This window comes from Hippoglossus stenolepis, chromosome 15, assembly GCF_022539355.2.
Source record: "Hippoglossus stenolepis isolate QCI-W04-F060 chromosome 15, HSTE1.2, whole genome shotgun sequence".
NCBI classification, from domain to species: Eukaryota; Metazoa; Chordata; class Actinopteri; order Pleuronectiformes; family Pleuronectidae; genus Hippoglossus; species Hippoglossus stenolepis.
Genome location: NC_061497.1, coordinates 10411891 through 10622348, shown reverse-complemented (window position 1 = coordinate 10622348; position 210458 = coordinate 10411891). Strand labels below are relative to the sequence as shown.

Here is a 210458-nt window from a genome sequence, read left to right as displayed (position 1 = left end):
CACCAGGAACAAGCGAATCCATCACACTCAGAATACACGATTAGAAGTGTTAACTAACATATGTCTTCTTAGTATGTTCTGTACGACTCAGGCGTCATCTGATGGCGATGAATCAGTGTCTCAGTGTCCAAATAATAAAGGCACATGTTTGGTTTTCTTTCTTTATAACATATATATATATAATGACAAGGATAATTATGAATAATACAATTAATAATGTTAATAATAATAATATTAATAATAGCAATTGATTTAATGTGAGAAATGTGCAATAACACGGCCTACGTATACTTACAGAAGATACACTTGCAGTAACACCATTGCTGAGCTGACATGTCCCTCTTGTCCAACACTTAAATGTACCACTGACCCTCTGTGAACTTACTTAAACTTGAAATTGTACTTAACTTGAAACTTGACTTGGTAATTAACTAAAATTAGTCCAGAAGAGAGACAGAATAAAAGAGAAGGATAAAAAAGAATAAGATTGAATGTGCAAATGTGTCGCATTCAGGGACACATGGAGTGGTGCTGCTTTAATCTGTTATTCTTCTGCAAAGGCCAAATCCCGATTGCATGATATAAAATGAGCTTTGACGAAAGAGGGATGACCTTTCATCCATCGTCTGTAGAATAATTTCCCATTTGACACAAACTGTAAATCATCTAAAAGCAGCCAACAATTCTCATTCGTGCCCGAATGTTTGAGAAACCAACCGGGAGGCAGATCGTTCAATCGTACAAATGATCATTAATCCATGTCAGAGATAACAGTGTTTCTCTATTCATGAACTGCACATTAACCGGGCCCGCACCTGTCGCACCTTTTGAGATAAGTGCAAACACTCGTGGGAGTTTTACTTTCGGTCTGCGTCTGCTGAACATTGACAAGGTGACAGCATCAATGGAGGTATTCTGAGAAGCGGAGTGTGCTCCTAGAAGAGGGGTTAGGCGTCCTATAAGTACAGAGCTGCTGTGTCGTTCCAGACACACATCAGAGGGGAAAAGATCACTCAGGATGGAACTCAGCTCAACGGCTCTCTTCTCCGTGGGCTTTCTTCTGCTGCTCCCACAAGCAACTCTCATGAGCAATGGTGAATTTAGAGCAGAATCCAGGAATAGAACATTGAAAGATTCACTATTGTGTGTGTGTGTGTGTGTGTGTGCGCGCATCATGAAAACTATTGCTATAACAATGTGATATTACAGGTCCAGAGTCTCTTCCAATTATTCTGACTGTGGAGAATGACCTGTCTAACATGACCCCTGAGACCTACTCCAGCTCTGTGGTGGAGGGAGGAGTGCTGCTGGGCGCTCTGAGGAGAGTTCAGGACACACAGCAGGATTTCAAGTAAGACCCCCCCCCGTGACATCCCCGGCTCGGCTGGTTCTCCTGCATATTTAAGATCACTTCTGCTCTCAAAGAAACTCCACATGTCCACACGACTCTCCGTTTGTGTCTCTCAGGTTCACAGTGAAGGAGGACCCAGACTTTGGACTGATGCTGGAGAGCGTGAACGGAGTGGCTGGCAGCGAGCGCGAGCAGACGTACTGGGAGATCCTGTCAGGGAGCTCAGGAGAGTACAGCAGACTGGATGTGGGTGAGTACATCCTCCCCAGAGTCTCAGCACAACGTATCTGTGGAGGACTTAATGAGCTGTAATGAAGCAGGAGAATTGGTTGTCCTTTCACTTACTGCCTCAGGATGTTCTTCAGTGCGACTATTCAAAAAACTGCATTGATGTGACAATGAATGTTTTCTATTTCTGCCCGTCCATAATTACAGTCTGTTGTTTTGTAATATAATGAGCGCCTCTTTGATTATTTCTGAGAAAATTGCTGGATGAATAGTCCCTCATTATCTTGTTTTTACTCCAAGAGCGCTGCAGCGACTGAGCAGCACTAAATCTTAAATCATAAATATACCTGATCCACACTTTTGTCTTTTTATTAATCGCAGGAATTGGCTGCTACAAACCCAAAGCCAATGAACACATCATCCTCAGGTTCGGCGTGTGGCCTCAACACGTTTAGCAGAAGGGCTGTGGAGTCAGACGTCGATGATCAAGATTTGTTTTATTTTAAATTTTTGCATATATGACCGTCTCTGCATCGTGTGTTATTGTTGATGCTGATGACTGCTGTTTGTGAGAATAAACAAAATAGCAACATCTGCTGGCTTTCAGGAGTAATGTCATCTATCAAACCGGTTTGCAAAGAATCAAACATCTTAACAAATAATCAAAGAGTGACAGAGGCTTATTTAAGATATTTTATAATTATACTACAAATATATAATAATCCATTCATCCATTATCTCTCCCGTTTATCGAGGAGTCAATCCCAGCTGACATTAGGTAAGAGGCGGGGTACACCCTGGACAGGTTGCCAGAGCAACAGAGACAAACAACCATTCACACATATGGATCATTTAGAGTCTCCATTGTCTCTGCATGTCTTTGGACTGTGGAAGGAAGCCAGAGTAGCCACAGAAAACCACATATAAAACTGTACTATAATCATATATTAGGATAGAAATATTAAGAAAGGCAACAGGCCAGAAATGGCACATTCCACCATAATTACTTCAGAAAAAAAGGCATAAATAACACTGGGAGGTGAGAGGTATTATGTGATTGTTATACTAACAGTTATAAGTAGCAGAATGTTTTATCGTCTGTTAACTGTCTGTTTGGGGACGAAACTGGTATCAGCAATGTAAGCACAAGTCTATGGAAAAGCCGGATGCAAAAATAAATAAGAACTAACAAAAGTTTCTGAGCATGAAAATAAAATAAAATGAACTGGTTGTGAAGTGTGTGGACGCTTCATATCTTCATATAAAATATGTCATTGTGGGTTGAGTTCAAATAGTCATGCGTTAGTTTTTGTTCATTTTATTCCTTTAAAATTCTCCAGACATCATTTCACATTTACACCATCAATCTATATAAAAATAACAATTTGACTTTACAACAAAGTTTTTATGTGCCATTTTTCCACTTATAAATAATTTGAATATCAAAACATATAGCATTCTTCCTGTCAGTAGAAATAGTTAGCACGTAGCTTATAAGTTCTACAGCACTTGTGTTATCTCTGACCACAGCTCCTCCCTTTGTAACAAGATTAAGGTTTCAGCTCCGTCCAGGACAGATGGACTGAGAGGAGGTAAATGATGCAGAGACACTAATCTCTGTGATTTCACTCCCCTCTCTCCTTTAGTTCTACCTTCCAAGCATGTTTTTACAGACACACGTTAAATAAAGTATATTCAATACACCCGAGAGGTTAAATTTGTGACATAAAAGATGAATATAAAATGATAATTCTGTCTGAGTGCTGTCTAAACCCCCAAAGCCTGATAATTTGCCCAAAATGACCTTAAAATAATAACAGACCTCACAACCTGGCACTTAAGGTACTTATAAAAAAATGATTTTAAGAATATCAAACAATTGTTTGACCCAAGTCTGACAGGACTGTTCAATGTTTGAACATTAATTCCCCTCACTTTTCTTTTCTCGCCACCCTACATCACACAGATAAGATCAGCAGCTCTGAGTTGCTCATAATTCACCACTTACTGACTGACTGCCATCTTCTTGTCATATTGTAAACTCTCAAGGAGAAATTGGGTGTGCCAGAGAGATTAAAGATGGAGAATCATAGTGTGTGTGTGTGCATTTCTTCTTCATCTGATGTCTCACCGTACAGTCAACTCTGGGCTTTCTCCATGCTCTAGCCTGCAGATGCTGAAACGAAGAGACACAGGCATGAAATTCCTCAATGACAGACAGCAAATTAATGTTTGCAGTTCAATAATTAACCACATTCAAGTGTTTTTGCACCGAGATAACATTGCAACATGTTCACATAACTTTAGTTCAACGAGTCCGTTCCTTTTTTTGGGTATAGTGAGGAAACTACTCACCACATGATAAAGCGCAGTCACAAATGCAAGGGACACACTGTGCAAAGAAGCGCTTCCAGCCGCTCTCCTTCTTCTTGCAGTTGTCCATGCGGCTGCAGCCTTGCTTGGGGGGGCCGAAGTAGCTCTTGTAGGCGCAGGTGGAGTTGCAGGTCGCGTTCAGTTCCCTCTCACTTACTTCAACGCTGCCTCGCTGACACATTCCTACAAGACAGTCAGAGTGAATCACATGCTGAGCTGAAAGGGGGTCACACAACCTTCCTGTCAGTGTTTACTCACGGAGGCATGCCGGTTTCGGCGTCCACAGGCCATTAGGCTGGCAAATTCTGGTAGGGTTTCCCACCAGCATGAAGCCAGGGCGACAGGTGTACCTCACTGCAGAGCCCACCCACCAGTCGTTACCGTACACTACACCATTATAATCCACGGCTGGCTTCCCACAGTTCACTGGCGCACACAGGAAAGATGAGCAAGTAAGCAAAACAAGGTTGACAGACCAGACAGTGACATTTCAAACAGTGTGGTAGTCCAAGTTTTTACCTTTGCACAGGGACTTGTAGCCGAGCCAGCAGCAGCTCGAGTCCCCACAGCGATCTCTCCTCAGCTCCTGGTGCAGCGCCTTACAGCCTCCTAGACAAAGGGGTGCTGACCCTGACCAGTATATGTCATCTATGTAGTCAGGTTGGGGATTCCATTCTGTCTCTCCTACAGTAAAAAAACCAAATGTTTAATCAACTTCTTCATACATTAGAATGGGACAAACATTGACATAATACAAGTTTTGGTTCCTGAGGTTTTTCTTTTGTTATTAATGTGATTGTTGTTATATAGGGATCCATAAAAGCTGTACGGTGAACATTATACTACCATTACAGGTCTTACCACTACCTTCCACCTCTTCCGTCCATTCAGGCAGCTGAGAAATTCCTCCCTGGAAGAATCCAAACAGGGAAAACAGCAGCAGAGGGTGAAACCTCATGGTGCCCATGTCTGATGGAATCAATTCCTGTGATAAATCTGCAGAGGGATCTGAGACCTGTCATGAAACTTAGCACTGTACATCATCAGCTTTGCGAAGTCCACAGACTTGAAGTTAGTGGAAGTGAGTATCCAAGCTGCAGAATGAGGAAGCAGAGAGCAGTAACTAACACTTGAACTAAGCTGTATGTGCTGCCTAATCTTCTCCACTACACTAATCTGCCACCATGTCCTGTAAATCATGCTGTGACTGGACACACACGGCTTTGGCAAAGATTTGTTATGATTCAAATCACCTAATCAGCAGAGCCTTGATAGATAAAGCAAACAAAGCCCATGAGATGACTGTGTGGTGTGAAACATTAATTTCATAGTTTAAATATTTGCCAATAAATCCAAGCAATTATAACATGACCTTGGTGGAAAGAATAAAAATACAAAAATATATATATATATAATACAAAAAAACTCATTCAGTAGATTAGTTTGAACACAAAGTGATCCTTGTCACTGTCTATCCAGATTTACTTAGCTTTTTCGGCAAAAACATTTCAAATCACATGCATGAAAACTAAATCTATAAAAATTTGACAATACTAGAAAGTCAACACTTTGCCTTTGACTCAACTAATATCAGTTTACATACTGTGAGCGCAGTCTGTAGATCATTGACTGATAACATGTCCATTCTAGAACAGTTAATTTATGCAATAAAATAGAGCTGAAGTTGAGCAATTGTATCAGCAGAGGGCACCGTAATGCAACTACAGCAGTGGCACTGCATATTCCTCGAGATGACTTGATAGATGTCAGAGAAATATTGTGTAACATATTAAAAACACTTTAATGCTAATACAAAAAAGTATTTGCTAAGTTCAAACCCTTTGTGAAACAAGTTTATTTAAGTTATAAAGCAATTTTCAAAAAAATACACTTTCCAAACACATGAGGTTGGTCTTCTTTGCTGGATTCCACACATTATGGTGAATATTAATGTGTGGTGGATGCATTTCAGAATTTTGGACAGCGTTCCCATCTACAGGAGACTGACCATCCACTAGACCTTGTAGCATTAGTATTCAACTATCTGATCATGCTGCAGGACAATGAATGAATTTGAAATACAAAAAGAACCAGGTTCAATATTATCAAACAAAAAACATAAAAAGGCTTATTACCTAATATAGGCTTATGGTCAGGACCCTGGAGTATGTTTCCCTTCATTAAGACATGTTAATTGATCATAGCTACATCTCTGCACCAGCCCTCGTTAAAGGGTCAGAGAGTCCACAAGATGTTTCATACATTCACCATCCATGAAACAGCAGAGCTGGTGACAGAATGTCCTTCCATGTAAAGGACGTGCATTCAGGACTGTGGTGGTCAAAACATCTGCATTCTTTGCTACTGAGCAGTATCCTAGAGAGTCAGCATGGCAGAGTCTTCCTCTTCTTGTGACAAAGCTCCAGTGAGAACGTACAACACGCCCTCTTCCTGACTGCTCTCCTCAGCGCCATCGGTCGGCTCAGTCCTCTGCTCCTCCAGCAGCACCCCCCTCAGTTCCACCTGCAACTCTGCAGGAGCTGCACCCGCAGATTCTTCCTCCAGCCCCTGGCCTTCACTGTGTCCACCATCCTCATCCTCCTCCCCTTGCCTGGTTTGCCTTTCCCTCATTAACTGCTCTGTGAGTTCGACGCTCTCGTAGCGAATCAACTGCAGCCGCATGAAGCCGTCTTCGTGCTCCTTGTACCTGACAGAAAAACAGGTCTTCAGTGCTTCAATACTCCACACGTCTCAAAGTCAGTGCTACTAAACGGATCATTGCAAGACATACCTGAACCTGGGGTGTCCAGAGGGCCATTTGAATTGGTGCTTTTTGTGCAGATGGACTGTGAGGTTGTTGCCCCTGGTGAAGCACTGACCACACACATGGCACTTGTAGCGAGGTATAAAATTCCCCTGATTATGGAGGAGAAACATCACAGAAAAATTAATTATATAAAACTTCCTTGAACGAAAGAGTGCAATTAAAAAATGTAAGGATTCCCCCTTTTACCTCGTGCTCTTTTTTGTGATGAATCTTCATGGTGGTGGAGGTACGACAAGTGAAACCACAGGCGGGAACATCGCAGCGAAAGGCCGGCTCGCTGCTGTGGCTATCCAGGTGTTTACGCAAATCGATCAGATTCTTACAGCTAAAAATCAAAAAAGAAGAAAACTTCAATGCAAGTCTGTGTCCACAATCTAACATCAATTCAAACTGCTGCTGTTTCAGTGGATGTGAAACCTGTATTCGCAGTATTCACAGCTGTATGGCTTCTCGTTACTGTGGCGGAACTTGATATGGCTGCGTAGTGAGGAGGGTGATGGACAAGTCATGTCACAGAGCGGGCATTTGTAGTGGCTCACTGTACAAACAATGAAAAAGACAAATGCGATTTGTTGTATCATCAGTGGGGGGGTTGTGAATCTCAGGGTTTACTGTTTCAAGGTTTTACGTGAAGGGTGGAGATCAATATACAAATGTAAGACACGGTTCTGAAGATGATTAATAGAATAAACTGAGCACGCTTTTGAATTATTTGGCTAAAGCTTGTAAAAAGTGCAGTCTGGTGTTTAAGGGTGTGACAAATTCAGTGGGGTCAGTGGGAATCATGTCCTTAGTCCACCTCCATACTGATATAGAGCTGCTCATCTCAGGCTTTGAATCAAGTGAACTACTACTTTAAACTAAAAGATTATTTGTCAATACTATTTGAGAACATCCTCCATGACATTTTGGGAAATTCTTTTTCATTCCTTGAGTGAGATGAGAAAATTGGTTGTGACAATGACTAACCGTGGGTCCTCATGTGGTCTCTCAGCAGCCTTTCTGTTGCAAAACGTTTGGAACAGTGAGAACACTGGAACCTCTGACCTACAGCCCAAACAAGCCCAAAAAGCAAGTATGTTAAATTACAAAACTTATTAAGTTGCAAAATATTGTTATTAGTCATCCGGTCATGATTCTGACAGTTTCTTTTTACCTTCCATGGCGCTCTGTCGTATGATGTGGTCAAACAACTTGGTGTTGTTGGCGTACATCCCCCCACAGCCTGGACATGCCACTACCTTCTCCTGGGTGTGGCTGCGCAGATGCTCCCTCATCTTAGGACGACCCTTCGCAGTGGCTTCGCAATCTGAGGAGAGACAAGTGCAGAACTTGTACTCAACAATCTCATATGCTTAGTATTAGATAGAATAGTTACTCATCCCTTTAAAGCTCTTTCACCATAAATTTACAATATAGTATTTACAGATACATCAACATATCTTAAATAAAATCTTAAGATGAACCATGTACCTTTCCATCCACATCGTATTAGGAATTCACAGTCTCCTGTTGGTATATCTATGCACAGGCTATGCATCTCCACATGGCGGTAGAACCACTCAGGGTTTTCATATGGTGGTTGCTTGGATAGATATGGGAAAAAAACAATCCATCAATGCATAGGCAGAGAGACATTTAAGTTTAAAGTCTATTTCACAGCTATTGAAACGGAAGAAATCCTTCGATTTATCTTATGTCACTGGATCATAATTACATCACATTTAAAATAAGTTTCCACCAAATCTCTTAACTGATGTAAAAAATGGATATATTAATTTAACTGGGGCTATGAGGAACAACTGCCGAGATGTTGTCATTTATGCTGGTGTGGCATGTTTCACACGTGTAGACTGTGGTCAACTGTACCTCGCACTCCTCCCAGAGACAGACGAAATTGTCTGGGATTTCAGGGATGATGTTGCGGTTGTGGAAGCCGATGGAGCAGCTGCCGAGTTCTGGCTGAGCATTGAGTACCTGCTGACCCAACTGCTTCAGCTTGGTGTGGTAACAGTGAAAGAAAAGATGCCGCCGCAACTCCTCAGGACCCTCCAGTGAACAGAAACCACAGTCTCTCCAGAGACAGTTTCTTTCCCCTTGGCACAAAAAGCAGAGACCATGCATAAGGAATAGTAATCACCTTTTCTGGGGCATCATTTAACAGCACAGAGAGTGCACTGGATGGACATTACGTTTCATTTTTATAGCCCCAAATTGTACAACATACAAGGCACTTAGTCGGGTCGAGAGCTCACAATATTATTGAGAAACACAACAGTTACCACAATGAGCAAAAATTTGGCAACTGTGGGGAAAAAATCCCTTTTAACAGTGAGAAACCTCTGACAGCACCAGACCTGGGACAGTTTGGGAGGTCATCTGCCTGGACCAGATGGGGTGAGAGGAGCAAACACGTCAAATAAAGACTGTAGGAATTGTAGTCCTCTTTATACTGATTCAACCACTTTTAGGGGACAAAACTAAATGGATGTATAACTTAGTAATCATATTTAATAGACACCAGCAAAGACTTGTTTTGTTGGTCTTTCTGCTTCCAGTGAGGTCTTCAGCTATTCAATAAGATACTTGACACAATAACACTTTTCAACTTCAGTCATTTCAATCTGTTGCAGAGCCATGTCAGTGCCCCACTACCTCCAGACTACCCTCCTCAATTACGTTTACCTCTTACATTTAAATGGCAACACTCGTCTCCTCACCTTCTGCTTCTTCCTCGTCCTCCTCCGCCATGTTCCCAGCACTAAGGTGACCCTCCGCATGTTTGCAGAAGTTTTCCATCCGACTGAAGGACTCCTGACACGGGCCCCACTCGCACTCGAATTTCAGGGCTTTCTTCTGGATCCGCGTGTTGGGAGGCATCTCTCCGTTGAGTCAGGCCGAAGCTACAGACGTTGTTTCCCGAGGTGTGAGCATCACCTGCGGAGCCCTGGCTGTGTTTAGCTAACAGCAGGTTTAAAAACACCGAGCAGCTGTAACACGAGCTAACACAAGCTAACAGGCTCTATCCTGGAGCTCTGCGACAAACGGAAACACACAGGAAGTCAAATTCTACCTTGGATATCAGCCTCAACACAATAACCTGCTAAAGGCACTGACATCATGTAAACAGCAGTTTGTTTTCACTACGCGGGCTGTGTGCAGTGCAGATACAAGTCCCCCCTGAAACAACGCTCAAGTGCTTAATAGTTCCCGGTGCGTTTATGTTTCTTTCTATGGTTCTGCCTCAAAATCCCCTTTAGATTTTTCCATAATCATTTCAAACAATTTGCACAGAATATTACTTTAATTTGATCTGTTGTAATTCACTTATGTACTTTTTAGTTTAAGCCACTGTTTACTTTGACTCAACTACACAACTTTACTCCTCATTTATTTTTCTACTTACAGATTAGTATGTATGGAAGCCCATTCCTGCCAGTGAAAGAAAGACGATGAAGTCTAAATCAAAATTCAAAATCATTATTACGAAATTATGATAAATGAAAGGTTCAGTGTGTGGAATTTAGTGGCATCTAGTGGTGAAGTTGCATGTTGCAGCTGAATACCCCTCACCTCACTCTCCCCTTCCAAACATGTAAGAGAACCAGTGGTAGCCTTCCGTTGTCATAAAAACTCAAAAGGTTGGTCTGTATCTAAAAGTTTGTCCAGTCTGGAATACTTAAAAAAAACATGGCGGCTTCAGTAAAGAGGACCTGCTCCTGATGAAAGAATTAAGTATTTAAATATAAAAGATGAAACACACTAGTGAAAACATCACTAAGATTATTTTATATTCAATTCCAATAGATCCCTTTCACCTAAATCTTACACGTGGAACCTTTAAGAGATCGTGAGTCAAAATTATGAGATTTAAAAGTCAAAATTATGAGATAGTAAGTTATTATTTTGAGATACTAAGTCTTTATTTTATATTTACTGAGTCATTATGTTGAGAAATTTTCTCACATAATATTCTTTTAACAAAGTAATGGAAATGGGTTTCCATAAATGTGGTACGTTGTACTCCCACTACACATTTATTTTTCTACTTTGGCTTTAACTCACAAAATATGATCATTTATTGCAGTATTAGAAAACACCTAACTGATTGACTGATATCAATTATTTTTTATCAATTTAAACATTTAGTTAATGTCATGTTACATGTCAGAATACTGTGTGTATCTTAAACATATCTTTGGCATGTCTGCACTGCAATTCTTGTTACTTATTTGGTTGCTATATTCACATATATATACACACAAATGTATAGGATATTTCAAATGATCAATTTTATCCATTTATTCAGCTATATTTTAAACTATAAGTCCATATAAATATAAAAATAAAATATACGTTGTATAGTATTTTTGTAATGCAGTATTACAAGTTACATGAACACTAAATCCAATAATGATGTCAGATTACTTTTTTCAGTTTTTATTTCTGAAGTTGAGCCTTCGATCTCGACAGTAAACAGATTCTCACAGGTAGTTACATTCCTAAACAAAACAGTCCAGTGCTAGTTGACTTCACATTGGTGTTTGCTGAACCTTTTTTTGTGTGGGGAGGTAAATGCATATCAGTCATAAAAAAATACAGTTATGTACCAAATAAAACAAAAACAGGTAGAAATCAATCAATTCTAATTATTGTAGTAAGGACATCCTTCACCTTCCATATTTTTAGTAATTTACAACAACCCAGCGATAATAATCTCATTTATCTTCTCTATTGTTCCATTTTGTTTACCTGCCTCCACCTAATTCCCTGCAACAGTCATCAGACTTCTAGTCTTATCTTTTCTTCACAATCACCATTCTGTGTGCGTTTGTTCGGAGGTAAAAACCAAACATTCAAAATGATGTCCAACTTTCCCACTACACTAACTTTGCTGCATGGATTGATAGTCAAGCAAAACGAAGCGCGAATGGGTACATTTTCCCGAAGCCATTTTTCTTCAACAGCACATTCAAGCAATGGACCACTATGTTTAATTTATATTTAAATCTTCATAGAGCAATTATAGCTCCATAAACGTCTCGGAGTCTGTCCTGAAGATCAAAACTCTTCCTCACGGACTGTTCTGTCCTCTAAAAAACCCAGTACACAAAATGTACTTTCAGGGAGGACATTACAGACAATTCCAGACACATGTTCATGCTTGTAATCAGTGAAATTCAAAGGAGGATGACAAACAGTAGAGCTGTTGGTTGATGCCGTTTATGCTTTTATGTGAAAATGTTCTGGCAAAGTGAAACACAGCTCTGAACCTTGCACCTTGAGTCCCTCCTGCAGGTCGAGTCTGAGGCATGGAACCTATTAAAAAGGCAGATGCCTGTTAAATAGTTCCAAAACAATTTTCTCAGACAGAACTCGCTCGTGTTTCCAGCAGAGCCGTCTAGACATCATAGAAGAGACGCACCAGATGATAACGGATCCCAAAAGCCGCTACGCTGCCTATCACCTGAAGGAGAAATGAGATAGAGATGAGCACCAAGGGAAGCATTCATATACTTCCAGTGTATTTGGACACAGCAGCTCTGGTATACCTGGATCGTGAGCATGATGACTGTGAGAGTTCTCTCATGGATGGGGCCGAGCAATTTCAGAACCAGATTTATTAAAGTCATGTTGTTGCACTCAATAAAGTCATCATCTCCCTCCTCAGCTCTTTGCACCTCGAGCAGCTTCAATAACTCTGCCACCTGTTGAGGATCAAACGTGTTACTGTTATTACCCAATAAACCCAGTTGGAAGCCTGCCACTGATCTGCATCACGCCCATGTTTACCCACCTACACCACTCCTTACCACATGCACTTTATTAATAGTTAACCTGGTGTCAGAGCTCTCATTGGCTTTCCACATCTCCATTTTTAGTTAATCAATTGTAAAAATTATGAAGTGAAACGAAATGGATTTTCTGTCTAACTATCAGTTTAATTAATAAGGGAATTCACATTTAATCAGAGACTGGTCTGTGAGACTAATTAGTCAACCAGCAATATTGTTTTGGGTTTTACTGCATTTTATTTTCAGGTATTGAAGGTATCGTCACCCTCTTGCAATATTCACAAGTCTTTACTGAAAAAAAAAAGGATCAGCAACAATTTTGACAATTGAAGGATCATTTATGTAAATTATTAGAAAAAATTTCAAACATCTGATGGTACCAACTCCTCCACAATGAGGATTTTCCACTTTTACAGACTTATAAGAATGTCTTGGGGTTTGGGACGATCAGCTTTGGCTTAGGGAAGTTATTACATCATTATTACTTATTAAATTATCTTTGACTATCTTTGTCTTTCACTTGTGTCTTTTTACATTTTTTAGATCAAGCAACTAACAAAATAATCAAAATCAACAATAAAATCTGGGTGCAGCCAAATATAATTTTAAATTACATAGCTTTGGATTTGACTGTTGATGAGACATAATGAGTCATTTGAAAACTCTAGGAAAATCGGATTAAACAAATTAATACGTTTTTAAAAATATCAATAGAATAATACATAATCAAAACAAAAGTCCTCTGGAGCCCTGCAGGGAAATGTTTCAGCTCAGTAAAACAGTTTTTACCTTTGATCAGATCAAACAATAAACATATATAAACATAACAAAAGTATATAAGATAACACAAAAATGAGAGCTTTACCTTTAATATGAGGTGACCTAAACTAGAAAGATCCTTTCTTTTGAATTTAGAGTAACTCATCCCCAGCTTGCCTGTGTCTCGATTCAGTCTATTATTTGCAGGAACATTGGGAAAAAGACAAAAAGGGTAAAAATGAAAACAATTGGAGAATATAATCAGCATAAATGAAAGAGAAAAACACCTCAGGCAGTGTGTTACCTGGGGAGCCGGTGTCTGGGACAGGGGATGATGTGGAAAAGCTGAGGCAAGGAGTAGACAAAGTTTACCACTTGAGGAATGAAGAACAGCAGCATTGTTTTGCTGAAGTGTCCCAATATGCCAACTACAGCAAAAGTCATTCCGGCAAAGTAGCAGAAAGTGTCTCCCACAAAGACAGATGAGGGGTACCTGTGGCAAAATAGGTTGCAAGTTAGAAAATGTTTACATTAAAAGGACACCAATGTATCCCACTGCACTTTCAAATATAGAGCAGATACCTACAGTACGAGGTGAAGCCGGGGGGGGGGGTTAACTTACCAGTTGTGGTAAAAAAGTGCTAGTGTGGTGAAGAAGAATGGTATCATGAAGTAGAGGGAGAAAACGTGGTCATCGCGGTAATCTCCTGATTAATGACAAAACCAGAACACAAACCAAATGTTAGAAACTTAGTATGTTACAATGAATATCTGTGCATCAGGTGAGCTACACAGCAAAAAACATCCACATTTTTAAAACATAAAGTATCATATTCATTCCTAAAAAGGTGATAAACTCTGTATCCGACGTGATACGATAACTCCCCACTTTTGCATTTTCGCTTGTTTTAGGGATTTTCAAGGAAAACGAACGTATCCATAACACATGATTTGCAGCGTATAGAGTGAGATCTGTGATGATGATGAGGAGGGACTAAGCACCCACACACACCATTGAGCTCCAGCAGGTTGAAAACGATGATGGAGCCGGAGATGAACAGGGCTTGACCTGACTCGATGCCGTTGATGCCGGCCAGGATGTTGATGGCATTTGTGCAGAATACTGCGAGCATCCCCATGTAGACGTAGTAGAGAATACCTGCAGGGATCAGAATTTACATTGTTTGTTTAGATAACAGGTATAATGCGTTTCCTCAAAATGTGTGTGTTAATCAGCATAATGGACAGTCAAGCTGATGTTTTTATGTTTCTATGTACAAAAGAAAAGCAGGTTTCTTTTCTTTCAAGATTCATATTTCAAAAGAGATGCCAGACAGAGAACATCATCATATAATCCGATCTGGCCTGGGAACTAAAGCCAGACGATGAAGATATTTGAGGGCTGAATGGACAAGGTAAACATGTTTATGCATTATGGAAACATCGGTGGATAAATGCTGATACTGGTATGGCTGTGAAAGGCTCATATAATATCAGCCAACTGATAAATCTGTCAGAATCAACTGGGAGCATCTTCAGATCCTCCAGGAGGAGTTGGACAAGTTGATCATGGGGAAAACGGACATGTGGTTACCTTGGTTACAAGAACAGTTCTGCCGCACAACTCACCCAGATCCAAGTTCAGGCCGAGCAGGGCTCTGAAGGGCTTGGGCACCACGATGACCGTGTTGCCAAAGTTGGTGAAATAGACCATGAGCAGCGGCAGCGAGGCAATGGTGGGGAGCAGGAGCTTGTGTCTCCAGCGCAGGTTCAGCACGTCGTCGGCGAAGCCCAGGAAGATCATGCAGCAGATGGCCAGCAGGGCACCAATCAGCTGCACAAACTGACCAGCACACAACACAGGTCAGAGCTGCAGGGGCCACTACAGTCAACATGTGAGAAAAACACGACATCGGCAGACCCACCTCATCGTGAGGGAAGCCCATGCACTGATCTCCCACAAAGCAGCTGAGGAAAGGCACTGGGATGAAGCAGAAGAGGATGATGAGGAAGACTGTCCCACTGATGACTCCTTGAGACTCGGGGCTGCAAACACACGTGACCAGGAAGAGAAACAAAAGCGAGAATTATTGCCGGAAAAGAGCACAATGACTACAAAAAGGACAAAGTGAAAGAAAAACCCATCAGAGGACCGAGGGTAAAATGACTCACACTTCCTTTTTGGATGTTTTGTTCAGGTCTATTCCGAACAACCTGGCTTTGATGAAGTGGTCTTTGAAAGCAGGGATGAGTTTCAATGTGGCCAAACAGCCGAGGAAGGACATGAAGCAGTTGATGACCAGCGGCTGGACCGGGACCGGTGCCGTGTTTCCCGGCATATTGGCGAGTCAGGGTCCGACAGATCAAGGTTAGGTTTCCAGCTAAATCTGACGTTTCCCCCCCTTTCAGACGATCGATGCACGAGCTTCGGCTGGAGTCTTCACGGAGCTACAACATGTCACACCGCCATGTTCAGAGCAGAACACACCTCTGTCAGGGGAAGAAGAGTCCACAGGTCCCAGTAGAGATCCATAGCAAGTTTCATTACAGGCTGTTCATGGTGGTTTGTGTCCACACGCCTCCAACTGTCTGAACTCCACGTCTCTGTTAAGACCTCCTGTGTGACGAGCCTGACACTTCCTGTTCAGCTCTTCAAAACAAAACTTCGGCAGAGCTTCATGGTTCTGGTTGGATGGGTAGTGTTGTGTTTAGGATAACGCTTTGATGGTGGTAAATTAATGCAGTTGTGTTGTTTTTTAGACAATAAGAATTACTTTTTTTAGATTTGAAGGGAATTGCTCCTGTACACAAACTTTTGCCCTCGTTCAACTCACCCGTAAACGATCATTTGCTTTTTTACTTCCGGTCAGTGTCAAAACTGTGTTGACACGGAAGTGAACTGTCAGGACATTTAAAAAAAAAAAAAGATAAATCAAAAGACTCTTTCTTTTTCTTTTTTTTTCTCTCTGATATCATAAAGACGATGGTGGGCACATTACAAATATAAAAATTAGAACGAAACAAGTTGATGATGTTATTGAACAAAACTAATAAAAAACTAATATACCAATATTAGATTCGTGTGTCAACATTTGATCAACATAAATTGACTTAATATTACATCAACATCAGTAAAACATCAACAAACGAACCAGGGTTTTTGGAACTGGGTTAAATGGATCCAGTTGATTTTGTACTTGAGCAAAAATTCTGAAAAAAATTGACAAGAATAAAGAAATATATGAAATAAAAAATGAATGAAAAAACATGTAGATAAATTTAAGATAATTTTAAATATTCACAACACACATTTAGTAAATTTATAAGACATACAGTTTACCGGTTTCAAATATATTTACTATTTTTCTGGTGTTGTTGTTCTTAAATTATTTGGTCCTTTTCTCTCTAATTTCTATATGGAAAACTGAATTTATGTATATGATGTTATGTGACATAATTTGGCAGGGATTATCCCAAAAATGTATGATATTTCATCAATATTATATCATAGTTACCACAAAAGACGGGGTTTCAGATTGAGCTCTGCAAAAAGTACAAATCACACTTAAATCTAAAACTTATGAGTGACTTTTTTATTGATTGTTTAGATGTTTTTAGACGTCTTGGGTGGTGTGCTTTTAGTTTGAAGGCGGAGTTTTTAACTTCCTTGTTGCTGTAGCGCTTTGTCCGCTGCAGCGCCCCCTGCAGGCCGCGGCTGTTAGCTGTCAGATGGTCGCTGTGCATACGGAACAGCGGGCAGGCGGGTTCGAACAGCGGACGTAGTGGAGCCTCTGCAGCCTCAGAGAGCAGAGGGGTCGTTTCAATATCGAAAGGTGACATTGGAGTAACATCAGTACAAACAGCGCTGAGAACACTGACGATGGGACGAGTGTGTTTGTTCTTGACACCGTTGCACATCGCAAAGAATCCAGCTTCACGTTGACGATGCCGTGCGTTCGATCCCCAGCAGCCCGCAGCCCGGAGCGTGTGAGTGACACGGTAGGTTTCCTGCTTCATCATCTGAGTTCCATCCATTAACCGGCTGCGCATCGTCCTCTCTACTAACGCATGGTCCAAAATATCCGAGATGTGTGGGTAACGTTTACGCATCTTTCAGTGCGTGGGCTTCTGCTTCACACGCGCATTATCCGTGTTTAACGTGACCCATAACAAACAAATGAAAGACAAGCAGCTGACATGCATCATACATGTGCATTCAGTGTTATTCCTCAGTTATAACATGTCTATACCGTTTGGATAAGGAGGGCTGAGTGTGTGTTTACTGCCATCTCACAGGCTGAAGGGAGCTGAGCTGCTCTGACTGACACCTCCTGATATTTCCACCCGGACCTGCTGACATGAGAGGGAGGCAGTGATGGAGCTGCAGGAGTTCGCCTGGCTGTGTCTGGTGGCTCTCTTTCTGGCCTCCTTGCTCATCGTGCTGACATGGCTGCTCCAGTACTTGCAGAGCGCACTGCGGCTCTGGAGAGCGAGGAAGACCGCTGGGTCGGACAGGGGAGCACCGGCCCGGCAGCCGCTCTGCTTCACGCTGCCCCACCATAGCCCGGGCGCGGGTGTGTGGGGCTTCCTAAGGAAGCTCCGCCCGGGCCGGGATGGAGGAGCCGCAGCTGAGGCCGGGGTCAAAGGCTTGTTTACCTCCCTGTTCTCCTTCAAGTCCTTCAGGGAGCACTGGCAGAGGACCTGGGTCAAAGCTCTGAATGAGCAGGCCTGCAGGCATGGGGTGAGTTGGACCAGTTAAGATCTTTTAGTGGTGAACAGGAGGAATGGGGAGCTGCTGGTGGCAGTGTGTGGAAGAGCATGCCTTGGGTTACTACCACTAAGCAGGAGCATAAATAGTTAAAGCAAAGGCAGTTGGTGAGCCCATGTGTGGACGTGTGTAGGCAGGGAGGTGGAGGTGTGGGAGCTTGAGTGTCTCTAATCGGTAAGAGGATGGGGGGCAGAGACTTGCGTAACAGCTCTGAATCAATGCAGATAAGAGCGGAGAGGCAGGACCAGTGAGCGTAGCTACAGTATGAACACCCACACCTCCTAAAAATAGTCTGATACCCAGGCCTGTGGGGGAAATGGCTGCGTTTGATCACAGTGGGAAGAGGCGACAAAAGAATAGTTGACTCACCTTTGTTACTGCTCATAACCTTCACCCACAGTATTAAAGCAAAGGTACAACACCGATTCAGTGTGGTCAGTGTCAGACACGTCTTAAAGGCTTAGCGTACATTTTAAAGGTCTTTCGCCTTTAAAATTGTCACTTTGATGTGTTTGAATCATTGTCTGCCACCCAGCCAGAGGTTTAAATGAGCACTGCAAGAGGAGATGGATCCTCTGCCCCCACATGAAAACTGTATGTGTGTGTGTGGGCTGAGTTAGACTTGAGTTGGCCGGGAGTTTAAAGGCATCAATCCACATCAATCGTTTCGGATTTCTAGGGGTCAGCTCACCTTGGCAGATTGAAATCGTCCCCTCAGATGTTCAAGTTAACACTTTGGCCCCATGATGTTAGGGACATACACTTCGGCCTGCCCTGGCAGAGGGTGTCTTGTAATAAAAAGATTGTAAAACCTGTTGATGCCAAGGTACACAACTGAAGATATGCTAGCATCTACTGATGGTTGCCAACTTAACTAGTGCAAAAGACCATCGAACGTACAAGGGATATTCAATGCAAACTATCAGTCAGTATTTTCATCAAGATCTCTTCACTATTTCTTGAGAATTTCACAATAAAACGTCTGATTTTGCAGTGTAAAAGAAAGTGAGAAAAAAAATCCTGGATCCACCCCTAAAGTTAATGAGTTCTTATTTGGCCAACACCCCACCCTCCCACCAAGTTTCAATAAAATCAGTTGAGTAGTTGCGTATCCTGCTAAAAGTCAGACAAATAACAATGAGTACCTAACCAGAGAAACACTGAAAGCCAACTTGGAATTAATGGCTCATTGTTTTAGCGCCCAAATTAGAAAGACCAGGGTAGTGCCTGTTCTAAACCTGCCTGTTTGTTTGGCCTGTGGTGATGCTGCTTGCAGTTCTTTTTCTTAAACTGTAAAAGTAACCTGCTTTCAAAGTTTGGTGAAGCTTGCAGAACCCTGAACTGGAGAATCCGTTGTAGTTGCCATTGTCGTAGACGCAGCCATTGTTGTGAACACGCTGTTGTTGTGATCAGCAACATCACTCATGTTGACGTTGAGTCCCAGCAGCGACTCGCAGAGTGCTGGGTTTGTTCAAAGTTTATTAATACTGAACGTATCACGTGCACCAAATCCCGCACTGCACTTCGTTGGGCACTTAACAATACACATGATATAAGAGATGTAAGAGGCACAGACAGACAGAGATTTCTGGAATTAGTTGATAGACGTGTAACTTGCTCACCAATTCATGATCTCAGTTCACCCAATCAATCTAAACGTTGTGTTGCTCTTCGGGGCTTAACTGAATATGAAGAGGACAGTAGTGTCTATGAGGACACCCAAAGGTCTGCTGTATATTCTCTAACATCATACAAGTACACAAAGAGCGCAGAGCTTTGAAGACTGCACTCGCTTCATGTTCATGTGATTCCTTCATGCTCTAAGGATCTGTTTGCATGTTCTCTGTGTACTCAGGTCTCAGTGGTTCTGTGGAACTGCCTCTCTTTATTACATGGAGGTAAATGGTGTGTGTGTCAGTTTGATTTTCCTACAGTGGCTTAATCATAGACTGTATATGCAGATGGATGACATGTCTGCTCCCCAAACGTGAAGCCAAAGTGACTCGATCGTCCCCCTGGTGGCTGGCTGCCGTATAGGTCATAAATCCCGCCTCCTCCATGTTAGAAGATAGGACAAGGACCAAATTAAAAAGTCAAAAAACACATCAAATACTTAAAGATGGTTTCTGTCATTTTAGGTAGTTCTTATCTCACAGATGTTTATTCAAGTGTGGTTGTTTTCCCATATGTTTTGTTTTAATTACTTTTTAAATTCTATAAAAATGGGCTGAAGCATCATAATTGACAGCAGCTTCCATGGCTCCATCCTTTAATTACTATTTCGCAGATTCTGGTTCCAAATCGGCACATGATGTAGCAATCTAACCCGGGATATTTTGGCTTCATTTCTGGATAGTGGGAGGAGGTGAAGACACGTCATCCATCTCTGTATACAGTCTAGGGGCCTAATTAGTTGATCCATTGGGACCATTGTGGTTCTCAGTTGTCTAAACAAAACCAGCACATCATTGGAGTTAACCTTCATCGAGAGAAGACAGGGTTGTGTGTTTTACAAACATCATTCTCTGAAAGTTTAGTCTCTGTGTTTTGTTTCATATATAATGACAGTTTGACCTTGTCTTGTGAAGTGCTTTAAAAAAGCCCAGGAGAATAACATAAAAGTAGTTGTAATGCTGAAAAAACTAAGTAGAAAACAGTCTTTTATAGCATAGCTGTCCATGTTGGTCTGTCCCTGTTTTTAGTTTGTGAATGTGAGCCAAAGCTTCCCGAGCTCACTCATCACAGTGAAATATCTGCTTGTCATTGTCTGTGTGCGCAGCAATCTGTTTTGCTAAATGTGTCTGGGGCGCATGCAAATCACTAATGGGTTTGTTAATGAAACTTTTCACGTTACACTCTTGTCTTGCATGTCTTGTTGAATAGATATACCTGTGGAGGACTTAATCTAGGCACTGGCAAGGCCTGGTGATTGATGACATTGCCCTTCAAGGTCACATGCTTGGTCCTTTCAACATCGCATGCACTAAATGTGAAAGTAATTGGTGGCCCAGTAAGTTGTTGTTCCCTTTATATTCTGGTTTTTCACTTCCTCCCTCCAAACATGACTGGAAATACCTGCTGCTTTGTCAAAATATGGCAAGAAAACAAATGCCCGCAAGCGAGTCACTTTGCATTCTTTGCTGCTTACGAAGCACCTGCCACCTGCCAGGCATGTTGCTGTGGCCACTTGGAAAACAGACACGACTAGAGCGACTGCCCAGACTATGCTCACACTCGCCTCTAAGTTGCATTTCATGATTATGTTTCTGCATCGGACAAAACATGAGCTTCCCTGGAGGAGCGCGGCGCGATGAAGATACGGCTTCGGTGTCATCATGTGGGGATTAGCACGCAAATCCTTTATAGCATTAACCTAAGTACTTTTCCGGCATTTAAGAGAGATGCTGACAGAGGTCTTTAAATAATTATGATGAAATTTATCCAAAGAAAAGGCAAGTTGAATGAGCCTGCAATGCTCATCAAACGGGGTTCAGCAAACCCTTTGCCCTGCAGGCTCCACTGTATTTGCCCAGGCAACAGAGAAACACTATGAAACCCATCATGATAAAGACAACTATTAAACCTTGCAGTGTAACAGGAAATCAGATTCCAAAATCTGTGCAAAAACTTTGATTGGTCAGTCGAAAGAAAGTTATTTGGAAACTATTTATCTTATCAGTTGGTATTTAGAATGATTTCCTAGCAAAAATGGCTAAATCTGCTTCATTCCAACTTCTCAAATCTTTATGCTGTTTTTCTTTATTTTGAATAATCGTGACAAACTAAATATCTTATCAGGTTGTGAACTGTACAAGTTATTTCAAATATGATCCACCTACCTCTTTAGAAATGATGGTGGGCTTTTCCAGCTGTTTTATTTTCACACATTTTATTGACAAAACAACAGATGACAAGGAGGTTTTGTTTTCATCCCTGTCTAGTTGTTGGTTGGTTGGCATGTTTGTTTTTTAAGCACGATTACACAAAAACAGCTGAACGGATTACCGTGAATTTCTCGGGAAGGATGTGGTATGGGTCAGGAAAGAACCCATTCAATTTTGGTGCGGATTAGAGGACGGATGCAGGATTGTTTTTTTCACTTTTTCATCTTAACATCGTGCGAAAATTGCATTTTCCAACATTTTCACTGTTTTCTCAGAGAATACTCATGGATTGTAATGACAACAAATTTGACACATTTAGGAAACTGATATCTATGATATCTGGTGCAGCTTGACTCAAATTCCTAGTTTAATAAGGAAAGATTGATTATTGGTGAACATAGGAAAATATTTGTTGAAGGCCTGATTGTATACCTAATAATAATAATGATAATAATGAGCTTTATTTGTGCAGCACCTTAATAATAATGTTGCAAAATGCTTCACAAAAGGATACAACTAATAAACAGTATTACGTAGTAAATAAAAAACGAAATAAAATTATATTACAAATTAAATCCAGTATATATAAATACGGGCAAAAGTCTTCTAAGCTAAGGAGTTTGCTGTGACATATTACATGGATTATTTTCTCTTATATCACATATGCTGTTTGAAAGGAGCTAAGGTGTAACCTGGTAGTCTGCCTTATCACATGATTGTCTTCAGTACTTTGTTGCTCATAAGATCATTGTGAGACGTGATATCCCTTTCATGACCTGGATTTTCCTCGTGAACAACAAATTGTCATTGTGTCTCAGTCACCAGCGCATTTTACTATTTTAACAATCTGCCCTTAAAATAACAGTGAAATACTCCAGAGCAGGTTTTTCTTGGTCAATATTGCATTTGCTCTCCGCTGCCTCAAGACAGTAATGTACCAACAATCTGACGACACCTCATTTTAAGACCAACACTCCCACAGGCGCCCAGATGGGTTCAAGTGCCTTTTATAGCCTACTCATGATGCATAAACACACATGCTCATGTCTGACAACTGGCATGCTAGATTAAACGTTGATTTCCTTGGAGATACCATTCTCACTACATTTACAAGTATGCCCTCAAACACTTAAATTAACATTACAACTGTGAGTGTGCATGTGTGATAAGAATTTAGCTGTATGAATATGAATAGATGTACGGAGTTAATCTGTGCAGCAGCACAACAGCACATCTGATTTCGTGGACTCCCTGCTGCACCTTTGGACAGTATCCCATGATGCAGCTTGTTCCATGACTCAGTTGTTTATGTCGAGAAAATGTCTGTCTGCTAAAGTATCACTGCAGGAGCCTCTCACAATAATGGCAGAGTGAACTTGATATGGAGCTATTTGGATGCCTCTGGCTGGATGAGTTCAAGTGAAGGCTTGAAGGCCCCGGACTTGTTGACCTTGCTCATACCTTCGGATCATGACAGCATCATCAGACTGTGTGTGCATCTGCAGCTGACACATGATGTCGAGCCACCGTCACTGGGCTCAGTGAGTGAAGGAGGCGTAATAGAGAAAATGAGAGGGCCTGCAGGGAAGGAAGTTCCCTGTCCATTCAAGATCTGCATTTATAAAGAACCTGGTGATTAGCATGAGGCCACAGCTCATGTCTTCCCTCTCTGACTGACTGCGAGCTGCTGCTGGTAGATGATTAATGCTCCGTCATTATGCTCAAGTAGATTCCCTCCGAAAGACCGGGGATTTTCAGCACCCAGCACTCATTTGCTATGATAGCACAGGAAACTCGTATTTTTATCCCCCAGTCGCTGCTTTCAAATTGCCACGCTTTTAAACGGCAGCAGAAAAAATTAACTCCATTATTAAATCTTCAAGGCTGCTCCTTTTACTCAGCACTTATGATTTACACATACATAATGCAGTGCGTTGATACACACTACCTTAGAATACAGTGTGAAGTAAAGGTAGATGATAAAAGCTTACAATGGGAGACTCTACTGACATTCACATGGCCTCCAAAGTCTGTGTGCACGGGTTTATCGATTTCAAATTATGCTAGCTAGTGTGAGGCTAATTCTACCAACAGCAGCATGCTAACATGTTCAAAATGGCACCGCTAATATTCTGATGTATAGCATGTAATAATAACTATATTTATGTCAGCAAGTATGGCGTTAATGCTGACAGCATACTAACATTGTCACAATGGCACTGCTAATATTTTGACAACAAGTAATAATAACCATGTTTATTCTTATTATTAATTCTTTTCCACCACAATATTTAAACACTGCCGTCATCTGAACCTCAGATACACACAGGAGGGGAGGCTGAGGGTCAACTACAGCCACAGGGGGTGGGAGTGTATTTCTGGTTGACCCACATGCTTTCAGAGGCGATCAGCCAGTCAGACCCAAAGGCGGCGACGCTGACAAACCTGAAGTGACACCATGAATGTCCTCAGGAACGGTCTCTTTCCACAAATACCCTGCACATACACACTCAGTTAAGCAGTGATTGTTCACAAGGACAAATCTGTGGTTATGCTGCAAGCATTTGCCTCTCCATGACAAAACGAGCTTGGAGCCATTACCAGTAGGATAAACAGCACCACAGTGCACCAGATGGCTACCTGTGAAGCCAATGATGTAAAACTCCCTTTGCACAAATAGAAAACAATACAATTAAGACTTTTTGGATATTGCTTTACCCAAAATATTCTTGGAAATTTTTACTTCAGTGGATTCTTTGCAGGCCACACTTCACCTAAATACTGGATGAAGGCCATTATAGCCAAAGTTCCAAGCATACAGGCTTCAAAATGTTAAATGAGCATTTTGGTAAACTCAAAAAATATCAGCACCCCATGGCAGAAACAACAACATACTGAGAATATGACAACCCTCTCAGGAATGCAAGACTTTGACCGACATATCTTGGCAAGTATGTGCTGCTGCATATCCCTAAATTGTCAGTTTGATTAGCTTTTTTGATATAAAAACACAAATCTATAACTTGTTTTTAAATCGAGGAATTTTTACTAGGAGGCATCTGATGGTCTAGAAGTTAAGACTTACCATACTAGAATGGTACTTAGTGTAGTGCATTGCCAAGCAAGGCCCAAAGTGAAAAAAAATAATTCCTGGATCCGCCCATTTGCCCAGATCCATGCCAAAATCTAATGGGTGCTCTCTTGTCCCATCCTTCTACCAAATTTCATGGAAATTTGTGCTGTAGTTGTTGTGTAATCCTGCTAACAAAAAACACACAACCAAAACAACCAAAACAAATAAACCAACATACAGGGTTGAATACATAATCTCCTTGGGTTGGAGGTCATAATCTAACACTCTATAATCTAAGTCCTCAATTTGATTCTGGGACCAGGGCCCATAAATGCATGCACAGCCCCACTCTCTCTGCTCATATTTTCATATATCTAAACTCCAACCTGTTGCATGAGGGTAAAACACCAAAAAGAATCATCTAGAAAAATACAAAACAATTTTCTTCTCATCACACAAATTTGTTGTTGGATGAATGGACCTAAAAACAAATCAACTTGGGTAAAATGTTTTTTTCACTCTATTAATGCCTATTTACAAATGTGGCAGTTGTGTTTAACTGCAGGTGATGACAACCCTGTGGTTAATGTGTTATTCTAAAGCCTCACAATATGAAATACATCACAGCATATTTGTTTTGCACTACGGTGGGTGTAATGAACGGTTGGGTGACTGAGTAGGTTTAGAGACTCCAGCCAACAAGAGCGAAAACACAGCCGGTTGTATGGTGAAGTCATGTGACTGCAGTGTTGGTCCAGGGAGTCTACGCAAGCTTGCGGCATCGCAGTTGGCTCAGCTTCCTGCCCTTTTGGCCGGAACACTGACACACACACACACACAAACATGGACACACACCATAAACTTTGTTACATCATCCTCTCACCTCTGCCCTGCCTTCTCTGTTGTGTTTGATAGAGCTTGGACTTGGACATAGAGGAACATATGTCCTGACAATAGGGGATTTGTTTTCTCTCACTTGTAGCTCCTGAGCCAGTGAAAGCCATCCAGTGTAACAGATCCTCTGGCACTCTGGCACACGCACACACACGTTTGTACAGCTGTCTTAGTGAGGACACTCATTGGCATTATGCATTCCGTGGACCCTTACCCTAACCATCCAAACTAAATGCCTAACCCTAAACCTAACCTAAACCTGATTCTAAAAATATCCCTAAAACAAAGTCTTAACCCCCAAACAGTCCACTAAAGCGTGGTCACAAAGTGAGGACCGGCCAAAAGGTCCTCACTTTCCCAAAATGCCCACTCCGTAGGTTGCGGCACACACACACACACACACACACACACACACACACACACACACGCACACACACACACACGCACACACGCACACACGCACACACGCACACACACACACACACACACACACACACAGACACACACAGTCTTGTTAGGGGTGCTGTAATGTGACTTAAGCATTGACTGATGCAGGTCAGAGCAGGCTGCAGTTTGATGAAAGGTGAATTACAATTTCTGGATTATCACAAAAACTCAGATTAACTTGAATGTTACAACCCTTGGGCAAAACATATGTTGTAATTTTATTGCCAGCATCTTCAGGCACTTTTCATCTGAGCGCACAAATCCACAGAGCTGCGTTGGCTTAAAATCACATTTGTACTTTGCTATGCATTGTAAACACAATAATTATTATGGCACCCAAAAAGGAGTCTTTAAGGATTCATGGTATGCGATTGTGAATATACCATAAGTATTTTATGCAAGTGATTACCAATTACTTGTTTTTTGACGGTTGATGCCAAACAAGATTAAAATTCATGAAATCCTCAGTTAATTTGCATTTGAATATACATTTTACAGCATCCCCAAGTTCCTCTGCTCCATCCATTATGTAATATTCAGGACATTTGTTCTCTTCCTCTGTTTCTCCCAGAGTTCCATCCAGATCACTTTTGACAGCACACCACAGCTAACGGCTGCCTCTGCAATAGATAGTGTGACCTGCACAGACCAGTCTACATACAGAATGGTGAGTTCATGCCATGGTCCATGTTCAATAAACACAGGGATTAACATCTTTAGTCAGTGACCCAGTGAATTTTAATTGGAACAATGGATGACAAAAAAAAAATCCGGGGACAAAATTGTGTGAGATTAAGATGAACACGGGTGAATTTTAATCTTAGAGACGTTATGATGCAGCACTGTTAATAACAACCTTGAATAATTCCCCCCGTTTCAGTAGCATGCTTTGTTTCACAGGTTTTACACTGTAACTGTTGGGTGGACACTGTGACATTTCCCGTGACGGTCACCCAGCAGTCACCTGCTGCCGTTTCCATGGACACGTATCAGATCACCATCGCACCTATGATGACAAAGGTACAAAAACACACCCACTGGAGTTTTTCTTGAACTTTGCACATTTGAGGGCAGGCCTCTGACACCAATAAAAAAGTCAGAGCAACATTTGCATTGTTATTCAAATGTGTAAATTTACACAAAAACAAAATCACATTAAATCCTTTCCTGCCATCACAGTCACTGTTGTTAAACGAGTGAACTTGAATAAGCTTAGTGTTATTCTAGTTATTGTGTGGCTGCAACAGTATTCAACAGAGCTAAGAACTTGTTTCCCATAAATCAGGTCGCTTCCTGTCTTGGTGAGGTTTGTTTTTCTCACTTATGTCACTGAAGAAGTGATTCATGTTAGAAATGATTTTCCATGTGCATTTCACTCCCTTTAGCATACAGCACTGTCAGAAAATAAACCAATTTACCCAATATCGCTCCAGGGATCAATAAAGTATTTCTGATTCTGATAAAGTATCCACTAAATGTTATGTATCATCTACTGCTTTTCTGCTTAATGTGACGAAAGTGAAATATTGTAGTTATTGTAGAGTTTAATGTGTTTTCCAACCTCGCTCCCCCGTCTGTCTCCATCAGGTGGTGGTGTGTCTGGAGGAGGTGGAGGACGAGGGTCTGCTGATATCCTGGACTCTCACCAAGCAGCCGTCATTTTCTCTGAGCGTGTCTCCGCGCAAGCTGCAGAGACAAGTGAGAACATGTGCTATTAGAACCACTACCCTCTTTACATATTGGAAGGTTTCATATGTCCAAAAATAAGGAAATACACATTATGCAAAGCTTTCTGAGGCTGCGCTCACGCTTTCAGTCAAAGTCTCTTCATAAATCTCAGTCACCATGTAATGTTTTGCATATGAGTCACTTTCTCCCGTTAAACTCATCATGAGTCATGAAGGAAATGCCGTTCCTTAATGGTGTTACATAAATGTTCATGCCATTGTCTTTTTGCTTGAGATGGCAACAAAGTAAATAAAGAAAATACTGCATTTGGTTTCATTACTGAAGACAGATCTCCTGGATACTATTAGATCTGAAATGTAAATTTTTCTCATTTTTTGTCTAATCATGCCAAGTGCAGTTATTGGGAAATGTTGTGACTGGCCCAAGGGCGCAAGGCTTTTTGAAAAACTAACTTTTTAGATTAAAGCAACAGCAAATAATGTTGATCATTGGATTTGTTCCTCTTGGATATTATTACAAGTTAAAGTGACATCAAACATAAAAAATGCATTCAAAGCCTCAGCTTGTTTCAGTTGAATGGTTTACACACACTGGTTAATTATCGGAGAGTGATCAGTAACTACTTTTTTCTTCTCAGGGGACAGAGGGTGAAGTGGACCTTAGCATGATTAAGGGACTGATAGAGGACACTCTGTTCAACACTCAGCCAGCCATGGTCCTCAACCTCAAGACCTGTGCTTCCAGTCCTTCGGTGAGAAAGACAAACTAATTGTTTTCTGACATAAATTTCTACAATTGGATGCTGTACCACAAATCCTATATTTTAACTTGTTTTGTTATTAAGATCTGCACCCATTTTCTGAACATCCCCAGGCCCCCATGGACCTCCTGTCAGTGGGATTGAACTCCCAGAGTGTCTTGGTGCGGCGACTGCAGCTCCGGCAGCTCCGAGCGACCTTAAGTAAAGGTCAGATATTTTCCATTGGCCTCAGATCATTTCCGTCCAGCGTCCCGCTGATTTTCAATGGCGACTCACTGTGTTGCTGTGTGTCTGCAGGTCAGTGGTCAACATCAGAGGAGCTATGCTGTGTCCTGAGTTTGGATCCACCCTCCACAGAGAGGGCGACCCGCTTCCTGCCTGTGCCCGGCAACCCCAACACGCCACTGGATTGGAGTGAAGAAATGACTCTGTACGAAGGCATCTGTGACGTCAAACTGCTGTTCATGTTTCATTGTGTACAGTCATGCCAAAATGAAGCAGTTATTTATTTTTGTGTTGTGGAGTTTTACTTTAAATCTCACACAGCTGCATTCTGTGTGTTAAAGGGAGCTGAGCCCAGACACCAAAGAGCTGAGAGTCAGACTTCTGGAGCGGAATGGCAAGAGGGAACGTAAGGCATTACTCAACATCAATTCACTATTGGCTGTTCAGAAACCTGATCAGCAGGAACGTTTAGATTGGCTAAGCAAAAATCACTATTCGCTTAAAATGCTCTGCTTGCAGGCTCATGGTAATGTTCTTTGTCAGCGTTTTAGGATGTATAAAATTTCAGGAGATTCTCCTGTGCCGACTCGAGAGCTCCAGTATATTTCAAAGGCTTTCATGCTGTTTCTACAAATATGTCTTTTTGTTGGGTAGAATTCCTGCCGGGTCACGCCTCCATCACCTTGGATCTCCGCTGCAAAGTTCTCAGTGGACAACACACGCTGTCAATAAGCCCCGGCCTCGGCTTGGCACCACACACTACTATCACCGCAGAAGTGAGTGGCAAGATATAAAAGATTTCTACAAAATGATAGAAAACCGCTGCAAAGACATTTACACTCCATTACATATCATTTAGCTGACGCTTTTATCCAAAGCGACTTACAATAAGTGCATTCCACCATGAGGGTACAAACCCAGAACAGCAAGAACCATATAATTAGCTTCAAAAAAGCCAAACTACAAGTGCAATATATAAGTGCAAGGATTTAAAGTGTACAGCTACATCTCAGTTTGTCATCGAACATCAACCAACCTTAAACGAGACAAAAGGAGAGGCAACGCTGAAACAGTCCATTGCCATGCTTGAAATAGTTGTCAAAGATCTCTTCTGGCCTTTTCACAGCCAGTTTGATGCCTTCTTTACGTCTTGCGGAGATCTGCTTTTGTTTCAATGACCGTAAAATACCTGTGGTTCTCTAACCAAAGAGGAAAAAATAACCTACAGGAGACAAGATAACATCTCCTCTAGCAACCTGTTGTACCCACTGATAGGTCATCCAATATTGTCCCTGCTGATCCAAATGTCAGTTTAAATAATGCACCTACCTCGTAAATACAGTGCCCTCTTGTTTGATGAATTGCCCATCCACTCTACACATTTTATTGGTGAAATGAAATATGTAAAAGCCCCATAAAATGTTGTAGAATCTAACTGTTTCTCAACTCCACCAGCTGCTGTATGTGGAAACAGAGGAACCGCGCAGCACCCACAATGCTTTGCCACTTCGTTCCTCGCTCACCCCGACCAAGAAAGTCGACGTGGACCGAACCATCATGCCAGATGGAACCATTATCACCACTGTCACGACCGTTCAGTCCCGACTAAAAGTGGAACGCAGTCCAGGTTGGTTTACTGAGAGAAGTAATACATTGCTTCAGGGTAGCTGCATAATAAGGGATCAAATATTGTGATCATATTAACAATGGCATGAAAAAATGTTGACGCCTTTCAGGTGATTCCCCTCTGCGATCCCCATCCAAAGTGGAGGTGACTGAGAAGAAACCCACCATCCTGTCTGATGGCAGCACCACCCCCAACCCGAGCAGTGAGTCGGACTGAAAGGCCAGACATGGTTTTACATGACAGATGCAAAGTTGGATAAGCAAGAAGCTGCAGTGTAACATGAGACGAGAGAATGGCACTTTACAGTATGCATCACAAAGTGTATGCAGGTTCTCCAGTTCAAAAACCTTCAACTTTAACAACAGGTTTACACAATGGAAAATATGCTTTTACATCGCAAAGCACAAAAAGTCTACACTAATTTAGTTATGTACATGACCTCTCTTAGACATTAAAATACTAATGTTTTAGTTTGATACAATTCTTTTTGTATGTATTTCTAATAAACCATACATTTTCAAATCACACTGCAAAAAAATGAATTAATCTTAAGGTACATTTTGAAAAACAGCAAATTCGCAGTTTTCTGGTATAGTGCTGATTTACATATTTTTCCGTTTTTGTTGCGTAGAGAGCAGCCGCCTCTCTAATGGCCTGGATCCTGTTGCAGATACGGCCATTCGCCAGCTGACGGAGTCGGCCTCCAAAGTAGCTAGGAAGACACCGACAAAAAGGAGCACGCTGATCATCTCGGGCGTGTCAAAGGTCAGAGAATGGAAACTGTGTCAAAGGCAGTGGCTTGTGGAATTTGTCTTGCCAGTGGTAAAACAAATGTGTGTTTAATTAAGTGCAATTATTTTGATGTGAAAATGTAATTTTCAGTATTTGTTCACTTATCAGTAGGATACAAGTTGCCTGCAAAGCTACATTTATTAATTAGAATAATATTTCAACTTGGTTTTGTTTTAACCAAACTTCACTTATAGTACAGGAATCATTCACCAACATAACATAATTAGAAGGATTCTAAAATACAGAGACATGGAACCAGGCAAATTGAGTTTGATCTAAATTTAGTCCACAGTCGCAGCCCCCTGTAGGACCACATTAGAGGAGCATCAGGCCTCTGACCTCATTTTTGCCTGAAATCCTGCAGTAATATATCAAGTGTAAGAGGCTAGACTTGAAACCTGACATTTGCAGGTGTCGTGATGTTCAAAATGTTGGTGATTAAGTGTGTATTTTAAAACTATGGTAAACAGAAGTGTTTTGAGCAGCATTTTTAGGTTAAGTGTCTAATAAGAATTTACAAACTTAACTTATTCCTCCTCTGTCCTGTCTAATCCCTTGATCAACTGAGATAAGATTTTTGAGAGGATGTAAATTGATTCAGTATCTAACACCCGTCAGGTTCCACTCTCAGAGGACGCCTGTGCATTATCAAGTGGCTACGCTGCAGCCATGGATGCAGCCATGCACGGCAACCACTTTGGGGTGGGGCAACACCAGGACCCAGATGAAACTACACCCTCCGATGTGTCGGAGCGTCCGTCTGTGGACGATGTGGAATCAGATACTGGTTCCGCTGGTGCCTTGGAAACCCGCAGCCTCAAAGACCACAAAGGTAAGACGTGCAGTTTGGTCTGTGGAATAAAATCATCTGAGGTGTTGATTTCATTTCTACTGAAGCTGTTCAACAATGTCTTACACTAATGGTAAACTTTAAGTTATATTTGCTGAGTTTTAGCATATTGCCCCTTCTCGTTATTGTAAAACATATTAAAGCTGTTATTTTATTAAAAAGGTCAAATGCATCAGATTTACATTCAGAACTTCAATTGAGCAATCACTAGCCACTTTTATACAGATCTCTTGCATTTAAGGAGACCCCCACATTTTGCCCCTTTTGCTTGTTTTTACTGAATCGAACTAAGTCTGCATCATGCTGCTCCAGGGTGGGACTTTAAACAGCATGTCTGCTTGGTGTCAGTGTATCGCCCTGTCCCATCATGCTGGCCCCTTCCTTTTTCACAAGCATAAATCTGGCTCTGTGAATTCCTCTGCTGCCCCATAAAGGCTGAAGAACGTTGCCCCCATTATGCAACATCCCCACTTTGAACAGGCTGTTTAAAAGGGGCTACTGGTAGAACTACTGACTCTAAAGTTACGCTGCCGCCCTCTAGAGGCCATGTTGATACATACTCCAACCAGACAAGAGTGGTGTTGAATGGATAAGTGATCAATTCAATTTTAAATCATTGGTTAATCATTGGTTGTTGCTGTTCATCAAGGTCACAATGTCCCTTCTGTCTGTCTGCTTCCTGCAGTGGGCTTTCTGCAGAGCGGGACAAAGATGTTGTTCCGCAGGAGACATAGAGAGAAGGAATCCTGCCTCAGCCAATCCCATGAAGACATCTCAAACATGGGCAATAACTTTGCTGCTGCCGCAACCATCTCCCGTAAAAAGTCCGGCAGCTTCTCTCGGCGTATCATCAAGCGCTTCTCTTTCCGCTCATCAGGCAAATCAAAAGGCAAAGGCTCTGCCACCAACGGAGGAGCGAGCGAGCTGGACAACTGATTATCAATGGCCTCATCCTAACTCAACAGGATTGTTTTAAAGCCTCTGTTGGTTCTGTCAGAACTAAACCTCGAGTCCAGACTATGTCAGGTTGAAAGCCCCCGGAGGGTTATCACCTGTACATGTTGAAAGGAGGATTCCTCTGGGAGGGCCTTCCTCTGTAGTCTAACTATCGCACCTTCAGAACAGAAGTCCTGTTTAATCACATCGCTGAGGTTTAAATGTGATTATCTATTTCTTTCAAGGAGAAATCCGCTGCTGAGTGAAGTGAAGGAAATAACTACAATGAAACGCTGTGTGCCCAGAGTGTTTGATTGTGACCAATGGTGGAAGCTCTTAAACTAAAAGGCCAGTATAACATTATTGGTTGCACTCCTTCCTGGGTTGTATAAAATGTCATTTATTTATTATGTGGTTCACATCAAACAAGTGCTATTCATTCCATTCTCCCAGAAAATGACTCGTCATATTTGCATTATCCTGTAAAATAGAGACGTTGCTGTGTTTTTCCATGCACATGTAATTTTATCACCTAGTTTTAAGTGAGTTAACAAGAATCTGTCTTAAATTAGCTGTAATGTCCATTCATGATTGTTTATAAATTGGTTTTAGGATGTGGTTAAATGTTGTATCTTACATAAGACGCAGAAAAGATCATATATTTATTGTGCTTTATATTTTATAAAAGGTACTTTCTGTGGGATTTCATTTGAAGTGAAGCTCATAAATGCATTTTAGTTTGCTTTGGAAACTTCTCTCCACTACTCTCTCCACAAGACGGTATTCTGTCAGGAAGAAAGACAGGATCAAGTCCTGCTCACTTTGTATCTAGTGTTGACTCTAATAAGTGAAATGTGCAGTTAAGCGCATTATAAACTTCATGCTCCATATTGACATTTTACTTCTGCAATAACTATCATTACAGTGGAACAAGTTTGCATACGGTATATTATGTGACATTTGCACATGTGATCGGCTCCTAATTATAATCTAAACCTTACAAAACTTATCCTGTCTGTAAGATTTAGGATTGTTATCATATTGTGTTTCTTTTTAAACAGACTTGAGTCTCACATGAGCGACTGCAGGGAAGTATTTTGAGACATTTTGCCAAGGCATCGCAAGCAACAAGATTGTCAGAGTTAATGACAAGGTAACGGGTATAGTGGACCCACTCAGGGCAAGAAAATAAATTGCTATAGCAACAAGAGATATAATGAAATATACTGCATCCTCATAAGCCCAAAAAAATTTGTGATTAGTCTGAGAAAAAGAGAAATACTTTAATCATCTGCATTAATTCAGAGATCAAATTAAATAATTGAATTGTCATGTTTATTTGTATCAATAAAAGAATACCTGCTAAAAAGGATCGAGAAAACGTGGAGCCAAACGCTGTCAAAGGGACTCTACTGATCATATACCATGTGCTTTACAAAAATAAAACCAATTCAAAATGCTGAATAAACGAACAAAGCCACTTCGTTGACTAAAGGCACACTACATGATATGTGGCTGGAATGTGAACAGGAGGTTGCTGGAAATTTTAAGATGTGTTTAATTTCTGTTGTAATATTTGAAATGTTTAATTTATTGCAAATAAATTATTTTTGAAGCTCAATTGATCTGTGAACCCCGCGTTGACTTGTGGCTCTTTTTTATTTTAGGCGTTATGGATTTTTCCAGCTTCTTTAAAATGTTAATTTACAACATCTGTTAATCTCATATATAGACACACTACTTTTAGATATTATTTTATACTTTCACTGCTCAAGTTAAACGCGCCTAAAACTTTGAAGCTGGAGGGAAGACGTTGGATTGGTCATCCGTCTCAGCCGCTGTTTCATGACCCTATCACAACACGCAGGAGGAACAGCGCCCGCCTTTCTTCTGTAAAACCCACCATGATTGGCTTAAAGTAAGAACAGTCGCGCCAATACTCGCCCACTTCCTGTTCCCTTTGACCTCTGACAGCCAATCACACACGGCTAATTTCATCCTCAGTACCAATCGCGTTGAAGGGCGGGACTAACAGAAGGGTTTATATCCTGGTTGACACTGGTGTGTTGCAGTATTTTTTACTGAGAGAAAAAGAAGCGAACTAACCAATATGTCTGGAAGAGGAAAAACCGGAGCCAAGGCCCGCGCTAAGGCCAAGACTCGCAGCTCCCGAGCCGGTCTGCAGTTCCCCGTCGGCCGCGTCCATCGTCTCCTCCGCAAGGGCAACTACGCCGAGAGAGTGGGCGCCGGGGCTCCCGTGTACCTGGCGGCCGTGCTGGAGTACCTCACCGCTGAGATCCTGGAGTTGGCTGGAAACGCCGCCAGAGACAACAAGAAGTCCCGCATCATCCCCCGTCACCTGCAGCTGGCGGTCCGCAACGACGAGGAGCTCAACAAGCTGCTCGGCGGCGTCACCATCGCCCAGGGCGGCGTCCTGCCCAACATCCAGGCCGTCCTGCTGCCCAAGAAGACCGGACAGTCCGCACCCAGCTCCGGCAAGGCGGGAAAGAAGGCCTCCTCTCAGTCCCAGGAGTATTAGCTCTCAGGCTAATAACTCTCAGCCCAAAGGCCCTTTTAAGGGCCACCCACTCCTCCGTTAAAGAGCAGTCTGTCCTTGTGTTCCTCTTTAGCATGACTTTTTAATTTAATAAACGCTTTTTATACAAGTTGCTTGTTACCCTCGTTGTGATGATAGACTTCTTGCTAGTAAAGGGGGAGGTGTGGTTACTGTCTGTAGCCGCTGGGTGTTTTGCTGATGTACATATAAACCACAACTTTATGATTTTTAAATATGTTAGGCTGTAGTAAAAGTAAGATCTGCTTACTGCCACATGCACCAATGCTTCTCAGCAGGCATCACGTGTCCAGTGAAAATTAACTTCCCAGCATGCATGGTGGTCCATGGGCCTGACTCTGCAACAGAGCCAGCTAACTGTCCTTCACGTGCTTCCTGCAAGACTGCATTTTGGTGGAAGTTGGGTATAAATCCCTCAAGTCTTATTTTATAAATGACAAGCAAATCCTACACTACATGACATTGCAAACTAACTAATGCATATTCTGCCCAGCTGATGGCACTAGCTTTGGGCTTCAATTTACTGCGTAGTCTATAATCTTTATTCAGACTCATTTCCTAGTTTATTAGATTAACCTGGTAAAGATGAATTAAATCTGAAGTGTAGTCATTTGGAGGCTGTGCTGTGTAAATACTTGCCTCACCCTTTTACATCAGTGAACAAAATAAAAGCACCACATCCTACATGCTTCAGAAATTACCAATATGATGAATTGAGGTCTCCCTAATTATGCTTCTACAAAGTCTGTAAAGTTTTAGTCACAGCAAGAGAGACACAGCATCTCAGGGGTTTTCTTTCTTGGCGTGTTTGTGCATCTCTGTGGTTAAAGTCTGTTTAACGGCTCTTTATGCTTGAGGCTCCAGGTGTTTCCTTGTTACACGTGAAGACAAACATTTGCAGCCTTCAACAGTTTTACAAATGCACATCTGTTCTCACTGACTAGTGGGAGGCTTCCGGTATCAAACTTCTGATGATTGCTACTCATGTTGAAGGTCGTTATGTTAAACATGAAGCTCGTTGAGGTTCCCTGAGTCAAAGGGTCTTCTCCTCAGTTAGACCTGAATACGGCTCTTGGATGAGATGTAAAACGTCTTCAAGGCCTCATTCATAACCTCTGCCCTGAGTGATCTGATCACCTTATTGGACAGCACTAAGTACAGGTCTGAACGTGTCCTGTTCGCATCTTGAGATCCGATCACTGAAATCCAAATTCAGAAGAACAAAACACAAGCAAGTCCAGTTTCCTCTGTGCACATGCAAATACCATGACGGAGATCCTTCGCAGATAAACGCCTGCAGCCAGTTTAGCAGAGCGAGCACAGTGATATGTGATCAAATACACAACTCAATAGTACAAAATCCATCACATTGTGAAGGAGCATAATTTAGCTGAGCCTCAATAATCTCTTTAAATCACAAATCCCATCATCCAAATGTGCCAGAAATTGAGCAGTCAATAAAAACAGTATATCAAGTCATTTCTGGTAGTGCAGTAAGATTACTGTACATTTTCTATCGTCTTCATACGACTATAACTTATATTTAGCCATCACAACAATATTAGTGTTGTATTTTATCCTGTCTGACAGGAGTGTGGTCTATTTAAACAAGGGTCAGGACAAACCACGAAACCTCCTCTGACCAAATAAAACCTCTGCTGAAGAAAACATCTGTCGGCCACACAAACCACATGTCAGCACTGCTCCCCAGGTTACCACACAACTCTGCAGTACTTTAATCAGACTACACACTGAGTTGCAGGGCAAATGATGCAATCATGATGTTGGAGGTGCACTTCATTGACTTTGCCACTAGGTGTCAGCTGTTTCATATCTGAAAATGCAGGATGTGTGTGATGAGTGTTCATGTGGTGTGTGTGTTTCCTTTAGTGTCATGACAAACAGTAAAACATCTTTTTTTTTTTAAAAAAGGAATCTCGAGCAGACACCACTCCTTCCAACAGTCCTACTTAACAACTCTTTGTGGGATTTATACAAGATGACATATTTTTTTAACTCAGCTGTGGTGCAGATCCCTTTTTTCCCTCATCACATCCCAGACATGTGCAGCTAAACTCGCCCATAACCTTTCCACAGGAGGAGAGCACGCAGATATTTCTGTCTGCTCTTCACTGTTTTATTAGTGGGAAAAGCAGCATGACGCACTGAGTCTGAACCGAACCCAGGACAGGCTGAACCAATTACTCGGGCCCTGACAACGTGTCCAACACCAACAGCCAGGCTAAAAACTCCAGCCTGAGAGGAAAAACCGGAGTGTCCACTGGCTGTGATCACTATAATTTCCTGACTGGCAGCCTGTCAAAGGCTCTAAATTTACCACTGTCGCTCTTCTCACTCTGTTAGTGGTAGAGTCAAGTAAAAGATGTGCAGTTTTTATCAGATTATGGACATTTTGTGTGTGTTTCTGCAATTCTGTGCAGGAAAAAGAGAGGTAGACTTGATGGCTTTTAAATGTCTCTCGTGCTTCCCTCAAAATGCAAACTCATGTTTGCACTTTGTCTAATCCTCAATGAGTTATGAAGTGATCTCATCCTGGTGACACTTTTTCTCCACGTTTTGTCTTTTCTCACAGAGCAATGCAGGGATACAGCGTGGGTAGATTCAAATGAAGGGGAAGAAAAAAGAAGGAATTATAAGTGGAGAGAGAGAGAGAGAGGGCCGGAAAGAGGGGTGGACCCGTTGGAAAGATGTGTGTGGATCCTCTGGATGGTTTGACTTTGAAAAAAACTCAAGAGATCAACGAGCAGTGAAGAAACTACAGTATATTTCCATCCTCAAGGAGAGGACTCGGCGACTTTTCCCATAATGACACCTCATCTCTGATGTGCCGAGCCAGCCTGGGTAATTAGAAACTAAAATATTTGCTTCGTGGTCTGAGAGTGCGTTGCAGGAAGAGAGAGAGAGAGAGAGCGAGGAGGAGATAATGGGGGTTATTGTGGCAGGTTACGATGGTGGTTGCAGCCCATTATGACCCAGTTACTTCTCCCTCACTATGGACCGTGTGTGAGAGAGTTTACATTCCTTTTTCGATTGTTTTTGTTCCTTTATCAACGTCTTCCAGTCATAACTTTATTACAACAGAGCAGTGGGAGCTGCAGGTGGACGTCATCTGGTTTCAGAGAGAGAGAGAGAGAGAGAGAGAGAGAGAGAGAGAGAGATTAAGGCTGTGTGAATGGACACTTTCATGTGTGTGTATGAGATCAGGCTGCCTCAGGGGCTCATGCGTCTAATAATGCACTTTGGTGGAATTACAGGTTGATGAAGTATTTCCCCTGACAGGGGTTTGAGGTGCACATGAGCCTGAGTGAGTATATTTTAACTAGAAAATAACAACCGTCCATTCATTTGATGTGTTTTTATTCTTCTAATGTGTTTTCTTGATCATATAAATTTATGAGAGACAAAGGGGACAGCTGTAAGAAATAAAGTGATAAATGTTTGGTGGGAGACTCAAAGAAAAGTGTTTTGGGAATATCTGCAGCTTCCTGTTGTTGGTTTTCATTATTTATGATTCATCTGAGGACCAGTCTTATTTTGATATTCTTGTTGTATTGTATTATAACTGTTGCCACATGTAAGGACGTGGGTGTTACATGAAGCAGAGAATATCAGATGATTGAAATGAGTATTTATGTGCACGAACGGTTCATTTATTGCTGTATTAAAACACTTTTCTGTTTTCAAGATTGAAAAACATATTATAGCCCAGTGCTCTGCAACCATCTGGTCTGTGCTGCACATGTTGTCAATGGAACACATCTGTGAATCTATCTCTTATCACTCCTCCTTCAGGATGAGGGTATGTCTTGTCCTGGGTTGAGTCTCCCATGCAGGACATACCTTCAGGATGAGGGTATGTCTTGTCCTGGGTTGAGTCTCCCATGCAGCATTCCTCCCAGCTTGTCAACAAGCTACACCAACAAGCGCCACCACCACTTGGATGGCTATGTTTGAGTTTAGGTCAAGTTCAGGGCAAAGGTGATATTTTGGTCTGTCAGTGTCAGCGGAAGAGGCAGGATTTGTGGCCGGCCTGAAAGGAAGTCCGGCTTGAGAGGATGCGATCAGGGTGAGAAAGTCCACGTGGATTCATAAGAGGAGAAAGGCAACTAAAAAGGCTCAGATGCAGCTTAATTTATCACTTCTATAATACACTTAACAGCACACAGGGGAGTGAAATGTGGTTCTCCACAGATATGGGTGCAGGTCACTCTTCAAAACAACAACAGACACAAACATGTAACATTAAAACTTAATAAAAAACGTAACAAGCAAGCAGCTTAAAGGGCTTTAATGCAAATTGTACATATCTGTCGGTTGACAGTTGTTTCCTCAGCACACATCATTCAGGTGTATGAATTAGGCATTTTTTCAAGTCTCCTAAGACTCTGAGTGAGACACCACTTGTTATTACTATCTTGCATTCTTTCAACTGCCTCTCTGTCATGTCATGTCCAGATGTGCTGCAGAAACTGCACACATCTGCTCCACAGTACAGTTTAGACAGTTCATATTAGAATGCAACTGCAGGGTATACACAAGCTGAAAACTCTCATCCTCTCACCAGACACATTTTTCAACACCTGTGAGAAATCCTCACACCGGTGGGATCAACAAATACAAACACTGACGCTGCAGCTGGCAAATCTTCCAACAGTGATGAACTTTTCTCATCATCCCACTGTGCAGGCAACACTTACAGCCAAGACCAGGTTACATAACGACATAATATTGAAGAGCAAGCGGCAGAAAGACATTTATGTTAAACAATATTCAGTTTACATACTTAAGATGTCAGTAAAATATTCTCAAGATATATGTTTTAACAGCAGAAAACCCAAAATAAGAACTTTCTTTTTATAGCCTGGATGATTTTTAGCTGATATTACATCACATCTTAATTGAAACTCTCATTGTGCTGAAGCATCTTTGTTTCTGTAACTTACAAGTTCTCATTGCTCATTCATTTATTTAATGATTTAAAAGTGACATGTTCCCATATGATGCATCATACCAGATTATATATTCAAGCTAATTTGCATCTGTAGTCCAAGAGCAAAGGACCAACAACAAATTATACAAGAAGAAACAAGACAATACAAGATAAGACAAAACAGCACATCACAGATGTCTGCTTCTCAAATAGAATATAAAGACATATGATTCCCAAGTCAGTGGATGCTGACATTTGCTATAATGACCAATCTATATTCAAAATCCCCATTTAAAGGACATTCAGCAGTTTTTCGTCCTCTCAGCTTTCACTAAGGCCGAATGACTCAGGAATTCAAACTTCGATACAGACTTTACTTAAAGCCCATCTGGTTACTTAGCTGCCTCTGTTTGTTTTTATTTTCCTCAGTGACTCATCATCTGCTTCATTTCCTCCATCGCTGCTCTCTGGCCCCCGACCATGGGAAAAGCCTCGAGAGATCAATAGTGGACTCTTGCTCCCACTCTCTCCCTCTCTCCGCTTGTCTTGAAGCCAAAGCGCTCCTATGGGAAGTCAGAAAAAGACAGTTCACGTGTTCACTCACTTCCTCTGGAACATTGTTATGTCTCTATCCCATCATCAGTGATGTATCAGTGGACATATCGTAAGTCGACGTGCTTCGTCACACTATCACAAATTGTAATTCAACAGTTTTCCACAGTGGAAATTCCCTCTTTCCAGATTTTGTTGCATAAGTGGGAGAAAGCTTGGAGCAGGAAGTCAGAAGACACAAGGTCTTTTCCATCTTCGACTCCTACACCATATGTTATTTCCTCTCTGGATCCGACTGTTAACACCTGCTTTACCAATAGCCAACACTGAGGAGAGTCACAGCAGCGCAGGGCTCAGCCTCCAGCCTCCTGTGATACTCTGGTGTGGTCCATCTGATCTTTCAATCAGTGGAAATCTTTGGGGAGTGATTTGAACTCTGACCCAACGTCTCTTTTAACGGTTTAAAGTTCAGTGTTAGAGTAAACAGATATACTTGTGGGTTTATTTGCCAAAATGAGAGAGGAAGTAAAAAAAAAAAAAGGAGTCAGAAGTAAGAACTCGTTCTGGAGGGCAGTGCCAATGCCGGGTTTTGTTGGGGATGTAACTTTGCACCGGGATGGGGAGGAGAAGGGGTTGGGAGGAGGGAAATAGCACAGGAACTCAGTGGGTGAATGAAAAAAGCTGGGAGCATGACATAAACAATAATGTGGACGCCGCTCAGTGGATGAATAATCGAATCAGATGAACTCATGGATCTATAGCTGCTGTCTGGATTCTGTAAGAGCAGAGAAATGGTAAGAGCTGCATGTCTGTCAGGGAAGTAGTGGAAGTGCTGGGTGTGTTTTGCAGCAGCTGGTGTGTTTTTCTCTCTACTGTTGTGTTGCCCGTGATCAAACAGCGCTCTCTTCTATTTCATTAATCATTTTAAATGTGAATTTTCTAGTGACTTCCTGTGATTTGTCTGCTTTCTCAGCAGAAGTTCTTTCTCTTTAAAAGTAGCAGCCCAGACTGTGTGGCTGGCGGTGTCTATTTTCAGAAGCTCATGGCAACTCTGAAGCGCATAACTGCCCCTGTAATGACAGGTTGCTGTGGAAAGGCCTGCGCTTGTGAGCATTAAAACTATTCTCCAGCCTGGGTGTGTACGTTCAATCACTGAGGCTTGTGGGAGCAGGAGCATGTGTGTGTGTTTGTGTGTGTGTGTGTGAGTCAGTCAGACAGAGGCACATTACCCTGCCCACTCTCCGGGCCTGTGTCTGAGTGCGTGGCTGAAAGAGGGCCAGTGTTGACAGCCAGTGGGCTGACAGCAGAGGCATGAGGGGTCCAGAGGCAGCGTTGAACAGAGGGATGGTCTGTTCTCCATGTCACTGGGTCCTCACACACACACACACACACACACACACACACACACACACACACACACACACACACACACACACACACACACACACACACACACACACACACACTGGACGTGATTGTCAGATGTATGTATAGTTTTCTTCCCGGCAGCCCTCTCTGGCGTGACATCAGACGCAGCTTGAACGCCCTGTTGTCTCAGAGAGACTGGGCTAAACTTGGAGCATGACGGCCAAGGTTGGTTTTTTGGGGGTTATCTTGTTTTCAAGAATCTTAGCTTATCAGAGATGATGTCAGGATAACTTGAACAGAATAAGCTCAAGTTGATGTGGTCATTTCGTAACAGACTGACTGGTGAAAAATCAAAGCCCGCTGTGATTTTGGATACCAGACAAAACATCAATACACCAAATAAGTGAAAAACTTAAAAAAAAAGAATCATGTTCATCCATTCAGTCGCATCTTAGAGGCTCTGTGCTAAAGCTAACCCGAACTCAACACCTTGCAGTGCCACTGTATTTAGGATATCTACCTACTAATTCCACAACATGGGTCAGAAGATTGGGTCGATTGCATAACAGACCTCTAAAATAACCAACATGCAATGTATGAAAAAATAATACCAGTTAAGTAAATCATTCAAACTTATATAGAAGCTACACAGGTAAACAGTAAGAAAGCAAATTCAGTTTCATTTTATGAAAAATGTTGACTATAACAATTAACTTGCAAATACACCAGGTAGGATGAACACAAAGTTTTCTAATTTCACTCTGCACCATCGACTGTTTATAAAAAGCTCTACCCACAACGTCCAGCACACAAAAGTGACAGAATATTGCAGAATTGTTTGAGGAGGACAAGGGACAAGAAATAATTCTGAAGTAGCTCAGGAACATTAACACAGGACAAGAGAACAGGCCATTCCAAACAGGCAGGTTTACAACTGCCACTGCACTAGTTTTCTTATATTGTCACATTAAAGTGAGGAAATCTGTGAAAATGACATGTCAGGACATGACACAATTCATTTTTTCCAATGGCTAAAAGTAGACAAAACAGTCACTGGATAGTAGGTGACTTCAGTTTTGCCTGGAATGCTCAGCTGCTCTGAGTTGATACCATCTTTTAGCAGGAAAATAAGGCCAGTCATCTGGACTGCTTATGTGTCTGTGATTGTTCCAGACACGTCTGGTTCCTTTGCTGATCTGTTGTTTCCCTTTTCGTTTGATGTGAGCGCAATGACCAGACAGCTGGATCCAATCGGTCTGTGCACTGTTTGTGTGTTTGTGTTTGTATAGACTATAAGATCTGCGAGTGAGTCACGGTGACTCATCAGGGTCAGAGGAAGTGGCGATCTAGCCCCTGGTGTGTCAGGCACCTGCAGAGCTCACTCACACCTTCTGCTGCTGTGAGGATACACACACAATATCTGGCTTTTTTGTCAAATACCTGCTTGTGTTCATTCTGTAACATATAAGACAGTAATCTCTTTTAGATTGAGGCATTAATCACTGCCAGCTTTCTTGACGGATCACTATGTTCGGCCTGTTCTGGAGAAACAATTACCCAGTATAATGGTTTGGTCACATGGGCTTATAACTGGGGCAGGAGGGTTTCTAAGGAAAGCACTGTTCCCATTGTAGTGCAACTGTAGTAGCAGTATTCCCAGAGCTCCCATTCATCCCGTGCTCCTCTCTCTATCCCATCTCTCATTCTGTGTGTGCTGCAGGATCTTCACGTGTCAGATAGTCCTGACAGTCCGGCGGACATGGAGCGCATGAGGAGGAATAAAGTGGAGCAGGGGCGACAGATGCACCAGGTCCTACAGGTGAGTCGGGTCAAATCCACTGCGACTGTTTCTATCGTACCATCTGTGGCGAAGCAGCTTGTTATTCAACAAAACTGAGAAATGAATGATTTCCTGAAGAATGTAGCCTAATATGTAAGCAGCTTCCAAAGAAATCAAATGAATGTGGTCAGTGCTGAAAAGAATGAAAGTCTTTTTTTTTTCCTGTATACTCTGGTATGAGTTATCTCTGCATCTTTTAAAGCTCACACATGTTGCATGACAATCTCCAGTTATTTCCATGCTCAGTTCCTTTGTACCAAGTTTTTCTGACTTAGCATGAAACAACTGTTCATTAAAACCATACCGTGTTTATTCCTCCAGCTCCAGCCATCTGGGCTGCTTGTTCATGAGGCTGTATTCTTAGGATCATTAAATGTAGCTGGTGGATATTAATGATCATGTGACAGCGACAGTATCAATGCAGGAACCTCATATAACCTCTGTGGTGAAATGTCCTGTCGATAGTTTCAAAACTAATGTCTCCTTCACAGTGTGACTTTTTAAATCAAGTACATACACTGGACAGCTTATTTGAACATATCAATATTTAGATCTTATTATATATGTCTAATTTTCATTGTAATGATTCTGTTCAAGACATAATCAGAATCTATATGTCCTCTTCCAGAGTGTTGAGACTCTCTTTGTTTTGACAGAGCACTCCTTTAGACCTGATCGAGACTGGCAAGTCCCTGAGAGTCCAGGCAGAACGCCCCCACCTGGTTAGTCTGGGAAGTGGACGCCTGAGCACGGCCATCACTTTGCTTCCGCTGCAGGAAGGTGAATGACTTCTAGCGTAGCGTCTATTGTGGGTTGGGAGGATAAGTGGGTACTTAACAGTGTTGGCTTTCGTCAAAATGGTAAAATACATTTTGCAATACTAATTGAAACTGATACTCACTCAAACATAATGTGCCACTTATTTCACAGTTGTCTTATTGTGTTTGTCTGAATCCTCACTATCAGCTTGTTAAATGTGCAACCCTGTCTTGTCATTGCTCTATAATTACTTTTTAAAGATAACTGTGAGAGGAGCTGCAAGATCAAAGTCTACATGGCTTCACTCTTGTTTGTCAGACACGTCTGTTCTGACTATGTAGGATCTGTAACTTTTGTTATTGTAAGTGACAAAGGAAGTGGGCCATAAGCACTATTTAAAACAAGTCAGTGGTTATTTAATATGTAAGCAGCACAACTTGTCGTGAGTGATGAATTGACAAAAAAGCGATGACACATTGCAGTGACTAACCCTCTTATTGTTGCTCATATTGTGCCACAGTATTTGATGTACCTTTTGTCTCACTGGTTTATGCACCACATAGGAAAAGAATGGAGAGGGTGTGACTGTAGCACCAAAGAAAAAAGCCCTCTAGTAGTTTTTTTGTTGTGCAGTATCATCTGTGCTAACAAATATATATAAATACTGTTTGTGTTGCATCACATCTCTTGTACTCAGACACTGTAGGATTAGAACTGATGAACAAATTACAACACATCAAAAAGCCAACACTTTAGTATTAATTCTCACCGACGAGATGCTAATCATCTGCCAGGTTAGAGGCGTCTCCCCTGCACCCGAGGCTGTGACCTCTGAGCACCCACCGTCTCTGGCTTCAACCTAAGAATACTTCACTGAACTATTTAACATGTTAATCTGGATGTCCGGTAACTGATACTGAGAAAATGTTTCTCTTGTTGCAGGAAGAACCACACTGGGCAGTGGGGACACAGATATCCCCCTGCAGGGCCATGGCATTGCAGAGCAGCACTGCTACATTGAAAATGAGGCGGGCGTCATCATTTTGTACCCGTGTGGGAACCAGTGCGCTGTGGATGGCCTCCCCATCACCAGACCTTATCGCCTGACACAAGGTATAGCACAATGACAGACTTAGAAATATGATTGTTACCGTTGCAGCTTATTACCTTCGCCAAGAACATTATGGTTCATCTGCATATTTCTGTTAGTTAACAGGACTATACAAAAAAACTACTGAACCGATTTCCATGAAATTTTATAAAGGGGTGGACTATGACCCAAGAAGGAATCCGTTAAATTTTGGAGCTGATCCGGATCAGAGAGCATACTCAGGATATTCCTTTCACTTTCTTTCACATTGTGAGCTCGGGCATTTTACAACATTTCCATTGATTTCTCAGAGAATAATTCATGGCTCAGGCACGTTTAGAGGAATGATATGTCGAGTGTTTGAAACTTGGTGCAGATCCAAACAAAAATCCAGATCTAGTGAATTTAAATGTGATTTCATAAGGGAACTGTTGGGCCTTGGTGGAGGCATGTGCTCTCCTGAGTGCCATTCTAGTTGATATTGAATCTTATATCAATAACATTATAATATTTTTGATAAAAACAAATAAAAGTCTAAAAAACTATACAAAAACTACACAACTTGGTTCTGCTGAGTGTCTAAATTGGAGGGGAAGTGAATAAAAATACTGTCCAGTTTCACAATAGCAAAACAGTGCCATGTCCTTCCAGTAATGTGCATACTTATACTGTTAAAAAAAAAAAGCACAACAGTCCCAACCCCCTCGGTCCCCTCTCCACGGGATCCGAGCCAGCAGCCACACCAGAATGTCATTTGAAGCCGGGGCGATCAGCCGGCGTGTGAGGAGGCAGCAGCTGCTCAACCAGAATACCTCAGGCTTTGCTCCATTCACAGGACAATCATGAAACCCTGAGCAAAACAAATCAGGAGCGGAGGAAACAGCTTCACGTATACCACAAGGAACAATGTTGACTTCACTTTGAGGGAAGGAGTTAACACTGGAGTCCCTGTGGAGGATCTATAACTGGGATTAAGAGACTGAAGCGTGAGAGTCTCAGGAAATATTTCAGGCATTCGTTAAAGCCACCGGAAATGCAAGAGAGAAGAAGGAGTTGATTTGACTCACTGGTTAAGCACACGTGAGTTAAACTGGTCAATACACTGCTGAGTGTTCAGGAGCCCGAATACATTAATCTCACAAATAACCAAACCACTTGTTGTAAATTGCAAGGTCTCCAGTTTACCACACGAACAATAACCACATGTCAGAGTTTGGAATCATGATACTAATGTTCACTCTTAAATCAAAGCAATTTTGCTTCATGTAAAGCTGAAATGTTAAATGTTAAGAAATGGTTGAATTAATTTCAGATCTTGACAACTCTATGTCCATCTATCAACCCATCTATGTGTTAATGATTTGTACAGTTATTTACTTTTATTGCTCTTCTCTTATTTGAACCTATAAGGTTTTTTATTATTTTGAGTGTTTTTATCATTGCGAGTGTTACTATTTTTATTATTATTATTACTGAGAACAGTGTACTGACTGTTAAATGCAGTAACTACTATGATATTGTTTGCATACACACAGCACTTAAAATAAAAACTGACTACAGTCATTATATGGTCAGATTAAATTCAGTGTAAGTGTGAACTTGTGTCAAATTGTAATTGGGTATAGTCTGAGTTAGAGCTTGTGTTTACACCTCACTGCATCAACAGGTTTTTTTAGCAGAATATTTATGGTGAAACTTTCCTCTCTGACACTAATAACCACCACTGACACCGTCCTATACAATCATTCATCTCTCCTGCCAGGGTGCATGCTGTGTTTCGGTCAGTCTGCCTTTTTCCGCTTCAACCATCCAGAAGAGGCCGTGAGGATGAAGAGCATGCTGCCCGGGGGAGGAGGAGGAGGAGGAGGCCAGGAACTCAGCACCACAAAAACTCTTCCTGCTGGTAAAGATATTTATAATGTACTTTTATCTTAACTCCAGACTGAACAGTTCCTGTGTTCCAGAAATAAGTTGCTCATGGACAACTGTGTGTATGAAGGTTGCACACTTTCCTCTTCAGCAGCTATTCTGGGCAGAGTGAATGCTTTAGGCTGTCACACGAACTGTTAGAAGCATTTTGTGTTCCTTTTACATTTCTGTCAAAACTAGTTGCATTAGCTCCCATTATTACCTCCAACAAGGATGTTATGTTTATACCCCTGTCTGTTGGATGGTAAGTTGACTTTAAGAAAGATTACAAAACAACCAGGGATCATCTATGTGTGTGAAATTTGGTGCAGCTTAATTGAATGGGACTGAGGTATGTGCTCTGCTGAGTGCCATTCTAGTTCTAATCAGGGATTGTTTCATGTAGTTCAGGTGCAGAGAATTGTGGGGCATTGTTCTCTGGGTAAGATGACGTTTTTTCCGACGTTTATCCGGTACAGTAACCATGCACCCTGATGAAAGATGACTAAACACTTGAATGGTGAGATAATCTGACGTCTCCAATCTGACTCAAACTTCTACCAGCTCTTGTTTCCCATATCTCAAGCCCAGTTGGTCGGGACATTTGTGATAGCGTATATTATTATCCTTGCTCTAAACTAATTATCTGTGGCCTACATTATTGTGATCTAGTTCATTTAAATCTGCAGTTTGGGCTCAGTGTGTGACCCTATTGTGACTGAGGAATGTTATAATCTTTGCCACCAGCTTTTGGATCATTTCTTTCTTTTCTACATGATGTTATATAATTGTGGCAACTGCTTCCTTGTGTTGTGGATGATATTTAGAAGCCATTCTCCCCTGACCTTACTGGTTTGGCTGTCAGAGCCGGAACAGTACAGCGGGAGCCACCACGCCCTGCCCAGTGTGCATGCATGGCCCACTCTTTCCTGACCAGGCCCTGATTTCATCTGCTCTGAATGAGCTACACGGCTGCAGCTTTTATATTTAGCAGCTCCAGATCCCTGTAGGATTACAACACAAGTGAGGAGCACATCATCCCGATCACTGGGTTTGGTTCATATACGGGGCGGCGTGGGCTCCAAGACATTTATCACTATTTAAAGTGGGCCATCGGGAAACTGTGTGAGTGTGCAACAACATATTCAGGCATGTGTGTTCTTCCTTTTATGAGCGACCCTCCTTCGTCCTGCACTACTGACCTGAGGTGTGGCGGATGTCAAATGTTTGTTTGTGTGTTTTTACAACTGTCTCGTTAACTGTGTGTGACCTCCTTATTTATTCAACAGGAATGCTCATGCACAAGTGTTTCTGTCTCCCTTCTGCAGACTCACACAGTGTGTTTAACGGCAGCCATCAGTCCTTTTCAAGCAACGGCAACTCTAAAATCAACAACATTGCAAAGACCCTCCAGGACTCTTTGATGGTCAACATATCATCATCAGGACCTGGGAAACAGCCACTTCCTCAGCCCTCTCCTCCAAACATGCTCAATGGAAGAAACAGCTCCTCAACACAGGACTGCATTTATGAAAACATCAGAACCTTGGGAAGCCAGAACCTTGGTGACAAAACCCCTCCGGTACCTGCCCGGTCCGCTCACACCAACCACACTCCTGTCCCCAATCCGCGGACCTCGCTGTCTGTCGCCTCGAGCAGTGCTGGCGGTGGTCACAGAGCCCAGGAGAGCCCAAAGCTTCTTAGGAATGTAAGATCCACCCCCACACCGCCAGGCTCAGGGTCAGGACAGGGCACAGAAAACTCTAGCCCAACTCCCAAATCATCGTCTGTTAAATTTTCCCCATTGGCTCCACCCAGCCCTCGAGTAAGAGGTTCTACTCTACAACACAGATCCCCCAGCCCCATGCGAGAGCAGGGTCAGTTTGTCACCAGTGTAGAAGTCCCTCAAAGGCTCAGGACTCCAGAGCTGCTTGTGCCCAGCGGCCTGAGAGAACTTCCTCCTGTCAGCCCTTACACGTCTGGCAAGGGGACTCCGGGATCGCAGGGCTCAGCTTCCCTCCTCGCCACACAAGGCCTCGCTGCTAAGCCTCACCCCGAGAGCTCCCAGGGCCCCAGCAAACTCACAACAAAAGCAGAGGCCATGAGAGCGCTGTACTCCCAGAGTCCATCACAACTCTCTGGGTTGGAGAAGGAGCCTGAAGGCAGGAGATTAAGACCTGGGCCAGGCGGTGCCATGGTAACAGGTCTGGGTACATCTCCTCTGACGAGCCCTCGTAGCCAAAGAAAAACCTCCTGCTCGACCGCGACGGGATCCTCAACCAAGGAACACAACCTAATGAAGCCATACGCACGGGAGCGCAAGAACAGCATCTCTGAGATCAGCGACAATGAGGACGAGTTGCTGGAATACCACCGCTGGCAGAGAGAGGAGAGGCTGCGTGAGCAGGAAATGGAGAAACTGGTGAGTGATTGGCCTTTCAAATATGACTTCAAAGTAGACTTGAGAATAACTCCATGATGTAGGTCCAGTCCACATCTGGATGCTGATGTGAATTTTGCTTCGGAAGTCGTAAAGAAAATATTTGCGGGTCTGGTATGCTCTCTATGACTTCATGTTTACTCTATATCCTGTGTATGGACACAATTTGTATACACAGAACTTTAAATACCCCCAAACATTACAACAAGGTTAAAGGTGCGGAGCCACAGCTGCATCCGAGCATATGAACAGTTCGCCAAAAACACGTTTTAAAACATTTTCTATCGAACATCAGAAAAGCTTTTAGCTTTGTGCACTTCTGAGAAAACAAATATCTATGACTTCATCCTGATATCTGCTGAAAATATGTTCATCAGCCACTCGGTGGAAAATAGGGAAAAGATTTGGAACTAAATCAGTCACCAGTTTAAGTTGGTTCGATGGTTCGGGGGGCCCACAGGTCCCTTTGTGTTTGGCCCCTGAAGTCCCTTAAAAAGCTCCTGGCTGTAGACTTCACTTTCTGTTTGTTAAAGCAAATAATAATATGATTAGATAATTATTTTTCACGTTTGTCAGGAACCTTATCGTCACAATTTGAACAAAACACAGCAGTAAAAACCCAGCAGGTAGATTGATGAAGACTGACAACCACATTGGTTTTAAAGGACATTTAAATAAAGATGAGTGGAAGAGGCGCTGAGACTGTTGGCATACACAGACATCATGTCGGCATTCAGATATCTTGTTCAAATCTCCTGGCACACGTCCACCGGCTCGTCTCCCCACAGCGTTACCGTCATCGTCAGCACATTTGGTCCAAGAGACGCGGGGTGAACATTCTCCCACCAGCCTTAAGGTCCAGAGCGGAGGGCGTGGCTGCTCATTGCTCAACACTATATTTACCAAAACGACGAATGGCATTTACTTTCAAAGTTTGCCACCGCCCGGCTGAAGGCTCTTTCATATTCCTACCCACACTGGATCATAGACTGCACACGTTATCCATCCTCAATCCACACCCAGCAGGCCACCCGCCATTCTCTGTACCCCCCCACCCCGGCCTGCTTCTATACTGACAGCTGAAGGGACAACAGAAGGGGGGGGGGTGTCATTCCCGGACATTCTCCGTGTCCACAGACTATTTCAGGAACCAAAGGGTTTCTGGTAAGAGAGTAACTGACAACGTGGTGCACTGTGCCTGCTGCGGATGTTTGTGTCACTAATCTGTCCTGCTGAGTCATCCATGTGCACACGATGTACAGTAAGACATCACTCCCCTGTTGATTTGTTGATTCGATTTTAGGTGTAATCTCACATATTCACTCTATTACATGATAATAATTTTGTAGCCATATTATGCTATGTTTATGTGCTGGTATAGAAAAGTATCCACACCTGACAAATGGACTAATAAATCAATGTATCAGAGGTTTCCAGGCTTTTCAGTGTTTGTTGTGCTACGTTGCTAGTATGTGGAATTATTATAAGGGTCATGTTTTCACCCCTGTTAGTTTGTTTGGGCTGATCCAGTATTTTTCTTTATGAGGCCCCTTAACATTGTCAGATTGGGTTTTGTTTTTCGGTGACATTTAAATTTGTCTTCCTATTTAGGGAACTGACATCTATGAGATATATTTGGGGCAGCTTGATTTAATTTAAAGGTCTGTTGGGCCTTGGCGGTTGCTTCTGCTCTTCCGAGGCTCATTTTTAGCAAGGCAGCTCTAGCTTTCCTGTTATTCCTGTCACATTTATATATAAATAGTGTATAACCACTCATACAATACATTAAATGACAAACCAGCTGGTGCACGAGGAACCATATTTGGGGTCTGGGATTAGGTTCTTGATTTGTTGGTTATAGCAGAAAAATGATAGATGATGAAGTGTAGACCTTTAGAGGAGAGGGACAAAGAAAGGATTTCCTCTCAGTGAAATCAGTGCTCTATATTTGGGACACTGCTCTCTTGGCACACGTGGCACAGATATGCAGGATTTTATTTTTATTCTCACTTTATTGAATCTAACCTACACACACTGGTATTGCTGGACTTTGAAAAATCTGGTCTGCACTTCACCTCTCAGTATAAGTAAAGGACATCATGGCTAAAGCAAAGGAGAGGTAATAGAAAAGTACATTTTAGCATCAGTTCCACCGAGAAGAGGCTAAAGAGGGTTAATCACTCTTACAGCATCACTATAACTTAAGATATAATAATATTTTTATCTTCATGTCAATGTTTTAATGAACCTGCATTTCAGATGAATATATAATACTGCTGCTTTTCATCAAGAAATGACTTGGACATTAACAAAAGCATAAACAACAGTCTAAGGTGTAAATCTTGCAGTTAAAGTAAATGACAGAGTAATTTAAATACCAGACAAACAGATGCTGGTGGTTATTGAAACAACATGAGGCCCCTCGTCGTGCCAGACTCCTAATTATTGTCAGACTTCAGCGAGCATCCCATTGTTTGGAGTGATGAGAGACGACAGGCTGGCACAGTGGAGACACAGAAAACAAGAGTGTATGAAACATTTAAAGTGTCTCTGATCAGAATAACAACTGGTGTACAGTGTAATCTGAGATCCTGTTATTCAGCAATGTCTCTCTCTGACAGTTATCACAGTCTGTCAGATTCTGTGTTCATAAACAACTCACGCTCTCGCAATTTTTACTATGAACCCCCTCCTGAGAGACAAACCTCGGCCCCCCTCCTACGGTCAGGTTACAGTGGTCCCGTGCCAGTGACGGAGGGACAGCTGCCGAAATGGGCCAAAGTCACACAAGGACATTCAAAGCTAATCTGCAACATGAGCTATGACGTAGGACGGCACGCTTACGTCTCACATGTCTTCCGCAGGAGCGACAGAGGCTGGAGACCATCCTCAATCTGTGTGCAGAGTATAATCAGGAGGGCAGTGCCGTGGAGTTGGCCGAGATGGTGAGGAGTGGGCTGCTGGGGGGCGCTGTAGGAGTCTGCCCAGGCACAGGAGACGCGATGTTCCTCCAGGGGGGAGACGGGCCTCAGAGGGCGAGGCAGAATGATGAGGACACCCAGAGAGAGGAGTCCAGCAGCACAGAGAGCACACACCAAGAGGTAAGAAACACTCATACACATGGAGGGAGAGAATATCATTGTTTGGGTTTGTCCTCTGACAAAAGCTTTTTTCATGAATCTGCTGTCAGTGTGATGAGATGATGGCTGGTCAGGAGCCCGTCTACGTGGAGGAGGAGAGGAGCAGGATCTTGTTCAGAGTTGATGACTTGAAGCACAGAGTCAGTGAACTGGAGCAGCAGCTACAAGAGACCAAACAGGAGGTCAGGACACACACACACACACACACACACACACACACACACACACACACACACACACACACACACACACACACACACACACACACACACACACACACACACACACACACACACACACACACACACACACACAATTATGTCTCAATGACTTCAGAGGACATCAGATTGATGAACTTAACTAACTAACGTCCCTAACTAAAGTTAATATTCACTTAACCCTAACACAAACCTAAAATTAAACTTTGCATTGACTTCCATTCATTGTGGACAACATAAACAAAACCTTATCCCTTATCTTAACCATGGCCAATTCGTGCCTAACCCTAACCTTAACCTAACCACAATTCACATTTAACCCCCTAACCTTAGCCATCAGAACTAAATACATAACCCCAACCCTAAACTAAACCTAGCGAGTCTTAACCCTCAAATAGCCCTTTCAAAAAGTGAGGACTGGCCAAAATGTCCACAACATAAAGTCTTTGCTCAAAATGATACTAAGATAGGTGCGCGCACACACAAACATACAATTTTTTATTTGCTTGGATCAACTGACCCTCCCAGTGAGAGGACAGGAAGATGTTTCACCTTCACCAAGCGTTTACTCAGCGTATTCGTCTGTAGGCGGAGATGGAGCAGGCTCTGCTGCAGGCCGAGAGGCGGGCAGAGCAGGAGCAGGTGGAGGCTGAGAGTGAAATCATCTCTCAGCTGCAGCTCAAACACAGCCAGCTGGACAAGGCCATCCAGAGAGAGAAGGACGAGGTAGGTGCCCCCAACACAGAGGAATGTGATACTGTAAACCACAGTGGGACCACTCACTGGTTCCTGCACGTGAATGTTGGACATGTCCTTCAGTCTCTGTGTGTGAATATAAAAACTCACCTCTTCACGAATGTGCAAACAGTCTCGATATTTCCATTGACTTGCACTGCTTAATCAGTACATGTCTGTCCTGAAACACAAAGCGCTGTCTTCTCTCTGCGGTGTGTCCGGCAGTTCCTGTGTTTGAAAAGACAAAAACAGTATAAATCTTTTTAGCTGGATGTGTGTCGTACTAAAATGTTGACTCAGACATATCTTTTTTTCCTCTTGTTTTGGTGTTATCCAATGTGTAAAGAAAACCTTAACACTCCTGCAAACCTAACCTCTGCTACAACTAATACTTTAACTGCCTTGGCTTGTTAGTGTTAAAGCTTGGCTGCATGGACTGAAGATGTCTGTGATTTTTGTTTTGTTTCTCCCTTGGGTGGTGTGTGTCTGGATGCGGACCCAATTTGTGTGTGTGTACATGTGTGTGTGTTTCCATGTGTTTTTAGGGCAGGGCTAATGTGTCGGCTCAGCGGAAGGCCCTGGAAAAGCAGAGGAATGAGTACAATGAGCTGAAGAGGCAGTTTGATAAGTGCCCCTTGTCTCTAAGGGAACAGTTACAGGAGCAGCTCAGCAGGGTCAGTGTTCTCACGCAGCCCACTGGCTGGCAACAGTGAGTTATAATGTACCAAATACCACAGTACTGTATGAACTGCACAGAAACAACCACAGACATAACACTGACTTGGTTGTGAAGCACTCAGAGCTACTCATAAACCTGCAGGCGGCATTTCCTCTTTTTCTGCTGTGGCCCTTGAACTTGTTTAGGTTCATTATGGCAGAGCCATTTATAAGCATGACGCTTTTGCATCTCCAGCAGCAGTTTGCTTTATTGCTGCTGTTCCCTCATTCTGGATGCTTGACTCTGCCAGTTGCAATAAGTATTAATTATCATAATTAATAATGTTAACAGCTTTGCTCTAAAGGTTTGCATGCCTCCTGCTTTTGAAAACTGATTATTATTCATGTCACCTGCAGCCACTTCTTGCTTTTAAGCAGAACATTTTCACAACTGATGGAATGAAATAGTTGCTATTCCCTTGTGAACTTTAAAGGAGACATATGAGGCGTTTTCAGTGTTTCTTTCCTCTAGTGTGTTGTAAAGGTGTTTGTGTTTGGAAAAGTTCTGCAAAGTTAAAAAGCCCAAAGTCTGCAGTAAAGGGAAATCCAATGACATGACAGCACAATGCCCGATTTTTGCATAATGCACGCCAAGCAGCTAGTCTGAGACACCCCCTAAAAATCAGTTTAAGCTTGCTGTGTCTGTCCTTGCGTGCAGCGAAACATCAGAAACAACTTCACTTCCACTGACGCACATCAACGTTTTGATTGGTAGCGCACCTCCTAACTTTTTTGATTTGGCGTGTGCGGCAAACACCAGTCTGTTTGGGTGTCCTCTTCTACTTCTTTGCATATTTCCAGGTGTCTGGTTGTATTTTTCTCAACTGTGACACCTATCGCTTAGGAGAACACGACACCAAGTCACAGCACCTCAAGCAAGAGAACAAAATGTTGTGTTGATGTCACAGTTGGCCTGAGCAATGACCAATCCGTCAACAAAACAAAGCCAGGTAAACCGAGAGCAAGGGCCGACATTTCCTACATTCACTTATGGCGGTTCACCAATCACAATAGAGTGAACCAGTTGACCAATAAGAGCAGACTGGGCTGTATTGGGAGGGGACTCTTAAAGAGACAGGAGCTAAAACCAAGCATTTCAGACAGAGGCTGAAGAGATGTGCTGGGCAGCATGAGGAAAGTGATGCCTTTTCTGAACATGAAAATCCTGAATATGAGCTTAATGTGTCTCCTTTAAAGGCTGAGGCTGTTGTTTCCTATGTATTTATTCGTGTGCATTAACACCAATTCGTGTTTGAGTCCTTCTCTCAATACTTTCTCTCCAGCATTTCAGTTGGGACCATCACTTGCAACACTTGGTGATATTGTTTTAATAGTTTACAGTTAATAGTGGATAACTGTAGTTTTTGCAAACACAGACAGCAGCAGTCAGCCAGTCATCAATCATCCTTCAATAACTCAGTGATGCCAGTGGTTTCATGCAGTGTGTGTGTATTTGTATGCGGACAGAAAGCTGAAGCTGTGGAGTGCGGGACCAAGCAGTTTGAGGAGCTGGAGTTCTGCCAGCTGGAGGAGGAGAGCAGTTTGGAGGAGAAGAAGGAGACGCAGAGCTCGCAGCTCCTCCAAGAGAGAGCCGAGTACCACTGCAGCGTGGCCCGGAGGAAGGTGGGAACACACACATACAGCATATCATCATTAAGTCGTATGTGAGTGTGACCTGACAGTTTGACATACGTGGATTCACAGGAGAAGATGGCCTCAATGGAGGCTCAGGGGAAGCAGCTGGGGCTACAGGCCGCGCAGGACTGTGAGAGGATGGTTAGAGACAGGGCGGTGGCTCTGCAGATGTTACACAAGGTTAACTGCTCATAATGAACCTCGTCACAACTGCATTGTATTTAACACATAACAGTGCTGCAAGGCATGCTGGTAGCTATAACAAAACGGTGAAAGCATCCATCTATTTATGTTCCTTCTGCCTCCCAGGAGCAAGACAGGTTGTGTGCTCTGGAGAAGAGGCACCACACGTTGACTGGAGAGAGAAGTTACCTGAAGCCCAGCAGCAACATGAAGGAGGTGGGTGCGAACACCTGTGATCTCTAAGCTGCAGAGTAATTACTGAAAAAGTGGATTAAGGAAGGAAAAAACAAACTTAGATGAACTCTCTAAACAGGAATTGCTTCACATCAGCGAACCTGACCTTGTTTATGTGGACGGTCCTCCTGATAGCCCCTGTCCCTCCTCTGCCTCCTTCTCCTCCTCCTCCTCTCACCTCCCCTCCCCTGAACTCTACCCTGTTAGACTACAAGAGGTAAATCCCACCAAAAACTAACAAACCCTAATCGTGCCTGTGCTGCTGCAATAAAAATAGGCATGATGGTGTCCAAGCAGATACTGACAAACATTAGCGAGCTTGCAGTGTGAATATTCTCTGTATATTGTTTAAACTTTAAAGGATTGTACATTCTTCAAAGTAGTGGTTATCCCATCTAAATTGAATGGAGATTAAAGAATTGTTTTCTTTGACATAAACTAACAGCATAGGGGTAGATGTAAAAAAGAAAGAAAAGAAAACTGCATACCTCCGCCAAGGCACAACTGTTGCAATGTGAAACCACATTTAAATTGACTACATCTGAATTTTTCTAATATGAATGAATGTGCACCAATTTATACACACTCATAAATATCAGTCCGTTAAAAAATGCCTGATTTTATTCATCAGAATCTATGAATTATTCTTTGAGAAATCCACGAAAATGTGGAAAATCGCCCAATGTTAAAGACGAAAAAAAAAAAAAAGAACCCTGGATCTGTCCCCCCAAAGTTTAATGGGTTCTTCCCTGACACAAACCACATCCTTCCAAGTTTCATGGTAATCCTTCTAGTTGTTTTTTGTGTGATCTTGCTCACAAACAAACAGAACAAAAGATGGGTGAAATACCCTCCTTGGCAGAGGTAATACCTTCTAAATGTAACTTTTTTCAAGGCTGAATAAGTTCCGATGTTTTCCTGTTTGCTTTGTGAGTCTTTGCATGACTTTTTCTAGGCGTTGACAGTTTGTTGTCTCCTGCCCTCTCATCCCATGTCTCTTTTGGCCGTTGATGCAGGAGTACCTCAGGCTGTCTGATGTCTATAAGATGTATGGGAATGCTTCTGTGCAGCCTCACTCTTCCTCCCCTGCTGCTCTCCACTGCCTCTCCCTCTCTGTATCTCCGGCTCTGCCATGCGAGGTAGACACTCTGCCTGCTTCCTGCCACACTGTCCATATCCTCCTGACTGATCTATGTGCTAAATACTGAAACCACTCAAGCAAATCAATACCATCGCAAAATTTGTCCCAACCTCTTAACTTTCTTTTCCACTTTCTTCTCCCTCATGTGTGTGTGTTGTCTGTGTGAAGGAGTACATCACAGTCAGTCAATTAAGTCAGATCTTTGGGATGCAGAGACTGAATCCCTCCTCCACTGCCTCTATTCCATCATTCCACATTGCCTCTTCTGAATCTGTCTTCTCGTGCCACTCAGCTGCCTGTGGTCCTTCCTCCTTTCTCTCTGCACAGGTTTGTTTTTCTCCCAGTTCATGATGAGTTTCTATATTTCTGATCTGAGAATGCCACCAGAACTGATCCACAATGATCTTTCCTCCCCGCCTGATGCTTCTCTTACTGATGCTCTTGCTTCACCGCTTCCTCTTTTTTTCTCTTTGGCTGGTTGCCTCTCATCACCTCAGAGTCAGCCTGAGCTGAGCAGGAATGCAATGCCTCCTATTAATCTCGAGCGCTGGTACCAGGACATCATGGCGGCTGGAGAGGCTCAGTCGTGTCCTCCACCGCTTCCTGCCAAGTCTTTTTCCGCACGCAGACACGGGCAGGTAAAATCTCCACTTTCACTCTCTTGCTCGCCTCTTTATGTCTGTCTCTGTCAATGAAACAAACTTTATTTGTGTAGCAACTTTCATACAGATTAGTACAGTTCAACTATTGACTGATGAGCCAAGAATAGACAAGACGAATAAAAATGCTCCCAAAGAAATTCCATACAATAGATTTTAAAAGCTGTAGAAATAATAAAAAGTACAATATTTAGAAGAAATAAATCTAAATAAATTCAGACAAAAAAATTAAAGCATAGAGGCAATCAAATAATATCAAACCATACTTAATCCAAAGCCAGGCTAAAACACGTCCATCTGCTCTCAGATCCTCTTCCAGCAGCTTGGAGTGTCAAAAAACTGCGACATGTATGTTTTAGTGTAGCATCTTTTCAGTCTGGTAATTCAGTGTCTTGCAAAATACTGCTAGTGAGAGGCCAGATGCATCCCTGGTCCTGTAACTAGGCGGCCCTCTAGTAGACAGTTCATGTATCTCCTGTCACAAAGTCTATCAGTGGTACCTTCCACTGAGACAAATATGGTTTAAAAAAGAAATGTCAAGGAGAGACATTGATATAAATTTAATGTTCAATCGATTGCGAAGCCACAAAGTGAAGCACATGAAAGGTCCTGTAAGAAATAATGTGAGCAGGATAAGGAAGTCTTTCAGCTCACATGACTGAGATCATGACAGTCAGTCAATGTTGCACCCGGCTGAAGAGGTGCAAGATGGAGGACAGACCCAAGTCACTAACTGATCAGCAGAGACCCGGAAAGAGTGAGGTCAAAGGTCAGATTGGTGCTGAACTCGACCATCACGACCACCCTGTTTATCTGCTTGTAGGATTTTCTACATTTCCTCAGTTCAGACATCCAGTCACGCTAAAATCAAATCTAAAATCCTTTGTCTTTTTTGTACAAAACCTCAATTAAAAAAACTGATGTGTCTTTGTCCCCTCAGCTGTTGAAGTCCAAATCAGATGGTGAGGTTGGACTGGCGGCGTCATGCGCTCATGCCAGCAGTGCCCCAGCCCTGCCACACTCCAGCGCTCATGAGAGAAACGCATCCACCAAGGTGAGTCCAGCTGGTACATACGCCTAAAATGTAATGAAATCTTGAAAGGTAGTTCACAGTGTGATGCCCTCCATGTGTTTCTCAGGGGTTACAGTTAGCTCTGGGAGAGATGTCAATGCCGTTAGACATGGAGTCCAGGAGGCAGATGGTTATTCAGAGCAAAGGTACTTGACTCCTTCAGTCTTCATCTGATTTATTTAGCACAGTGGAGACTTTCACTGGGTGTGGCCATGTGACTTTAACCAGAGGAAAGCTGTGGTAATTTTTTCAGGAACATGTATTAGTTCCACTTAGTTTGACATGATCTGTCTAATTATATGATTATAACCAACTGGTAGCAGTGACATGGCACCATCAGTAGAGGGCACTGCAAGTCTGTGACGGCTGTCTCTGCCTCTCTGCCTCTCTGCCTGCACAGACGTGTCTCCCACTGTCCATCACTCCATCCTGCATCATCAGTCGCCACCGAGCGGAAACCAGGCGTACGACACCCTGAGTCTGGAGAGCTCAGACAGCATGGAGACCAGCGTCTCCACCGGCAACTCCGCCTGCACCCCGGAAAGGTGAGAGACTGGAAAATCAGAGGCTGGCTCTGTTACCATGGGAACACTCAAGTCTGCCCTGTCTTCCAGGAGAAGGGTCACTGTGCTTTTTTTTTCCCAGTGACATCATGTTCCGTTACACGTCTGCTCCCATGACTACAAGTACACTGTCTGTTGCCATGCCAACCTCTTCAAGTTTTTTTGTGAAGTTCAAAGACTCAGTTTGTTCATAAAGAAAAACCTTTGTCTCCTTCCTGTGTTTGGTCTCCGGGCATGTCTGTGTACATTTTTCATCCAAGGCCTTGTGTCATATAGCTGTGTCATCAGAGGCCGCTTCCCTCTGTGTGTTGCAGTGCCTGCGGGTTAGAGGCCCAGAGGATAGAGGAGATGGAGAAGATGTTGAAGGAGGCGCAGCAGGAGAAAGCCAGACTCGTGGAGAACAGAGTGAGTGACCAGCTTTAGTGCTGCAGAGTTTAGACGTGAACACGACTGAGCATCAGTTATTATATACATGTCCAAAACATCATCTCCATGATCATTTAAATTAGTGGATTAATCAATAAATCGATGGACATAGAATTATTTGGCAACTGCTTTGATAATTGATAGTTTAAATCATTTCAAATTAAACATCAAAAAACTTACAAACTCTCTTAGCAAAGAATATGAAAAAAATCTCCTTCAAATTAGCGCAGGCATTTGTCAATATTTTCCAACCAACATTTTCAAACTAAATTATTAAATTGATTTTTGAAGATGGATTAATGAGATTGATCAATTTATTGATAGGGGAAATAATGTAATTAGTAATGTAACAAAAGCTGTGCTAGTGGAAAACATTTACATAGTTTTACATCACATGTGTGTATACACATATACAGTATTTTTTATGTATAGGATGACTTATCAACCTATACAGAGTATTTTTATGGTTAGGATGATATCCTGATATGGATTATCACAAGTCTATCAGAATATAATATTTGTAAGACATTAGTGTATACCAACATGATATATATTATTTATCCGTTTAAATTTTCCATTATTAGCTTGTAAATGCACCTTGTAACTGTGTCTTAAAATGTGCTATACAAAGTTTACTTTTATTACTATTATTAGACAAATATATGAAAAAAATATATATAACTCATCAAATTGATGTTCAATGTAAAACATACAATAATTTGCTCCACCGTTTTCATTACTCATTTCACTGGTTAAAAAAAATCTGTTTTTTTAGTTATAATTTGTATGAAATTATTTTTTTAAACAACAGATTTCTATAAAAGAATTATATTATATGATCATCCAATCACCAAACCTACCAGGTCTACGTAAGGTGGATTTTGGTAAAAGTTTTGTGTGTCTTAAAAACAGTATGATCAGTGATCATAAGGTGAAGTGAAGTTGTGAGCAGTGCTTTGAAAAATCTTGTTGAAAGTGTCTGAAAGCGGCAAAGGATCATTTTACATCAGCAAAGCTTCTATATACACAAACTCGAGGGATATATTTTACAAAACCCTGGATTGGGACTTGAATTCTCATGTTCCTCCTCTGACAGTCATCCACTTTGTATCGCAATATTTGCCTACCATTAACATATCCTTCCCTTCTCCCCCATCTGTTCCTCCCTCTCTCCTCTCCCAACGCTCCCAGGAGAGGGAGGTGCAGGCTCGGCGGCAGATGTTGGAGGAGGAGCGGAGGAGGCGAGAGGAGGCCGAGAGAAGGCTTCTGGACGAGACGGCCCACAGGCAGAGGCTGGTGGAGGAGGAGGTGAAGATGAGAGAGAAACACTTCTCCCAGGTCAGTGGAGCAGCGGGAGGAGACGGCGGACGGCGAGAAGTGGAGGGAGGGAGGGAGACTTGGGGGAGAGGATGAGAGGCGAGACACTAAAGAGAGGCTGGGTGGATGAGAAGATCAAAGACTGTCAGGGAAGGGAGACAAAGGGGGAGAGAATGGAGGGAAGGAAGGGAGGAGAGGGTGAGAGAAAGAGCAGAGAGAAATGGGTGGGGCTGAGAGGAATAAAAAATATATATGATATACATCACATTTTAATCTGACTGTGTTTAATTACCAGCTTCTCTCTTATGAGTACAAGTAAACAAATATGCTCAAATATCAACACACCTATAGCTCAACGTATTATTAGTTCTAGACCATCAATAACAGATCAAACTAGAACAGCACTCAGTCCCTTTATGAAACCACGTTTAAATTCACCAGGTCCAGATCCTTATTTTGATCTGCACTAAATTGCACACACTCATAAATGTCAGTCCCTTAAACGTGCCTAATTTGTTTTCATCCATTATTATTATTTTCTGAGAAATCAATGAAAATAATGAAAGATGCTCTCAAAGTTAAAGAAAGTGGAAAAAAAGAGGTGATGAACTTATCTAATGTGAAAGCTGTTGCTCAAACTGATGAACCCAGAAAGTCTCCCACAGCTTTTTAGTGTCTTTCAGCTCCTTGTTTTGGTTTCACTGCCCTCACTGTGTTTGTTCATTCTCACCACTTTCATCAGAGATATGTTCAGACGCCGCACATTTCCTTTTACTCTGATGAACCCCCTGTACAGCAGCACTTAACACTATACAGCAAAATCAGAGGCTATAGCGAATGAAGGTAACTCCCTTAGTAGTTGATGAACACAAAATAAAAATTGATTTACTATCCCTCAAATCCAAATGATTGCTGACAGTATATCAGTATTATACCAAGTGGCTAACGCAGGTTTAGGTCACAGAAATAGAAACATGACACCTTACTTGCTCTGAGATTTCTGGATCCCTACGGACTTGTTTTGACTTGAAACTTGAAAGCAGAGTTCTCAAATCTTGACTTGTGTTAATAACTCCAACTAGAATGTCAATCAGTAAGACCCAATAGTTCCCTTAATTTCAAATCTAGCTGCGCCAAATTTCACACACTCATAAATATCAATATCACATGTTTGATTTTTTCCAGGAAGATCAATGCATCCAAAATTTTAAGTGTTCTTCCCTGATCCATTTCAAACAGACCTAAACACCTTCTTTACTTGAAATTTGGCTGCAACATATTGGGCCCTGACTACTAATTTAGTAGCATTTACAGCACCAAGTCTATGAGTAACAACATGAAACATTTTCTTCACAGGCTCGTCCAATGACGCGCTACCTGCCCAACCGTAAGGAGGAGTTTGACTTGCGCGCCCACGTGGAGTCGTCCGGCCACAGCATCGACACCTGCCCCTTCGTCAACCTCACTGAGAAGATGTGTAAGGGCCACCTGGTGAAGATGGGCGGTAAAATCAAATCCTGGAAGAAACGCTGGTTCGTTTTTGACCGTCTCAAGAGGAACTTCTGTTATTACGCGGGTGAGGATACATTTTATTTCCGAAATGTGGATACATTTAAGCTTGAATATTATGGCTGAATTGTTAGTTGTGTTTGTTTACTCAGGGAGACTTACACGCATACCAAGAACTCTGTGAAGGGGCTGTATGTAGGTTTTAAAATGTGGTTTCTTGATGGGAGTGGGTGGTGGTGATGGTCACATGCTAACAAGCTTCATTCATCAAGAGGTTGGTTGTCCAGTAAAAGCTTCCCATACAGCCATTTAACTATATGAGAAGATTCTTAGTCATTAAGGAATGTTATCCAGTAACCGATATAAAAAAATATTAAGCAACTTAATCCGTTTTATCTATCGATCATTTGCTATTACTGAGAAACATGTATTTAGTCCAGGGAACCTTAGGGGGCTCCCGAAGATTAAAAAAAAAAGATCTGCCCCCTGATTCTGATCATCACCAACATTTTGGGTTCTTCTTCTCGGACACATACCACGTCAGTTCACTAAGTTTTGTGGAAATCAATCTGGTAAATTTGCATAATCTTGGCTACAAACTAACAAACCAACAAACAAATGGACAGGGGTGAAAACATAACCTCCTTACTGGAAAAAGTGACCATACAAATTATATCCCACAGCATGATGCAGTCCCATCAATAGGTACGATTCAGAAAGTTGTTTATTTCCTCCATCAAACCTGAATATAATAAAGGCATCAAGTTTTTGTCAAAATCTTTCTATATGAAGAAGTTTTTTCAGTCTAACCTTCCTCTGACACATTATTTCTTGTGCCCTTTAAACACTAAACACGCTTGATGTTCAGATAAGTGTCTTTCCATAGAATAAAGTGTATTTATTGTCCTGATGGCCTGATTGTGTGAACTCACACTTTCTGTCAGGAGTCTCCAGTGCTTTAGAAAAGTGGGTCAATTCACCTCATGCGATGTAAAAATGTCTTCCTGATAACTGGAACGACTCTAAAAGAAATTTTGTTTATAAATATATGTTGAGCTCTCTTTATGATGACGCAGCCCCACAAACTAGAGCTTGTACTTTTAAAATCAGTTCAGAAAAGTTGTATTATCAATATGTGACATGTGACATCAAAGTGCATTTCAAAATCTGCACGTTTGCAGAACAGCTTGAGTAAAAACATCCCTCCCTCCTTCCTCTGTCATGGCCCTGAGGCCTCAAAGTTACACCTCGTGCTAGAAACTTCTCTCTGCTCCACCAGGATGGAACAGGATGAAGGAGTGTTAGGATATCAATCAGGAGACAAACAAATGAGAATGAGTTAATCAGAATCAAATTAAATGTATTGAGAACAGCAGGAATAGACTATGGAGCATAGACCCCAGCAAGTAGACCACTATGGAACCAGTCCTATGAATTAGGTGCTTCAGATATGAAGGAGACTCCACACTGGTGGTGGTGATGAGGAAGGAACATGAAGTTAGGACGTCTCATGGAGGCTTCTGATTGGACGGTTATGGGTGAAGGTGGTACTTGGAATAATTGACAGCTGAATGACAGGAGGGAGAGAGAACATTTTAAAACTTTGACAGCTCACAGTTGATTGGCTCAAGGCGAGGGAGTCAGGTTGTGATTGGATGAAGAGAGAGAATGAGCTGATGGGAGCGTAGAGACAGTGAGCACTGTGCATGTGATTCAGGAGACAAGAAGACAGTGTTCCTGACGGAGCTTTCCCTAAACTTCATTACTGAAATGAACTCTTTAAACTCACCGTAAAGGAATGTTCAAGTTCTGCTTGGGCAGACTCTTCCAATTCGGGCTTCGTTTATAGAAATGGCTTCAGATGAATGTGATCAAACCCATTTTATTATCAAACAATCCACTGATAAGTAATATAATCTCAGGGCCGGATCCAGGGGAGGGGTCAGGTGGCACTGGCCCCATCTGAAATCTGACTGGCCCCTGAAGTGGGCTAGTTGTCACTTGTCAAAATTGTCACTTAATAACAATATTAACAAAAATGTATTTTCCCAGCATTTTTGAAGAACACATTGTGCCTGAACAAGAAACAATTTAAAAAATTTTTTTTAATGATGTGTGGTTTTGCTCAAAGTTATAGAGTTAACAGTAAACAAGAAATTAATTAAATGGGAACTTTACTGAATCAGGAATTGTTCATGGATGTGGGACATATATTCAGCCCCTCTGTGTAAATTGTGGCCCCTGACTTAGAAAAATCCTAGATCCGCCAATGCATAAACTTTTTGTTGAAAACTTTCCTGCTGTTCACCAGGCTGAGACCTGACTTCTTTGTTTTCACTGTCTAAGTTGTGGTTGTCCTCACTTCTCTTTATTCATCGGGAGCCAAACAGTGAATAATGCTGCACAAAGTAGAATTTTTTCTGCCCTCGCTGTTGCTGTTGTAAATTAGTTGGCAACTCACATCTAAACTGTCCCCGACGTTTGAAATGAGAACATTTAGTTTGAATAATTGACCGTCACATTTTGAGACACAAAGTTCGAAACACAATCCGAGTATGTTTTCATTACTGACGCCCCTCGTCTCTTCGCTCCCCTCTCTCTCTCCTCTCTTGCCTAGCCTTTTCACCCCCTCACTCCTGACGAAGATGATGGTGGTGATGATGGTGATGAAATAAGATGCAATACTTTCTCTGGATGTGTTTTTCTTGGGGAGGAGGCTAGCTCCTGGCTTGTTCGTGACTAATAAAACGAAACTCACATTTCAAAAACATTTATCTCATTACTAAGCAGATTTGACTTGTGGAAGAGGGAGAACGAGAGAAAGTGTTGAACGTATTTCAAAAGATTGCCTTTTAATTGTCGCTGGGTGTTTGTTTCTGAGCCGGGCACCGCAGCGTGCACTGGAGGAGACAGAAGGGAAAGGGCCACTGTTTGTTTGAATAAGACCGGAATCAGACAGAAACTCTTTAAACTGAGGTAATTTGAAGAAAATTGATCTGAGATGAGAAAAAAAAAGTCTCTTTCACACTCAAACGCCTTTAGTTTAGCCTCAAACTAGAAAAAAAACATCAATCCTGCAATTGCATCCGCTGAGATCCATCCAGCAAATTTACGGAAACATAAAACTCCTCAGTGTTGGAGTGACTTAAAACTGCTTGTAGGTACATGCTGGGAACAAAGAACCAACTACTGGACACGAGCTCTGACCTGCTTTAAGGGAAAATGTTGAAGATCAAATCCAAAAGAGGCTTTTCCTTTTAAGATTTACAAAAGATCTCAACCTCGCCAGCGGGGACAAAAAAAAAAAAAAAAGGGTACGACTGAAGAAAACAAGTCAAATTAATAGGATGGCAAAGACTTGAGGCATAGCTTGAAATAGACCTGCACTTTTAATTAACTTTTACTCTGATCTGCTGCTGCTCATACCTATTCATGTAATATGTGTGTTGCTGGGAAAAGTGGGGGTTAAACACCTTTCTTCTTTTTGTCCGTATCGGGTTTCTCCATCCACATTTCACTTATTCTTCTTCTGTTTTACTCAAACTGCCACCATTTTTCAAATATTATTAATTTTACATTTGGTAGAATAGACGGAGAGAAATAATAACTTAAAAAGACACAAAATTGCTCTGCAAAGTAAACCAATTAAGGCAGAAACAAACAATACTCATCCATTCAAGTAAATATGCTATTCACTGTTGAACTGCTCACCCCTGAGGGCAATATTCAGCTTATTGAAATGAAATCACTGTTAATGATTAAAAAAAAAGAAAAAGTTTAGCTTGATCATAAATGTTAAGAGTGATGGAGAATGACACATCTACAAGAAGATAAGATTCCTGGCTTTTACCTAGAATCCTTCTTAAAGTCACATTTTAGGTACAAAACAATCTTATCTTGAATAAATGACCAGATCATACAACTTTTATTTCTGCTGGAACTCGTTGTAAATTATTGGATACTGTGTGTGACATTACATAGCACTTTATCTATTAGGCCTTTTCTCACATGCAGTTTGACCTGAGCAGTAAGAAACTAAGTATGTTTTTACGTACTCAGTTTCTAATTTTCATTTATTTCCATCTAATTGTGTATGTTTTAAACTGTCCACCATTCGATCACAGTCAGCTGTTAAGAGTGTGAGATTATTCTACAGTTGCCTTTATTTCATTACAAAATGGCTACAATTAACTTAGACATTTTAAATACATTTTTGGGATCCATGGCCCTAATTATGAAATGATAAATATTTGCTTTAAAAGGAATTCAGGCTTTGACAATCTGTCCAAAAACAAACATGAGCTGTATTCCCACCGTTGCGGCTGGTTGTACTGTCTGGAGCTCAGACTGGCAGAGGTCTTGCATCAGTAAAAGACGTAATATAATGTTTCTTAATGTTTTTTTTTCCTTTTTCTCCTCTCAGACAAGCATGAAACCAAGCTGAAAGGACTCATTTACTTTCAGGCGATTGAAGAGGTTTATTATGATCACCTACGCAGTGCCACCAAGGTAAACACTCTCTATTCTATTTTATAATAGGCTTCTATTAGATCATAGATTTAATGGAATAAAATCTGAGGGCTTTTGACTCAAAATGTTATTTAATCAAATTAGGGGGAAAAATGTAGAGTAATTTTAAAATCACAGATGTTCTGTTTTAGAAACCATCATTTATAAATGAAGGTTTTGGACCAGCTCTTACTTTTTAAATTAAATTACTACTAATAAAGCTTATTTTAACAATATAATTTAGCTTATTTTTTCAAAATAGAAGATATGATAATTATAGAATAAAACTTTGAGCGTCTGTGGTACATACAAATGTACCAGGTTCTGGATTGATTTGGTTGGATTTGCAATTTTTAACCTCAATAAATTAATCTTATTATCTTATTTTACAAAAGTGTATAGACTATTTACAAAAAACATTTTTGAAACAGACAATTATGTGTCAGCTAATATTTTAATGTATTTTGTTCTGATAAACGTCTCGGAGGAAAAAGGTGCAACAGGTGCAGCTGCAGTCTCTGGTCTATAACGTCTCCCTCTCTGTCCCCCTGTGATCCTCCAGAGCCCCAATCCTTCTTTGACCTTCTGCGTGAAAACCCACGACCGGCTCTACTACATGGTGGCCCCGTCCCCGGAGGCCATGAGGATCTGGATGGATGTCATAGTAACGGGTGCCGAAGGCTACACGCAGTTCATGAGCTGAGGGACCATGTGTCGGGTGACAGGTTTGGAGGATGATGGGGACTGAGCGAGCACCGAGACACCTGCACGGCAACCTGAGCTGCTCCCCTGCTGGGGCCGGAGCTGAGGCTGAGGACACGCGGCTGATGTGTCACGGATGGACGTTTGAGGAGACACATGATCCGGTGCTCGTATAAAAGAAGCCTGATGCTTTGGTGCAAATGAAGGCTTAGTCTTGACAGAGGTGCTTTTTTTTGAACGAATTCACAAGTTGGAAAACAGACTGAGCAACCTGCCTTTGGATCTATGAAGAGAGCTTTCTAGAAACAAAGCCGTATTAAACACGTTCTATTACCAACATGTATTTTCAATACTTACAATATGATTTTGGAGGTTTCTGGAGGAACACTTGGAACATTTCTTACTTCACATAAGCTCAAACTCTTTACATCTCTGAAGCCGATCTGTGCATGTGCAGTGTTATCACTCTAACTTTTTTCTCTTTTTGATACATTTGTACTTTTCCCTGCAGTTTATTAACCTTCCGATTAAAAAATGTATCTTTTAATATGTCAAAAACACTAAAAGGAAAACAGAGTTTTTGTAGCAAGTATTCTAAAATATTTTTAAAGAGTCATATATTACGCAGCTTTGGTGCCAAATACTTTATGAAATGTTTTTATCTGATTTTTACAATACAAATTTTAATATCACTCAATATACAGTGCAATATTATAAGGGCTTTTCATTCAGATAAATAATAGCATTCATGTGTATTATAAAAAAACATATTCGCATTTTAACAGAAATCATAAATTATATAATAGTCCTGTAATGATATTGTAAAACTACCGTGTATATCTAATGAATAAAAGTATGTGATGCATCTGATGCTTTGTTTATCTGACAAACTAATTGGTTCCAGACAAATGGGCTAAACTGAACACGTTCACTTACAAACCAGCTCCTTCCTTAATTAGTGTTTCTCACAATCAAGTCATTAATTTTTTCCAGCTTTCTTTAAATAACCTCATAAGCCCTTAAACGCTCCACACGTTTCATGTTAAATGGAGAGCACACAAAAGGTGTTCGCTTCAAGACACTACAACTCCTCTATTTACACAACAAGAGTCAGGTGGTTGAATTAGTTAATGATCTCATTAATTCGTTAACTGTAGAAGTTGTTGTAAGAGAACTGAAGCCATGTGTTTCTGGCTCAGTGTAATTCATTTGATGTCTTGCCCTGAACTATAGTCTATTTAAAAAATGAGAAGAAAAAATAAACATGTATTGAAATTACATGCAACTTAACATGTATGATTCAACATCGAGAAATTTCACATGCGAGGGGGGGAAAAAAAACACGTCACGGAGAAGACGTCTCACACAAATTCTCCATAAACAAGTTTTTTAAATATTTATTCCTTGATAAAAATATATTCACGTGTTATTTATCTTCTCACGCCCTTGGTTTCAAAACTATGATAGAAATGTGCAGGTGCAGACAGATAATAATATGTGAGCGGGGGCCGTTAAATTAATTTATAGCGGGGATTGTTGAAATATTTAACAGATGTAATCACTGAAACACACCTTTGCTCCTGACAGGTACCGATTAGACTCAGCACTGGAAATATAAACTTTAAAAAATCCCTGGTTCTATAGTGTAACTGTTTAGTGATTCAAATGAGCATCCAATTCAGGTATTTAAAAAATCAGAAGTATCTGCAGCTTCATTGAACTCGCTCAAAACATCCGCGTCTCTCTGACCTTGGGAGAGACGTTCACACACGTTGCTATTATCAGTGTCTTTGAGTCGCCTGTGCGCCTGTCTGAATTATAAACAGATCAATGTGAGCTCATTACCGTGGTGATGAGCATGTGTGACACCCAGCCTTATTGTTGGTGAAATATTAATGAGCCAAGGATGATCACTGTTAAACATGCAGACCGGCCTTTCCCTTAGGCCTCTGGAGCATGAGCACGATGGTGCAGCCGCTGAATTAGTGAAGGTCTCTCATGGTTTTGTCAGTATTAATGGGGGGATATTAACCTCGTCTGAAGACAAGCTCAAGCGCTCTGATGAAATGGAGATGTCTCTCAGCTCGGAGGGCAAGTTCATAGTAAAAATCACCTGTCAAATCCTCCCGCTCCCTCACCCATCACAACATTTCACCACAGACGTTTGTAATTTATACGTTTTCATATCCACATGTGCGTTCAGAGTAATTTAGGAGATTAAAGAGAAAAAAATCTCCTGCCCAACCCCAAACATGTCCACATGCACACACGCACACACACATGCACGCACACGCGGCAGATGAAAGCCTCCAAATAAATGTAAATGCATCTGAAACAGCAGAGAAAGTTCCGCTCCTAATGTGCACCGCTTTGAACAAACCTTCTCCGCTCTCTTTGAAGGAGAATGTAAAATGACAGTCATTAATTCAGAATCGGGTACGTGGCATTCAGATCATTAAATTGTAATAGAAGAAACATGTTTTTTTGGGAGGGGAGAGTTTCGTGGCAAGAACAACAATGATATGTGAAAAATATCCGGAGGGGAGAAGCGCCAGCATTGACCTAATGAAGCCAACAAAAATACAAATTGTAAAACCACAGCTGCAGCCAACTACTTTTTATTTCATTGACTACCAGCAGTGAAAGTGAAGTGCTCACCAATTTCACTGCAGATAGAACATTGGTATTATCACACTGTGTGTATTCAGTCTTTATAACATCCAGTTTTTAGACAACAACATATTTTTCACACTGTAAATTTAAATGCCAATAAATCAGATAAAGATCAATTACATACCAGCTCGGTTTTTCAGAATTTCTTGTCTGCTACTCGGTCACTTTTAAGGGTTTGACCTTTGGCCTCAGACACGTTGTTTTCTTGTGAGTTAATTAAAGTAGAAATTTATTGAGAGCTGTATCAGTGTAAAGCCAGTCTGGACGTAATCGGCGTAATGTTACCTAAAGTACAGATGCATAAAGAATGGATGAAAGTAATAAAGTAAATGTACTTTGTAACATCCCACCCCTGTATAAACTGTGGAGGAGCGCTTGGCGTGAATGAAGATGTGTAAAAGCTGAAAGGTGACAGACGTCCAACCTCTGGGGTTTAAATGACTCTGCAGAGCAGCGGGACACAGCCTGAGTGCTGCGAATGACACAGAGGAACCATTTGGGACGTGTTCGCCATGTTGGGGACGTGTTTGCTAAAAAAAAACATGAGAGGCACAAGTGAGACACGATCAGTAAATGTACCTCAAACTCTGATTACTCTGTTTTTAACAATGATCTGTTTTTCTACGCTTCATATGTCATTTATGTAAATTCTATATTTTTTCCAACATACATTTTTGTATAACACTCAATTTTCTATCTACAGTGTCCATCAGTAAACTTTTACAGGAGGACTTTTAACTTTATCAAACCACTTAAGAATAAGCTATGATTCATGTGCCGTGAACACCTTCATGAAAATGCTTGCAGGAGTTAGAGCGCATTGGAGTGATGGTCTAAAAACTGTGACATCCCGAAACAAAGACACAACAGAGACGCTGTCGTCCTTCATATCACACACGTCTGCTTCACCATGAAGTCCTTGAGGAACGGTAAAATCAACATAACCATGTGACTGACTGATTCAGATCCGTCATGGCTTTGTGCAAATCACTTTAGCCTTGTATAAACATTCATGAATAAAAGACGTATCTCATGCTTGTCACTTTTTGGAGGCTTGATTATCACTTTTCGTGCCGGAAACAAATGAGAATGAGCTGTAGCCTGAACATGAAAACATCCACAGATGATCCCCTCCGAGCGGCTCCCATTCACAAGTTGGAAGTGAATTCCGTGTTTTCCTCATATGTTCAAAGAGGGGCAAAAGTTGAGGACAATAAATTCGGAGGGAGATGATGATGAAATGATGGTGTAACCCTCACTAACGCGCCATACGTGCGCTTGGCATGCAGCATTGACTTTCCTGACTTCTGGGCTCACACACAATATTCAGACAATAAATTTAGGTTTATAATTTTGATAGGCAGCCCTTGTGTTGCTGAAGAAACGTGATAACAAACACCTCAAATATAATTTGATGTTCGGTTTGATCCAAATTTGACATCCTTCATTTCGTTCAGCGGCAAACAAGTTTGGATGATTTGTTTGACGAGAATTAAAAGGGAGAAATAAAGGTATTTTGACTTATTTCACAACTTTTCCTGAATGATGAAAAGGAAATTGAAGCTGATGGTGGGTACAACAGGGAAACGCTGCAGCACTGTGGTGAGCAGCACCTTGGACTTATTCTTATGATGCACAAACAGGAAGCCCTCTGTGGACCAATTAACACAGGCAGAGAGAGCTGTCAGCGATTTCCTGGGAGACCCTTTGACTTCACCCGCTACTGCTGTTTCAATCTGGTCTCCGTTACGATCACATTTATCCAGATTGCATCAGGTTGCCTTTCTACAAATCGCTCAAAACTCAGCGATCGCACGGTGGGCGATTTGCTGAACAGCTCCCCTGTAACAGAGCTGTCCCTTTAAATGACTCAGATTAACACAAACAACAGAACATTTCACTAAAATTCAGTGTAATCTACAAATACTGAGGTTCTGTAGATTATTTAGTGGACGTGTTTCACTTGACTGGAAACAACTCCTCTGCAGTCATTCTGGATAATGTCTTTATGTGCAATCAATTCAAGTTAGAGGTTTCCCGACTTTCGCTTGATTCACAAACTCATCGCTCAGCGGACGAGTCCATTAGAGGCTAGTGTCCCATCAACATGCAAATTCAGCAGAACTGGAAATAAGACCATTAGTTTTGGCCAAATTATCATGTCACAGACGTGCAACTCAGCAAATGAGCCGGTGGAATGGTTGGACAGGGAGGGGTACGGAAAACAGGCGGAAGGGATAGAGAGAGGGGTTGAGAGAGAGAGAGAGAGAGAGAGAGAGAGAGAGAGAGAGAGAGAGAGAGAGATGCAAATCCCATGGCAACAGCTACCAGAAAACAAGTCTAAAATAGGGGGCAGTGTCCGCTATTACTATAGCAACAGGAGAGCAGCACATTCACTCAGCTGAAGGAGAAAAACAAAGCTTTATTCCTCACATAACTGTTATTGACAGTCTTTACCAATAAATGAATGTGTCTCACTAACTTAGCAATGGAAAAAAAAAAGAGTCGACAACATCGAGCGAATAATTTAACTTCAATTGTGCATAGACTCACTGTCATTTTATCAAACAAAGTCTCGGTGAAGTTACGAGCTGACAACTACCGAGTGAATATGGCAAAAAAAATTATTAAATACAATTTAGACATAATTATAGCCTCATAAAGTAATTGCCAGACTGGACTATATGTCTATGATGACAGCATATTTTCAATCAACACACAAATGCAAATCACAAGTGAGATCATAATTAATATCATTTACACCCATTTACCTGCTCTACTGTATAACCAGAGACTTTTATTTTAAAATACTTAATGGCCACAAAAGAAACAAGCTCTGTTATATTCTAAAGAACCGCAGCACTGAGCTCCACGCCCGGTTTGTTTACCTCAAACATGTGCACACTCTGCACTGCAGGAGAAAAAAAACACAGTGATGCTCTGCCTGCCTTCCCGAGCGTCCACCAATCACAATTCACATCTACCAGAATCCAACCAATGGCAGCAAGGAAGCCTCAGCACGCGCAGCCAATCGGCTCTGAGCGTGGACCACTGATGCAACGGAGATGCAACAGAGCTGAACAACAAAGTGCTGTGAATCAAATAGTCCCCTTCCAAAACAACACCATGCCTCCTTATTATAAAGAACGACATCTGAATTCTACTGGTTTGTGTTGGAGGGTCGTTTGCACGTAAATCCAAACTGTGTGTGCAGGTTGTGGACGTTAGTTTCAGGGTGTGAGTCTGCTCTGTAAGAAACGCATCTGCCCTCCATGCCGTCTCCCTTGGCAACAGGGGACCACAAGAGAAAACGATTACAAAGTGTAACGTTACAGTAATCTGATTACATTTCAGATTACCACGGATACACTTCTATTTGATAGACTCGCAACGTGTCTTGTTTACACTTTCCACTTTGAAATCGAACTGTTCAATTGATGAATTGATATCAGAAGATATCATTAAATCCATAATATTTCACCAAACTATAGTTCGAGACTCTGCGCAATAATCTACTTCCGCTATAGCATAATTTTGTAATTCATGTCACATTTGCTTAATTTCTATTGAATGCCTCTGATGTTTCCTTTTATCCAGCAGGAGCAGAGTGGACAGAAATCGCCGTGTTGTGTCAACATTTGAACGAATGATTGAATGAATGACCCCTCGCTTGTAAGACGGGTCATTAAAGTGACGGGTTTACTTTAGAAACTAACACGAGGAGGCAGCTCTCTAACTTTTGTGGCGGAGCAGCAGCGAGCGAGCGAGCAGGTGGTGGGACGTCCTTCAGCGGGGAGTGGGCGGAGGGATCTGGTGTTGTCCCCGTGACGCAGTCGGTTGCTAGGTGTGAGTGAAGTGATGCTTCCCCACTATGAAGCTGCTCCTCAGTTTACTGCTCGAACACAACAAAGCAACAACTCGCCGTTTCCCCGGATATTCTCCGAGCTGAGAAACAAAAAAACTACGGCAACAGCGACAGCAATGGCTTTTTGAATTCGTGAAGCTTTAGGACCCGAGAATAAACCGTGCTTTGCTTCAGCAACGCACCCCCAAGAGCTCTCCACGTTTCCCCGCAAGAATGGAGTAAGTCGTCGTTGTAGTTTGTTGTGTCTCTGTGTGTGTGTGTGTGTGGAGGAGTTTGTTATTTGGCTGGTTTCTCTACAGTTACCTCTGTTTCAAGTCATGGAATTCGTCTGAATAGTTTCTTGTTATTTGTTGTGGTTCCTTCCAGTGTTGTTTACTTTGTTAACAGTGTGTTTTAGGGTCAAAGTCTCTTCTAACGTCTTCTTGTAAGAGAGTTGTGTTAGAAGTGATGTTATGCTGGATGATGACGATGGCGTCACGTTTCTGTCACTTTCAGTTTTCTGTCCCCTCTCATAGAAATCGCTTTATTGACCTTTTTTTAAAGAGCTTAAGTGATCAAACCGGTGTAATTGATTAAAAAGGAACATGTAATTGGAAGCGGCGGATCTGCATTGATCCGATTTAAGGATCAGGGTGTGCCTCACTTAGAGGGATGTGCTGTATATCTGCTGAGAGTCTGGAGCCTCTCATCAACAGTTGGGCCCCTGACAGCGTCACCAGGTCCCACGTGCTTTGAGTGCATTTTCCTTTGGGGATGTTCAAAGTCCCAGAGGTCACAGCTCTCACATCTGGATCACTCACTGCTATTTCGGACTGTTTTTATTTTAATTCATTATTTCAATTTTATTTGAAATCATCGATTCCATCTATAAATGTGTATATTTAGGATTGCTCCAAAGACCATCATCCTACTACATGATGTCTTCATTTTTCATCACAACAGGCTGAATCATGTGGAGGAAGTCAGCGACACCGCCAGGAGTGATTTTCCTGATTCCATCAAGTCGACTGAACAAGTTGGATCTGTTCTTTGTCTCTGAACGCTGTCTCCGTTTGTCCTCTAGGTTTCATTATGCTCACCCAGCCCTGCTCTCTGTGGCCCATCTGTCAGACCCCGCTTGCTCTCAGCACATGCTCGGACTTGGACTTGGCCTGAATCGCGGCACCAGCAGACAGAATGATGGCAACATCAGCTCCTGTTTGGAAGGCTCTTCGTGTCTGCCCGGCAGACCCCCTCGCTCTCTCTCACCCACAGGCTAACCACAGCCAATCACAGGGGTGCAGGGGGGAGGTGTCAGAGGAGAGTCAGCACTTAATTGGTGAGTTGCAGTGAGTACGCTTTTTTATATTTTTCCCATTTCAGGTGGGCTCGGCACTGCAGCACATACGTCCTTCTCGAACAGTAGGTAAAAACTAGCTTTGTCTAATATACGCGACCGATAGTTTCTAACTTTATTCAGAAAGATCTTCTTTGCATGAACTATTAGTCGATTAGGGATTAGGAAACTGCGACGTGCGCTGTTGGATGACTGATATTTATTTTATATTTTTTACAAACACTTTTTTTGCCGTAACATTTTTCTCCACCCGACAGCTTTTAACGACTACAATTTTTTACCTTCCTCAATAGGTGATGGTCTCACTGACTGGATGACGGAAGAAGTGGATTTCTCCTCATACCTCCCAAACCCCCCTTCCCCTCCCTCCTCCACCAATGCCTCCCTTCCCCCCTCACCCCTTCAGAATGATATCCAGGTGCCCTCTGACTTGGAGGTCATGACCTCCCTGCTGCAGGAGGAACTCGCCCAGCTAGAGGACTACTTCCTGTCCGAGCCAGTGCCCGAAAAGGGGCCGAGGCTAGGGAAATGCGACAGGGTTCCTCTGCCGGCGGGTCCTCAGCCGTACAGTCAGCTGCCATACGCATCATACTCGGCATCCAACCAATCGGACACCAGCCCACTTCTTGTCACCCTGGCAACGGGAGAACTGGACCTTCTGAGTATCTGTGGCGGGCCCATTGGGCGATCCAAAATTCCAAGACACGCCCCGTACAGCTGCAGTCGCCCCAGTGGGTGTAGTAGGAAAAGAGTCCCTGATGGTGTGAGGTTCGGTGAAGGTTATGATAACAGTTTGTTGAGTTCCAAAGGAAGCAACTCAGGTAACTCAGCGGTGAACCTGTCAGGTAATTATTGCTGTGGAGAAGACGAGCAGCTATTAGGAAAGAACTATTGCCTGGGTAGTGCAGTTGAAGTCAGACGATGTGCTGCTCTAGCCAAAGAGGACAAAAACTGCTGTTTCAGTCAAGATGTTATCGGTGGTGGGAAAGTTGTTGGTGGAGGTTTTGGCTTCGGTGGATCCCTTGATGTCCCACACAAGAAAGAGGATTTGTTGATGTATAGCATGAGGGAGGTCAGTGGAGTGTCTGGTAGCCACGACGTGCTGAACAGTATCAAGAGCAGCGTAGAGGTGACAAAAGCTACTGGCTGTTGGAAAACTGAGAGCAACGAAGGCTGTTATCTTCCACCACCGCAGCCCGAGGCCTATCCTAGCTTCTTAGGCAGTGTCAACGAACAGCTCAAATCAGAGAGTCTGCAGTTAAGGCAACATGATCTACACTGTAATTTCCTTGAGGATCAGGCCCCAGAGTGTCTTTTAATGGCCAGGGAGAGTCTGGACTTGGAGTCGTCAGGGCACAGACAAGCATGTAGGCTAAAGGAAGACCACTGTGAAGAAGAATTCGACGAGGACCTCACCCCGGGTGAAGGCGGGGAACGCAAACAGAAGAAGAGAGATCAGAACAAAACTGCCGCTCACAGGTGAGTTATAGTTTCTATTTGAAATTCAAACATAAAAAATACATGAACATAAAAATCTCCATTTAATCTTTCTTCTCCTGAACGCAGGTATCGCCAGCGAAAGAGGGCGGAGCTCGATATTTTGGAGGAACAGCTGCACGGCCTCGAAGGGAGGAACCGGGAGCTCCGGGACAAGGCAGAGTCCGTAGAACGTGAAATCCAGTACGTTAAAGATCTGCTGATCGAAGTTTACAAAGCCCGTAGCCAAAGGCTGAAGCAGGACACGACAGCGTAACACCGAGCTCGAGCAAGTCCGTTTAAAGAGGGAGTAACAGGGAAAATGTGGAGCTTTTTTGAATGTTTCTAATGTTGTTTTTCCACGGTGAGAGGGGTAACTGCATGCTTCGCTAATGTGATCTTTATTTTTACATTTTAAATTAACACTGTCCAATGCTTCCACTGCTTTCGCACTCCAATCACTCAAGCCTGCACTGTGGCATTGCAATGCTTAAAAACGACAATCATTTTGAATAGGTCTCGCACTGAATGAATCTACAAATTATTTCTGAATAATTACTGTAATTTATTATGCAGGTTTAATATTTTTGATAGCCTTAAATTGGAATTGATGTCAGCGATAGAGCTTAATTTGTATTTTTTTTCCTACTTTAAACTTTGAATTGCAGTTACTGTGTCGCCCTTTTCAGTAGCAGAAGTAGTCGAATATGTTGCGTCAACTGCATCGTTTTATTTTGAAGACATCTTTCAGACAGAATATTTTTCTAGAATAATTTCAAATCCACCTTTGAACAGCGGACGACATTTCAAATGTGATCATTTAGAAATTATAAATGTATTGACTGAAGGATCCAGTGACATACTGATGAGGAAAATAACCTATTGTCAAAAATGTATTTTATTATTGTTACTTTTTTGTGCACAATTTTATTTACTTTAGATCCAATGCAGCCCTAAATATTATTTCCTTGATGGGATTTGTATGTTTTGAGCTTGTCATTCTTTATCGTTTTGTGGTAATTTGTGATATTTTTTCTCTGGCACATTGCAAATTGTACAATCTGTCTTGCAGCTCAGGATATGCAGCCTGTTATCCTACATCCTTAGAAATAGCAGTAGACATTTGGAGATTACAGACTTGTAAAATAGCTCCTCTGTTCTTCATTTTACATGGGAAAGATTTGACAGGTTTACAGGTTTTCCCAGTGGAAAGAAAGGGTTTTCCATATGTACAAATATTGTAAGTAGTGGTAGTAACTAACAATCTCATTCTGCATGTTTTTCGCTCTGGAATAGAAAATGTAGGGTTTCAGAAATGAGTTTCTCTAAACTGCTTGTTAAGGCAATAAGTTTTCTAGGCCTCTGGCTGATATGCACTAATTTGTAATGACTTTTGTATAATCAGGGAGTGTTTCAGCCTTTTCTTTGTAGAAACCGAAAGAAAATTAGACTGTTTGTCAAAGCTTTTGCAGTGTTGGCTTTGGTGTGAAAGGATTCTGTCTAAATTATTTTCCAGCTCTTTTCTCGCTTTATTCTAAAAAAAAAAAAAATCATTTTTATTTTTATTTATATTGTTTGTTTAGTTTTTGACAAAAACTGGTGTCACACTGTTGTTCCTCCTCCCCGCCCTGCGGTGTACTATCAACTGTGAATGTGAAAACCAAATACACGTGTAGCCTGATGACAGCAAATCTAAAAGCACATTATAGGGGTTTGTAATCTTATTTAATTTAATTATTTATCCATATTTACTTTGTGTGTCATCAACTTTTCTCCATTTCAAAATAAAATGTCAAACTCAGTCCGTTGTGTTTTATTCTGCCTTTTTTCCTCAGAGCAAAAAAAAAAAAGATTATTGCCCCCGATAACACTCAGTTCGAAAATAATGAGGTGCCACCACAATGAGAATTCAAAGTTTTATTTTTAAAGATTTTATAAATATTTTTTGGTTAAAGTTCAGACCTCTGGAGCCCGACGGACTCCCTCTCCTGTCTGACCCGAGCTCGCAGGCCTGGTCCCGGACAAATCCCACACACTCACCGAGAGGAGCCAACACATTTAATCCATCTTCACTAAAACAGATTTTTTTAGCCCATGCTGCAAAATGAGAACTTCAGATGGACTTCACTGATTCAACATCCGACCTCCTGAAAGATTAATAGTGGTGTTTTAAGCGCAGTTTCCCTGACAGTTAAAATCAAGTCATTTTTTAATCTTGAAACCTGTTTATTGCTAGGGGAAACAAATAAAGGACAGACCTTTAAATCTGTCAGTCAACATGGCACCTTGAATGTTTTATGTTCAAGTGAAATTCAGAAATATTCCTCTCTAATTAAACAGAAAATCTACCATCATTTCTGTGCAACACTTCCATTTATGGAATTGGACCCACTGTTGTCATGCAAATTAACTTCAGATTACAGTTAAACAAAGCACACAAGTTTAGTTTTTATTTGCATCATTTTAATTCAAAACTATATATATTTTTAAAATAAGATAAGACGCACTAAAGAAAAATGACAAAACATAAGAAATGATCATGTCATCCTCTTCCACATCATTCTGAGACGGGAGGAAGTCACAGGCTGCTGTAAAGTAAGAAGTGAGAGTGTTTTTTACCACCTGCCATCACTCATGAAGCGGACTCACTGTCCAATGAGCTGCTGATAGTTGTTTCTCACTGGCGTCGAGGGACAGCAGGACCTTCAAATAAACACGAGAGAAAAGTCACTTTTGGAATTTAAAGTGCTCACACACGTACACAGAAGTGTGAGAGATTGAAAAAAGATATTTCAATAACTCGAGGAAGAAGATGCAACGAAGTACGGACATTTTTCTAATACAGAAATATCTCAGTGTGAAATTTCGTACGTAAAAACTAAATATACTCTAAAAGCTCATGTGTCTTACTTTCTGTAATAAAACATATGACAATTACATAAAAAACTCCTTTCTAGCCAAATTTTCAAACCAGAAAGAGACTCAACGTTACTGTCTATACTCTGCTGTCACCCGTCCCTTTCATTACCTGACGGATTGCGTCCTGCTCGCTGTAAAGGCACAGGGTTGCTATGGCAGCTCGCCTCACTGCATTATGGGAATCCGTGCATGAAGCTCTCAGAAGTAAACTGGACACGTCTTTCTTTAACAACAAGGACACAGCGTTGTCAACATTTAGCAGGTTTCCCAGGGCCGCGCAACAGTGGAGTCGTGTGAGGGCGTCAGTGTCAGTGATGAGACACTGACGCCCAACCTCCCCCCTCATCATCGTCCGTTTCCAGATCTCCTGCCGGCTCACTGTCTGAATAGTTGTGTTTGTTTTGTTTCTTCTCGTTGCTCCACCTTGTTGTCCATGTCCATTTTAAACCCTGGCCTTGCTGCAATATATCCCAACCAGTTGCCCACAGTCCTGCAAGCCGTTCGCTGCACAGGCAAGCAGGAATCATCAAGACAGCCTATCAGGCTTTTGAAAATGTCAGGCGGCAGGGTATGAGGCCCGAACGGATCCAGATTGCCCAAAAGTATGCAGGTGGTGGCCCTGACGCCGTCATGAGGGTGAGCCAGCGCCTGGTGCAGCACCGAGGCGTCCAGGTGTAGCTGAAGGCTGGCAGGCCGAGCGGAACAACGGGCTACTTGAGACAACAGAGTTAAGAGCTCCACTGCAGAGTCCCACAGCTCATCCTGCTGCAACAAGTCAAAGAGCAGAGAGCTGGCAGTTCTGGTTAGCAGAGTCTGGTGTTTGGAGGCAGTGAGCTGTCGGCCCCTGGGTGGTGAGAACAGACCACAGGCGGCCTGTCTGAGGCGGGGGACGGAGCGCTCGGGGTCACACAGGAGCAAACGGCTCAGCAGGGAGAGAGGCAGCTCCAACAGCCGAGGAGGAAGAGTTTGAATAACCTGCCAAAGCATGAAAAAATAAATAAACATCCTGACAAGTTGTCACATCAAACAGCCGACAACAAACAAGACAATCCTCTCACAAAAGTACAGAGGCATTTAGATGTACAGTAGTGTGTGTCTGATGTGAGCAAGAGTTGTGCTGTGTTGCATCAGAGAATCAGTTTGTCAGCTAGGTCTTTATTAGAGGAATGGGAAGGCTCGAACCTGCGCGAGGCTTTCGACAATACCACAACTGTCATACAGCTGGAGTATGGTGGACGTAGTGTGCGAAGGCAGGTCCAGGGCAAATGGAAAACACAGCAAGTGGCAGCTCAACGTGGTCATGCTGTGGCGACTCAGATCCACTTCCAATCTCCTGGGACTGCAATCTTCAGCAAACAGATGAAGACTGTAGGGCATGAAAAGGGTTACTGTTAGCTCCGAGTGGAGAGGCTGTGCCGCTCGAACATTTACATGAAACAGTAGATTAACTAAGTTACCAGTCAGTGCCCAGCAGCCGACCAAGAGTGTATACGCATTTCGATCCACTCTCAGAAAACAGAGGGATGCACGAGTGTGGATCCTCGGTGAAGAGGAAGAAAGCAGTAGACAGAAAGGAAACCAGCCCTGAGGGAAAGAGAAAACAACAAAAATGCATTATGTATGTAACCATCTTAATGTACAGTCTGTGGTTCTAATAGGCTGGACCTCATATGAAGAATATATTTACCATTTGCCGAACAGAAGTCTGTGACTGCTGTTGTCTTTGCTAGTGAAGTTCCAATTTTTTTCCACAAATCCAGAAACACAACTGGATCTAAACTTGAAGATCCAGAGCCCTTTTCATGCTGTTAAAAAAAAAAAGAAACATCAAAAGGAAAACACAGGAAAATATTAAAGGTCTTCTTCTGGGATTCATCACGTACATTTTTTAAAATTACATTACAGGTATTGTCTGACCTCAGAGAGTGTGTGTAGGAGTAGAGACAGCAGACCATCACAAAGCCCCCAGCCGGAGGGAAGAGGAAGCAGCGGCTGACGAGACAAGAGGAGAGTGAAGCACTTCAAACAGAGGAGGATCACTTTAAACTTTACATCAAAAACTGATAAAAGTATACTGCAGAGTAAATTAATCATCACTGATTCAGTACCTCATACAGTGTTGGAGGAAGTAAAACATTTTACAAGTTAGACCAATATGGACTCAAGTAAAAGTAACACTACCACATTACTTTTTTACTTGAGTAAAAGTGCTTCTAGTGCTTCTTGCTTTTAAATATACTTCCCCAGTGTGGCCTATCCGCTAATTCTACTACATCATTAACTCTGTCTAGTGCATATTTTGTTTAATACAAGAATAATAGAGACTCTGACATATTAATACAAAATGTTGCTGCTGATACTGCTGAAAACACTCAAATTAATTAATGGTGAAATCTAAGCAGCCACTGGTCTCTTCTACATCCATTTCAGTTGTTTCTACTTCACCAGTGATGCTGCTGCTGGAGGCGGGGTCTAATTGTCTTCTTTGACTGGATCAGTGCAACAAATCCCCTCATGCTATTTATTACTCTTAAAAAGTATATAAAACAATATGAACATGTAACACATCATATTGTGAAAATGCAGTTGAGTACAGATGCCTGCTGATATATGTGGTGGATTAAAACAGTCCCTGAAATCAAATCTACCCAAGTACAGAAACATGAAAATGTACTGAATGTACTTTGCTACATCCCAACACTGACCTCACATGAGTCCGAAAGCAGGTTTTGCAGCAGGGAGGTTAGACTGTTCACATCAGCTTTGACATCGACGTTATGTTGTGTAAACAGACACAAAACAGACGCAGCCAAAGGCTAAAAAAGAGAAGCAGTTACAGTATATCAGACAACTGGCCAGAGTCATTGTAAATGATATGTGAACATGGTTGACAGCTCCTTTGGACTAACTTGAGTGGGTACTTACTGACAAAGGAAAGAAATCTGGTTGACTAAGAATTGCGAGAAAGGGCTTGGTGAACTCTTCCAGTCTAGAGTAAGAGAACAGTTGATGAGCTGCATTAGATGAAGGACTGTGATGTATGATACACACAGTATTCAACACATGAAAGGAATCAGCTTCAGTGAAGACCAAAACAAACCTGTGATCTTCTTCTATCGAGTCGGGATGTTTATCCCAGTAGATCATGACGACTGCGATAATTTCTCCAAGTGCTGACACACTCCACGGTCGCTGAGCAGGAAAGACACATACCAGAAAGGTCAGATCTATTGTTGACTGATGCCTGACAATGCATTAATGAGTAAGTGATATGTAACCAACCGGGACGTAGTCTGAGTTTTCTACAGTAACGTGGACAACGTCCAAGAGGACATGGGGTAGTCCCAGTTCCTGGCCAATGTAGTTGGACTTCTTAAGGTCAGGGGTCTGAAGCAGGTTGCGCAAGACCTTCAGCGGTTGGAGAATCTGCCATGCTTCTTCAACAGCGCCACCTGTTAACTAATCAAACAATAATAAAGAAGAGATTAAATTTAAAATCCTCGCTGAGGAAGTGTTGATTTATGCACAATTGAAAATTTTACCTAATTACCTGAATTTTAAAAAACAGAATCTTGGCTCTAAGTTGAGGTATAATGGTGTTGTAGTTAAACTGCTCTCCCTGCTGTTTGCTCTGATCTGATTCTTGGGCCAGTTTTTCCCAGTACTCCACACTGTCAACATTCTGAAAGGGCGAGACAAGACAGCAAACACTTTATTTATTACAAGGGCACATTTGCTAGTGCAAGAGAATGTATACATATATAATGGAACAAGACACTAAAAATGAAATGTCTTTATATCACCAAAAAAAATAAAATACCAGCACTGACCTGCTGGTTATGACTGGTCTGTTTGTTGTCATTGCGTCTACTCAGCAGTCGTGGGCCGACCTTCACAGACAGAAATTCCTTTTCGTAGTCTATGCTGATCTGACCCCTGCAGAGGTAATACCCATAGCGGTGAACACACACTTAAGCCTGCTCTGGTTATATATTGTATCTTTATTCCTAACTTCCATTAATACCTGGGTTTTGATCTCACGCAGGCTTGAGTCTTTGGGTTGAGGACTTGATTGGCAGCTTCGGATTTAGCTCTGACAGAATCACCTGGGGTTACAGAACCATCACTGGGGTGGGGCGTGGCTCTGCGGAGTTTTGTTGCTTTTGCGGAGTCGACCCTTTTATTTCCCAGTCCATGCTTTTTAACCTAGTAATGTACACAGAACAGTTTATAGCTCCTCCATGGATTTCAATGGGACTAATTCAATGAAGGAAAATGAACTGGCTTCTCACTTCAGCTTTAGCACAATCTACTGGTTTCTCTCGGCCACTGTTGTCCCTCTGCTCCAAGTCATTTCGCAGTAATCTATTACGTCCAGAAGTCGGTACAGTCTTCGCTGCCACTTGCTGAAGTTTAAGCGCCATCATGTCAGGGCTGGGTGAGATGGTCAGAGGGCTGAAAACATTTGTTTCTGCCAGCACTGTACCAACACATCAAAATGGGGATACAACAGACATCAGAATTAGCTGAAAACGGTAGATTAGAATGATGCATTCTTGGAAATTGTTTATTTCACAATCTCTTAAAATCTTAAAGCATCACCTAGAACACAGTCAGCGACAAAGGGATGGTGCAGGAGATCTGGCCATGTCAACCGCTTCTCAGGGTCTTTGGTCAACAAACCTTTCAGAAAACTCTGCAAGGAAAATATTAGATAAGTCAATTTATTCTGTCCCAACAAAAAAATAAAAAAATAAATGAAGTCCCCCTTTAGCAGGTCTATAACTGAAGATACTGGGGTCATGTTCTCAGTATAGTCGCTTTCAGACATGCTCTGAATTTCAAATAATCTCCTGACATTATCCGCAGGGGCTGTATGTGAGAAGACTAATGTCCCAGTCAAATGCTCCAGACCTTCTCCAGAGTTTCTCTGACCAGCCCTCTTGTAAAAACTCTGAATAATGTCTGAATTAACCCATGTTAGAATACAGCAGGACACAGCTGGAGGATTCACAGCAAGTAAGTGGACATGTCTAACACATGATGAATAACCGTAGAAGTCTCGACCCTGTTGTGCTGACGTTCTCCAGAGTTTATGTCTAAAAACAGCTTATATCTGACTACTATGGGGACATCCTGTCCTTGAGAACATGTCTGAGTCGCCTCGCTGTAAAGAGGACTGATAAGACTTTATGTTTACGTTGTTAAATCAGCTGGCCCTTTTGGAAATCACATACTCGTACAGTGAAGCTGTTGGATTGGATCCATACATGATACAACATTGTTAAAATGTAGCGTTACTCTACCGTGCAGGGCTCGCTCATCGTGTCTGGCCATTTTACTTGATCTCTCACGATAAGTTGCACCAGGTGGAAGAGGGAGTTGCTGTAGAACGGTGGTGTGCCTGTGTGGAGCTCGTAGAGGATGCAGCCTAAAGACCAGAGGTCAGACGTGTGGTCATATGGCTTCTCATCCACCAGCTCAGGAGACATGTACAGCGGCGTTCCCTTGATAGAAGTCAGCACCAAGGTGGAGGTGCTCATGAACCTGGCAAACCTACAGGAAGATTGCAACACATATTGTTATCCTGTGTGGAAAGAGTTAATACAGATACCTTTGCTTCAAAAATAATAAATGTACTGTACCTACCCAAAGTCACAGAGTTTCACCACCCCACCTTTCCCCAAGAGTATGTTTTGTGGTTTCATGTCACGATGAAGAATGCGATGGGAGTGTAAATAATACAGGGCTGAGACCAGCTGGCAGGCGATCTCACGCACCTGAGAAGGAAGGAAGGGGGAGCAAAAGGTTCATGTGAAAACTGTTAAGTCTAGTAATAATAATAATAACAAAAAATAATAATGCTAATACTAATTTTATATGTATAGCGCTTTTAACGATGCTCAGACACTTTACATAAGATTAAAAAAGAACAAGTTGAAGCTTCTTAACACTGGCTTCCATTACGTTTTAGAATTGATTTTAAGTTTCTTTTAATAACTTAAAGGGCACTTATTTGTCTGACTGCTCAATATATTGGGATCTTTCATCTTCATATAACCATATCAATTATTTTGGAGTCTAGCGGTTCAGTGACAGTGGCTACCTGGCTCTCCGGGAAGTTCCGTTCATCCTGAAGAATCTGGAACAACTGACGCTCTGCATACTCAGTCACAACCACAACCTGTTACAAAGGATTTCAGTCACCGGATTATGAAGACAGTGGGACAATAACAATCTGAGTGCGTTTTGCAACACGACAGTTCACACACGTGAGTTTCCGTGTCGAAGCTGTCATAGAGCTGGACGATGTGTGGATGCTGAAGATCGGTCATGATCTCGATCTCTCTCTTCAGGCTTCGCAGCTCCTTCTCGGATCGATCCACCTTCGGTATGAACTTCAGGGCCACCACCTGGAGGAAACACACGGTTCAAACCAAGTGGCGGACAGTCAAACAGCGGTCAAACTTGAATCCACACAGCTGCACTCACCTGACCCGTGCATCTATTCCTCCCTTTGTAAACTCGACCAAACGAGCCTTCACCCACCAGCTCCTGGACGCGGTACGAGTTCATGTCAACGAATTCTCAGTTAGGGCAAACTCAAATGGTGGCCACGGTAACCCGTAGAGACGCTTCCTGTGTCAACAGAAACTGCCACTGATATGTAAAGACGGCCGCATCTGATGGGTGCCACACTGTTTAACGGCAGCTGCCTTTGATGCCACACTGTTTGGCATCTGCCACTGTTGCCACACTGTTTGGAGGCAGCTGCCACAAGTGTTTGGGGACAGTTGTCACTGCCGCCCCACTGTCTCAGAGCAACTAAAGCTGTTTGTGATTTATTCAATGAGATATATACTGGTTCATGAAAGTTTATTAGAAAGTTTGTTGGCTCTCGGGGGGTTGGACTCAAAATGAATCAAGAAAAGCTCCAGATCTATCAGATTCATATGATATGATCTTGGTGTCCATGGATAGTTAAGAACCCAAAGACTATATTCCCAGTATCAGCTACTGTTGAAACATGAGCTACAGTGTGACTGATACTGTGCCTGAGTAAACTGATAAACCAAAGGGAAAATTTACATTTTCATCCTTGCCTTAAATTCTACATAAGACGGTGAATAGCCCCATGATGGCAATGATGCACGGAGATGCCACTGCTCATGTAGGAATTTATTGAATACAACTGTACCAAAGTAGATGGAAGTACTACAAAGGAACAAAGTTCGTAGTAACGTTAGGACCAGGCACACTCTCCATTTATATTTATTCTCTCTAGGCTGAATACATGTATTCAGTGTTTTTGTGTTACAAGACAGCAAAGAGAGACTCACAATTTGAGTTTACAATTGCATATAAACCATTTACAGTTTTATTTACTATCATAAGTTGACTTTGTCCCAAATGTTTCTCTTAGGACGGGATCTGCTGTGGCAACTGACAGCTGCCTCAAATCGCGGCAGCTGCCTTTACAAATCAGTGGCGGTGCCGTTGTGACCGGAAGTGCCTCTACGAGCTGCCGCTGCCACGATTTGAAAAAAAAAAACCACTCTTCAGAGTTTGACTAAACTTAGGTATATAGTCAAACTTTGTATGCGTAGAAGTTCAGTCGCTTTTTTGAAAATTTTTAAACATTTATTTACAACGAAAAAATAAATTCGGAGCTGGCTTTTCTGTGGACAGCCCAAAAGCAAGGGTCCCTAGCCCTAGCAACCGCTGCTGCTTCCCTGGCACCTGAAAACAAAGCATGCGGCTGATTTCGTTCAGTCAATAAAATACGCTTTCTTCAAAAAACCTGAAAACTAGATGAAACATTCATTAATATAATAATTAATATAATTGTCTAACTTGCTGCTGTCATCCTGTTTGAGTCTCCAGCTCCACTGCACTAACATCTACTCACAAAATAACCATTATACATCAATGTTGAGCAGACAATAAAACTATTGTTTTGAATCAGCATGCTATCATTTTCTTTTTCCATCCAAAAGGTTCATTTACACTTCTCCTAAGCTTGTAGGGACGGATGCAGGCTCAAACAATGTCTCTAAGTAGAGAAAATACCTCCCCAACAGGCCCCTGATGAAACCACATGTAAACTCAATAGTTGCACATTTTTATTGGGATCTGCACCCAATTTCACACACTCATAAACATCAGTCCACTTAAAACATGCCTGTTTTTTTTCCCATCAAGATCCATAAATTGTGCTTATAGAAATCGGTGCAAATGTTGAAAGACACCCTAAAACCCAACCCATTCTTCCTGAGCCCATGTCCCATCCTTTCACTAATTTGTGGACATCTGGCTTGGTTGGCGGTAGTAAAAAGTAATGAATGTGCATTCATTTATAATCACATCCATCAAAACTACACTGTAAATAATCACAATGTTCAAGAGGAGTAGTGAAAGGTTCGACCACAGTTGTCCAAGAATATTTATTGATTCTCTATTGATGGAAATAATGTGCAAATAGGATTGTTTTGACCATAATTTGATACAAACACCACCCCATATTAAAAAAGGTTTGACCACAGCCATGTGTGCACAGTATGCTCTTCAGCTGTTACTGGTATTGTTATACAATGTAACATGTTGTAGATGTCCTCTCTGATAGAATGACTCCTCTCGACCGTCATCTTCTTTCTCTTTGTGGTAGAAGGTGCTCTGCTGTTTGGAGGAACTGACTCATGAAGCATTTGGAACTTGTTGATATCTGTTGATCTAAAAAGACAAAAAAAAACAATGCATACAGTATATGAACATGTTCAGTCACAGAGTGAAACAACGGATCAGTTAACACATATGTGTTATGAAGCAACTTTTTATGTTCACTCAATTACCAGCAAAGATAATTATGATATTATTAATGAGTGGGTCCATTTGTCCACGACTGTGATATGAAATGCTGCTTTTTGTTTTATTGGTAAAATTTCCATGAACTTTGATGCCAACATACAATGAGTATGATTTAAATGACCCACTGACCTTTAGGCTACAGCACCACCATCAGGTCAAAACACCCCCTTGAGAGCAGAACATCTCAAGGACACTTGACAATTAATATTCATGGACACTAGACAATTACGATTAATGTTAATCTAACTTGCACTCTGCTTATATTTTTAGTTTTTGTGGCCAAAAATGTCATCAAATCAACTGTGTGCATTTGCCGCTGTAAGATTCAACAAATTCCTCTCTGGACTCAACATGAGCTCTACTCTAGTGCCACCAAATGGCCAAACTTTAAGTCTAACTGCATTATGAGCAAAATCTGTGTCGCTCTGTTCACACATTTGTTGTGTGATGACAACCATTACAGGATATATGAGTCAATGTTTGGGGCTTACATTTGTTTTCTTACCTCAGCCAAATGCATCACTTGAGCATTTTGTGAGCGATACATAATTATTTTGCACTTTTTATTGACGAATCTTGCCAAAATCAAATGTGAGCATTAGCAGCACAACCAGAATTAGAAGCACAATGAAAACCACACAGAAGGATGGCTCTGAATTAAAAAAACAAAACAAGTAAACACTAAAAACAAGCATCAGCATCACACCACTCGATTCAGTTAAAATCACAGGACAGAATTCAATAATTCCAAGTATGTAGATATGTTATCCAAAGTACAACTTGGGATACTCATTCCCCAAAAATGACATACTGACCCTGAAATTGACTTTGCCCCAATGTGTGCTCAGTGCACATGAGAAAGAAGAGGTGCAAACTGGTGCAAACCAAAAGGAGGTTGGGCAGAAAGTGCATTTTTCACCTAATATCAACTGTGTCTTATCTTTATGCTGAGAATAGACACTACAGGTCCATGTCTGTATTTCTACCCCCACTCTGGTGATTTTATTGACAAGAACTGAGTAAATACATGATACAATAATGGAATAATAATTGAAATGTAAATAAACCATTTTAACCAATTCATCTACGATCAGAGGAGGCCCATTAATCTGTATTAAAAAGTTTGTGTTTAAAGCAGGAACATCAGTATCAAGGTGTATTTATCAATAAATGAAATATGTGTTACAGTAGCTGTTGTCCACAGCTTATCTCTACTGTATGAGAAGTTTCTCCTTCAGTTCATTATATTAAATCCCTGCAGCCATCTGAGGGCAGCAGGACTTATCAGACGCTGTGATACTCCCTCATACCAAGAGGTGGCAGAAGAATCAAAGTAACAAAGACTAAAACACAGTTTGGAGCTGAGGAGGAACTTTATATTATCAAACGTTCTCATTATGCAGAATGCTTCCACCCAGAGTGTTTAATAATAGTAAAGTATATTTTCTATTGATCTATATTATAGATCAATATTAAAGTGATTTTACTCTTGTTTATCAAGTACAGCTAAGTGAACTACTTATGTACTGATGAGTGGTTTAGACCATAACATATTCGATTTTTTCAATTAGTAACTAGATGTCAGATATACATGTTATGAAGTAAATAGTCATTTGCTGTTCCTGCAGCTCTATGATGTTTAAAATGTGGAAGTTATTTTAGCATCCTTGTTGGTTGAACATTAAAATTGGGGACAGAAGACTAATTTCTGTTGCTGTTTCAGTGAGAGAAAAACAGACCTAGAAATTGATTCCCCATGACTGGATGGGTTTATGCAGATTACGTGGAGTCAGGCAGTCTGCAGTCTGAAGCTCTCTCTGGAAGTGTGAGATGAACTAAACCATCACAGTGCGTTAACTTGGGACATGGTGATAGTGGCCGCAGAAAAAGCCTGCATGCATCCAATGAACGAGTCCAAAGCCTGGCCCCCTTCCTCCCTCCAGGAAAAAAAAAAGAAAAAAAAAAAAGAGAGCTTGAGTTTCCATATTTTTACACATGACGAAAATGCATTAAGTCCTCAGAAGGCAGCGGTCGACTCAGCACTCACACACAGGTGGAGGATGGGATTGGGTCATGACCAGGAGGAGTTTGCTCTGAGTGGACTTGTACGACCTGCACTGCTGTAGAGTCCCTGCGCGCTGGATTATGCTCTGCATGCTCATCTGTCACCGCTTCCACTGAGTTTCGCAGCTTCACCATCACCTTTGTTTTCTCCGCTCGTCATTCATTGCATTCTTCACTGAATGCAGGCATCGTCATGTTTATCAGAGCAACGTTTCTGCTCTTCTTTGTGGTCTCACTCCCAAAACCTGTGCGCTGCTTGGAAAGTGAACTCTGCTTCCCAGTTAGATTGGAAAACCATGACAGGAGGGATTTTGACAACGACGTGCATGTGCCCAGTGGGAAATGTCTCCTAAAGATACGAGCTTTCCAGCAGGAGTTAGTGATCGATTTGCATCAGGACTCTGAATTCATTGCGCCTTCCATTTCTAACCAAGACGCAGTCTGGCTCTCCAGCTCCGATGTGACAACTGACCTGAGCCGGTGTTTCTACTCCGGGTATGTGAACGATGATCGCTACTCGTACGCTGCTCTGAGCCTCTGTCGGGGTTTACACGGTGCATTTGGCTTCCAGGGATGGGAATATTTCATCAGCCCGGTGCAAAACGAAAGCAGGAGCATAGAAGGCGCTCACATCATCCGGCGCAGGGCCAGCAACAACCTGAAGCTCAATTCGACCTCGAGGTGCGCAGTGGACAGCGACATAAGTGTCCAGGATGCGCAATCGCTGGAGAAATACAAGCGACTGTCAGATCACAGCAATGTGACCGAAACAATGCTGAGGAGGATGGGGAGAGCCAAACGATTCGCCTCCGTCCCCCGATACGTGGAGACGCTCGTAGTGGCGGACGAGTCCATGGCGCAGTTCCACGGAGATGACCTCAAACACTACCTCCTGACACTAATGTCAGTGGCAGCGAGGCTCTACAAGCACCCCAGTATCCTCAACTCCATCAGCATCACAGTTGTGAAGATCGTGGTTATAACCGAGGAGGACAAAGGACCCAAGGTGTCCGGGAACGCAGCCATGACGCTGCGTAACTTTTGCACTTGGCAAAAAAAGCTGAACAAAAACAGCGACAAGCATCCAGACTACTGGGACACGGCGATACTATTCACCAGACAGGTAACAATGCTTTATTTCAACTCAAATTGCAGAGTGTGACGTAACAACAGAGCAGCAAATATGCAGTTCTATCAAGTTCGATTACGCACAGAAATGCGTGATTACGCGTTTCTGCAAATATACCAGTCCTGACATCTCAAATGAAATAAAACATTCCTCGTGCATGTTTACTTTTGATAAGAGAGGGAACTGGTTAATGCTGAAGACTTGACATGTCACCCTTCCCCTCCATCACTCCTGCTGTGTCAGTTAATTGGTTTGCTCTCAAAACATGCTCTGCACCTCGGGGAGATCAGGGAGCAACCTCTCAGTGAATAGCATCACCGCTTCGACACTGAGGCTGAGTCCCAGAGGAAGTTACTTGAGCTGAAAACAGCAACAATCTTGATTGCTCTTTGTGGAGGCCATGCATGCAAAGAGAGAGAGAGAGAGGGAGGAGGGAGGGAGGGAGGAGGAGGAGGAGGAGGAGGAGGGGGGGTGGGGGTTGTAGACTTGGAACCCTCCTTGGAGTGGAGAGTCTCCCTACACTCCCAAATATCTGGCAGAGGCCACAGGGTCAGAGATGAAGTAATTGCTCACATGCGTTGGTCAGTGTGTAACCCACTGAACTGTGATGAAACGTCTGCCTGATGGACATGGGCCAGTTTGATCTCACTGTGGTATTAAAGATTGGAATTTAGTGGACAGATCAACACGGCAGATGCAGATTCAATCACTGAGAAACAGAATATTATGCTGAAGTTCACCCAAAGGCTCAACTGCAGATGTAATCACAGTCTCTAGAATGAAAGGCGTTGAATGATCTTTGGCTATTGTCACTAACAAAACAGACACATAATCATATAAAACCTCAATTAAGCACTAGTTAAACCTGTAACTACCAAATATAATGTCTGTCAGTGTCCTCTGAGATCCACTAGTAGGAAGTGTCTTGTTTCTCTCAGTCTTCCTCCAGCTGTGGGTTTTCCAGTCCTTCCCACCACATTGCCTGCTCCTCATTAAACAGGCCCCTGAAGAGAGAGGGAGGGAGATGGAGGGAGAAGGGGGATTGGGGGGTTTCCTATGTTGATGTCAGCGATGTCACATCCCTCTGTGTTTAATGCCCCCACCTGCTCGCCCCACCTCTGAAACAAGCCGCTCCAGAGGGGCGGCTCTGCACAGCTGCAGTCAGCCTGCACAGATGCATCTTTTACAGCACATTTTTCATTCTGTCATGCACTTCCTCTCTCTCATTCATTCTTTCTGCTGCAAGGCTCCATTTGCACATTCAGAAAGCAGACCTATAGGGTGTTGCCAGGTTGTGGGACCATTCACAGCACTAGCAGAATTGAGGTTATACCTATTTGACACCAAAATAAGCAGGTATACACAGGTTTTAAAACATGGCTAAACAAAAACGCAATGCACTCCTTTCTCATTGCCAGTCGGAGTTTTCCTTTGTTTTTTTTTCCTTGGTGAGTCACGTTCAACGTCACAAATGCACTGGAAACTGAGAAGCTCTCCAACTTGCCGTCAGGGTTGCATCTTGCATGATACGAAGAAAAAAAAATCCTTGTTGCTGATGTAAAAAAAACAATGAGTACACAAACGTTCCTGGCTTTTTACGCACAAATGTTCAGAGACTGCCAAAATAAAGAAGAAGAAATTGGCGAGAGGAGCTGGAGCCGATAACCTGAGAGTCATTTGACCTGGGAGTAAATGCTGATTGTATCTGTTCCCACTGCAGACAAATGCCAGATGTTAGTGGGTGTCAGTGGGTTTTTTGACCAGTGTGGCTTCGGTCTGTAGTCAATTTAGGAGACCTTGCATTCACTGGGATTGGCCATAACCCTGTAGTGTAAAAAGACACATTTCTTCTGATGGAACTTCTTGCATTAATAGTGCAAGAAAAACAGAATAGCCATAGTTGGGTAAATATTGTGACTGTGTAGGTGCAAAGAGCAGCATTCAAGAGTGTACAACTAACAGGAAACGTAAATATTTAAGTTGTGTTTTGTCATGCTTCAACATCTCCCTCATCACCATCCAACAAACCAAGCTGCTGTTAAGTTACAACTCGAGCAAACGTGTAAATATGTCGTAGTAGTGACATTTTACTTTAACCTTAAATAGAAGGTGCTTATAGGATATTTTTCTGCACACATGTCCATCGACAAATCAGCTGAGGTCAAAACAGTCAAATCTGTTGATTCATGACTTGATGACTTGGACTTTGGTCAGTTCAGTCCGTGGTATTGTTTTGGTTTACAATAGTTTTCAATAAGTATTTAAAGCACGTCCAGTATATGTTGTTTACTAGCCCAAAGTCTAATTTGTATGGTTTTATGAAGACCCACTCAGAGTTGTCCAGAGGCAATTGCGGTTGTCTTTAAATTCTGCAGCTGGCGTGACTGTTGTGTTAAGAATGTTGCAAGTGAACTTGTTTCACAAAGTTCATTGTACGTACAAGAGCCATCCTCCAAAAGATTAAATCCAACTGTAAATCTGACTGATGCATTTCCCTTGAGAGAAGGGGTGGTACCTCTTTAACTCATAGCATGTTTGTTTTTGCTTTCATAATAGATGAGTTGAGAAAGAAAATATACACCCAAATAACATGTCTGCATGTCATAAACCCTGTCAGCGAAGCTGCTGAGTCAGACCTATTCTTCCACTCCTCATAGTCATTTAGTTTAGAAAGTGCTTAAAGAAGCTACGATACTTTTTAAGATGCATCTAAAACACAAACTTTAACAGCCTGGAGAGTAGTTAAAAGCTTGTAAATGTGTACACAAAATAAAATGCACATATTTCTTTGCTGAGATAACGTACTGATTTTAAATTGCAGAAACACAAAGATAGATGACAGATGTGGGAAATAGGTCAAAACAAAGAACAAACTCATTGACATAGCTGTTTCTTCTCCCTTATTTGTCTTGCAGGGTTGTTTTTTATAATTCTTTCCTCATAAATGGCCCAAACGTTCAGATGAACCCTGCACACAAGCACATCTGGATTAGATTTGCACCGACCAACAATTGTGGTTTTGCGGTTTATTCTAGGAATGATTTGTCACAGCACTCAAGGTCGTCTCTTGGATCTGTGCGTTTCGTGTGTGTAGATTCAGTGCAGCAGAGCATTGTAGCATCTGGGCGACACTACACCAGGGCTGTGCTTTATCTGTAATAGCTGACCACCGCTAGTTTTCCTGTGTTTTGGGGCATGGAGAGACAGTGCTGTTTAGGGAGCAGGCAGATGGGCGGTTCTCTGTGGCGGTTAGTGCCAAAGTTGTCCTGTGATTAGGAGGTTCAGCTCCAAATGGATACTCACTAAGATTAGGTTTTAAAAACCCTGTGGTGGGGAAATAGGTCATGTGGAAACTCTGCTCCAACATGGAAATGTTATGATTGGGGACAGTTACATTACCTCATGGGAGAAGGTGTATTCTAAACACTGTTGCCCACTAAAAACATTTAAAGACTGGGTGGTGGGAAGCTTTGCTTAACACTATCGAATCTTTTACCATAGTCTCAAGAAAACAAATATTCAGGTCATGTCAACAACAGAATTTAAAGGTCCCGAAAACCTATTTTATCAGTCAGCTTCTATGAAGGAGGTGTTCCTGCAATTTTTGTTTGTTGAAAGTGGCCTTGTCTTGTTTGGAAAAAAGGTAATGTCACTTTACTCTTTCTTTTAAAGATATCTTTTGAGCATTTTACCTATAGTCATAGGACAGGATAAGTATGAAATGCAGAGAGAGAGAGAGAGTGGGACCAAACCTGCGGCCGCTGCATGAGGACTGGAGCCTCCATATATGTCACATGTCACATAAGCACAAATGAGATGCATTTGAAATATAATAAGAAGAGAGTTGCTGGGTTGTTAGCTAATGGTCAAACCACATCTTCACAGTTCTGATGAGGCAGGAGATCATTTGTTCAAGTATAGTTTATTGCAACTTGGTTGTAATTTTATTATTATTATTTTTAAATGTTTCCTCACCAAGTTAATTGCTGAGGTCAGGGGACAAAAAAGGCATCACTAAAAATCAGTCACACAAGTTAAAGAGTCTCACCATCAGACCCCTTTCAAACTCCCACATTAACTGGATGTGTAAGGGAAAGAACACAAAGACCAAACCGTAAAATTAGTACCCAAACTGACCATTGTACCTGCTGTAGTTGTCTGCAGTTTGCTTGTGCAGTGAGGAAGTGTTGTGGACTTTTCTGAAGCTTAATTGAAGAGTTTTTTAAAAACACCAAATAAATTGGTTTAAATAATCCTGCAAAACTGTTGTCCGATCACCTGAAAGATCAAGTTACTTGCCCCACTGGACTTTGATTTATGTCACCATATTTCTAGATCAGAGCAAATGACCAGAGAATTGGAGAAGCCCATTCATCTAGTGGGATTGCCTGGGTGGGGGTGTCTGATGTTGAAAGATCCAAAACACAATGACCCCAGGTTATATCACTAATGATGTGTCCCAGATGTTTGTTAAAACCAGAGTACAGTCTTACCATAACAGATGGTGAAGGCCAAAGCTACAAAACATGAGACTCATATAGTAAAATACTGGAGTTTAAGAAAGTGTCATGTTCTGTAGCCCTGATCAGCTCAGACGAACTAATGCAAATTCTGTTTTTTCCTCCAGGACCTGTGTGGAGCTTCCACCTGTGACACTCTCGGCATGGCGGATGTTGGCACCATGTGTGACCCCAAGAGGAGCTGCTCTGTGATCGAAGAGGACGGCCTGCCTTCTGCCTTCACCACTGCCCATGAGCTTGGTGAGCTCCGCCAACACCATTCATCCTTAATTACACATTAGTACTGCAGCCTTTCCTATCGTCTGAATGCATATGCACTATGACAGATAAAAGCATCGGTGTGTTCTGACATCTTGTTCCCCGTCTCCAGGACACGTGTTCAACATGCCACACGACAACGTGAAGGCCTGCGAGGACGTGTTTGGCAAACTGCAGGACAACCACATGATGTCTCCCACACTTATTCAGATCAACCGCACCAGCCCCTGGTCCCACTGCAGTGCTGCCATCATCACTGAATTTCTGGACAGTGGGCACGGTGAGTTTCCACCACCCGTGTGCGCTAACAGCCCCACAGTGAGTTTAAAGAGGTGGGAAGCCAAAACACTTAAAAACAGACATGTAGTCAAAGATCTTCAGGCCGTCATGGTTAACAAACATGCAGCTATGGGCACTGATCACATAGAAGGAAAATACATTGTGATTGCAAAATTACCAATTGGTCCAATTACCACAAAACTCGATGGAAGAATTTGGTATGGGTCAGGGAAGAATTTGGTGCTGATCTGGATCAGGAGGCAGCTCCAGAAGATTTATTTCACTTTATTTAAAATTTTGAGATTAAACGTTTTTACATTTTACAAATTTCCCAGGAAGTAATTCATGGATCTTGATAAAAAAAAAAAGAAGAAGACATTTAGCGAACTGATACTGATGTGGGACATTTGGTGCAATTTGATTGAATTTGAGGGGACTGTTGGGCTTTGGCGGAGGTTTGTGCTCTACTGAGTGCTATGAATGGTTCTGTTTGTAACTGTATCAAGATGCTTTTCAGCTAGAATCTTCTCAGGTAAAAGCGAGAGCATGATTGAGTTTCAGCATCCATCTGCGCGTCAAATGTGACATCTGCCTAACCCATAGTGCCATGCTGATAGAAATGACTCGCGGAAGCCAAAAAGAAATTCATTTGGATGCAGACTGTTTGCCAAGCGGGCCCGACCACAGGACTTGGCCTCGAAGCAATGCTAGAATTTTATTTTAAAAATGCTCCCACATCTGTCCCAAATTAGAGGGCTTGTTCTGGGGAGAGTCACCGCAGTGGTTTGGATAGCGAGGTATATGTGCCCAGTGTTTCCCATGCAGGTTTACTCCAAATAGACAAACTCCTCTGCTCCTCTCTGTGTCCATTTTAGAGATGGCCTGAGTACAACAGAACGCTAACTAGTCCAGAGCAAGACGCAGAGGAACATTTTTTACTTGACAGGGAGTGATTGCTATCTGACGGTGTTGTGGATTGTTAGTCCTGGCCGTCTGTCATATATCTAGACTTCAAAAAGCTGTGGGGAGAAAAAAAAGCATGTTGCCACATGTTTGAGGCAGTTTTCATGCAGTTCTGCGCCCAGAATGATTCGGAACCTGTTTATTCATCCTCACACTAACACTCAGAATACAAGCTATTGTTTTCCATTATTGCTCTTTAGAGAGAGATTATGAAGGAAGAGGAGAGGCTCAGTTTATTCAGCGTGCACTATCAGTTAATCAGTGTGCTTTTTCTGCAAATTTTGTAATGCAATGGGGGAAAACTAATTTGCAACCACTTAGAGCTAATTCACCTCAACATGACATGGCATTAAAACAGCTCAAAGAATGTGGGCCCATGCTGCATCTCGAATCAGATATTTAATTTATTACACTTTCATGTAGTACATCATGTATACAGTTCACTGGCATAGTCTGTTAATTTCAACAGTGTCAGTGCCAGTGTTGTCTCAAATCAAACATGGCTGTTGTGTAATTGATAATCTCAACATTTAACCAGGCTTGTTGCCAAAGTATCTAGTGTCTGCTTTGCTCAATTAATTTAAAAATGAAAGTTTTTTTATGCAACATGGAAACTATAACCCGATTGGCGCCAAAAAATCTATCCTCCTTAATAAGTTGTTGGTCTTTCCTTTTCGCTACATAGGTAGAAAAGTGAATGTTGAAGGAGAGAAGTTTGCAGCATTTCAAATGCACTCAACCTTTTGTCAATTTTGAGTGCACCATCTGGGTATTTTTAGTGCACTGCATGTTGTCATTCTTGGCAAAGTGAATGCACGTATGCACTCAAAATAGCAAGTGTATGGAAGAGTATGGAAGGATGCAAATTGAAAGATAGCAGCAGTTTTTCTCCAGTGAAAATGACGAATGTGTTTCCACCTGCAATCTTGATCATCATAAAAGTTGAACTTTCTAATATAACTTTGTCCAAGTACAAGTCATGCAACAAGGGTGAGATGAAACATGAGAGCTGGAGCTTGGGGGGAGTTTAAGGATGGCATGGCGCAGGGGTGGATGTATGTGGGGGGAAATGTGCGTGTTTCGTGTGTATGTATCTGTGTGTGGTATGTGGCATCGACTGCATGCACAGCATCAAGCTGCACTTTCAGTTCAAAGAGCCCAGATCACAAAGGCAATAGCTGCTTACTGCCCCTAACCCACAATCCCACCCATACACATACGCATTTCATGAAAAGGATTATGGAAAGACTGACGCATAATTATAGAATGCATTGTTTTTCATGATTTTGGTAAAACATTGGAACTTAAAACTTTAATAAAAGTGTTTGCAGCTGGTATAGAGAAAACAGAGATGACAGCTGATATAGATTCAGTGTGTTACTTATTCTGAATCTGCCTCTTCTAGGGGAATGTTTGCTTGACCAGCCTCAGAAACCGCTGGCCCTCCCTGACTTGCTGCCTGGACTATCCTACGTCCTGGACCGTCAGTGTGAGCTTGCATTCGGAGAAGGCTCCAAGCCCTGTCCCTTCATGCAACCACCGTGTGGTCGTCTGTGGTGCACTGGAAAGTCTAATGGTCAATTGGTGTGCATGACTCGGCACTTCCCCTGGGCAGATGGGACCCAATGTGGGAATGGACTAGTGTGTGACCAAGGTGTCTGCTCTGACAGAAAGGTCCAAACTGTGAAGGTAAGACTCACACATGGACTCAGTTCTTGATAACATATACCTAGACTGGGGTTTGATAGGAAAGGTTTGATTATACCTTGTATTTGTGTATTCCCAGGTGGATGGCCGCTGGGGTAAGTGGGGCACATTTGGTTCCTGCTCGCGCACATGTGGAGGCGGTGTCCAACTGTCTAAAAGGGAGTGTAGCAACCCAGTTCCGTCAAATGGGGGTAAATACTGCCAAGGGGTTCGGGTCAAATACCGCTCCTGCAACCTGAACCACTGCCCTGACGAAGGTACGAGTCTCTCAAAACAGACAAGTATGTCCAATGACGTATTTTCCCCTGGGGCATTCTCACCTCTCACCTTCTGTACCTTCCCTCCCTCCCCTCTGTGCAGGTAAGACTTATCGTGAAGAGCAGTGTGAGAACGGTGGCCGGAATTTCAACAACAACCGCGTGGCTTCGTCTGTGGTGTGGGTACCAAAGTACTCAGGAGTATCCAGCGATGACAGGTGTAAACTCATCTGCAGGGCTAATGGCACCGGTTACTTCTACGTTCTGGCACCAAAGGTAATTTGATTGGTGATTAGAAAAAAATGTGACTAAAATAAGGTGAGATCTTGAGATATGAGTTCATGTTGGAGAATGCTAACGTGAGTAGGCCAGCTGCCTCTGGTCTGAGAGCGAAGGAAGGAATGAGGGAGAGGTGGAGGACAGTTTATCTCTTTCAGATAGCAGGGTGTGGAGTGAGCTTTAGCAGCAGTGAGGCAGAGTTCACACTTCACTCCATCATACCGGCCGAGGAGGAGTAGATTAGAGCACTCAGGGGACACGTAGCTCTGAATCACGGAGCAGCTGGATGTTTTAACCAAAGAGTCATTACTTTAAACCAAAACTGAGTTTACAGTACTGTGAAGCTGATCTGGTTGACAGCCTCGTGTCACATATATACAGTACACTATATCACATCATTCTGGTTTTGTATTGACTGTAAATAGTCTATAGGTGATAATGTCAAAGTTTACTCTATGTGCTTCCCTATTTCTTAAGAAAACAGGACAGTATATATTAGGATAAACGTTACCAGCTGACTGTATTGAAATAATGACGGAAAACAAACGGTTAAAGATGATTATGATTATAAAATAAGAACAGCTATAGAATAAGAAAGGATCTAGCCCCTTCAATAACCTGGGACAAAGATGTAAACCAAAGTGTATGTAGTTCACAAGGTCTTTGAGACAAGAGCTTTGTGTTTTTATGCCTCCGCACAGGCGACAGCCAATGGCTGGAGGCATTTTGTTTTCGGGTTGTCCTTCCATCCGTCCCATTCCCGTGCACATGTTATCTCAAGAATGCCTTGAGGGAATTTCTTCAAATTTAGTACAATTATTCACTTGGACTCAAGAATGAACTGATACGATTTTGGTGATAAAAGGTTAAGGTCACAGTGACCTCCCAAATCCCATTTGTTTGCCATGTAAAGGTGATATCTCTGGAATGCCATCAAGGAATCCTTTGACATTTGGCACAAATATTCACTTGGTCTCAAGGAGTAAAACACTTGATTTTAGTAGCCAAATGTCTTCACTTGGACTCAAAGATGAACTGAATACATTTTGGTGCCTGGAGGACAAAGGACAAGGTCACAGTGTCCTCACGTCCCTGTGAATGTGAAGTATCAGGACTGCCCATAGGGAATTTCATTACAGCTGATACAATTCACTTGGACTCACTGATTAACTGATTCAATTTTGGTGGTCAAAGGTCATAGGTCAAGGTGGCCTCATAAAACATTTTTTGCCTCATGTGATATCTCAAGACTGCTTGAGGGAATTTCTTCAACTTTTGATCAGTTGTAAAAGATAAAGTTATTACGTTTCAGTGGTCAAAGGTCACAGTGACCTTATATGAATCTGGAATATAAAGTCTGAAAATTTGCACGGAAACTGCACTGGTTGGCAGAGGCATACAACCGCAGTGGGGTAATTCTAGTTTTATAAAAGAATGTGGACTATATTGTGTACAGTCATCTGTCATGTTTCCTTTGACCTTTCACTGTGTGTGGACTTTTAAGTGTATATGAAAAGTTAACCTTGTGTTTCCAGGTTGTCGATGGGACTCCATGCTCCCCAGACTCCACAGGAGTGTGTGTCCAAGGAAAGTGCATCAAGGCTGGCTGTGATGTAAAAATTGGCTCCAACAAGAAGTTTGATATGTGTGGAATCTGTGGAGGTGATAACAAGGGATGCAAGAAGGTGTCGGGACTCTTCACAAAGCCTGCGTGAGTAAAACCCACAACGTCATGGGAGAGCCTTTAGAGAATACTGTTTATGTCATTCTTACATCAATATGATAGCATTATCAACTTCAGCCTTCTATTATAAGCTCTTATTGACTGTAATGTGTTTTGGCATGCAGGCACGGTTACAACTTTGTGGTAATGTTGCCAGTGGGTGCGGCCAACATAGACATCCGTCAGCGAGGCTACAAGGGAATCATGAGTGATGACAACTACTTAGCAGTGAAGAACAGCGAGGGCCATTACCTTCTTAATGGGAATTACGTTGTATCTGCTGGGGAGAGGGACATCATGATCAGGAGCAGCCTGCTGCGCTACAGTGGCACAGCTGGCCTCTCCGAGACACTGCAGGCTGTGAAGCCCTTGGGAGAAGCCCTGACTGTGGAGGTGCTGTGTGCAGGCCAGATGACGCCTCCTCGAATCCGTTACTCCTTCTACCTCGCACGTCAGACCAAGGAGGACAAGACTCAGAAGAAAGAGGGGCGTATTACTTCCCATAACAGTGTACTGGCGGAGTATAGTGTCAATGAGAAGGGAGGAGACACTCTGAAGGATGCTTACAGCAAGGAAGATCCTATTCTTGGGAAATGGATATCGACAGGCTGGGATGAATGCTCAGTGACCTGCGGCAGTGGTATCCAGAGGAGGATGGTGCAGTGTCTGAAACCAGATGGGAAGCCGGGATGGGAATGTGATTCTTCGCAAAGACCCGCAGCCACCAGGGTTTGTGGAGACCCGTGTCCTGAGTGGCATATTGGGCAGTGGTCACCTTGTTCCAGAACCTGTGGGAAGGGCTTCAAGAGACGACCATTGCACTGCAAAACTCAACCTGGGCATCTGCTCCCAAGGAACCACTGCTCTGGCTTACGCAAACCACAGGAGCTGGACTTCTGTAATCTAAGGCCTTGCTAGTGACTAAAACCATTAAAAATAAAATGTTGTATTAAAATGAATCCACATCCAAGTATTATACACACCATGGTTTTCAGGTTTTTTCCACCTGCATCATGGGACTGTTAGAGGATGATGGAAACTTGGAAGGAAAATGAGAATATTGGAAGGAGAGTGAAAGTCGCAGGATGAATGCCGGAAGATATTTTTCCCTGTCATTGCTCTGACTTCAAAAAGACATTATCCATGTCTAAATCTGATGGCAAAATAACATAATACAAGGTCAAATAATATTTAATTGAATCCCTTGTACAGTCTATGCAGAATGCCCATGTGCAAATAATCACTTTAGTTTACCTAATGTGTCAGGATGAATTATATATAATATTGTAACTGTGCAGGTTTCAAAATTTTAGTTGGATTGTACAAATAGATCAGTGCGGCCTGCTGGTTGGCCAGAAACATTACTCAATTTATTTTTCAAGAAGAAAACATAGGTTTGACAAAGCTTCGTAACCAAGTACCGACTAAAATGTCATTTCTGTTCCCTGCAAAACACTTTTACAGAGAAGGACATTTTTGTGCTTTCCACATTTTTTTGTACAGTTGATGCTAGTTACATGTGTTGCTACATCATTTATACAGGGAAAAAATGATATATATTGTCCAGTAAAAACCAGTGTGATTGTTACACATGCTTTACTCCAACAGTTTCACAGCAACAAATACTAACAATGGAGCCAGCATTTCTCATCATCACAAAAGCAGGAAGGAATCTCCAGCCTTGTAGACAGATTTTTCTGCAGACCTCACTCAGCACAGTCATGGAAACAGTTTTAACTAGAATTGGAGGTCACACTAGTGACTTTCATGACAGATAAAACTAAACAAGGCAGGCAACAATGACCGATGGGTTGCTCCCTGTCAGCTGGTGTGACTGCTAGCTCAGTGATTTCATCGGGCTACACCCAAACTTGCACAGCTCATTTCAGATATGGGCTTATCCTGATGTCTCACACGTTAACACACTCATGTGCATGCACATACCCACATGTATTGTGTTCAATTCCCGCCCTCTGTGTTCATCATGTTGATTGCTTCCTTCATCAGACCACAACAATTGTCTCCTCAGTTCATAGTGTTCAGCCAGTTGTGAAGCCTGTTAAGTCATGCCTGTCTGGCACAGTTACCACAGATAATTTATTATCAGTGAAACGATGAAGAGGGGGAAAAAAACTGGCAAGCCCTCTGTGATACTGTGCAGAATGTGTTTCAGTGGATCTCCTTGTTCATGGCCCCACAGTCTGAGCCAAGATGTTCTCTCTGCACACTCGATGAAATCCTGTAACCTATTATATTCTTGTTTTGTTTCTTAAAGGGTCACATTGTCCACTCCAATATCCAGCTGCAGGACAGATCCTCTGTTAGCTGGATTACTATTTTTATTTTTTTTATCTGCTTTTGCACTTTGTACAGCAAAAGAAACCAATGACCTACAGAGGCTGTACTGTATACTATGTATACATTTATTCAGCTCTGTGCAAAAAATAATGTAAATACTTTTTAAATACTTTTTTACACAGGTATTTGTAATTGTCTTTGACTTCAGAATATTTATTCCAAAAATAAAGCCATTAATGAAAAGTTATAACTCATACTGTGTTTTTTCAGTTCTGTGATTTAATGTCGGTTTTCGGGCCTGGCGCCTAAAGCCAAATTCAATTCATTCCAATGAAGTTGCTATGATCAGTACAAGGTCAAGGTAAAATCCTGCTCATTTTCTAACAATGAAATGCAGATTCGGGTTATATATCTCCACAAAGATCTTTATACAAAGGCCTGACCTCTGAGGGAACAGAGACTCAGAGAGGCCGGAAGTGGAGAGGTCACTGTACGTAGCTTATAGCTGTGTTTGCACTGTTCACTTTTATTAAACCTCTTCTGTAGAATTCCATGGTACAACTAGAAGGGCACTCAGAGAGCACAAACCTCCGTCATGGTCCAACAGTCCCTTTATGAAACCACATTTAATTTAACTTGATCTGGATTATTTAGATCTGCACCAAAAACATGGTGTAAATGAGGCCGTTTCGAGTCGAATATGAATGTCGGGGCTTGCAGACACTTGACACCACACAAGCATTATGGAGGCTTGTTATGTTGTTTATGTTGTTTTATACGTTTGAAGAAGCGGTCGCAATTGACTTCAATTGTATTGGATTCGGCTGCCACGCTGTTCACCCCTGAGACTCCACAAGTGTTTTGTGGACTCAAACACTTTGCCTACTCCTCCAAAAGCATTGAGGTGAGTAGATAATGAGGGTAATACATTTTTTCTGTGAACTATCCCTTTAAATATCCGGCGCCTAAATATGTCTGATTCTCAGATCAAAATCCATGAATTATATCTGAGGAAAAACAAAATCACAAAATAAAAAATGTTGAAATCTCCCAATGGTAAAGAAAGTGAAAGATGTCCCTGGAACCGCCCCTCTGATCTGGATCTGCACTAAAATATAATAGGTAGCTTCCTGACCCATCGCTGTTCATTCCACCAGTTTCATGGGAATCGATAACAGTAGTTGTTGTGCAATCTCACTAACTAACAGACAAACAAACAAATGTAGATGAACACATAACCTCTTTGGCTGAGGTAAATATAATTGTTAAATCAACTGTGTCAACTGTCCTGTGGGCAACCACGCTAAAACAATGAATTAACAAGCTTGCAAAAAAAACCTTGTCAACCTTGTAATCTGGGAAAACTTATTTTTTCCTCTTCAATAACTTTATATTGGATTGAATGGCTTAGGACAGTGCTAGTGTATTAGTGGTTAGCTAACTATGCAGCTACAGCACCAACAAGCAAAGTCAGTGGTCACTCTACCTCACCATGCTTCCAGAGTCAAATTTTTCTCAAAGATGAAATTTGCGGTGACACTTTCTGGCATGACCTACTCTTATAACTGTTTAACAGCTGCCACAGCCTAATGGACCAACAATTCAAGTCTTAACAAAATGATCCTGTGGAGGTCATGGCCTCTCGACCATTCAGAACTGAAGACGCATTCTGGTGAAAGGTGAAACGTCTTCAAGGAACTAAAGTAAGTCAAGCTGGCCTTGTCCCAGGTCCACCAGATAATATCAGCCTTCCTCTGATGCTGACAAGGGGTAAATATGTATAGTTCATAGTCCTGAAGAGGTTTGAAATTTTGCATTTAACAGCTTAAAAATCCAACTTCTCATTATAAGTAAGTCACTCTAGAGATGTTGACCATGTGTCATGGTTTTTCTTTAAACAATGAATGAATTTTTATAGACTAAAAATCCTGTCTTCAGGTTAAAGTAATGCATATTTCCCCCAAAATGTAAATGTCAGCGGAAGAAATAACCCACGCTGAGCGACCTTATAGCGAGGGTCGGCAAAAAATGTAACAGAAGAAGGAGAGGAAGCAGATGGAGGGTGGACTATAAAACATATGTGGGCACATGTGCATACTGTAGGAGAGATGGGTGGCCAGCACGCCCTGTAGCATTTCACTGTAGCCTCGAAACCCTGCCGTGCAATTGTATCATGGTTAACATTTCAGACATGCAACTACAGATATTTTCCACTGGGTGATGTGCACTCTTTTTCCTTGTCTGGGTCTGTGTCCAGTCCAAGAATGCAGCTGTGTGTGAGAAGGTGGAAAATCTGAATTGTGTAACTTTGACACGATGACTTATGCATGTCTGAGGACTTTGAGAAAAGGGTCAGAGTCTAGCATGGGAGGTCTTGTCCCAGACATTTTATGTCAAAAACGGCAGAATGGTCTGACCTACATTAGAGCAGATAGAGGAAAAGATGGAGGTGAGCCAATGGAAATATTTATTTGTTCCCCTCGTTGCCTCTTGCTTGGGATTGCAGTCATATCTAGTTGCAGGTTACATGGCTTTAATTGGGCCAGACTCCTTATCTACAAGATTGTTTGGTCCTAACAGCTTCTCTCAAGTGAATTTTTGGATTCGGAAAAATGTATCTAATTCACAAGGAGGCCCATGTTTTATTTGAACTAATTACTGTTAGAGTTATTGACCTACATAATTAGGTCTTTAAAGTAGTGCAGTTTATATAAACACTTTTCCATAAGAGTGATGCTAAGTGTTATATGTGTAGTTCTATAATTTTGCAGACTGTCACATGACTGCAAATCACAGGTTGGATTGTCGCCACTGGTCCTTTGAAAGATAACTGTTAACAATCAGCATGATACATGTGTGTATCAGTAAAACAATAGCACTGTACTCTATTTAGAAATTTAGGAACAAGATGACATCACTAAATAAATTCAAAAAATGTATTTCATAGAGAAATTTCTGACCAAACTGGCCTTTGTAAGAATCTATCTTCATCTACACATCAACTTCCTGGTCAACTTTACTTACTCTAATTATATGTGGACAAAGTGATATTGTGTAGTAAAGGATTTCTCCACAGACATTTGAGTGTTGCCTCCAAAGTGGTTGAGATAATCTGTCTAAATTGGTGGTTAGTTTATAATCCTGATTTTTTTTTTGGCCCAATCAAATTCTATTGCAGAGATGCAGCAGTTTTCCAAGATCTTACTTTGGCGAGTACATTATAACCAGAAAAAACTACTACAAATCAGAATGACCTTTTATCCTGGAGCAAAACACAAAACCACTAACTGCCCCTACTGTTTGTAAGTCTTTACTTCCTTTTAGTTTGGATTAAATCTGCAAACAGTTAAGTTCTGTTTCACTCACCACTGCTGTGAAGACTTGATATTGAACCACAACCTCCACTAGCTTCACTCAGCCACCAGTGCAACATGCAATTAAAAAGAATAACACAAATTCCTCTGCTCCCTTAATATAGTTCCCCTACCAAGGAAAGCCTTCACCCTAATTAGTAAAGCCATTATGAGCCGGTTAAGAGTTTCTGGAGGTAATTAGAGTGAAGAGCCTGGTGACAAATTTTCGATGTGGCGTCTTCTGTCTGATCAGCAGCAGATTGTTGATTTTGCAGCTTTTTGCTGAGTCAGACGCACGGCACACCACAGAGCATTTTAAAGATATCCCCTCTCAAAGGCGTTCTTTGTGCACAGTCAATGTAATTTTGAATGCACCCTCATTAATGCGCATCTGTGAGGAGGTCTGCTGACTGCAGCAGGAACTGGATCAGTCTGCAAACAATAGTGATGACAGATCCACAGCTGACCTTTGTTCATTCAAAACTATTCTAATGATTCAGCTTGGTGTGGCTGAATTAAACTGCATGCCTGTTTGTTTTTTTTGACACATTCAGTTTTTTTGTGGGGTTGTGGCTTTTGTAATCTCTGTTAACATTATCAACAAGTCAAAAACAATTCTCAACACAACAGTATTTAGTCATTGCATTGTTGAAGAGTAAAGCTAAAAGGTACATCTACCAAAAACAGCAACTTAAAGGAAAGCTCAACAATGTTTGGGAGATACCCTTATTTATTTAAAAGGAGAAGTTTGATATCACTAACAATAATTGTATGGTTATATTGCTTCTGACAGCCAACTGAGCCAGCACAAACAGAAAGGTGTCCTATGGCTCTGTCCAAACATGGCAAAACCCGTTTGTGTTACTGGTTGCTGTTCAGGAGTCTCTGCTGATCCCTTAGCATCTGGTCCCAACCATAGACTGTAAATAAAGATTGACGACACGTCTCTGCTTCTTACCATTGCTCAAAAAATGTTGGTTTACAGTCTGCGATAATTTAGCCCTAATGAACATAACTCTTCAAACATTTTCTGAGGGTTAGATGAGAATGACTGATGCTAATAGCTAACATTTTCATGAACATATTCTCACTTAGTTATTCTAAGTTATTCTTACTTGTTCTCTTAATTATTTGGAAACTACAGGAATATCTTGTTGATGCAAAGATTCAGCAAAAAATGAATCTTGTAGCATAGTGTGATTGCAGCACTGGGGCTTAGCCTGACAAAGATTGTTCCATTACGCGTAACAGTCACCTTTGACCTTGCTAGAGGGGAAACGTGTATGAGGACAGAGAAAGAATTGCGGTGGAAATTTGGTCAACAAACGAGGTTCTGAGACAAGTTGTCTTTGTACATTTATTTGTAAAAAGCTTTCTGCAGAAAGGATCACACAGGCAAGGTGGAGGTTGCAAGTGTGATTAAATGTGAAGTGTCTGTGCTCATATTTAAGTATCTCTGTCTGGGTTACCTCCTGACCCAAAAACATGCAGAGGGGTGTGTGGGAATGTATTGTTCTTTGTCTGGAAAGTATCATCTGTAAGGTGTGACTTATAGGCTGCATCCTAAATGTGAGAGGAAATAGTCTCATGTATGGTGAGGGTGTTGTGTCAGTCAGCTGAGTTCTTCAAACAAAGGACAAACACAGTTAAACCAGAGTAGAGCAAAGGGTCACTATAGAATTCAAGTGATCTCAGGATCAACTTCTGCAAGACATGAATAGACAATGGGCTCACATGCTATATAAGCTGTACCCTAGATTGAAATGTCTGCTGTAAGCATAAACTAAGAAGTTATTAAGTAAATTTCCATTACAGGAAACAAAATCTGCTCCTCTTTTCGTTGCTGTTTTCATTGTTTATTTAAAAATGTTATGTTTAAAGGTGATTTTATATATATATATATATATATATATATATATATATATATATATATACAGTGTATATATGATTTAGCTTTTTGAAGGAAAACACTCGCAGTTAAAAGCGATGAGGACAGGAAACAGTCGACTTCAGGGACTATTTTGTAGATCTGAAGAGATAAACCCTTGACTTCAGTTTGAGTGTGCTTTTGTGGCATGTCTGTGTGCAACAGGGTCACTGAGGACATTCCTCTGGCCAGAGCTTATTATTTACTAAATCTCAGAGCATTTAAGAGGAGCAATGACCACTTTCTGAACCGCAGCATTTAGTGTCAGGACTCTGAATACAAAGCATTGATAGCAGGTTATACAATGCAGACATTTTAGACTTCATCCATGATGCTCATGAGATTAGGCCAAAGTAAGTAGAGACACCAGACACAGAACACAATCGCCTAAAACCTGTCTGCAATGGGATTGAAAGGACTTGTTCCCCTTCATGTTAAATCTGACATTTGTCAGACAAAGAAAGAGCTGTTAACTGGGATTTTACATAGTCTAGCAGTATAAGTACAACGATGGCACAAAGCTCTAGTTTCATCTTAAGATGTGAAATAATGTTTATGATCTCAGCTTTCAAAATAAATTCATAGAGCTAATTGATTCGATATTGATCAAAGTTGAAAAGACGTCTAAACCCAGACATTAGTTTGCAACGTCATCTCAGCGTCAACCTGGGCTATAATTCTATTACTTATAATTCTATCGCCAATTCATATGCCTATGCCATGCAAATATAAAAACGGTACTCTACATCACTGTTTGAGTTTGATTGTAGATATAATAGAGAGAGATGAAAATGTACAGAAGAGAGATCTCACATTTAATATGTTGGTGCTGTGTTGCCAATTGTTCGAGTGCTATTGTGCAGGGACAGTTTAATGAACTGTTTTGCTTTTAGCTAATAAAGTTCCCCAAATGTAAATATTTAAAGAAATGGGACAGTGGGATATTATGTTTACTACGAAGTATCCCCATTATAAAGATCCATTATCCTACTACTGCTTTCTGTGACCATTGCTTGAATCCTAAGTAATTCTTCCCAGGTCTGAGGTCTGTATTAACCCAAATAGGGGAAAATCGGGATGTAGGGGGAATTTTGCCTAAAGCATTTTGCGCCTCGTGCCATATCAACAGAGTATTTCGAACAAATAGGCTGAGAGTCCTTTTTAAGTTCGTACACGGATCAGAGTGCATCTACACATCTAAATCAAGTCCATTTGTGGGCAATGGCTCCATTTTCACCCAGGGCAATTGTGGTTATGGAGAAAACCACAGTGGGGCAGCTCTTAATTGGGCTGACAAATAGTACCATATAAGGTTCAGCACATTATGTCCCCTCTGTCACATGGGAGTTATATTAAAGTGAGGCGAAGTCTTGGATGTTTATTATTCCAATTAAAATTGGCTAAACACTTCTTAAAGTTTGAGGAAAACTTGGAGGGGTTGCAAGTGGGATAGATTGAAACTAGAATGGCACTCAGGAGAGTGCATATCTCCACCAAGGCCCAACAGTCCCCTTCTGAATCCACATTTAAATTCACTTAATCTGGATCTTTATTTGGATTTACACCAAATTGTGAACACCCATAAATATCAGTGCCCTAAACATGTCTGATTTTCACTTACTTTTAACGCAACTTTCTCAAGGTTCCCAAAGCTGCACTGTACACAAATCAGAGTTGAGATGAACTGATTCTGATTAGTCAGAAAAGTGGCACATCATCTGCATATAAAGCCACACGGTGGTCTACACCTGTAATTTGAACTCTGCCATAGGTCTTAGATACCACCTTGTTATTAGCAAAATGTTCAAATGCAAAAAGATGACACAGATCCCTTTGTCCTTAAATAATAAGTAGGTAATAGATGATAATAGTCTTCTGACAAGCAGGGAATTTGAAGTTAGTTTTAAGGCTGCGGCTATGTTCACTGGTGCTATCTGATATTTGAATCATGCAATCATAATGTTAATATAAATAAAAAAAATTATTGACGAGTAGCCAACTTCAGTAACTTCAAAAGTTTAAAAGAACTGAACAATAACTGTGACCAGGTTCATCTTTCTATTTGTCTCCTCTGGAAACAATTCTGTTGTCATCTTTGCTCCATGCTCGGTGTTTGTGTATTTAGTTGTTGAAATTACGTATTTTAAAGCAATGCAGTGTATCTATTGGTAGAACACATTTTTATATATATATATATAATATTGTTCATATTCACATGAGCAAAATCTGGAGAGTTCAGTTTGTAACAGAGAATATTTCTGTGTTCAAACACAGCATCAAAGTCCTGTAGTGCAGCCATATGAACACTGCTCCAGCGCAGCTGTATGAGAAATAATTTAATGTTTCATTTGAGTTTGTTATCCAAAGGCACACCATCACCCCTAAATCTGAGGTTTCATATTCCATTTACTCCAATCAAGAGGTTTTTAAGGTCCCAGAATGAAGACGGAGATTAAATAGAACCATGTGTTTAGCTATGAGAGGGGATATGGTAAGTCCCAAAAATGGGTGGGGGGGAGGGCTTCTTTAAGCGGTCTGACATTTATTCTTCACACTGTAATTTTGATCACAAAGACAAACCCAGGCAAATACAAATATGGCACCAATCACGGAGCTGTGATGACAGTCACATAGTATACAGCACACTGAAAGAGAAAGTTAGAGCTGGCTGCTTGGCTGCTTGGCTGCTCATAAATTTACTCGTGAATATTTTGGGTGGTCTGGCTGATTTGGATCCTTTGTTTGACCTGAACTTATTGCAAGTTTGATTTGCCACTAACATGGCCAGAAACGTTACAGTTTTGCAAATGAATGAATAAATCTGTAATTAATTTTCTCAGGTTTTATAAATATTCACAGAAGTACATTTATGAAGATAAAGTATTGCATATAATATAATGTATTCACGTGTCATTTGTTGCAACATGTCTGACTCCCTCAGAGTTGCTGGCTGGCTGTGCCTCCTGGTTTCAACAGGGAGTCCTAATGATGCTCCTGAGTCAGTTTAGGGAAACAAAATGGCAAGTTTTTTTCCCAAAATGTGACAAGCTGCTGGCAGAGACAGATGATCTGCTGAATTTCAAAACGTCAAGTTGTGCCGTTAACCTTGGCTCAGAAAAGAGGTGAAGCCCTGCTGCCTGTGGTTAGTATGGGTTTGGATTTTGGCCACATCAGTCTGGCCCTGCCCATCGCCAAAGATTGAATTCATTTCTCACTGGCTAAGCATCCTGAAGGGAGAAACAAGAGGATGAAGTCATATGGTGATGCTATAAACCTATAAAACTTGGTGTTTAACAGGAGTAAGGGTATTTTATTCTCTATCTGGATATAAATGTAGACTACAATGTGCTGCAGACAACGTAGCATTATCAAAAACCTACTTACCTAAAGTCTATAATCCCAAAATGAGAAGTCGAGAGCTCTCATTAAAAGTTATGATTTATGAACATGAGCAATCAAGGCCAGGATCCCACTAATCCAAACCTGCTGTGAGCAAAACACCCTAAAATATCTGGAAAATACATCAGATCTGTTTAAAAGACACACAGCGAGGACATATGCTGCAGAGTGGATAATTCTCATGTAAGTGGCTACAGACGTAAAATCATGTTCTCTTTCTTGGGATATGCAAAAACGACAGCATGTTTGTTCTAGATTAATACATCCTCAGGTTCCTAAGAGGAAAAGTTTTTTTTTGCACTTCACTTATTTTTAAATTGAGTGGTTTTTTTTCTCTTTGGATTGAGCTAACAATCAAGTTCAAGTCAGGATGTTCAGATCAAGATGACATGCAGATGTGGAAGTTTACCCAGTGAAAACAGAAGAAGGAAAAGAAAACAAATAAGCAGCGAGAGAGAGAAACTGGACATATGTTTCCAGCAGAACAATTTGCAAGAGCAGCAGAACGTATGCTTCCTCTTGGCTTCTAAATGTCAGCATGGGGTGAGCTGGAATTCATATCAGAAAACCAGCGCAAGTGCAACTCATTAATCGTGGAAGGGATATATAGCGAATGTCCCTGCAGGTCTCTCTCATGTTTAGCCAAAGCTTATGGGAAGTGTCATCATGTTTCCAATCTCATTTAGTTCTTTTTTTGATCAATCCACCATTTTAATATTTAAACAAAAATAATATAGTAAATCATAAACCCTTTCTCTTTCTATAGTAGACCACATCAAGTACTGCCAAAAGTATGAAGATATATTCAATAACAGTTGAATGTATTTTCTCGTTGCACATGCAATACGGTTTCTAAAGGAGTGGAAACCAGACATGATAAATTATTTTCAGGTGCACTTTGAGCTATTCAGTTTTTTTTTGGGGGGGGGTTTCTGTCTGTGCAAGTATTTCCTCTTGCGAGACGTCTTTATCGGACCTGCTTCAGAATATTATTCTCTAGCTCTGAAAGTCAAAGATCAACATGAGTAATGATTGAGCTCATGATGATGAATAGTGTCTGTTTTCTTCTCTCAGGTTCCTTTTGAACTGAAGGGAACCAACAACTGTGCGGATGCCAAGTGTCAGAGAGCTCAGGGGCAGATTCAAAACAACCTGTAAATGTTAATTTCCAGTGGGACAGAGAGGAAGGTGTGTACAGGTTTTACAAGCAGATGCAGTATTTCAAGCATTGAATACCTGTGTGGCACATAAACCCCCGACAAAATCAAGTCAGTAAAAATCTGTATGACAGTAACAAAATAAGGCATTTTGTTTTCTAGATGCAGAAGATCTAGGCTCTTGAGGAAGTTGATCACTACAACTAAAAACCTTTGCATGAAGAGTTTAAATAGAACCACTCTTAAAGTATTCCCTGGAAACACAGTGTGGTGGTGATACAGCTTTAAATCCTGGGAAACCTTTGGAACCTGAAATCGAGTGATAAAATGAGAAGAGGCACTCAGCTTTCTTCCTGAAACTGAAGACCTTCAACAGATCATTCTTACGACCAATAGTCTACAGCCATGCTGGCAGCTCTTTGAAGCTGGCACTGCAGTAATTTGGCCTAAATGCCAATGTCAGCATTACAAAATGCTCATAGCGACAATGCTAGGAGCTGATGTATGAAGTATAATGTTTACAGTGTTCACTGTCCTAGTTACACTTGTTACCATGATAATATTTGATAAGCTGAGGATGCTGGTCATTAACGCACTGGAGGTTTGGACACATTGAAATATTCACCAGATGATGGCATGGGGTGACGAATCAAGGAATCGCCATTGTTATGGTCAATCCTGAGGGGAACACGAGTATCTGTGCAAGATTTCATGGTAATCTGTACAAGATTTGTTGGCATATTTCATATTTCAAAACCACAAATGTGAACCTCATGGTCACATGGTCATTAATGTCATCAGGATGTGAGCAAGCTTTACAGCAAACCATCCAACAGTAAGGATCAGTCTGGACCAAAGTGTTCGAGCGAACTGACTAACGGAGAGCTAGCATGACTAAAAATTCCACAAAAGGAGGAAAATCTGGGCAGTAACAATTGGGGGATTAAGCCGTGGTACCCAAGTCCCGCCAATGCACATGCTCGACCAATCAGAAGCCAGTCTCAGCTTTCAAAAATGACAGGAAAAAACTGAGAAAAAACTGAGAAAAAACTATTTGTGTACATTGACTTTTTGGTCCATGTCCAAGCCCCTAACATAGATGAGGAGTTCACAGCAAGATGACGAATGAGACACTTTGGCTTCACTTTTGTTGAGGGGGGTGTATGAACTACACAGCAAGATGAAGATTGAGACACTTTGGCTTCACTTTTGCTGAGCTGTCATGTCGTCCATCTTTATATACATAAAGTGTCTCTGGTTCCAGGCAAAGCACTTAAAATCACATTGACTTACTCCTCAGAGGCTTCTGTACATTTCTGATTAATTAAACAAAATAGAGTAAAACAACATACGTTAATGATACCCCTTTTATTTCCCTCACTGCACCACTCATGTAATGAACTGTACGGTTACTGCCAACTATGGAGAGGTTGTGGATTTTGAAGGCAAACATAGATTTATGTATTTTACAGTTAGTGATGTTTTTACAGAGGTAAAGAGTCACTTCCCTGCTGTTTTTTATATTTAATTAGTTATTCATTCAAGGACTGAAATCATAACCTTTCCTGACCCAGTAGTTAACAGGATGTTGGCAGGACGTTAGCACTATGGAGAACCTTCATGAACTAATACTTGAACATGAACATGCAATAAATACATTGATGGACTGGACATTCAACTTATCAGCACTTTACAACTGAAACTAATGAGTGTACGTTTTCATATACAGTCTCATATTGGTTCTTGTGAGAGCTGAACTCAAACAGTGAAGCTTTTCATCAAAGATATAAGTTCTATCAACGACTGTGAGAACAAGTAATAGAATCCATGAACCTTTTTTCGGGGGATTTTCTTCACTTGCCACCACAACCATTACTTATCGGATCGGATGAATACTTAAAAACATTCCCTGTATTCAGTTTCATCATTATGTTAAAAGCACTTAGTGCACTATGCTTGTCATGTGAGTGATCCAGGCTCATTGGCAACGTTGTTTGATGTTTGTTCCTTATGCTTAATTTCGCCTGTCAATGACAACTTAAACATTCTCTCTAATTAATGTTACTAAAATGTCATTATTATGCACATTTGAGTATTGATATCTCTGTTTCGAATGAAGCCACCGTGGGAGTCAGAAGTGTTTTGAAAGCTGCTGCCTGAAACAAATTACAAGTGAAGTGATGTGTAACTATGAGAGACTTGCTGTTCTGTTACATTGAGTTACAGAACAAAGGAGACACAAAAACAATAAACTATTAAAACTAGAATTACCGCCCTGTGGTTAAATTCCTCCCACAACCAGTGCAGTTTTTTCCGGACCTTTGACCTATGAAATCAAATTAGTTCGTCCTTGAGTCCAACTTAATGTTCCCTCAAGGTGTCACAAGAATGGGATGGACATAGAGACATAAAGACATTGCAGCTGCATGAACGGCAAGAGTCAACACCACCCAAAAATATGCCTTTAACCCTGTGGTATAACTATAAGATGCAAACGAATGACACAGTTTTAGTTAGTTACAGATATTCTTGGCAATTTATGGAAACTCAAATTGAATAGAACACAAAAACTCGACTTCACCACTGAAACAAATGTTTTATTTTCATTGGAGATAAAAAAGATCTTACAACATTAAGGGGGTTTTCCATGTTCATTGGTTTGTTTTACTGTTTCAACTCAGTTATTGTGTGGCTGGCGTTTGATATTGCCCTGGGGCATCATACTTGGATGTTTATGGATGGATAACTGCTTCTTGTTTTTTTCCTCAGAGAACACACTGGAAAGAATCCCCCTGGTTGTATATTCCCACAAATAATCTCTGGTGACTCATTTGAGAAAGTGCGCACATCCATGCACACAGGATAGGACATCAGTGGAAAAAAGTTGAACTGGGTGACATGTAGAAATCAGAATTACTATACATGGTGTATTGCTTTACCCGCATTTCTAAAATTAGTTATTTCTCTTACTTTTAAGCCACTTTTGCCCCAACCCACAATTAATCTGTGACCTTGGATGGGAAAAACATTGTCTAAGATTAATTTACTAAAAGCTCTTGAATGTCCTTTAGCGTAGAGAGTTTTTGTGGTCACTTTGAGAGCTTTGTTTATAATGACATTATCTAGGTTTAGGTAATTAAAAAAAAACTGTGCCAATCCCAGCTGACATGAGCTGCTTTCAGACATGCACTGAAGTCCAAAAATATTTAAGAAATTTTCTGGATTTGCTCTGTGTGACAACGCAGAACTCAAGAGTTAGCTGGAACATCTTTCCTGCCAACTCCCTAGTAATATGAGCTCATGTGAGAACCCAGCAGGAAAGTTGTCACAGCGAGCAAGTGAGCGTATTGACGATGTTTTTAACATGGGACGAACACAAAACTTTAAATGCAGAAATATGTCAGGATGAAAAAGAGGTGCTGTACATGTAGAAAACGCTAACAAAGATGTCCACTTGGAAAGATGAGTGTTCAATAGCTTTTGGTTCTAACAGCGATAGCAGCAATACTGTGTTGATGTGCCCTATAAACACAAACACTGCCTTCAAAAGTGAAATTTATACGTCATGTCCTGCCCCCTGTATGCTCTACCCAGAAGACACCCCTCGCCTGAATGTTCCACACATTTTCCTGTTGTTGGAACGCATCTGATCCTGACAATCTCCTGCTGCATTCTTGAAAGGCGAACTTCGGATTTAAACTTCTAAAAACAGCTATATGCCTAAAAGGAACAAACAACCATTTACTCTCAAATTTACATCTACGGGCAATTTAGAGTCTCCAATTAACCTTACCTGCAAGTGTTTGAGGTGTCAGAGGAGACAATGCCAAAGTGCTCAAAGAAAACCAACACAGAGGTAGGAATAACATGCAAACATCACACAGAGAAGCCCCAGTCAGCTGTCAGGTTCGAACCTACAAGCTTCTTACTGTAAGGCGACACTGCAGCAATGCCCAAGAACATGTTTGTAATTTTTCTAATTTGTTCATGCTCACTTCACACCTACATTAATGGTTTCTCTAGCTGTGCAGAACACACACTTGTATTACAACCAAGGAAAAACATTAAGGCTCAGCTCAACCAAACGGTATTTCTCTACACGCAGATGACACAAAGCAGAACTCAGCTGTTTTGTGTCTCTTTGTTTTGAGTGGATAAAATGGAGATAAAGCTCCATGAGAACATGCGCAGACTTTGCATGGACAGACCTTTTATCACTCTATCCTTAAGTCAGCTCACATTTGATATGGTGGAACACTGTCTGTGCAGAGTTTCAATGTGAACTGCTATTGGACATAAATACCACGTTATGTTTTACCTCAAGAAATCTCCAGACCCTGTCTCTCCCGACAGCAACATGGTCCAAAATCGGCTGCTTTTGTCTAAATAAGCGGGTGATATCTGTTTATTACTCTGCATTACTCCAGGATGGCTTATAATGAAAGGATTATAGAGATACACTTATCTCGTTCTCATTACATTGTTGTCAGCAGTAAAAAATCCATCATCCACAGGGAATAAAATCTGAAGCCAACTGCAGATTTCAATCCTAAAATATTAGTCGTAAAGTGATATTTGTTATTATCATAATTTTGTGTGTGAGTGTTCATGGGACGTTCCCAGCCACATTTAAAGATGACTTTGGCCACGTTATGGTTTGGAGCTTTGCCTCGGCTGGCGAGTCTCCCTTGGTGCTTTTACTGAGTTTCTGGTTGATAAATGTCACACACAAGGTAGGCCTGGTGGTCAGAAAACCCACAAGTAGAGCCAGAGTTCCTTCAATCCGTGAAGCTTTCTTTCAAAGTATAAAATAAGATTGATGTTTGTGTTTTAGCTGAGAACTTGGGAGTTGTCCCTGGAGTCAAGGTCGTGACACAGTGGGCTGGGAAACAGTTTTGGGGAATGAAATTGCTTAAAAATTCTGGCAACGTGGTCTGGCTTGCCACAAGCACCAGTGTAGACTCAAGTGTGTTAGGGGTTGCTTAATACAAATGTTGCATTGATATAATTTCATATGAGACTTTAAATGTGAGAAAAATGTAAAGGTATATAGTATATAGATTGTGACTGTTTCTTTTCTTTGCTTGTTTTAAATTTTTTTTTTCAGCTTTTAATGGTGCCTCGCTGCTACTGCATCCAAAGGCTTGACTACAATTCAACACCAGTTTTAAGTTTTTATAAAAAGTTTTATAAAATCAGATTCATGGCATTTTATACAGACATGTAGCTCCCTCATTTATTCTTTTATTTGTGATGGCTCATGGATTTAATAGCCAACAGCCTGTCTGAAGAAATCATCCAGTGCCTGCAAGATTTCTGTTTTCCATTTATTCATCACGGATATGATTTATTTCCAACAATAACAATCTGTTTTGTTTCCTCTCAAAACAAGTCAACCTTCTCAGTATGGGAGTCTGCTGTATATATAGTGTTTTGAAAGGTCCTCAAAATGTATAGCGCTGGGTGAAGAGTTCACATTCCAGCCTGATACCATCAGTGGGACTGAAACCTAAAAGTATCAGTTCACAGGATCAATATTATTGTTTTATTTATTTTGTTATGTCAGTGCATGCTTCTCATTTAATTGCTTCATACAGCATGCGTTGTGTTTTTTTTTTTAAAGCACATGTGGTCTTATAAATGTGGAACTATTACCAGATTTTCCCCTCATTATTCAGCTTTACAATGCGAGATACAAAGCAGATTGGTTTGTATTCTTGCTGAGCCATGGAAATAATGTGATAAATAATATTTTTGTTGCCTTTTTTTTACTCAAAACTGTTGCCTGTTATTCCAGTTTTTACATTGTAAAATTCAAATAATGCTTTAATTATATTTTGACGTGAAATGTTTTACTGGCAACCATTTTTAACACATAAAATACTTTTGTTGAGTGAATAAATGAATCTTTCTTGTCATATAAAAGTTGCAATAGAAACTTTTGTTGGAAAAAAGCCAACTAATGCGTCTCTTTGTGTCAAATAAACAGCATTGTTAAGCACCGTAGCCAATCCCAGCTGACATTGAGTGAGAGGAGGGGTACACCCTGGACAGGTAGCCAGCGTATCACAGGGCCAACATACAGAGACAATTTAGATTCTCCAATGAATCTGACCCCGACCTGCATGACTTTGGGTTGTGGGAGGAAGCCGGAGTACCCGGAGAGAACTTGTGCAAACACGGACAACATGCAAACTCCACACAGACAGACAGACTCCGACCAAACTGGGATTCCAACCTGGAACCTTTTTGCTTTGAGGCGACATCGCTGACCACCACAACATACCACCTGGTACAATTTCTCCCATGTGGAGATTAATTGTGTGCAGAAACAGAAAGAAAAACAAGGGAAGTGATTAAATAGTGACATAGATAGGACTGACTGTGGTGAGGTTTCGTGGTTAATCAAAGTCAAAGAGAGAAATGTTGAGATATTAACTCTGTGACAAATTTCTTCCTCCTCATGAATCATGCAGGAATATAGCCTCACTACAAATTCTTGTTCAATTGAGCATAAAAGTCAGTAATAAACATACAGTAAACTTTATGCCTTCTGAAGGTAGAATATACAAAACTGGAATGACACTTTTCTCCCATTTAATACAAGAAGAAGGATCTTTTAGAAAAAAAAGAAGATTATGGCGTTACCTTAAATAGGGTATTAGTCATTTGGAACATCAACTGTTCCTTTAGAGAAGCGAAAGGATGCAGTGAAGAACAAGTTAATTATTGGGTTGTCTGGGACGTTTATAGCAGCTTCCTGTTTGTATGGCACAAAAAGGTTTTCCATATGATACAAGCCTACCCTGTATTCAAGCACTATTCATTAGACCTCTGGAGGTAGTGATGACTAATCACGCTGCATGTAGGGCAATGTTTTGCATTACATTTGGTATTTGGAAACACACAGTCACAAGTGAAATAATGACAATCATAAATTTGGGTTTAAACACAGGAAAAGGATCTGCTATTATAAAAAAGCAGGGCTCATCTTAAAGGTCTGAAACCATAGTATGACATCACTGCTGTCTGCACCAGTCATGTAATAATGTAGCATTTAACGGAGTCATTTTAACATACAGCACTGATTTTACAACACTGATCAAAGACAAATAAGTATGTTTTTGAAAGATATATTTAAGGGTATTGTTTAGTTGCCAGTGTCACTGTTTTGGTTCTTGCCGAGTGAATGTAAACACACTCAAAGTCATATCATTTTAAGATGTGAGGGTAACCACAGTACTGAGGGAAGATAATAAACCAGATGTGTAATCTTTAGAGTAATAAGAAGTGGCAGGTTATAGATACATAAGAATGAGTCAGCTGGTAGCCAGACACATGGTGCATCAATGCTCCTTTGCATCAATTCCGACAGATTACACTTGCTATATGCAGTGTTACCTTACTTTATATAGGTCACTCTGAAACCAATGTGAGGAGTCCATACCTATACTTTTTGGTTGCAAAAATAGCTATGTTTAAAAAACTTTTAACTTCGATTTTCTCAGTCTTGTATACTAATGCAGAAATAAACAAGAGTGGCACTCAGTAGAGCGAATATCTCCGCCAAAGCCCCGGTCCAGATCCGGGACAAATTCTTGGAGAAATCAGTGAGAATGTCAAAAATCACCTCATCTCACAATGTTAAAGGAAGTGACAAACGAATTCCTGGATCTGCACCAACATCTAATGGGTTCTTTCCTGATCCATCCAGTATTTTTTGCACAATCTTGCTTATAAACAAAACCAATCAACTGACAAATAAACAGACAGGGGTGAAAACATGACCTCCTTGGCGGAGTTAATGATGCACAATCAACCATATCTGGTGACAAGTATCAGAAAAAATACTTTTTTGCAAGTTTGTACAACCAATTGAAAACAGAAGACATTAATTAGTTTAAATATCCTATAATGACTTGGGTGTTACTCATTTAACATTTGCTTTCTTAGTATGTTCTTTCGCAGATACTCTAATTTTCATATTCCACCCTTAAAAATCTCAGAGCGAGGCAGATGAAGAGCCTCACACTGTGTTCTTCAGAGGTATATTTTACAGAGAAGGCCAGATCAAACAGGTTATCAAGTGCACACATGTCAGGCAGGATATTCATCTCTTTTGTGTCCTTCACTCAACACCCCTGCAGTGCCTTGACCCACAGGCACTATCTGGCTGACAGCCAAAGACTCATGTTCATCCAGAGCGGATGTGGATATCTTAATTATGGCTGTCACAGCAGCTCAGGGTGCTTTCAGCACACACACATCTCTGGCTTCCCTTAATGCAGGTGTGGTTTTGGTTCTGGGCCAGTGTTCCAGATAAGGGGATGACATCAGGGCATGGATTTATGTCAACACAGGACAGAGTAGTAAATCTGTGTCTTCAGGGACGTCCTGCATACATTAGACCTGCAGCTGATATCCTGAGGTCAATCTCATGGGATTTCTCTGAGCACTTAACCTTTTTTTGCTCTCACCTTTTTCCTTCTTTTGTTTCACTGTACAATATGTATATCAATATGGTAGAGGTGGTACAGGAGGCAGTTTTAGTAGCAGCAGAGGAAGTGATGTGTTTTTTTCCCAGACATAGACTGTATATAAAAGGTAGACGATATGACAGCTCCCTAAAAGTGAAGCCCAGCATCTTGATTGCCACCTGGTGGCAATAAATTCCACCTCCTCCATGTTGGTGGATCTGACATGACCACACTAAAAAGTCAGATAACTTTTTTTCAAAGATGTTTTTTTTCCTCATTTAATGTATTTCTTATCACACTTGAAGTGTTACATTTTCCAGTAAGATTGTTTTTATTTAGTTATCTGATGTTATAAAAATGTTTGACTGACTCACGATTGGGCAAGCGCGGCGGACCTTGCTACTGCGGCTCCATCCGCCGATTACTACAGTGCAGACTCTGGCACTAAATGTTTGAGATGGCAGCGTTGATATCTGAAATATTTTATCTTCATTTCAGCATAGTTCTGCATAAATCGTGGATTTAAAAATGTGGCTGGTTCCACCACATTAACTTGTTCTCACATTGGACTTCTGTTGAACATTTGCATCCAATGACCAGTTGGTCGTGTGCTATGGAGCTAAATACTAACAAAAGTAACATCAGCATATGACCCATTTAGTTGAAGAGTTAAAGAGGTAATATGGTCAACATATCTAGACCAACATTTAAATAGACATTTATACGGGGGGGAAAATCTAGCAACATTTAACCTAATTTAGACTTAAGGATGAATTTAACACATTTTGTAATCGACTTATTTACTTTATATCTTTTTACTATCATTACGCACAGCATTACTAGAATAAAGAGCAACAGATCTACAGCTTGTGTAGCATTTTTGTGTAAGTTTGTCCTCTTACTAAGCCTCATTTAAATTCACAAGATCCAGATTTATTTCGATCTGCACCAAATTGCACTTGCTCATAAATAAAAAATGTCATCAGTATCCATTAATTACTCTCTGAGAAATCAAGGAAAATGTTGACAAATGCCCTATCTCACAATGCTGAAGAAAGTGTAAAACAATTATCCACCCACGATCCAGATGCACACTCAAATTTAACAGTCTATTTCCTCACCCATACCACATCCTTCCACTAAATTTAATGGAAACCTATCCAGTAGTTTCTGCATAATCCTGCTAAATACCAAACAAACGCTGATGAAAACAACCTCCTTGGATGTAAAAAGATTAAAGAACTAAATGAACGCTACTCATGGGAGCAAATTTCCTTCGTGCATCCATGAAATAAGTGGTGCTGAACGGCCTGTGTCTAACCATCCAGTTAGTTAAAGGTTAATTGAAGGAAATGTATTTAAACAACCTCCTGGTTAATAACTAACTACAAACACAAGGTTTGTTCATTAGCAGAGCTTGGTTACACTTCTTTAAAAGGTCTCCACGGTCATCAACAGTGAAGAGTTAATGCTCAATCACTGAAAAAAAAAGAAACTTGATTTTGGGATTCTATTTTGTATCTAATAATTTTTTATCATACTAATTTACTAAATTCTAATGTATGATGAATGGTTGTGTAAATACACCTGCTTTGGACAGGAGATAAAGTCAATGCATTTGTGTCAACTAGCAGATTACCAATGGGATAAAGTTAAAACAAAAGACGGGGTGAGATTGAACAGTATGTTGCAGGAAGGAGATTTCTCTGTTTAGTAAATATTCAGTTTAAGGTTGTGACGATACGTCATCAAGGAGGCGTCACTGCTGTGCTGAAAAAGAAGCTGCCAGTTTAAACACCCAGTTTAAGAAGAGAGAGGTCAATGCGGACAACTGAAGGTACAGCAATTAGCAGGAGAAGAGCAGTGGAATTTAAAGGCAACGTCGAGACGGAGATTATGATGTCATCATGCTTCCTCTCAAAGATGACAAGAGGATTAAGGAAGAAAGAGAGCAGAGCAAAGTCATTAAAGGGAGCAGGGAAGATAAAAAATAATTTGTCATGGTGAGAAACAAACAGAACCTGTTTTTTTTCACCACTCTCGAAAAAGAAATGGGTCAGTGACGAAGTGACTCATTCACTGCAGTTTCAGTGGGACCTCCGAATGAATTACCCATTAAAAACCACAATAGCACAACAATTGGACATTGTTCAACTTATTTAGTTTTGACGGTTGTTCCTATGCATACAGCACATAACGATCATCCTGGAGGAAATCCTGCCTTCACCGTCTTCCTTTCACCCGCTGAAAAGCTCACGTGCAACCAGCAGAATGTGATGCAGGAATGTGTTTGAATTTGTTCAGTGGTTAGCTGTCGTTTTTGATTATTAGCTGAACTGATTTCTACGCAACTACGTTATTCAAAGTTAGAGCCAAGTCACCACACTGCCTCGCAACAACGTTTATGAAGTGCAGCTGTTGAATTGTCCTGTTTTCACAGAGCGGATTTATAAAAGCTGAGTTCTGAGGCAGCTAATGTTTCTGTGAAAGGTTGTTTAATCTGAAACAGAACAAATGTTCAAACAGATAATTAATGATTTCTGATCTTTTTTTTCTCAGGGCACTCGCACTTCAACATCTGCCCATGGACATTTATGTATTAATGCAAGATGACAGTGTATAGCCACCTTGAAACTGTCAAACTAGACAAACTATCGTAGAGGGTGTGCCACCTTGCAATGCGCTTTAGTCGTAGCCACTTGGTAAAGATTTAACTAGAGACAGTTAGACTTATACTTGTCATCTATAATTTAATTATAAATCATAATAATTAATGTTGTTTAATGTCTCCTGTCAAAATAATGCAACAGACTTGAACTTATATCTGCACAACTGGGCCTGGACTTTACTTTGCCTTTCAGAACAGAGCAGGAGATTGTTCACAACAATGGGGAAATCTCCAGAGCATTCAGGCGAGCGGTGGCATCTGGGTAGAGCAAAAAGGAGGCAGGACATGACGTATAAGTTCTTCTCTGGAAATGATGCATTTTCATTTCCAGCACATCAACACTGGCATTGGCCCTCATCACCAAAAGCTCTCATATCTCATTGTCTTTCCAAGTTGACGTCTTATTCGACATCCTCTTTGACATCCTCTTTTTCATCCTGAGATATTTCTATTCTTTTGTTTTTTCATTTAGAGAGGCCATTAACTCGCCCAATCGCCCGTGGGGAATTCTCCGGATAGTCTCCCACTGTATACTCACATGGGCTCACTTGGACATTATTTCCGAGTTTTTACCTATGGGGGTAGGCTGGAAAAACTACAAAGATTATCTGGAGCAAATGACTTTGACATTTTCATTCTTACATTCATCCCTACAGAAAATGTTACCAGTGAACTACACCAGTGTTTTACTGCTGTGACGCCCCCTGGATAGAGGTACAAGCTTGTGATTTTAAAAAGTGATCACATTTTTTATGTTCTTTTTTTTTTTTCATTTTCATTTTATTTATTATGAATAGGTGTGACTTCAATTTTCATTAAGTAGTGAATGTTGAATCAGATGCATCCATTTTGCTTTCTGCATGTCCATAAATGTTTCATCATGCTCCATTATGTTCTTTTGTTGGTTAAAAGACATTTCCCCTTTATATAAACAATGAAATGAACATTGAGGGGAAATGGTTGATGTGTTAAAATATTGCACACACATACACACAAACGCACGCACACACACTATATACTACACAATATATATAAATATAACGCATTCTGCAACTTCCTGAACAGTGAAAATACCTGAAACATCTGGGCCGACCAGTGCTCTGAGCCACAACTGGAAATGATTTTTTTTTTTTTTTTTCAAACAGTCAAAACTTTAGCATAGAAAAAAACACTTTCCTTGAGCATTTCAATACAGTGCTGATTGCAGTAGATTACATCTCTGCATATCAGGTTTAATGACATTATATTAAAACAAGGATTACTAGAGTGACAACAGTTTCAGACCCACAGAACTGTCCAGTCCAACACTTAAAATACATTTTAAATACAGTTACTGGAAAGCTCAATCTTAAGCAGGGAGCTAATTTTTATCAATTTCTCCATGAAAAGCTAAAAAATCATGAAAATGTTTATCTGGTCACTTTTGCTACAATCTGAGATTAAAGTGACTGTCTGTGTCAGTGAGTGACCCCCGTCTGAGGACAGCTGACGTTCTGCTGCACACTGTCCACTCCAGCGACGACAAACAAGTGAAGAGAAGTTTGACGTGTGTGTGGTTTACTTCATTGTATTCTTTGTGTGAATGCATGCGTGGTTGTAACTGTATCAGTCTGCGCTCAGAACAACAGCTTGGGTCCAGAAGGCCCCAGTGATACTCATGGTGCCCCCCTCTCCACCCCCAACAAACACACACACACACTCAGCTGTGAAGACTGGGCTGACATCACTCCGCCCTTCACACACTGTGAGTCATTCACAGAATATTCTATTTTCCCCCTTCTCATTTCTTTCTCTATCCCAAGGCTAAAGCTATCCGTTGTATTTTGCAATGGCCTTGAAACAGCTGTGGTGTTACACAAATTTCCTGAGCAGAAAAGTCACACATCACCAGCAATACCTTGCCTGTACAATTTATGTACATGTGTATCACACTGCACATTGGGCCCCTACTGTTCTCAGCAGCTCCCATTCAGTGCTAGTTACGGATACATTGTTCATGTTCAAACGATTAAAGTTAAATTACACTTTGATTCAGATAAAATATTACACGTGACGTTTACATTAAATTTTGAAATCTGCAGTACAGACGTGTGATCATAAAAAATATCGGAGGTAAAAGTGGAACCTGATACATGTGTGCCCTCAGTAACAATAGAGGCAAGAGTTACCTCTGCCAAACTGCAGTATCTGCTCTCTGTTCCCGTCCACACTGTAGCACGCAATGACTCCAACCACCTGTGAAACTCATTAGCTCGTGGCAAATTGGTTCCACATGTTGAGATGCTCCGCTCCCGCAAACGGTGTGACACATAAAATGGAAATCCTGGCATGAAATTGTGTAAAATGGGGTAACACTGTGAGAAACATTGTTGGACAGCAGCTCGCTGAAAGGAGCTAGTTTGGGTTTTGTCCCTCCTTTACGGAGATTTCCTGAAAACAGGACCTCCAGCCTTCAGCCGTTTGACAAATAGTGTGTGAAGTTTTGACTTATTTGCACATATAGTACAATACAGGTGCAGTAGCTAGTTGTACCAGTTGTCCTGTAATTTGTCCATAACAGAAACCTTCAATTACCTCAATAAAGATATTCTATAGACCTTTCTTAAACCTTTAATCTCTCCCAACGTGGGAGGTTTACCCTTATCAACATGACAGCCTCACTTAGACTAACAGGCTTTCAAGTAGCTGGGTGTTTTTGGGATAGTTTTGCCCTCAGCCATCAATGTATCTGCAGGTGTGAATCTGTCGTCAGGTCCTACAATTCGCCGTTAGCAGCTTTTCAGACCGAACAGCCCTGCATTAAAACGACGCAAGGGGTGGGGGCGTGTTGCTTCAGGTAACAGTGAGACATGAAATAGGGTCCAGATCCTGTCTCCATAAGAGACAGGGTTTTACAACAACTTTACAACAAAGGTATCGTGGTGGCTTTGCAAGGTAAGCAGCAGAAGTTTCACACACTAAGTAAACTGCCAGGAATGTGTGCTCGCATGTTTGATTGCCCACCCAGGCACCATCCACCCTGACCACCTCTGTGGGAAATCCACTGCCGCTAATAAATGTAGTGCTTCAGTCATCAAAAACATTTGCGTCTGAACTCGATCCAGCCAGCGCTTACGTTTGTCACCGCAATGTAATTGGGAAAACTGTTTCTTAATACATGTGAATGTAATTTTTAGGAGACGGGGTCGGTGGGGTTTAGGGCGACAGCTTTAAAACAACAAAAGGATCAAAGTTTCTTCTTTCTTGTCAAAACCTGGCACATGTATATATCAAATACAACACAACTGTGCCACCAAAAGTGTAGTTGGAGATATGTTGTGCTAGTAGAAGCTAATGTAGCCTCCAGTCACTTGCAACAGTTCCCTTTCAGGACTCAGACTGCAAATACAAGCCAGAAGATGAGGAATGGTTTTAAGGGTAATTTATTATGAAAGTATTATAGATGGATCTGATGGCTTAGCTGGGGAGATCTTGGAGCTGGATTTGGCAGAAGCACTGGAAGGCTTTAGTGAAGCAGGCAGCAGAACAGGGTGAAGGATTGGAGCACAGCGGGAGACTGAGGCAGGGCAGAGACGACTGTGGAACAACGATCCAAACTGAAAATTGTTCATGAGGACAAGGTGAAACGTGGCAAGTTTGAGGTTCTAGTAAAGTCCCTTTTGTCTTTATTATTATTATTATTAAATATTTATGGTTGGTTTTTGTTCACATAAATACCCACTTGGGAACATGGGGTTTATCAGGCGATAGACAGAGGAAATATCACAAAGGTTAAGTTTTCCCCCCTGTTCGTTTGTTTGTTAATCGATTTGTATGTTAATTTGTAAGAAAGATTACGCAAAACAACTTAATGGATATCCACAAAACTTGGTGGACGGATGTGGTATGAGTCAGAGAAGAACCGGTTCAATGTTGGTGTGGATCTGGATTGGAACATTTTCATTGTCTTTACATATTAAATATACCGCAGTTAGCAAGAATGCTAATTTACATTTGTTGTTCCTTGGCAGATAATTAAAATAACGTAACTATTATCTGTGCAATTAATCGTATTGTGAGCATACCATTTCATTGACATGGTGAAGCCCTGCCACTCGGTGGGAGCCATAGCTCAAACACAGGGATAGTCACACTAAGGACACACGTGACACACCAGGTTACACAGAGGAAGAGGTAAAGTTGTTCCAACGGTGCTTCCCCTAAGCAGACATGACGAACAGGCTACATTGGTCTGGCAATCGGTCCACTTTTTAAATCCAAACTCAAGATATTTTTCAGTTTCAAATTTGCTATCCCCACTCACTATGCTTCAAATGTTACCATCACTAGCAATTTATCAGACGTCACTCAACTCCCTCAGGAGCCTATTCATTTCCCATGTACACCTACAGACTTAGATGTGTAAAGTCAGAGTTCCCCTTGAAATGACCAAATCTGCATTTTCCTCCTCAGTAGGAGGACTGAGTCATTTACCTCCTCCTCCTGATCTCTGTTCTGCCATAGTATCATTTTCCATCCTAACACCCATACAGCCCACAGACACTGCTGACGATATTTACTTTCTGACTAATGACGCTCTGGCAGAGAAGCCCCTCCACAGATGATGTTTCTATGATTGACAACGTCTACGGTAACTGTTCTTAGTCAGGATGTGACGCATCAGCACGGATAAATAATGAAGACCTTGCAGCTGGAAGGAAAATTATTTTCCAGCAGCTGGAGCAGATTCGGTCTTTTACACAAGCATGAAGTCTGACAGTTCTACGGTCTGAAGAGGCATTTTATACATTTAAGGATAAAAGCAAAAATCCAGTCATGTTTATATGGACTTTATTTTATTTCAGGTTTATTTGTTTATAGAATTTATAGAGATTTGTTTTATTAAATTTTTTTGAAAGCTGATGCAATATCATGGTGCTGCAATGCAAAGTCTCATCATTAAACATATCTGTGAACTGTGCAGCCATTGACACACAATCACAACAGAATGAGTTCAAAACAGGTTCAAACCATTTTATGAGGCAAATGTTTTCATGGCTTTAGGGACTATCTATATATCTGCTGAATTATTAAAGTAACTCTGGACGTGTGAGCGCAGATGGAAACAACTGTAAAAGCAGGAGGCGTTTTGCTCAATGTTGCCCAGCAGGGCCTGTAAATTTAGAATTACAATGAGTTTATTTGACTGGGAATCCATAAATGTTGACGGGTTGTTGTGTTGTTTTGTCTTTTATTTTTTTACTTAAAGATCTACAAACCCAAGCTTGAGCTCCTGCCTGCAAATCATTAACAGAAAGCTTATAAGTTTAGTTTAGGCCCAAGGGCAAGGTCAAACATACACAAATGTAGCAATGGCAAACCTTTGTCTCCCGTTCACCTCCAATCTGTGAGAGGGGGCAAAAACCTTTGCTTCAACTTTAGTGAATTTTGACATTTGCCTGCATTTGCATAAGTTTGTCTGTGAACTTATCCCATAATGTGATGCTTTTTCTGCCAGCACCAAATATTAACAGTGTAAAAACATGCAAATGCAAACATGATGCACTGGAGATGGGTAAAAATCACTATCCCCTCTAATAGTAATGAACTGCATTCAACCACATTTCCATTTATCAACAGATTTAACTACTTCAAGCGGAGAAGCTGAAAGTAAGACAGATGTTGCTCTTCATCCTTTAATGAGACATCGTCGTGCTTCTTAGTTTTCCAAACGCACACGCACTCTGTGGTCTCATAGTGAGTAGAGCGCCGATGGTAACTGAACAAAACTCTTTCCCATTAATCTCCACTCCCACATCTGAATACGTCTCCGGATGGTGGGGACACTGACCACAGCTGTAATGAGAACAGCTGTGTAGAGAGGGGTTCGCTCTGAGAAAGGGATTCTTCCTCTGAAGTTAAACCACATCTACAGACGATCTGGATATGAGAAACATGGTCATGTCAGATGCAAAGGAGGCCTGAAATCATCACCATCACCAGCAATCACTCAGAGATCTGGTCGCTTGCTAACTGCCTCCTGCTTCCCCAGGAAAATCAAAGTAAGAGTGTGGAACTATACGTCCATGAGCCTTCATGACTGGACGATACTGTCAGCAGAGATATTCTTCATGGAGGTGGTTTGGCCTAAACTGAGAAAGACAAAAAAAGTTTGGAAACTTAAAATGTAATTTAAAAGTAAGAACATAAACAGCCTCTATGGCGAGGAAACTTTATTAAGGATCATACTAACGGAATCCCGCTGAGAGGATTTATTCTCTTATCCTTAATGCTTGCTAATATGCAATATCAGTTTTTAAAGTCATGCATTGTATCCCAAATTTCTATACATTGTGCTGTGATGAGTTACAGTCAGCAGCTGAAAATCTTCTGATCCGACCACTGTTATTCTTTGGTTTAACAGGTCATAACAAAGTGTTACAGTCCCTGCAAACAGTTCAATCGACTGAGCAAGCAGAAAATGCTGGATGTGGAACTCATCCAAGAATTTCAGCTTTGATGTATCCCAGAGTGATGATTAAACCAGAGAGCAGGTTTAACAGCATAAAGGACGGCTGCCAGGCACGCTGAGGAAGAGGAGGAGGGGAAATGTATACGATATCACATGAGGCCATCAAATCGTAGCCAATCTGAGTAATTTGAAAACACTGTGCCTGTTGTTGGTTAGTGATACCTTTATTGCTTACTCTTACTCTACAGTTAACAATTAGATAGGCTATTCAAGGGGAGGATGTGTATGAAGAACAGTGGCTGAGTCACATTTTGGTAAATGTGCATATGGAGCTGCAGCTAGCAACCAGTTAGCTCAATTCAACATACATACTGGAAATGTCCCAACACATTAGGCCAGGACGATATGGTCAATAATTATATTAAGATAAATATTTTCAGTCGATACCAATAATTATCACATTAAATGACACATTACTATTTCTTTTGATTTAAAGATCAGGGATGTGTAACACTGTGGTTGAGGTTGTATAACTGTTGTGGTTTGGTTGGATTTTAGGCACAATGACTTCTTGGTTAGGTCTAGGAAGAATTGCCCAACATAATCCATCATGTGGCAGGTGACTTTCATGTAAATACATATTTTAAAACCCTTTTTCTTTTTGATTTCTTGTAAATCCTTTTAAAGTTTTTAAATCGCTGATTGGGGGATGTGTTGGTTAAAAAGTACACTGAGCTTCTCTGTTATGTGGTAAACATGTCAGAACCAGACTGGGTTCTTCCTAACCAACCAAAACCATCTTTGTATTCTCTTGTTCAGAGCCATTTTCTGCTTTGATGTTGTTTTACAGGTCTGGTTTGTAAAACCTAACCCTAACCCTAACCTAAGTGCTTACTTAAGGTTGGACAACCTTTATCATCATTGTTACAATAATGAACAAGTGGTTGTGGTTATGGTCAACCAGCGTCAACAGTCATGGTAAAAACAAGCAACATTGGGTATCATTTATAAACAAGGAACAAGTCATAATCTTATGTTTTGTTGACCCATTCATCAACCCCCAACCTCCTCCAAACCATAGATCGAAACAAAGAAGGACCACGTATCTCCCTTTCCTCACACTATCCAGAAATGAAGCCAAAATATCCCAGATAACAATGCTGCCATCTTCTGCCAATGATTTCATTTGGAGACAGACTCTGTGCAGTAGCAATTGGGGGATCAAGACGCGGTAGCAAGGTCCCACGACACAGAAGCTCGACCAATCACAGGTCAGTCTCAGCTGTCAATCTAGATGTTTTACTCCATTTTTATAGCATCAAATTAGTAAATAAAACCAACCTCACAGAGAAAAAGACCACAGTATTGGTCATAGACCTAAACTGTAGTAGGGGCGTGCAAAGCTTTTGGGGCACCGTTATGTTGTCTGTCTTTATATACAGTCTATGCTCCTAACCCAGACTTCATTGCATTATTAACTGTCACCTGACTTCCACCATTGCTCCCGTCATAATTACTACAGCCACTAGGTCACATAGTAACAAAATCTAACTTTGAGTTGCAGTAAGCTCCTTGCAAAAACAATCTATGGGCTTGTTTTTGACTGGACAGTCGAAATGGTAACAACAACCTAAACACCATCAACCGTAAAGCTCATTAATCAAAACTTTGTCTCACTGAATCTGAACAAAACCAAATAGTAAACACAACAATTTGAGGCTTTACAGAGAAATTGCACTGAACTATTTCTGCGATTTGCTTCAGTCTCTGCTGGTTGTCTGGGAATCTCGTAATGACTCCACAAAGTGAAGCTGTTTTTTTACAACAAATAAATAGACTAAAATGAAATTGCAACTTCTACAAAGAATTCTAAATTCAAAATATGCTTTATGTCTACATATCCATTAAATTCGCTTGTCTCTTCATCAATGGTAATGACTTTATAAAGCCTGTGCAAATGGGGATATTGTGGCATTTTAATGTTTCAGGCTACACCACATCAATTTAAAGAAATACTAAACAAATCATTTTTTAACTAAGTTCAATCACATGTCATTACAGCTCCCTCTTTAATTTGGTTGTATGAAAATGTTTGTTGCTTGGTGTCTAAAACATTGTTTTTTGTTGGAAATTGTTTTGTTTGTAGAAATTCCCATCTGCAATTAAATCAAATGGTTTTATGGTCATTATTATGTTTCCCTCTAGATGTGGTCGCTGTACGTTTTCTGGAGTGGAAGGAGTTAAAGTTCTCAGAGGTCTTTGTCACGAAGAATGAGTTTAGAGTAAATATTCAAAACTAGTCAAGACACAGACTTCATGAGTCTTGGCATTGGCTCCGTGTTCAAAATACAGGACAAATCAGGAAGCTAGAACAGCATGTCAACAAAGTTAAAAGTGATGGACATGAGTAATACTCAGTTCCGTCACCAACACTGCATCAGAAAGTGCACTTGGAGTCAGTGCAGCTTTTCAGGGGTGCCCCTAAAAACTGACCTATAGTGTCAACCTCTTCAGGACTTGAACTCAGTGAACAATGAGTTTGTTTAAGATGTCTTGGCCCATTTCCACTAAACTCTACATGCAGATGGAAAATATTCATCTAATATATAATCTGTAGAGACTGTCCAAACAACTTCTCGAGCTTACAGAACAACAGCAGCTGCAATCAATGTAGTAAACATTTTTAGTTTATTCAAAAATAGATCCGGAGTAAACTCTTTCAAAGTATGGTGAGAAAACAGGACGGACTGTCCCAACCCGGTCAATAAAAGCTATCAGGGAGGAGCCTGACAGGATGAAGGATACTAGTAACATCATGGAAAACACATCTGAGCCAACAGAAGGCACTAAAGCTGCCCCTGAGCACTGGAACAATAAAGTGTCCTTAAGCTTTGGAAATAAAACTGTGCTTGGACGCGAAATACAGAAGTACTGCAGGTTATTTTTCAAAATCAGTGTGGAGTTAAGTCAGATTAAATGATGGAGGGAGTATCAGCCAAGTCTTCCTGGGGATTTTTATGTCAGTTTTGAGAAACTAATTTGTGTCTTATTTTATTTGACTCTGTTGGTTTTGCATAGTTTCATTAGAACTTCAGCTTTAGTAGTGAAAATTTGCAATTTGTTGGACAATTATAGATGATTTATTTTGTTGTCTCAGTTTAAAGACAAATGGAAGACAAACTGTTGTTTGTATTCTTAGCTTTTTGTTCAGACATGCAGATATGGTCACTGACTTTAAATAATTGTCAGCGTCATAAGGCAATATTCTTTATTTTGGCCCTTTATATTAAATTGCATAACACACAAGATTGAAAGGGGATTACAATTGGCAGCTGAAGCACAGAGATGATCATGAATCTTCTCTCTCCTCTGCATACCTAAGACATGGGGGGATTATGAATGCAGAAGAAAAAGAGTTGGATTAGAGATATGAAGAAGGCTACATTATGCTTATTTGGAAAGCTAACAATTTAGTTTGTGTGACACTCAAAGGAGAAGCATCATAATAGTCTGAAATGGGCAGTATATTAAATTCTGAGCTCCATCAAACAAGGTTTATCCTCATCCTACCTTACTTTATTTGTTTTGAAATGAAAATGTGTTATGCAACCTGCATCGTGGATTGTTGTCCAGATGTAGAGGACTCGTGAATCTTGTTTTCTTATTGTTAGATTTTATCATGAGTACTTTTTCCAGTTCTGAGAACTAAGGTCTGATAACAAGAAGTGATTTCATAACATTGTGGAAGAAGGATAATAAAACACTACGTGTCATATTAAAGTCATGATGACACAGATGAGTTATTTCATGCTTTTACTTTCCTCCTGTTTTGAGACATTGCATGATAAGCGCATGAATACAATTCTTATTACTTTCAACTCTGTGTGTGGATGCAAAGACAGAAGAGGCAGCGTGTCCCAGACAGTGCAGTTCACCTCAACACAAACAGAGAGTGGATGTGGGGCTGGAGACCACCGACACTGCGACGCTTTAAGTAGAAACACCTGATGTTACTTGCTCGGAAATAAAACAACGTGCATTTTACAGGCGGCAGTCACACTGAAACATGAGAGATGAGGGATGTGTTAAAAGAAGAAATGGAGAAAGAGTTACACAAGCAGAAGTCGAACATCTCAGGTCACCATATGGTTGTTGAATAAGACCAAATGATACAACGTGGCAACACTCACTTATAATCTAATCTGTGTTTGAAGAGACAACATCCATTGTTATGTTACTGAACACCCCAAAAAAATGTGTCTTTTGCTTAATCCAATGTATCCATTTGTGCTAACTGTACATCTATATCTTCCATTAACAGATATAGAGATATTAAGGCCCTGATGATTTACAACCTCCAAAGAGGTTTTGACATAAATCAACACGGTGTCTGTCTTGTATAAAGGAGAGTGGCTTTAATCAGATCCAAGAAGTCCGAACGCTGCCAGTGCTATAAAGCTCGGCTTCGCCAAAGCTTGGCGCCTGTGATCTCAGCACAGCCTGCAATTTGTGTTTCATGTGCAAAATCAGAGCAAAATGAGAAACATTGGTCCAGGCATGTTGCATGAATAAAATACTAAATCAGACTTCCAAAAGATGAGATGATGATTCAATAGACAAGGCAGATATAATGGATGCAGTCTGATCAATTCACCTAGATCGATTTTATGGAGACATGATTCAAATAAATGGTCATTTAACAGATATTATCATATAAAGGTGACATAAGTTATTATGGAAAGAAACTTCTGGGTTACTTTAAAATGTCTGCTATAATTTTGTTATTAAAGCCCACAAACATGTATTATTTTGTGTTTGAACCTGTGACTCAGTGTAGGACGAGATAACAATTTATAATAAAAATAATAATATTTATTTCAGGATGAGTACTGTTCTAATAATCTGGCCGAAGAATCAACTCAATGCTGAGTCGATCAGGACAGACAAACATGGACTGCGGTCTATTGTTTTAATGGTGAGTCATTTGGAATGGTTTATTTTGATGTACACAGTCTAAACTTTAAAAGATGAAGTGTCCACCATGTAACCGGGCAGGTCTCTTTGTTCTGAACGAGTGAGCCAGGTGAGTAGGCTTCCTATCCTGATTGTGTACTTGGAGCTGCAGGAAGCAGGAGGCCGGGTAAGGGAAGGAGGTGAAGGAGGAGAGAACATTCCAAAATAATTAAGTAGGGTGAATTAAAGTTCCTGTCAGACATTTGGGAGCTTTAGAAGTTTAAAATGACAGTTTTTTGATAAAGAGAAAGTCTTCACACCAGCACACGGTCAACTAATTATCAGTATACTTTTGTACTTGACGCTTGTCCCAACACTGATGAATACAGCTGGTGTGTAACTTTCCTCCCACTACCCCAGATAAAACCTGCTATGTCCTTCAAATGTTTTTCCTAGATCTGTTGTTAAACCTGCAAGAGATTTCAGAGGTCATTGCAAGCATCACATTTAGTTTGGACTGTAAACATTCTTAACTCATTAAATAATCCAACTATAACCAATCGCCAATTTGATCAACTAATTCTGCAATAATACATGCAGGGATTTCCCCTCTGTCTGCACTCTAACATGTGTTGCAGGACACGATCTGGATAAATGACTCTCAGCCTGTGCACAGCTTCCTTCTCTTTAAAGGGCAACCCCGCACATGTCCGAGTCAGTTTTACTCTTTATGACAGAAAGCCCCTCAGGTGATGCTCTCTAGGTGACCTGATGAAGCCAGTGGAATTTTACTGTGTTGATGACTTATGTGTGTTGACTCGCTGCTGACTACTGACACTGTTCATCCTGCATCCTTCAATTCATGAGAAAGTAAGTTAAACCTTCTTCAGACAGTGATGGACAACCTTTGCAAGTGTCCGCAATGATTTGGAAACGATCTGAATCATTATTATTATGTAAGAGAGAAAATCTGAGATGGTATTTTGTTCAAGACAAATAAAAAAACATGTTGGAACATTTTTATCGCTGTCATTATCAGTCAGCATCTTACAAGTGCATCTCAAGCAGAAATGTGCTTGAGTGTGTTTGGATGGATCATTTGATTGTATTGTCATGTTTGTACTTTTGGCTATCATTTAAACTAATTAGAATTTCTATTATTTGATATCTCATTCAGGGATTTATTAGGCACTGCAACATTTCAACACAAAACTGTTCAAATATCCAATTCATTCAAATCACCTAAACATTTTTTGTGATAACACTTAATAGTAGTGTACTTTACATACATTTTCATTTCTAAAATTGTGCAAACTGATTATAAGTGGTTGTTTTTGGCTGTATTATATTTAAGTACTACTGAACAGTTATGTATTAACAGTATAATATACTATTCTTTGAGAATAACAAAGTTACACATGAGTCAGTTTAATGTGTGTCTTTTAGGACCAGGTCTACTCTGGTGGTGTCTCAGGGGCACCTTTTATTTTTAAAGGAGTTTCCCACAGGTAGTACAATGTTTTCTTCTGCCTCAGAATATACCATACTCAATTTAGTCCAGCAGAGTCTTTATATTTTCCAGTGTGCTGCCATATAGAGCACTTTATGTCTTGAGCAGTCAGACAAGGTTGCAGTTGATGTTGGTTGTTCCTGGTGACTCCACTGCCAGTCCACAATAGTAAAAAGTAAAAAGCCCCAGTAAGTATGATATCACAGGGGGAGTGGTAGCCAAAACTACAAAATAAAACCCATGTTTGCATGAAACTGGACATATAAAATATGTAGAATCAGACGACAAACGGTAATCGGAAAATAAACTGTCCGTTGTCCACTGTCCTCTCAAATTCAACACATGACCACAGCAGCAGGAAGGAGCTCAAACCCAACAGACTAGCATGGATGCCAGTTTCTATCCCAAACACAGCCACCACCCTGCACGCCGTTTCCTGAATTACCCTGCCTGGTAACAGAGTCGTTTGTGTAAAACCTGTAGCCAAACTCAGGCACTAATTGATCACTTACAGCCAGGAAGACGGGAAAGCCAACAAGTTGAAACCTGCACTTCCATTTCGCCGCAGCAACATGTAGGCCAGTTCATGACACAATTTCAAATTCCTTTAACAGCCATTGTGCGGTAAATTAATACATTTCATGCCTGTCTGGCCACAGCTGATCCACTGGCATATAACCTAAGCAATGGAAAACACACGTGCCTGCAGTGGTGTGTCCTGACCTACATCCTTTTCCTCCGGCATGTCCTTTGAGGAGCTATACTCAGCTGTAGGGATGTGAATGCTCTCACTGGTGTTGAAATAGCTTTATGTGGGGATTACATGATCGAAAAAAAAACATGTCATCATCATCGAGTTACCACCTTTAAACCTCATGAAATGGAAAGTATATACATTGTGGGAGCTTACACATTTACGCAATGCTCACATGATCCAACTTTTTGATGCAAGATATTTGAGAGGAGGTAGAATAAGGATAGGAGAGAAAATAAGGTCAAAAAACACCCACCATATGGTTGTTTCAAATCTTGGATATAAAAGAAAATACTCACTGTGGGTAGTTACCCAAGTCTTACATCATTTGGATCAAAATGGGACCAGAAACGTGTCTGTCAGATGTTTTCTGACAATAACTGGAAACTGTTGAACAGAAGTGTAATGAAAAGTGGCAAGCACACAGATTCTACTATAGTAATCGTGTACAGTGTGAGTTAAATAAATCAGTGTGGTGGTGCAGCTGCAGGGACAGGGACGTTTCTGTGAGTTGTTTTGCTGGTGTACAATATGAGTGAGAGATGAGATCAGTGTCATCAGCGAGACAAGGTTTAAACACTGCTGAAAAGCATGACGCATATAAGAAGAACCACCTGTGTGATAAGGTCCATTCTTAAAGTAGGACTGTTGGATCTTTACACATAAATGAACGTCTGTTATTGATTATTGATTAAGTCCATCATAATAGATTCTGCATGCGAGTAGATTTTGGATTCACAAGCTTCTGGTTTCCGTCTCAATCACGTTTGAGCAGGCTTTGGCTGCAGTAAACAGTCCGTGTGGAGAGTAAAAGAGGTGGAATACATTGACAAAAAAGGAAACGGCTATCTGCTTTTTAATTTACATTTGTATGCAAATAACTGTTAATGAAGATGAGCCAAAATGTTGTCTGGACCAAAACCCCCTCTAAAACATATTGCCGTTTGTGTTTTGTGTGGAGAAACCCGTGACTGGTTTGGATTCGTCGGTCTGTACACAGTGCACAGTGATCGGAAGACAGAGTCTTGGCGCAGATATTGGCTGTTTACACCAGAAGCCCCAAAATAGACTCTACATAAATAACTTTGTATTTCACTGTATATTGGAGTTTTAAATCTGGTGTCTGTGGTGACACACCAGCATCGCCCCAAAGGTAGCAATGCATGGCTATATTACTTGGCCACAGTAATTATGGACATGGCCCAGCCTATAGCAGAAAAATCAAAAAGGTGTCTAAGATAAGTTTCTGATGCACCAGATCAAAAGGAGACTCGCATTCCAGATGAATCATTATAGTCATTATATTATCATTACAGACCTAAAAAAAGTGATCAACAGTATTTGTGTAATTACTGTCCCTGCCAGAAGGGGTTGAAAAAGAGCTCTGCAATGCAAGTGTAACCATAGAAGAATTTTGGGAATTTAACGATTTCTCCTCATTTGGGACTTTATCTCAGGTACAAACAATTCATGAATGCTACTGACCTGACGTACAACTTGTGGAGATTATATTACAAATATAATGAGTTTTGAGTAAAAATATGCTCCTGAAATATATTTGAAAAATGTCAAAAAGTCTGACAGCTGCCTATAGTTTCAATATATTGTGTTCCTTTCACATCAATCCTACTTCTAAACCAATAATGAATCCAGAACTTTGAAGCCCCTACAATGAAGACTTTTGCAAAGACTGCTGGCCCCTTTTAGTTTGAAAACTCAAGTCTGTTGTAAACGATGACAGTCACCCACTTTCACTTCTGTTACCGTTTTTGACTTTGTTAGGGATTTTTTAAGGTTTTTATACTTTTTACATTATCTGGATTAGGCACTGAAATGAGAAAATCTGTATAAACATTTGTGCATATTAAGCGTGCCAGTGTAATTGTATAGCCGTTTAAACTGATTATTTTGGATTAATTACCATTTGCATTTAATTGTTTCTCGACTCTTTTGGCCAAATCACAAATTTATGTTTTTCCATGCTTACTTTGGTGATTATGTTTATGTGTGGTGTACAATGCGACTCACAAACCTGTTGGACAGATGGGTGCTTGAAGGAGCTGGAACCGATCAACTTTCATCATCTAAAACGTAGGGGTTTTGTCTTAGGAGAGATTTGTTTTCATTTGTTTATGCGAAATGGTAAACCGCACTTCTGATGCCAGCCTTTTAAAGTCACCACTTGCGTAGAGTTTCATTGTTTTTCCCTCTTTCAGCTCGGAGTGCGGGGCTTTGAGAGAATTATGCTGTAGTCTAACATGTTATGGTCTGATCGGCCCATTAAACAAATGAGCCAGGTCCCCATAAATTCAGAAGACTGGTGAAGAAATGAAGAAATATTGCTGCTCTGGAAGAAAAGGGATAGCACAATAGAAATTTCTGGACTGAGCAGAGCACCATGTAAGGACATTTTAGTGTGAGGGAAACTGATTGAAAGCACCTGGTCGTCAGTGTGAGAGACAGACAGGTTGTCAGACTATTCTGGGATGGAGCAGCCACTATAAACGTAGATGGTAAGATTCGTTTTATTCTGCTGTAAACACTACAATCGACAGAGCTTGAGTTGGACAGAAAAACTCCTCATTTCTCCTCTATAAAATCTCTGAATCTCTTAAACTTAGTGACTAATCAGTTTTCTGAGAAGATTATGTCATAAAGGTATCATTAATTGTATACATTTTGATCTGTATTGCACATTTCATACAGAGGTAGACTCAAATGCTTTGCAGCTAAACATAGAAAACTAACTAATGAGATAGAAAATGCAAATAGATATTCTAACCAATAAAATAACCCAACAGCCACCCATGTAGAAAACATGTTCATCACTAGAGCCAGAGCATTATATTTGATGCTTGCCGTGAAACAGAAATTGTTAAGTTATTGTGTAAAATTGGTGCAATTTCTGAGCACAAATGACCTTGTCCATGGAGGATATTGAGTCGGTTCAAACTACTGGGATCCTGGCTGAATATAAATATAAACTAAGCACTATCTGAGCACTAGTTATTATATGACATGAGCTGACCATTTAGATAGATGTGGGGATGTAAGACTTACGAGTAGCTGTCCTACTCAGACCATGACACAGCAATGACAATAGGATAATTCTTTGTATTTTTAGTTATTAACGTTATGAATATGAGATTGCATTGTTTCACTAACCTTTTCAAGCATCAGTACTGGGTCAATCTGAAAAAAGAACTGAAATGTGCTGATTTAAATCCAAATGTAAACAGCCATACACGTGGGTCTGTACTGACGGGCATGCCTGTGTCTTGAGCTAAATACTGTCATGCCAACATGTCCATTATGGAAATGTTAACATGCTGATGTTTACCATTTCGTTAATTCATTACATGTTCAGGAGCTTAGTTTTGAGTTTGCATTGGGAAAATTTGGTCATTAGCACTTAACACAAGATACAGCTGAGGTTGATGAGAATGTCTGGGAATCACCAAAAAGTTTTTACACTTAATCCTGTGAGGAACATGAACAACTGAACCAAACAACACACAAATCCAACTAACTGCCAAGACATATCACTGAATGCCACAAATGTCAACCCTCTGGTGGCACTCGATGAAAAGTCAGAGTATAACCAACATTAGTAGGATCATTCCTCTGTAGATCATGACAATGCATCCAATAGTTGTCATGATCAAAGTAGTGGGTGGACTGGCTGACATTGTCATACCTGTGGCCACACAGCTAAAGTGAGAAGAAAAAAACTGATCTGATACTACACTGTCCCTCTATATTGTAAAACTGAAGCTGTAGCTTTTAAAATGATATTTGTCTTGACTTTGTCTTTCTTTAAGGACATACTGTGTGCCAGGGCATTTACCTGTGTGTGTGTGTTTGTGTTCACACACACACGTGAGCTTCAGATTCCTGGAAGACGGCACAGACAGGATGACCAGAATCCCCTCACGCAGTTCAAAGCACCGGGTGTCTCAAGATTAAGTGTTTTGTCTATGAACGAGGGGAGGACTAATAAACCCGCAGCACCCTGCAGTCTGTTACTCAAGCTGCTCTGCTAGTTCTCTTCATAAAGCAGCGTTGTCTGGCTGCCAGCACTTATTTATTGCTCCCCAACAACTCTGCAAGCATGTCATAATAAGGTCAGCTCTGTTTCAAATGTTTTTATGTACACCCATTGTCTACGAGTGAGTGTAACCCTTCATGCAAATAAATAAAGACACCTTGTGGTTTATCATGAGTGATTTCAGCAGGATGTGAACACACACAGGTCGAATCAAAGACACTTTTATGGCATGGACTAGTCAATGTTCCATACAGTAATATACTGTAATCTGCTCAGAATGTATATGGCAAAACATACTGTGATATCTCATTACTATCAACCTCTTTCTAGGACAGCTGCTCATTAGGGCACATAAAATCCAGCACAGAGACCCCCTATATGTTCATGGTACATTTCAGATGTATGACCTGCTGCTGGGCTATAAATACCTGTAGCATTTCTTCTGATTCACTTCCATTGAGCAGTGGTAATTATCTCCATGGTGCCGTATAATGAGTACAACAACAAATCTTGACATGGCCACGTGAACATTTTAACCACAACTGGTCAAAATAATAAAAAACAAATGTATACTGATGTGTAGAGACAGAAAACCGCTGACGACATGCTGTTCACATGTTCCAGTGTCCATAGACCCTGATCTCTTCAACGTTTCCACTGCAAACTCTCAAAGGAAAATAACATTAGAGGGAAGCTAATCTCTTGAATCATATGCTGTGCTTCTCAGACATCGGCGCGTTGTTGTTGTTACGGACTGATGGGGCCCAGCGCGACGAACCCAGGGTTCCTGGAGGTTGACTCACAGCCACGTTGTTATTGAGTCAGCATCACATTACCACTACAGCACATTTTCACGGCTTGGCAGAAAAACAGCCATCAAAGCAGGAAAACCACATTGGCTCTCAGGTCTTCTAGTATCTTTGAAAAACCACATCTGGAGGTTCCCTTCCAAACGGCACCTTTGGAAAGCAAGGGGAAAGCCCATTTCAGAAAAAAAGATTAGGTTTTACAGGGATAGAAAAGTTTCTATGTTGCCGTCTTGCTGGGAGTCTGATGGAAAGTAGAAGAAAGTAGAGTAAGACTACAATGATTTAGAAAAAGGCTATTAAAATGAACATAAGCTGCTTTTAGACAAGCCCAGGAGGAAAATCTCCTGAAATTAGAAGAGAGGCTGTGAGAAGTGTTCGAGTCAGTTGGGAATAGTCCAGCGCGTCTCCTGGAGGCCCTCTAGTAAAATCTCTGGATGATGTCCAAATTTATTGTGTATTCCACACAGCATTGTCCTTCCCTTCTTCAATCTGCATGTTACAGTTTTCAAAATCCCCTTCACTAATGGAAACAACAACCTCTCAACTTGCCTTTTTATGAAGACTTGGATTATTCAATAGAGCAGGCCTGCTTGTTCTTTCCATAAATGGTTGTATAGATCTACAAAGAATGTTTACAACATTTGCTGTCTAACGGGGATGGACTTGCATATTTGCCCACGAGCTTTGGCTCTGGATAAAAAGCAGAAAAACAACTTTCAAGGAAATACACGCCAGACCGCTTTTTCCCCCTGGGGCAGAATGATAATGTGTGTAGCCAGACCTCAGCACTGCAAGTCTGAATATGGGAGACTATTAAAAACACAGCAGGCGTTGAGAGTGGGTGACCTCAGTAGGTGTGGGTGAAGCACTTAAATGCTGTTTGCCACCTGCCATGAAACAGGAAGAAGAGTGAGCATCCTGCTGAGAAATTAAATCTGTAAAGATGGTGAATAGTTTTAGTTTCAGTTATATAACAGCAGCAATGAACGAAACATGCTGTCAGTTTGACATTTTGTTGACGTTTAAGTGTCTGAATCCAGATGTTAGTGCTACAAAAGATTAACACCAACATCCGCTCTCTTCTTGTAGGCCTCAAGTGTGCACTGAACATAGTATTGTTAAGTAAAAAACTGAATCATAATAAATACTGCATTATTATACACGGACATGACAGCTGAAAGTAAAAGTTGTATAATTATTATAAGCACATCCACCTGAGAAGATTGATCCAGGAAGTATTCATGTTCATGCTGTGTAAGACAGAAGGGTAAAAAGTGCTGCACACAGCTCTACAATAAAGCAACAATGGGAAACACTGCAGTGACGTATGCAACGTGCCTGCAGGGTGTGTTGCTCCTCAGAAGCTTTTCATGTTGGTATATTTTTGATAGCGGTCAGCACTTTTTTTAGTGTCACAGTTAATCAAATACGTCTTAATCATTACAAATACAGTTTTAAATCAAGTTTCGTATTAAGTGATTCCAGCATTGTGGCTCATTTTGGTAATTGAATATTTAAGTTGTGGTTACAACTCATAGAGCACACAGAGCGAGTGACTAAGTCAGATCTGGTTTATATCAGTGATTTTCCTCATAAAGGTTTTTCAAGTGCAGTGGCTGTTCATTTCAACACTCACTTTGAAGAGAAAATTAACTTATCCACGTCTTTACTTCAAACAGATTTTTGGTAAGCGAAAGACTAACACCTCACGGTTGCTTAACTGTGGGCCCCATTATACAGCACATTCAATTTAAATTAAAGGCACCAAAGATCCATCTATTGGTCCCAGCTCCACTTTTCAGTCACCCAGAGGAGAAGCATGTTCATCAGCATTATTCGGACGAGTCTGAAGTTTCACATGATCTCTGTAACCTCTACACGCTAATCGAAAACAGACAGTTTCCCTGAGGCCCTTCACCAAGTACAGACATATATTCTACTTGGCCCCGTTCAGAGCAGTAATCAGAGTTTCAATTATAACATGCCCTGAAGTCCACAGATATATAAACTGTATAAAAAGTTGAGTCTGTACATAAAGCACGAAGCACAGGCAACACGCTAAAGCTGCTTTCAGACACTGACTGGTGTCCAAACATTTTCCAGAGATTTTCCAGAGGGACTAAATGTGAGAAAGCAAATGTTCGAGTCAGTTGCTCAGGACATTTTCTGCAACTTTTCCTGGCATCTTAATAGTATAATATCCACAAAATGTCTCAGTGAGACCGTGTAAGAATCAAGCAAGAAAATTCAATGGAAGCAAGTAGGTGTGTTGATGACGTTTGAAACACACGATGGACGCAAAACTGAAAAAGAAAAAACAACAAAGATTTCAACTTTCAACAGCCCCCATTGATGAGGCAAACCTGGGTTGACCACCTTCGTTACCGAGTTGATAAGCAGCGTTGTGTGACTGTTTAGCCTTACTGCACTTGTTAGTTAAGTTCACCCAGATTCACCTCGCCTGAATGTCCCGTGCGAGGTGTGGTAATGACCGCCTCAATGTTAACAGCGTTCATGCCTTTAAAAAGGGCTAAAGTCAGTTATGTTTTGTTTAGTAAGATTTCAGACAGATTGTTTTCTCACAAAAGTAAAATGCAACATGATGCGTCCCTTGATCTATTCATTTAGCATCACTGAATAAAAACAGAAGTACAAGATATTTGTAGAATTGCACATTATTTTGAACCATGTGTCCATGTGCAAACTGAGGAAAAATGACATTACAGTCATAGCACCTGTAAATTATCTGTGAAAATAAACTGAGTGCACTGATATAGTTCCATAAATCCTAATGAAGGATTTAGATATCTGGTTGAGAAATTCCAGTAACATCCCTAATCTTCACTCGGCTTCCACTTCTGGGTATTCTTCATATATTTTCATATTTTTTGTAGTGATAGATGATCTTTATCTGAATAAAACCAAACCTCCTGCCATGTTTGCAAAAAAAACCTGACAACATACAGTAAAATCAGTAGTTGATGGTCTGACGCATCTGCTCAAGATGATACTTCTTCACTTATGCCAAGATCGGGTCCTCCTCTTGTCGACATGTCTGTTCCAGACTGATAAAAAACCTTTAATATCCCTCCCTGAGAGGTCAGGGTGCTTTGTCACCTTTACAAAAACTTGGAAAACACTCGACTCTGCTCAGAAATGCCAGGGATCCCTGCTCCATCTGATTTAGAGTTCCCACTATCTGACCTGCACGTGCCTAATCTGCAGGTTTTTGTCTCCAAGTCCTGGCTTTGTGACAAAATGATAAACATTATACATCTTCATAATCACAATATTTCAGTATTTTTAAAAGATATTAACGAGCACATGCACAGACCACAAAGCTCCAGACAAAAGAAGTTCTACATTTCTGAAGATTTTCATCCAATCAAACTCAATTTTTGAATAATGTTCATGACTGGCTTTTATTCTGCAATAACCTTTGTTGCATTCATGTTCTTGTTGTCTTCAGTTGTATTTATGTCAAATAAGCTATGTTTATGATATTGGGTTTTCTGCCTTTGTTTTAAATACAATAAGACAGCGTCGCCAAACAAACTAAAACTTTCACCGATAGTTTGTAAAACTGTAATTTGTATGTTACTGCTGTGCTACAAGTGAGTTTTGTAGATCTGAACAGTACTAACAGTTTATAATCAGTCTAAAATATGAAAAAAGTCATGAAAGCAGAGCCTCACACAGACATCTGTCCTTCCACCTCACCTTAAAACATCTGAATCCTCTGTAGATCATAAAGACAAAAATACAGAAAATTACTTGAGACCACTGCTCCCTGAGATATATGATTTCTGAGATTTGACAAATGTAGTGAAGCCTCGGGCCTCCCTACTCTCACAACTTCAGAACAACAAAACACCTGGCACTAGAACAAAGTGTACAAGAACAAAACCAGGGAGACTCGTGTCCTCGCTGTAATCGTCAAATAAATGTGTCCGCTTGTATGATATCTAAGTGTGAAAGCTTCCAACGTTTGAAACGTGTGTTTCCACCTGTCCACATGTGCGTGGACACATGTGGACATCCTGACCCTCCTCGTCGGTGAACATGCCCCTAGCATTGTTTTATGACTGGAGCTCCACCGGCTCAGAGCCTCCCAACACCTGTACAATAAATCATCAGCCCACTCCTGGAGGTGTTGCATAACCCAACCTGGGTTTACTGACGCTGAACACAAAACCGCCTGCGGTGGAGGCCTGGGAAGGGGTAGAGGCGGCACAGGTTGACTCATCTTCGACGTGGTCAGGTGGCCTTGTGTTACAGGTGCTTGGTAGAGAAGAAAACAGCCATAAAACATGTTGTTTGGGACCACAAATGTTGTCTAGAAGAGGAGATTAATGCTCTTGTAGTTCCTATCCCCTTGTGCAAAGGTAAAACTTCAAAATCTCCAAAAAGCACAGTTCCGTTCATTCCAGCATTTTTTGTTTGTTTGTTTTTGTGGGAGAGATAACCACAATGTTCGCTAACCACTAAGAGTCTGTCCCTGTGGTGATCTCAGGATCATCATCCATCTTGAGCTAATTACACCAACCAAATTAATACCGCTGGCGTGAGGATGATTGGAACAAAATTGTCAGTTATCACATGAAGTCGGAAACGAAAACAGGAGTAACACGTGATATTTACTTCCACCGATGAGGTTATGTTTTCAACCTTGTCCATTTGTTTGTATGCAAGGTTACACAAAAACAACTGAGCAGATTTCCATGAAACTTGGTGGAAGGATGTGAGTCAGGAAAGAAAGGCCCTTTTACGTGATATGAAATTGTGGATGTTTGCGTTGTGGTTTTAGTCTCGGTTTCAAAATCGTTACACCCCAAATGAAAAACACAATAACAGAAACTTCAAGAACAATTGTTATTCTGTGAATTGTGACTGAAGTAGCAAAGGCAGCTTGAAGGACAGTGAATACTAAATAAATGAAGCCACAAAGTCTTTCTTTTGAAACAAAGACATTCTTGCGATTGGATCCCACCAACCACATCTGTCTGTTCTGACCCATGAGTACTCAGTGGTCTTTATTACTAGATGAGTACACTGCACTCGTGGGTCAGACCACACCCGTCTGCAGCCTTTATTTTGATCTCAGCTGCACAGCTGTACAGTTTTGTGACTATGTCTTGCACAGTTGTGACACTGTCTTGGTGACAAAATCTGTACACAGAATGTAAACACCTGCCAATGTCACTCAAAACCTCCTCCAGCTAATTTCTGCTACAGTAGATGTCTCCAGGACCAAGTTTTTCCTCAATGACGCACACAGTCCAACAAGGTGAAAACAATACCAGCCAAACTGCCACAGCTCCAAATACTCAATTACATTTTTTATCAATAAAATTGACTAGTGTTGCAGTTATGCATCTGAACCAAACCGTATTACTCTTTATGCTGTTGGATCGCTTCATATGTTGTATTTTTAAAGAATAGGTATTAAATATCTTATGGTTCAAAACATTACTACAGCTCCTGGGATGTGAACCAGCTGCAGTTTCCATATGAACAAAATAAATATGTGACATGCAGAGGGGAAAAAGTGATGAGAACACCAACTTTAACAGCGCGAACATGGGGGTTTTCAATGGTGATATGAGTTCATGAAACCCATTCTCAGTAATCAGAGTCCAATCACAGCAAGATGCCAAAGTGTCAACACTGCTCCACACTTAGTTTGTCTTCTCTGACGGTTAGTGCCGTGTTTGCGCAGAACCCCCCACTCTCTGCTAAGACCGCTCTGACTTGTGGCAGAGAGTGGATTTCCAAGAACAAGAAAATGTTTCTGAAAGTCCCTCTCTCCAGAGCCAAGCGTTAATGCAAACCCTTTGACTCTACAGACGGGAGAGTGGAGGAGGTGAAACCAGCTCACGCTCGAGAGCAGCACAGATGGTGATACTTCTCTCTTCATCATCATCCCTGCAGCTGATGTCTGATGGTAACGTAAATCAAGAACATTATTGAATCAACTTCCCTCTGGAGGACCAGCTATGGCTACAACCATACTCATAAGTTTACATTGTAAAATGGCATTTTTTAAACTAAACATATCTACGTCGATAGAAGCATTTTAGCTCTGTATCAGTAATAATCCCTATTCATACCAACACACCTGACAATGTCACATTCATGTCTACTGTGTCAACTCTGCAGCAGGTTACTTACACCGAAAATACTACGAATGGGAAACAGCAACGGTGAAAGTAGGACGAGGGATTTAATTTCTTGGACCGACAACGAGGTGGAACTGTTATTGAAGAAAGTGTTTGCAACATTTTTCATTCAGCACAGGTAGTCGCTTTGTGACTGATATAAAAAACGATCATGAAGCCAATGCAGGTGACTACATCATCCAATGTTTCCTAACGTCTCCATTTTAGGCCCGTCCAGAATGCAATGCCACCGTTTCAAACTAAAACTGGGCCAGCAGCTTTCCCCTCAGTTTTAGGCACTCGAAAACTCCAAAATAGTGTGGACAGCAGACGTAACCATAGCAACGGTTATGCAATTTATAACTAGTAAGCAGTTCCTGTGAGTAGCTGCTGGATAACCCAAAAAAAGTTGTGTAACGAGTAAGATTTATTTAAATTCATAGTCACAAGCAGCAGGTGGGAAATGAAGTAAGTTTTTTTTTTCCAGGAGCAGCTAGTAATAAAATGACTGTGCAGTATTTTTAACATCTGAATCAGCTTATATCAAACCTAGTCAGCCACAAGGAAATGTTTTATTGGGAAAATCTATGACACAACTCAACTGCTCAAATAACTCACTACCAACAGTGAGCTAGATAGAACCTAAAAATGGATCACATAAAGACAAAAAATAAGCCAGGGGTGAATACGTTCTCAATGGATTCGCTGCTTGAAGAAAGTACCAAAACGTTTTAGCTTTTGATAGCTACAAACTAAGCACATCGGCGCTGAGGAATCACATAAACGGCTGCAGGAGCACAGGTGCTGCAACTATTGACAGATACTTTTCCAAGAACACAACTTGGCCACTAAAGCAGGAGGACAGGGAGGCCATAACCCAACCCAGTGAAGGACGTAGAATGCACAGATCGTGGCACATGTATTAACAGGTTCTGATTTGATTTGGAAATAAGTGTTGGTAATGGGTCGGAGCTTTGCCGGTGCGGGCTTCCAACAGTGGACCCATGCAGGACTCTAATTTGGATTAATTTGCAACACATAGAACAGTCTCAAAGTTCAAAAAAGTATTTCATACTCAAAAAATCCATAATCAACAAAAAAGGTTTAATTTTAAGTATTTGATTCCATGCTTCTTTACTTCCTGGATCATAAGTAGATACAAAGATAGATAGAAATAGATACAAACACTGCACCAGATACACGTGAATGTCAGAAAAGCAACTGCAGGATTTACACATCAGAGTACAACAGACTCAAATACTGTGTAAGCCATCTATTGTCAAATAAAACCTGAATTTTCATTTTTTTTCCCCTCAGTGCATTTGGTAAGAAACAGTTTCTCCTGTTCCCTCTTTGAGCCTGATCTTCTGGCAGCTGGCAGACACACCGCTCTCCTAGTTTGTGTCCTGTCAGTTTGGATCAGATGACCGATGGCAGAATTAATCCCTGACAGACAATGAGCTGACTGCAGTCTAATGTCAGCACCAGCTTCACTGAGCGAACTGCCACGTGTTTTCTCACGTTAGCTCCTCTTTATACGTCCACAGCCAGGAGGAGGACTCGGGGCGGAAGTGACGTGTGGATTTACTGCCCATGAATGTGGATAATATTATGGTTTCTACAAAAATATAAAAAAATATCCGCCATGACATTACAGACCCTGTGTTTTACTTTGTTTTGTTTGGCTACTCACAGTTGGATGAAGCAGCGGGGTTCAGATGGTCCTCAGGTTTTTACAGGCTGCTGACAGTTGACTGTGGTGATGTAAACTATGCTCCAAAATGAAAAGCCATTTTAAAATCCATCTAAAAATATAATTCACCGAACAAAACTGAGATTAAAACCAAACAAAAGAATCCAAAATGGCGGCGGGTGAACACGTCCTCCTCTGGTCCTCATTCAGCACACCTGCTGTGATTAGGCTGCTGACACGTGGGTCAGGTGACGTTGTGCACCTGGTTGTTCACCCACATCACCACTAGGGGCTGCTGCACTGTTTACACAGGAATAACTGACAGAGGGAATTCCAAAAGGTTATTAGTAGACCGGACTATTATGGTTAGGGTTTTCTATTGAAGAAAAGAAAATGGGAGATTTCCAGGATAAAGTTGAAATAAAGTCTCTCATGAGACAGATGAAAGTCGTAATTTCACAAAGTTATAATATTATGAGAATATTGTTGTAATTAAACGAGAAAGAAAGTCAAACGCTTAAAAGAATAAAGATTTAATTTAACGAGAATGAAATGAAAGTCAAAATTTAACGAGAAATCGGTCATAACAATACGATATGAGAGTTGTAATTTAATAAAGTTATAATTTTATGAGAAAATAGCTGTAATCTTATGAGAATAAAGTAAATCATTACTGGAATAAAGTTGTAATTTAATGAGGATAGTGTCATTATGTTAAAAGAATAATAATGAATCATAAAATAACGAGATGAAAGTTGTAATTTAATGAGAACAAAGTTATATTATTAGAATATAGTCATTGTATTGGAAGAATAATGTTTCAATTAAATGAGGGGAAAAATCCTAATATTACAAGAATAAAGTTGTAGTTTAATTAGAAAAAAGACAATTTTAAGGGGAAATAAATAAGGCTGATCTTCTGATACTCCCCCTCTTTTAACACGTATCCTAAACCTAGTCATAATAAAATGTCACATACAATACTTTTTTTTATAGCAACATAGAACACAGACAGTTTCTAAAGAAAACAAATCTAAAACACATCTTTACCCTGATGTGAATTCATCTTCAACAAGATTGAAAGAGTTTTAATACTGTTGTATGTGACTTGTGTTTACCGGTGCCACAGCATGATCCCAGGCTGGTCCCAGGTATTTAACAGTTTTTAGCTCCACACCTCAGGAGAACAGTCTTAATCCACTTACAGCTATTTCCCAGAAGTCCCAATTCTCCCATGAAGCCATCAGGCCCCATTTCCGCCAGGTCACTTCACACACAGAGGTGTGAGGAGCTGACTGCTGCAGTCACACACAGGTTGATAAGAAATCGCTCAGTCATTTTTGCAAATATTGCAGATAGGTGAGAGGGTGAAGATGTACAGTCTTATAACAGGTCATGTGCACTTCATGGTTTTTGTTTCTGACCACTGTGCATGTCTCTAACTCTACAATCAGACCTGTTTAACATAAATCAACACCTACTTAAAGTTCCCTTTATGCTGTAGAATTTCAATTTCAATTGTCATGATGACCTCATCTCTGATTTTCCTTATTGAAACACCATCAGTAGAATCCTAACTTCAAGGCCTCGACTTCATCAGGCACGAAATCCTGAGGACGTGCCACGGGACCAATACTCTCACAGACAACAGTTTCATTCAGACTTTGAGAAAACCCACAGGGTGTTTTTGCATTGAACTTGTGTCAGCCGCTGACTGTTGGCATTACATGTAATTCCTAGCGATGCCACTGGGGCTACAATTTTATTGCCGCAATAAGCCGCTTTTCTATTTTAACATAAGAACTGTAAAGTTGAAAGTTTTGCTTTGAGCCATCATGTCTGCTCAGCAAGTCCAGTGTTATGTCACGATACTGTTAAAAACTGAATCAGGACCATAAATCAGAATCACAACCCTATTGAATTAGTCATGATTTGCCCAGATGCTTTTCAATGTGCCTCTGGGGCAGAAATGTACAAATCCTGGAGGCGTAATGCTTCCCAAGGGTCTTTTTAAACTTTGTAAACCACAATGGTATTACGTCATCAAACCAAACTGTACATTTCCAAACCTCTGCCAGCACCGTGAAGCACTTACTCATTACTTTTCTCAACTGCAGAACAGCATTGTTCCATGAGGTTACCATGACAGAGCTGATTTATCGCACATAGAGTAACACTGTTCACATTCCTCTGTCCATTCTCTGTCTGTGTGGAGGGCAAGATATCTGATGACCGGTTGGTTTAATTCCTGGACAGAAGTCAAATACTTCTATCAGGGTCTGATACGGTATCTGCGGCCTCCACGCTCCTCATGCAGTGACCTCATCCTCATACACTGTAGGAATAATGACACAATGTGCCCTCAAACAACCTCTCCACTGTGTAATACCATATGTCAAGTATGATAAAACACAGTATATTGTCCATAGTGGCTAATGTGAGTGAGCGCAATAAATTATTAAGAAATTGAACGTATTCACCCATTGAGAATGATGAGTAATGTTACTCTTATTGAAATAGGACATGGTATCTGCTCTTATCTTCATCATCACATATCACGCTTCTGTCGGTTTGTTGTATTTTAAGAGTTGAACAGATGCTACATGGAGTTGTTTAAAATGATTATGTCTCATGCTGTGGGTGGTGCAGTGAGCCCTGCGGAGTCTGTAGCAGAAATCAAACCAGCAGCCCCATGGCAGCGTTAATGTCAAGACTGAGCGTGAGCCTGACCTTTGCCCGGAGCTTACAAAGGCTGGTTATTAAAATGACAGGTGGTGTCACTTTTTACACTTCCTTTGAGGTAAGGCCCCTAACTACTATCATGTAAAGAAAGTGTACCAAGGGGGAGGAAAAAACGTTTACAAGCGTGTTGCATAACGTGAGCTTCAAGGGGCACCCCTCTCCCTCACCATCCGTTCACAGGTGAAACAGAGAATTCACACCGACGTGCTTTGCTTCATCTCCATGAGACAGCAGCTGTCAAGGAGCTGCAGCGCAACCTCTGCATGCCCAAATATTCTGTGATTGTGATGTGGTATTGCCAAGCTCTAAAAGTATGCATAATACTGTGTTGGCAGGTGAGAAACACCAATAGAAGAGTGGCATGAACACACTGTTCAAATGTATTAGACCACAAAAAGAGCAGATTTGACCTTATATGGCTCATTGAAGTTCTGCTCTGAATTATTGAGATAACTAAAACAACACATTTTTTCCACTACGATTCTAAGAACCGCAGTAACAGTTAAGATCTGTAGTTTTTGAACTAGAAAAAAACAACAACAAGCATTACTTCACAAATCGTAAATAGTAATTATCTTAAGATGAGCAATAAAGCTAAATTAAAAACAAGAAGAGGGACCTGTCTTCAGTACATGCAAACTGCTAAATCCTTTGACTGTAGTCTCATCTATGAGAAAAAAATTGAAATTGATTATTCAATTTAACCATTTGTTAAGTGTTTCCAACCCTTACAGCAAAGATATGAGTGATCTTGAATGAAACAGAGACTGATACACATCCTCTATCACCACTATCACTACAGCTTTTTGATGCCATATTAAAAGTCTCCCCGTTCTTACTGGGAAATGAACTTCTTTATGATTATCTATCAAGCTGAGGATCTAATATCACTTCTGTTGAAATGCTCACAGAACATTGATATGTGTAAGCTGGTAGAGGGGGTCACGGCTCGGTATTGATCGGCTATAAATGGTAACAAGGTGAAAAGGTTGGGATGTGTTTTTCCACTAAGACACCCGAAGTCAGTCTCTTTAACAAGCCTGTGATAAAAGTGGTTGTACAAGCTGGACAGTGGGAGTGTGCAATGTTGGGGACAACCTCCCCAATGACACCTACTAATTACGCATGGGCCAAGCAGTAAAGATACAGATAGTAATCAACCAATTTTTTTTTTTTGCCAAACATGCACCAACTTGCACTATTTTGAGATCTCTGACATGGTAATTTGTGGTGGCGACAAAATACATTCCACTCTTGAAACACATACCCCACAGAACACCTTGACCTCAGTAAGAGCGCCCGTAAAACGTCCCGGGCTGTTTAGATCTGAGGTGTAACAGTAGGGAGCTGCAGAAAGTTTGTGGCCGCAAGCATTCGGCCTGCTGAAGTGCCTCTGGGCAAGACGCTACAGGGCAGCTCTGCACTTGCTGACCTGAGGCATGCAGAGAGGAAAGACTGAGAAGTGAAATTTTCCTTCAGCGGAGGATAAACACACACATACACGCTTGTTTTCGGATGTTCTTTGGTCAATCTTTAGCTCACAGGTCTCTATAAGTGATATACCGACATAGTAAATAACTACAATGACACTCGGTAGAGCACATTAATTATTCCATGGGGAAAATGTCAAAATATTTTTTTAAAATGCAATGTTAAAGAAAGAGATAAAAAAAAGAAGACTTTAATTGGTTCTTCCCTGTCTCAACCCTCTCCTTCCAACAACTTGTTTACGAAAAAACTAACAGATGATAATGATACATTTTAACTGCACTACATGAAAATTACAAACAGTTGTAAAGGTGAGTCATCTTTACTCATGACAATTATGTCATTAGCGTTTTCATTTGCACGTTTTGTGGCAGCATGACTTGGAAAAAGCTTCAAAGGAGTGAAAAGTATCTCTGACCAAACTGCGGCCTCAACTCACTCGTGTCTGGGGGAATTACGTCTAATATTATAAATGCATATGACAGGCATGGGCAGTGCACTCATCGTAAAAATTTCCCTTTTCACATTTCGCTAAGTATAGGAATTGTTCGCAGCAGTTTTCACACATTTGCTCTGCACAATCTTCACTTGTGAGGAGTATGTTAATGCTGCTGCTGGTCTCTGTTCTTCATGTGTTACTGATTTCAACTCAACAGTGCATCCAGTTTTATGAGAACATGTAAACCCTTTTCTAAAGTGTTACGCAATAAATCAGCGATAAAGACTCAAAATGGAAAAAGGAACAGGGTTAGTGTCGGTGGAGTCTGGCGATGTCTGCGTTGTGGTTTATATGACGGAAAGGCCGGACCGTGAATGTCTTCGGAGGTGATCGCCATGTCTTCTGACACACCAAGTGAAAAGCAAATCCTCCTCCTAAGAAGAGTACAACAATACTAAGGGGAGAGGAGAAGCATGACATATATAAGCGGGGGGGTCCCCTGAAACGTGGATGTAGGGGTACAGGACTTGAAAGTGCAGGCCCATAGATGCCAAGCACATTAGCTACATGGCACAAACCTGTTATCAAAATGTAAACAAAAGTTTGAGCTCACTGACAACCTCAGGTTCCTTTCCCATGTTTTTCAATCTTATAACGCAAAGAGTAACAGTTGTTTTCTGAGGCCGGAAAATTGCAAACTCATCTTTTACCCATTAATTAAGGAGAAGTTATTGTATTGGAAGGTTATTAGAGTCCTTGAATTATTCCTTGATTTCTTGCTCTGTATCAAACAATTCAGTTCAATCAAACTTAGCAGCAACATAAGACACAAGTTCCGTGTATTGACATAAACCTGTGTTCTTAACCAGGCTGTCAAACTTGTTGTGTTGACCTGGCAGAGACTCTGAACCTTCAGGGAACTTGCCAAAGAGGTCAAGAGTCATAAGAGCGAGACAGTTACCAGAACTGAGAGTGACTGATGGTTGGACTCAGACAATTGGCCCAAGGTGGGGTCACGAGGTGGTCAGCGATTTAGTGTTTCCGTCAGCCCCTTCACTCTTCCCAGCTCTGAGGTATCATGCTCCTCCCTCTGCTTATCACAAGTACATTTTTAAATAATAACACAGTTTGCTACCACTCCGCCTGCTATGACGCTCTTCTATTTGACCTTCACAGTCAACTAAAATGAGACACGGGTGGAGAATAGGCGAGAGGATTGCATTGGAATTGGATTAAGTCATATTTTGATTAAAATATGTTGCTGTTGTCCAGAAAATGTGGTCATCTGAGCTGTTCTCAGTCTAAGTAGATGGAAGTAGGGCAGATAGACGGAGTTCCTTAAAGGCCTCACGGCACATGTGCACTGTGCAGCGGAGGACACACCACTAACAGGAACCAGACTCGCCTCATCTTAAGGTCAGACGCTAGATGCAGCAGTAAAGGAGCGCACAAACCAGGAGATGCATGTGTCTCTGAAATTGTTGTTGAATGTTAAATGACAGCACTTGTGACCTGCTAAGATTCAAGTATATTCCTGTTTTTAATTAGTGGAAATAACTGCAATATGTTCATGTATAGATTTACCGGGAATTTCAGATGGAGCACAGACACACTTGTCGACCTCAGCTCTCCTCTGCTCTGAGTCATCTCTGCATCTGGGAGTGTGTGCATGAGAATGTACATTCATTTTTGAAAAAAGGTGGAATTCCCCCTGAAAACGTATTCACTTCTTGTCATGCAGCTGTTGGTTTGCTTTATCAGCGCTGTGGTTTAAAACGTGGGACTCACTGCAGCCAGTGAGCAAAGTGTCAACTCTGGCTGGCACCCCAAAAGACTGTACTGCATGTGTTGTTTGGCACCACGAGGACGTCTGCTTCAGAGGCTTTTGCTAATTAGTCTGCAAAAATATATAAAAACAGTAGCAGGGAACAACATCCCCGGTGCCCAGGAAGCAGACAAAAGATACTGTCATTAACATCTGTTTCTGTCGAATACACACCCAGTAAGACCAGTGACTCGTGATGGATCTGTAAAACACTGTTGAATTTTCCTTGTAAACAACAAATCTTAACAAGTTATTACTATGTCTATATGTTTTTTTCTGCACCAGGATATAAGCATTGGAGAGCGGAGTGACTGTAATATGCAGAGCCTTGTGTTACCTAATCATCTGTGACAGACTAGGTTTAGGGTATAGATAGCATAAATAGCGTATGTATATCGAGTACTTGTAGTTGATATCTGGAAATATGTTGGATAATAGAAGTTGAAAACTGAGAGGAAATAGTAATATACAGCTATAACGAGAATCACTGCCCTGTGGATGTATGCCTCAACCAACCAGTGCAGATTCAGTCTACATACATTTTTCTTCCAGATTTATATGAGGTCACTGTGACCTTTGACCTATTAACACTGTATTCTAATCAATTAATCTTTGAGTCCAAGGGAAAACTGTTTCAAAATCTAAACAGATTCCCTGAAGGCAGACTTGAGATATTATGTTCAAGAGGCAGAAATTAGGTTCTGTGAGGCCATCGTGATCATGACCTTTGGCCACCCAAATCTAATCAGTTCATCATTGAGTCTAGGTGAACATTTGTGCTATATTTAAAATGATTCTCTTGAAGAGTTCTTAAGATAACATGTTCACAAGGGAAAAAAAGGTCTTTGTGAGGTCACCGTGACCTTGACCTTTGACCTTCAACCACCAAATTCAAATCAGTTCATCTCTGAGTCAAACCGAACGTTTTTTTTATCAAATTCGACGAGATTCCCTCAAGGCATTCTTGTGATATTGTGTTCACAGGAAAGGGACGGACAACCCTAAAACATAATGGTCATTTTTATAAAATGTTGAGAACTTCTCCTTCACCCCTTCCAAAGGGGGGTGTAAAAGTGTACATGTATTAATTCGATGTAAATTCTAAGTCCAAATCACAAATGTGAACCTGATGCTGGTGCTGGAGGAGACTTATCAGTGTATTAACCAGTGCCAGAAGAACTAAATACGATGTAATTCCAGTCACTTATGAGTTTCTGAGAATTATCTGTGGGGTTTGAACCAGTTTGAGTTGGAAGTTTACGTTACATGACGTGAGCTTTGGATAAATAGGAGAAAAGGCCTGAAGGTTAATACAGTCAAACTGGAAACATGTGTTTAGGCTGAGTGCACATCAGAAAGCTACGTCCAGCTGCCTAAACCTAAATCCTAATTTATGTGGGAAGTATCATCTCCAGGTAATTGTACTTTAGCACTGAACATGCTCTTAGTTGATGTACACTCCAAAATTAACTCTTGCTTAGGATCAACTCTTGCTTCGATGTGGTTTAAATGCACGATATCAATAATGTTGTAAATACCGAAAAGGAAAGAAGAAAGAAAGAAATATTGTTTGGTTTGATTGTAAAACTTAGGACATTCATAGCTCTATACAATTAATAAAATACAGCACATTTTAATATATTTTTAATTATATAGTCAAGAAATTGATTATTTGTTATTAAATCTCACAGATTTATTTTCCCCATTGAGAGATCTTTGCTGTAAACACGTACTGGGCCACCATCATGGCAGCTTGAGTGTTTTTGTCCCCTTGAAGTCCCAACGCATGAGGCAGGAGGTGGGAGCCTGCCAGTATAAGCCATGATATCATGAGAAAGTAAGCGAGCTGTGCTACATGTTCCAAAGATCGAATTTGTCCATCTGAACTACACATGGAAACAAAGGCTGAGGATATTTATACTGACATCTGATACAAGTTTCTACATGTGAACGTCAGCATTGGGAAGAAGATGATGTCAGGAGCTGTTTGGATTGTGTTGTTTTTTCAGGTTTTCCTGTTATTGTGTGCACCCCCATTAAAAAGACAACTTTTAGACAGTCATCTTAAAGCTTCATAGAGATGGTACTGTATTAGTTACAGGAGTACTCCATTGAGATGTACACAGATTGCATCTAGTCGTATGTTGTGTCCTCTTTTCTTTCTTTAACAACACATATGCATGGTTCTCAAGAAATGTGACCCACATACAGACAGAGATTAATTAGGTGGATACCTAAAAATGTCTCTTAAAGGTTCAGTGTGTAGAATTTAGTGACATCTGGTGGTGAAGGTGCACGTTGCAGCTGAATACCCCTCACCTCACCCTCCCCTTCCAAACATGAAAGTAGCCTTCAGTTGTCGTAAAAACTCAAAAGGTGCTTAGTTTGTCCAGTTTGGACAGCTGTAAAAAACATGGCTGCCTCCATAGAGATGACCCACTCCTGGCTTAAAAATGCAGTATTTAAATATAAAGGGTCCATTCTAGGGTAAAGAAAACAACAATTTGTACAATTTAGATGAAACACACTAGTAAAAAAAAACACTAGGAGTATTTTATATTCAATTTCTGCCAATAGATCCCTTTTACCTTAATCTTACACACTGAACCTTTAGAGTAGAGGTGTGTGATAAGTAGATGACACTATTGGATATGAGCAGCTTGGTGGTGCAGTGGTGAGCACTGTCTGTGTGGGTTTTCTCCTCACAGTCCAACGACATGCTGCTTAGGTTACCTGGAGACTCTATTTGCACTAAAGGTGTGAATGTGAGCATGAATGGTTATTTGTTTCTGTGCGTTGACCCTGTGATGGACTGGCGACCTGTCCAGGCTGGGATTGGCTCCAGCTCCTCTGTGATCCTCAGAAGATTAACAGAATAGATAAACTTTAGATGGATGGACTTTCTGTTCTGAAGCATGTTATTTCTGATACTTCCTAAAATGCTCAGCGGTGCAGACAACACGTGTCTCTGGTTTAATTATTTTCGGATCGTTTTGAACTTGTTTTGTATTAAAGCGGTGCGCTCATTGTGGCAGAAACATCGGTTTGCCGTCTGTGTCCTTAGGGAGCGCTGAATGGATCAAATCATCCCTTTAAGAGGTGGTCAACACATGTGGTGTTCAGCACCTAAATACATGTTGGGGCCAGTAGGAACACACAAACATGATCATTTCATCAAAGTTAAATATCCGTAACTCCAGCCACAGGGAGAAGACAGAGCAGACAGGAAATATTAGCAGACTTTGTCTTAATCAATCCCAAACTTTGACACTAAAAATATGAATGATTTCATTACGATCACAGCTGGCACATCATCACATGCCTACACAGGACACTGTGTGGTGAGCTCAATCTAGAGGGATTTGTGTCTGCAAAGCTTTAAAGCTTATTTGTACTTGACTCTGAGATATTTTTCAATTTCACAAACACTTTTAAAGGTTCAGGAAAGAACCTATTCAAATTTTTTTTTAAAGATTTAGATGAAAAGAATCAGGTATGTTTCAGGGACTGATGTGGATCTTGTGAATTTGTGGTTTCATAAGGGGGCTGATGGGCCTTGGCAGAGGTTTGCACTCTACTGCTATTATAGTTTCTACTAATGCCCCTTGAAGTTTCAATGTTGCCTTTAAATCACTGAGGCCTGAAATAGACAAAAATAATTTGGGGGGGGGGGGCGATAATCTTTCACAGCTTCATCAAAGAAATCCTTTCCGAAGCAGTGAGTACTTTTTAAAGCCTGGTCAGGATGAAAAGTGGTTCACAGGGAGACTGAACACTAACTCTTGTTAAACCACTTTTATCAGTGAAATATATATGTCTGGGCTCTTGGATGAATTATTGATAGTACATGTGCCAAATCCTAAACTCCTCTCACACATGGAACAGTGCTCTTCATGGTCCGACCTCTGTAATTGATTCATCTAAGGATGGTTCCCACAGAATATCAGGTAAAACCAAACCAGAGGAAATTATCTAGCTAATATGTACAGTTTTACTGTCAAAAGTTATGTTCGCACACACAATTAGAATAAAATGCTGCCCCAGTAGCAACGTTTTGTAATGTGAATCAGGATTTAGTGAAATCTAGTGGTGAAGTTGCATATTGCAACTGAATACCTGTCACGTCACATTCAACGTAACAAGTGATAACTGCACATAACCACATGCAATAGTAAAGCGCCGATGCTGGTATCATAGTGGTTGTTTTCCTCCTGATGCGTCCCTGCTGGCTGTTTCAGAAATACACACATACATATATCATCCTTCTCATGTTTTTTGATACAGTCACATGGTTGAGAAGTTTATTTCTAAATCCTTAAACGCAGGTGGAGCCGCATGACAGTCACATGAAGAACATGTGTTTTGACTGCTGCCACTGATAGAATCAAGTAACTACAGACCGTTATGGATTTATCACAACTCCAGCACACACATATATATATATATATATATATGTCTTCCATCACCCGTCTCCACCTGTGAAGCATCAGAGTGTTATCATGTGCTTATCATCAGTGAGGACTGTCCTTCTCTGTGTCTTTGGCCAGGCTCTGCAGCAGAGACCTCTGGAAGGCCTCGTCACACGACTCAGGGATCAGAAACTCCAGCAGAAGGTCACAGATGCAGTAGATCAGATGCCTGCACAGAATCACACAAACACACAAAACTATAGACTCTCATCGACTGTAAATACAGCAGATTTCAGTCTTGGAAATCAAAGATTTAAATGTACTGTATGAAAACCACAAAGTGGTAAAGTCTTCTTCTCTCTTAGTTTAATTATGTGATGTGGCCATGTTCAGCTCACAGAGTCAGACGAGTATTTACTCAACAGTTTGTCTGCTGACTCACTTGTTTATCTGATGGTCCTGTAAAGATTCCAGCATGGTCTCCAAACTCAGTCTGTACTTCTCATTGCCCAGCATGTCAGTGATGAGCTCTGTTCAAGTACAACAATATAGTTTTAGGAGCCTTGCAAATCAGGACAACATTTAACCTCTACAATCTGAACCTAACATCTGTTGCAGACCTGGGAGCAGCTGCACGAGACAGTCCAGACATTGCTCCTTAGTCTCTGCTCTTTCTGCAGCGCTGCGCTCAGGCCGGGGTTGAGCGGGTAACGTGCCCCCTGGCCACACAGCTTCCTGCAACACTTGCAGGTAAATCACCCAGCAGGGGGCACTGGTAAGGTGGGCAACTCCTACGTCCAACCATCTGAGACAAAAGCCAGTGGTTTAGTGCAAACGTTGTCTGTTTTTTCTACCACATATCAGTGACTGCATGGGGGAAACAAATTAAAATGCACAATCACGCAGACTGATTGTGCTTGCACACAAGGGGAAGAAACACAAACAAGCAGTTTTAAATGTCTATAAAAAATTGCCGGGGCATGAACAGTATTTACTGACATTCTCAGTGAACCTGATAGCTCCCAGAGGCATGTGTCAAGTCCAGAAATGGAGGCCAGAATAATCAGTTAGAGACAGCAGAACACCAGAGATTAGATGAGCCGAGTTCCCACAGAAAGAAAACCCCAGTGGTAATTCTAGAGAAGTCTTTGTCTAAAGCTGAATACCCAGCAAAGACATAAACATTTCATTTAAAAGAAAAAATAATGTTTTGAAAGTCAATCTGAGAGACTCTCACGAGGCCTCCGTGCACCGCAAACCACTTTGTACCTCGTAAAGCCGTCACTTGTTCTACAAAAGGAGCCGGTGTCGCGATGTTCAGCTGCAGGAAGAAAAAATTACTGAGTCCCACAATGTGACCGCAATGTAGCAAAACAAATCTGCAGTCATACATTTTCATTTGGAAGTAGGATGAGTTGATTTTCTTTCTTTTTTTTAGAACCATTTTAGAAACTTTGAGGTCATACATCATTTTATTTTATTGTGTTTCACTTTTTACAGATGTATATCTATTCCATATATGTTATTAGGCTCTTTTAACTTGTTATAGAGATTTATTCTTTTTATTTAATTTCAATCTCATTGTCTCTGCTCTTTTTAATCGCTTTAACAAATAGTTATAAATTGTACTTTTTATTTTAAATTGCCTCCTTATGTTTTATTGTCCCTGTGCAGCAAGTTGAATCTACCTCTGTGTATAAATTATGCTTCATAAATAAAACTGCCAAAGCCATAATACTGTATCTTTATTATGATAGATCAATGAATAAATCAGGGAACTTTCACTGAGGCACATACATTTTAAAAGAGATTTTACATAATACACTTATTCGCTTTCTTGCTTTGAATGATATAAGGTCAATTGTAATTATAAAAATGTATTATCCCAATGAACGCGCTCTCATCATCACGCCTTCCTTCTTCAGGACGCTTGAAACAGAGTTTATTTAAATGATGCAATGTAACTCGTTCAGTAGGAAAACACTACACAGACGCTGAAAGAAGGCGCTACCTCTCAATGAAGGTGCCAAAGAGCAGTCTGATGGTCTTCTGAATGTTCTCAGTGCACAGCCAACTCCACTGGTCCTTCATCAGCAGACACAGGATGTTCAAAACAACATCTGCGACAGCTGTGTCTGCACATAAGACACAACAATCGGAAATGAGGGACACCTTAAATGTGAAACACAAGCAAATCACATCAGTGGTGGAAAGTGACTGCAAGGACGTCTCTGCTTGTGGAGTGTTGCTGCGCCCAAGTGGTGATGCTAGGTTAGTGTATGTTGCTTCTCTAGAGCTGCAAGGAATGCAATGTTGTGTAAATATGAACCTGTGCCGTGACTTTTCCCTGAAGTCCTCCTGTCTTTGGCCGGCTGCCCACTGCTCTGTCTGGCTGCCTCTTTCTCATTCTGCCCACATAACAGTCTTTCCTGCTCTGTGACAAAGTTCTCCAGGCCCGACAGCGTCATACCATTCAGGACCTGAAGCGATGCAACCATGTCAGTGGTTATCAATTTCAAAAATAGGTTTATTATTCAGGGATAATAAATATAGTATGGTAACTTACAGGGCTGCCTTCACTAAAGCAGTACGTCACTTTCGGGTGTAGGTCAGGAATGTTGAGAGATGGGGAAATTTTGCTCTGGAACATAGATCTCCTGCTACATGAAACACAAAACCAGAAGTTCCCCAATTACATTAATATAACAAAACTCAGTGTACCAGAACAACCAGCACTGATTTATCATGTACTGAACTAATTGTTTGATCAGTTATGAAAGAGAAACGTGATCAGTGACCAAAACGTTGGGAAACTGTAAGTGATCTTATAAACATGCTGCACAAAATTAGATTTATTTCAGGCAAATTTGCCTCGAATCTAAGAATCTTAATGTCAAGTGTAAACTGGGATGAGGGGTCACACAGGCACAATGCTTTGTTACCAAGGGGTAAGAGGGATGACATTTCCGTTGGGCCATCGCTGAGCTCTCACCTGGACTTTCTGTGGTCCAGTGTTCTTACATCAGTGTCTCCCTCAAACTCCTCTGTTGGACTGAGGGACTCAGGATAAGGAAACGCTGTCTTCAACGTGTCAAGAGCATTTTCCATCATCTTCAATTGAAATTAAGTTGGAGGAGACATGAGAAAATTATATTCATAGTCATTTATGGTACGTCTTTGTTATTAGATATTAGATAATATACAGAAGAGAAAACTAAGATGTAGGAGAGATTATATGTTTTATGAAATAAGGAACCATTAATTTGCATTTGATTGTATTTACGAAATATCTATTTTAGAAATGAGTATATGTTGGATGATGATTTTAAGACCAGATTTTTTTATAGGGTTCTTTTTTTAATATATAAAATATATATATATAAATATTAAATAAATATGAATTAATTAAACTTTCTCCTGATCATACTGCATGGTCTTGATGTTTTCTCACCTTATCAATTCTGGACTTGGCAAAAGGTTTCCTTCCAAAATATGTGCAAACATCTGTGTTTACAGCCAGGAACTCCTGCATGTCCTCACTGTTGGCCGTCTCAGGAATGTTGTTCAGTTGCTAGAAGAGCAAACAGTTTACAGGACCACACAAATCATCACTGACAATGCAGAGTGACAATGCAGAGTGGTACCTACTCTAAGGAACGTATCCAGTTGGCTTTTACGGGCCTCGACCCTCTCGCTGTCTGCATTTCCAAACGAAAGGTCGGGGAACATTTTCTTTGGGCCTTTGACATCTGAAATGCAAAATAGTGACTTACAAAAATGTATCTATCGTGACACAGTTCAATGGCCAATTAAAAGCAAAGGATAACTTCTTACTCTTGATTAATTTCTTGACTTCAGGCTTCTCCTCCAAACGTGTCTGCAAGTTGAGGAACTCGCTGTACCTGCGGTTGACAGTGTGAGAGGCTGCAGACTGCAGAGACGCAGCGCATTCTGCCTCAGCCAATGTCTCAAACTGTTAAACAGGAAGTGGAGGGCAAACTGTGATAATTGATAACACATATTCAGTCAAACATTAAAGCAACATGTTTAGTAAGCACATCTGCAGCCAGAACTGGTGACTAGTTCTGTTAGGCCACGTGTCTGAGCGGGTGGCTTTCATGTAGAGAAAAACAAAGACTATTAATCTGTTGACTGTTTCGTCCCACTCACTGAACTGAAACAGAACGGACATGATCCCCAGTTTCCTGAACCAGCAGAACTGGGGGTGTGACAAATACACCAAACTAAGAATTCTTCTTATTTTAAAGGTTTCTTTTCGCTGAATATCAGACATAAATGCCGGTTTTGAATGTCTTCTTTATCTTTTTAACTTAAAACATACAGTCAGCATTAGTGTTGAACTTGCTGGATTTAATTCTGATGATTTAAGTTGTGATTGCACACTTCCCACAGGAGATCAAACCCACATACTAAAGTTACATAGAGCCAGAACAGGCATTGGGAGTGTGAAGTGGGAATGGGAGTGGGACCATCAAACTAATTATGAGGATACTATTTTAAGGGAAAGAGGTTTAGTAGTGTTGCTTTAAAGGCAGCAGGAGGTGTTGTTACCTTCACAGTGTAGAGAGTATAGGGATGTGCGCCTGTGCCACGCAGCTCCTTCGCTGCGACTGTACCAGAAATTTGTACATTCTGGACATGCACAGGTGCAGCTTGGTTGTTGGGCGAATCAGAGTTGTAGGAGTTAAGTCTTTTCGGAGAACAAGACGGGGATTTCTCTTGGGCTATACCCGCCGGCCACTGGGAGTCCTCAGGCATAACCACCTTTGGCCCAAGATTTTTCAGATGTCCAAAGCAGCCGAAGGCCTCGTCGTCCCTCAAGGGGCTCACGCTGCAGAAGTTTGTTGGAGGACCACAGTCAAAAAAGCCTCCTGTCAGGTCCTCTTCTGAATCAGACTGAATCAGAGACTCCAGTGAAATCATTTTGGACTCGGACGACTGGGAGTAATGAGCAGAGGGGAGAGTACAGCAGCTCACTTTGCATGGTGTGAGTAAACCTGCGTGGCAACTTTCTAATTTGTCCATAGATGTCAGGCTGACCAGGCTGCTCTGTGAGGAGTCCTGATCATTGGTCAGACTGAGGCTCTGTTGATCTTCAAGCTCCGACGAGCTTATGCTGGAGAGACCTGCTTGTTCAGAAGAAGACAGTGACCTGCAGGTGGTCCAGGAGTCCTGCTGGATTTGACACCTGTACAGTGCAGCTGTCGGGAGCTCATCCTGTGGTTCTTTTGACCTGGTGATTATTTCTACAATGGTTTGGTTCAGCCAGTCAGGATCCGACACTCTGCTAATGAGCGGCAACAGAACATTGCAGGTGATGAGTTCTGTAACCATGTAACCTCCAGTCCTGGTCTCCATCTGAGGGTACGGAACAAGCACATGTAAGACGAGGTTAACCAGAGCTCTGGAGTACCTGAGCTCAACGGCTTCACTGCTCACAGCTGGGTGAGGAGCATCTACTTCACTGTAAAGCTGCCACAGGCTGAAAACCTCCCTGTGCGTTGACTGTATCTGCCGTGCCGTCATGTAGCTCTGCAGGTGACAGCCGTACAGCTCCAGCAGCCGTTGGACCAGCGCCTTCCTGTCCAATCGCCTTGCACGCTCCTTCAGCTCCATCACCGACTCCAACATTGAATTACGCACTGCACGCTCAAACTCCCCCTCCACCTCTGGCAGCAGAGTACGATACCACGAGGACACAAAGTCACGCACCGCTTTGTGGACGGCACTGTCGATCTCGTGGTTCAACCTCCACTCGTGTTCGGGTGAACACAGCGGTGCGTGGATGCCGCCAAGAGGCAAGAAATGCTCCAGGTGGAGGAGGCTGTTTGCGTCCAGCACAGCGCGAGACCCGAGCCAACCCCCGAGGACCACTAAGAGACTGGTGAAGATGCAGAGCAGCCAAACGTTGACGAGGAGGTGGAAGAGGAAGAGCCATGCCAGGAGAGCTCCGAGGCCTAACAGCCTCCTCTGCCCGAGTAACTCTGATAAAGTCCAGTGATCGGAGCTCTTGGAGGAAGGCATCACAGTCAGCAGAAGTGTGTCCTGTTTAGAAAAGACCATGTACTGTCACGAGAATGAAGAAGTCATTATTGTCTTTACTTGATTTATAAACACTAAATACTTGATAAGGCCATTTGCAACATTTGGTGGCAAAACTGTCAGGGAATTAGAACATCTTACCATGACTCAGTGGTAAAATACTGAAATGCTACTATTGTGCTGCAAGTTTTCTAATTTGACTGTCGGCATGTATGTTGACACAACTGAGGCTAATTGAGTTAGTTCTTTTATTCACCAATGTGAACACTAACTACAACACTTAGACATTGAGCCATCTGTTGAGGCTTGTTTTTGACTATATGTAATATATCAAAGAGTGTGAAAACACAGGCGTGTTCAATTTATTCTCAGCCGGCTCCCCAAGGTGCTCGTGGACATTTTTACAAAAAATACAAAACAAAATAATATTTAATCAAAACAACAGGAAAAAATCTTGTCTCACTCTCCCATGAGCTCTGACGTTACCTCATCTGTAACTGGATTCAGACTCATCCTCGCACGGGCTTGAAGCTGCCCTTTTAAACCTTTAGCCCCTCCCACCGGGCTTAATTACTAATTCAAACAATATTATGTGCAAAGCCAGTGCTTGGAAACCATAATAAAAGGTTACAATGAAGTCTTTACATGTCACCAAATAAATCATCTTTAAACAAATCAAATGACTTTTGTAAAACAAAAGGTATCAACTATAAACAGTACAACTCTAACTAATTATCATAAAAAAAACACAACAGGAAACTATTTAAACAAACAGGAAGTTATGCCCCTGTTTAAGCCCTCGAACTCTACACTGACGGTGAGGTGAACAAGCCGCGTCCCTAAACCGCTGGTAAGTGAGCGTGCGTATGTGTGTGCGTATGTGTGTGCGTGTATGTGTATGTGTGTGTGTGTGTGTGTGTGTGTAACCCAAATGCGGAGCTGACGAGTGTCCACCCTCGGTCGCCCCACAGCTAAACAGAGTAGGTGATGGTTAAATAGCGATCAACTAGGAACTGTAACAGGAAGCGTGAAAATGTTTGTCGGCGTGTGTGTGGTTGTGTGTACGTGTGTGTGTGCGTGGACAGCTGGCGGTCAGTGACGAAGCAGCTCCGTCACAGATCAATGAAGTCTTATCTTTATCCTTAAAAAGTGCATTTTAACATATCTATTGCCAACATTTGTATATATTCTATAATAAAAATAAAATACAATAGTTATACAAATAAAAACACAAAATAACTAGTTTGAAAACTAAACCTACTATTATTGTAGTGAAGTATAAAGTATGTTTGTCTATAATAAACTCCTGACATTAACAGAGTAATATCAATGAGCAAAAAATGTAAACACTCAAATACAAGACACTCAAATATTTCAATAAGCTACTTGATTCAATTTACTTTGTTACTTCCCACCAATAACAGCAGTGAACACATTTAAAAGCTGGTGTAACATTATAATCATTACAAAATAAAAGGGCTGAAGTCAACATTTATCAGAGAGGGACCTGTTGCCATGGCAATCAGCAAACTCCATCAACTGTCAGTCTCCTGCAGTGAAACCAGCCTGTTATTACTGTATTGCTCTTTTTCTTCACCACTTTGACTACATGTGTTTACAAATGTGGTGTAGCTACACCTATAGCTTACAGCTGAGGTCACAGGTGGAGCTACTGTTCACCTAACACAAGCAGCTATACTATAGTCTACTGATGTACTGTAATATTCATCCCACATGTTCTGACAGCGAGGAGACAGCAAATATTACCTGAAAGGTTCCAGGTTATTGGAGCTTTACATTCGGAACACGGGCTGAAGGAGACGTCCTCCTCCTCCTGTGGGACATAACTCTAATCCTCCAACAAAGATTATCAGGATCAGCCGGTCTAGTTGGACACGCTCACACACACCCAGGCCATATGGAGGGACAAGGAGACGTTAGGTGCAGACATCCCCATTGTTTACAGCTCTGTGGGAGGGACACGTTCCTCCACTGCTGCTGTCAATGGAAACATGACCAAACACGAACAAAACTAACAAGAAAGAAAGAAAGAAAGAAAGAAAGAAAGAAAGAATAGTAATGATAATTGTAGGAGGGTGGGGCCTGTCGTGGCAATTCTGCAATCCCACTCTGACAACGAGGAACGAGACACGAACCTCTTACAGTATTGTCACACTTTAATGCTCAGAGCATGGTGCACAAGACAAAGGTTAGTTTGTAATATGCACCCCGATGGGAAGCTGTTCTTTGTCATTATACATTTGGCTCATCCCTCCCACTCTGGTTGGGGTTGTTGCAAAGTCAGAGAGGCATCAACTCCAATTCTTTTGCGTATATTTCACCAGTGGCAAGGCGTAAGGACGCAATGAGATTTAGTTACACTTAACTATCCAATAGGATGCGAACACCTACATGTAACATATAGAGTGACAAGCAATTGTAGCCATTCATGGATGTGCTGTTAGAGTGGGTGACGCAAGTAGAGGGAGATATATGGGGAGGCTGTGGGAGACATCTTCAGACTTGGGGGTGACAATTGCTCATGTTGCTCTGTTAGCGTTGTTGTATTGTTCCACCTTCTGGTCTCCCTGATGCATCAAGTCCACATTCAAATCTTCTACGCAAGACACCAGCTGCTGCCTGAATTCTCCTTTCACCAGCTTCCACAGAACTTTCATAACAATAACAATCTATGCATTCCTCTACAGCCCTCTACATCGCAAAACAAAAACAAATGAAAGAGAAAGAAAGAATAATAAATAAAATGTACAAAATAAAAATGTATGCATTACTCTACTGCCCCATCTATTATAATAATAATACTTTTTTTGTTATTATTATCGTAATAATAAAACAGTGGAAACTTTTTCGCATCTGTCATTCTGCCCTCTCTCTCTCCCTCCCTCTCTCCCTCTCTCCCTTTGTGTTATATAACCTGGTTATGTAATAGCGCAGCAGCACCAGCAGCTCCACTGGCTCAGCAGTCAATGGTGCAGCAGATGCAGCGACCAGTGGCTGTATCCTTCCCTGTTCACCGCGGCCATGTCTCCTGTGAGCTCAGGTGAGGGATTTATTCTGACACTGACTCGAACTGCGCATTAGCACCGTTTTATTAGCCACCTGCTGATGACACACACACACACACACACACACACACACACACACACACACACACACACACACAAAACACACACACACAGATGAGAGTGAGACTGCAGCCGAGCTAAATCCTGTATAACCTGTGCGCACTTGAATAGCTCAACACACTGATGGCTGGAGGTTCATTTTTCACGTTGTTGCCTTTTATTATGAAAAGGTGAGTTTGCAGTGCGGGTTCCTGGATGTGACTGTGATGATGGCAGAACAAGCTGTTCTTTATGCTTCTGCGCGCTTTAGACCAGTTTGCCTGGTTTGATCGCAGCTCGCGGATCTTTTGAATGTCGAAAAGAACGTGACTATATTGTTGTTAGCGCAGGTTGATTCATCGCATGCTGCAGTCACATGATCTATCAAAACAGCGCTGGTACGGTTCGGGCTAAACGTTACTTCTATTATAGAGCTAATCACGTGGTACTGCGCGTAGCCCAAGTGCTGTTGGGGGGCGTGTCCATATCCATACATCCATCCGCTGGCTTAAAATGCAGGAGAAGGTGCCGTGTTTACACGACACACGTGTGTAAGCAGCAGCACGTCACTGCATGTCCAAGAACAGGGGAAGAAAAGATGACGGGAGATTTCGACACCTCCAAATAGTGATTTCATGCTCGAAAAATTCCCAAAGCCGGGCTTTCAGTGTTAGATGTGTGACGGGTACAGATCCCTGATGTCCCCCTCCTCACTTTACTCAGAATCTTTGCATGATGTGTTGTGAGTCCATCTGCAGCTGCAGAGATTAAATCTCAGAAAAGTCCAGCGTTGACCTCGCTCTTTATTAAATAGAATTTGCCACCTAGTGTCATCTCCCATTCCTAATGTAAGTCAGGTGCACTATAGGCTGTTTGCTGGTGTAATGGTAGATGTACCATGCAGGGGATAAGAGAGGACACCTCTCTGCAGAAGGCCTGGTGTCAGTTTAACTGTGAGCAGACCATCTGTGCATGTGTAAACAATCTGTGTGCACTCACCTCTGTGAGCAAATATTACAATCTTCATGATGTGACCTTAAAATATCAATAAACACTGTGCCACTGACTTCCGACCAGGTTTTTTAACAGGGTTCAAAAGTGCAGTCGCTTTTCCACTGCCTCACTTAACCTGATCAAGCCTCATTTTAAGACCAACACACCATTGGGAGCCTATATGGACACACGTGCACTGCTGTTTGAGCAACATTGTGCTGGATGGGAAATTGAAAAATGTGAAACAAGCAATAAAAAGCTTGCGTGGCCCAGTTGGCACTGCTTAGTTGTAAGGAAGGACCCAGGTCCATTCAGGTTTCCATATGAATCCTTCACCTGTGGTTATTCATTAAAAGGATTCATTAAAATATCAAAATACCTCATTACTGTACATATGTTCCTTTTTATGTTTACACTCAAAGATTATATAAAAGTCACTCCCTGGTTGTATAATTGAACACGGGGCAAATCCAATAAGGGCTTCCGTTGCCTGGTAACAGTGGAGCTGACTGTTGACAATAATTTAAGTCAGATGTCTTCATAAACACTGGAGAAGTCGTCTCTCAGCGGAGTTCTACGGGGAGGCTGAGTCAATAAAACTCTGCACTGACGCCAGAGCAGAATGACCAAGCCGCCTGTGTTTATTCCCGCTGAGGATCTAAACTGACTTTTGCCCAAATATAGTGTTGAAACAAGCCGCGTGACATTTACTCTATAAAACAAAACTGCACCATTTAATTACCATATAATTTAAGAGTTAGGTCGAGTTTCAAATTTTTTGTCCGGTTCAGAGAAGATTGGCTTGTTACAACAGAATTTGAACACCTAAATAAATGTAAAGAAAAGGATGAATGTTGCATTCCGCATTAACATTTGAAATGCGACTGTAAGGATGTAATCTTTGTGAAAATACTTAACTACATTCATATATCCAGCCTTTTTATATCATCACTACATGAAATGGTTGATGCTTCTCGTAGCTTGAATGTTTCTAAGCAACTCTTTTCTTTCTTCTCCATGGTTGCAAGGCCTCAGACTAAACACTAAGATGTCCTGGTCGGCTTTAAGACATATTCTAGAAATGTATCGCAAATCTTTTGGCTAAAAGCAATGTGCTGAGAGCAGTTCAATTGAGAGTTTTCTTTGTAGGTTATTGTTGACAGCGGATCTTATCAGACAAAGAAACATAACTGTAGTGTTTTCCAAAGTTCACCCTAGATCTGCCAATAAAATCATCCAGTTTGAATTGAATGCACCATAATCAAAGATGGCCATTTCCCCGCATTTTTGGTAAGATACCGTGTACGTGTTTATTTCCTACAGATAATGACAAGCCTGTTGAGAATGGCAAGGACAAGGAATCCATCAACACGCCACTGAAGGGACTGGAGACAATTTCTCCTTTGGTCCAGTCTGCGCAGGAGACCCCTGAGCCGATCTCTACCACAGTGCAAGGCAGCATTCCCCCCTGGATCAATGGCAAATTCCTCCGCAACGGCCCGGGGAAGTTTGAGTTTGGAAACACACAGTGAGTTGGAAACACCTCGATGTACTGCTGCACAACACAATTGAAACTAAATACATGTGATGTGATTGAACCTGGACTTGTGTACTCCACCGCAGCTACAACCACTGGTTCGACGGGATGGCAATGCTACACCAGTTCAAGATCGACCAAGGCCAGGTGACGTACAGGAGCCGGTTCCTGAGCAGCGATGCCTACAAGAAGAACAGTGAGAGGGACCGCATCATGATGTCAGAATTCGGGACACTCGCCATGCCCGACCCCTGTAAAAACTTCTTTCAACGCTTCCTGTCTCGCTTTGAGATGATTGGTGAGTAGATGTAATAAGATGGGACTGGAAAAAACTAGTGTTAAGGGGTGTTGTCTTTCAAAGAGGAGGGGTTGTGGGAATTAGATGCGGTTGGTTAGTTGACTCCCTGTACATGGAAGCTGCCTCGTTCTATTTATGTCTCGCTCCGAGGTATAAATGAAATAACAACTATAGGATGTCACTCAGTGGTCCCCTTAAATTCAAACTAGCTGCACCATGTTGCGTAACCTCATAGATATCAGTTTCCTAAATATGCCTGATTTTTTTTTTTCATCAAGATCCATAATTTACTCGAATCCAAAAACGGCAACAGTCATGAGAGCAGTTTGGTCATTTGAGAAAGATAGCCACAACAGCCAGGATACATTTCGAGATCAGGTGGGAGAAAAGACGACACTGTACAAGCTCTTTTCTTTTTAAAAAATGTGTTGAGGCCAAGAATCCTGTTTACTCTCAGGTTATATAATTACATGCCCCACAGTGGGGAATCAGAGAGGGGGGAGAGGCCTTTTCAAAATATTCTACAACCCCCAACTAGACTTGTGCAACTACAAGCTGCAATAACAAAGCAGTGTCCTTTAGGAAGCTGATTATTTTGAAAGGAAAAATGCTGTCGTTCATTTAAAAGCCCCCCCCCCCAGCAATCCAGTAACACGTCTTTCTTTGTTGCAGAGCCCACGGATAATGCGAGTGTGAGCTTTGTGAAGTACAAAGGTGACTACTATGTCAGCACAGAGACAAACTTCATGCACAAAGTGAACCCAGAGAATCTAGAAACGCTGGAAAAGGTACTAACATGAGCGTCATGCAGTAAGATATTAATATTAATCTAAGTTTTATGAATTACATGCAGCATAAATACATATATATGCATAATAGAGTCCAGTTATTAACACACACACTGATTCTTCATAGTCACTGCTTTGTTTCATAGGTGGACTGGAGCAAGTTTATTGCTGTTAATGGAGCCACTGCCCACCCACACTATGACCCTGACGGTACCACCTACAATATGGGCAACTCGTATGGAAGCAAAGGTTAGTCCCATTGTCCACAAAATTAAAATTGACACCTTAATTATTTGTTTCTCACTCACTGATCATCAGATAATAAAAGTGCATACCTTCCCCAAGGCCCCATCTCGCTATGTCAAAGCAGTGTTTCCCATTAATTTGGCTAGGCAGTTTCATAATGAACCACTTCTTATAATAACATAGGAGATGTGTAGTGCTATTTGCAGTGCTTTCAGCCATGATGTTTTTATCGTCCTAGCAGTTAGATATCCCCCGTACTTTCAGCTGCAGATGTGCGTGTACCTGCAGGTGGAATGTATTGCAGTTCTCTCTCACACAAAAGAACTTGTTTTTCACTCAGAATTTGCTGCACGAGAAAGCAAACCATGCACATATGTGCTCCCTCGCCACTTCCACCAAGTTTTGTAATAATCCTTCCGGTGTTTTTTGTGTAATCATTCTAACAGACAGGCAACAAACAAACAGAGATGATAACATAACCTCCTTGGCGGAGGTAATATTGTGTGTTAAAGATGCCTAAAGATAAAGTTTTTCAGGAGCCCAGTACAACATCATCAAAGTGCCGCCTGAGAAGACCGATGCCAAAGACACGCTGCAAGGCGCCAAAGTGCTCTGCTCTATCGTGCCTTCAAACAAGTCCCATCCCTCCTACTATCACAGCTTTGGTAAGTCAGGGCTCCTTGATATCACTCAGCATTAGTGGTGTCGGTATCTTTCACCTGTTGTCCTAAGCCACAAAGCACAATGATCCTCTTGCTTCCAGCCATGTCAGAGAACTGTGTGGTGTTCATCGAGCAGCCAATCAAGATGGACCTGCTGAAGATCGTGACATGTAAGATGAGGGGGAAGGCTCTGAGCGAAGGCATCTACTGGGATCCCAATCTGGAAACTGTCTTCCATGTTGTTGACAAGCACACAGGCAAGGTGAGATAGGTGGGATGGTTAGAGGTGAGGAAGTGAGGAAGCTTGCTTTAGGTCCTGGGTGGTCTAACCATGTGTTCTGTGCCGCAGGTCAGCTCAGTGAAGTACCACGCCAAAGCCCTCGCCACCTTCCATCAGATCAACGCCTTCGAGGAGGATGGACTCTTGATGCTTGACATGTGCTGCGCAGACGACGGCCAAGCCATCAACAACTACCTCATCCAGAACTTACGCAAGTCAGGAGATGCACTCGATGAGGTCAGAATTTAATTACTCGTGCACACATAAATTAACACTCTGGGTAGTTATTAAAGTGAATTTAACAAATCCAGACAACACCTGACCAGGGACTACACATGACAACTAGCCCTTTTTGTTAAGTCTATCATATTCCCAGTAATGGCTGTCAATGTGCACTGTCCCTGAGAGATAAACAAATAATCTCAACTAAATCCATCCTCACATCCTCTAACACAGTCAGAAAGGATCAGAGCAGATTTTCAATACATCTGTTTTTTCCTCATCTTGAGGTGTGTACCTGCTTAATCATCATTTTATTTTCTGCTAAATAATTGTGAAATACATTTAGGAGAATAAGTGTTTATATTGAATATTTGATTTTTGCCGTCTTACTGTTTCTTTGCACCAAAGACACCAAAATACTTCACGTTTGTTTTGTTCCTGTGGTGTGTCCCTCCCAGGTGTACAACACCTTGGCCAAGAATTACCCCCGGCGTTTTGTTTTGCCCCTGAATGTGACGAGTGAAACACCAACGGGCCAGAACCTGAACACGCGGCCCTCCAGTGACGCAACGTGTGTCAAAGTCAGCACGGATAAGGTGAGCTGGAAAATGAATCGTACATTATAAACTCTGCTGTATCATTTGAATCGAACAAATCAATCTATATTAATCAAATAGTGGTGGAAGAACCCTTTACTATTTAATAGAAGCAACAATACCATAAGGTACAAAAAATGCCCTGTGGCAGGTGTATTATTGAATATTATATTACTGAAGTAGCATTACAAATCCTTTAAGTGTGTTTGGGTTTTTTAGTTGGTCATGATGAATTAAGTTCTTCATGTAGTGAAGTAAAAGGTGCAATAATTCCCTCTGAGATAAAGTAAAATACAAGTCTCTTAAAGTGACTCAAAGTACTTTTATAGATCCAAGTACTTTGGTAATTGTAGTGGGTTACTTTCCACAAATACAAACAGATCACCCCACATACTAAATTGAAGAATTATAAAAACTGGATTCAACACATACTTCAGTTTGACAAACTCCAGTTTGAGATTGAGTAAATAATATGTGTAGCATTAGTGGTGCATTTACAATCTTAAACAAATCTGAGACAGAAATGTTTTGAGAATGTTTACATGGTTGCTGTCTACTGCAAGGTGTTTACGCCTCTGTCCGTGAAAGCGATGTCTCAAGAATTCCCTGAAACATATTCACTTGTATTCAACTGATTATATTTTGGAGGTCACAGTGACTTCACAAAGCACATTGTTTGCCTTGTGAATGTACTATCTCCAAAACAACTTGAGGGAATTCTTTCACATTTGGCAAAAACATTCACTTGAGCTTGGATTTCATCTAAGTAGCCCAGGGTCAAAGGTCAAGGTAACAATGGCCTCATGTTATTGTGTCTCAGTTGTCAAAGGTAAATCTTACAGTGAAAAAAGTATGTGGAAATTTGTACACAGAAACTGCACTGGTTGGCGGATGTATACAACAATACATAACTCTAGTCTTAAAAAAATCACCCATTCAAGACAGTGCTCAACAATTTAAAGATCCTGGAAATGACATTTTTTAATTTTGCTCCCAGCCTCATTGAGAAAATTCTTCCATTTCAAATGAGCGTCTCAAACTGAAGCAAATGTTCAGTGAACGGATGTCAGGAAGGCAGAAACATCATAACATTAGACACTTTGTCGACAGGTCTTCTGCCAGCATGAGAATCTCCATGGTGATGACCTCGATGACTACGGAGGCCTGGAGTTCCCTCAGATCAACTATGGCAGATGTAACACACGACCATACCGATATTTCTACGGCTGTGGCTTCAGACACCTGGTGGGAGACTCTCTGCTCAAGATGGACCTGAACGACAAGACGTTTAAGGTGTGTGTGTGTGTGTGTGTGTGTGTGTGTGTGTGTGTGTGTGTGTGTGTGTGTGTGTGTGTGTGTGTGTGTGTGTGTGTGTGTGTGTGTGTGTGTGTGTGTGTGTGTGTGTGTGTGTGTGTGTGTGTGTGTGTGTGTGTGTGTGTGTGTGTGTGTGTGTGTGTGTGTGTGTGTGTGTGTGTGTGATCATTGCTTAGGTCCTGGCTAAGTTTAGTGGTATTATGTGAATTAGGGTTAGGTATGAATTGCTAATGGTTCAGGTTATAGATATGGTTTTGGTTAGGCTGTCCACAATGAATGGAAGTAAATGCAAAGTGCTGCACAAACGTTTTTCCAGTTTACAGAGCTGGTTTGGGATTAACTGGAATAAGGTGAAAAAGTATTTACAATTCGACAAATTCCTATTTTATCTTTACTATTTACTTGTTTTATTCTTTAATCACAGACGTATGTATATTTTAGTAAAATTCAGATGTTCTAATACTTTTGACTTATAGCGCAGACATAATTATCCTAAAACATTTTTTTTTTAATGGTCGCTTTGATCAACATCCTCTTTATGCCTTAATACAGCTTTTCCGTTTCCCTATCGTAAAAGGTAGAATGCTGAAACACTTTTGAATTTGATATACCACAGGTCTGGTACCAGAAGGGTCTCTACCCCTCAGAGCCCGTGTTTGTGCCGTCACCTGAAGCCGTGGAGGAGGATGATGGTGTCGTCCTCTCTGTGGTTCTCACCCCCTCACAAGTAAGTCTCAAATTAATACAGGAGTTGATGAGAGAGAGCCCATGTGACACGGACATTTTAAAAATATTTGTTCAATGGTTTGAGAGAGAGAGAGAAAATTACGTAATTACCAAATTTTAATTTACAAATATTTCTCTTCATGAAATCGTTGTTGGATGCTGGAGCAGGAACAAAAGCGTTTTTGTGCCTCATGTAAAAACAAACCTACAATGTTTGCAAATTATTCCACACAGGATTTTTGCAGATTTACTCAATTTAGCAAATCAGTTAATTCTACACATTACACAGCTCTAATTGAAATTTGAGATAAACCCTACTATTTCTATTTTGAAGGGTTTGAACCATGTTGAGCTGTCATTGTGTTCCCTGGCTATCGCTGTTAAAATGCTGGTGGAGAATTAAAGCTAAAATTCAACTGTATAGTGACCAGCAGGAGAACTGATGGAAGACTTTCAGAGGATACAATGCTAATTTAAAGTACCGTAGTATACCAAACAAAATCTCCTAAATGGATGTTATTGTTTATGTATTTTTCATGCTTCTTTTATTTCCCTTAGCACCTGTAAGAAACACTTGATCTCTGAAACACATCAAATATCTCTGAAACACATCATATATCTCTGAAGTACATCAAATATCTCTGAAACACATTAAATATCTCTGAATCACATCAAATATCTCTGAATCACATCATATATGTTAGTTTGAGCTGTTTGTGTGCACAGAGGAATATTCTGCTGTAGTGACACTATGACTGACATCATTCGGATTAGATGCTCTGTGTGGTTTCTGATTGTGATCCCTACCAAACTTTTCTCTACAGGATAAAGGGACATTCCTCCTGGTTTTGGATGCCAAGACGTTTGAGGAGTTGGGAAGAGCCAATGTGCCTGTTAACATCCCTTATGGCTTCCATGGAACCTTTAATGCATCTGCATAGATCGAACTATGTTACTCTTCTGATACAAAGAATACAAAATGCTGTATCATACACAAGTTATTACTATAATGTAGGCATCAATCTATATTGAGCTTAAAGGATGGTCCGACTATTATATCACCCAAGTGTCTAATGGACATTTTCTTTTGTACTCTTTTTAGTCTCGCACTATATTTTTTTAAAGGCTGATTTACTTTTATATCCAATATTTACCGTTGTGAATTTTCAGGTGCTGTTACACAGTTGTGCATTAAAACACAGAATCTCTGCCAAGGTGTTTGTTCACAAATATGATCACATGTAAAAACAGCTGGAAAATGAAAATCGTCATATTATGGATTGTGTTACTTTTGTAGATGGGAGTTTTCCCCTCAAAACATTTTTCCCCTGTTATTTTCTACACTAAAGTTTGTAATTTGTTTGATTTAACCAATTTATTTTGAACATGTGAACAAATTGCAAACAAAATAAAGCATTTACCAAAACATTCTAAAATAAATATCAATAGTCCCATCATTAAACCCTGGGGAACCCCACAGGTAATGTTCAGTAAAGGCTTTAACGTGGCGAGTCCTCTCCCTCCAAATCCAGATCTTTGTATTTTTTTAAATAGTAAATCTTACTCTAATATGTAAAATGTTTTTTAGTTTTTCCCCCAGAATGACCACTACTACATATTCTTTATTTTCTATTGCTTTTTCTATTTTTTTCTATCTTCCTTTTATACAAACAAAGTTGTCTTACCAGCTCAGAATCTATGTTGCTGCTCATATGAAATGTATTATGATTTCTAATGAAGTGATCAGGTTTTGTATGGAATATGCATTAGTATCCAGTAACTGTGGAAGCTAGGGAAAAAGGTCTGCAGTTTATATTCAGCTTTATATATTATGTATCATGATAAGCTGTTAATTTTCCATTTTAGAGACTGGTTACAGATATGAGTCACAGGTTTAACAGTACATTCGTTTACATTTTTAACTAAACATTTCAATTTGATTCCAGACCGTGGGTTTATTACTCTTGATCTTTAAAACTATTTCCTTTCCATCCGTTTTCCTTTTTTAATATAGATTCTTTAATACAACTTTGCTTCCCACAAAATTTCAGTCAAACACAGACTTCACTGACAAAGAAATCATTAAATGTATCTGAAACCAAGGCCATGTTGTTTCTTTTTTTACCAGGAAATTCTCAGAGCATCTGTCCTTCCCACTTTCTCTTTTCATCGTAGGATTTTATATCTTCCATGTATTTTTTTATTATTGTTTTCATTGTCCTTCAGTAGTTCATTGTTCAGTCATTTTGCAGTTTCACACAATTCTTGTCAGTTTGTTTTGTGTTTTTTCTTTTCTTTACTTAAATTCTGTGTAGAACGAAGATGATACATTTTCCTTTTCTTTCATGACATGAAAGTTTCTCTCACAAAGTACAATTTCTCACAATTTTTCAAAACATTTTACAAACACAGCGGACGTTCATTATGAACAGTTTCACAGTTTCAAAACATGGATTTTTACAAAGTAAGTCTAAACATGGGCTCTGCAGCAGATAAATCAATAAATCAGTGCAAGTATTATTGACTTTTAGAACTTAGTAACCACTATGTGCAGTGTGATGCACACATTTAAAAGTGCACAGGTACTTACTTACTCAATGCATTTATTAACATTCATTTACATCAAATTCTGGGATTTAAAAAAATGATTTTAGTCTACTCTGACCAGCACTGCACACAAACATGCTAAATGACTGTGAATGCAGGTTATTTAGTAAGAACTCCACACATTGTCCACTAGAAGGCAGCACATGATACCATTTACTCTCAGTCCTTCCAGTCATGGAGCGATTCTGCATTCAGGACCTGAATTCACTACCTGACCAGGAGAAAGAAATAAAGAGACGGCAAGAAAAGTGTTGCATGTTGTGTTTGTCTGAAACTCGGGGACAGTATGATCTTGGTTTTGAGAGAGACAACGATACAACATGATTGTGTTGCACTCAGTCGTTTTATTGTGACCCTCATGAACAGCCGCTCTCTGCTTTCAGCTGAATGATTCTACGAATCTTAACGGATCCACTTTCGGGTTCAACAAAGGAGAGAGGCAGGAGTAACGTTTCTGAGGAAGGCGGGCTAAACATGGGCACAGCGGCTATAAGAGGGATCAAACTTGTGACCCTCTGACAATGGGACAGTCTGTAACCGCCAGCCCACCCTGCCTCGTCAAAAACTTACGGCAAACACTGCAGAGGCCTGGCATTGAACCCCAGACGGGTTATTTCCAAGTCTGTGACCCTAACAACCGCCTTTATAGGACACTTGAGACAAAGTGCCTCCACTGGGAAAAAACTGAAAGGACAAGAAGAAAAAAGAACAAGTAAAGGAACACCTTAGTTCAGAGAGAAAACAAAACATAAAAAGACTTGGAATAGATCAAAATCGAGACAGTGGATTAAAGCAGAAGACTAACTGCAGCTTGCCATTTCACTTATTGGGCTGCGTGTGTGGCCGCAGAACAGATGCACATTTCCATAGAGGAGTGAACAAAAGGGAAAAGAAGAAAAAGAAAAAACCTCTCTGTGTGTTCCTGACAGACGGTTAAAGCAACAGGAACCGAACTCTTAAAATGAAACCTCTGAATCGAAAACGTTCTTCTCCCCGGACAGTTGTAAAGTGTTAGGGATGCTCTTACAGTACACAACTTGCATTGATGATGGATATTATGAGGTGGAGCTGCAGATGGTACATTATATTAGAACAATTCTTAAAAATCAAAAAGAACATTTCCAGAAGAATGAGCAAGAATGTGTCACTGTGTACTTTTGAGTACTCATCACTGCGTTCTGCTTACAGGGAAGCTGAAGTGATCACCTCCATCAAGGGGGTTATGTTTTCACCCATTAATTTGTTTGTTGATTTGTTTGTTGGTTTGTAAACATGGTTACGCAAAAAACTACTCAACATATTTCCATGAAACTTGGTGGAAGGATGTTTATTAAATGAGGGCATTTTCAACATTTTCAACGATTTCCCAGAGAATAATTAACAAACATTTATGAGTGTGTGACATTTAGTGCAGATCTAAATAAAAATCTGGATCCAGTGAATATAAATGTAAATTTATGTGGTAATAGCAACGGTATGCAGCTCTAGTTTGACATTGTTCCACTTCAGATCTTCATAGAGCATAGAAGTTCTGATAGATTTATATATAGATTTCTAGTTTTATTTTCAGCAAACATTACATAAAACCCTTTTTTTTTATCCTTTGTGTTTTTGCTTGCCTGACCATTGGTTGGATTCTGTTGTTCTGTGCTACAGAGAGCATGCAGGCTCTGTAACAGGCACTTTTGTTACATCTATTGAAGCAGTCAGACGTGTCCCGGGTCAGGATTCGTGATTTTTCTGGCAGGATGATAGTTTGTGATGAGCTGTGGAATAAGAAGCTCAACATTTATTTTTAGTTTGTTTGGTGCTGGTGATATGAATAGCTCTGCTGCCCTCTGTGCAAATCTGGGAGACGTTTGAAGTCAGATAACAGGAAGAACATCTGCCCCGTCACAGGCAGCAGTACACTGTTAAAACATATACTGTATCGTGTTATTGTGAAACTGAATAATACTTTTGTTATTGGTATAAGCCTGTTTACAGAAGTTATTGCAGGAGGGATAACAGCAGGCAGGAGATTAAAACACTTTTCTTAGGGCCCTGCAAGTATGATTAAAGTTCGTCATTGAGCTTTCGATCTTAACCTGAAATAACTAACTCGGCCACCTGGGGGCACAACACTGACCTACCTTCATCATTTTAAAGTTGATATAGGAAAAGTGTTCGCAAAGGCTTCCCTTTACATGGTGCAGGCGAGAAGCAACATTATTTACACTTTGTGTGCACCAGACAAATGTCAGTCAAAAACCTTCACTCTCTGTTTACTCTGGTTTGGTTCCAGTTTGGTGCTGAGTGGACAGAGTACAGAGAGTTTGGAGCTGAAAACTGTGAACGTGAAATCAAAACAAACAGCCGGAAGACTCTGGAACACTCTGCAGAGCTGAGGGCCACTGCAGGGTTAGTGACCAGCAACATCTTTCACATTACACAGAGTCAGTGGATGCAATTCAAATGTTAATTCAAATATTGATCAGAGCAGCCTTAACTATTAGACTCATGGGTGTTATCCAGTGCAGCAGGTCACAATTACCACAATCACAGAGTCTATATGAAACCAGAAAACAAAGACATGAAAGAAGAAAGATTTTAATACGTTTTACAATGAATATAATCTTTGCCAGGATTCAGAAATCATTTACCATCCCTATGAGCTGATGAATTATATGTATTATAAAAAAAAAAATGACAGCACAAATAAATCTGACAGACAACAGCTGTGACGTTGGCAAGTGGCACAAAGATTCATTAACTTCACAAGTAAAGACATTTACAGGTGAAAAGAAACAAACGGGGGAATGAGTGAATCAGTGTGAACACGCCCACACAGTCATGAGAGTGAAAACACCTGGAGTCCACGGTTTTCTGTCTAAACATAACTGGAGATAATGATCCTAAATCGGCACCATTTTTACCCTGGAGACTGCAGCAAGTCCACAGATAGTTCTTCTCAGTCAGATGTGAAAACACTATTACATTACATAATTTTAAAACAACAGCGGTTTTCTTGTACAAACATCACAGTGCCCTATAATTTGTCAGTCGGGGTAAATGTCAAATTTTAAGAGAAAAATCTTCTCTCAATTGCAGTTTAAGGCTGAATCCGAGTGTTTGATTTCAGACACAACCTGAGATATCATTTCCAAAAGGCTTTTCCCATGAAAGACCTATTGGAGAGTGACAAAAGGAGAAACATCGGCGTAAATAAAATAGTGACGATGGCTGGGTTCCATTTAGCTGCTTCACTTCCAGGCTCTGGTATTGTTCATGCGGTCACACTGTCTGAGTCAAGCTACAAATAAGCAGCTATGGTCTAAGTTAGATAGGTTGGTCTGGGATTACAGCATGTACCTATATATAAAGTTGGGCGTCTCCCCCTGGTGGCTGGCTGCTGTATAGGTCGTAAACCCAGCCTCCTCCATGTTAGTGGATGGGACATGGACCAAACTAAAAAGTCAAAATGCACAAAAAAATACATTCAACTCGAAGCTGGTTGGTGACATCTTAGGTTGTTGTTATCACATGCTTGTTGTTTGTTCAAGCGTTCATTTTTTGATCACATTTCTAAGTGCTGCCATCTTGTGTGATTCCCTACTAGTCACACTATTACACAGTGACCATCACACACTGGTATGTGAAGGTGAGTCTTGACTGTACTGTTGAGCAGCCTGTAAAGACTACAGCTACAGCCACTCCTGACATGTGAGCGCTTCCCCCTCTGCCTGCAGTCTTTGAAGTACGCTCGGCAAAACAAGCGCTGGACTTGATTATCTGTGCAGGTGATGAAACTGATGTCAATCTTCTCATCCGACAGCAGGTGAGACAGAAAACAAGCTCATGTGTCAAATCACTGATTTTCCTTTAAACCTCCCCCTCTGCTTTGAGATGACACCGACACAGAGAGAGATGGGCAGGCTTCAACGGCAACAACCTTTCCAGACAATCGGAGGTGACTCCTGACAACGTGTTCGACTGTAGCACGTCTTAAATGTACTGCATCACACCACAGTCAAATGTTCAGCTTCCGTTTTTCTTTTGTGTGCTGCATTCCCATTATAATCATGCACATGTGAGGAATCCTATTTCCTATTTCCAGTCTTTACTAGTCTGTTTTCAGTTAGTCCATTACTACAGGCAGAGAGCTGCTTATTCTTCTGTGTGTGTGTGTGTGTGTGTGTGTGTGTGTGTGTGTGTGTGTGTGTGTGTATGAGCATTTTTCAGAGTCGAGAGCATCATTTGACCTCAGAGTACTGTGAGTGTGAGTGAGTGTGAGTGAGTGTGTGTGTGTGTGTGTGTGTCTGCTCCCCGGCACGCACACTGTATAGACTTACATACACTTACACAGTCTCCCCCGACTAACTCCCTGCTGCAGCCTTTTCAATACATCGAGCCTGATTCACGTTAACCCATAAAACATGTCTGACATATTAATCAGGTCTGCATGTGGGGGCAGCTCTACTATTGCACCGCTGTTAGGGGGAGGGCTCTCATTGGGCCACCTTACGCATCCTAGTGGCCAATAAGAGAAGGCTGAATCTCTCCTCTCCTAGCAACAAGACTCCTTTTTCTCCGAGCGCTGCAATCAGCAAACTGACACCCATAATTTCTAAGGATATGAATAATTGCAACCTAACAGCTTTTCAGCAGAGACGTGGGGAAACACAAGTTGATCCTCTCCGACATCTCTGTTTTCTGTTTCCTCACCCTCCCTCCTCCTCCTCCCCATCTTGGCTGCAGCTCTGTCTCCGAGTGCATTCAGGCAGCTCCTGTCTTACCATCTTAAAGGAACAGCCCTATTTAAGTCTTTCCTTTTTTTCCCCTCCCGTTCAGGGGCATTGTGGGTAATGGTCTGTACTTGTTGACCTCACCGCGCTGAATGGCGGGGCCTCTCTCAGGAGGGAGAAGGAATACCTTGGCACAGAGCTATCATTTCCCCGAGACACTACCAACCTCTCAGCTATGAGCCTCTCTCTCTCTCTCTCTCTGCAGATGTTCCACTCGCAGCTCGGATTGTCCAACATCGAACATTTTCAACCAAAACTATAATAAAAACGTAGAGGGAATATTATAACATGCAGTATCTTTCTAAAACAGACAGGTAAAACTACTGATTTAATCAGGTAGTGTGCAAATGTTCTGTTAGATGAAAAAGATAAAACTTTGGCTGTGGCCCCTGCACAGCACCTGTTGCCAGGCTACAGCGGTGCACGTGCACAGGACTGTCCAACCCCTGACCCTGCATGCATTCCTGTCCTTGCCCCTCTGGGAGTCGGGAGAGCAGAGCACATGTTACATGTCTGCACAGCAGCCTCAGACCACCAGAAGTATGTCGAATTTTGCGCCTATCATGTTGCTATTAGTGAGCTCAGGTACGGGGAGGTCACAGATTGCTGAGTTGCACCCAAAATGAAAAAGGTTCTTTATCAGTCACAAATCAATTTGTGAGCTGCAGAGCAAAGTGTCCGTCTGTTCTGTGTAGAGTCAGATGCTGCAGGGTTGGATATCTGAAGAGAAATGCCTGCACTCAAGTACAGAGTCCGTCTCAGGTCTGTGTGAAATTTGACATGTGGCACTTGTAGGAACAGTCTGACCTTACACTTGCTAGACTTCTCAAATTTAGCAGAACAATATCTCATGGTCATTATAGGTCAATTGGGGTGGCATGCAGAAAGCGTCTGGCAGGTTGAGAAGCAGATAATTAACTACCAACATGACCTCCTGTCCTTTTCGGCATCTTCCGTCCAGTCTCAGAATTGTCTAACAGCGGGAACAAAAGCCCCCACAAAGCTCATTTAGCCCACTTTCAATGAGGATAGACAAGGAGAGAGCGCTCTCTCTTTGAAGTGTGTTCCCTCCGTCCCGCACCGGCCCCACCTCCTGTCCAGCGGATCAGACCGTTACAGTACGAGCGGCTCTAACACTCAACCACCGTTCAACCTTAGGTGACCCTTGCTCTCGTCAGACCCGCCCCCTTCTCGGGAGGAATGCTGCTGATGGGAGTTTTTAATATTCCCCGGCACCGGGTGCCCTCAAATTTGGCGGTGCGGCGTTAACACAAGCTGACACCACAGATTAGCCACAGACATCAGGAATGCTGCGGCCTTTTTGTGCCACGTGGACTTTGGCCAAAAGGGTCTTTGGTTACACTGGCCGCAGAGACCTGCGAAAAACAGGTCTGTGACAGAAAGACGGACGCCCCTCGGCACGTCCGTCTTAAAGTTCGCTTGCCGGCGAGTTACAGACATGTGAGCAGTTGCAGATGGTAGATGATAAGGTCAAAGGACAGATGTTTATTTCCAAAGGAGGAAATAAACTGTCTGTCCGTTTCCCCCTCTGGAATAAAAGCGGCATGTTGAATGATTGATGTGAGTTCAATGAGCTAATACAGCTAAACTGCAAACAAACAGATTCAAAAGGTTGTTTTGTACCTGATTCACCCGTTTCATGAAGCCATTAATTCACATTAAAAGTTCGACAGTTGCTTTTAATAAACCGTAGATCAATCATTCTGTCCTTCAATATCTTTCAAGTTCTAAGGGTTTTAAGTAATAATTCATATAACTTTTTATACAGAAGATGATGATGGTCAAGGTTTTCATGTCTCCTCTTCAGTAAAATATGTATTGGGAGTAGTTTTCGAATATTTTCTTATTTCAAACGAATGTCGTAAAAAAATGGAGAATCTTAAATAAACTTGCTATCTTTAGATAATCAGTGTACTTGAAGTCCTTTATTGAGATGATTTCAACAGTTTGATTTTACATTTCAGGTCAAGAGACCACAGATGAACATGAACTAGCAAGAACAGGATTAAAGGAGGATTAGTTTGGATATCTTTTATTTTTTCTGATTCTGGCATCGCACTCAATGGGTAAACTAACCAGTTTGTCTACGGGTCAAGAATGCTGATATTAAACTGACTTACAGGATTTATTACACTATAAATAATATTGTAGAAAAACTGACACTGATGCCATTTAAGGACACACACAAAAGGTCATTGAGAAAAGTCCAATATATACTTAAAAAAAACGTGTTTTTTGTGAGTGATCGTCGGTCAGATAAAAATGAAGTAAACACCTGAAGTGTGATCTAATCCTGAAAACACACAGCTTCAATGCGAGCAGCTTTCGTTCTTAATCAACACACACACGCACGCACACGCACACGCACACACACACACACACACACACACACACACACACACACACAAACACACACACAAACAGGATATATAACTTCTTTATGCCTATAACCTCATCTCATGTTGACATTAGATTTAATAACGTATATGTTCATACAGTGTGATAAACTGACCAGATCAGTGTTAAAGCAAAAAAGGTTTTTGTCTTTGCTTTTCAAGGCTTCAGTTGCTCGTGTGTTAAAACATTCTGTCTCTTTGTTTGGGTCAAACGGAAATTAACATGTTCGGTGAATAAAAACACGCAGCGAGGGAAACTGGATGTTAATCAGAATATATTTTTTTTTATTCACTTTGAAGTCGTACTACATTTACTTAAATTCTCCAGTTTTTCATGCGAATACATAGCAGGCAACATAGTTTAAAAAAGAGGTGACAAACCAGGTCCTTGACATGGAAAACATTTCAGCCTTGAGTATGAATACACTGAACATATGTGCCTGGTCAGGCTACAGTAAAAGATTTATGTAGTACAGCAGCTACAACAACAGTATTACAATCAGTACACACCCAGAGACAAAGTGTTGTGGCAAACCTCAGCTTTACAGCAAATGTGCATTTTCAAACAGAAAATCCAATGTGTTGCCAAAGTGTGGTTGTTATCTGGATGTTAACAGCTGGAGCCTCATGAACCTGCTCCGTCAGATTGTATACGGTTTTCCACATGTTTACTCACATTATGTCACTTTGACTTACAGCAAGATAAAAATAGATATTTTCAAAACTCCTTTAAAAAAGTCTTCTAATCATCATGTCACACAAAATCTGAGAAAACATCGGCAGCTGAAGCGTCTCAAGGAATCTCCAATCGCAGTTTAGTGTTTACAGTCCAACTAGCAACATTAGATGCAAGACGGAAGTTGGAGTTGAGAGACGACATCTACGACTGGATGTGTTCATAACTAACGGATTTAAACCAACCATTAAAGGACCAGACAACATTTTGGCTAATCTCTATAAACAGCTATCTGCATATTAACACAGATACATAAAAATAATTTAAAAAAACGATATAGCTGATGCATTGCGGTCACATGTTCCACCTCTTTTACCCTCCACACTAAGTGTTGACCTGCAGACAACCAAAGCCTGCTCAAATGTGATTAGTCAAACTAGAAACATAACCAGAAGAACCTCGTCCCCCGCCTACAGATTCTTTATATTCACATGCAGAATCCGACCAGTTTATCGAGATGAAGTCACATAAGTGCAACATCCACAGTTCAGTTCCCAGCATGACATTGAGTAAAGGTCCCCACGTTTATTACATTTCATACATCTCTCCCCCACATTTCCTGTCTCTTTTTAAAGGCTGTCAAATACAGAAAAAAAACTGCAAAGACAGAAATAAAGATTATATGCATGAGATATATTGTTGAGGAAATAAGATTTACAGCTGCATTTTTTTTTCCCATTTGGAAAATAAGTTGCAACTCATTTCACTGGTTACTGCTGTTGGCCAACAAATCCCTAGACAGGAAGCAGGGGTGGTGAGTTCCACGAGATCCGAGCCGTCAGCCAATCACAGCGTTCACTCTATCGCATTAAACTAAATCACGAAATTTAGACAAAGAATGATACGATAAGTATGTATGAGTAAAAAATGTATTGATGTTAATCATAAACTCATTAGCAGGATTATATAGAGAGAGGGGGATTTAAAGTCTTTGTGCGTCTCTGGGGACAGTTTCCTTCAAAATCCCACAGAGTTCAACAGGAAATGGTGGACAAAAGACACCAGGCGCCAATGAAACAGACTTTTTCTAAACAAATTCATTTGTGGTTTCCAAGACATTTCAACTTGGACGGAGGAAAAAATAAAGGACAATTCTCAGCACCTTCCTACATTAGCTGAATGAATCACTCTGCTTGCTCGTTTGTTCTTGCCAAACAATTATCGAACTTGTTGGTGATTCATTTCTACTCAATTGCTTGTAAGTTAACAATCGATTATTAAAGCTTCACCACATGGGCATTTACGCAGTTTTGGCATCAAACTATGTTGATTTCTAAATTTGAACAAAATGTTCTTTAGCGTTTGATTGTTCGTTTGCTTCAGAATAAATTCTGAACAAATTCTCATAAAGTCTTGTGGAGGGTTGGGACATGACCCCAGGAAGAACCCATTAAAACTTGGGATTCAAATAAACGGGCCCATCCCTACTTTCTTAAACATGGCGATAGGGCGTTAGCCTTGGTGGAGTGATGTGCTTTTCTATGTTGATGAAATGTTTTGCAGATATTTGATAAATGTGTTAAAATCTACAGTTGTTTAAATTCATTGGCTGCCTGTTGATGATTAATGAAACTTACAGCCGCTGTGTAATTGAGCTACACACACACACGCACACCAGCAGCTACAAGTCAAACTTTTCCACCAGGCCATTTCTTGACAGCACAAACATGACATAAACACATCACCAACCTCCAGACACACGAGTGTGAAAATGATGGACTGGATCAATACTTTGTTTAGCTTGGGAGCAGCTGTTGGGAGGGAACTGAGATCACAAGAGCTCAGTTTCAACAGCCACACCAGCAGCTGCACGGAGATGCTCGGAGCCGGGAGGAGACATGCGTTGGGCGGACGCCTCGTGTGGTGAAAACGCTCCATCTGCTACCTCGAGTCCTAATTCGTTCCTCTGCATCAACACTAATTCTGAAAAGCTGCTTGGGTGTTTGTGATCTAATCGTGCACCGCCATCGACCTCAGTGCTCCACGTTGAAAAACTCTCGGGATTATTCGTGGTGATAGAAAGTGAATAGACACATCGGGGGTTTCAATAATTCTTAAAATGCATCAGTTTTCTGTTTTAATTAATTTATGGCAGATAAATAACTTTGACTAGTTGTGATTCTTTTATTAACGCATCAAATCAGACAATGTAGCAACATAATTGCCGGTTTAATAAAAGACGTGAGAGGAGGAGAAGATGGAAGCAAAGTGCAGAGCTGCCTGCAATGGTGGAGGGAAGAAAGTGTTTGCCTCCGAGTCCACTGTCATTTACGCTTGGCGAAAAAAAAGGGGAAAAAAAGGAAAAGAAATCACATACAGGGCCCTTGTCTCATTTCTATGGCAACCTGAAGGCCATTATTGTACCTTGCCATTCATTATGAAAGGACTTCAGTGCGCTGCAGCGCGTTTCCCCTGCTCACAGCTGGGGAAACAGAGGGAAAGAAATGAATGAGTGAAAGAAGAAACTCTGCTGTACGGATGTGTGGCGCAGGAAAAGTTCACTGACTTCACAGTTTACTGAAGCGAGGGATTTAAACACGAGTCAAGTGATAATCAAATGGATCATTCATGACAATTATACGAAGCTAATTCGTATATATCTGGGCGGCTGGGTGATATCGAAAAAGGTCAGAGCTGTTAATTGGTATTTTAAAAATAAGCCGCCGCAGCAGCTTAAACCTACAGTGTTAATAGCATGTGCAGGGTTTCATGTGGCTGCTGCTTTTATTTCATGTGTGCTCAACAATAATAATGATTCTCGGACAGGGCAAGAGTGAGCAGGATGAAAATCGTGTTGGTTTTCTTCTGTTTGATCAGGAAAGTCGATTGTTAGCCTCATTTCCTCTTGACTTTTTGACCATAGCGGCCTAGTAAAACCACACTATTTTTCCTCAGGTGTTAGATTCTACGCCAGTAATTCACAAAAAGGCCTGTATTGTGTCCAAATAGGAAACGGTGCTTTATTTAGCAGGAACACGCAAACACTCAAATATGGGTGAAACCATGGAAAAATATCCACCTTTCCATCAATAAGATCCCCTTAATTCCACATTCCTGTGTTTTTAAACTCCTGGTTATGTATCACACTAAGTGTAACAAACATGGGACGCAGCACGCACACAAACGGCAGAAAAGGTCAACGTACTGTAAGAGATGAGCAGATGCCTTTGTAAAGCACTGACGCATGTTGATGCAGGTTGACACTGGACAGTGGCATATCCTGACCCATTGTCTGCTGGTGAAGACTGAGCGATACAGATGAAAGCTCCAGAACAAGCGAGTGAGTAAACCTCGACCCGCAAATGTTTCGTGAAACAGTTTTCTACTGCTATGCCCAGATGTTATCTCTGAAATAACATCTGTTGATGTAAATAACTGTTCTATTAGATGTCTATACGTGTACAGTACAATATACAGTAAATGTGCGTAGGCAATTCACTTTTTGTTTGTTTGTGAGGTGATATTACAAGCTTGAGTTTGTCCTGTAAATATTTTGTTAAATGAGTTCAATGTGGAAAAACTGAAATAATGATGAAAAAATATTAGGTGTCCTCAAACCATCAAAGAAGTTCTAAATCTTCAAAGCCCTTTCAACACTACTGTGGATATTTTCCCCTCTGTTTAAAAAAAAAAAAAGATTTCGGTCCACTCGACCTTCGTTTTACAAAATATATCCGTCCATATCTTCATCAATGATGCATCTAATACCAGAGAAGAACATTGTGAGCATGCTTTATGCTTTATATAGCCGCCATTGTTGTTGTTGTTGTTTCTGGTGCTTGCTCAGTACACAAAACAACAGTGGGTACGCGAACATGCTCTGTTTTACACGTACACACGGATACACAACAACTGGAGATTTTCTAAATCTGCACTTTGGAAAAATATCAGTTTTAGTGATTTAAAAAATGCTGTTTGAGTGTGGACCAGAGGAAAAAGTTTGTTTTCCATTTCCATTAAGACCATTAGTCTATTATTGCACATCTTATTATAATGGGATTAAAGGCATTTACACATTAGGTCGATTTTTCTGGTGAATTTTCAAACCTGTATCCACTCATTGCGAGCTTTTACATCAGTGACGAAATTTGGTGTAAGTGTTAGTGAGTGTAATTGCAGCTTTGGGTCGTTTTTTCCAAGGTTTTGCCTCCGACATGAACACATCTAACCAATCCCTAAGCCTCAAGCAGTAGAAGAACATCTTCCTCAGTCTGATATAAACTTTATTTGTTGATTTATTTTGTAGCCATTGCTCAGTTATTGGTCTTTACAAGGATATGTAGACTACATGAAGTAGATTTAAGCAACAAGCGACTGAATCCCCGACGAAGAATTGAACCAAATGCACACAACTGGGAAAGTTTACAAAAAATGGAACTTTAGTTAAATGTAAAACTCAAGAAACCCAAGAAATACGTCCTGAAGTAGCTGTGGTAAAGTTTAAGCTCCTGAACCAAGCAGTGAAACTCACAAAGTTCTAGTCTCTTTATCAATATTGTACCTGCAGGTATTTTGTCATTTTATACTTTTATTAAGTAAAAGGACCAGATGATCATCGCTTGATGTTGACTCAATCCTTCTTTTCCAGAGGTGCGATTAATTATTGGGACACTATTCATTTATTTGTTTGAAGAGTCTTTCAAAAAATTATTTGAATTATTTGCTATTTCGTCCCATTTATTCGTCTCACTGTTGATGTGCAAAGGTTTTGACCCTGAATGACTCATCTTTTGTTGAATCGGAAACAAAGAGCATCGGTGTGACATAAAAGTTTTATTTTTTTTTAAAAATGTTCTTCTATATTATAAAAGCCATGAGCTTGAGCAAGGTCATTTTCCATTTTTGGATAGCACGGAACACAAATGATTTTTGTAGATATGTTTGGTGAAAACACAAAATGTATAATCCATGAAACTGACGTGCACAGTAACATGTCCATAATACCTGGAGTTTAGTTGGAGCAACTCTTAATGATCCAGTAAGTTGTGAGCTGAGTTCACAGTGTTGGCAGTAATGCTGCAGTTGCTAACTGTGTGAGAAAAAAAAAGAGTGAGCGGGTTAGTGTGACAGTGCATTAGCAGCCAGAGTCCATTCTCTGCGTCCCCAGAGAGACCAGAGCGGGCATATTAACATTCTCCTCAGAAGGGCCACAGGATCTGCCTTCAATGCTGTCTGACTCCAAACAAAAGACAGTGTGTGTGTGTGTGTGTGTGAGAGAGACGCAGAGACAGGCTGGTAGTGTGAGTGTGTGTGTGTGTAAGACGAGGAGGAAAAAGCAGGGAGAGGGAACAAGGGAAAAGGAAAGTAGAAGAAGTAGGAGATGAGTTTCTACTGTGTGCATAAACGCTGCCTGCTGTATAGATTTGCATTCCTCCTCACATTCTGTGACCCCCACGTCCAGCAGAAGCCCTCAACTCTTTTTCAAGAATTCAGCAGTGGATTGATTTCCTGTCAATGTTTTATGGATGAAAACTTTATCCATACAAAGCATTTTTTTTTTTTTCAAGCAAAGCACACAAATATTTCCAACGGTCTTTTCAAACTTTAACGTTTCTAATCAGTTATTTTTGAAGAACCAACTGACTGTTGACTCAACCCCACAAAGATATATAATCACTGAATACAAAAGCAAAAGCTAAGAAATCTAAATCTGAGTCAGGAGGAAGGATTGTGATTTTATTTGCTTTTATTTGCATTTTTGACCAATCACAGTGATCAACACTCGTGTGTTGCTCTACAGTAAAACAAACAGGATTATTTGCTATTCAAACTTTAACCTCTCATATATACAGTTTCTATTTGTCCTCATGTATTTCTGTTTATGGGATCTTTTCTTTGCAAACCAAGCACATGCACTGGTCATACACGAGCCCCAGTACGTGAGAGGGTCTTCTTAAATTTGATTATACAGCAGATACCAGGGCTGGTGCCTGGCTGCATCACTGTCATACCCGGTAGCGACTGCAGACAATTGACTTCCTATGCATAACTCAAACATCTGGCCTTCATCACCGAGCGCCTGAAATCTTTCTACATTCCATGTGCAAACTGCACCATGTCATGCAATCCATCTATGTCCCCTCTGCTGCCGTGAAGATGATTCACAACATGCTGGTTCTCTTATTCCTGAATATACAGTGAGACAGTACAGTTACAGAAAAGGCACGAGAAGAAAATACGAATCAATTTGATATTTAATAAGTTGTTTGTTCATGTGATAATTTACTTATTTAATTGATTTATTTTACTCAAACAAATATGCAATAAAACAACAAAAAAACTGTTACAGTAGTATTTGGTCAGTAGTTTACACATAATAAATACCTGCATGGTGGAAAATCATACAAAGGAACTACACCAACTTTCACATAAATGTGACAATATACATGAAAAACAATAGAGAATTAAAATATAAATTTATCTTTAGGAACTGTCGGCTAAATATGCATGTAACTGTTGTAGTTGCAGCTGCTGAAAGTGCAACAGTTCAGTTTCATATCTGCAAAAGAAAATAGTCCCTACAGTCATGCTAGCAGCTGTGACACTGTACATTAGCAGAGTTAGTGGTATTTTGAGCTAAATGCTAACAGGCTCACACTGGCAATGCAAATGTTTAAAAGATATGTTTCCCATCTTAGTTGTAAAACAACAAAATTTAAATATTGACTTATGGATGGTGTTACAGGCAAAGTTAATGTTTCTGGATGGATGTTAATGCTTGCATCAAATTTCATAGCAATTCATTCAGTTGTTGTTGAGATATTTACCGTAAAAACACAAAGGTTAACCGCATGGTGGCGCTAGAGGAAAGGTCAGGCGATCACCTGTAACATACATCGTCTGCCAACATCTGAAGCCAATTTTGTGACAGGTTAATGTCATAGATTTTGGTGACACAAGTTGAAAAATAAAGGGGATCATCGAACTCATGGTGATTCATCCTCTGGGGACCATGAATAGTTAATAGTAATCAAAGTGGCGAACTGACTAAGTGACCAACATTTCCATCCCTAAAACTGATGACGTGAGAATAATGGTGTTTCTTCCTGTTCCCGTCACCTCAGCTCAGCTCATCATGACGACAATTCAAAATGCATCACAATGTAATCAAAATTCAGTTGTGAGGGTTATAGTGTTTTTTTCCGATTGTAGTTTAAAAATGTATTTGGTTCTTAAAGGCAACATTTATTGTATTGCTCTATTTGACCACTTGATACAATAAGGCCCTCCTGTTATTTTGTAATTCTTCTATCGTTTAACAATATTACTGTAATTTGCTTCATTGTTTTTAGTACTGCCTCAATGGTTATTTCAGCGATCAGTGAAATATAAGTGTATATCATCTGTAAAGAATGAAAAACACTTGTTGATGGCAGCACAGAATAAAGGTTTAACCTGAAGAAAAGGTGCTTTTCTAATATAAGAACCATATGAATGAGATTCCATCGACACTGAGTCGTTGATAGCTTGAGCATTTAAAGTCATTTAAGGACGGACCGCTTAAACAAAACTGGATTAAATTCTACTTTCTCTTGACCCACATCACATCCAGACTCGGTGTGATTGTGATTAGTATAATTCTGGCGGCTATGATTGAATAGCTCTGTGACCGACTCACAGCTGGTGCGACAGAGGGCCATCTCCACTGACCTGAAAAGGGGAACATCAGACAAAAGCTGACAACATTTAACCCTGGAGCAAGGCAGCCGATGACATTACATCTGCAGGATCACCTCAAAGGTACATGAACAAAAAACTTTAATAAACAAAACCTCAGGTGTGCAGATATACTCTGGACGGTCTGTTTTCTTCATATTCTTTAACATTTCATTAGCATTGTATCTTCTCAGCCTTCTAGGAATGAAGACCTTCTGAATTTACCTCTGTTTACCTCCAGTTGCTTTTCACAGCAGACGTTTTGACTTGTCACAGTAAGAAAGATGTTCCTGATGACATTAAAGGTCCAGTGTGTAGAGATCGAATGCCACGAGTGGATTACAACATTCATAATTCTGTTTTGATCAGAGTACAATCATCTGTAACCAAAGACTGTTATATTTTTGTGATCTTAGAATGAGCCCTTTCTGGAGCGGGTCCCTTTCCACAGAGTCCCCCCCATGTTGCACCACCATGTTTCTACAGTAGCCCAGAATGGACAAACCGAGTCTAGTAACAGCCTTTCATGTTTTTATCTTATCTGAAGGCCCCTGTAAGTTCTGCTACATGTTTGGAAAGGAAGGGTGCGGCGAGGGGTAGCAACATGTAACTTCACTGCTAGATCGCCTACACAATTTCTTCTTTTTAAATATATATTTATGGGCTTTTATGGCCTTTACTTGATCGGACAGAGAGAGCCTAGTGGGGTGATAGTGGGGGCGACATACAGCAAAGGGCCGCAGGCTGGAATCGAACCCAGACCGCAGCAGAGAAGCATAGCCTCATGGGACGGGACCTCTACCAGGTGAGTTTTACGCCACTGACAAATTCAACAGTCCCAGGAATATATTTCAATATTTATATCCGTGACATGTCAAAATGTCTTCTGTGAAAATATGCTTTCTGAATTAGTAGCCTTGGCTCTCTCACCATCTTTCTCTCATTGCAAAATAGCTACTTTGCTTCCAATTTTTACGAAACATGACTGCATCTTCAAAAATATTAAGTGTAGCTATAATTTATGGCACCGTTTGGAAAATGATTTATGTCCACAGACTAATCATGTTCAGACGTGTGTTCGGTGAAAATAACTGTGTTTATAGCGGACGTGAGCATTTGTGAAGCTGTCATTTAATGATGGAAGTCTGCTCTGAGCACATGTGGTCAAACTGCATCATTTCTGTCAAACAGAACGATTGTCTTACCCCTACTCAGGTTTTCCATCTTTCCCTCTCTCTCTTTAAACACAAACACACACACACACACAGTTTGGTAGCAAATATATATATACACTCTTATCTCATGTATACAGATTGTGGCTCATATTTACTGTTTCCAAAAGCTAAATGTATCATATCCTGCTTAAAATGTATCATATCCTGCTTAAAATGTATCATATCCTGCTTAAAATGTATCATGTCCTGCTTAAAATAATAATATAATTTGTAAGTGAACAACTATTACTTACGTGTTACTTATTTTTACTTGTTTATATTGTATTGCATGGGATGTTGTAGGGAAAGTTATTCAGGTCAAGATTAGAGGAAGTTATTTTGGTGACAGAGGTTTTGTTCTTGGTTTTAACTCCAATCCTGGTTAAAACCACACAGTCTACATCCTCATCTGCATCCTTTTAGTACAAATAAGGAAACATCCTGACGACAGAGTCTGCAAACTCAACTCTATGTAAACCATTTAAAAGTAACACACACCTAAAAGTGTTCCAGGTGTGTCTGCCTCTGTCCCACGATAAAAACGTGTCCATTAGCTGCTGAAGTGTTGCGATAAAGCAAAGCTGAGGCAGTGTTGGCATGCATGGAGCAAACCAAGTGTGTCGGGAAAGAGAGAGGGAGAGAGAGATGCTGGCAAACACTTGAGGCAAAGTTAGATGATTTGGTTTGAGTGCAGCAGAGGCGGGCAGACCGGCAGCGCAGGCAGTAACAAGATGGCGGCGGTCTGCAGCAGAGAGTGTAGCAAGCTCTGTCCAGAGAGAGAAAGAGGAGAAGGAAAGCCGTGAGCTGTAACCTGCTAAGGGCACCTAGGTGCCAAGTATCACAGCGCTTTTTTGGAGCCAGTCCCTTCGAAGGGTGGGGCGGGCAGAGCGGCGCCAGCACCCACACAAGCACTGATAGGTAATGGTGGGGAGGGTGGGAAGGGTGGGAGGGGGGGGCCGCAAGAACAATGGAATGGCTGCCTCCCAGACAGAGCTGCCGTACTGCAGTGATAAGGGGAACAGGAAGGGTGGGGGGGCACTGGATGGGGTGGCACAGGAGGTACAGACACACCTGCCTCTGCAGCTGGAGCAGCAGAGACCGCAAGAGAGCGAGCAGGATTCACGCGCCTCCACTCCGGCCTCTCATCCAGCGATCAGAGGGCATCTCAGGACTCTGGGAGCATGAGTCACAGCACAGCGGACCAGACAAAGAGACACACATTGGCATATGCTGCGCGCGCGCACACACACACAAATACACACACACACGCTCATTCATGCATTTAGACATCTTAAATAAAACACGTAGTTTGTGTTTTTAACAGAGCATCATTGATTCTTTAGTGTATTCAAATGTATATTGAACTCCAGGGTTTGTAATATGCTGCTGCAGTGTTAAAGTATCTGATCAAATTTAGAAACGATTTACAAAACCTCCTCTGAAACCTCATTTAATCAGTTTTTAATTAAATGACAATGATGCACACAGGTGGCTGGATCCTTACATTACCTCACTGCTGGCAGGCTGACGGCAACAAACCACTGTACATACACTGAGGTGAGTTTATCTAAATGAGACAGAAATAACAAGAACAAGTATTTTTTACTTCAACGCTGAAAACGGGAAGCTTAAAAATGGGATGCTTAAAAATCAGCCTGATGTTCGTAATAATATTTGCTTTGTTTCCTTCCTTCCTTCAAATAATTTCCACCACCACAAGTCCAGCTGCTGTACAGACTGTCCAGTGTAACACTGTACACACACCGAGCAAGCTGTCAGTGTCAGTGAGAGACACTGAGAGATCTATAGTCCTCTAAATGGTCGGCCATTTCACAAGTTGGAAAAACATCCAGCAGAGGCCGGAGGGAGGGGGGGGGATATGGCTGCGGTGGGAGGTCTTATTGTTGCACAGACACACACATACACAGAAACACATGCACTGTACACTGTGAATTGTTAAACTGCACGTGTGGAAGTTCTATTTTACAATTTTTCTTTTGTGAGTACAAAAGGACGACATTTCAAAAGCAAACAGAAATCAGATCTGCACATCTTCTTCCTCTCTTCTTCCTCAGTGTCTGTCTGGACGCTTTATGTCGAACAAGGTTGCAAACACTGACACCTTGACCTACTGCCGCAGACCTGCTGCTCCCAGTAGGAAACCCCACTGAACATGACATGACTGCATTGATATTTCCCCACCAACTATCTGAATGTTAAAAAAAACTAAGAATTCACTCAAATGAGAGAAGTTCACTTCTGCTGACAATAAATGCTTCCTCTCTCTGATCATGTTCAAGATGCAGATCTCAGACTGAAAGATGGCATTCCAATAACATAGATTCAAACATCAGACACATAAAACATCTTAAAATACATATGGAGAGCTCAGTAGTTTGACAATGACAGATTAAGGCCTATTCAAGTTGGGACACAGATCAGACATCTCAGACAACAGGTTCTGCTCTACACAGCATTCTATTTTTAATTTCTGTTGTAGGATCAGGACATGTAGACATGATTTAAGATATGATATGCTAATGTTTTCTTTTAGAAAACCTGCATTAGTCTGAGGCAACCTCTCATACAGCAGCATCCTCACACAGTACACTGAAACCAGGCTGGAGAGCAAAAACTCCAAGTAAGATATCAAAGTGCGTGACAATGCCAATGAGTTGCAGATTTACAGAAGTCATTGCTCATTAGGAGCGACTGACCACATAGTAAATTTCCTTTTTAATGAATCTCTCAAATTCCTCCAGCATGGGGAGACTGTACCAAAGGAACTGCAGCTGTTCCTTCAACTGCTCACCTGATGTGGCTAAAAATGCCTTCAAATCAAAGCTGAAAATAGAACAAGAGCTCACAGCTACAAAGCTGCCCGTCCTTCAACTACAAAATCATGGCATCACCTTTAATCCCAGCTAATGAAAGAATGGGGACAAAACATCAAACGGCGCCGCTGTTCAGACGCTGCTGCAGCGACTTCAGAGTGGCTGAAGAAGAAGAAGGAGGAGGAGGAGGAGGAGGAGGAGGAGGAGAAGAAGACATGTGAAGGATTACAAACGGTAGGTATGGATAAAGGGAGGGGAAAGCTGGAAGTGAAGAGGCTACTGTGATCACAGATCACCGACCAATTATAGAAACAGACCAGACACATTTCAACACGCTGGTTTAAGGAGAACTGCGAACGCTGGTCGTCAGCAGCCGAGTGCGTAAACTGGCCTCACGTGACATATTGAATCAGCTAGTCTTCACTCACTACAGATCATAACAACCTGCTGTCATCCCCAGTGAAATGACTTGGTATCAATGAGCTGATGATGGGGGGGTTTGGACCCTCTGGCACATGTGTGAGTCTCTGATTCGACTGTGAGCCGGGTTCCTCTGTTCAGTATCTGCTATTCACACGTAGCAAAGGTGCAAACCTAGGCAGGTACACGCGGTGGAGAAAGAGAACGATGAGAATTTGCATGAGGTCAAACACAAGTGTACTGAGCTTTCAGTGTCACGCTCTCACCAGTACTTTGTGCTGCTCTCAAGTTAGTGCGTGAAGAGCCCGCGGACAGTTTGAGTGGCCGACTTATAGAGGAAAAGGCTATATAGTAAAGCGCTGAATGCCAATATACTCCTGATGATATGTGTTTGGCGAATATATACGTTGTCACTGTCACACAGACAAGTGTCTCCAGCTGTGTTGTGAGATCCGAGTGCAGCTCGTCTGTGTTAGCATGTGTAGCATTAGTCACTGTGGGTGTAACCACAGTCACAAATTCCTCCTCCATTCATTGTACCTACCCCCCCTCCCCAAAGAAACAAGAATACTGTAAATGTGACAGTGTTTTTTCCGTATCACCCCACCTTGTCTGGACATCCCTCCATCCCAGTCACATGCCCACATTCATACCCAACATTCCTCCATCCATCTCCCCCTCGTACGCCCCTCGTGCTGCGCCTGCCTCTGGATCCAAACCCACTCTATAACCCCAAAAGAAACCCAATGATCTCCCCTTTTTTTCCGTCTATCTCCGTTTTCCCTGTGTGGGTGGATCGAGTGAACGTTCTCTGTCACCACGCCTAACTAAAAAAGCAAAGACGTCCCTTCTTTGCTGCGCTGACCGTCTTTCCGCCATGTTTTTCCCTTTTTCTCTCTTTTTTTTTAGGTTTTAGGTTACAGAGATGTGTGAGTGCCCCTCGCAGCTCCCAAGAACCCAACCCGTGCACATCACAGCAAAACGTCACAAGTTAGGGTCTCAGGGATTGAGAGAGGTACAGATTGCTTTTTTTTTTGTCTGGCCTTTTCCTATGCGACATACAGTAGATCATCAGCTGCTCGAGCGCCATGGCTGAGACTAGAGACAGACAATAGCAGCTTCCGCTGTTCCTGGCTTTGTGCTGTGCTCTACCCTGAGTCTCAGTTCTGCTACTGAGTCCGGTCTGGTGCCGGTAAGGTCTGCACGGCTGCACTGCACATGCATTAGTTCATCCATTTTAACACTTTTATTCTGATATGATACAAGCATGATGTTCTGCGCATGAGTCAAATAGAGATACGTGCAGTCAATCACATCACACACACAAAAACTGACCACATATCGGCTTATTGCAAGAGAACACACACTTACTGTACACATTGTACTGTAGTCACCACTGAATGGCCATACACACCCAGACAGACAGCACTGTCACATGATGTTCTTAAGGATGGTTCTGCTTCTGCATATTTTGGCCTGTCCGTCGCTGCCACAGCTTGGCTCGGGCGAACAATGGTGTGGTAATTAATGGTAAAACGCTGTATATTTTTCATCTAACATGCCACAATCCTGCACTGTGCACATGCACAGCAGCACCAGTCAGACGACAAGGACAGCAGCAAAGACTGAAAATGGTCTGTCTCGCTCGGATGAAAAAAATCCCTCCCCATCGCTGAAAAAAGCCAAAGCTCCTTACCGCTTGCAATCTCCCCCACCAGATATCCCATCGCCAGGCACGCCAGGCTCGTCAGTCCTCTGGGACCACACCTGTCAATCATGCGGCTCTGACATTATGGAGGGAAAGCTAATTCGTCAGGTGGACCGAATGAGATGTGACTGCCCGCGTGATGAAAAGAGGAAGAGGAATGGAGGAGGCTGGGGCGAGTGATGATGAGACGAGATGCGAGGAAAAAGGGGAGAAGGAGAGGAGGAAAAACTCACCCGGCTGACCGCGGTGGCTGCTGCAGTCTGCTCTGTGTGTCTGTCCGTCCCGGTCAGCCTATAGCACAGAGGGGGAGAGGATGTGGCCAGACAAAATGGAAAGAGAGTGATCTGTGAGAAGAAGAAAAAAACAGACAGAAACACAAGCTGTAGAGAGAAGCAGAAGAAGAAGAGATTTTAGTGCTGCGAGCTCACGCTTTGTTAAATGGATCTCTCGGACTATACTAGCACATGAGGCTGCTGTCTAGCCGTCTGCTGCTCAGACATGCAAGACTATACCATGTGCAGCAAGAGAGAGAGAAAGAGGGAGAGGGAGAGGAAGAGAGAGGAAGAGAGAGGAAGAGAGAGAAAGAGAGAGAGAGATCGTCTGAGGGACGACAGGTGCAAGGTTAAAGGGTAAAGTAGGTAAACGAGTAAAATAGCAAAGATGGGTGTAAATAGAAAAACTGGAAAATTTGGAAAACTATAGGAGTAAAGATACTAATACATTAAAATGTAAAGAAGCAACAGAAACTATACGTAATAAAAAATGGTTGATGCATGCAACTACATGCACTGCAGCAGAAACCAGAGGTGAAATTGCATGCACAAGAAAAAGCAGATCAATGGGCCTGCACTGCAACATGAATGCTTACTTAGAACAGGAGAGCAAGGGCAAATGATAGAGAGACAGAGAAAAAAGAAGAAAAAAAACCAGACAGACAGACAAGAAGAAAAGCATTATAAAGGTCAGATAAGGTAAAATACATTACTGATTACTTAAATAAATTAAAAGCCAATTCAAAATCACTGCACATACATGCCACATGTAACCTAATAAAGCAGGTATGTGCCCACAATCTCTATCGTTCCCGTATAAATCACAGCTTTACATCATCAGACCTTAGAAAAGCAACAAACATGTGGAAATTCTTGTTATCATCAGATATGAGTGGATGGGATTAAAAGCTCTGAAAACAGGCGCAGGCATAGAGCGCCAAACCAGCCACAAGAGAGAATAATAGGAGAAAATGTGTAACGCCTGTTGCTGTCGTCCCTCTGCTACTCACCCCTCTCTTTCTCCATGTGACACTACTACTACCCATCTCTTTCCTCTCCTGTCTGTCTGTCTGTCTGTCGGTCTGTCGGTCTCCCTGCTCCATCTGTCTCACATTCTCTTCCTGCTCTCGCTCGGCGCTTTAGTCTCGCTATATCACACCTCTTCTGTCTGCGTCTGTGCCTCTGTATTTTCTTTCCCTCCTCTGCCTCGCATGCTTCATGGATCGCAGGCTCAAGTCCCCAGGGCAGAGAAACCGTAGAGCCTCTCTGCCTGTTACATGCAGCATCGAAATAGCAATAGCAGAGCGGGGACAGAGAAATAAATAACATCCATTCATTTCCTCCCACAGCTGAAATCACTTAGATTCTAAAAGGCCGGCTGTATGCAGAGAAGGAGAGATAAGGAAAGGTAGAGAGGGAGGAAAAAGAGTGGAAAAAGAAAGCAAGAGCACACAGAGGAGAGAAAGAAAAAATAGGTAACCACAGTTTTATCTTACAATGTCTCTTTTCAAGCTCCTTTTCATTTAAGAAAAGAAAAAAAAAGAAAAATCCTTCCTCAGTCGGCAAGTCCGGTATTCTGTTCCTGTCTCTCTCTCCCTCTGTGTCTGTGAGAGTGACTGGGCATTACGGTGTGCGTTTCATGGAGAAAAGGAGGGTGGGATTGAAAGAGAAAAGGAGGGAGCAAGGGAGAGAAAACACGTGAGTTCAGGGAGCAGTAAAGGAAATGTAACTGGAAGCCTGGTGATGTGGTGGTCTTATATTTTATCAGAATTAGCCGCTGTAAAGCAGCAGAAAAAGCGCGGTGGAAAAAAATAAGGACGGGAGACAAGATGGTAGGAGAGGGAGACGAGCGGGGAGAAGAGTGGATTGCCAGAGCAGGGTTCTTCTGACGGACAACACATAATGGGCTGAGATCAATGACAGCAGAAAAAATGGCCTGTGTGGTCCCACATGATCGGCCGCTTTCCTTCCACTGGTTTAAATGAATTTTCCCTAAGAGTGCGGCCTCTTTAATTCCTAAGTTAATAAAAAATATATAAACAAAGGCTCTCACTTGATTTGTCTTTATTTTTAATTTGTTGTCTGACTCCATTCCAGTACCATTTTAGAAATATATATATATTTCTCTGGGTCACAGAAGTCACATGCTGTGTCGTCTTAACACATCACATGCACTTCAGAGCAGGGAAGTGTCTGTTCGGTTGAGTCTCACTTTTACACATGTCTCTACTTCCACTTTCCCTCCAGTAACGCTGACACGCACACACGCGCACACGCACCTCACATTAGAACAGCTAAACAGGACTATTTATAGACATTTTCAATGAAGACAAAAACCTACACTTATATTCCACAAGGAGGGCAGTGTGTGTGTGTGTATATATGTGTGTGTGTGTGTGTGTGTGTGCTGGGGGGGAAGTGAGAGCTCCTGTATGCCTCCTGCTGTATACTGTAACACACTACCCCATGGCCACGTGAAAAAAAGGAAAATAACATTTAACACAGACACGATGGTAAATCAAATATATTTCTTCTTGAACAGGGAAAAATCTGACTAAGCAAGGTAATTATGCTCCGAGACACACACACACACACACACACACACACACACACACACACACACACACACACACACACACACACACACACACACACACACACACACACACACACACACACACACACACACTAAATGCATGTTGGATCTACTGTAAATGAGTCTTTCAGTCTCTCATACTGATGAAGCTGCCCTGTACCAAGGGCCCCTAATTCATTCTGGCCCACAGATCTCCTTACTCCACCTCCGTCGAACCCGGTGGCCTTGGGACAGAGAGCGAAGAGTTTAAGTGGAAACAGTCTTTCATCATCATACCACTCCCTGCTCCACACATCTGCACACAGCAGCACACCGCACTACAGGGATACCATTTATCCCCAACAGGACTGCATCTACTGACCCATTTTATTTATAAGATAAGCTCAGACAACAAACTGGGTGGGGGACATATTTACATTGAACTTCAAATAAAGATTCAACAGGGAAATCAGTAAATCCTACAACTGTTGTAATATTTACTGTAAATTACTCATAATGTTCCACATCGTTCGATTCCCTGTACAAGTAATGCAATCGGAAACAAATACACATTTTGACTTAACAATGATTGCCTTTATGGAGGTGTTGATGGGAGTCCATGACTGAAATTCCAACACCTTCTACTGGGCGTTGACAAAATATTGTCTTCGACAGAGATAAAGGCTACACAGTTAAAACACGTCTGTGAACAACAGCTAAAAGTCACCAAAACATTTATTTGAATATGCCTGAAATGAAGCAATAAATCAGCGTCTTTTACGCCGCTGTCAGGGGCCGAGATGACTTCAGGGTTCTGTTTCCTTGATTTGAAGCAGTGAAAGTTGTTGCTGGCTGTTTTGATCACAGCAGTGTCTCAACCACAGAGCAGTGCAGAGGAAATATATCGTTTTGGTTAAGTGAAGCTGAACTTTGTACATAATTGGCTGCCAAGGTTGCGTTCTTCCCCCCGCGGCTGTATGGTGTTTCCCTTCAGTGGCATCTCTTTCATTAGAGCGGCCCACAGACCTCACTGCAGCAGCACGTTGGTGCTTCTCTCCCACAAATCTCAACACATTTCTTTTTTCCCAGACTCTCTTTTAATTCATGTGATGAATAATGTCACACACACAAAGACAGTTCTTTTCTCACAAAAATCTATTTTTTTGAAAGGCCAGATATAAAAAACACCTGATATAATGACAGTGTATTTAATACCAACTGATAAACCCTTGATCTCTCTAATGAAGCAGAAAAGTTTGGTGCTTGGTGCATCAGTGTCCAGAGTGTGTAGTGTTTCCTCAGGGAAAGCTAGGAGGCTGTACAGTTATCTCCTGTGGTGTCACTCTGAACTATACAACCTACTACCTCAACCTGCGGAGCACTGGAGGAAACTGCAGGATGGCTGCAGCTGAGTAGGTGTGGTGCAAATCTTCCACAGCAGATGCCATTTTGCTGTGTACGCTGATAACGAACGTTAACATGATACGGACTGCGCCGTTTGTTAGAAAATGTAAGTAAAAGTCGAAAACTAAAATAAACACACGAGGTCCTTGATGATTAGTTATACTTTTATGCAAACATCCTGTAAATGCAGAATTCCTTCGAAGTGATCCTGTTCCTTAGTTTGACCCAGTGGCCTAATTTCTGGTAGTTTGGGTGGGGACACTGTGTAAGCATGTGGGATAACTCTGCTACAGAATATGTTGTATCCCAGGATTCAGGGTTTGTTCTGTTAAATCATGAGGAGCTCTGATTGGGCTATAAATGACTTTTACTTTATAGACAAGACTGTAAAAAAGTCTGCAAGTTCCCGTCTTTATGGCTTTCCAGCACTGTGTGCTTTGAAGGTAATTACAATGAGCTAGTCGTTTTTTTTTCTCTTACAGGCATAGGGCAGGTGTTGTGTTTGCCAGGAAGACACATACCTATAGATACGAGCTTGTGCAGCCAGTCACCACAAGTTCGGATCTACGGGTTTGTGGCAGCTGGCGTC

At 41.2% G+C, this 210458-nt stretch overlaps 11 protein-coding genes across 22 annotated transcripts; 6 read left to right on the top strand and 5 right to left on the bottom strand.

Annotated features, from left to right (window-relative positions):
* Positions 1 to 2881: 2881 nt before the first annotated feature.
* Positions 2882 to 5109, bottom strand: si:ch211-117m20.4 (sushi, von Willebrand factor type A, EGF and pentraxin domain-containing protein 1). Of its 2 annotated transcripts, none has more exons than XM_035178991.2 (5): positions 4814 to 5109; positions 4472 to 4636; positions 4211 to 4378; positions 3935 to 4135; positions 2882 to 3755 (listed from the first exon to the last, which is right to left on the bottom strand). In XM_035178991.2, exons 1-5 carry the CDS (start codon positions 4917 to 4919, stop codon positions 3742 to 3744), a joined length of 654 nt encoding a protein of 217 aa, XP_035034882.2. In that variant the 5' UTR covers positions 4920 to 5109; the 3' UTR covers positions 2882 to 3741. The 2 variants fall into 2 exon arrangements, with proteins under 2 accessions (XP_035034882.2, XP_035034883.2); XM_035178992.2 differs by having other exon boundaries at positions 4820 to 5109.
* Positions 5110 to 5789: 680 nt separating this feature from the next.
* Positions 5790 to 9944, bottom strand: LOC118122669 (histone H4 transcription factor). Its single transcript, XM_035179535.2, has 9 exons — positions 9500 to 9944; positions 8649 to 8875; positions 8253 to 8364; positions 7936 to 8088; positions 7749 to 7826; positions 7197 to 7317; positions 6966 to 7104; positions 6744 to 6868; positions 5790 to 6659 (listed from the first exon to the last, which is right to left on the bottom strand). The coding sequence occupies exons 1-9, from the start codon at positions 9657 to 9659 to the stop codon at positions 6329 to 6331; spliced, it is 1446 nt and encodes a 481-aa protein (XP_035035426.1). The 5' UTR covers positions 9660 to 9944; the 3' UTR covers positions 5790 to 6328.
* Positions 9945 to 11203: 1259 nt separating this feature from the next.
* Positions 11204 to 16152, bottom strand: dpagt1 (dolichyl-phosphate (UDP-N-acetylglucosamine) N-acetylglucosaminephosphotransferase 1 (GlcNAc-1-P transferase)). The gene is made up of 9 exons (XM_035179300.2): positions 15506 to 16152; positions 15259 to 15379; positions 14963 to 15176; positions 14346 to 14492; positions 13956 to 14040; positions 13638 to 13826; positions 13440 to 13527; positions 12332 to 12487; positions 11204 to 12246 (listed from the first exon to the last, which is right to left on the bottom strand). The coding sequence occupies exons 1-9, from the start codon at positions 15670 to 15672 to the stop codon at positions 12181 to 12183; spliced, it is 1233 nt and encodes a 410-aa protein (XP_035035191.1). The 5' UTR covers positions 15673 to 16152; the 3' UTR covers positions 11204 to 12180.
* An 873-nt stretch (positions 16153 to 17025) lies between these two features.
* c2cd2l (c2cd2 like) lies at positions 17026 to 34899 on the top strand. Its single transcript, XM_035179090.2, has 15 exons — positions 17026 to 17332; positions 17630 to 18074; positions 26971 to 27066; positions 27300 to 27419; positions 27987 to 28097; positions 28726 to 28839; positions 28962 to 29055; positions 29146 to 29278; positions 29415 to 29479; positions 29728 to 29849; positions 30529 to 30700; positions 30810 to 30902; positions 31332 to 31465; positions 32111 to 32324; positions 33028 to 34899. Exons 2-15 carry the CDS (start codon positions 17709 to 17711, stop codon positions 33276 to 33278), a joined length of 2085 nt encoding a protein of 694 aa, XP_035034981.1. The 5' UTR covers positions 17026 to 17332; positions 17630 to 17708; the 3' UTR covers positions 33279 to 34899.
* A 397-nt stretch (positions 34900 to 35296) lies between these two features.
* On the top strand, positions 35297 to 35944 carry LOC118122391 (histone H2AX). The gene has a single exon (XM_035179091.2). It carries the CDS (start codon positions 35389 to 35391, stop codon positions 35815 to 35817), a length of 429 nt encoding a protein of 142 aa, XP_035034982.1. The 5' UTR covers positions 35297 to 35388; the 3' UTR covers positions 35818 to 35944.
* Positions 35945 to 42000: 6056 nt separating this feature from the next.
* phldb1a (pleckstrin homology-like domain, family B, member 1a) lies at positions 42001 to 70391 on the top strand. Of its 6 annotated transcripts, XM_047343389.1 has the most exons (25): positions 42001 to 42150; positions 44445 to 44543; positions 45221 to 45344; positions 46266 to 46436; positions 48176 to 48316; positions 49650 to 50743; positions 53626 to 53862; positions 53952 to 54083; positions 54708 to 54845; positions 55400 to 55528; positions 57039 to 57194; positions 57276 to 57386; positions 57516 to 57605; positions 57703 to 57840; positions 58640 to 58762; positions 58933 to 59091; positions 59262 to 59402; positions 60364 to 60477; positions 60563 to 60641; positions 60896 to 61040; positions 61373 to 61463; positions 62676 to 62822; positions 64158 to 64377; positions 68734 to 68819; positions 69382 to 70391. In XM_047343389.1, the coding sequence occupies exons 1-25, from the start codon at positions 42148 to 42150 to the stop codon at positions 69520 to 69522; spliced, it is 4209 nt and encodes a 1402-aa protein (XP_047199345.1). In that variant the 5' UTR covers positions 42001 to 42147; the 3' UTR covers positions 69523 to 70391. The 6 variants fall into 6 exon arrangements, with proteins under 6 accessions (XP_047199345.1, XP_047199348.1, XP_047199346.1 ...); XM_047343392.1 differs by lacking the exon at positions 54708 to 54845; XM_047343390.1 differs by lacking the exon at positions 55400 to 55528.
* A 5623-nt stretch (positions 70392 to 76014) lies between these two features.
* On the top strand, positions 76015 to 80672 carry atf5a (activating transcription factor 5a). Its single transcript, XM_035177678.2, has 4 exons — positions 76015 to 76277; positions 77123 to 77377; positions 77689 to 78874; positions 78962 to 80672. The coding sequence occupies exons 2-4, from the start codon at positions 77236 to 77238 to the stop codon at positions 79146 to 79148; spliced, it is 1515 nt and encodes a 504-aa protein (XP_035033569.1). The 5' UTR covers positions 76015 to 76277; positions 77123 to 77235; the 3' UTR covers positions 79149 to 80672.
* A 188-nt stretch (positions 80673 to 80860) lies between these two features.
* Positions 80861 to 153844, bottom strand: stk36 (serine/threonine kinase 36 (fused homolog, Drosophila)). The gene is given in 23 exon segments (XM_047343479.1): positions 80861 to 81574; positions 81900 to 82113; positions 82115 to 82224; positions 82226 to 82765; positions 82973 to 83156; positions 83248 to 83374; positions 83478 to 83595; positions 83708 to 83782; positions 84496 to 84606; positions 84716 to 84779; positions 84891 to 84982; positions 85073 to 85249; positions 85341 to 85472; positions 85621 to 85726; positions 85815 to 85996; positions 86083 to 86270; positions 86393 to 86486; positions 87097 to 87346; positions 87440 to 87570; positions 87897 to 87974; positions 88063 to 88203; positions 88283 to 90520; positions 153490 to 153844. Coding segments are annotated over 22 exon segments (3273 nt in total). The 5' UTR covers positions 88367 to 90520; positions 153490 to 153844; the 3' UTR covers positions 80861 to 81499.
* On the top strand, positions 92641 to 106379 carry adamts15a (ADAM metallopeptidase with thrombospondin type 1 motif, 15a). Its single transcript, XM_047343480.1, has 8 exons — positions 92641 to 93842; positions 98476 to 98608; positions 98739 to 98906; positions 101274 to 101557; positions 101655 to 101832; positions 101936 to 102108; positions 103647 to 103822; positions 103960 to 106379. Exons 1-8 carry the CDS (start codon positions 92913 to 92915, stop codon positions 104750 to 104752), a joined length of 2835 nt encoding a protein of 944 aa, XP_047199436.1. The 5' UTR covers positions 92641 to 92912; the 3' UTR covers positions 104753 to 106379.
* Positions 153845 to 164057: 10213 nt separating the features above from the next.
* snx19a (sorting nexin 19a) lies at positions 164058 to 173530 on the bottom strand. Of its 3 annotated transcripts, none has more exons than XM_047343409.1 (12): positions 172223 to 173530; positions 168965 to 170458; positions 168227 to 168365; positions 168041 to 168141; positions 167844 to 167963; positions 167385 to 167503; positions 166959 to 167049; positions 166722 to 166872; positions 166404 to 166527; positions 165013 to 165197; positions 164835 to 164922; positions 164058 to 164621 (listed from the first exon to the last, which is right to left on the bottom strand). In XM_047343409.1, the coding sequence occupies exons 2-12, from the start codon at positions 170435 to 170437 to the stop codon at positions 164495 to 164497; spliced, it is 2718 nt and encodes a 905-aa protein (XP_047199365.1). In that variant the 5' UTR covers positions 170438 to 170458; positions 172223 to 173530; the 3' UTR covers positions 164058 to 164494. The 3 variants fall into 3 exon arrangements, with proteins under 3 accessions (XP_047199365.1, XP_047199364.1, XP_047199366.1); XM_047343408.1 differs by having other exon boundaries at positions 166959 to 167052; positions 172223 to 173527; XM_047343410.1 differs by lacking the exons at positions 164058 to 164621; positions 164835 to 164922 and adding an exon at positions 165662 to 165713 and having other exon boundaries at positions 165068 to 165197; positions 166959 to 167052; positions 172223 to 173528.
* Positions 171234 to 183345, top strand: LOC124854849 (carotenoid-cleaving dioxygenase, mitochondrial-like). Of its 4 annotated transcripts, none has more exons than XM_047343414.1 (13): positions 171234 to 171305; positions 173406 to 173516; positions 175897 to 176101; positions 176197 to 176408; positions 177081 to 177196; positions 177343 to 177445; positions 177979 to 178107; positions 178206 to 178366; positions 178454 to 178621; positions 179065 to 179202; positions 180313 to 180447; positions 181133 to 181243; positions 182067 to 183345. In XM_047343414.1, the coding sequence occupies exons 2-13, from the start codon at positions 173498 to 173500 to the stop codon at positions 182181 to 182183; spliced, it is 1614 nt and encodes a 537-aa protein (XP_047199370.1). In that variant the 5' UTR covers positions 171234 to 171305; positions 173406 to 173497; the 3' UTR covers positions 182184 to 183345. The 4 variants fall into 4 exon arrangements, with proteins under 4 accessions (XP_047199370.1, XP_047199368.1, XP_047199369.1 ...); XM_047343412.1 differs by having other exon boundaries at positions 180313 to 180495; XM_047343413.1 differs by having other exon boundaries at positions 171246 to 171305; positions 173411 to 173516; positions 180313 to 180495.
* Positions 183346 to 210458: the final 27113 nt, after the last annotated feature.

Coding starts and splice junctions, on each gene's coding strand:
- si:ch211-117m20.4 (XM_035178991.2), bottom strand. CDS start 4,919: ATGGGCACCATGAGGTTTCACCCTCTGCTGCTGTTTTCCCTGTTTGGA. Junction 4,379..4,471: donor CTACAAGTCCCTGTGCAAAG/GTAAAAACTTGG, acceptor TGTGTGCGCCAG/TGAACTGTGGGAAGCCAGCC. Junction 4,136..4,210: donor GCCGAAACCGGCATGCCTCC/GTGAGTAAACAC, acceptor ACTGTCTTGTAG/GAATGTGTCAGCGAGGCAGC.
- LOC118122669 (XM_035179535.2), bottom strand. CDS start 9,659: ATGCCTCCCAACACGCGGATCCAGAAGAAAGCCCTGAAATTCGAGTGC. Junction 8,365..8,648: donor GTCTCTGGGAGGAGTGCGAG/GTACAGTTGACC, acceptor TATCTATCCAAG/CAACCACCATATGAAAACCC. Junction 7,827..7,935: donor ACGACAGAGCGCCATGGAAG/GTAAAAAGAAAC, acceptor TTTGGGCTGTAG/GTCAGAGGTTCCAGTGTTCT.
- dpagt1 (XM_035179300.2), bottom strand. CDS start 15,672: ATGCCGGGAAACACGGCACCGGTCCCGGTCCAGCCGCTGGTCATCAAC. Junction 14,041..14,345: donor CAACCTGCTGGAGCTCAATG/GTGTGTGTGGGT, acceptor GTCATTAATCAG/GAGATTACCGCGATGACCAC. Junction 13,528..13,637: donor CCCAGACACCGGCTCCCCAG/GTAACACACTGC, acceptor TGCAAATAATAG/ACTGAATCGAGACACAGGCA.
- c2cd2l (XM_035179090.2), top strand. CDS start 17,709: ATGGAGCTGCAGGAGTTCGCCTGGCTGTGTCTGGTGGCTCTCTTTCTG. Junction 27,420..27,986: donor TCGCACCTATGATGACAAAG/GTACAAAAACAC, acceptor TGTCTCCATCAG/GTGGTGGTGTGTCTGGAGGA. Junction 29,279..29,414: donor TGGAGTGAAGAAATGACTCT/GTACGAAGGCAT, acceptor TGTGTGTTAAAG/GGAGCTGAGCCCAGACACCA.
- LOC118122391 (XM_035179091.2), top strand. CDS start 35,389: ATGTCTGGAAGAGGAAAAACCGGAGCCAAGGCCCGCGCTAAGGCCAAG.
- phldb1a (XM_047343389.1), top strand. Junction 57,387..57,515: donor CTCTGCAGATGTTACACAAG/GTTAACTGCTCA, acceptor TCTGCCTCCCAG/GAGCAAGACAGGTTGTGTGC. Junction 59,403..60,363: donor CCGCACGCAGACACGGGCAG/GTAAAATCTCCA, acceptor TTGTCCCCTCAG/CTGTTGAAGTCCAAATCAGA.
- atf5a (XM_035177678.2), top strand. CDS start 77,236: ATGATGGCAACATCAGCTCCTGTTTGGAAGGCTCTTCGTGTCTGCCCG. Junction 77,378..77,688: donor GGAGAGTCAGCACTTAATTG/GTGAGTTGCAGT, acceptor CTTCCTCAATAG/GTGATGGTCTCACTGACTGG. Junction 78,875..78,961: donor AACAAAACTGCCGCTCACAG/GTGAGTTATAGT, acceptor TCCTGAACGCAG/GTATCGCCAGCGAAAGAGGG.
- adamts15a (XM_047343480.1), top strand. CDS start 92,913: ATGTTTATCAGAGCAACGTTTCTGCTCTTCTTTGTGGTCTCACTCCCA. Junction 98,609..98,738: donor CACCACTGCCCATGAGCTTG/GTGAGCTCCGCC, acceptor CCCCGTCTCCAG/GACACGTGTTCAACATGCCA. Junction 98,907..101,273: donor ATTTCTGGACAGTGGGCACG/GTGAGTTTCCAC, acceptor TGCCTCTTCTAG/GGGAATGTTTGCTTGACCAG.
- snx19a (XM_047343408.1), bottom strand. CDS start 170,437: ATGCCTTCCTCCAAGAGCTCCGATCACTGGACTTTATCAGAGTTACTC. Junction 165,198..166,403: donor TTTGGCACCTTCATTGAGAG/GTAGCGCCTTCT, acceptor CTTTTGTCTCAG/ATGGTTGGACGTAGGAGTTG. Junction 164,622..164,834: donor CAGGACCATCAGATAAACAA/GTGAGTCAGCAG, acceptor GATTCTGTGCAG/GCATCTGATCTACTGCATCT.
- LOC124854849 (XM_047343412.1), top strand. Junction 176,102..176,196: donor TTTGAGTTTGGAAACACACA/GTGAGTTGGAAA, acceptor ACTCCACCGCAG/CTACAACCACTGGTTCGACG. Junction 180,496..181,132: donor TGAACGACAAGACGTTTAAG/GTGTGTGTGTGT, acceptor GATATACCACAG/GTCTGGTACCAGAAGGGTCT.